This window comes from Saccopteryx leptura, chromosome 8, assembly GCF_036850995.1.
Source record: "Saccopteryx leptura isolate mSacLep1 chromosome 8, mSacLep1_pri_phased_curated, whole genome shotgun sequence".
In the NCBI taxonomy this organism is placed as follows: Eukaryota; Metazoa; Chordata; class Mammalia; order Chiroptera; family Emballonuridae; genus Saccopteryx; species Saccopteryx leptura.
Window position 1 is genome coordinate 85,326,209 of NC_089510.1, and position 215,510 is coordinate 85,541,718.

Sequence of the window (215,510 nt, forward strand, 5' to 3'; positions counted from 1 at the left end):
AAGTAAATATTTGCTGTCTGTATATAGATTAAAGGGGGAATATGGCAAATGCTAAAGAGCCATGATAATGGCATAGAATTCTAGTCTTTGAGCTGATTTTAAGTTGACAGTTTTAGTATAAAGTTGTCCATTTATTTGCAAGAGCAATTTGCTATTTAGTGGAAGTTTCCCAGAGCCATTGTTGTTGAACCTTTGAAAAAAGGAACAACAATAATTTTGAGGCTCAAAACCTATAAGCTGTAAGGGTCATCTATGCCCCTTGATAATTCAGGAGGTGACAAGATCAAAATATGGAAGTGTATTCCATGGGCTATTAGATGGTTCAATGTGCCCAAGCTGTAGCTGCTCTTGTACCAATTGAGCAGCTGCCCTAAGTTTCTCCTGAGAAAGGGGCCGTTGGTCTAACCATACAGGATTATCTGATTTCCAAGTAATTGAGTCTGCACAATGCATTATTGAGGTAGCAGGAGCTACCAAGGCCCTTACGCTAAATTTTGATATCCTAATCCACACCTTCTGATATTGGGTGCCACTTCTATGGGGGTGAGAATTCCTTGCTGTTCTTTCTCTAGTCCCTTGGTGTGCAAAAATCCCCGATCAAGCATCTGATCAACACTAAACCATTAGGACTGACAAGCAACGCTCCCATATTTTTCAAAACATCTCTACCCCACAAATTAACTGGCCATTCAGGGAGTACATAAGGCTTAAAAAATCCAGAATGACCTTCTTAATCTTCCCAATTTAGAAAACTAGAACTATGTTGAGGGGATTTACTCTGCCCTATACCTTGTAATTCTGTGGCTGCTGCATGAGTGGGCCAGGAAGGGGGTCAATGTAGCTTAGCAATAACAGATACATCAGCTCCAGTATCAAAAAGTCCTTTAAATTTATGCTCATGTATTGTTAGTTCCATTTCAGGGAATTTCTGACCTATTTTTTTTTTAAATCCAATTGGCAAAATCAGAGGAGCCAAATCACCAATTTTCTTGGGGCCCTTTTTGCAGGATGTGGCCTGAGAAGCAGAATTAGCATCCTTATACTAATCTTCTAACTACCTGAATTAGCCATGAGACCAATACTTTTATTTTTATTAATTTTAATGGGGTGACATTAATAAAATTGCCTACCATCACCTTCTAACTGGTTTTCTTTGTGCCCCTCCCCTCCCCCAACCCCCTCCCTCTCCTCCCCCCACCCTGTAACCCCAACACTGTTGTCCATGTCTCTGAATCTCATTCTTATGTCCCACCTATGTATGGAGTCATATAGTTCTTAGTTTTGTCTGATTTACTTATTTCACTCAGTATAATTTATCAAGGTCCATCCATGTTGTTGTAAAAGATCCGATGTCATCATTTCTTATGGCTGAGTAATATTCCATAGTATATATATACCAAAGCTTTTTAATCCACTCGTCCTCTGATGGACACTTGGGCTGTTTCCAGATCTTTGCTATTGTGAACAATGCTGCCATAAACATGAGGGTGCATTTCTTCTTTTCAAACAGTGCTATGGTGTTCTTGGGGTATATTCCTAACAGTGGGATAGCTGGGTCAAAAGGCAGTTCGATTTTTAATTTCTTGAGGAATCTCCATACTGTTTTCTACAGTGGCTGCACCAGTCTGCATTCCCACCAGCAGTGCAGGAGGGTTCCCTTTTCTCCACATCCTCACCAGCACTAATTCTGTGTTGTTTTATTGATGAGCGCCATTCTGACTGGTGTGAGGTAATATCTCATTGTGGTTTTAATTTGCATTTCTCTAATGATTAGTGATGTTGAGCATTTTTTCATATGCCTATTGGCCATCTGTATGTCCTCTTTGGAGAAGTGTCTATATATTTCTTTGGCCCATTTTTTGATTGGATTGTTTGTCTTCCTGGTGTTGAGTTTTACAAGTTCTTTATAAATTTTGGTTATTAACCCCTTACCAGATGCATTGTCAAATATATTCTCCCATTGTGTAGTTTGTCTTTTTATTCTGGTCTTATTGTCTTTAGCTGTGCAGAAACGTTTTAGCTTGATAAAGTCCCATTTGTTTATTCTGTCTTTTGTTTCATTTGCCTGTGAAAACAAGTTGGCAAATATATTGCTGCGATAGATATCAGAGAGCTTACTTCTTATGTTTTCTTCTAAGATGCTTATGGTTTCACTGCTTACATTTAAGTCTTTATCCATTTTGAGTTTATTTTTGTGAATGGTGTAAGTTGGTGGCCTAGTTTCATTTTTTTGCAAGTAGATGTCCAATTTTCCCAACACCATTTGTTGAAGACGCTGTCTTTACTCCAATGTATGCTCTTACATCCTTTATCAAATATCAGTTGTCCATAAAAGTGTGAGTTTATTTCTGTGTTCTCAGTTCTGTTCCATTGATCTATATGCCTGTTCTTATGCCAGTACCAGGCTGTTTTGAGTACAATGGCCTCATAATATAACTTGATATCTGGACGTGTGATACCTCCCGTTTTATTCTTCCTTTTCAAGATTGCTGAGGCTATTCGTGTTCTCTTTTGGTTCCATATAGATTTTTGAAATATGTGTTCTATAATCTTTGAAGTAAGTCATTGGTATTTTAATTAGTATTGCATTGAATTTATAAATTGCTTTGGGTAATATAGACATTTTAATGATGTTTATTCTTCCTAACCATGAGCACGATATATGCCTCCACTTGTTTGTATCATCTCTGATTTCTTTTATCAATGTTTTATAATTTTCCGAGTACAAGTCTTTAATCTCCCTGGTTAAATTTATTCCTAGGTACTTTATTTTTTTGGTTGCAATGGTAAAGGGGATTGATTCCTTAATTTCTCTTTCTGACAATTCACTGTTAGTGTATAAAAATGCCTCTGATTTCTGAGTATTGATTTTATATCCTGCCACCTTACTGAATTCATTTATCAGGTCTAGTAGTTTTTTTACTGCAACTTTAGTATTTTCTATATACAATATCATATCATCTGCAAATCATGATAGTTTTACTTCTTCTTTTCCAATTTGGATGCCTTTTATTTCTTTTTCTTGTCTGATTGCTGTGGCTAGGACTTCCAGAACTATGTTGAATACGAGTGGTGAAAGGGGGCACCCCTGCCTTGCTCCTGATCTTAAGGGGATTGCTTTTAATTTTTGCCCATTCAGTATGATATTGGTTGTGGGTTTGTCAAAGATGGCCTTTATCATGTTGAGGTATGTTCCCTGTATTCCCACTTTGCTGAGAGTTTTGATCATGAATGGGTGCTGGATTTTATCAAATGCTTTTTCTGCATCAATTGAAATTATCATTTGGTTTTTCTCCTTCCTTTTGTTTATGTGATGAATCACATTGATTGATTTGTGAATATTGTACCAGCCTTGCCTCCCAAGAATAAATCCCACTTGATCATGGTGTATGATTTTTTTCACATATTGCTGGATACGGTTTGCTAATATATATATTTGTATTTTTCTGAAGCTGGAAACGGGGAGAGACAATCAGACAGACTCCGGCATGCACCCGACCAGGATCCACCCAGCATGCCCACCAGGGGCGATGCTTTGCCCATCTGGGGCATCACTCTGTTGTGACCAGAGCCACTCTAGCACCTGGAGCAGAGGCCAAGGAGCCATCCCCAGCATCCGGGCCATCTTTGCTCCAATGGAGCCTCGCTGCGTGAGGGGAAGAGAGAGACAGAGAGGAAGGAGAGGGGGAAGGGTGGAGAGGCAGATGAGTGCCTCTCCTGTGTGCCCTGGTCGGGAATTGATCCCAGGACTTCTGCATGCCAGGCCGACGCTCTACCACTGAGCCAACCGGCCAGGGTCGGTTTGCTAATATTTTGTTGAGGATTTTAGCATCTAAATTCATCAGGAATATTGGCTTATAATTTTTTTTTCTTTGTGTTGTCTTTGCCTGGTTTGGAAATCAGAAATATGCCACCTCACAAAAGGAGCTTGGAAGTCTTCCTTCCTCTTGAATTTTTTGAAATAGCTTGAGAAGGATAAGAGTTAGTTCTTCTTTGAATATTTGGTAGAATTCACTTGTGAAGCCATCAGGCCCAGGACTTTTCTTTTTTGGGAACTTTTTTGATAACTGTTTCAATCTCATTTGTTGTAATGGGTCTGTTTAGGTTTTTTGATTCTTCCAGATTAATTTTTGGAAGATTATATGTTTCAAAGAATTTGTCCATTTCATCTAGGTTGTCTAGTTTTTTGGCGTACAGTTCTTCATAGTATTTTCTTACAATATTTTGTATTTCTGTTGTGTCAGTTGTTATATCTCCACTCTCATTTCTAACTTTACTTATTTGACTTCTCTTTCTTTTTTTCTTGGTGAGTTTGGTTAAAGGTTCATCGATCTTGTTTACCTTTTCAAAGAACCAGCTCCTGGTTTCATTGATCCTCTGTATTGTTTCTTTAGCCTCTATGTCATTTATTTCTGCTCTGATCTTTATTATTTCCTTTTTTCTACTAGCTCTGGGCTTTACTTGCTGTTCTTTTTCTATTTCTTTTAGATATAGGGTCAAGTTGTTTATTTGAGCTTTTTCTAGCTTCTTAAGGTATGCCTGTAGTGCTATAAACTTCCCTCTCAGTACTGCTTTCGCTGTGTCCCATAAATTTTGAGTTGATGTATGCTCATTATCATTCATTTCTAGGAATTTTTTAACTTGTTTTTTATTTCATTGTTAACCCATTCATTATTTAATAGCATGCTATTTAGTTTCCTAGTGTTTGAGTATTTTTCAGTTTTTCTGTTGTGGTTGATTTCTAGTTTCATCCATTGTGATCAGAGAAAATGCTTGATATAATTTCACTCTTCTTAAAATTGTTGAGACCACTTTTGTGCCCTAACATGCAGTATATCCTAGAGAATGTACCATGAGCACTTGAAAAGATGCACATAGACTGAAGGTAAAAGGATGGAAAAAAATATTTCATGGAAATGGAAATGAAAAAGAACCTGGTGTAGCAGTACTTATATCAGACAAAATGGACTTTAAAATAAAGACTATGGTAAGAGATTAAGACAGTCACTACATAATGATAAGGGGAGCAATCCAACAGAGAGAGTTGAGCAATCCAACAGAGAGAGTCAGAAAGAGGGATAGATAGGGACAGACAGACAGGAAAAGAGAGAGATGAGAAGCATCAATCATTAGTTTTTTGTTGCAACACCTTAGTTGTTCATTGATTGCTTTCTCATATGTGCCTTGACCGTGGGCCCTCAGCAGACCAAGTAACCCCTTGCTCAAGCCAGCGAACTTGGGACCAAGCTGGTGAGCTTTGCTCAAACCAGATGAGCCCATGCTCAAGCTGGTGAGCTCGGGGTCTTGAACCTGGGTTCTCTGCATTCCAGTCCAATGCTCTATTTACTGCACCACTGCCTGGTCAGGCTTGGTGTGTTTTTATATATATATCTCTGGATATGCCAAGGGGAATAACTAGTACAGTACTTTATACTGCAGAGCATAATTTCTCCCCACATGACACTGTTCTAGGAAACTGAACATGTTTCTAAAAATAACTCCTTTGATCAAAAAGGCATCCATCTGGTCTTTCTCCAGTTACTCCAGTGTCATTGTTTCTTGTGCTCAGCACCATATATCTAAAAGCCACTGCTGCCTTCTTTCTCTCTCTCTCTCTCTCTCTTTCTCTCTCTTTTGCAACTGGTGATTTGGAATAGAACATTTTTCAAAGTAAATATGCTACCTTGACACCTGTAATGTTTGTTAAGCAAAGCCAGCAATGCAAAATAGCAATAGCTTACATTTTCATTGTAAACTAGAAAATGCTGCTAAAATCATGATCTTTTCTTTGATCACAACAACATTGTGATATTATTCTCTTTAACCAATGAGAGACATTAAATTTAAGATGTCAGATATAAGACTTGCCCAAGGTCATGGAGATATGACATTATTAAATTCCAAACTCAGGTCTCTCTCTGTTATCTCCAACTCCTCCTATAGATGGCCATTCCTTGTCTGAAATCCTTTGTAGAATGAGAATAAATAGATAATATTCAAAGGACAGACAAAGAGAGAATGCACTGATACACTTCTGCACTAATGAACTGTTTGAAGCCTCTCCCATATCTAACTCCTATTCCTTAGTAAGCACCCCATTTGATTGAGGGAACACTAACCCCAAGTCTGGCTTCAAGGATAGACTATTAATCAACATAATCCAAACATCTGGTTAGAGTTCTTGTCAGGAAGGGTTATATAACCTAATTCAGGCCAATGAGACTGGAGAAGATGTTTGTATAGGGCTCATGAGAAAGAAAGGGTACTCTTTTCTTCTGTATTGTATATGGTGGACGTGATGCTTGGAACCATTGCAGCCATTCTGATGCCATGAAAAGAAGCTCTTTTTGATGACTGTGTTAAGTCACTGAATCAAACACATCTTGAACTCTATCCTACATATGCTCTATCTATCTATTTATCTATCTATCTATCTATCTATCTATCTATCTATCTATTTATCTATCCATCCACCTGTCTATCTATCTATCTATCTATCTATCTATCTATCTATCTATCTATCTATCTATCTATCTATTCATTCTTGTCTTTAAAAGGATCTAAGATAGGCATACAATTATAAAAGCAAATAAATTTCCTTTTTTTTTTCTTTTTCCACATGAGAGGAGGGGAGATAGAGAGACAGACTTCTGCATGTCTCCTGACTGGGATCCACTCAGCAACCCATGCCTGGAGCTGATGCTCTGCCCATCTGGGCCATGCTCGCAAAGGAGCCATTTTCAGCACATGAGGTGGAGGATCCATAGAGCCATCCTCAGTGCCCAGGGCCAATGCTCTCAAATCAATCAAGCCAAGGCTGTGGGAGGGGAGAGGAAGAGAGAGAGAGAGAGAAGGAGAGCAGGGTGAAGAAGCAGATGATTGCTTCTCTGTGTACCCTGATTGCAAATCAAACCTGGGATATCCACACACAGGGCCATTGCTCTACCACTGAGCCAACCAGCCAGGGCCATAAATTTCCTTTATTTTCAAGTCAGTTTAAATTAGACTTTTGGGTAAAAAATAAATTACCCAGTTCTGAGTGTCAGCTCCTACTAAGCCATCCCAATGCCACTGCTCTTCAACATAAATAACTTGGGGCCTGAACCATTGCCTTCTGTCACTTTTCAGATTGACAGCTGGGAACAATTTGCCAGTTTTCTTCCTTCAAACAGCCCTTCTCTCTGCTAATATCTTATGGCACTAAAATAAAAGATGTTTTCACGAAGGCAAAATTAATTAGCACATTTAACAACTTCATTAAGAGTTCTTGAGTCCAGCAAGGTGACAGGTGGAGCAAAAAGGATCTGGGAATCAGGTATGATATTTTGACAACTAATGACAAGTAGACTGATGTCTGGTAGCCAACGTAATGGAGTAATTAACTGCAGTTGATATTATCTAAGAAATAATGACGTGTCATATGGGTGGAAACACTTGATAAAGTATACAGCACTGAACAAATTCAGAGGGATAATTTGAGGAAGAAATTTAATTACAATTATTAATGTCAATGTGGCAGGTCCTAAGTGTATAAATACTCAGGAAATGTACTTTTCATCTTGATTTACAAACAACTTTAATAGGGTCAGGTAAGAATCTCTAGGCACAAGACCATCTTCATTATGCAACATTGTTTAAGGATCAAATCAGTTCAGACTGCATTTCCACAAGTATGTTTAATGGATAGTAATTTCAAGAAAATGAATTCTATGGGCAATAAAATTTGGAAAATGTGCCATTGTTACCACCTGCCTAGAATTTCTTTCTTTCTTTTGATAACAGTGTCTTATTGTTACTCCCCACTCCCAGTCCATGTGCTAATGATGATGCTAACCCCACCTTCCAGAACTATGGTGGACACAGGGCATAAACCAGCCAATTATCATATTCCATTTCCTTGAACTTAACAATGAATTAAGAAATAGGCAAATAACCTCAGTCAGTTTAATGAGAGTCAGCCTTGAGACTTGTGCTGGAACTATTGGGAAATAGATACTCTCTTTTCACCGTGGTTGTTAACCTGGTAAGCTGTGAGCCTGGGGCCACTGGTGGCCATTTGCCATTCTTGGGATAGCATGGCTGAACATAAAGCTAATTCATAAATAAACAGAACTGAGATGATAGCAGACACCTAGTGAGGTTTTATTCAGCACCTAGACCCAGCTGTGCCTGAAGACCTTGACTTTTTAGTCACATAAGCCTTTCATTTAGGCTTTTTTATTACAAAGACCCAGTTTGGTCACCATGCACATAGTAGGCCTTTGGGAAATATCTATTTAATGTTCATTGAATGAGTTTTCCACAGTGCAGCTGCTTTGAAATTCTTCTTGAAAACTCATACATCAGATTCTATCTTTAATTTGGTCATTAAGAGTTTATTTTGACTAACTTAGTCAGCAAATGACTGACATCGATGACCTTGTCAGCACCCAATAAATGTTAGCCTTTATAATTTTTATTTTAAAAAGTCATCTGGTCTCCTTTACCAGGATGAAACCACCTCCAAAAAGATGCTGTGTTACTACATCTTTCTCATTTTGTTCAAATATATATCTCCTTCAATAACTGCCTTAAATCAGCCCCAAGTCTCATCAGGGGAGGCTTGAAACACAGCATCATTTTCATGACTGAAGGTTATTTTACCCCCCACAAAAACACACTATATACACTTTGGGGATTTCTTTATCTTGTAGTTCACTTACCTGACATGGGGAAAATACTTAATTCACATAACACAATATATAGATAATGTATTACAGAATTGTACACCTGAAACTTATGTAATTTTATTAACCAGTGTCATCCCAATAAATTCAATTAAAAAAGAATCTGAAAAAATATTTAATGCAGTTTCTTTGACTGGATACACACCTCTCCCAAAGCCAGAGTCACTTCATCTTTCTGAATAGGGCAAGCATTCTATGTTGACCTTCTTTCTCTTGTTTTACAAGGATTCCTAACCAGCCAAAAACATTACATGTGTGAGGTGGATCAAGTTTTATGAAGAGTTCTTTTAGTAAAGAATCAGAGATGTTACAATTACTTACAGAATTCAAAGGAGATGGGTACTTGCTTTTTAAACCAGCCATTGTCAGCCTCTGTTCTGGACAAAACAATTATAACCTTTAAGTTTGCTTTATTTCCCATCATAGATGAAGGTATTTCCTCTGATGATCCATTAATTGATGCAAATGTTCCCAAGACTAAACATAGTGAAAGAGCAGCAGCTCATTCAGCCAGAGTAGGGCTGGTAGCACACAGAGAGGATGAGAAAGCATAGACACTACTGCTGTACTGTCATCATCTTCGTCACTACATCTGCACATCAGAAATGAGCAGAGAAGCTCAGGATTAGAAACAGATCTCATGAATAAAGCATGGTTTTGTATTAATTATTAAGGCAGGGTAAGGATAAAGGAAACCATTCTAATTTTTAATAGCAGTGTTATTACAGATTAAATAGGTGCCTCTTGTTTGATACCCATTTTAATAGAGGTCCAAGCTTCTACTGAGCATAAGTATATAAACATAGATCAAAACAAGAAAAAAAATTTTTGTGCCTCTCCTGCACAGTAACACTTAGCTAGATCTTTGAAAGTGGGGCCTGCAGAATCAGTACCTAGAAAACATTAAGTGGTGTCTACTTCACAAATTGATCCAAGAGGCTGAGTCTTGTTTCAAGATCTGGAAGTTCATTACTAGTTGCCCCAAGCCACATGGAGAAAGTGTCTGAGACCAAGCTGAACAGAGAGCCATGTGCCAGTGCCACCGTGATCCATCAATCTGAAGACAGAGGGCTGCAGGATAACTGAATCCTACATGTAGAACTTAACTTTATCTTGCCTTGAATCATCATAAAAGCATTCCTGGTACCTGACACAATAAGACATAGAAAATCTTAATGCAAGGACAATTAAACACTATAACATTTTGTGTAAGGAAGCAGCAGGCTGTGATCACTTCCTCCCTGGGGATTCTGAAAACATATCTTCAGCCAATGATTTAGATCTTCCCCAGCAAGACCTGAAGGAGATAAAAACTAAAACTTCATTGCTTTTTCAAATTGTCTCATCACTTTCATCTAATGTGCTAGAATACTTTACAAAATATTTGTTGTTCATAAGTGCTTTAAGAAATAAGTAAATGGAAAGAGCTTTAAAAAATAAGTAAATAGAATGAAGTATTCTTATTTTCTAAAAGTAACTGAATTAGCAGACGACATGATACTGTATATAGAGAACCCTAACAATTCCACCAAAATAACTACTAGAACTAATAAAGGAATTCAGTAATGTAGCAGGATACAAAATAAATATCTAAATATCAGTTACATTTTTATACACCAATAATAAACTATCAGAAAAGGGAACTAAGAAAACAATCCTATTTATAATTATGTCAAAAAATAATACCTTGTAATAACTATTTTTTTAAGCAAGAGCGAATAGGACAGATGGACAGGCAGATAGGAAGGGATAGAGATGAGAAGCATCAATTCTTCATTGTGGCACCTTAGTTTTTCATTGATTGCTTTCTCATACATGCCTTGACCAGGGGGCTCCTGCTGAGCCAGTGACCTTGGGCTCAAGCCAGCAACCTTGGGCTTCAAGCCAGTGGCCATGGAGCCATGCCCATGATCCCATGCTCAAGCTGGCAACCCCATGCTCCAGCAGGTGAACGCATGATCAAGCCTGATGATCCCATGCTCAAGCCAGTGACTTTGAGGTTTCAAACCTGGGTCCCCAGTGTTCCAGGTTGATGCTCCATCCACTGCACCACTGTCCAATCAGGCTACCTTGTAATAACTTTAAACAAGAATGTAAAAGACTTATATTAAGAATAGTATAAAACACTGAAGAAATAAATTGAAGAAGATACAAGTAAGCAGAAACATATATCATGTTCATGGATAAAAATTAACATCATTGAAATGGCTATTCTATACAAAGCAACCCATAGATTCAGCACAATTTGTATAAAGATACCAATAGCATATTTCACCGAACTAGAACAAATATTTCAAAAGTTTATATGAAACTACAAAAGTCCCCAAATAGCCACAGCAATCTTAAGAAAGAAGAATAAAGTTGGAGGAATTGTGCTACTTAATATCAAACTATACAATAAGGCGATAGTAATCAAAATAGCATGGTATCTGATATAAAGACTTAAAGATCAGTGGAACAAAATAGAAAGCCCAGAAATAAACCCACACCTTTATAATCAATTAATATTTGACAAAGGAAGCAAGAACATACAATGGGGTAAAGAGTCTATTCAGTAAATGGTGTTTAAAATTAGACAGATATGTGCAAAAAAATAAAACTAGACTACCTTCTTACATCATACACAAGAATAAAGTGAAAATGAATTAAAGTTTTAAATGTTAGACTCAAAACCATAAAAGTCTTAGAAGAAAACATGAACAGTAAAATCCTATACATTTCTTGTAGCAATATTTTTTCTAATATATCTCCTCAGGCAAGGGAAACTAAAGAAGAAATAAACAAATGAGACTATATCAAACAAAATGTTTTTTGCCCAGCAAAGAAAACAATCAATGAAATAAAATCCCATTGAGTGGAAAAACATATTTGCCAATGATACACCTGATTAAGGGTTAATATTTAAAACTTACAAAGAACTTATAAACTTCACATAAAAAATCCAATTTAAAAATGAACAACAAACCTAAATAAACACTTCTTTAAAGAAGACATACAGATGGCCAATAGAGAAAGAAATGCAAATTAAAACCATAATTAAATACCTCCTCACACCTGTCAAAATGGCTTCATCAATAAATCAACAAACAACAAGTGTTGACAAGGATATGGAGAAAAGTGAACCCTTGTGCACAAGATTGGTGCTGCCACTATGAAAAGCAGTAGAAGTTATCTCAAAAAATAAAAAATGTAATGCCTTATGACCTAGCAATTCCACTTCTGGGAATATATTCAAAGAAACCTGAATCACTAATTTGAAACAATATATGCATCTCTATGCTCGCTGCAGCATTATTTACAATAGCCAAGATTTAGAAGCATCCCAAGTGCCCATCAGTAGATGAGTGGATAAAAAAGCTGCAGTAAATTTACACAGTGAAATACTACTCAGTCATAAAAAAAGAAAAAGAAATCTTACCTTTTGAGACAGCATGGATGAACCTGGAGAGTATTATGCTAAGTAAAATAAGCCAGTCAGAGAAAACAAATATTGTATGATTTCACTTATATGTGGAATTTAATGAACAAAATAAACTAAAAAAGTTTAAAAAGACTCACAGATACACAGAACAGACTCACAGCTGTCAGAGTGGAAGGGGGATTAAGGGCTGGGTGAAAAAGGTAAAGGTATTAAGCAAAAAAACTTTATAGATACAGACAACAATATGGTGATTATCAGAGGGAAAGGGAGTGGAGGGAGGTAGAAGAGGTTAAAGGGAGGAAAAATGGTGATGGAAAGATAATTGACTTGGGATGGTGAACACACAATACAATATACAGATGACCTATTACAGAATTGTATACTTGAAACATATAATTTTATTAACCAGTGTCACTCCAATAAATTCAATAAAAATATAAATAAATAAAAGTCATTGAATTAAACAAGAAAAAGTTTATACACAGCAGGTGAATACATATCTTTAAAAGGCTGACAATAAAATAATCACTGCTGTATACAATGAATGCTTACTCAGAGGGTAGTGATTTTCATGCCTATCTCTTAAAGGGAATCTGCTGTGGACAAAATTGGCCCACTGCCAGTATAATCCATTCTCCACTTAGTGGCAGCAGAATTAGCTGCTGAGACTGGAGCAAGCGAACAACAGTCCCATCAGAGTGAGCGTCATTCTTCTCCTTCCAGTCTCTCTCTGGTGCTTACCAACATTTCTGTTTTGTATTCAAAGCTGCTGCTATGGCTGCTTCTTTGCTGGGTACTGCTTTTGTTAGCAAATATGGCTTTTCTTACATGCAGTGGTGGCTAAACAGATCACCTCTTGATCCAAATCATCCTTAACTTTGCTTATTTTGTAATGGGTCATTGGTTGGTGGCAATGGTAACAAAATAAGGTTTGCTACTGTCTAAGGTTCAGGAACTCTTCCAAAGAGCCCTGGACCTCTTCATTCAGCATGAGCTCTTCCCCCTCTCATGGCGTCCTTTGGTGTAGGTGCTCACCAGGACTATTTTCTATTCTTCCCTGGGAGAACCACATGACTCCTGATCCATTGACTAAGTCTACGGAAGAGCTCTTAGAAGAAGTTTGCTCTCAATCTCTCATTTTTGTGAAGAACAAATGGAGGCTCAGAACAGAAACTTGCCCTGATGAGCTCACTCAGGCGGGTGGAGGCTGAGCCTCTGCAGTCTGTTTCACATCCACCTTGTTATTACTGATAATGCCAAGAATAGCCATTGATATTGAGCAACTGCATGTGCTAGGCACTCAACATATATCATTCCCAGTCTTCACCACCACAAAGGCATCACGATCCCCTTTCATGGGTAAAATGCTGAGTTTCAGAGAACTTGAATGATTTGTCAAATGCCACATGACTACTTAATAGCTGAGTTTCAATACAAACTCAGGTCTGTCTGACTCAAGAGTCCCTGCTGCTTCCCACCATGTCCTCAGCAGCACATGAAACAATTCTAGCCACCATGACTCTCAGTCACCAGAGGAAGTCTTCTCAACACCCACTCTGACTTTAATTATTACATCCTCCCCTTCAATGGCTTCTGAAGAAACTGGGTATCCCACAAGAACTGTATAATCCCATATAGTAGCCACTGTGAAATCAGGATTTTCAGCTATTTGCCTGCATGTGCCTTCCACAGCAAAACCAAGCCTCAGGAATTCCAATATCAGTGTGAACAAGTAGTCTATTCTTTAGGACCAATCCTGCTTTGCTTTGCAAGAATGGCTTTCTTAGACTTCCTGGGAGAAACTCAAGTTTACAGTCAGGGGCTGATCCTGATTTAAGTTCATGTTGACCTTGACAAGTTATAGAAGCTCTCTGAGTGTCTGTTTCTTTGAGTGTAAAACAGGCTACTAACAACATGATGGAAATGTTGTAAAGACAAAATACTATAAATGTCCTAAGACAGGGCCTTACATTTAGTAGGCCCTCTAGAAATTATTATTTCTCATGGCTGGGTGGCTCATTAGATAAAGCATCCTCCCAGCATACTGCAGTCACAAGTTTTATCCCCAGTTAGGGTGCGTATGAAAAGCAATCAGTGAGTACACAACTAAATGGAACAACTAAGTGGAACGGTGAGTTAATGCTTCTCACCCTTACTCTCCCTCTCTTTTTCTCTTCCCCTACCTCTTTCTATATATCAAATCAATGGAACAATGGAGAAGAAAAAGAAATTATTATTTCCTTTATTTTCTCTTACTTTCCTTCTTCTCTGCCCCTTCTCTCTTCTAGTCACCACGGCCACTTTCTCTACTGGTCAATCTATTTTTTTATTAATTTTAATGGGGTGACATTGATAAATCAGGGTACATATGTTCAGAGAAAACATCTCTAGGTTATTTTGCCATTTGCTTATGCTGCATTCCCATCATCCAAAGTCCAATTGTCTTTCGTCACCTTCTAACTGGTTTTCTTTGTGCCCCTCCGCTCCCACATGCCCCTCCCTCTCCTACCCACCCCCCCACCCCATAACCACCACACTCTTGTCCATGTCTCTGAGTCTCATTTTTATGTCCCACCTATGTATGGAATCATATAGTTCTTAGTTTTTTCTGATTTACTTATTTTGCTCAGTATAATGTTATCAAGGTTCATCCATGTTGTTGTAAATGTTTTGATGTCATCATTTCTTATGGCTGAGTAGTATTCCATAGTATATATGTACCAAAGCTTTTTAATCCACTCGTCCTCTGACGGACACTTGGGCTGTTTCCAGATCTTTGCTATTGTGAACAATGCTGCCATAAACATGAGGGTAAATTACTTCTTTTCATACAGTGCTATCGTGTTCTTGGGGTATATTCCTAACAGTGGGATAGCTGGGTCAAAAGGAAGTTCAATTTTTAATTTTTTGAGGAATCTGCATACTGTTTTCCACAGTGGCTGCACCAGTCTGCATTCCCACCAGCAGTGCAGGAGGGTCCCCTTTTCTCCACATCTTCGCCAGCACTTATTCTGTGTTGTTTTGTTGATGAGCGCCATTCTGACTGGTGTGAGGTGATATTTCATTGTGGTTTTAATTTGCATTTCTCTAATGATTAGTAATGTTGAGTATTTTTTCATAACCCTATGGCCATCTGTATGTCCTCTTTGGAGAAGTGTCTATTCATTTCTTTTGCCCATTTTTTTTATGATTTTATTTTTTTAATGGGGTGGCATCAATAAATCAGGATACATATATTCAAAGAAAACATGTCAAGGTTATTTTGTCGTTCAATTATGTTGCATACCCATCACCCAAAGTCAGATTGTCCTCTGTCACCTTCTATCTAGTATTCTTTGTGCCCCTCCCCCTCCCCTTTCCCTCTCCCTCTCCCCCCTCCTCCCGTAAACACCACACTCTTATCAATATCTCTTAGTCTCACTTTTATGTCCCACTTACCTATGGAATAATGCAGTTCCTGGTTTTTTCTGATTTACTTATTTCACTTCGTATAATGTTATCAAGATCCCACCATTTTGCTGTAAATGATCCAATGTCATCATTTCTTATGGCTCAGTAGTATTCCATAGTGTATATGTGCCACATCTTCTTTATCCAGTCATCTACTGATTGGCTTTTTGGTTGTTTCCATGTCCTGGCCACTGTGAACAATGCTGCAATGAACATGGGGCTGCATGTGTCTTTACGTATCAATGTTTCTGACTTTTGGGGGTATATACCCAGTAGAGGGATTGCTGGGTCATAAGGTAGTTCTATTTTCAGTTTTTTGAGGAACCACCGTACTTTCTTCCATAATGGTTGTACTACTTTACATTCCCACCAACAGTGAATGAGGGTACCTTTTTCTCCACAGCCTCTCCAATATTTGCTACTACCTGTCTTGTTAATAATAGCTAATCTAACAAATGTAAGGTGGTATCTCATTGCAGTTTTGATTTGCATTTCTCTAATAACTAAAGAAGATGAGCATCTTTTCATATATCTGTTGGCCATTTTTATTTCTTCCTGGGAGAAGTGTCTGTTCATGTCCTCTTCCCATTTTTTTATTGGATTGTTTGTTTGTTTGTTTGTTGTTGACTTTTATGAGTTCTTTGTATATTTTGGATATTAGGCCCTTCTCTGAGAAGTTGTTTGAAAATATCATTTCCCATTAATTGGCTGTCTGTTTATTTTGTTATCAGCTTCTCTTGCTGAGCAAAAACTTCTTAGTCTGATGTAGTCCCATTCATTAATTTTTGCCTTCACTTCTCTTGCCTTTGGAGTCAAATTCATAAAATGCTTTTTAAAACCCAGGTCCATCAGTTTAGTTCCTATGTCTTCTTCTATGTACTTTATTGCTCCAGGTCTTATGTTTAGACCTTTGATCCATTTTGAGTTAATTTTAGTACAAGGGAAGAAACTGTAGTCCAGTTTCATTCTTTTGCATGTGGCTTTCCAGTTTTCCCAGCACCATTTGTTGAAGAGGCTTTCTTTCCTCCATTGTGTGTTGTTGGCCCCTTTATCAAAAATTATTTGACTATATATATGTGGTTTTATTTCTGGGTTTTCTATTCTGTTCCATTGGTCTGAGTGTCTATTGTTCTGCCGATACCATGCTGTTTTGATTGTCATGGCTCTATAATATAGTTTGAAGTCAGGTATTGTAATGCCTCCAGCTTCGTTCTTTTTCTTTAGGATTGCTTTGGCTATTTGGGTTTTTTTTTTAGTTCTATATAAATCTGATGACTTTTTGCTCCATTTCTTTAAAAAATGTCATTGGAATTTGGTGGGAATTGCATTAAATTTGTATATTGCTTTGGGTAATATGGCCATCTTGATTATATTTATTCTTCCAAACCAAGAACAAGGAATATTCTTCCATCTCATTATATCTTTCTCGATTTTCCTTAACAATGGTTTATAGTTTTCATTATATGTCCTTTACATTCTTTGTTATGTTTATTCCTAGGTACTTTTTTTTTTTTTTTTTTTTTTTTTTTTGCAATCGTGAAGGGGATTATTCTTTTGAGTTTGTTCTCAAATGTTTCATTGTTGGCATATAGAAAGGCTATTGACTTCTGTATGTTAATTTTGTATCCTGTGACCTTACTGTATTGGCTTATTTTTTCTAGTAGTCTTTTTGTGGATTCTTTGGGGTTTTCGATGTATAGGATCATATCATCTGCAAAAAGTGATACCTTTATTTCTTCTTTTCTGATATGGATGCCTTTTATTTCTTTGTCTTGTCTGATTGCTCTGGCTAGAACCTCTAGTAGTACATTAAATAAGAGTGGAGAGAGTGGACAACTCTTTCTTGTTACTGATTTAAGGGGGAAAGCCTTCAGTTTTATGCCATTTAATATGATGTTAGCTGATGGTTTATCATATATGGCCTTTATCACGTTGAGATATTTTCCTTCTATATCCATTTGTTGAGAGTCTCAAACATAAAATTGTGTTGTATTTTATCGAATGCCTTTTCTGCATCTATTGATAAGATCATGTGGTTTTTGTTCTTTGTTTTGTTGATATGGTGTATTACGTTAACCGTTTTACGTATGTTGAACCATCCTCGAAATTCTGGGATGAATCCCACTTGATCATGATGTATTATTATTTTAATATGTTGTTGTATTCAATTTGCTAGTATTTTGTTTAGTATTTTAGCATCTGTATTCATTAGAGATATTGGTCTGTAGTTTTCTTTTTTTGTGCCATCCTTGCCTGGTTTCAGTATGAGGGTTATGTTGGCCTCATAAAATGTTTTTGGAAGTATTGCTTCTTCTTCAATTTTTTGGAAGACTTTGATTAGAATAGGAACCAAGTCTTCTTTGAATGTTTGATAAAATTCGCTAGTATAGCTGTCTGGGCTTGGACTTTTATTTTGGGCGAGGTTTTTAATAGTTTTTTCTATTTCTTCTCTACTAATTGGTCTGTTTAGACTTTCTGCTTCTTCTTGACTCAGTCTAGGAAGGTTGTATTGTTCTAGGAATTTATCCATTTCTTCTAGGTTGTTGAATTTAGTGGCATAAAGTTTTTCATAGTATTCTACAATAATTCTTTGTATATCTACAATGTCCGTGGTGATTTCTCCTCTTTCATTTTGGATTTTGTTTATATGAGTTCTTTCTCTTTTTTCCTTGGTAAGTCTTGCCAAGGGTTTGTCAATTTTGTTGATCTTTTCAAAGAACCAGCTCCTTGTTCTATCAATTTTTTTCTATAGTTTTTCTGTTTCTCTATTTCATTTATGTCAGCTCTGATTTTTATTATCTCCTTTCTTCGGCTGGTTTTGGGTTGTCTTTATTCTTCTTTTTCCAGTTCCTTAAGGTGTGAAGTTAATTGGTTCACTTGGGCTCTCTCTTGTTTCTTCATATAAGCCTGAAGAAATATGAACTTCCCTCTTATCACTGCTTTTGCTGCATCCCATAGATTCTGATATGTTGTGTTGTCATTTTCATTTGTCTGTATATATCTTTTGATCTCTGCACTTATTTCTTCTTTGACCCATTCATTTTTTAAAAGTATGTTGTTTAGTTTCCACATTTTTGTGGTATTTTTTTTCTCTTTTTTGCAGTTGAATTCCAGTTTCAAGGCTTTATGATCAGAAAATATGCTTGGTACAACTTTGATTTTTCTGAATTTGCTGATGTTGTTTTTGTGGCCCAACATATGGTCAAGTCTTGAGAATGATCCATGTACACTGGAGAAAAATGTATACTCAGTCACTTTGGGATGAAATGTCCTGTAGATGTCTATCATATCCAGGTGCTCTAGTGTTTTGTTTAAGGCCACTATTTCTTTGTTGATTCTCTGTTTGGATGACTGATCTAGAGCCGTCAGCAGTGTATTGAGGTCTCTAAGTATGATTGTATTTTTTCAGTTTTTGTTTTAAGGTCAATGAGTAGCTGTTTTATATATTTTGGTGCTCCTTGGTTTGGTGCATACATATTAAGAATTGTTATGTCTTCTTGATTCAGTGTCCCCTTAGCCATTATGAAATGGCCATTTTTGTCTCTGAGTACTTTTGCTGTCTTGTAGTCAGCATTATCAGATATGAGTATTGCTACGCCTGCTTTTTTTGGATGTTATTTGCTTGGAGTATTGTTTTCCAGCCTTTAACTTTGAATTTGTCTTTATCCTTGTTGCTTAGATGAGCTTCTTGTAGGCAGCATACACTTGGATTTTCTTTTTTGATCCATTCTGTTACTCTGTGCCTATTTATTGGTGAGTTTAATCCGTTTACATTTAGTGTAATTATTGACACTTTTGAGATACTTATTGCCATTTTATAGATTGCTTTCTGTTAGTTTTGTGTCTTATTTGATCCTTCTCTTTAGTTTTTCTATCTTTTGTTTTTATTTGGTTGTGTTGCATACATCTTTCCTCTGTTGCTATCTTTTTTAAATCATGTGCTTCTGTGGTGGTTTTTTCAATGGTGGTTACCATTAAGTAATGAAAAGGGTTCATACCCTATTCATTATGGTGCACTATCTTGTAAGTACTTTTGCACTTCATCGTCTTTTGCTATTGTTAATCTCCATCCTCTCCCACCCCCTTTCTTTTTGTTGTTGTCACAGTTTAAATTTGGTTTTATTGTGTTCTTCTTGGAGCTTTTACTTGTGGCTTTGTTATTTTTTTGTTGTTGTTGTTCTTTGTATCTACTTGGAGAACCCCCTTTAGTAATCCCTGGAGTGGGGGTTTTCTGATGATAAAGTCCCTCATCTTTTCTGTATCTGTGAATGTTTTTATTTCTCCTTCATATTTGAAGGATAGCTTTGATGGGTATAGTATTCATGGCTAAAAGTTCCTCTCTTTCAGGACTTTAAATATTGGGGTCCACTCTCTTCTAGTTTGTAGAGTTTTTGTTGAGAAATCTGATGATAATATAATGGGCCTTCCTTTATATGTTGTATTCTTCTTTTCCCTAGCTGCCTTGAGAACTTTTTCTTTGCCATTGGTTTGTACCAATTTCATTATGATGTGCCTTGGAGTAGGTTTGTTGGGGTTTAGAAAACTCGGTGTTCTGTTTTCTTCTTGAATTTGAGGCTTTAGTTCTTTCCACAGGCTTGGGAAGTACTCATCTATTATTTGTTTGAATATGTTTTCCATTCCATTTTCTCTCTTTTCTCCCTCTGATATATCTATTATTCTTATGTTATTCTTTTTGATGGAGTCAGACAATTCCTGTAGGGCTATCTCATTTTTTTTAATTTTTGAGTCTCTTTCTTCTTCTCTCTGTTGTGCCTCAAGTTGCTTGTCTTCTATTTTACTAATCCTACCATCTATCTGGCCTGTTCTATTAGTTAAGCTTGTTACCTCATTTCTCAGCTCATGAATTGAGTTTTTCATCTCTGTTTGATTTGTTTTTATAGTTTCAATTTCCTTGGAAATATATTCTTTGTGTTCACTGAGTTGTTTTCTGAGCTCCCTAAATTGCCTTTCTGTGTTTTCTTGTATTTCTTGGAGTATTTTTAGGATTACTATTTTAAATTCTCTGTCATTTAACTCCAAGGTGTCCAATATATTAAATTTTTTCTCCCAAGATTTTTCCTCATCTATCTGTGTTACCTCTCTTTCTTTTGTATCCATATTTTATTTTCTCTTCCTTAATGGCATCTGTGGGTGGTTTTGTTGATAATATTAATGAGATTTAATAAAGAATAAAAAGTTAAAAAAAATAGAAAATAGTTTTTTTTAAAAAATTAAAAATTTTTAAAAAAAATAAAATTGAATTTTAAAAAAAGGAAATTATTCCCCCCCTCCTTTTTTTCTCTCCTCTGCTCTCCCCTCTTTCTTGAGAAAATCTTGTGGTGAACTGTGAATTATATTGTACTAGATAGAACAAACAATGCCTGTAATGAAGGGCCTGAATTGTGGAGAAGTAATAAAGGGGCAAAAAAAGGGGGTGTGGACCCACAAAAAGCAAATAAGAAAAAAATTTGGGTCAAAAATAAAATGATTTGATTTTAGGTGTTGGTTGACTAAGAGATATGATGAGAGGAATAAGAGGGAAACAGGAAAATGGGGGGGGGGATTAAAAAATTACTATTTTATTTAGTGGAACAAGAACTTGATAAAATGGAGAGCCAGGGATGTGAGCACTGCTAGTGAGTTTAAAAAGTGAAGTAAAAACCCCCCAAAATGCCACAAACATAAGTTTGAGTCCAAGATAAGATAATTTGCTGTTATTGAGGATTGAATGAGAGGAGACGTTAAGAAGAAAAGAAGAAACTAATATGAAGGGAGAAAAGAAAGAGGGAGAAAAAAAAAAGGGAACCACTAAAAGAAGAAAAAAGAAAAAAGAGGAGAGAGAGAGTTAAGGGTTTTGGAGTGGAACCCTCATAGAGAGAAAGGAAGAGGAAAGAAAAGATAATGGGAGATGCAACACTTATGGGTAGTGTAGTTCAAGGAGAGGAGAGAGTAAGACCGGCACAGAATTAAACGACCAAACTGGAGGAGGAAAAAAAAATCAAGAATAGAGATAAGAAAAACAAACGAACAAATATAATAAAATGGGATAGGTAATACAGTCTGTGGATTATTCTTGATTTTGAGAGGTTATCTTCTTGCTTTTTCTTTTCTCTCCCTCTTCCTGGTCGGTGACTCTGTACCCTGGGTTCTGCCCCTGTGGCACGCTCAGGTAGAGGTTTGCAGTTGATAAGTCTCTATGGCGATGTCATGTATTGGGCTTCAGTCTCATTGGCAGTCGAGGCTCATTAGCATTTGTAGGCTCCGACAGTGAGAGAGTCCATGTTCCTGGAGCCTCTCTCCTAGTCTTTCCTTCCTCAAATAGTAGCCTGATAATCCAGCTATGGGGTTGCTGCTGCCTCTGCCTGGATAGTAAGAGGCTCAAAGAGCTGGCAACTCCCCACTCTATTCCCATTCAGCACAAGGCTCTGGGTAAGGCTCAGTCAGTCAGAGCTGCTAGCATAATCAGGCGGGGCTTTCGCCCACACAAAGACCTCTAGCTCTGCCACTCTGTTCGGTAACATGGGCAGGCAGGTGGAAACCCACTCCCACGGTGCTCAGAGGAATCTCTTGCTCACTATCTGTGTGCGCAGACCAGGATATCAGGCCGGCAGTCTCACCCTCTGAGTGAAACCCCCGCCCGCACAGAAAAGCTCCAGCATTAGCTACCTCTCGCTCCCTCCCTGTGCGCAGCTTTTTCAGGGTACTGGGGTGGTCCCAAGGTTCCGCTTTTGGCCCACACAAAGGCCTCTGACTCTGCCTCTCTGTGGGGTAACACGGGTGCCCACTCCCGGGGCTTTTGAAGGAATCTCTCCCCCACTATCTGTGCGCGCCGATCAGGAGATCGGGCCAATGGCTGCCCCGCCTGTCTTTCTTTATCTGGGTTTGGCGCGAGTGTTAGCTTGTATTGACTGGGTTGCTATAAGCACAGTTTTTCCTTGGCTTGGATCTTTATGCCAAATTATGGTTCTGCCATTTGTGCTGCAGCCTGGATTTATTCGCCCCCTTTGCCCACCTCAGTTTCTACACTCTCAGTTCCCAGTGAAAGCAGCCCTATTTAGGTTAGTGAGGAAAGTGGAGCATTTCTTACTCCCTATTTTCTTTGGGGTTTGATGATATATTTAGCCAATTTTTCGCTCAACCATACCTTCGGGTGTATTGCGGAACACCTGGAGACTCCAAGGATAGATTTTTCTGTTTCTGGTTGAAGATCTTGTTGAGTTTTGGGGGAAATTTATCAGTATCGCCTCCTACCACACCATTACTCTGACGTCATCTGCCCATTTTTTGATTGGATTGTTTGTCTTCCTGGTGTTGAGTTTTACAAGTTCTTTATAAATTTTGGTTATTAACCCCTTGTCAGACGCATTGTCAAATATATTCTCCCATTGTGTAGTTTGTCCTTTTATTCTGTTCTTATTGTCTTTAGCTGTGCAGAAGCTTTTTAGTTTGATATCGTCCCATTTGTTTATCCTGTCTTTTATTTCGCTTGCCTGTGGAGACAAATCGGCAAATACATTGCTGCGAGAAATGTCAGAGAGCTTACTACCTATGTTTTCTTCTAAGATGCTTATGGTTTCACGGCTTACATTTAAGTCTTTTATCCATTTTGAGTTTACTTTTGTGAATGGTGTAAGTTGGTGGTCTAGTTTCATTTTTTTGGAGGTAGCTTTCCAATTTTCTCAACACCTTTTGTTGAAGAGGCTGTCTTTACTCCAATGTATGCTCTTACATCCTTTGTCAAATATTAGTTGTCCATAAAGGTGTGGGTTTATTTCTGGGTTCTCAGTTCTGTTCCATTGGTGTATAGGCCTGTTCTTATGCCAGTACCAGGCTGTTTTGAGTACAATGTCTTTATAATATAACTTGATATCCAGAAGTGTGATACCTCCCACTCTATTCTTCCTTTTCAAGATTGCTGAGGTTATTCGTGTTCTCTTTTGATTCCATATAAATTTTTGGAATATGTGTTCTATATCTTTGAAGTAAGTCATTGGTATTTTAATTAGTATTGCATTGAATTTATAAATTGCTTTGAGTAATATAGACATTTTAATGATGTTTATTCTTCCTAACGATGAGCACAGTATATCCTTCCACTTGTTTGTATCTTCCCTGATTTCTTTTATCAATGTTTTATAATTTTCTGAGTACAAGTCTTTAATATGCCCAGTTAAATTTATTTTTAGGTACTTTATTTTTTTTGTTGCAATGGTAAAGGGGATTTATTCCTTAATTTCTCTTTCTGACAGTTTATTGTTAGTGTATAAAAATGCCTCTGATTTCTGATTATTAATTTTATATCCTGCCACCTTGTTAAATTCATTTATGAGGTCTAGTAGTTTTCTGACTGTGAATTTAGGGTTTTCTATACAATATCATATCTTCTGCAAATAATGATAGTTTTACTTCTTCTTTTCCAATTTGGATGCCTTTTATTTCTTTTTCTTGTCTGATTGCTGTGGCTAGGACTTCCAGAACTATGTTGAATACGAGTGGTGAGAGGGGGAACCCCTGCCTTACTCCTGATCTTAAAGAGATTGCTTTTAATTTTTGCTTATTGAGTATGATATTGGCTGTGGGTTTGTCATAGATGGCCTTTATCATGTTGAGGTATGTTCCCTGTATTTCCACTTTGCTGAGAGTTTTGATCCTGAATGGGTGCTGGATTTTATCAAATGCTTTTTCTGCATCTATTGAAGTTATCATGTGGTTTTTCTCCTTCCTTTTGTTTATGTGATGAATCACATTGACTGATTTGTGAGTATTGTACCAGCCTTGCCTCCCAAGAATAAATCCCACTTGATCATGGTATATGATTTTTTCATATATTGCTGGATCCAGTTTGCTAATATTTTGTTGAGGATTTTAGCATCTAAATTCACCTGGGATATTGGCCTATAATTTTCTTTCTTTTTGTTGTCTTTGCCTGGTTTTGGAATCAGAATTATGCTCACCTCATAAAAGGAGCTTGGAACTCTTCCTTCTCCTTGAATTTTTTGAAATAGCTTGAGAAGGATGAGTTAGTTCTTCTTTGAATATTTGGTAGAACTCACTTGTGAAGCCATCAGGCCCAGGATGTTTCTTTTTTGGGAGCTTTTTGATAACTGTTTCAATCTCATTTGTTGTAATTGGTCTGTTTAGGTTTTCTGATTCTTCCAGATTAATTTTTGGAAGATTATATGTTTCAAGGAATTTGTCCATTTCATCTAGGTTGTCTAGTTTTTTGGCGTACAATTCTTCATAGTATTTTCTTACAATATTTTGTATTTCTGTTGTGTCAGTTGTTATATCTCCACTCTCATTTCTAATTTTATTTATTTGAGTCCTCTCTCTCTTTTTTTTTTTTTTTTTTTTTGGTGAGTCTGGTTAAAGGTTTATCAATCCTGTTTACCTTTTCAAAGAACCAGCTCCTGGTTTCATTGATTCTCTCTATTGTTTCTTTAGCCTCTATGTCATTTATTTCTGCTCTGATCTTTATTATTTCCTTCCTTCTACTACCTCTGGGCTTTACTTGCTGTTCTTTTTCTACTTCTTTTAGATGTAGGGTCAAGTTGTTTATTTGAGCTTTTTCTAGCTTCTTGAGGTATGCCTGTAATGCTATGAACATCCCTCTCAAGACTGCTTTTGCTGAGTCCCATAAATTTTGAGTTGATGTATGCTCATTATCTTTCTTTTATAGGAATTTTTAAATTTCTTCTTTGATCTCATTGTTTTCCCATTCATTATTAAATAACGTGCTATTTAGTTTCCAAGTGTTTGAGTATTTTTCAGTTTTTCTCTTGTGGTTGATTTCTAGTTTCATGCCATTGTGATCAGAGAAAGTGCTCGATATGATTTCAATCTTCTTAAATTTGTTGAGACCACTTTTGTGCCCTAACATGTGGTTTATTCTAGAGAATGTACCATGAGCACTTGAAAAGAATGTATATTCTGCTGCTTTAGGGTGAAAGGTTCTGAAGATATCTATTAAATTGAGTTGATCTAATATGTCCTTTAAGTCTGCTATTTCTTTGTTAATTTTCTTTCTTGAGGATCTATCTAGTGATGTTAGTGGGGTATTGAAGTCCCCTACTATTATAGTATTACTGTTGATCTCTCCCTTTAAATCCATCAAAGTCTGCTTTATATATTTATGTGCTCCTATATTAGGTGCATAGATATTTATAATGGTTATATCTTCCTGTTGGAATGCTCCCTTTATCATTATGTAGTGACCTTCTTTATCTCTTACTATAGTCTTTGTTTTAAAGTCCATTTTGTCTGATATAAGTATTGCTACCCCAGCTTTTTTTTTCATTTCCATTTGCGTGAAATATTTTTTTCCATCCATTTATCTTGAGTCTATGTGCATCTTTTGTTTTAAGGTGTGTCTCTTGTAGACAGCATATGTAATGGTCCTGTTTCCTTATTCATGCAGCTACCCTATGTCTTTTGATTGGATCATTTAATCCATTTACATTTAAGGTTATTATTCATATGTAATTGTTTATTGCCATTTTTTTTTCTAATTATCATTTTTTTTTAATAATTTTATTTTTTTAATGGGGTGACATCAATAAATCAGGATACATATATTCAAAGATAACAAGTCCAGGTTATCTTGTCGTTCAATTATGTTGCATACCCACCACCCAAAGTCAGATTGTCCTCTGTCACCTTCTATCTTGTTTTCTTTGTGCCCCTCCCCACCCCCTATCCCTCTCCCATTCCCCCCTCCCCCCCGTAACCACCACACTCTTATCAATGTCTCTTAGTTTCACTATTATGTCCCACCTACTTATGGAATAATACAATTCCTGTTTTTTTCTGATTTACTTATTTCGCTTCGTATCACGTTATCAAGATCCCACCATTTTGCTGTAAATGTTCCGATGTCATCATTTCTTATGACTGAGTAGTATTCCATAGTGTATATGTGCCACATCTTCTTTATCCAGTCATCTATTGATGGGCTTTTTGGTTGTTTCCATGTCCTGGCCACTGTGAACAATGCTGCAATAAACATGGGGCTGCATGTGTCTTTACGTATCAATGTTTCTGAGTTTTTGGGATATATACCCAGTAGAGGGATTGCTGGGTCATAAGGTAGTTCTATTTTCAGTTTTTTGAGGAACCACCGTACTTTCTTCCATAATGGTTGTACTACTTTACATTCCCACCAACAGTGTATGAGGGTTCCTTTTTCTCCACAGCCTCTCCAACATTTGCTATTACCTGACTTGTTAATAACAGCTAATCGAACAGGTGTGAGGTGGTATCTCATTGCCGTTTTGATTTGCATTTCTCTAATAGCTAAAGAAGATGAGCATCTTTTCATATATCTGTTGGCCATTTGTATTTCTTCCTGGGAGAAGTGTCTATTCATATCCTCTTCCCATTTTTTTATTGGATTGTTTGTTTGTTTGTTGTTGAGTTTTATGAGTTCTTTGTATATTTTGGATATTAGGCCCTTATCTGAGCTGTTGTTTGAAAAAATCATTTCCCATTTAGTTGGCTTTCTGTTTATTTTGTTATCAGTTTCTCTTGCTGAGCAAAAACTTCTTAGTCTGATGTAGTCCCATTCATTAATTTTTGCCTTCACTTCTCTTGCCATTGGAGTCAAATTCATAAAATGCTCTTTAAAACCCAGGTCCCTGAGTTGAGTACCTATGTCTTCTTCTATGTACTTAATTGTTTCAGGTCTTATGTTTAGATCTTTGATCCATTTTGAGTTAATTTTTGTACAGGGGGAGAGACTGTAGTCCAGTTTCATTCTTTTGCATGTGGCTTTCCAGTTTTCCCAGCACCATTTATTGAAGAGGCTTTCTTTTCTCCATTGTGTGTTCTTGGCCCCTTTATCAAAAATTATTTGACTATATATATGTGGTTTTATTTCTGGACTTTCTATTCTGTTCCATTGGTCTGAGTGTCTATTTTTCTGCCAATACCATGCTGTTTTGATTGTCGTGGCCCTATAATAGAGTTTGAAGTCAGGTATTGAAATGCCCCTAGCTTCATTCTTTTTCTTTAGGATTGCTTTGGCTATTCGGGGTTTTTTATAGTTCCATATAAATCTGATGATTTTTTGCTCTATTTCTTTAAAAAACATCTTTGGAAGTTTGATGGGAATTGCATTAAATTTGTATATTGCTTTGGGTAATATAGCCATCTTGATTATATTTATTCTTCCTAGGCAAGAACAAGGTATATTCTTCCATCTCATTATATCTTTTTCGATTTCCCTTAACAATGGTTTATAGTTTTCATTATATAAGTCCTTTACATTCTTTGTTATGTTTATTCCTAAGTATTTTATTTTTTTTTGTTGCAATCGTGAAGGGGATTATTCTTTTGAGTTCGTTCTCAGTTGTTTCATTTTTGGCATATAGAAAGGCTATTGACTTCTGTATGTTAATTTTGTATCCTGCGACCTTACTGTATTGGCTTATTGTTTCTAGTAGTCTTTTTGTGGATTCTTTGGGGTTTTCGATGTATAGGATCATATCACCTGCAAAAAGTGATACCTTTACTTCTTCTTTTCCGATATGGATGCCTTTTATTTCTTTGTCTTGTCTGATTGCTCTGGCTAGAACCTCTAGTACCACATTAAATAAGAGTGGAGAGAGTGGACAACCCTGTCTTGTTACTGATTTAAGGGGGAAAGCCTTCAGTTTAGTGCCATTTAATATGATGTTAGCTGATGGTTTATCATATATGGCCTTTATCATGTTGAGATATTTTCCTTCTATATCCATTTTGTTGAGAGTCTTAAACATAAAATTGTGTTGTATTTTATCGAAAGCCTTTTCTGCGTCTATTGATAAGATCATGTGGTTTTTGTTCTTTGTTTTGTTGACATGGTGTATTACATTAACCGTTTTACGTATGTTGAACCATCCTTGAGATTCTGGGATGAATCCCACTTGATCATGATGTATTATTTTTTTAATATGTTGTTGTATTCGATTTGCTAGTATTTTGTTTAGTATTTTAGCATCTGTATTCATTAGAGATATTGGTCTGTAGTTTTCTTTTTTTGTGCCATCCTTGCCTGGTTTTGGTATGAGGGTTATGTTGGCCTCATAAAATGTGTTTGGAAGTATTGCTTCTTCTTCAATTTTTTGGAAGACTTTGATTAGAATAGGAACCAAGTCTTCTTCGAATGTTTGATAAAATTCGCTGGTATAGCCGTCAGGGCCTGGACTTTTATTTTTGGGGAGGTTTTTAATGGTTTTTTCTATTTCTTCTCTACTGATAGGTCTGTTTAGACTTTCTGCTTCTTCTTGACTCAGTCTAGGAAGGTTGTATTTTTCTAGGAATTTATCCATTTCTTCTAGGTTGTTGAATTTAGTGGCATAAAGTTTTTCTTAGTATTCTACAATAATTCTTTGTATATCTACGGTGTCCGTGGTGATTTCTCCTCTTTCATTTTGGATTTTGTTTATATGAGTTCTTTCTCTTTTTTCCTTGGTAAGTCTTGCCAAGGGTTTGTCAATTTTGTTGATCTTTTCAAAGAACCAGCTCCTTGTTCTATTAATTTTTTCTATAGTTTTTCTGTTCTCTAATTCATTTATTTCTGCTCTGATTTTTATTATCTCCTTTCTTCGGCTAGTTTTGGGTGTCTTTGTTCTTCTTTTTCTAGTTCCTTAAGGTGGGAAGTTAAGTGGTTCACTTGGGCTCTCTCTTGTTTGTTCATATATGCCTGAAGTGATATGAACTTCCCTCTTATCACTGCTTTTGCTGCATCCCATAGATTCTGATATGTCGTATTGTCATTTTCATTAGTCTGTATATATCTTTTGATCTCTGCACTTATTTCTTCTTTGACCCATTCATTTTTTAAAAGTATGTTGTTTAGTTTCCACATTTTTGTGGGATTTTTTTCCTCTTTTTTGCAGTTGAATTCTAGTTTCAAGGCTTTATGATCAGAAAATATGCTTGGTACAACTTCAATTTTTCTGAATTTGCTGATGTTGTTTTTGTGGCCCAACATATGGTCAAGTCTTGAGAATGATCCATGTACACTGGAGAAAAATGTATACTCAGTCACTTTGGGATGAAATGTCCTGTAGATGTCTATCATATCCAGGTGCTCTAGTGTTTTGTTTAAGGCCACTCTGTCTTTGTTGATTCTCTGTTTGGATGACCGATCTAGAGCCGTCAGCGGTGTATTGAGGTCTCCAAGTATGATTGTATTTTTGTCAATTTTTGTTTTAAGGTCAATAAGTAGCTGTCTTATATATTTTGGTGCTCCTTGGTTTGGTGCATATATATTAAGAATTGTTATGTCTTCTTGATTCAGTGTCCCCTTAGCCATTATGAAATGGCCATTTTTGTCTCTGAGTACTTTTCCTGTCTTGTAGTCAGCATTATCCGTTATGAGTATTGCTACACCTGCTTTTTTTTGGATGTTATTTGCTTGGAGTATTGTTTTCCAGCCTTTCCTTTGAATTTGTTTTTATCCTTGTTACTTAGATGAGTTTCCTGTAGGCAGCATACAGTTGGATTTTCTTTTTTAATCCATTCTGCTACTCTGTGCCTTTTTATTGGTGAGTTTAATCCGTTTACATTTAGTGTAATTATTGATACTTGTGAGTTCCCTGTTGCCATTTTATATCTTGCTTTCTGTTAGTTTTGTGTCTTGTTTGATCCTTCTCTTTTGTTTTTCTATCTTTTGTTTTTATTTGGTTGTATTCCATACATCTTTCCTCTGTTGGTATCTTTTTTATCTCATGTGCTTCTGTGGTGGTTTTTTCAATGGTGGTTACCTTTGAGTAATGAAAAGGGTCCCTACCCTGTTCATTGTAGCGAACTATTTTGTGAGTACTTTTGCACTCCATCGTCCTTTGCTACTGTTAATCTCCATCTTCTCCCTCTCTTTCTTTTTGTTGTTGTCACAGTTTAAATTTGGTTTTATTGTGTTCTTCTTGGAGCTTTTACTTGTGGCTCTGTTTTTTTTTGTTCTTTGTATCTGATTGGAGAACCTCCTTTAGTAATTCCTGGAGTGGGGGTTTTCTGATGATAAATTCCCTCATCTTTTCTGTATCTGTGAATGTTTTTATTTCTCCTTCATATTTGAAGGATAGCTTTGATGGGTATATTATTCGTGGCTGAAAGTTCCTCTCTTTCAGGACTTTAAATATTGGAGTCCACTCTCTTCTAGCTTGTAGAGTTTCTGCTGAGAAATCTGATGATAATCTAATGGGCCTTCCTTTATATGTTGTATTCTTCTTTTCCCTGGCTACCTTGAGAATTTTTTCTTTGCTGTTGGTTTGTGTCAATTTCATTATGATATGCCTTGGAGTAGGTTTGTTGGGGTTAGGAAAACTTGGAGTTCTGTTTGCTTCTTGAACTTGAGGCTTTAGTTCTTTCCACAGGCTTGGGAAGTTCTCATCTATTATTTGTTTCAGTATGTTCTCCATTCCATTTTCTCTCTCTTCTCCCTCTGATATACCTATTATTCTTATGTTATTCTTTTTGATGGAGTCAGATAATTCTTGTAGGGCTATCTCATTTTTTTTAATTTTTGAGTCTCTTTCTTCTTCTCTCTGTTGTGCCTCAAGTTGCTTGTCTTCTATTTCACTAATCCTCTCTTCTATCTGACCTGTTCTATTAGCTAAGCTTGTTACTTCGTTTTTCAGCTCGTGAATTGAGTTTTTCATCTCTGTTTGATTTGTTTTTATAGTTTCAATTTCCTTGGACATATATTCTTTGTGTTCATTGAGTTGTTTTCTGAGCTCCCTAAATTGCCTTTCTGTGTTTTCTTGTATATCTCGGAGGATTTTTAGGATTTCTATCTTGAATTCTCTGTCATTTAGCTCCAAGGTTTCCAATATATTAAATTTTTTCTCCATAGATTTTTCCTCATCTAGCTGTGTTACCTCTCTTTCTTTTGTATCCATGATATTCGATTTTCTCTTCCTTAAAGGCATCTGAGGGTGGTTTTGTTGATAGTATTAATGGGATTTAATAAAGAATAAAAAGTTTAAAAAAATAATAAAAAAAATAAGAAATCGAAAAGAGTTGTTTTTTTTAAAAAAAATTAATAATGAAATAAAGAAAAATAAAATAAAATAAAAATTTAAAAGAAAAAGGAAATTATTCCCCCCCTCCTTTTTTCCTCTCCTCTCCTCTCCCCTCTTTCTTGAGAAAATCTTGTGGTGGACTGTGAATTATAACAAACAATGCCTGTGATGGAGGGCCTGAATTGGGGAAAAGTAATAAAGGGGCAAAAAGAAAAAAAAAAAGAGTGTATGGACCCACAAAAAGCAAATAAGGAAAAAATTTGGGTCAAGAATAAAATGATTTGCTTTTAGGTGTTGGTTATCTAAGAGTTATGATGAGAGGATTAAGAGGAAAACAGAAAAATGGGGGGACAAATTAAAAAATTACTATTGTATTTAGTGGAACAAGAACTAGATAATATGGAGAGCCAGGGATGGGAGCACTGCTAGTGAGTTAAAAACGTGAAGTAAAAACCCCCCAAAATGCCACAAACATAAGTTTGAGTCCCAGATAAGATAATTTGTTTGTTATTGATGTTTGAATGAGAGGAGATGTAAAGGAGAAAGGAAGAAACTAATATAGAGGGGGAAAAGAAAGAGAGAGAGAGAAAAAAAAGAGGGAACCACTAAAAGAAGAAAAAAGAAAGGAGAGAGAGAGAGAGAGAGAGTTAAGGGTTTTGGAGTGCAACCCTCATAGAGAGAAAGGAAGAGAAGAGAAAAGATAATGGGAGATGTAACACTTATGGGTAGTGTAGTTCAAGGAGAGGAGAGAGTAAGACCGGTAGAGAGTTAATCGGCCAAATTGGAGGAGGAAAAAAAAAGTATCAAGAATGAAGATCAGAGAAACAAACGAACAAATATAATAAAATGGGATAGGTTATAAAGTCTGCAGATTATTCTTGATTTTGAGAGGTTATCTTCTTGCTTTTTCTTTTCTCTCCCTCTTCCTGGTCGGTGACTCTGTACCCCAGGTTTTGCCCCTTTGGCACACTCAGGTGGAGGTTTGCAGTTGATAAGTCTCTATGGCAATGTCATGTATTGTGCTTTAGTCTCGTTGGCAGTCGAAGCTCATTAGCATTTATAGGCTCCGACAGAGAGTCCGTGTTCCTGGAGCCTCTCTCCTAGTCTTTCCTTCCTCAATTAGTAGCCTGATAATCCAGCTATGGGGTTGCTGCTGCCTCTGCCTGGATAGTAAGAGGCTCAAAGAGCTGGCAACTCCCCACTCTATTTCCACTCAGCACAGGGCTCTGGGTAAGGCTCAGTCAGTCAGAGCTGCTAGCATAATCAGGCGGGCTTTCCGCCCACTCAAAGACCTCTGGCTCTGCCACTCTGTTTGGTAACACAAGCGGGCACCCACTTCCGGGGCGCTTGGAGGAAACTCTCACTCACTGTCTGCGACCAGGATATCCGGCCAGCAGTCTCACGCTCTGAGTGAAACCCCCAACCGCAGGGAAAAGTTGCAGCGTTGGAATTGAGTCTCGCTCCGTCCCCGTGCGCGGCTTTTGCAAGGCGCTGGGGCGGCCCGAGATTCTGCTTTGGCCCACACAAAGGCCCCTGACTCTGCCCCTCTGTGCGATAACACGGGCGCGCACTGCCGAGGCACTCGGAGGAATCGCTCACTCCTTATCTGCGCGCGCAAACCCGGATATGAGGCCGGCCGCGTTTCCCTCTGAGTGAAACACCCTCCAGCACGGAAAATCTCCACCGTTGGAATTAGTTCTCACTCCCTCCCGTGCGTGGCTTTCCCAGGGCACTGGGGCTGCCCAGAGACTCTGCCCTCGGCCCACAGAAAGGCCTCTGACCCTGCCTCTCCGTGGGGCAACACGGGCACCCACTGCTGGGGCTTAGGAAGAAATCTCTCGCCCACTAACTGCGCACCAACCAGGAGACCGGGTAAAATGGCCGTGCCGCTTGTCTTTCTTTGTTTGGGTTTGGCGCGAGTGTTAGCTTGTATTGCCCGGGTTGCCACAGGATCAGATTTTCCTCGGCTTGGATCTACGTGCCACAGCCTGGTTCGGCCGTTTGTGTCACGGCCTGGATGTATTCACCCCCTTTGCCCGCCTCAGTTTCTATATTCACAGTTACCAGAGAAAGCCGCCCTGTTTAGGTTAGTGAGGAAGGCGGAGCATTTCTTACTCCCTATTTCCTTCGGGGTTTGGTTATATTTTTAGCCAATTTTTCACTCAATCATACCTTTGGGTGTATTGCGAAGCATCTGGAAGCTCCAAGTATAGGTTTTTCTGTTTCTGGTTGAAGATCTTGTTGAGTTTTGGGGGAGATTTATCGGTATTGCTTCCTACCCCGCCATTACTCTGACGTCATCCGTTTATTGCCATTTTAATCTTTAAAATTGTATTCCTCTTTTGCTATATTCTTTTTCTCCTTTGATCTGTTTACAACAGGCCCCTTAGCATATCTTGCAGCCTTGGTTTGGTTGTAGTGAATTTCTTGAGGTTTTTTTTTTTTTTGTCTGGAAAGCTTTTTATTTTTCCTTCAATTTTAAATGATAGCCTTGCTGGATAAAGTAGTCTTGGTTGTAGGCTCTTGTTCTGCATTACTTTGAATATTTCATGCCATTCCCTTCTGGCCTCAAGTGTTTCTGTTGAGAAGTCAGAAGTCATCCTTATGGGGGCTCCTTTGTAGGTGAAAGTCTTTTTTTCTCTAGCAGTTTTTAATATTTTCTCTTTATTACTTAGCTTTGGTATTTTAATTATGTCTTGGTGTTGATTTCTTTGGGTTTCTCCTTAATGGTGTTCTCTGTGCTTCCTGAACATGTGAGATGTTTTCCTGCCTTAATTGAGGGAAGTTTCAGCTATGATATGTTTGAACAAAGTCTCTATGCCTTGTTCTTTCTCTTCTTCTTCAGGAACCCTTGTGATGAGGATGTTATTTCTCTTCATGTTGTCACAGAGCTCTTTTAGAGTTTCCTCAGACTTTTTGAGTCTCTTTTCTTTTATCTGTTCTGCTTCCATGTCTTTATTTATCACGTCCTCTAACTCACTGATTCAATTCTCTGCTTCATCCATCCTGCTTTTAATTCCTCCCATTGTGTTCTTCGTTTCTAATATTGTATTTGTCATTTGTGACTGATATTTTTTATTATTTCAATGTCTGTTTTTATACCTGCTATTTTCTTTATTTAGGTGTTCATAATGACTATCTATTGTTGTTCTAATATCTTTAAGCATCTTAATAATTGTTATTTTAAACTCTGCATCTGGTAATTTGGTTATATCTGATTCATGCAGGTCCTTTTCTGGGGATTTCTCTTGACTCATTTGTGTTGTATTTCTCTGCCTTCTCATCTTCTCTGTGTAAAAGAAGGTCTTGGCCACTGGAGTCCACTGGGTGTGGCCTTTGTTCCCTAGGTGTGGTCTTTCTGCAGGCCTGCCACCCCCTCTTCTGTTGCTGCCTAGGGCATTTGGGTATGGGCATTGTCAGTGCCTTCCCATTGGGGCTGTTGCTGTGGTTTCTGCCTTTCCTTCACAGGGTGGCTGTGATCACGTGCTCGCATATACAATCCTTGGTGGCCTTGGCCTTTGCCCCAGCCCCGTGGGTGGCATAATGCTCAGCCCTGAGGACAGTGGCAAGCACCTTTGCTCAACTGTGTGTCTCCGCCTGTTTCCGTGCTTTCACCCTGCCCTTGCAGGAAGAGCTTCACAGGCCGGGTGGGACTGCGCACCCATGCTCAGTAGCGGGACTTTACCTGTTCTGGGCTTTTGGCTCCACCCCCGCGGGAGGAGCCGGCTCCCAAGTCAGGCCACAAACCTCGGTTCTGTGGGTGGGACAAGGCTGTGCTCCTGTGCCCTTGCTCAAGAGCCTGTGTCCACCCCTTCCAGGGTTTCTGCCCTTCTCCCACAGGCTGGATTATAGGCGGCCTGCAGCTGAGCTTGACCACTTTTGCACGTCCCCTCCTCCCCACCCAGGCAGGACTGAACTCACACCTGGGCCCAGTGGTGGCCACCCGGCTTCCATCCTTGCCAACAGAACCACACTTTCGCGTTCCACTGCTGCCTGCTCTCCAGCAAGCCCTCAGCCATGTGGGTGTGGGTGCTGCAGCTCAGACCCTAAGACTCACTACTGTCTTCCTGCTACTCCAGTCCTCTCCTCTCTCCCCATTCCCCAGAGCCCTGGGTGAGTGGTTGTGAGAGAGGTTTTCTGCACGGTCCCTTTAAGAAGAATCCTAGGTATGAGAAATCAGTCTCTTTTTCACAAATAGTATCCTGTCTTGTTTCCAGCTAAATACTGTCCGTACTCCTCTTCTAGGCTCTGGGGCTGCAGGCTGGGGCTTTGTTCCTGGGATTCAGGACTCTCCCCTCTCTGCTAATCTCACTTCCCGCCACATGAGTCTCTCCCGGCTGTCGTTCACTCTGGGGAGCTGGGCAGCCCTCTCCACATTTCCACTTTTCCTACCAGTCTCGGTGTGGCTTCTTCAGTGTTCCTTGGTTGAAGAGTCCTCTTAGTTTAGTCCAAAGTTGGTTTTTCAAGATGATAGTTCTTAAAATTAGTTTGTAATCCACTTTGGTTCTGGGAGGTGGGGGTTGGTACGTCCGCCTACTCCAGCACCATCTTGTCTTCTGGCCAATCTATTTTTATGTCCCTGCTATCACCAAAGTTTCTTGGCATTCTGTGTTCCCCTGCCATTATATTGCCTTTCCCTTCTCTATGATACAAAAGGACCCAGGGGCGAAAAAAATGCCTCACTGGCTTGTGAAACTTAAATAAATGAGATCATGAGAGAAAGAGAGCCCATAGTGACCCACAGTGGAGACATAATGTGACCCATAAATATAGTTTTTATCATAAGCTACTGAGAATTTGGGTATACCATAGAATACAGCAGTTCAAACTTTGGCATTCATGTGATTGCTGCTTTAAAATGTTCTTTTGTTTTTCTTTGGGGGGATTGCTTGTTTTGTTAGTTTGTTTGGCCCTAGTAGCAAGTCAGTACCCTTACAGCATTTTTGGGAAAGAGCACTGAACTAAGGGACTAGAAGCCTGTGAAATGAGTTTTGGCCCTGATTCATCTACCAACTAACTGTAGGACCACAGGTTACTCATGACCTTTAAATGCTCACTTTTCCCATCAATAATATAAGAGTTAGCATATCCCAAAATGTGGAACACATAACAGCACTAGTGCTTTCAATTCTTACTACTCAAAGAGTGGTCCAAGAAACAGCAGCACCAGCAGCACTGAGATTGTATTAGAAATGCAAATCTTTGAGTCCCACGCAGATCTACTGACTCCAATTCTATATTTTTACAAGATCCTAAGATGATTTATATGCACATTAAATTTAGAAGAAATGCTGGTTTAGATACTAGGTAGGACTCAGCACTAAATGCCTATAATCATGAAGTTAGGAAGATATTTCTTTCCCACTTATATTTCAAATTTATCTGATTACTTCATGAAGAAAAAACTCAGTTTGATGCCAATATGTCTTTAATACCTCTTAACAGTTGCTAATTTTCTTTTTTAATTAGGAGAAAGCAAGCCTCAGGTTACTTGGCAAGCAATCATATTTAGCTTGACTATACTAGTATTCTTTTATTTTTCACTATATTTATTTAAAAATGGTTGCCATGTATTTATGGCAACAGATACCAGTTTTCTATTTAAAGTAGAATTAGAAATCTCTTTAAAACAAATTTACTTAAGTAGAAAAGTGAATGGACTTAAAGGAAACACCTACTAATTGTGAAGAAGTGTTTGCTTTAATGTTTCCTTCCATGTCAGAGAACTCTGTTGGTCTGACACTCCTGACTTCTCTCCACAGCTTTATCATTAAGCAACTTCATTCAGTCTGCAGGGGTGCATGTGGCGGGGTGGGGGAGAGTGCTATACTGTATCTCTTTGTAAATTTGGGAGGAATAAAATGAACATGCTCAGGTCAGCATCCCCTTTCTTTCTCTTGGAATTTAGATACTCAATGAATAATTACTAGTAAAAAATTTAGCTTAGAAATTGGTAGGATCCTAGCAGCAAGTTACTTATTCCGTGTCTCTATTATGTGCCTATGATATGCTGGGATCTGGTTCTGTGTCTTCCTTCTGCTGCTCAGAACTACCTTTTCCTTTGGAAGTTTCTGGACTAGCTTCTGGCCAGGCTGTTGCAATGCCAGCTTCTGAATCTGTTTTCTCAGCTTCTGAATCTGTTTAGAGGCAAAAGTCAGATGCATTGATGAACTGAGAATTCTTCTAGAAGAAAACATCAAGTATTCATCATCATGAATCATGAGGCAGATGTAAGTAATTGTTTCTAAGGCATCCGGCCAGTGCCCTTGTGACTTAACCACAATTCATCCAAGCAGGTCAATCAAGAAAGATTTTAGTGATCACCCTGCAAATGACAGGCTTTTGGAAAAAGGTTTTAGGTAAGAGGACACTGCCCCTTCTTTGAAGAGTAACAACTTTTGTGTCTGGGCCCTGTTTGCTTTTGTCAGTTCTTCACCACTCAGGCAAAGTGTGCCCCTTCACCCCTTATTATTACATTCTACTTTGTTCTGATCATGGAACTTTTCTCTAGTTCTTTGTTTACTTTTTTTAGGGTCTGACTCACTCCACTAGTTCATAAGCTCAAGGAGAGCAGAAACCACTTCTGTATTGTTTATGGCTGTTTATCAAGTGTCTAGAACATGATGAATTAATGAATCAAAATTCCATATTCCAGTTTTTGAACAAGAAACTAGGATGTGTATTTTCAAGATCTAATTAGCAGTCACTCTGTGGTATCATTGCTTAACCCTGAAACTGAGATATGCATCAGTTGTTGCTCCTGTGTGTGTCTCTAAATGTTCAACTACATTTTAGTCTACTGCATGTCTATTAATTGGTTCATGAATGCTCTGCCGATAGCTGGAAAGTGTCTACAGTGACTTAAAAGGTAACAGTCAACAAATAAAAGATAAGAGTTTATAAGTAAAGGGGTAGGACCCAAGGGAGGCTTTATCAAGAAATCATTGTTAAGGTGTAACTTTCTGTTGTAATCTATGCAAGATCTGTTTCCCAAGCTCTTTTTTCTGCCTTTTGCTGGGTAAAGTTAATTTGGGCATTCAAAACTATTTTTATGGCAGCATTGTTCACAATAGCAAAGATCTGGAAGCAGCCCAAGTGTCGGTCAGAGAACGAGTGGATTAAAAAGCTTTGGTACATATATACTATGGAATACTACTCAGCCATAAGAAATGATGACATCAGATCATTTACAACAACATGGATGGACCTTGATAACATTATACTGAGTGAAATAAGTAAATCAGAAAAAAATTAAGAACTATATGAACCCATACATAAATTGGACATAAAAATGAGACTCAGAGACATGGACAAGAATGTGATGGTAATGGGGGGGGGGGAGGTGGAGGGTGGGGAGGGGGCAAGGAAGCAGAGAGAGGGGGTGGGGGGAAGGGAGGGGCACAATGAAAACCAGATAGAAGGTGACGGAAGACAATTTGACTTTGGGTGAGGGGTATGCAACATAATCAAATGTCAAAATAATCTGGAGATATTTTCTCGGGACATATGTACCCTGATTTATCAATGCATTAAAATTAATAAAAATGAGGAAAAAAAACTATTTTTAAAATATTATTCAGAGTTTCAGAACAATTTCTGGTGAAAGTGTCAAAATTTTTCTGAAAGTCATATTCATTCAAGTAACTGCATCATTTTTTCAGGCAACATTAAATTATTTCATGCTTAGTCTTCCATGCCTCATGTTTTCTCATGACAGCATAGAGGTGGGTAAGAGTCAGAGGCAGCATTTTACCTATCTGGACAATTTTTCAAATGATATGTATAGAAGCATGGGTTGGTATTTTTCACTCTTTTGATCTCCCTAAGTATAATAACATTTAGACAGAAATATTCTAAAGACTGTTAAAAGGAATAAACTGGGAAACTGAACTGGAGAGTGCTTTATGGTAAGGAAGCTCTCTTCAGGAGTTTCTGGTTTGCGTGCAGATTTCACTGGGTCTGTTGACAGTAGATTGGAGATTCATTTCACCATGTAAGGTACTGATAAGTAACCAGAAATTGCTCTTTCGTGCGAAATATTTTTCTTGAACACAAATCAATTTTGAATTTCCAACCTAAATCAATTTTACCTATCAGGGACAGAAAAGTCTAAACTCTGCTGTCCTGAAATACAGGCACAAACTTATCTCAAATATTAAATACTCAAAACCACTGTGGTTGTGGCTGGTGCTAATATAAAACCGAAAGGCCAGAGGGGAAAAAATTAGTTATAATCTACAACTCCAACACAGAAGAGCATGAAAAATTAAAAAATACAGCTGTTGTAAAGTGCCAAAAGCTAAAGAATTAATATTAATATTTTAGAAAGTTTAAAGAGCATTTATTAATTTGGGCTAGGCATGCAGAGGGATTTTGTAAGTGTGATTTTTATGCTTGTGTGATTAGCATCAAAACTAAGATGGCCAATGGCATTGTGTTGTAAATGCAGAAGAGGAAGGAGACTTGGATTCTCTGACCTCCCCACATACCTATGGGGAAAAGGGTGAATAGCTAGCCAGGTACAAGAAGAAAAAGATTAAATTAAAATATTTTCTTATACTGATGAACCATTTCCAGGCATTTGTCCCTATGGAAACTACCCCATACATGTAGTTAATGTATGTATCTCTAAACAAAAGGTATAAACTTATGCCGTGATGTCAGGTTTTCTCCCCTCCCATGTATAAGTAGGAGTATATAAACAGCCCCTGAACTATTTGGGGGGTCTGCACAATTTGGGTCTGTTGCCCTGTGTCAGCCATATGCGGCCAGCATATTTAATAAATTTTCTCCTTTAATAAAACTTTTCAAAAACTTATTTGGACTTGGTGCCTCTACAAAAGCCCGCGGAATTGTAGATCTAGTTACTTTACAACACAGCATTCACAACACTACACTCCTTGAATTACATGCATACGCACAGACTTATAGAAATACACTGACATTTTAGTGGCTGTCCAGTCCATGACAAAGCCCATTTTCCCATCCCTTTATGTCCATAATGCATCTGGACTAGAATAAATTTAGGGTTTCTGTATGGCCAGCAGTCACAGCCTTTGTGGCCATCTACATACAGGTTCCCATTAGATTTGGACAGACAGTAAAGAAACAGTGGATCCAAAAAATGGTGGGCCATTCTTTTTTTAAAGTCTCAAAACAGCCGGGGAGCAAACACACAGTGAAAAAACACTTTCCTTTCACTCAGGGCTCACAAAGTCCTGACACATTCTCTGATTCCACAACCAGAAGAATCTTCTCTGGTTTCTCCTAGAATCAAAGGCCCCACCAGTCTCAGTAGGGCTCGCAAAAGCTCCTCAGCTCTGGTTCCCCATCTGCACACCTTCTCTCTCTCTCTGCACAAACTGGCTTCTCTCTCAGCACTCTGCATTGTCCTCCTTTCTGCAAAGCATGCCTCTTCTTCTTCTCTGCTCTTTTCAAAACTTTCTAGCATGAAAAACCTCTCCTCCAGCAAACATTAGCAAGACAATGGTCCTTTCCAAGCAGGAAGGTAATTTGCAATTTCACAGACATAACCTGGCGCTGCCCAGTTCCCAGTGCAAACTATAAGTGAGCAAACATAATAATCATATATTACAAACTTATTTGACCAATAGTTTCCTTCAATCCATAATATTAACAGCTTATATTTGTTTAGTCCTTAACATTCACAGTGTGATTTCTCATACATTTTATTTCATTTGAGCATTACAACTGTCTCATGGAAAAGGAAGAAAGACAGTCTATTTCCATTTCAAAGATAAGACTCTGAGAGCTTGAGTGATACCAAAGATTTTACAATAAGTAACTGGCAGAGCCTGAACTATTACTCTATAGTTCTGATTTTTTAATTCTGTGTCTTTCCTGAATTGTTTCATGGCTTCTTGTGTCTGATACACTTTGTTCTTGCAAGACTCTCATAAATTTAAGTTATGGGGATATACCAAGACTTCGGGCCTAGATGCTGGTCCAAAGCAGTAATGAGCTTGAATTGTCCTGGCATTGATCAGTCATTGTTCTGGGGTGAACCCAGGGCTTCTGAGCTAGAACTTACAGCTTACAGGAAGATTTGAGCTGCTCCAACTGGAGGAGGGAGTAGCAGTCAGTCAGTATTCCCCTCAAACATAAATCCAGTGAATTTGTTTTCAAGAGCAGGGAGTTACATTTAATTAACTCCCATACATTTTAAGGGCTTGGACCAAAGCAAGAATTAATGTAGGTACTTTCTACCTAAATCAGTCTACTCAATACATGTTAAGTAATTCATCTTCTGATGAGGCCAAACATGTCTGGGTTGGTACTATCTAGTCCTCATCTTTTTAACATATAACATAGCTCTGGGATATTCATATTAACAGAACCAATGGCAAATATAAACCTTGTGTCTCTCCTGTCCCTACTCAAACTAGTTATCTGCCTAGCCTAACCTCACAGATATCCCTTTCCAAGTTTACAGAAGATAACTCTATTTCACACACACAGATCACAATCTGAAATTTATTTTAACAGAGGCAGGAGGACAAATCTCATTGATTGAGTTCCCAATATGGATCTGGCACTGGGTTAGGCAGTATCAAGATCATAATCATTTCTAATTCTCATTAGAATTAATTAATCTTATGAGGTGGTCATTTTCCAGATGAAAGAAGAACAGCCAGGGAAAGAGAAATAACCCAACCTCACACAGACTGGAATTCCTGGTGGGTCTTCATTCTTGAATCCATGGTCTTTCCACTTATAGGATAATGAGAACCCAAATAAAACTTGGCCTTCTAGAGAGTTGAAGGAGGTCTTGACTTTTTTTTAGGAGGAGAGAAAACTTCAATCTCTCCCATCCTTCCTTTCCAATAACCCTGAGGAAAATGGAAGAAACTTAAGAGCAGCAGGGCTCAGGAGAGGAGGGGTAAGCTTTCAGAGGGCAGGAAGCAGGTCTGAGTAGCCAGCTTTCTTCAGTGCCCAGTACAGCAGAGGTGGGGTTGTGACAGATACCTTCTCACTTTCTCACTATACTGACACTGCAGTCTTGCCTGTTCCTGAGTTCCCAGGACAGAGAACTGCTTCCGTGTGTGTGTGTGTGTGTGTGTGTGTGTGTGTGTGTGTGTGTGTGTGTGTGTTTTGGAGGTGGGGGCGGTGTCTGGTGAGAGGCTTGGGCTCGGTAATGTAAGGGGTTGGCAATCCCACGTGACTCCAGGAAGGCGGAGACAGCCGAGCTTGAGAGATGACAGACTGGCCCGGGCAAAGAGGTGGGGGGGGGGGGGGAGGCTATCTGAATAATTGAGGAGCTGTTCAGCCGCGGCGGCTGCCTCTTTCATTCCTTTGCCACCAGCACCCCGCATCCCAGTGGGAGAGAGAGCCCAGCGCTTTAAGTGCAGACGGCCAGCACCAGTCCCGGCAGCCAGGTCATCGCCGCCAGCGCTCAGGTGAGTGGAAGGCCCCTTTCGCCGCAGTCTATCCCCCTCCGTGCCCTGGCATCCCAGCTGGACATCCGCAAATGGGATGGTCGCCTCTAGTTGAATGAGCCAGGGAGCCGGAGTCACCGGGAGGGAGGAAGCAGAAACATGGCGCGGACGCTGAGAGCGCCCTCAGGGAAGGGGTCCCCTGGAAAAAGCCAGGAGTGGGGTCGGGGTCCCTCCAAGGCTCTGGCCCAGAATGGGGCCCGGACAGCGTCCAGAGTCTGGGGACGCTGGGCTCCGGCTCACAGGAGCTGCCAGGCTGAGCTCGGGCAAATGCAGCCTCAGCGCGGCTGGGGCGGGAGACGGAGGAGAAGCGGGACGCCGGGCCCCTCTTGTCCTCCGCGCTGTGGCACAGAGCCTGCGCCCGCAGCTTGGTCTCGGCCTGGAAAGGAGACCACGGAAAGGAAGAGACGCTTTTCCGGCCGCAGCCCGAGGGAAGGGCGGGACAACGTCTGCCCTTTTACCTGAGAGCCAACTCTTCAAAGGGACTCCAGAGCCCGGTGCCCTGACCAGGCCGGTAGCTCCAAGGGGCTCTGTCCCCAGGGAGCGGTGACACTCCGGATGCGGACAGGAGGACGGATGCGGACAGGAGGAGGACGTGATGGGAGAAGTATCCAGGGGAGGTCTCTGGCCAGAGTGGGGGGGGGGGGGGAGCCCTGAGAAAAGGACTCTTGCCGGCACTTACTACCCCGTCAGAGCCTTCTCTTTCCTCATCTCAAGCACATCCGTTTTCTGCGAATCCAGAGGGCCAGAGTAGGGCAATATGGCCTCGCAGGACGCAGCCCCGAACCTCCTTTTCTCTCCGCTTCTCACCCCTAGTAAGAGAGAAGTCGCCAAATGAGTAGAAACAAAAACAGGCCAAGGAAAAATGGGGGTGGGGGTATGCTAGAACAGCAAGCCTTGTCCTGGCGAAGCTTGGACTGAGAGGTGCAAGGAAACCGACTCTGGGGCAGAGATTCTCGCCGAACTGTGGAGCCAGTCACGGGCCGGAGTTGGCGAAGGACCACAAAATGATCACCCGCCTCATCCCTCCCCCACCCCCTCCTTGGGATGTGGGATCCAGGAGAGCACTCGAGGCAGGATAGCCCCAAGCAGGATCCTAAGGTACAGAGCCTACTGTCAGTACGAGCGCTGTCCTCGGTGCTGAAAGTTCTTCAAGGCGGGAAGCTAACACCGCCAGAGAACTGGCGGCTCACCGCTTGCCAGCAGAAACTGCGTTAGAACCAAATATAAGTGGAGCAAGAAACGTAGAGAGACGGGGAAAGGTGCTCTTCCCTCCCTGGGGTAGAGCAGCAAGGAGCGGCGTCACTCCAGAATCCAGTTGAGCTAACTTTGAGTGGGTATAAGACGTGTAATGTCTCGTTCTCTTTCCTCTGCCTGCGCGCTGAATCTTTGTTGTTGAAGTATTGGAAAAGCAGTTAAGGATGTTATTCTAATAAACACTTCTGTTGCTTTGGGGAACCAGAGAATTGTGAGGCTACCCAAAGGAAGGAGCTTCATCAATGGAAAGACTGGGTTATTTATTCCTGGCTGTGGTTATTTCTTTGCTCAGCACCCTTCTTTCCCCACTGTAGGCTGTTTACACCCTCTAGGTATGACCTCTAAGCATTCCTGCATGTTTGTTTCTTTGATTAATTGTTTATATTATAGGTAATATAATATAAAAGAACTAAGTAAAAGAACTAAGCCAACTTTGGGACGCAAAGTTAAGAGAATATTTACTGAACACTTACTATATGCTGGGTAATATCATCTCATTTAAACTTCAAAAACTGCCCACCATAAGTATCACAGAGATTTTTTTTAAAACCTGAAGTTAGGTATCTTAAATCCAGAGCTTGTGTTCAAATTTAGGTCTGCTTAACTCCAAAGTCCAAGATAGTTTTCATGCCCTATTTAGCATTTGGCTTTGCATAGCTGTTATTGAGATATATACAATAGCAAAGATGTCAAAGAAGAAAAGGACTACTTACTTTTTCACAAACACTACTCTCTTCCAACCCTTTCCTCTTCAATTTGTTCACCCACCCACTGTTACTCACTCCCACCACACCAACTACTTTTGTGCATGCTGCTTGAGATAACACTGTTCCTACTACTTGAGCTTTGTGATTGCAAAAACAAGTTAGAGGAGTAAAATAGCAGTCTTGCCTGAAAGAGCAGCAGACTTTCAGGAAATCTGGAAAACTAGATAATAAAACACCCACAGGTGTTTTCATGTTCAGAGTTATACTCTTGAGCTTTAGGGCAGGAATATCCTTAGGGTCATTCAGCATTGCTATTGTACAAGCAGGAGTATTTGGGGACCATAGGATGGTCACTACTCTAAGTAAGTGAATATTAGGATTGGAACTAAGTTAACTTGATTTAAGGGCAAATGCCTTTTCCCTACACCTGGTGTCTCAAATACTCTTTCATGCTATCTTCTTTGATTATCTTTGACAAGAGCATCACCATCAGTAAACTAGATTCAGTAATATGTCACAAACACAAACATCTAAACTACAAGCAGTCCTCTTAGCTACCTTTTCTTCCTTTTGTTTCCCCTCTGGTCTCACCAATCCAGTGTTGTCTGACCCAACATACCTGAGACATCTGACCCACTTTCCTTATAACTCCCTGTGGAAGAAGTTCAGAAATGGAGATGGAAGTGTGGCATTTCTCTACTTGCTTTTATGTTGTCCATATTTCCTCTTCTATGATCTATTTTCAACAGAATAATTTTTTCCTGGAGTTTTAGTCCACTCTCACATACAGCAGAACCTGATGTCCTATTCATTTCTTTTTGCTTCCATTTCAACCCATAGCAAAATCTCACATTCTTTAATTGAATTTTGTAGCCCTAGTATTGCATTAGCAAGAAGGAAATTATTTTATTAAATTGGATAGTTCTATTTTGGTTTAAATATGTAAAATTTAGAAATTCAAATGGCATTATTCTGCTATTTTATTCCTTAATATTTACCATAACTTATCCCCCCATTTGTTATCCTTTACTTAAAGATTCCCATATGTTTTTAATGCTAATACCAATATTCTGTTTCAAATCCCCTCTAGAATCAATTAAGGTATAACTAATAATTAAATACATAACTTCTATTGTACCTTCACTGGGTGCTGTTGCAAGGATATTGTTGCTAGGATGCTTGGAACTCAGTGCATCAGTGAACCAGGATTTTAAATTATTCAGGACTATTCTGCTCAATATGGTAGTCTCTAGTCAGTAACTAAAAATTCAGTTCCTTAATCATATTAACCATATTTTAACCGTATATGGTTAACAGTTACCTTATTGGACACTCTAGATATAAAACCTTTCCAGCATTGCAGAAAGTTCTGTAAACCAATATTGCTTTACAAAGTGCTAAAAACATCCTTACAGAAACTGAAAACTTGGAATTGAGAAAAAGACTTGAGACTTTGTTTTGAAACTTCTGCCAGAAAGGAGAAAAAGACACTTGTGCCTAGAATATTCTCAGAAACCCAAAGATGCTTAAGACAATAAGGTTAGCAAAGAGAGCACATGTCTCATTGAAGAAGCTTTTTCATATGGATTTCATTTTATCAATAGAGTAAAATGTTTCACAGATGGGTCTTGCTAGTTTTCTGAATTCCACCTTAGATAATAACTTGAAAGTTCTTATACAGAATGCAAATTTATAATTATATACATATACACACATATATGTTATTACAAATATGTGTGAATATGTACATGCATCTTGTCTTAGTAAGTATAGTACAATAAGTATGGAAAGAATAGAGGACTTGAAGTTAATAGTAAATGTGCTATTTACTACTTGGGGACATTATAAGGCCCAACAGGGCTCAATTTCTTCATTTGTAAAATGTTGATTAAAACTGACATACCTGTCTCAAAAGGCTACATACAGTAAAACTCAAACTGTAGGTTTATAAAAGTACTTTGTAAAAAGCATGGCTGAATCTGTAATGGTTGATAATTTCACATAGATAGTATAGTAGACTATATTACCATAATGAACAAACAGGATAGTTTTAACTAAAAGCATTTGAGAATGTTTTTAATTCTTAGTATAAGTATATTTTGTTTTTGTTGTCATTTTTACAGTGAAAAGAAGAATGCCAAAGACAAAACCATTTGTACTGTTGAGATTTCTAATTGGTTAAGTTCTGTGAATCAAAATATTGTTTGTGGTTTAGTTTATTTGTCCCCAAATATTTCCTTTAGAATAAAAAATAAGTAGGAAACCTCAGCAGTTTTCAAACAGCTTTTACCTCTTATCTAATAGTATTGAATCAAATTGCCAATAATTATCCTGTTATAGTAATAAAAGCTTAGAGAAAACATAAAAAGTAGTATGGCTATTCCTCAGTATGAATGAGTAAGGGAGATCATTTAAAGGAATATGTTTACTAATTACTAATTGAAATGAGCTGCTACCCATCTCATGAATACGGTCAAGGTCTCTAGACTCTATTTTAACTCTAGGAGCTTTTGCAGGTTATTGCCTTTTATAGGGACCCAGTTCGCTTTCATGATTGTTTCAGGCAATTACTATTGTTCATTATGTCATGAATGATGAGATCAAAAGCAATTCTATCTCATCTGTTGATTAACCTAAAGTAAGGATGAACTTAAGAAAAATAAATTCTTGTGGTTGCATTAGGAATCCTGACCTTAAATAAGAGGTCATTATACCACCCATTCTTTCATGTAAAATCTCTTGGGGTCATGAGTAGAACCTTAAGCACCTGGCATCTATTGCTTAGCCCTGCATCTTGTTCTATGGTGTTTATGCCTCAAGTAGGAGTGCTCTTCTATATCCCTGACTGGGTAAGGAGATGATGCATAGGCAGCCATGCCTTCCTTAATGGTTGACCATTTTGATACTTACATTTTTTTTCTGACAACACAAATGTTAATACAATATTCAGACATTATTTTTTTTAAGAAGCCTGCAAAGGGTTTCATCAGGTGATCCTTAATTGTATTTATTATGATTGTTTTTCATCCTGAAAACTCAATGAAGTAATTTTGTTTTTTGTTTCTTGGCAAAGCACCTGAGAAATCAAGTTGAATATGGCCAAGAGCTCTAGATTCTATCTCTAGCTCCAGGAGCTCTAATTTACCTTTGTTAAGACTTTGTTGTCTTGCCTGACCTGAGGTGGCACAGTAGATAGAGCATCAACCTGGAATGCTGAGGTTGCCAGTTTTAAACCCAAGGTCACTGGCTTGAGCTCAAGGTCATCAGCTTGAGCCTAGGGTCACTGGCTTGAGCAAGGGGTCTGATTCCCAGTCAAAGCATGTAAAAAAGAAGTCAATGCACAACCAAGTGAAGCAACGAGTCGTTGCTTCTCTCTCTCTTCCTCTCTCTGTTTCTCTCTCTCTCTCTCTCTCTCTTCCTCTCTCTCTCTCTCTGTTTTTTTTCTATCTTTCTCTCTCTCTCTCTCTCCCTCAAAAAAGAAAGACTTTGTTAAGTCTTAATAAAAGTTGGGGTGGTAATTTGTAAGATGGTCTGCCAGAAAAATGGTTAAGACATACTCTCAGGCCTCTGTTGCATGTGGAATTATATTACTAAAAAACTTTTTAGTGAGATTGTCAAACCTGGCCTTTGGTACTTCATGCTGGCTTTAATAATAAACACCTTTTGTTGGGAATCACGGTTTATTCATTTCAAGGGATTTGTTTATCTTGTGGAGGGGCCTGGATTTTAGAAAGGAAAAATAATATATTACCTTGAAGGTGAAAAGAGTTCAATTTATACTGTCTTTAGTTTGAGGGATTTCACTGATCTTCTTTTCCAGAAAATAAAGAGAACTGAGAATGAGGCTTTGAAACTGATGGTTGTAGCATTTAACCATTCGCTTAATCAATAAAATAATTGAGGAGTGCTCTATATTGGCACAGAAATATGTGGTCATTGGGTATTTGAAACTCCTGTAGCTTGGCACATGGGTGCTCAATAAATATTTGTTAAATTTAGGCCATTGTTCCAGGTCAGTTCATGCCATGTACTCATCTAACCATGAAATAAATATTCCCTGTGGCATTTTCCTTTGGCAAAAACAAACAACCACAAAAGCAAACAAAAATCCACACAGAACATCAAATCTCACCCTGAAAACCATTCTTAGCCTCTGAGCTCTTCTAGAGACACAGATAGATGGTGATGGCCAAGAGAGACTGTTTCTGAGAATAGTATCTTGCTTCCCTCTTCCAGGAACAAGGGATATATCAGCCCAAGGGTCCTGCATTTCACTGTGATGAGACAACTTCATAAACACATCTTGAAAGCAGTTGCATGTTATTTTCCACTTTTACCTTAAAGAGGTACTTTTTATTTCTCTGAGAAAGTATTTGGGCTCCATGATTGTTACAGTAATTATCATTCCTAAATTCAGAAGGAGCTTAGTTTAGAATGAAAGCACATATATTAATTAGAGAAGAGCTGGTGATATCATAGTCTGGTAGGTCACAGAATATTATCCTTTAAGAGTTTTAACTGGTGATAACCAACAAAAATGAAAGAAAAACAGAGCATTCTATCCTAGTAGGTCAATAAGCAAATTCCTGGAATTAACTGACTCTCATTTGCCAAAGGCAAAAAATTCCAACCCATTAGACTGTCCTACAAATGAGTAAGCTGGTTCCCATGGCATGTTCATTTTTTAGATAGATTTTCTCTTTGGTTTTTAATAATCAGAAAATTAAAACAATTATATCCAGGTGTTTGAACATTCTAATGGTCTTCATAAATGTAAAGAATTAACTCTTCATTGGGATTATATTTATACAGTATGTTATTGTGCCAATATTTTTTTATTAATTTTACTAGGGTGACATCAATAAATCAGGGTACATATGTTCAAAGAAAACATATCCAGGTTATCTTGTCAATCAATTATGTTGCTTACCCATCACCCAAAGTCAGATTGTCCTCTGTCACCTTCTATCTAGTTTTCTTTGTGCCCCTCCCCCTCCCCCTTTCCCTCTCCCTCTTCCCCTCCCCCCGTAACCACCACACTCTTATCAATGTCTCATAGTCTCGCTTTTATATCCCACCTATGTATGGAATAATGCAGTTCCTGGTTTTTTCTGATTTACTTATTTCACTTCGTATAATGTTATCAAGATCCCACCATTTTGCTGTAAATGATCCGATGTCATCATTTCTTATGGCTCAGTAGTATTCCATAGTGTATATGTGCCACATCTTCTTTAGCCAGTCATCTATTGACGGGCTTTTTGGTTGTTTCCATGTCTTGGCCACTGTGAACAACGCTGCAATGAACATGGGGCTGCATGTATCTTTACGTATCAATATTTCTGAGTTTTGGGGATATATACCCAGTAGAGGTATTGCTGGGTCATAAGGTAGTTCTATTTTCAGTTTTTTGAGGAATCGCCATACTTTCTTCCATAATGGTTGTACTATTTTACATTCTCACCAACAGTGAATGAGGGTTCCTTTTTCTCCACAGCCTCTCCAACATTTGCTATTACCTGACTTGTTAATAATAGCTAATCTGAAAGGTGTGAGGTGGTATCTCATTGCAGTTTTGATTTGCATTTCTCTAATAACTAATGAAGATGAGCATCTTTTCATTTATCTGCTGGCCATTTGTATTTCTTCCTAGGAGAAGTGTCTGTTCATGTCCTCTTCCCATTTTTTTATTGGATTGTTTGTTTGTTTGTTGTTGAGTTTTATGAGTTCTTTGTATATTTTGGATATTAGGCCCTTCTCTGAGCTGTTGTTTGAAAATATCATTTCCCATTTAGTTGGCTGTCTGTTTATTTTGTTATCAGTTTCTCTTGCTGAGCAAAAACTTCTTAGTCTGATGTAGTCCCATTCATTAATTTTTGCCTTCACTTCTCTTGCCTTTGGAATCAAATTTATAAAATGCTCTTTAAAACCAAGGTCCATGAGTTTAGAACCTATGTCTTCTTCTATGTACTTTATTGTTTCAGGTCTTATATTTAGATCTTTGATCCCTTTTGAATTAATTTTAGTACAGAGGACAAACTGTAGTCCAGTTTCATTCTTTTGCATGTGGCTTTCCAGTTTTCCCAGCACCATTTGTTGAAGAGTCTTTCTTTTCTCCATTGTGTGTTGTTGGCCCCTTTATCAAAAATTATTTGACTGGGGCCCTGGCTGGATGGCTCAGTGGTAGAGCGTCGGCCTGGTATACGGGAGTCCTAGGTTTGATTCCCGGCCAGGGCACACAGGAGAAGTGGCCATCTGCTTCTCCACCCCTCTCCTCTCCTTCCGCTCTGTCTCTCTCTTCCCCTCCCTCAGCCAAGGCTCCATTGAAGCAAAGATGGCTTGGGCGCTGAGGATGGCTCTGTGGCCTCTGCCTCAGGTGCTAAGATGGCTCTGGATGCAACAGAGCAATGCCCCAGAGGGGCAGATCATCGCCCCCTGGTGGGCATGCTGGGTGGATCCCGGTCGGGCACATGCGGGAGTCTATCTGACTGCCTCCTCATTTCCAGCTTCGGGAAAAATGCAAAAAAAAATAATTTGACCGTATATATGTGGTTTTATTTCTGGGCTTTCTATTCTGTTCCATTGGTCTGAGTGTCTATTTTTCTGCCAATACCATGCTGTTTTGATTGTTGTAGCCCTATAATATAGTTTGAAGTCAGGTATTGTAATGCCCCCAGCTTCGTTCTTTTTCTTTAGGATTGCTTTGGCTCTTCGGGGTTTTTTTTTTTTTTTTTCTTTTTCTTTTTTTTTCTTCTTTTTTTTCTGAAGCTGGAAACAGGGAGAGACAGTCAGACAGACTCCTGCATGTGCCCGACCAGGATCCACCCAGCACGCCAACCAGGGGCGATGCTCTGCCCACCAGGGGGTGATGCTCTGCCCCTCCGGGGCGTCACTCTGCCACGACCAGAACCACTCTAGCACCTGGGGCAGAGGCCAAGGAACCATCCCCAGCGCCCGGGCCATCTTTGCTCCAATGGAGCCTTGGCTGCGGGAGGGGAAGAGAGAGACAGAGAGGAAGGAGGGAGTGGGGGTGGAGAAGCAAATGGGCACTTCTCCTATGTGCCCTGGCCAGGAATCGAACCCGGGTCCCCCACACGCCAGGCCGACGCTCTACCACTGAGCCAACCGGCCAGGGCCTATTCGGGGTTTTTTATAGTTCCATATAAATCTGATGATTTTTTGTTCCATTTCTTTAAAAAATGTCATTGGAAGTTTGATGGGAATTGCATTAAATTTGTATATTGCTTTGGGTAATATGGCCATCTTGATTATATTTATTCTTTCTAACCAAGAACAAGGAATATTCTTCCATCTCATTATATCTTTTTCAATTTCCCTTAAAAATGGTTTGTAGTTTTCGTTATAAAGTCCTTTACATTCTTTGTTATGTTTATTCTTAGGTATTTTATTTTTTTTGTTGCAATCGTGAAGGGGATTATTTTTTTGAGTTTGTTCTCAAATGTTTCATTGTTGGTATATAGAAAGGCTATGGACTTTGTATGTTAATTTTGTATCCTGCGACCTTACTATATTGGCTTATTGTTTCTAGTAGTCCTTTTGTGGTTTCTTTGGGGTTTTCGATGTATAGGATCATATCATCTGCAAAAGTGATACCTTTATTTCTTCTTTTCTGATATGGATGCCTTTTATTTCTTTGTCTTGTCTGATTGCTCTGGCTAGAACCTCTAGTACCACATTAAATAAGAGGAAAGAATGGACAACCCTGTCTTGTTCCTGATTTAAGGGGGAAAGCCTTCAGTTTTGTGCCATTTAATATGATGTTAGCTGATGGTTTATCATATATGGCCTTTATCATGTTGAGATATTTTCCTTCTATATCCATTTTGTTGAGAGTCTTAAACATAAAATTGTGTTGTATTTTATCGAATGCCTTTTCTGCATCTATTGATAAGATCATGTGGTTTTTGTTTTTTGTTTTGTTGATATGGTGTATTATGTTAACCGTTTTACATATGTTGAACCATCCTTGAGATTCTGGGATGAATCCCACTTGATCATGATGTATTATTTTTTTAATATGTTGTTGTATTTGATTTGCTAGTATTTTGTTTAGTATTTTAGCATCTGTATTCATTAGATATATTGGTCTGTAGGGGGTTTTTTTTGTGTGTGCCATCCTTGCCTGGTTTCGGTATGAGTGTTATGTTAGCCTCATAAAATGTGTTTGGAAGTATTGCTTCTTCTTCGATTTTTTGGAAGACTTTGAGTAGAATAGGAACCAAGTCTTCTTTGAATGTTTGATAAAATTCACTAGTATAGCTGTCTGGGCTTGGACTTTTATTTTTGGGGAGGTTTTTAATGGTTTTTCCTATTTCTTCTCTACTAATAGGTTTGTTTGGGCTTTCTGCTTCTTCTTGACTCAGTCTAGGAAGGTTGTATTGTTCTAGGAATTTGTCCATTTCTTCTAGGTTGTTGAATTTAATGGCATAAAGTTTTTCATAGTATTCTACAATAATTCTTTGTATATCTACAATGTCCGTGTTGATTTCTCCTCTTCCATTTTGGATTTTGTTTATATGAGTTCTTTCTCTTTTTTCCTTGGTAAGTCTTGCCAGGGGTTTGTCAATTTTGTTGATCTTTTCAAAGAACCAGCTCCTTGTTCTATTAATTTTTTCTATAGTTTTTCTGCTCTCTATTTCATTTATTTCTGCTCTGATTTTTATTATCTCCTTTCTTCGGCTGGTTTTGGGTTGTCTTTGTTCTTCTTTTTCCAGTTTCTTAAGGTGTGAAGTTAATTGCTTCACTTGGGCTCTCTCTTGTTTGTTCATATAGGCCTGAAGGGATATGAACTTCCCTCTTATCACTGCTTTTGCTGCATCCCATAGATTCTGATATGTCGTATTGTCATTTTCATTTGTCTGTATATATCTTTTGATCTCTGTGCTTATTTCTTCTTTGACCCATTCATTTTTTAAAAGTATGTTATTTAGTTTCCACATTTTTTGGAAATTTTTTTTCTCTTTTTTGCAGTTGAATTCCAGTTTCAAGGCTTTATGATCAGAAAATATGCTTGGTACAACTTTGATTTTTATGAATTTGCTGATGTTGTTTTTGTGGCCCAACATATGGTCAAGTCTTGAGAATGATCCCTGTACACTGGAGAAAAATGTATACTCTGTCACTTTGGGATGAAATGTCCTGTAGATGTCTATCATATCCAGGTGCTCTAGTGTTTTGTTTAAGGCCAATATATCTTTATTGATTCTCTGTTTGGATGACCGATCTAGAGCCATCAGTGGTGTATTGAGGTCTCCAAGTATGATTGTATTTTTGTCAGTTTTTGTTTTAAGGTCAATGAGTAGCTGTCTTATATATTTTGGTGCTCCTTGGTTTAGTGCATATATATTAAGAATTGTTGTGTCTTCTTGATTCAGTGTCCCCTTAACCATTATGAAATGTGTGCCAATATTTTTTAACAGTCATGTAACCTAACTCTCATTTTACAAACAGAAATTCAGGTTGAGAACAATCATTCAAGTTAATAATAGAGGCAGAAGAAAGACTTCAGACTCCTCTCTCTCACTCCACTACTTTTTGAATCTTTTAACACCAAGCAACTTTTTTTTTGTATTTTTCTGAAGTTGGAAACGGGGAGGCAGTCAGACAGACTCCTGCGTACTCCAGACCAGAATCACCCAGCATGCCCACCAGGGGGCGATGCTCTGCCCATCTGGGGCATCACTCTGTTGTGACCAGAGCCATTCTAGCACCTGAGGCAGGTGCCATGGAGCCATCCTCAGCACCCGAGCCAACTTTGCTCCAATGAAGCCTTGGCTGCGGGAGGGGAAGAGAGAGACAGAGAGGAGGGAGAGGACGAGGGGTGGAGAAGCATATGGGTGCTTCTTCTGTGTGCCCTGGCCGGGAATCGAACCCAGGACTCCTGCACGCCAGGCCGACGCTCTACCACTGAACCAACTGGCCAGGGCCCCAAGCAACTTTTTATTAGTCATAAATACTTGTCTATTCAATGAGTTTCACCTTTTCACCAACTTTTACCAAGGCTGCAACAGGTAGAAAAGGAGACGGATTTGAATTTCAGATTATTTCCTTTTGTACTTCCAGAACTACTGGTTAAGGATAGTGAATGGGTAAAAATTTTATTGATGGAACTATGGGTCAGAAGAAAAGGAATCAAAACTCCACAATCTTGCTGCAAGAATTTGGGCAAATATTTAACTCCTGTTACCTTCTTCATCTTTATCTCTAAAATAAGAAATTTGAGTTAAATAGTATTTCAGGTCCTGCAAACTATAACATTCTATGGTTCTATGAAATGAGGTCAAGAACTTGAATAATTCATACTCAGCTTCATTCAGCCCAAATAATAAAAAAATAAATCAAGGTTTTTAGTTTTACATCATTACTTACTTTTTGGAAGTTCTAGACATTTCATTCTAGTATTTTAATCAGTAACAAAAATAATAACAATGATGATGATGATGATTATAGCTAATATTTATTTACATTTACAATGATTCTATAATGTTGATAATATTACTATCCCCACTTTACATTTGTTAAACCTGGATCTGAAAGAAGTTAAATAATCTGCCCAAATTTATACAGCTAACAAGTTTGTGCTCTTAACTATTATGCTGTACTGCCTTTTTGAAAACCACAAGTTTCTCAGATAACCGATGTGTGTCATTTATTGGCCACATAATACATAAAGCCCTTTTTTGAAGAATTTTCATTTTACCTACATTTTCTGACTTGAACCTTGATTCTCTACTTCTGATAAAACTGTATAGATATTTACATTGTCTTTCTGCAAGATAGTTCTTGTCCTTTTGTTATTGGTGCCATTGATCAATCATTTAGTGCTTTGCAATTTATTGCACACAATGAGGACCACTCTGCTATATTTCCCAGAATGTGTGAACAACACACATTGCTTGAAATGAATGTCTGATGGTGCAGAGTCCAGCACCAAGGCAGGGGTCTCAAACTCGCGGCCCATGCGGCCCGCCCACCAATTTTGTGCGGCCACAGACTGGCCCGCAGACTAATCCACGAAGTTTGATTAGTCTGCGGGCCGCACAAAATTGGTGGGTAGGCTGCATGCGGCCCGTGGGCCGCGAGTTTGAGACCCCTGTAAGGGTACAAAAATCAGCCTTCTGTATCTTTACTTTTCAATGGAGTCTTTTGACTTCTGCTCTAGGTTTTTGACTCAAAGTGACAACTAGACAACTTTTAAGCTAGAGAAGGAGAGTTTCCAGAGTGTCATTTCCTATTGATGGGCTCAGGTCAAGAGTAAGAGTGAAACTTTCAAAATCATGTGTGATATTCATTTTTTTTCTTATTAAACCTACCTTACCAGATTAGGCATATGTACAATATACCACACTACTCTTCTATTTTGCTGTGGATTTTAATGTGTGCTAATCTGTTGATGGAAATTTAACACTTAATATGATATGTCTAATAAGCTAAAAATGTTATAATAGCAGCCAAATAAATGTATTTGTTTGGTTGTTTATTCTTTAGCTTTAGTTTCCAGCTTGATGAACTAACCACATAGCTCACTAACACCAAAGGCAATTATCAAATGTATAACTCTACTTCTGCCTCTGTGGTTTTCTAGGTACTTTGCAGGGAATAGGATGATCTAGGGGTCAGCTAAGACCTGGTTTTCAGTATCAGCATTGAAATGACTGCAAGACTGTTCCAGCACCATTCAACTTCTTCAAAACTCAGTTTCCTTACCTTTAAAATGGAGGCAATGGAATCTGTCCCTCACATTACAACAAGGGCTAGTGAAATAACATTTGTTAAAGTTCCCCGTAAACCATAAATTCCATACGGAAGAAATGTTTTCCATCCTTTCAGTCCCTCTAAGTCAAAAGTAACTCTTAGGTTGTTACCCAGTCCTGAACAAGGGTTGAAAGTTAAATCAAAGTCTTTCAGGTTAAGAAGATCTTGGATCTAAACTTGCATTTCTAGAAAATGGTACTTAAAATATGGGAGACCTCATGGTTTCATCTAAAATCAATGGTTCTCAACTTGGAGCAGTACCAGCTCAAAGGAATGTGCTGTCAATGGTCCCTGATTTCCCAGTGGATGTGGACAGAGAGAATTTACTTCTGATTTTCTTTCACAAATGAAATCTAGCCATACTCATGTGAACTCTACAGCAGCTCAGAATCATTATTGAACATACAATAATTTTACTAAGAAGTAAAATATTGGGTCAGAAATCAATGGTTTTCAAACTAGCCCTCAAAACCTTCTACAAGAAGCCCCCTCTAATTTCAGCAGGTGCATGGAGTCCCAATAGGTTAACATGCCCATAATGCCAGGCCCAGACGAAAGGTTGGCATTGGGAACCCAAAAGCAGTGAATCATGATTCTGAAAACCACCACCTTTGCAATCTGTTCAAAAACATATGATTTCTTTGTGACCCCTACTTTATGACAAGCATGACTCTAGCTAAGCACTGGACACAATCCTTGCCCTCAAGTTACTCACAATCTGATAGATACAGGCTCCTTAATTGTTGGAGGAAAGCCAAAGCACTAAGTCAGTGGTCCCCAACCCCTGGGCCACGGACCGGTACCGGTCCGTGGGCCATTTGGTACCAGTCCGCAGAGAAAGAATAAATAACTTACATTATTTCCATTTTATTTATATGTAAGTCTGAACAATGTTTTATTTTTTTTAAATGACCAGATTCCCTCTGTTACATCCATCTAAGACTCACTCTTGACGCTTGTCTCAGTCACATGATACATTTATCCATCCCATCCTAAAGGCCGGTCCATGAAAATATTTTCTGACATTAAACCGGTCCGTGGCCCAAAAAAGTTTGGAGACCACTGCACTAAGTGACTTTCTGTTCCCATTTGAGAAAGTGAAGGTCAATACCAAGCATACTGAAGGCAGCCACGTCCAGGGAAGGCCCCACGGACGCAAATGTTTGACCCTGCTGGAGCTTTCTGCAGGTCAGGAATCAGACAGCAGATGGTGTGGTGTTATGTCTCAGAAAGGGCAAGAGAAATCTAATTAGTTTTGCAAAACTAAATAAAAAAATTGTACACTGTATTCTGCTTGTTAGTTTCTCACGCATTATGTCATGTTTCTGCTTAATAAATTGAATAGCTGATCTTTCTAAGGCAGTGGTCCTCAACCATTTTTGAGCCATAGACCAGTTTAATGCCAGAAAATATTTTCACAGACCTGCCTTTAGGGTGGGATGGATAAATGTATCACGTGACCAAGACAAGCATCAAGAGTCTTAGACGGATGTAACAGGGAATCTGGTCATTTTTTAAAAATAAAACATCGTTCAGACTTAAATATAAATAAAATGGAAATAATGTAAGTTATTTATTCTTCCTCTGCGACCGGTACCAAATGATCCATGGACCAGTACTGGTCCGCAGTCAAGGGGTTGGGGACCACTGCTCTAAGGCACCTCAATCCTGGAGAGATTGAGGTCTCCACTTGCAGTATTGTTGCTGCTTCATTCCTTTGTGGCTCCTCTTCATGAGACCCTGAATAATAACAACACTTAATTATATATGCAAATGACATATGCTGAAACATATTCTGAGGAGGCCTCCGAGAAGAAACCAGGGAGCAATTTATCTCTGTAGAGACATTACAACAGAACTGAACTTTGAATGATATGTAATATTTTGCCATGTGGCTACTGTAGAATTGGAACAGCATAAGCAAATGCTGAATGTGCGAATGTAACTGGAGTATGTGTGGGCTAATGTGATCAGATAGAGGTCTGGCTGGGAATGATGGGAGGTCATATTGAAAGGACTCTAAAGAGACTTGAATGCAACTGAGCAGATATCTTCATTCAGCTTGGAGTTTCTTTTCTTGAACAGGGTTTTATGAATATTTTTATGAATATCATTAAATTCAGGCCTGATTCATAGCAGACACCAGCATCATGAAGTCTAATATTATAGCTAGAAGGAACCTCAGAAATCATCTCTGCCTTTTTCTTTTCTTATATTTTATAGTTGAAGTAATTAGAACCCAGACATGTTAAATGACGTGTCCAAGGTCAACCAGCAAATAAGTGGCAGGACAAGGAGTCTAGTCCATCTTCTTCTTCTTCTTTTTCTTTTAATCAAGTGAGATGCAGGGAGGCAGAGACACAGACCCTTGCATGTGCCCTGACCGGGATTCATCCTGCTCATCTGTGCTGCTGCTCTGTTGATCAGCAACAGAGCTATTTTAGCTCCTGAGGTGAGGCCATGGAGCCATCCTCAGTGACAAGGGCCTACTTGCTCATTTGAGCCATGGCTGCAGGAGGGTAAGACAAAGAGAGGGGAGGAGGAGGGGTGGAGAAGCAGATGGTCACCTCTCCTGTGTGCCCTGACCAGGAACCGAACCTGGGACTTCCACACACTAAGCTGACACTCTACTGTTGAGCCAACCAGCCAGGACCAGTTCATCTTCTTAATTCATAGCATTTTGCCCTACTCTGTGCTGCCTTTGAGAATTTTATTCATCACTGGATCATAATCTAATGTAACACATAATGTAGTGATTAAGTATGAAGCTTCAACTTTTCCATTCCTCATTATTAAGATATAGTTCCTTCATTAGAACCAGGTGAGAGATCAGACCCTGAGCTGCTTCTCCATGATAAGAGAGCACTCTCTTCAGAAACACTGATAAACAACACAGCCAAATCATGGGCATAACATTCTTACCCCACCTCACACACCCTCCTCTGCCTCCTCATTTCAAACTGCCAGAGATTACAGAAGCACAGCCTGAACATAAGACATCTTAATCTGGTGGTTCTGTAAATAATATGCTGCTCATGCTTGTGTTAAATGATCGGTGCCTTTCTATTTTCTAGCTGAGGGAGCCTTCAGAAAGATGAAGTTGCCTGCACAGAGAGCACATAAGAGATGGGACTTCAGACTCCAGAATGCCAGCCCTCTTTGTCAACAGGGTTGAGCTGTTCAGTCATCTGCACATTCCTAATAATTTATCCAGGTTTACGATCTGAAATTTCACCTCATAGTCAAGTTAGTCTGTGCATATTTAGATTTCTGAAATTGATTATTTCCTACTTCCCATTCTCTGGCTAACTTCCTCCTTCACTTTGCATCCAATACACATCCAGTAGAAATCATCTAAACTAATCCACTCATTTTATAAGAGTAGAAACTGAGAACTGGAGAGGTAAAGCCATTTGCACAAGTTTGCACAGCTAAAAGTAGCACTGTGATTAGATTCTCTGATTTCCAGTACAGTGCTTTATTCTTCTCACCAACATGCAGGTTCCCAAGAGTAGATAATACAGCATTTCATCACTTTTCACACTCCTGCACCCCTTTCATTGCATAACCCCATAAGGATGGAAGGAAATGACTGATTACGCCATACTCAGAGGTTCATTCCAAGCATTGTTTAGAATACCCATAAGTTGTTATCCCCCATTCTCTATTGGTCCATCTATCATATTAAGAAGCTGGTTATGGATGAGTTTAACACAATTTCTAGTCTAAAGGCTATACAGAGGTGGGCAAAAGTAGGTTTACAGTTGTGAGTATGCAAACACAGTTTATTCTTATATTATTGGTTATTATTGTAGTATTTATTTGTATTACAACTGGAAACCTACCTTTGCTCATGCCTGTATATGACTGATGCTGTCACTCAGCTGGAGCTCACCACAGAAAATAGTGTGCCCATGAAGAAAGAAGGTAGTGTCCATGGCTCCCTTCACTTGATAATGGAGCAAAGTTCATCCAAAGTTCATGCTAAGTGAAAGATTATTAGACTCACAATTCCAGAGACCTGAAAATTGGGTAATTGGATGAATTTAAATAAGTTTTGTAGTAGCTAAGGAAATGAAAGAAGATAGTTTCCAAACCACTTCGGCTTCAGAGGCATGGTGTTTTGCCTGAATTGATCAGCATGGTACATTTAATTTAGTACACACAAAACTTACAGTGATAGATTTTCTTTTAGAAAATCAATGGAACTCACATTTCTTGTTTAAATTTCTTCTTAAGAATTATTTTAAGCCAAATAAAACAGGTCGTGTTTCAGTAAGAATTATATTGAAAAGATAAGCAAGAAAAAGGGGAGAGAACAAGAACTGGCTTCCCAGGCAGGTCTTTACAGGGTCATGATTGTCTGACAGTCTGACCACGCATATTAGGTATAGAAAATATCCTATCAGTTCTATCAAAACTCATCTAGCTCTGCCGAATCCAGCCATGCTCCCCAAATCCTGAGAGGCTGCCAACATAATCACATGCAATGGGGGATGCTTGTGATTGTTGCCCAGGTCATCCCCTTCCTTGTATTAGGAGAGTGAGAAACCCAAATGACTGATCAAAGATGACCTGCAAGCATATCAGGATTAACACAGCTAGACAGTCTCATGAAATGTGCCATGCAGGCTGCAACAGAGACTAGAAAATTCGCCCAAATTCTGCCCAACAACTTCTTCTAGGTTACTAGAGTAGCTGAGCCCTTCAAGTAGAATGTCTTTTTATTTCTCTTTTCTCCAGTGTTGGAGAAGCTTTGGCAGATGGTAGAGACTTAATCTAGTCTCTATGCCAGGGGTCAGACACCTATGGCTTACGAGCTAGATGTGACTCTTTTGATGGCTGCATCTGGCTCACAGACAAATCTTTAATTAAAAAATAATAACATTAAAAATATAAAACATTCTCATGTATTACAATCCATTCATTTCCTACCGCTCGTGTTCACGGTTGCTGGTGGCTGGAGCCAATCACAGTTGTCCTCCAGGACAACACCAAATTTTTATAGGATAATGCGTAACATACACAGGTTGTTGTGAGGTCAGGAAGTAAATTTCCCTCCTTTTAATCAAGTAATCAGCTAGCTAATTGCAGAAACCCTTTTGATGAAAAAGATGGTTAAAAGAAAAAAAGATGAGGAATGTATCATACTTTTCAGCAGGAATGGACAGAGGAATTCACCTTTGTGGAGAGAGCAGGTTCTGCAGTGTGTCTAATATGCAATGATAAAATTGCATTGATGAAACAGTCAAATATAAAGTGGCACTTGGACACACACCATACTACATTTGCATCAAAATATCCAGTGGGGGACAGCTGGAAGAAAGCATGTTAAGACCTACTGTACAGAGTGCAAGCTAGTCAGCAGCAACTCTGTGTTTGGACCCAACAAGGTGACCGGAATTCGGCTAGCTTTGCTGGTGCTTTAGCAATTGTGAGAAACAGGAAGCCATTCACAGATGGGGAGTATGCCAAAACATTCATGCTTGATGTTGCTATTGAATTTTTTGACGTCTTTTTGAATAAAGACAGGATAATCAAATGAATAAAATACATGCCTCTGTTGGCAAGAACTGTTCATGATCATACCACCATGATGGCAAATCAAATTGAGGCAACACAAGTGAAGGATATAAATGCAGCACCATTCTTTTCTCTCGCTTTGGATGAGTCAACAGATGTAAGCCATTTATCCCAGTTCAGCGAGATTGCAAGGCATGGTGTCAGTGATACACTACGTGAGGAAAGTGTTGCTGTTTTGCCTATGAAAGAGACAACAAGAGGGGAGGGTTTATTCAAGTCTTTCACTGAGTTTGCTAAAGAAAAAAATCTACTGATGGAAAAACTTATTTCGGTGTGTACTGATGGTGCACCATGCATGGTGGGGAAAACAGGATTTGTAGCGCTTCTTTGTGAACATGAAAAGAGACCCATCCTAAGTTTTCACTGCATCCTACATCAGGAGGAACTTTGTGCTCAGATGTGTGGCGAGCAGCTTGGTGAGGTGATGTCGCTGGTCATTTGGGTGGTCAACTTTATTATTGCTCAAGCTTTAAATGATTGCCAGTTTAAAACACTGCTGGATGAAGTTGGGAGTAATTATGCTGGTCTGCTTCTGCACAGCAATATGCGTTGGTTGTCAAGAAGAAAGGTGCTCAGCCATTTCGGGGCTTGTCAGAGTGAAAACCAAACTTTTTTTGAAATGAAAAACGTCGAGCATCCTGAGTTAGCTAACACTGAGTGGCTCCTGAAGTTCTACTATCTTGTAGACATGACTGAACATCTGAACCAACTCAATGTGAAAATGCAAGGCATTGGAAATACAGTCTTATCCCTTCAACAAGCAGTGTTCACATTTGAAAACAAGCTGGAACTCTTCATCACTGACATTGAAACAGGTCATTTACAACACTTTGAAAAACAGGGAGAGTTTAAAGATGCATGCATAGCAAGTGACCCTGCTCAACATCTTGATCTCCAGCAGCTAGCGGCTTCACATTTAATCTCCTGCAGTCATTCAAAGCATGCTTTGGAGAATTTCATGAGCGCACTCATCTTCTTTTTTTTTTTTTTTAATTTTAATTTTATTTATTTATTTTAGAGAGGAGAGAGAGAGAGAGAGAGAGGAGAGCGAGACAGGGGAGGAGCTGGAAGCATCAACTCCCACATGTGCCTTGACCAGGCAAGCCCAGGGTTTTGAACTGGCAACCTCAGCATTTCCAGGTCTACGCTTTATCCACTGCGCCACCACAGGTCAGGCCGCAATCATTTTCTTAAGTTCATCACCCATCCACACGAGTGTGCAGTAGACAGCGCCAACCTGAGTTATATCCCTGGTGTCTCCATCAGAGATTTTGAGCTACAAGCCGCTGACCTGAAGGCCTCAGACATGTTTGTGAATAAGTTTAAGTCACTGAATGAAGATTTGGAAAGACTTGCATGACAGCAAGCAGAGTTGGCAAGCAAACACAAGTGGGGAGAAATGAAAAAACTTCAATCCGCAGACTAACTGATTGTCAAAACTTGAAATACATTTCCTGTCACATACCACATACTGCAACTCGTGAGTATTGTTCTACTGACAATGTTTGGCTTTATGTATGCATGTGAGTAGTCTGTCTCACATCTAAAGAACGTTAAGACCAACCTACGATCACGTTTAATGGATGGAAGTCTCAACACCTGCATGAAGCTTAACCTCACCACATATCAACCAGACTACAAAGCCATCAGCAAAACCATGCAGCACCAGAAGTCACATTAATGGTAAGAAGTACTTTATTCATCATTGGTTAGCAACAGCATAACAACATTATTAAAAAGAATTCAGAGACTTAATGTACTTTAAAAGTGTTGGTGTACCATAAAATGCACACATTTACTTGTATTTAGTGTTAAACATATTGTATGGCTCTCACAGAATTACATTTTAAAATATGTGGCATTCACGGCTCTCTCACCCAAAAGGTTCCTGATCCCTGCTCTATGCAGTCTCTCTCTCTGTTAGGATATCGTTTTAGACATGTCATCACTTCTTAACTCATGGTCTATCTCATGTGAATTACATGCTAGTCTCTTTTAGGAAGTTCTCATAGATGCCCCAGTTTAACCACTTATCATGAATATACCACCCTGGTGGTTGAGTTATTTTTGTAAGGCACAAATCTCATATACTTTTTTTGTTTATTTCAACTCAGAGGGTACCATGATCTGACTTTGTTCTAAGAGCATTCGAATCTGGTTTATCTTTGTCAGAAATCTCCGTGTGGACTCTGACATTTGAAACTGTACCCATTAGTCATTTTCAGTACAGAAAACATTCATGGAGTGACTCTGACTCATCCACAAAAATGTCAAAGGAATCAACTCTCAAAAGGTTTTTCTAAAAACCAGACAACATCATTGCTCTGAAAGATGCCCAACAACCATTTGACTACTGTATTTTTATTTTTCCCTGGAGCTGACAAGTTATCCTGGTTCCAAGTAAGCACAAACTACACAGCCAGTTTAGGATTCATTTTAAGTTCTTACCTAGTCACACAGCCTCAGAACACAAAGGAAGAAAATATCTGAATGAGTATAGACTGCTGAGCAGAAATAAATTCCTAATTCAGACAGCTAAAATATGCCACTATAGAACTTAACTGTCAAAGGAGAAAGAAGATTTCTCTGTTTCAGTACTGTCCTAGTGACTATCTTATGCTCTTCCTTTCTGCCCCACGTCTATTTCAAACTACAGTTATAAATAAATACTATGGTGCCATCACAGTACATTAAGAATCTGGAAGCCTTTGGCTGTGATTGTTGTGATTACCCCAAAGCCAAAATAGAGTACAGGAAGACTAATAAGCTATAATGACAGAACTGGTGGCTGAAGGGACAGCTATTAAGCAAAATGGAAGGGGGTATATGAAAGGAAGGAAAGTAATTGGAAAAGCCATTTTGTTCAGTTGAAGAGAATTTTAAGTTTAATTTTGCTGGTAGACTAGAGCATATTAAGACAATGTTAATGAGAGAGTACAAACAAAAAAATGACAGCAAAAAAGAAGGAGGGGGAAAAAATTACATTCTTTTTAACATACTTCACTTAAAGTGGAGAACTGAGGTAGAAGTCTATAAGCATTTGGCTGGGTGAGAAGTGAGATGCATTTCTTTTATGCTAATCAGAGCTTTTACCAGTGTCCCCAGATTGAGAATAAGAGGCACATCTTACACATAAATAAACACTTGGCTCTTTGTCGGCTCTGAATCATTCAATTTTCCTCAGTTTTCAGAAGTCACTTCCAAGATGCATCATCATGAAGCTACTAATTAATGATCTCAACTTTACCAAACCTAGAGGCCTAATTTATATGCAGAAAACCATTTGGGTCTTTTTTTAATTTTTTATTAATTTTAATTTATTGTGTTAACATGGATTCAAGTGTCCCACTCAATATAACACTCCCACCCCCCCTTGTCCCTAATTACCCTCTCTTTTCCCCCCATTTGGGTTTTTAAGGTGATTTTCTCTTCTTGAGAAAAGGGACTTTCAACCTTTCTTAGTATAAGACCAAAAACAAAACAAACAAAAATCAATGGAAAATCACTGTTGTTAGGAAATGAAATAAATTTGCCTGCCTAATCTCACAGCTCAGCTCATATTCAGGGCCAATTTCTAGTCAAGGTGTAGAAAAATATCTGTTGCAAGTAGAATGTTTAAGGTATAACCACGGGCATGATTGCATCACATTGCTCAGGGTGGCCCACATTAGCTTTGCTTTAAATGTTAAAGTTCTCAGGGTTGGCTTTTTTGTTTCCTTAATGAATGCTACAGTGATCCTCACCTGAATTTGTTTGGGGCTTTGCTGCTTAGAGTTGTTTAGAGAAGGCTTTCATTACTAGCTCAATGGCTATCAGACAGTGAAACTCACCTCTCATAGAATTTGAATGCTGAGCTAAGGAAATTAGGCTTTAAGCCACAGGCAGTGGGAGTTACAAAAGGTTTCAGTGCTATGGAGTTGTGACCAGAAGAGTGCTGGAAGGTTCTGAATAGATGAGGGAGACAGAGGGTGGAAATAGAAAAGCCAAGTCAAGAGATTAAACTATGAAAAATGTACAAAAAAAGAGAATGTTTCAGAGCTGTTAGAACCAGGGGCCATTTTCACTATTTCTTGGGTAGTGTCGAATGAACCATGTCACCCAGAGCTTATTTGAGATGAGACAAGTCTGAGAACTGGGGAGAGAGATTGCCCCTCTCTCCTTGGCTTCACACCTGACTTCAGCTGCCAGCCACCGCTCTCTTTTTCTGGTGGGAGGGCTGGTGGGGATGGAAAGAAATGCGGAGAGGGATAAAACCAGATGAGCTTTGTGTACCCAGAACCAGAACAACGCCAAGAAAACACCGAGGAGAAAGAAAGCCAGGATGGGGGGTCAGGCCAGCCCCCTCCACCTGCGCCTCCCCTTTGCTGTCCTGGGCCTGAGATGCTTCATCTATAAGATGATTGCCATGGTAGTTTCCAGCTTGACATCAGTAACATCCAGATTCCATCAGTAACATAATGCTAATTTAAAGATGCATTTCATGGATCATATTCAGTTCAGTTCCACAGTGGACAAATGCACCAAGCACCAAAACTCCTAAAAGGCTTGATTTCCTCACTTTATTTTTCCACCCTTCATCTCTTATTTTTATTTTTTCCATTACTATTCTGATGCTGCCTTTTCCTTCACTTCCATTTTTTTCTTCATTTTTTTAGTGACAGCAAGGAAGGGGCTGCTTCAACAGGATGAGAAGCCAAAGTTACTTAACTACTGACAGGACAAGGAGCCATCAGCTTCTCTCCTTGTTCATCTCAGCTGAAACTGGGCTCTGGAAGGACTTCCCTTATATTACCTTTAGACCCCATGCCCACCCCAGCCCAGGATTTTTAACACATTGCTGAGTATCTCACTTCTAATACTAACCAGTTTACTACTTCAAGGTCAACTGTCTCAAAAGAGAGAAAAATAAGCTGATGTGAGAAGTGAGGATCTATTTCTCCTAGTCCTCAGAGTTTAAAGAGACTACAGATTCCCTCCTAATGATCCAAAATTCTTCTATAGGAACCAGATCAATGGGTGACTAGAACTACTAAAAAAAGAAAACTCTTGATTCCCAAGAAAGGCCTATATGGAACCTGAATCTACATAGAGGCCAAAGCTGGAGAGATGAGAAAAGACTTAGTTGCCAGAAAAACAGCTATAGCAACTGCAAGTTACTATTCCAATCAGAGGTAGCAGTTAAACCACACCATTACCTAGAGCAATTGTTCTCTAACTTTTTGAAGTTGGGGTGCATTTAAAATTCTACAAATAATTGTAGGCGCACTATATACAAATTCTGAGAAATATGTTATAATAATTAAGTCAAATACTAAAAAAAAAATTAAGTCAAATACTAAAGAAAAAATATAAAGTCCAAATGTGCTTTTATGGTAATTAAACAAAATAAATATGACAAAATTAAATTTATTCTGACATTAAAAAACATTTTTATGTTACATTTTTTGAGTTATGATTTTTAGAATTCATAAAAAAAGAGAAGTTAAAAAATTTAAAAATGACAAAAAAAGTTATCTTTTTATATATATAGATACACTCTTAGTAAGATTTAGTAAATTCAGCAGGTCCTGGCACAAATGTGTTAAGTTTTTCATTCTTGTGTTTATGAGAAACATGAGCCTGACATGTCCTAGCAATTTCTTCAATGTTTGGGCATATATTTGAAAGGCAAACTCTCATTTTCTTGTCAATACATGGAAGAATTCCTCTTTTTACTCTTAATCATGCTGAATGCAGAAAACCCCCACCATACATATCATCTTAACTTTATACCAAACAAAGGATAGAAGAAACTTGCTTCCAGTCATTCTGGGGAACAAAGGGGGTAGTGTAAACAATCCAGCACCACAGCTTAACACCTTTTTGTAACCTAATCAGATAATTGAGGTGTGGGGTTGGGCAGACTTTCAGCTTACAGCCAATTCCCCACACCTCTGTCCCCCAAAAATCTAAACTCTAAACACCCTGTTGGTTTTTTGGTCCCCAACAGGCACATATTCCTCTGAAATACCATAGGGTGCACCAGGAAATCTTCTAGGGTGCACCAGTACACCCTGGCACACACTTGGATAACCACTGACCTAGAGTTATGACAATAACATCTGTATTTTAATCTAGTATGTACCAGACACTTCACATACATTAAGATGAACTAGCAATTTATATACAAAAGCTAAGAGATAAAGAAAAAATACTAAAAGCTGCAAGAGCAGTCAATCACCTACAAAGGAGCCCCATAAGGATGACATCTGACTTTTTAACAGAAACAGTTGAGTTAACAAGGGAATGGCATGCAAAACAAGAGCCTACAACCAAGACTTCTTTATCCAGCAAGGCTATCATTTAAAATTAAAGGAGAAATAAAATGCTTCACAGACAAAAAAAACAAAACACCTCAAGAATTCATTATAACCAAACAAATGCTGCAAGAAGTGTTAAGGGGCCTGTTGTAAACAGAACAAAGGGGGGGGGGGAAAGTAGAGTAAACGAGGTATGTAAATTTAAATAATAAAATGGCAATAAACAACCACATATCAACAATAACCTTAAATGTAAATGCATTAAATGCTCCAATCAAAAGACATAGGGTAGTGCGTGGATAAGAAAATAGGACCTGTACGTATGCTGTCTACAAAAGACCCACCTCAAAACAAAAGATACATATAGACTGAAAGTAAAGGGATGGAAAAAAAATATTTCATGCAAATGGAAATGAAGAAAAAAGCTGAGGTAGCAATACTTATATCTGACAAAATAGACTTTAACACAAAGGCGATAGTAAGGGATAAAGAAGGTCACTACATAATTATAAACGGAGTAATCCAACAGGAAGATATAAGCATTATAAATATGTATGCACCTAATACAAGAGCACCTAAATATATAAAGCAGATTTTGATGGATTTAAAGGGCGAGATCAACAGCAATACTATAATAGTAGGAGATTTCAATACTCCACTAACATGACTGGATAGATCCTCAAAAAAAAATTAACAAAGAAACAGCGGAATTAAAGGACACACTAGATCAACTGGATAAAATGGATATCTTCCGAACCTTTTACTCTAAAGCAGCAGAATATACATTCTTTTCAAGTGCTCATGGTACATTCTCTAGAATAGACCACATGTTAGGACACAAAATGAGTCTCAATAAATTTAAGAAGATTGAAATCATATCAAGCATCATCTCTGATCACAATGGCATGAAACTAGAAATCATCTACAATAGGAAAACTGAAAAACACTCAAACACTTGGAAACTAAATAGCATGTTATTAAATAACAAATGGGTTAACAATGAGATCAAGGAAAAAATCAAAAATTTCCTTAAAACAAATGAAATGAACATACAACAACTCAAAATTTATGGGACACAGCAAAAGCAGTCCTGAGAGAGAAGTTCATAGCATTATAGACAAACCTTAAGAAGCTAGAAAAAGCACAAATAAACAACTTAAACCTGCATCTAAAAGAACTAGAAAAAGAACAGCAAAGTAAAGCCCAGAGCTAGTAGAAGGAAGGAAATAATAAAGTGAAAATAAATGACATAGAGGCTAAAAAAAAAAAATACAGAGGATCAATAAAACCAAGAGCTGGTTCTTTGAAAAGATAAACAAGGTTGATGAACCTTTAACCAGACTCACCAAGAAAAAAAAGAGAGAGGACTCAAATAAATAAAATTAGAAATGAGAGCAGAGAAGTAACAACTGACACAGCAGAAATACAAAAGATTGTAAGAAAATACGATGAAGAACTATATGCAAAAAATTTGACAACCTAGGTGAAATGGACAAATTCCTTGAAACATATACTCTTTTAAAAATCAATCTGGAAAAATCAGAAAACCTAAACAGACTGATTACAACAAATGAGATCGAAACAGTTATTTAAAAACTCCCAACAAACAAAAGCCCTGGGCCAGAAGGTTTCACAGGTGAATTCTACCAAAGATTCAAAGAACTAACTCCTATCCTTCTCATAATATTTCAAAAAATTCAAGAGGAGGGAAAACTTCCAAGCTCTTTTTATGAGGTGAGAATAATTCTCATTCTAAAACCAGGCAAAGACAATACAAAGAAAAAAAACTACAAGCCAATATTCCTGATAAATTTAGATGCTAAAATTCTCAATAAAATATTAGCAAACTGGATCCAGCAATACATCAAAAAAATCATACATCATGCTCAAGTGGGATTTACTCTGGGGAGGCAAGGCTGGTACAGTATTTACAAATCAATCAATGTGATTCATCACATAAACAAAAAAAAAAGAAGAAAAATCACGTGACAATATCAATAGATGCAGAAAAAGCATTTGATAAAATCCAGCACCCATTCATGATCAAAACTCTCAGCAAAGTGGGAATACAGGGAACATACCTCAATTTGATAAAGGCCATCTATGACAAACCCACAGCCAACATCATACTCAATGGGAAAAAATTAAAAGCAATCCCCTTAAGCTCAGCAACAAGGCAGGGGTGCTCCCTTTCACCACTCTTATTCAACGTAGTTCTGGAAGGCTTAGCCACAACTATCAGACAAGAAGAAAAATAAAAGGCATCCAAATTGGAAAAGAAGAAGTAAAACTATCAAGATTTGCAGATGATATGATATTGTCAACTTCTATCTAGTTTTCTTTGTGCCCCTCCCCTTCCCCTTTTCGTTCTCCCTGCCCCCCCCAACCACCACACTCTTGTCAATGTCTCTTGATCTCGTTTTTATGTCCCACCTACATATGGAATACTGCAGTTCTTGGTTTTTTCTGATTTACTTATTTCACTTCATATAATGTTATCAAGATCCCATCATTTTGTTGTAAATGATCTGATGTCATCATTTCTTATGGCTGAGTAGTATTCCATAGTGTATATGTGCCACATCTTCTTTATCCAGTCTTCTATTGAAGGGCTTTTTGGTTGTTTCCATATCTTGGCCCCTGTGAACAATGCTGCAATGAACATGGGGCTGCATGTATCTTTACGTATCAATGTTTCTGAGTTTTGGGGGTATATACCCAGTAGAGGGATTGCTGGGTCATAAGGTAGTTCTATTTTCAGTTTTTTGAGAAACCACCCTACTTTCTTCCATAATGGTTGTACTACTTTACATTCCCACCAACAGTGAATGAGTTCATTTTCTCCACAGCCTCTCCAACATTTGCTAACTGTCTTGTTGATAATAGCTAATCTAAAAGGTGTGAGGTGGTATCTCATTGCAGTTTTGATTTGCATTTCTCTAATAACTAATGAAGATGAGCATCTTTTCATATATCTGTTGGCCATTTGTATTTCTTCCTGAGAGAAGTGTCTGTTCATGTCCTCTTCCCATTTTTTTATTTCATTGTTTATTTGTTTGTTGTTGAGTTTTATGAGTTCTTTGTATATTTTGGATATTAGGCCCTTATCTGAGCAGTTGTTTGAAAATATCATTTCCCATTTAGTTGACTTTCTGTTTATTTTGTTGTCACTTTCTCTTGCTGAGCAAAAACTTCTTAGTCTGATGTAGTCCCATTCATTTATCTTTGCCTTCACTTCCCTTGCCTTTGGTGTCAAATTTATAAAATGTTCTTTAAAACCAAGGTCCATGAGTTTAGGACCTATGTCTTCTTCTATGTACTTTATTGTTTCAGGTCTTATATTTAGGTCTTTGATCCATTTTGAATTAATTTTAGTACAAAGGGACAAACTGTAGTCCAGTTTCATTCTTTTGCATGTGGCTGTCCAGTTTTTCCAGCACCATTTGTTGAAGAGGCTTTCTTTTCTCCATTCTGTGTTGTTGGCCCCTTTATCAAAAATTATTTGACCATATATATGTGGTTTTATTTCAGGACTTTCTATTCTGTTCCATTGGTCTGAGTGTCTATTTTTCTGCCAATACCATGCTGTTTTGATTGTCGTGGCTCTATAATATAGTTTGAACTCTGATATGGTAATGCCCCCAGCTTCATTCTTTTTCTTTAGGATTGCTTTGGCTATTCGGGGTTTTTTATAGTTCCATATAAATCTGATGATTTTTTGCTCCATTTCTTTAAAAAATGTCATTGGAATTTTATGGGAATTGCATTAAATTTGTATATTGCTTTGGGTAATATGGCCATCTTGATTATATTTATTCTTCCAAACCAAGAACAAGGAATATTCTTCCATCTCAGTGTATCTTTTTCGATTTCCCTTAAAAATGGTTTGTAGTTTTCATTATATAACTCCTTTACATTCTTTGTTATGTTTATTCCTAGGTATTTTTTTGTTGTTGCAATCATGAAGGGGATTATTTTTTTAAGTTTGTTCTCAAATGTTTCATTGTTGGCATATAGAAAGGCTACGGATTTCTGTATGTTAATTTTGTATCCTGCGACCTTACTGTATTGGCTTATTGTTTCTGGTAGTCTTTTTGTGGATTCTTTGGGGTTTTCAATGTATAGGATCATATCATCTGCAAAAAGTGATACCTTTACTTCTTCTTTTCCGATACGGATGCCTTTTATTTCTTTGTCTTGTCTGATTGCTCGGGCTAGAACCTCTAGCACCATATTAAATAAGAGTGGAGAGAGTGGACAACCCTGTCTTGTTCCTGATTTAAGGGAGAAAGCCTTCAGTTTAGTGCCATTTAATATGATGTTAGCTGATGGTTTATCATATATGGCCTTTATCATGTTGAAATATTTTCCTTCTATACCCATTTTGTTGAGAGTCTTAAACATAAAATTGTGTTGTATTTTATCAAACGCCTTTTCTGCATCTATTAATAAGATCATGTGGTTTTTGTTCTTGGTTTTGTTGATATGGTATATTCCGTTAACCATTTTACGTACGTTGAACCATCCTTGAGATTCTAGGATAAATCCCTTGATCATGATGTATTATTTTTTTTAATATGTTGTTGTATTCGATTTGCTAGTATTTTGTTTAGTATTTTAGCATCTGTATTCATTACAGATATTGGTCTGTAGTTTTCTTTTTTTGTGCCATCCTTGCCCAGTTTCGGTATGAGGGTTATGTTGGCCTCATAAAATGTGTTTGGAAGTATTGCTTCTTCTACAATTTTTTGGAAGACTTTCAGTAGAATAGGAACCAAGTCTTCTTTGAATGTTTGATAGAATTCACTAGTATAACCATCTGGGCCTGGACTTGTATTTCTGGGGAGGTTTTTAATAGTTTTTTCTATTTCTTCCTACTAATTTGTCTGTTTAGACTTTCTGCTTCTTCTTGACTCAGTCTAGGAAGGTGGTATTGTTCTAGGAATTTATGCATTTCTTCTAGATTGTTGAATTTAGTGGCATAAAGTTTTTCATAGTATTCTACAATAATTCTTTGTATATCTATGATATCCGTGGTGATTTATTCTCTTTCATTTTGCATTTTGTTTATATGTGTCTTTTCTCTTTTTTCCTTAGTAAGTCTTGCCAGGGGGTTGTCAATTTTGTTGATCTTTTCAGAGAACAAGCACCTTCTTCTATTAATTTTTTCTATAGTTTTTCTGCTCTCTATTTCATTTATTTCTGCTCTGATTTTTATTATCTCCTTTCTTCGGCTGGTTTTGAGTTGTCTTTGTTCTTCTTTTTCCAGTTCCTTAAGGTGCGAATTTAAGTGGTTCACTTGGGCTCTCTCTTGTTTGTTCATATAGGCCTGACGTGATATGAACTTCACTCTTATCACTGCTTTTGCTGCATCCCATATATTCTGATATGTCATAGTGTCATTTTCATTTGTCTGTATATATCTCTTGATCTCTGCACTTATTTCTTCTTTGACCCATTCATTTTTTAAAAGTATGTTGTTTAGTTTCCACATTTTTGTGGGGGTTTTTTCCTCTTTTTTGCAGTTGAATTCTAGTTTCAAGGCTTTATGATCAGAAAATATGCTTGGTGCAACTTTGATTTTTCTGAATTTGCTGATATTGTTTTTGTGGCCCAACATATGGTCAAGTCTTGAGAATGATCCATGTACACTGGAGAAAAATGTATACTCTGTCACTTTGGGATGAAATGTCCTGTAGATGTCTATCATATCCAGGTGCTCTAGTGTTTTGTTTAAGGCCAATATATCTTTGTTGATTCTCTGTTTGGATGACCGAACTAGAGCTGTCAGCGGTGTATTTAGGTCTCCAAGTATGATTGTATTTTTTCAGTTTTTGTTTTTAGGTCAATAAGTAGCTGTCTTATATATTTTGGTGCTCCTTGTTTTGGTGCATATATATTAAGAATTGTTATGTCTTCTTGATTCAGCGTCCCCTTAATCATTATGAAATGATCATTTTTGTCTCTGAGTAATTTGCTGTCTTGTAGTCAGCATTATCAGATATGAGTATTGCTACGCCTGCTTTTTTTTTGGATGTTATTTGCTTGTGGTATTGTTTTCCAGCCTTTCACTTTGAATTTGTTTTTTATCCTTGTTGCTTAGATGAGTTTCTTGTAGACAGCATACAGTTGGATTTTCTTTTTTAATCCATTCTACTACTCTGTGCCTTTTTATTGGTGAGTTTAATTCGTTTACATTTAGTGTAATTATTGACATTTATGAGTGCCCTATTGCCATATTTTACATTGCTTTTTGTTAGTTTTGTGTCTTGTTTGATTCCTCTCTTTCGTTTTTCTATTGTTTGTTTTTGTATGGATGTATTTCATACATCTTTCCTCTGTTGCTATCTTTTTTAAATCATGTGCTTCTGTGGTGGTTTCTTCAAGGGTGGTTACCATTAAATAATGAAAAGGGTTCCTACCCTTTTCATTGTAGTGCACTATCTTGTGAGTACTTTTGCAATCCATCGTCCTTTGCTACTGTTAATCTCCGTCCTCTCCCCCTTTTTTTGTTGTTGTTGTCACAGTTTAAATTTGGTTTTATTGTGTTCTTGTTGGAGCTTTTACTTGTGGTTTTGTTTTGTTTTGTTCTTTATATTTGTTTGGAAAATCCCCTTTAGTAATTCCTGGAGTGGGGGTTTTCTGAGGATAAATTTCCTCATCTTTTCTGTATCTGTGAATGTTTTTATTTCTCCTTCATATTTGAAGGATAGCTTTGATGGGTTTAGTATTTATTCATTGCTGAAAGTTCCTCTCTTTCAGGACTTTAAATATTGGGGTCCACTCTATTCTAGCTTGTAGAGTATCTGTTGAGAAATCTGATGATAATATAATGAGCCTTCCATTATATGTTGTATTCTTCTTTTCCCTGGCTGCCTTGAGAATTTTTTCTTTGTCGTTGGTTTGTGCTAATTTCATTATGAAGTTCCTTGGAGTAGGTTTGTTGGGGTTAAGAAAACTTGGAGTTCTATTTGCTTCTTGAATTTAAGGCTTTAGTTCTTTCCACAGGCTTGGGAAGTTCTCATCTATTATTTGTTTGAATATGTTCTCCATTCCATTTTCTCTCTCTTCTCCCTCTGATATACCTATTATTCTTATTTTTTTTAATTTTTGAGTCTCTTTCTTCTTCTCTCTGTTGTGCCTCAAGTTGCTTGTCTTCTATTTCACTAATCCTACCTTCTATCTGGCCTGTTCTATTAGCTAAGCTTGTTACCTCATTTTTCAGCTCGTGAATTGAGTTTTTCATCTCTGATTTGTTGTTATAGTTTCAATTTTCTTGGTAATATATTCTTTGTGTTCATTGAGTTGTTTTCTGAGCTCCCTAAATTGCCTTTCTGTGTTTTCTTGTATATCTCTGAGTATTTTTAGGATTTCTATTTTAAATTATCTGTCTTTTAGCTCCAAGGTTTCCAATATATTAAATTTTTTCTCCATAGATTTTTCCTCATCTATCTGTGCTACCTCTTTGTCTTTTGTATCCATAATATTCAATTTTCTTTTCCTTAATGGCATCTGATGGTGGTTTTGATGATAGTACTAATGAGAAATAATAAAGAATAAAAAGTTTAAAAATAAAAATAAATATTATTTCTCCCCCCTTTTTTTTCCTCTCTCTCCTCTCCCCTCCTTTTTGAGAAAATCTTGTGGTGAACCGTGAATTATAGTGTGCTAAATAGAACAAAAACTACCTATAATAGAGGTCCTGATTTGAGGAGAAGTGATAAAGGGGCAAAAAAAAGAGGGTATGGACCCACAAAATGCAAAAAAGGAAAAAATTTGGGTCAAGAATAAAATGATTTGCTTTTAGGTGATGGTTGACTAAGAGATATAATGAGAAGAATAAGAGGGAAACAGGAAAAAAGGAAAAAAATTAAAAATTACTATTGTATTTAGTGGAGCAAAAACTAGATAAAATGGGCAGCCAGGGGTGAGTTTAAAAAAAGCAAAGTAAAAAATCCCCAAAGTGCTACAAAAAAAATTTGAGTCCCAAATAAAATAATTTGTTCATGATTGAGGACTGAATGAGAGGAAAAGTAAAGGAGAAAAGAAGAAACTAATATAGAGGGAGAAAAAAAGAAAGAGGAAAACACAAAAAGAAGAAAAAAGAAAAAAAGAACAAAAGGAGAGAGAGAGAGTTAAGGGTTTTGGAGTGCAACCCTCATAGAGAGAAAGGAAGAAGAAAGAAAAGATAATGGGAGATGTAACACTTATGGGTAGTGCAGTTCAAGGAGAAGAGAGAGTAAGACCAGCAGAGAATTAAATGACCAAATTGGAAGAGGAAGAAAATAATCAAGACAAGAAGATAAGAGAAACAAACGAACAAATATAATAAAATGGGATAGGTTATAAAGTCTGTGGATTATTCTGAATTTTGAAAGGTTATCTTCTTGCTTTTTCTTTTCTCTCCCTCTTCCTGGTTGGTGACTCTGTACCCCGGGTTCTGCGTCTGTGGCACACTCAGGTAGAGGTTTGCAGTTGATAAGTCTCTATGGCAATGTCATATATTCGGCTTCAGTCTTGTTGGCAGTCGAGGCTCATTAGCATTTGCAGGCTCCGCCAATGAGAGAGTCCGTGTTCCCGGAGCCTCTCTCCTAGTCTTTCTTTCCTGAATTAGCTGCCTGATGATCCAGCTGTGGGGTTGCTGCTGCCTCTGCTTGGAGAGTAAGAGGCTCAAAGAGCTGGCAAATCCCCACTCTATTCCCATTCAGCACAGGGCTCTGGGTAAGGCTCAATCAGTCAGAACCACTAGCATAATAGGCAGGGCTGGGAGCCAATTATTTTCAATGTGCCTTTCTATGTGCTTCTAGAGTGTCCCAAATGCCTCAGCACTTTGTGGGACCACTTTCTCCCGGTTTTTGGCACTTTGTAACCTGTTTTGGCTGGGTAGAAGATGCTCTAGTCTCTGTTTGCAAAGCAGGAGGACTTACAAGCTGCCAAATCCCTCTTTTTAACATATAGCCCTGAGTATGCAAGCTCTGCCAATCAGAGGTTGCCCCCACCCCTATGTGCATAGCATAACAAGAGGTACCAAAAAATATCTCCCCTCTTGTCTTAGATCTCTGACCTGAGAGAGATCTTGTCAGTTAGGGTTGCATAGGTCAGTTGGGAAGTGAGCAGACTGTGGATTAAGCTAATCCTTCACGGGTCTGTTAGCTTGTATGGCTGGGTGAGGCACCCTACCCCCTGGGAGAAGTTCAAGCATAGGGAATCTCGCTTTCACGCGCCACTCTTCAGGGCGCAGGGGTGACACTGAGAGTCAGGTTTCTGCTCATAGAAAGGCCTCTGACTCTGCCCCTCTGTCCAGGAACACCGGTGCCCATTCCCGGGTGAATCTCTCGCCCACTATCTGCACTCGCCAACCAGGATATCATGCCAGCTGCCTCTCTCCCTGGGTGAGGCAGCTCCCTGCCCGCGGAGAGAAGTTTGAGCATAGGGAATTTCGCTCCCGCTCACTCCATGCATGCCGCTTTTCAGGGCTCAGGGGCGACTTCGAGACTCTGGATTCGGCCCACACAAAGGCCTCTGACTCTGCCCCTCTGTCTGGTAACACAGGCGCCCACTCCCGGGGCTCTAGGAGGAATGTCTCGCCCACTATGTGCACGCGCCGACCAGGAGATCTGGGCCAATGGCTGCCCCACTTGCCTTTCTTTATCTGGATTTGGTGCGAGCGTTAGCTTGTGTTGACTGGGTTGCCACAAGCAGATTTTCCTCAGCTTGGATGTCCGTGCCACGGCCTGATTCGGACGTTTATGCTGCAGCCTAATTCTATTCACAGCCTATGCCCGCCTTACTCCCTATACTCTCAGTGCCCAGTGAAAGCAGCCCTTATTTAGGTTAGTGAGGAAGGCAGAGTGTTTCTTCCTCTGTCTTATTTCCTTCGGGGTTGATTATATATTTAGTGAATTTTTTGCTCGATCATACCTTCGAGTTTAGTGTGGAACTTCTGGAGGCTCCAAGGATAGATTTTTCTGTCTCTGGTTGAAGATCTTGTTGAATTTTGGGGGAGATTTATTGGTATCGCTCCTTACAGCACCATTTCTCTGACGTTCTCCTATATGTCCATTTTTTAGTTGAGAAAAAAAACAAGACTCAGAAAGACTATAAACTTGTAACAGGTAGAGGCAGTGATTCTAACATGTATCTGTCAAACGTTGAGTATGGCCTATTTCTTCTGAAAAAGCATAAACTGTTAAAACTTAATAAAATAAAACCAAAGCCAGTACACTGAAGGCAGACCATCTGGGTCCTGGGACTGCAGCCTCTAGTTAGCAATGTGACCGTGGGTACACCATTTGGGTTTCACTTTCCTTTTTCATGAAATAAAAGTGTCAGGCCCAATTTCTTCTTCCAGCTCCAGCCCCGGCCAGTGTGCTTTCTAGTCCCTACATGTCCCTCTCCATGGGGTCAGCAACTAAGATCTTACCTTAGCACAGCAGAGCTCTACCAACAGGAAGTGTTATTTCAGAGGCTCTGAAAATGACTCAGAAAATCATTCTGTTCTCCAGAAGAACCTATAATTTTTGTGGCTGTGATTACCCGCTGGAGAGGGCTGGCTTCGGGAACTAGCTCTTCACTGTCTGTTCCAACAGCATTCCACTTCACAGCATTCTCTTACAACACTGGAAAGAGGATCTGCACTCAACTTTTTGTCACCCACATTTTTAAAGAGGTAATGACTCAAAAATGAAATGGGAGAGAAGATAAATATTATACACATACCTCTTATGTGAAAACCCATTACAAGAATGTTAACAGTAGATAAGGCAGGAAATCCTTAGTGGCAGAGATTCTTTGTTTAATTTTTAAAAAATCACTAGGAGTTCTAAATAGTAAATGTTTACAGTCTATCAGAGACTGAACTTGTTAGAGAGATAGAGTGCTAAATCCAATGTTGACTGAATGCAGATCATAACTAAAGGGGGAGCATGTGTTATTTAATGTGAAAATATATTTCATTTGCATAAGTTTGCTTTGCACACAACTTTTAAGAACCAATGTTTGTTGGAGTGATGAGAGTTTACCTTTTGTGTGGCGGGAGGCCCATGGCTGTGGATCAATACAGAGGATCTGAGTGCACCTCAGTGAGGGTGGGTGGAAGAAGTGGAAGGAAGATGTAAGTGAGTCCGTTTCTGTTTAGAAAGACATCATAGTGGTAAATATTGTATTGACTTAAATAAAACTGGGAGTATTTTGCTAGAAGAGAGGATGATGTTTAATAAATTTTAGTCAAATGTTCAAAAATGAAGCATCCTCTAAGCCATCTGGAATATCAATAGAGCTCCACCTTTGATCAGCATGTAAACCATTAAAGGAAGTTTCACAAACTAAAACAATATTTCTTTAGTAGCAAGGTTGGCAACCAGACAGTGCCAGAATAAGTACTCTTTCCCAGAAAGAATCAGGAAATCATATTACTGGCTTTGTTGTTTACTGAGTTCTTACTCACAAATAACACATTATCAACAGTATGCCATAGATAGCTTTTTAAAATATATACCATTTTTTCCACATGGTATTTATTATTTCATTCTTATCACAGCACAGTAAGAGAAGTAGATATACTATCCTCATTTTGTAGTCAAACTGAGGTTGAGAAAGATGGAATATTTTATCTAAAGACACACAATTTTTTCTACAACAGATTAGGCTAAAACCCTGGACTTTTGATTCCTAGTCCAGTGATTTCGCCAAAATACCCCAAAAGAACCTGAAGCTTATGGTATCTTTAACTATATCAGTTCAAGTGAAAAACAGCTTATATATTTTCTGTGATGAGACACACACAGAAGTTTCTCACTCTGGGGAGTTTGTGGATCAATTAACAAATATTTGTTGCAAAAAGCTTGCCAGGTCTATATTAACCATAAAAAAAGAAAACATGAGTCATGTTCCCAAAGAGCTAACAGCTGTGGGCCCTGGACTGTGAGGGGCTTACGCTCACAAGATGTATTAGTAGTGTAGTAGTAGCACCAATTAAGTCTCAAAGAACTAAGAGGCAAAAGAGTCGAAGGGGCATGTTCTTCCAAGCGAGAGTGAGGGAGAGAAGGGTTATAAGACCCAGGAAAAGCTACTAATTTTAAAAACTTGGATTTGAAGGCCAATGCAAAAGGGATAATAGATTTAGACCCAGGAAGAGGGGAGTTGGAATTGAGACTTCCCTACTTAGATCCAGGATTATTAAAGGACCTCACTCTCAGTGAAGTTAGGGGCTAGAAAAATCCTACCCATTGATCTCTGATCATGAAGGACAAAAAAAAAATGTTTTGATTAAAACCTCAAGCCTTTCCATGAAAGGGTTGGGAGCTCAGATTCATACTACTCACAATTGGTATAGATATCCCAAGACTGAAATAATATAAAAATTGAGCCACAGATATCTATGAGTCAACTAGCAGAAGAAAAATGTAAACAGCTCTAAAGGGATACTCTCACAATTCAGGCCAGATGGGATAACCATGAGAAGACAAAGTCCACTGGTTAGCTCACAATCAAAAATTATAAAACATATAAGAAAATATTTCCCATAATTCAGAATATGTAAACACAAAGAACTGGAGATTATCATCCCAAACTAGAGATAACAAAAAAATCTTAGTGGGGAGAGACCACACAAAAAGAACAAGATGTCATGAGAAAGAAGTAACTGGTTTGAAAAAGAACCAATTGAAGTTTTAGAAGTAAAAAATATGGTCATTGAAATTTAAAGCTTAAGCAGGATATTACACATAACTAAAGTAAAGAGAGAATCAGTGAACTAAAAAATAGATTTAAGACACTTGCACAGGATGCAGTAGAGAAAGGTAAGAGACATAAACATGAAAACACTACTAAGAGACAAAAGAATGAAATAAGAAGTCCCAGCATTTATCGTATCATAAAGACATTTCAGAAAGAGAGACCAGAAAAAATATGTAGGTAACAAGTTTTGAAAATATAATTTCTGAGAATTTTTCAGAATTTTATACATATATGTATTTTCAACTGTATGGATAACCACCAGTTCTCAGCAGAAAAATAAAAATAAAATCATATCTAAAATCATGTAATAAACTTCATAATTCCAAAGACAAGAAGAAAAATCTCAAATGTACACAGTGACTATAAAGACTGTCGAGAAAAGAATGACAGTTGAATCTCAGTGCACTTCTGCAAAACAACAATAGAGACCAGAAGACAACAGAATAGTGTATTCAAAATGATGAGGGAAATGACTGTCAATTAGTATGCTTTAAATTGAAATAAAGACATTTTTAACAAACACTAAGTTAATCACTCAGAGAATTTTAATGAAAAAACAACTAAAGAACAATCTTATAAAAGAAACATATTGAACCCAGAAGAATGAGTAAATAAAGAAATCAGGAAACTAAAAAAGCACCTACCTGTCATAAACAAACAAATAAATAATTAGAATAATGACCATGGCAGTATGGACTTAAAAATGAGGTGGGAATAAAATAGTAGGCAACAATAACATTGAAGAGTGAGGGAAATTGATAAGGGCAAAAGAAGTTAAAGGTAATTGTTTCATGCAGAACATAGGCAAAAATATTGACTAGCTTTATATTTTATGTTAATAGTTAAGGATAACTAAGAAAAATAGTAGATTATATCACAACCAAATGAGTAAGAAGAAATTTGTTCAATTTTTTTTGAAAAATAAAAAGAAGCAAAGAAAAAACATGGAAAATACACAACACAAAATAACATAATGAAATCTAAATATCCCAGTAATACAATACACATACACAAATTAAATGAGTAATTTAAAGGTACTGTGGGTGGATTTTTAATATTTTATTTAAGGGATATTCTTAAAAAACAAAGCAAGGAAAGGTTTAATGTAAAAGGATAAAAAAATATCATCTACATTTTTCAGCTACTAATCAAAAGAGACTGTTATGGCTACATTAATATCAGATAAAATAATTTTAGTACAAAACATTATTATAAAATGATGATATAATGATAAAAGGAAAAATCAAGACTGTATATAATAATTCTAAATCCATATTTCCTTAACAACATAGCCTTAAAATATTTAGCAAAATAACTGTCAAATTGATAAAATTTTGGAATGTGAAAAGCTAAATTTTAAAACTTTTAGGTAAATATATGATAAAATCTTTATGACAATAGAAGGAAGTTATCACATTCAAAACAATGAATCATAAGTGAAAATATTGGCAAAATCGACTACCTTAAAATTAAAGATTTCTTTGCAATAAAAGACACCATTTAAAAAAAAAAGGACAAACCACAGACTCATTGTGACAGTGTGTTATAAGCCACATATAAAATATTAGAATGCAGAGTAAATGTTAAAATAGAAAGCAAGACTGGCTTCCATAACTCATTTCTTTCCTATACATGTAAAAAAAAGTTAGGGAATTGGCTAGTATTATTTTTTACAGGTTAACACTGCACAGTCAAGTGTGTGTATATTTATCTTTTCTGCTATGTATTGTTTCAAAAACATAGTGAAAGTGGTTATACTATAACTGCTCACAAAAATTAGAGGATATTTTATAGCTTCATATTCATTTTTAAACTATTCTTAATTTTTGTGAGCAGTATATATATGACTGAGACAATTTTAAGAATAAGCTAAACTAAAAGCCAAACAGATTAATTAAATATAATTTCTCATTGAATATTGAAAACATTACCCAACTATGCTCAGGATTTTCTTATTATTGAGGAGAGCTGTAAATGCTGGACCACTTTCTGCTCTTGTTCTTGTTTTCCATGAACCAAAACTATGGGTCCATTATGTGCAGATTATGAGGGGTTCTGTAGAGAGACAGTATCTGGTTTTTCTCTTGGGGAAGAGGCTAATCCTCTAGTTAAGTGATTTATTTTTATTTTAGAACATAGGCATTGGCCCTGGCCAGTTAGCTTAGTCAGTTAAGAGCATCATCCTGAAAAAAACAGAGTGTGGGTTCGATCTTCACTTAGGGCATACAGGGAAAGCAACTAAAAAAAATGCATGACTGAGTGGAACAGCAAATACTTCCTTTCCCCCCGCCCCTCTCTCTTCTTTCCTTTCTCTGCTTCTCTAAAAATCAATAGAAATTAAGCCCTGTCTGGAAAGCTCAGTTGGTTGAGCGTTGTCCCGGAGCGAGGAGGTTGCTGGTTTGATTCCCTGGTCAGGACACACAGAGGAGCAGGTCCATGTTCCTATCTCTCTTTCTTCTTTCTCTCCTGCCTCTCTCTCAAAAAAAAAAAAAAGGAGTTGTATTAACCAATTTTTTTTTAAAGACACGCTATATTAACTAAAAAAAATCTAATACCATAGCTCTCTCTCTCTCTCTCTCTTTTTCTCTTTTGGTAAAATTTCTTTACTCCATATTTTTATAAAAAATGGTTGACTTAAAGCATTATCCCAAGTGTATTCCTTCTTGAAACAAAATTTACATTAGCTATCAGAGGTGAAGAGAAACAGCACTGGAGGTCTACGTTTGCCATATAATTTTATTATCATTATTTTCGGTTCTTAAAACCAAGCTTCATCAGAAAGAAAAATCCCTCTTTAATTTTAGGATTCTATCAGCAAAATAAATGTGATTGTTTAGGTCTACTTGACATCATAATAAAATAAACTTAAAAATGGAATAAAAAGAAAATTCACAGACTTGTAGAAGATATATTCAATGCATACAACTAATGAAAGATTAGTACATATCATATGTCTTTTCAAATTCCTACAAATGTATTTTTAAAAAAAACAAACAACAGTAGAAAATGGGCAGTAGTTAGCAAGAAGGAATTAACAGGAAAGGAAACCGATGGATCAAAAACACATGAAAAAACCTACTTAATTAAATGAATAATCAGAAATACAAATTGAAGCCATTTCAAATCTATCATATAAACAATTTTAAAGTCTGGTAACACTAAGCGTTGGTGAGGATGTGCAGAAACAAAAAGTCTGGTTGAAGTGTACAGTTCTGCAACCACTGTATAAAAAAGTTTGGCAATATTTAGTAAAGTTTGGCAATGTCTAGAAAGTTGCTAACACCCTAGCCACACCAACCACACACATGTAAGGAGACACACTGCGGCATTGTTTGTATTCATGGTGAAAAGAGAAACAACCAGAGTGCCAGCACTAGGAGAATGGGTAAATAAGTTTCACTATTTTAGTGTATTAAAACAGTGAGATATACCTGAGTTAAAGTAGATTATCTAGAGCTAAAAACAGATAAATCTCAAAAATAAAAACGAGTGAAAAAGCTAATCAGTACTACTTTTAAATATTTTGAACACATATAAAACAATAATCTATATCAGTGGTCCCCAACCCCCGGGCTGCAGACCAGTATCAGTCCATGGGTCATTTGGTACCGGTTCGCAGAGAAAGAATAAATAACTTACATTATTTCCGTTTTATTTATATTTAAGTCTGAACGATATTTTTTTTTTTTAAATGACCAGATTCCCTCTGTTACATCTGTCTAAGACTCACTCTTGATGCTTGTCTCGGTCACGTGATACATTTATCCATCCCACCCTAAAGGCCGGTCCATGAAAATATTTTCTGACCTTAAACCGGTCCGTGGCCCAAAAAAGGTTGGGGCCACTGATCTATATGACCACAACTTAATGTGGTTAAAGATAAAGTTTTAAACATTCATGGGAATGAGAGATACCATCTCCATACCTCTATAGGGTGTTGAAAATTCCCAAAGAGGGGCAGAAAGGAGAAACTTTACTTAGGTGAACAGTTTGCAAACTATGGAGACACATGCTCTGGTGGAAAACCAAAAGTGCACTCTACTGAGACAAAAGGGGGATTCTTTCATAGAGAAACTTTCTGCTCAGTTTCCCAATTTGGTCCATTTTATACAAATGAGGTTTTCAAATTGTACATTTCTGATTAGTCCAAATAGTGCAGTTTTGATTAGTTGATATTATGCATTCTGATTGGTTAGTAAAGATGTCAATGAGGATATAATGGTGCGATTTTGTTTAGATGGGGCAGGTCTCAGTCCATTGACCACAAAACTAGACGAGAAAGTTCTTCATAATGTTTGATTCAGGCAGCAGGAGCAGTATAGGAGGTTGAAAGCTCAGTTTGTGGCTTTTCATGAAAAATGCAGAGTGCGTGGGAGACTTTAGTCAGCAATGGCTGCTAGACTGTGGTTATGAATTTGGGTCCTATTAAGTACAAGAAATCCATTTTGACACATGCATTTTTTCTTGGGGTTCACAAGAAAAAGAGGGAAGAAAGGAAATAGGAGAGACTTAGCTATTAACTGGTACTTTTTATTTCTTTTTAGAAAGAGAGAGCAAAAGCAAAAAGGTTAAATAAGAGTAGTTATAATATCACTTTCTATACTTTATGTCTGAAATATTTCATAACTTAAATATTTTAAAATTTTGTTTTTGGAGGAGAAGCACTCACTGTACCTGGCCCCGTATCAGACTGGCAAGATGGCCTTGGTGAGGTTGGAGGGATTAGAGTAAAATGTTCCTAACAATTCATGAGAGAGTGGAGTTGTCTGCGGATCTCAGTTTCGTGACCTCCTCACGGAGATGAGGAGTAGTAAAACCATCTGGCACCCCAGGCAGGACTCACACACTGACCAGCCCAACCCAAATCATACTTGTTTCTTCAAAATGAAATCTTGGCAGCTCGGCTGCCAGTGCTTTATAATGGAATAAAGTTCTTCTTCCCAGTTACTACTGATCCCAGTGAATGACTTACCTAGGACACAGAGGTGGCAAAGACCCAATCGGTCTTTATCACCTCTGAAATGTCAGTGGACTGAAAGGGTTTGGTTTGATGTAGCTGTTAATTACACACGGTGTGAGACTAAAGGCCTATTTAATAAAATCAACCTCAGTGTGGTTCCCAACTTCAAGGTGGGGGGGGGGGGAGAAAGAGAGAAAGGGAAACTCTGTATGTTCAGTTTAGTCTTTTGGCTTGTTTTTTAAGCCAGGTATTAGAATTAGTAATGTTTAAAAAAAAAAAACAAAAAAAAAAAACTCTGGCATTTAATTAGAACACAAATTAATCAATATACCTTTCTTTTTTTTTTTTTTGTATTTTTCTGAAGTTGGAAATAGGGAGCCCGTCAGACAGACCCCGGCATGCTCACCAGGGGGCGATGCTCTGCCCATCTGGGGTATTGCTCTGTTGCAACCAGAGCCATTCTAGTGCCTGAGGCAGAGGCCACAGAACCATCCTCAGTGCCCGGGCCAACTTTGCTCCAATGGAGCCTTGGCTGCTGGAGGGGAAGAGAGAGACAGAGAGGAAGGAGAGGGGGAGGGGTGGAGAAGCAGATGGGCGCTTCTCCTGTGTGCCCTGGCCGGGAATCGAACCCGGGACTCCTACACGCCAGGCCAACGCTCTAAAACTGAGCCAACCAGCCAGGGCCAATCAATATCCCTTTCTTAATAATGCAAACTAATGAGTGTTCAGGTATTTAAAAAGCATTTGCCCAGAGAAGAAGAACAAAATTATTACTCTGTGAATGCTATATGTCCTACATAAAAATAATTTAAATACTAGTGTGACAGTAGGCATGTTAACATAATAGATTATAGGTCTTCTTACTTTCTAAATTTTTATAATGATACTTATTACTTTTATAGTAACAAAATTTTTAAGGAAAAGGGTAGCATTGAATTTCTGAAACCAATTTGTTTTACTAATTAAGAGATATATGTCTTTTCTGGTACCCAGAAGACAATCTTACAATTGCTTAAGAAATCAGTTTTAATTTAATAATAATCCACTTCTCTAAAAAAAAAAAGGAATTATATTCTTTATCTTCCTTTTGAACAAACTTAAAAGTTGAGACAATGCTTTGAAACCACTAATACGCCATTGAAATAGGGCCTTTGATCAATATTAATACTGGCAATTGACAAGGACATACTAATAATTTTGTGAGGTACAAATTTACAAAGCACTGTCTCATTTGTGGGTTTTATGAAGATGACTTTCATGCAGTTGAATTCCTATATAAACCTCCCAGACAGTCACTCAGCCACGCAGCTACTTGCATGAAAATCGACAGCTCACATCCTTCACCTCAGCAGGGCCACTCGCAGGGATGACTGCTCACACCAGGACTCAGCACTATTACCGTGGGAAGGAACTGCTGCTAGTTCTGTCTAAGGTATAAAACGAAGCTTAAACAAGCCATTCTTATACTACAACCTCATATAAATAGCCAGCGAAAAAGCCTAGTCATTGAAATTCAATTTTGTAATTCTCTGCTCAGAATGACATCATAGGAGAAACATCATATTTAACTCTGTCATTTGACATTTTTCATACAAAGTGGGTGTGAATTCTGTTGGATTTTCAGCCACACCGTCTTATTACTGTGCTATTCACATCTACCATGGTGATCTGAAAATAAAACTGGCTATTTGCCCAGATGTCACAGTGTACAAAACTCAGGAAGCAAGAAGTAAAATGGGGATTTAGAATTTGGGAATTGTAAATCTGAGAGGAAATATAAGTAGTTAATTTCTCCTGCCACTCCTTTTATTTTCTAAATTTTATATTCTAAATACCAAGGCACGGGCAGTCTGAATTGGACTGTTGCAATTTCCCATGGCTTTGACCACAGGACAGGGAAGTTCTGACATGCCCTGGGAACCTCCTGTATTCCAGACATACTCCTTCTTGTCCCCAGGAAGTACAACTCAACTTCCCCTTGATAGTCAGGGCTGACCATCCCAGTCAACCCCTTCCTAACCTTTAATTTTTTTTTAATTTAAGTATAGTTGGTATACAACCTTATATTAGTTATATTAGTTTCAGGTGTACAATATAGTGCTTTGACAATTTTATACCTTACAATGTGATCACACCACTAATTCTAGTAATCACCTACAAACTTATCACAGTATCGTAGACTATATTCCCCTTTCCCTTTTCACTCATCTTTCCACCCCTCTATTCTGATAACCATCCCTCAGTTTACATTTCTATAGGTCTGTTTTTGTTTTCTTTTGTTTGTTTGTTTTAGATTCCACATATAGGTAAAACCCTATGGTATTTTTCTTTCTCTGCCTGATTTATTTTACTCAGTATAAAACACTCTAGATCCATCCATGTTGTCACAAATAGTAAGATTTTTTTTCTTTTTATTGTTGCATAATATTTTATTGTGTGCATATGTATGTATATGTAAATATCTATTTATTTATTATTTATTTTTTGTACTTTTTTAAGTGAGAAGCAGGGAGGCAGAGAGACAAATTCCTGCATGTGCCTGACCAGGATCCATCCCGCAAGCCCACTAGGGAGTGATGCTCTGCCCATCTGGGTCATTGCTCCGCTGCAATCGAAGCCATTCTAGTGCCTGAGGCTGGGGCCATGGAGTCATCCTCAGTGCCCAGGCCAACTTGCTCCAATGGAGCCTTGGCTGCAGGAGAAGAAGAGAGAGATAGAGAGAAGGGAGAGGGGGAAGGGTGGAGAAGCAGATGATCGCTTCTCCTGTGTGCCCTGACTGCGAATCGACCTGAGACATCCACATGGTGGGCCAAAGCTCAACCACTGAGCCAAATGGTCAGAGCCAATATACTATATACATACTACATCTTTATTCATCTATCCCTGGACACTTAGGTGATTGGCTATACTTGCTATTGTCAATAGTGCTGCAGTAAACATAGGGGTGCATACATCTTTTCAAACTAGTATTTTCATTTTCTTTGAATATATATCCAGAAGTAGAATTGCTAGGACATGTAGTATATCTATTTTTAGTTTTTTGAGGAATCTCCATTCTGTTTCTCATCATTCTTGCAAACACATGTTATTTGTTGATTTTCTTGATAATAGCCACTTTGGTGTGAGGTGATATCTCATTGTGGTTTTAATCTGCATCTTTCTGATGATTGGTGACACTGAGCATCTTTTCAGTATGTCTGGTGGCCATATGTATGTCTTTTTTGGAGAAATGTCTTTTCATGTTCTCTGCCCATTTTTTAATCATATTGTTTATATTTTTATTGAGCTGTAGAAGTTTCTTATATATTTTGAATACCTAAAGCTATAATAATTAAAATAATATGATACTGGCACAAAAACTGACACATAGATAAATGGAATAGAACAGAGAGCCCAGAAATAAACCCCTGTCTATATGGTTAACTAATCTATGTCAAAGGAGGTAAAAATATACACTAGAATAACAGCAGTCTCTTTAACAAATGGTATTGGAAAGAATGGACAGATACATGCAAATAAAGATGAAACTGGACCACTCTCCTACAACATACACAAAAATAAACTCAAAATAGGTTAAAGACTTAAATGTAAGGCCTGCCACCATAAAGCTCCTAGAAGAAAACATAGGTAGTAAATTATTTGACATTAATATGAGGAATATCATTTTGGATATGTCTCCTTGAGCAAGGAAAACAAAAGCAAAAGTAAACAAAGGGTATTTCATTAAACCAAAAAGCTTCTGCATAGTAAAGGAAATCTTTAACAAAACAGAAAGATAACCTACTGAATGGGAGAATCCCACCAATGATATACCCATAAGAGGCTGACATCCTTCTTTCCCTTTCGATTCAGAAGCATGCATCTTGCCCAAGATTATAAAACTACTTAGTGAATAATGGAGGACTAGAATTCAGGGCTTTTGTTTTTCAATAAATAGCAATAAACAGTGAGTGACTGATACTATAAACCTGCATTTGCTAAGCAAGTTCTATGGAACATTTCATTTAAATTCTGAAAATCATCCTTTTAAGGAACATGCCAGTATTACCCTCGCTTTACAAAAAAAAAAAAAAAAAAAATTATAAACAAATGTAGGGAGTTCAAGTTATAAGATCATTTAGTTGGTCAGTGACAGAATGGGGACTTGAACAGAGGTACTCAGAGGCCAGATCTGTGTATTATCCACTAGGTCATACTAGCTTCTTCTGTTGCACATCCCCCAATCTAATTGTATTTCCATTACATCAACTAAGAGAAAATGAATTTGAGATCCCTTCATCTCCTGCCCCAGGACCCAGCCCAGTGCCTGACATATGATCAGCACTTGCTAAAAGTTTGATAAATGGTTTGAACTTCTCTAGGTAACAAAATTAGCCAACTCTAGATGTACTATTCCTGAAATCAATATGGAATTACAAAACTCAGGGACAAATGAAGGCAAATTGAAAATTACCTGGCTTGAAGCCATAACATTTTAAATAATAAAATGGTTTGTCTGTGGGTTTGTCTAGGTTTATTTCTTTAGCACTTCTAAGGTGCTCGAACTGTGATTTAAGTGCTTACATACGTTATTTTTATATGACTGCTCGTAACAACCATGTAAGATAGGTGCAGTTATTAGCCCCAGTGTACACATGAGAAAGCTTGAACTGCTGGTAACTTTCCCAAGATCACACAACCAGTAAGTGGTAGAGGCAGGCTTTAAAACAGGAACGTCCCTAAGTATACACTTTATATTTAGAAACATAAAATGTGTTAATCCAAGCCATTTTGACTTTTTTCCCCAAAATCTCTTTATCAGTTTGTTAACATACAGATTCATGTTGAAGACCCCCAAATCCTCAATCCAGCTGCTCAGAATGATCCTTAGGGCCCAGCAGCTAGCAGGAGGCTTGCACAAAGGGAGTGCCAACTCAGAAAGGAGGCCAGGCCATGATCCCTCTAGAGCCGTGATGGCGAACCTTTTTATAAAAACCGTCCACTTTTGAAGTGCTGGTCAACCTGGTTCCTCCTGCCCACTAGTGGACGGTCCAGCTTTCATGGTGGGCCAATGGCTCTAGAGAGCACAGCTGTGCCTTTTCTCTGAGATACACACAGTAAGGACCAGGCAATGCCCAGGTAACAAACACTTGTGTTCCTTCCCACCTGGGCCCAGCCCTCCTCGGCCACACTTTTCTCCTTTGCTGGACCAAGCTCAGCCTCTCTGCCCTGCTGATGAGATACCTGTATCTCTTCCCCCACTCCCACCTTTCCTCACACTGTTCCTGTGTATCAGGCTCACGGAGCAGTAGAACAGCCCATTCTTAAGTAGTTTCTGGGAGAGTGGGCTCCACATTCCAAAGGATAAGCTCACCATTGGACCCTCAAAACACATCTCATTAGAAAGTCTTGGATGGCCTACACCCAGTAAGGGGACCAACCAGTTTATCTCCCCATAATCTACCTGGAAACCATTGAAAAGAGCAGGCAGCCAGAATCCACAGGAAGCCTGATCTACATAGCTGACTGATTAGGGCTGAGAGACGAATGAAAAAAAAGGAATCCTTTGAGAGACCAGAAAAGCCCAAAGAACACTATTTCTTAAATGAGGTTCCTATTTCATTTATTCTTCTGGGCACTTCAGGTGTCCTCTTGTTTTTTCTCCTTAGTACATCAGTGGTTTTAACTTTACTTTTGTTGCAAAGGTCATGGGAGTGGGAGAGAGCCTGGTAGGCTCTGTTTCAGTGACTATAATGTTGATCTGAAAATAATTTATCTGAAAAATCAAATTGACTTCCCTTTGTGTGTCTGTGTCTGTCCATGATGGGGTAAAATCAATACCTATTTCCTTTCAATTTTCTGAGGAATGCCTAAATAGGCACTGTGTCTAGATTCTGCTATTAAAAATAAACTTGCAGAAAATAGGTTTAATTCATTATTCACTGTGCTGATGTTGAAAAAGAGGATCAATGCCTTCCTTGAAGAATAGCCCTGGTATGATCAAATTTCTTTGTCACCATCCAGGGCACAGGAGGCCTAAGTGAGTTATTGAAATATGTTTTACAATAATAGCTATGACAATTAAAACCCACTATTATAAAGATTACATACATTATTCAATTTAGTCCTCCCATCAACCTGCAAAGTAGGTATGATTAATAGTATTTAGAGAAGACTTGAAGTCTGGAGATGCTGAGATCTTGTGTGCAAGGTCACACAGAGGAGAAACTGAAGCCAGGGCTGACAGAATGCAAACCCCATGGACTTCCCAACTTGCCATGTTAGGCCCCAGGCCATCCTGAGACTTATGGGAAATCGGAGACCTATGCAAGAAATGGGCTGTGATAACAACTGTTCACGAAGATTGTATCTTAGATATGCTATTAGCTCGATTCTGAAAGTATAAAAACCACAGAATGTCATGTCTGAAATGTAATATAATTTAACATCTTTATTTTACAAATGAAGGTAACTGCTGAAGGAAATTGTGACACAGAAAAGTGAATTGTCTTTTAATTCAACCATCATTTGTAGAGCACCCATCATGGGCAGAACTTTCTGCCAGTTTACACAGGATAGGCCCACATTTGGCAGGGGAGATAAAACAAATACTCTAATTATTAAAATAATAGACAGATGAGTTATATGGTGTAATCTTCTAGGAATTTCTTCTAAACCAACATCAAAAATGTGGTTAAAGATTTATGTGCAAGCAAGTTCATTTATAATAGCCAAAACTTGATAGAAACCTAAATGCCTAACAATGCCAGCCATAGTTGGATGATTATGTCATTTGTGGCACAACTGTATAACGGAACATTGAATAACCATTCAAATCATATTTTATAAGACTATTTTAGTGATCTGAGCAAGTATCCATAACATAATAAGTAAAAACAACAGAATATAATATTTTATGTACAGTTTGACCATAATTTTGGACCATTTTACACCAAAATGTTAGTAACAGTGGCTAATTCTAGGCAGTGCGATATGGGTAATTATATTTTTCTCCTTTACACTCTGTAGATTTTCCAAATTGTCTACATTGAGCACGATGAAAGTATAGCTTTCTTAATTAGCTAAATAAACACAATATTTTTCGAAGTGCCTGGCAGCCTCTTCAGAGATTCCTTTCCCTGGAGCCATCCACGAGCAACAGACTCCATGACTGGGAAGGTAGACGAGCAGTAAACTGTAAGAGCGAGAACTTGACTCCTTTCCCTGGAGCCATCCACGAGCAACAGACTCCATCCATGACTGGGAAGGTAGACGAGCAGTAAACTGTAAGAGCGAGAACTTGACTCCTTTTGCATCAGGGAACTATTGAAGGTTCCTGAGCAAAGAGCTAATACCCAGGGCTTGGCTTTAAGAGCAGTATCCACCATGGGATGGGGAGGGAGGAACTGAAAGAAGAGGCTGATGGGCTGTCAGAGTGCTTAGGGCAGCTGTGGCCCATGAGGGCTGAAGTGGGTGGATGCTGTGGGAAGAAAGGATGGAAGTCGTGTCCTAGACGTTGCACAGACTCAGTGCTGGCCCTCTGCAGAGCTGAGGGTAAAGCCTCCAGTCGGGGGAAGGAAATGCTGACTATCAATTTAAGGTGAGGTCTCAACATGGTCCCGTGGACTTCATTCTGAATAAATGAAACACAGACATAGAGGATAAAATGTTGAACCTTGACAAAATCCATTTCTCCTTAGCTTAAAAATCCAGGAGCTGCCATCTGACTGTTGGTTAATTTCATTCTTGTCATGCTTAATTGCATTACTGACGTCACAGTGTGCAGTGCAAGATGTAATAGAATCAATACCTTAATTACTGCTAGCCATACCCAGCACAGTCCCGGAAAGGAGAAGAGCTGGTCAATTCATCACATTCCTCATTTACCCTCTTCTTGTGCTCGCTTTGTTCTTTATTCTGAAATTGGCAGTTTTTCCCAAAGACTAACTATCAGAATGAAACTGAGGAAGGGTTATATACTACAGAGGAACAGAGTTACTAGAAGAGTATACCTCACAGTGCCATCTATAAGGAGTGGAATATATGGTGATGGATATTGTTTCTTTTTTATTTAACTATATTTAAGATTTAAAATCAATGTACATTAATTTTGGAGAAAGAAAATAAGTATTTTTAAAATGTCAAATCAAGCCCCCCAAAAAGAGCTTTTTAACAGTGGCTTGGGCACCAGAGCTTTAACAGGAGGATTGGTGTCTGAGGTGAATTCCAGTGATGTTTGCAACCAAGTCACTTAAACACAGCAGCTGCCACTTAGGCGAGCGTATTCTCCCAACTGTCCTCTTCTTAGGTACCCTGCACTATGGCTCCTAGGCACCCAGGCCATCTCATCTCTCCATAGACTCTGCTATTTTCCATCAAACATTCCCACTGTCTTTAAATATCTCACATGGGCACTTGGGCTTCAAACTGCCTCTTTTCTTATGAAACAAAAAGGTTTTGCCTCAGTAGAGAATTTTTAGTGTTTAGAAGACTTTCTGTTATTGATGATGATAGTGATGAGGATGATGGTGTTTAGAACTGGAAGCTTCCTTTCTTATTCCCTGGAATTATACATACAGACCCATCTATCTCCTTAAATAATGACAGATATGTATATTACTTAGATAAGTGTTCATAAATCTTTATGAGCTGCAAGGCTAATCAATGTCTCCAAAGAACTAGAACAATTACCTCAGGAAGAACTCATGACAGTACTGAGGATTCATTCATTCAACCAAAATTCACTGACCTCAACAGTGTCCCAACAGTGCATTTAGCAATGAAGTGGAGCTGGGCACACATTACAGCTTTCAAGAAAGTAATAACCTGGAAAGACACATACATCTCCATGTGGGAGATGGAATGGAGGAGGCAGGGAAAGAAATAGGTTGAAGGGTACAGAATGTAACTTTAAAGAAATGGCTGTCAACAAGGGCATTGCCTCCTGAGGAGTGTTCTAGGTGTTTATGAGCGATTGTAATTGGTAGGCACATTGGCATTCAGTTGACAGGAGCTAATAATGGTGCAGTGGGGACATGAGAAAGAGTCAAAAGGCCAGAAATAAACCCCTACATTTATGAGCAATAGATTTTGACAAAAATGCTGAGATAATTAAATGAGGAAAGAATAGTCTTCAACAAATGGTGTGGAGGCAACTCGATACCCACCTTCAAACGAATGAAGTTGGACTCATCCATATCATATACAAAAATTAACTCAGAATGGATCAAAGACCTAAATGTAAGAAACCATAAGGTAAATCTTTGTAACCTTGGATTAAGCAACAGTTTCTTAAATATCCACCAAAAGCATAAGCAACAAAATAAAATAATAGATAAGCTAAACTACATTAAATCTAAACACTTTTGCTTATAAATGATACCATCAAGAAAGTGAGGATGAGTGAAAATGATGACAGAGAAGGCGGACGTTACAACTCCCACCTCCCAGAACCAAAGTGGATTACAACTTAATTTAGGAATAATCATCTTGAAAAACCAACTTTGGACTAAACTAAGAGGAATCTATAACCAAGCATCACCAAAAAAACACACTGAGCTGGAAGAAATGCGGAAAGGGCTGCCCAACTCCCAGGACTGAGAGGCGACCTGGAGGGTCTCTCACGGCAGAGTGGGTTGCCCCGAGAGTTGTAGGCCTTCAGCCACAGGATCAGAACCCCAGCCTGGAGCCCCAGAGACTAGAGGAGGCATTTGGTCAGTATTTAGCTGAAAGAAGAGCCAGGTTACTGTTTGCAAGAGGGAGACAGAACTCTCAGACCCAGGCTCCATCTTAAAGGGACCACGCAGAAAACCTCGCTCACAGCCACTTACCCAGGGCTCTGGGAGCGGGAAGCACAGGAAGGACTAGAGTTGTGAGAGGAGAGTGTAATCTTGGGGGCACAGGGAGAGACTGTGGGGGACAGCCACCCTGACCCCTGTACTGGGTCACTCCCCAAACCTAAAGTGGACATTCTTCTTGGGAGAACCAAGCCAGCAAAGAGAAGCAATTACCCTGCCCACCAGAGGCTCTCCTGCTCCAGTCAGTGCGGAGAGTCACTTAGAAGCAGGGGGCGCATCAGAGACACAGGTTTTGAGTGCTGAGGTCTGGGCTACAGGGCCCCTCCAACCTGCTGAGCATCTTCCAAAGGGCTGGAGGGCCCGGCTGCAGAGGCTATTGCAGCGCTTGACCGACACCGTGGACAGGGTGGAGCCCAGGGAGGCGAAACCCTGCAGGGTTAGGTGTCCCACTTGCCAAGCTGCGCACGCGCATGCGCGGGGGGGGGGGGGGGGGTAGCCCGGCAACCCACGCAGGGAAGGCAAGGGGCAGATCCTGAAAAGGCGTCCCTCACGCCCAAGGGGGGCAGAGCCCAGCAAGGCGTGCAGTCCCCCACACCCACGGAGCAGCCCAAACTGCGGACCACGAGCCCATGCCAGTGCCTGAGTGCCCGAGGAGGAGGGGGAGGGGGAGGAGGAGGCAGGGGGCTGGCGGAAAGACCACACTTCAGGAATAGAGAGGTCACACACACTGGCCAGGAGTAGACAAAAGCCAGCCTAGGAGTGCAGCTGATATTTACAACAGCATCAGGGCTCAGCAGAGACAGCCACAAATTCTGGATCACCTGTAGCTCCAAGAAGGTTATGGAAGTCTAGCCACAGCAATCAGACAAGAAGAAGAAATAAAAGGCATCCAAATTAAAAAAGAAGTAAAACCATCATTATTTGCTGTCTGGGAGCTGGTGAGTCTTCATCTCCAGATAGGACCGTGATAGTATTCTGTGATCAGAAGGACAGGCTGCTCTCTGACCAAGGAACAGCCGTTCTCTTCTAATGCCAAAACAGGATTGCCTGGGTGCTTCAAGCCTGGCTGCACCAGGATTTGAACTTGGCTTTTCATTGTTGTTTATCAAAGGTCTACCTTCTTTGTTCGTGCCTGCTGGTTAAAGTGAGATTTCCTATTCAGATAAGTCTTAAGTCACTAAAGGAAGGCAGAGGAAGGCAAACCAATTAAATGTTAATAGTTGTTGAGAGGTTATTAGGAACAGGACACTGTGCTCGGCTCACCATGGGTTAATATAAAGTCGGTTTAATCAAAACCATGTTTAAGAAAAAGTGACAGTTTCCCAAACTATAAATGAGTGTGTATGTTTTTCTTTAATAATATTAACTAATGTGAACATGAATGAAAGAAGTTTTTTCAGTAGTGGGGTAGGGAACAGCTGGGAGAATTTCAAATTAAATAACAGAACTTGAAATACATAAAACTTTAGTACTTTTAACCAATGGCTTTTTTAATTATGAGGCTTGTATTTCATTCCCAAAGGTGGAAAATTGTGGTGTATTGGAGGAAAGAATAACAAGAGAGACAAAAAAGAACATTCTTCAGAAGTCAAGAATGAGTACACCACCTACTACTAAGTTAAGCTGTTCCAATTTGGTCCGTTCAGCTCTAGGGACCACACCTCTTCCCCTACACATGTAGCATGATGTTCTGTCACAAAGGCCCGTTCTACTGTTACTGCATTAATAATAGAGGAAAGGAAAAGGAGACTTTGATAAGGGTGAAGGAAGAAAGATAGGCTTTCCTATCCTGTTTGGGATGAAGAGCCAGGAGAGTGGATTGGTGGGGAGAATGGGCGGGGCAGGACTGGGTGCAGCTCTGTTGACCAGAGCATGTGGCTTTAGAGCCTGACGTACTGCCATGTCCACATTCTAGTTTCAGAGTCTTGGATACAACCCCCAACTTCTCTGACAGGGAGCGACCTCTTAGATAAAGGTACCGCCACCGTTCTGATGTTATTTTGGAAGTTATTAAGAAAAAGTGACGGTTTCCCAAACTATAAATGAGTTGTTGTTTACCAAAGGTCTACCTTCTTTGTTCTACCTTGTATGTTTTTCTGTAATAATAATATTAGCTAATGTGAACATGAATGAACAAACTCAACAGCTATGTTGTCTGGTATACTAGCCGCTAGCCAGATGGCGCTACCTAAATTTAAATTCATTAAAATTAAATAAAATTTAAAATTTGGTTCTTCCATTGCACTAGCCCCAGTTCAAGTGCTCAGGTGATTATGGCTATCATACTGGACAGCAGAAGAATGTTTCATCATCACAGATAGCTCTGCTGGACAGGACTGCTCTGGAGCTACGCTGCCTGAGTTCAAATCCCAACTCTGCCAGTTAGTAGCTGTGTCACTATGAACAAAGGCTTTAACTATTCTATACTCCATTTTCCTCATCTTTAATTTGGAAGTGGTTAAAAATAATATCTCCCTCATAAGGTTATTGTAAGAATAACATATATAAATCAGTTAAAATCAGGCCTGGTATATAGTAAGCATCATGTAAGTAGTGCAATTTTTTGGTGACGGTGACCCAAGATAAGACATAGGCAGCATCTGGCACACAGGAGAGCATGAGAAACTATTTCTACCTCAGATGTGCAAACACAGAAGACAAAGAGGGAAACACTCTTTTTTCAGCACTATGATTTGCATTTTAGACATATAACCATTTAACAGCTGAGTTTTTAGTCTCATAATAAGAGTCTCTTTTAGTCTATTTTATCCATTATCTACTTGCAACAATGAAACTGAGAGTTCAAAATAATAGGGACTGACTGTTTCAATCCTGTGACGTTCCTCAAAGGGAGTTCATGCCTTTTTCTTCGGAGATTTCTCAGTAACCGAATGGAATGGGGGTCCTGGTCAGACTCCACTGATAAGCAGGAAGGACCCGCCCTGTCAGCACTTGCCTATGACAGACAGACCCAAGTAGAGCATGCTCAACCCCAGGCTCTGAGCACAGAGGCTCATTTGTTGGAATGCCCATCAGTTGTCAGAATATGAAATGCAATTTGGCTCATCCCCTTTCCCATCCCACTTGGTTCTAGAGAGATTGTGCTTCTTACAGACAGAGATCCATGGCTCATGGCTCTCCTTGATGTACAACATAGTGACGTGAGCTCTCCTTGGGCTGATACACAGCAGGCATCATGGCTATCTCTTCTGGAGAGGGTATAAAAAATAGGTCCGATCTGGACTGTGTGTCTTCTTGGGGAAAGGAAAAGGTCAAAGGAACCAGGGAAGGGCTGCCAGCCTTTCCTGGCAAGGGGACTTTGCACTCCCACCCTGAGCTTCAGGTGGCAGAAAGGGCAGCAGTCTCAGGTCAGCTCCAAGCATGGGCCAGAGTGCAAAGATGACCAGCAGTCCAGATGGACCTGAAAGTTTATAAACCATCTGACCCTCTACCTTAGGAATATTTGTATTCTTGTTCATATTTTCAAGCAGATTCTTTTTTTTTTTTTCATGTTGAACTAGAGACCCGTTTAGACTAGTCTTTCAGCAAAGACCTCAGGCATCATAGTTTAACGGCTTATTGATGTTGACTCACACTGTCTAACACAGGGTCATATCTAAATATCACTGTGATTCCAGTTAATAGTAGACGTTATATTAAGAACTAAAAATGTAGCAGCAGTGAGGATCTTCTGAAGGATGTATTATTCCTTTAAAATTTTCATTTTACTTAAAAAGACAAAACTACAATAGCTTAATCCTAAAAGAATGATAAGAGAGTGCCGTGTGGCTTGCACATGACACACACAAATCCCATGGCTCTCGCTGCTTTGAGAAGAATGAGAGTATGCTGAGAAGGAGGTCTTGAGTGACTGTGTTGAACGTCTCTGACGGGGCAAGTGAGGGAAATAAGGGCTAAATGCACTCATTGGATTCAGCAACATGGAAACCATTGATGACCTCCGCAGAAGAATTTTGGTAGCAAGGAAGATGGAAGACCTAACAGATGGAGCTGATAGCTGACATTTACAAAGAAATGGAGCAACCAAGAGACAACAGCTACATGTGGCAATACTCAGGAGGGTGTGGCATTTATGGGAGGAGGGGTGTTTTTACTTGTTTTGTAAGATGAAACTGTTAAGAATAATCAGAATTTTTAGGACAGTCCATGAAATTACCAGAATTAGTTGTCTGGTGGATGGTCAAAATGGAATGAAAGAAAACCAAGCTAAGACAAGCCAGGGTCATAGGACTGAGGTAGTTCCTTTAGGGGCAGATTTTATCTTCCTAGTGGGAATGTTGGCCTGAGCTTCTGAGGCAACCAGGAGAATGCTACATCCAGCTTCTGGTCATTTGAGTCTGTCGTGGAAGGTTGATTTCATAACCAAATTAGAGCTTTCTTTTGGCCTGAAAATTTTATCTTCAAAGTGAATGGAATGATAATAATAGCATTGCTAATCTAATCCCATTCCATGTGGGGAACAAATCCTAAAACAGTTTGCCATAGTAGAGATGCATAGAAGTGCAAATACAAAAACCAAGGACACCTTTTCCTGAACATAAACAGGCACCTGCTCATTACTCTGGTATCTTCTATGTTTTGTTTTGAAAAAGATTTTTGTCTGATTTTAAAGGACTACATGTTGGTAGTCCATAAAAGATAAAAATAGAAAGCATTCCAAATCCCACCATACAGAGATCTATACTTTTAATATTTAGCTCATGAATGAAATTGGATCATACCTTATACACAATTCTATAGTCTTTAATGTTATTAAAAGGCAGAAAACCATGATCCAAACTAAAAACACGAGGCTAGTGTGTTTCAAAAGGAAATTTTAATTTATTTTAAAAATGCCTAAGTGCAGGCTGGCTGAGACAAAGAAAGGGTGTCAGGAAGGGGTGTTAGATAGAAGGGTTGCTGCAGGCATTTGCTGCATGAGGTTGGGTGCAGCTGGACATGTTCAGATTAACATATCTTAGTTTGTTGCCTTTAGTCACAGACTGTCTTCCTTTCCCAGGGAGATGCTTAATGAGGAAGTTGCCCTAGTCAGAGGCTGGGTGAGGGGATTTTGACTTTAAAGGGATTTGGATTTAAAGAAGCCCTGGACCCAAACCTGACATTCTAGCCTTCTGTTGTTTAAGGAAAGGGGGCAAAGGTCTCTTCTTCCGTAGCTACTGCCTTCTGGTTAGAGTCGGTGAAGTAGTTATGTGGAAGGAGATGAATGGGAGTTAGCTGGTTGTTGATAGTGATATTCTGGGGTTTGGCTTAGGTGGCATGAAGTGATGATGTGGTAACTTGAAGTAACAATTTTTCCAATGGATTGGTTTGTAAATATCCTAAGTCGGTCCTGGAGAAAGGAAGAAAGGAGGTGTACAAGACAAGATTTGAAAATTAAAGCAAGGATAAGGAGGGTTGTAGGACTTATGAAGGGGAGTAGCCATGCATACCAATTAATCTTGTTTAACCGAGCATCCTAGGTGTTAGACTGACACTCTCTTAGCTTAGTGGCTTTTTAAATTAGCTAATAAGTCACATCTGGAATGAAGCCTGATTGACTGACATAGAAGCAGCATTCTTCTAGGAAGAGGCAAAGTCCCCCTTTGTTTTTTGGCTCTGGGGAGATCTAATCCTCACCTGTTTTGTAAGGCAGTGGCTGTGAGGGAGTCTATTTGGTCTTGTAAATTTACTAAGCTTTCTGCAATATTATCTAGGCTCTCTTTTAGATCCTCTGACAGGGTTTTGAAGTATCGTAGAGCTGTTGTTAGTCCTCCTATACCTGTCCCAACCCCCAAAGTTGTGCTGAGAGTTACTGAGAGAGGGATGAGCTGTACTGTCCTCCTGTGCTCAAGTCGCTGGATCACTGAAATGGGTAGAGACTGGTTGTTGGGGTTATATCAACATTGGGAGAAAAGTATGTTAAAGTACAGGTTCCTGTCCAGTTAGTAGGAAGGCAAGGGTAGGCATCCTCACCACAGAGGAAGAATATTCCCTGTTGTGTTACACAGGGAGGCAGATGAGTTGAGAAGAGGTAAGAAAGAGGACAGAGGGTGTTCTTTCCTTGGGGTTCTGCTGCCCAGATTGATAATGTAGATGCTATTGCAGCCTCCATAAGGAGAGAGAGATGGGTAGTTGTGTCAGGTGCAGTACAAATGAAAGAAAACATTGGAGTGGGAGGTGATCCAAGGAAAAGGAAGAGAAAGGGATAAGAGCAAGTAAAAGAAGAGGCTTGTAATGTGGGAAACGAGGAGAACCGGACTGGTTGGAGAAAGCAGCCATCTGTCTCAGGAGGCACCTGACAGTCTATTTGTTGAGACTAATGTGTGGTTGGAAACTGTAGAGTGACAGTGACGTTGCATGCTGTTTTTGGCAGATGACCAACTGAAGTGTTCCCTGGTGTTCTGGTGAAGCATAAGGGGGCTGGAGTTAGTAGGAGAGTGCATAAAGCAATGGAGTCTTTTATTGGGGGTGGGAAGTTAGGAATGAGCATTTTTAAACTGTCATGTGAGTATATAATGTTAAAGGTGCATCTGGAGTCTGTGTATATGTTAATTTCACATCCTTGGGCTAGAGTGAGTGCCCCGGTGAGAACTACCAGTTCATCTTGTTGGGATGTGACTTGGAAGAAGAGGGATTTGGCCGTGATAGTTTGGTGGAGGGAAAGGTTTAAATTCAGGAAGGAGGGAGAGTTTGTGTAGTTTTGTGAGATAGTAAGTCAGAAAGATTGTGGGAGGAAAGAACTGTTGTTGGTTGTCCAAAAGTGAGAGTTTTTTTCCTCTTCTCTCATCCTAGGATGGGGGTTGGTCAGCTGGGAATAATTAGGAAGGAGGATGTAAAGGGGTGATTTTCTAGACAACAGAGAAGGGGGTGATCAGCGGGTTGGTGGGAATATCATGGACCCCAATAATCAAGATGAAGGAAGGAAACAGTAGTCCTAAAAATTTAAAGAGGGCCAGATAAGTCGCCCTCATATGTAATAGGAAAGAAATGGCCTTACCAGTGACCTGTAGAATTACCCAAGGTCTTGCCATTCAGATGGTGGAGGTGGAGGCCTGTGGCAAGGCCAGGCCCTGTTAGTCTCCTTCTTTCCCCAAGGATGCCAAGAAGTGCTGAGGAGAGACCAGGGATGCCCTGTGCCCCAAAGGTCTCATGGGCAGTCTGGCTTCCAATGGCCCACACAACCACAGCGAGGGCAGGGTCTGACTGTGGCCTGGCTTCGGGAGAGGAGCAGTTCCAGTGTGCCTCCTGTCTGCTCTTAAAGCAAGCACCTGGGAAAGGGTCGGAAGATCCTTGCTGGGATTGGGGGAGCCTTTTTGTTGTTTTAAGGTCTGGGAGACCCCCTGGCAAACATCTGTAAGGCATAGCTTTGGACTAGTCTCAGTTCCTCCTCCCGATTATTGAAGACTTTAAAGGCCAGGTTTAGAATTTTCCTTCTGATGCTCCTTTTTTTGTAATATGTATGTCCTTTTTTTCACCTTTGTTTACTTTCTCCGTTCCTCTCCTTTTGTTTCTTCCCTTTGCACAAACCTTCTGCAACTTTCATAAATGTTCTTATTCATTTAGAAATAACCAGCCTTTAGAACAATTTCTTTTATTTTCTTTCCTTTTTTTCTGTCTGGAAAGGGGGTGGGGAGTGAGATCTTTTTCCTTTGAGCTTTGTAGGAAAAGTAGGAGGGAAGCTTGAGCCAAATCAAGGGGGTTAAAAGGATTATGGAGGTTATGAAAAGTAAGGGTGGTATTTAATTTTGAGAGAATATCTCAGCCCAGCAATAGGTTGGGACAGGAGGGAAGAAGTAAAAAGGCATGTATAAAAGTGAGGGATCCTAGTGTGCCTTGTAGGAGTGTTGTCCCAGTAGAACCCAAACTCTATGTTGATCAGTCATCCCTGATTCGACTTTCTCACACAGTGGGACACTCCTGCTTAACAGCAGGCTGGCAGCCTCTTCGAGACTACTCTTGAAGCGACTATGAGGATTCTACTTACTAGTACTGAGATCAACTGCCACCAGAGGAAAGACACAACCGACGCACAAGGTGGTTGCAAGAACCACAGAGGCAGTTTATTACTCACAAATCCTATGGCGTGCCTGGGTACAGCTTAAGGGGGCCCTGCTGACATGCTCTCTTTGGCTGTTCTTGGCCAGAGCAGCATGGAGACAGTCCATGTTCAATGTCGGAGTCTGGGCGACTACCTCAGCAAGGGAACCCTTAGCTTTGGTACCTTTTCTGGCCTATTCCTTTTAACAGGTGTCAATCTGCAGGATTATCACATCAAACCACCTTTTGGGGAGTTCCTCGAAGGGAGCCCTTTTTATGTTAATCTACCGAAATGTCACATCAAGCCACCTTTAAGGTGTTCTTAGCGAAGTTTCTTGTTTATGTTAACCTACAGAGTTATGACATCAAGCCACTTCTTATCTATATTTAACTTACACACACTGACTAGGCCCTGCTCTAAAGGCAGTCTGCCTATCTTGTCTGCACACACTGGATTAATTCCCATCCAGACATCATAGTTATTCATTTTCCTTAATTGCTTTTATTATATCTTAACTTCTATATATCTTCCATATTTTCCTATACAGTGGTACCTTGAGATACGAATTTAATTCATTCTGTAACCAAGTTGTAAGTCAGTCAACTCGTACATCAAACTGCCGATACTGGATTCGTGCATCAACACGCCAACTAGCAGCAGCTTCCCGAATCACAACTCGTATCTCAGAATTTCGCTCAGATCTCAAACAAAAATATGGACCAAGTCACAGCTCATATCTTTAAAAAGTCGTATGTTGGTCTGTTCATATCTCAAGGTACCACTGTATTTCTAAATATTTAATTGCTATAACATTATATTACTGTAACAAGTGTCATCGACATGGGCTAGGAAATTTGGCCATCAATCCCACAACCAAGACTGCAGACTATCGGAGGGGACCCATGTACTCCAGTAAGGCAGAGTAGGTTGCCCTGGTATTTATAAGGAAAGAAATTGGCCTACCTTCCATCATCAAGTTTGCCCAAGGCTCAGAAGAGGTGATGATCATGGGGCATCTGTCTTCAGGCACCTTCAGTCTTCAGTGGCCAGGCCCATCAGCTCTGGAAGGGAGGGGCCAGCTAGCCTGGGAAGGGTCTTACCTAGAGAGGGTCGATCGCAGTCTGACTTCCAATGGGCCCACCACAAAGGGGCAAGGCTTGGGAGCTGGCTTCATTGCTGTACTTAAAGCAATACCCGGTGGGGTGTTGATAGGATGATTTTTGCTTTTTAGACTGCCCTTAGTGCTCTGGGGTTGGGTATGCGGGCAGAGCAGATTAAGGTCGGTTGAGGCCCCTGGCGCAGAAAAAAATATTGGGCCCCTTAAAAAAAAGAGAGACACAAGAAAAATAAAAATACATGTTAACCATATTTTTAAATAAATAAAAAAATATATGTACTATTAATGTTAAAATTGCACATATGGAACCAACTTTGGTGTCTTTAGAAAAAAGTATAAAGTTGGGGTTTTGTGGAGCCCTTCAGAAGTCAGGGCTCAGGGCGGGCGCCCGGTGCACCGCCGTTAAATTCACCCTGTCTGCAGGCCCTTGATGGCAGAGGCTAGCATTTGCTTTGAGGTTTCTTCATCCCTATTGTTAAAGACCTTGAAGGCGAGGTTTAAAAGGTCTCAGTGGGGAGTTTGAGGGCCATCTTTCAGATTCTGCAGCTTGCTCCTAATGTCAGGTGTTGACTGGGAGATGAAATTTATCTCCCAATCAGGAAAATTTGGGAAGGAGAGCAGGAGTCACAGAGAAAGGGTTGTGATCTGAGTGCAAAGAAGGCCTGGACATAGGGGACTTTGGACCACTTTTTGTTTTGCTGACAGCCTGAGGTCTGGTGTAAGACCGAGTGTTCGGAGATGTTTTTGTTTTTGTTTTTGTTTTTTTGGAGGCAACCCAAAGGGGTTGTCTTGGTGATGGTGGATTGAGAGTTCCCCATGATGTGGTGGCTGAGCATCTAGCAATCTACAAGGAGGGATCGGACCGTCCTGAACAGTAGGATGAGCTTTAAGACAAGGCAGGTGTCCCTGCTGTCTCAGGCTCACCAGAACTGGAGGCTGGCTGCTTTTCAGCCGTCCTCATAGGCCAGTCCAGCCAGAGGCAAATGCAGGGAAGCCCTCCTGACAAACATTGGATTTTCAGATTTGAATGGACCATTCTGGATGGTAGGATGAGAACAGAGCTGCAGGAAGAATTGGGAAAGTTCCTAGTTATAGAGCCACTAGGTTCACTCACCCAAAAATGATTGTTCACCAGTGTGAATGTGGAGAGGCAAAATGAGAGTGCGGTAGTCAAACCCAGTGTCCGGTTCTTAGTTCTTCTTCAGGCAGGGAAAGGGAGTTTCCCTTCTCAGTGGGTTCAGGAGGCGCGGCCAAAGGGTTGGGGGAACTCCACAGGCAAGGGAGGCAGGCTCCAGGGGTAAAGCTGGGAGGAGCTGCTCCCACTTACTGCTCCCCGGGTGTAAAACCTCACTTCTCCCAGGGTCGGGGTTAGACCCTCGTCTTGTCTCCAGCACACATCTCCCGGGTTCCAGCATCAGAATGAAAGGCAGAAACTGCAGGTTGAGCCAAAAACACAAGGTTTGTGTGTTTCAAAAGGAAAATTTATTTTTAAAATGCCTGGGTGCAGGTGGGCTGAGACCAGCAAAGTGTGCCAGCCCCCAAGCTGCGGGAGGGAGCTTTAGAAATAGGGGTTGCTGCAGGCATTTGCTAGCATGGGGTTGGGTGCAGCTGGACATGCTCAGATTAGTTTATCTTGCTTTGTTGCCTTTGGTCACAGAAAGTCTCCCTTTCCTAACCCCCGGGTCCCTCCCAATGGCCTTATCCCAAGGACATTTCTCAAAACCTTTCCTGGTTGGGGGTAGTTGCTTAAGAGGAGGGATCTAAGGTTGGATGAGGGAGATGCTTAATAAAGAAGTTGCCCTAGTCAGAGGTTGGGTGTGGGGAATTTGAATTTATAAGGGATTTGGATTTAAAGAAGCCCTGAACCCAAACCTAACAGTTATAGTAGCTTTAATTTACTATCTCCTGAGTTTTTATATCCTTAAATATTATATTAGAGCAATAATTTAATGTTTGCTTTCTATTTTATTCTTTGGATGCTTATAATTCATTTAAACTTTGTCCTTATTTTTGAAGACTTAGGTTGTCTCCAATTTTTACCACTATAAATAAAACTGTAGTAGATGCCCTTGAGAAAAAACTTTTTCCACCTGATTATTTTAACATGATAAGACTTACTTTCCAAAAACACGCATGTTAGTTCATACTTCCACCATCAGTGTACAAAAGTATCGTGTCTTTGACCCCCTCATCAGCAATGAGTATTTTTATATTTTAACCTTTGCCATGTTAATAAGAGAAAATGTCTCCTTTTACTTGGTATTTCTTTGAATTCTTGTGATAATGGATAAATTATTCCATTTTTTTTAAATATTTATATTTGCATTAAGAGTTGTACCTTACAGTGCTCTATGAGAAATATATTCGAATTTAAAAACTTGCAATTTGGGATAATTTTAACTCAACAGCTTGGAAGAAAGCACTTTTCAGTCAAATAGCTTGAAGTCTGGAAATTCATTGAAAAGTCCTCAGATGAAATTTGGCATTCCTCTGTGACTGGGGGCTGTTGGCAGTAAAATATGCTCTCTTAGCTTTCAGATTCCCTAATGAGAAGGCCTGATGATAGTAAGAAACCTGCCTCCAGGAAGGAGTGCTCTGCGCTGTGCATGCAGAGTGCACCCCAGGGCCTGCAGCTCACAGACTCTGTGTAAGTGCCATCCAAGTGTCAAAGTCAGACACTAGAAATGCAGAGAGCAAAGCAGATCTTCATTTTTCAAAAATGTGTTACATTTCTAGGCTGTCAGAAGTCTGTGATGTGGGAGGCTTTTTACTCCTCTGATTGGGTTAAAAACTGAGGTGTCCAAGGAGCTCCGTGGAATGTCTCCATGTACACCAAAAAGTACAAGTCTAAGCTTACCTCAATTTTAATCATTTCATATTAAAAATTTTACTACTATAATATTGTGGGTTATTAATTTTCTTCCTCAACTTAATAAATGTAAAAGGATCAAAACTATAGAGATAATTTATTTTTAATTAGATCGACTTATTTATAGACAAGTTAGTTTCCCAAAGGGATCTGTAAAGGCATTCAATGAAAATAAAGAGTTTTCTCATTTGTGAAATCTGAAACTTGGATCAAATTATTCCTAAAGTTTTGTGCTTTTTTATTTTATGCACAAACAGTAGTTAACAAAGAAAGTCATGTTACATTGAAATAAGTGTCTCAAGATAGCAGGGATTATTTCAAACTGGTATTGTAAATTATATTTTCATTAAGATATATTTTATGCCTAGTACTTTTTTTAGCTTTATGAAGGAATCTTTCTTTTCTACAAATATTTGTTGATTGCCTGGGGCTTCATCAAAAATCAAGACAACAAAATCTCTCTCTTCAAGGAGTTTAGAGTCTACAGAGAGGATACAGACAATGAAAATATAAATAAATCATTCAAAAATATAGAAGGTAGGTAGATAGATAGATAAATAGATGATAAATATATAGATAGATAGATGACAGATAGATAGATAGATAGATAGATAGATAGATAGATAGATAGATAGATAGATAGATGATAGATAGAACATGAGGGAAGAATAAAAGACAAGGGCTACTTTTAGCTCAGGTGGTACAGGAAGCTCTCCCTCCACAGAAGTGACATTTCTGCTGAGACCAGAATGATGAGAAGGAGAAAGCCATGCCAACACCTAGATCAAGAAGATTCCAGGATGAAGAAACAAGTGCAAAGTCCCTGAAATAACAGAGTTCAGTGTGTTTCAAGAACCAAAAGGAGATCAGTGTGGCTGAAGCAGGAGGGATGGCAGCAGGGGAGGACCTCGGAGGTGTAGACACCAGGATGTGCAGGGCCCGGGAGGCCAGGGTAAGGAAGTAAGGAATCTGGATTTCTCTTTTTCTTTTTTTAAGATTTTTACTTATTCATTTTAGAGAGAGGGGAGAAAGAGAGAGTTGGGGAAGAAAAGCAGGAAGCATCAACCTGTAGTAGCTTCCCATTTGTGCTTTTACCAGACAAGTCCAGAGTTTTGAACCAGCAACCTCAGCATTCCAGGTTGACACTTTATTCACTGCACCACCACAGGTCAGGCTGGATTTCATTTTCTTTGCAGTCCAGGACCATTTGGAGGACTCTGAGGAGAGCCTAGCTTGCAAGTGTGAAATATTCTGTTCAAGCCAATTATATATGTGCTGAGTTGGGGGTCCTGTAGGAAATCAGAGAAGAGGAAGCCCATGTGGTTAACACACATTTAATGACAGATGGGATGGAACTGAGCCCCAAAAGAACATGAAAATGTGAATAGCTTCAGGGGTGGAAGGAGAAGGTGAGAAAAACAGCAAAAAGAAAGTCTAGGAGGTAAAACCATTGTGGTGAGTTGGGAGACCTGCTGAATCACACTGGGTGGTCACTTCATTGTCATAACTGTTATCCGGGCCAGCCAGGAGCTCCTAGTGGGCACGGGCCATCTTCTTCCTCTTTCTGTCTCTGCATCTTGCACACAAGGTGCCAGACATTTACTAGCTTCTTTGAACTGTCCCAAACCAGCACAGCTAGTAATTCCAGGTCCCTGAGGGAGAACAATGAGGAATGAAGAAAATAAACTTAAGAGGAAAAGGATGGGATCAACAGGCCTCTGCAAGCTGATGGCAAGTCAAAGCAAAACACCCCTTGGTTTGCTTTATTATATAGCCATATGCAAATAAGGAAGTCTCCAATACAAAGTCACATATCTCCAAGGCATAACCCTCCACCCTGCATAACTGAAATCAACCAATATCAGAACAAACAAAGGGTGATAGGAAGGGCATGTAAATTGCTTGTAGCAAGCAAGTGAAGTGGGGGAATGGGATGAGAGCAAATACACAGCTTCAATGCCAATATGGAGGAGTGGGGGGGAGAACTTAGCCTTTTGCTAAGCCTCCAACTACAAGAGCTTTGCTACTTGTAGTCTCCCACGTTGAACCCATTGAAGCAGATGGTGGGTATTAAGAATAGTACAAACCAAGAGTAGAGTGGACTGGGTATATGGAGTCCAGCTTTGCTCAGAACTGAAAGTTCATGGAGCATGAATAATAATAACCTACATCAGTAAAATTAAAATTCTGTTCACATGAAGAGTCTACTTGAAATTATCTGACCTAAAATGCAGATTCTAGAAAAGTAGAAATATCCTTTGGGGGTATTGGAAAGAACCTCAGAAAGATAGGGAGCCAGTCTCCAGAACAACTGAAACCAAAGTTAAGACACGGTGAATAGAGAAAATAAAACTAGTTTCAAATAAGACTTCAAACCCGAAGGTACAAACTCAGTTATTCAAATAATAGTTATTGATCAGTGAGGGAGCTTCTCACATGCACAGCTCTATTTAGCATATAGGTGGGAGAGTAGCTTCAGGGATGTACCTACTTAAGGATTTTCCGAGCAATGCTGGACAAGCCAGCTAGCTAACTATGTGAATAAAAGCATTTAGAAGACTCCTACAAGAGCTGTGCTTCTTCAAATTGGGACAAAGTAATTCCCACTGAGGCCAAGTCACTAGGAAAAGCACTGAGGAACATTTAAACACTCCTATCCCTTCCCTCAGATCCTAGGAGGAAAATATATTTTAAAGGAACATTACCAACACAAACAACCAGGCAGATACCTAACCTTCTTGGATTATCCCAAGCCTAACATAAGACTGATGTCATACATAGAAAATGTAGTCAACTTCCTTTGCCTTCTAAAAAGGGAGCAGTGCGGCTTGGAGGTCAGCAGACCTGCCATGACCTGGTGTGTGGCTGGAATATGGCATTCCAGTGCTCAGGCTCCAGAGCTGCTCATCCAAAAGTAGCTGAATGGGTCACTTTGCCAGCTGTGTTCTTGAGAAACAGTAGGTAATAGATGTCATTGAGGTTGTTTTGTTTTGTCCTCTCCAAAATTCTGTCCCTAATTAAAAACAAAACAAAACAAGAAAACTGCACCATACAAAGGTGCAGGTAAAGTCTTCATGAAGCGGTGCACTTCTGGAGGCACCACACTCTGCCCGAAAGGGCAAAAGGAGAGCTGGGTGGCCCTGACTCTCGGGGTGGGGGTGGGGGGGGGCTACGTGGACAGGGCCACCCGGCAGGAGCCTGGTCTTTAGTGGATGGACACAGCCAACACTCAGCAACCTGGCAGGGGGCAACTGAAGACAAACAGCTGGCCTCTCTCTCCTCCACCCTCCCCATTGCCTGCTGGTGCCTCCCGCTGACCAATCCAAACAGAGGGAGAGGGAGCCTTGGTGTCCCATGCCAGTCAGCATCCCAGGACACAGCTAGCAGGTGAGTGAGAGAATCTAGCAGGAAAAGCAGAGGCCATTTGCCCCCTGAAGCCACCTTGTATCCCAATTCCTGATATTCTATATCTAGTACAGTGATTTCTGGTATGGCTACCACAGTCAACATTGAGCTAAACACATAGTAGGAACTCATTCAATACTTTTATGAATGACTAATTTAATAGACTTTCTTAGGTCCTCAGTAAGATGGGAAGATTAACCCTTTGAGTAGTATGAACATTCATGTACGTCCTCATGCCTCCTGACCATCCAGAGTATGATCGTACAAAAATTTTTATTTTATAAATGTGTAAGGCAACATTAAAAAAAGGCAAATGTGTGTTCTTCTTGTTTCCATAAATTGGTTATCAAACAAACATGATTTTAGGTTAATAAAACTGTAACTGGAACTAATTTCATTAAAAAAAAAAAATCATTCCCCGGGGTCAGCGAGCATGAAAAAAACTCACTACTTAAAGGGTTCATCGATTTTCTTGTGTGATTTGCCCTTCCTAAAAGAGGGCTTTCCCATTGAAATCAAATTCATGGAGTGTTTTTCATTTTGCTGGGCTCTGGTTTTGTTAACATTACTAAACGCACAGTGAATAACACATGATAGCATGCAGAGACCTGAGACTCTGGGACCTGGGATCAGTGGGAGAAGAGAGTGGACCATTACGTCAGGCTGTGGTTTCATCCCTGACTGGGTGCTAGAGGAGAACGGTGGGGTCTCGGTGCTTAATGACCAGATCTCTGAACAGATTTCCCTCCTTCTCCCACTAAGTAGAAGCCAGGCATTCTCTTGAAAGTGTTTTCACAACAGTTTCTGCCAAATAAATATACAGATGATATTCTCAACCCCTGGAGTGTTGACAAACAGGGAAGCAGAGTGGGAAACATTTTAAGTGAAAATATTGTCACAGACTAGATAAAAATCAACCCTAATAAAAGTTTTTTTAAGAATTTATTTATTTTAAGCAAAAATTTAAAATGACTTACTGTTTTGTCCTGCTTGATATCAGAAGCAGATAAAATTTGGATTTATACTGGTGTTAAAGGAAATCAGTATTTATAACTTTATGGAATTAATTGTGAAAGTACAAGAACAAACTTAACAAAGTCTCTTTGAGTTTATACCTCAGATATATATACTTCTGCCCATTCCAGGAAAAAGAAAAAGCCTCAAAAACAAAATACAATTGCTCTGCCTTGTACATAGGTCAATGAGATAAGTTATAAAATCATCATAGCTATTCACATCCTCCTCTAGAAGAAAAGCATACAACCTCACCCTGTTAACTCGGACTTAGTCATTTGACTTACTCAAGCCAATGGGAAGTGGAAATGCCACTTCTGACCAGAAGTAGGGAGGCATCGCACATTCCCACCAGTTCCTGTCCTTAGCCTGTGCCAAGAGAAACCAGCATGTGTCAGCAGGGCCTGCCCCTCTAGCCTGAATTCCAGAATGAACAGACATGTGAATACTCACAGTCCAGATGACAAAAAGTCCTGAAGCTAATCCATAGCCTGGAACAGAGTCCCAGCAAGAGGCAAACGTCACTGTTGTGATATATTGAAATTTGAGATTGTTTGTTACTGCAGCAAGAGCTGATTAAAGCACTCAACTTCTTGGAAACAGAAAAGGAAACTGAAGCTTTGTAAAGGAAGCTGAGTTGGTACCACCTCTTTTGCATAGTTGCTCAGTTGTCATAGAGTCAAATTCCCCTTTAAAGGCATTCCAAGCAAATCAAAAATAGCTGTATCATGTTACCAATATAAAGTCCTAGTAACTGTAGGGCAGGTACATCCACAGTCGGGGTGCATACATAGAGCCACAGCTGGCAAGGACTCAGAGAGCAACAGAAGCAAGGTCCTCAGCACAGACTCTGCCATTCAGGACGGGCTGAGAGAGCCATGTGCCTCAAGCTCAGAAAGGTTCATGCTCCAGGAGTAGGGTGGTGATTATGGGTAAACCCGCCATGTTCTAGCCACCCAATGGTGTGTGTACATCTTGGACAGAAAGTCAAGGGTGTAGAAGAATGCTAGAAAGTATAACCCCCAAAGGCCCAAGCAAATCTGCTGAGATGCCCTTTCAGATAACAGTCTGCAAGCCAGAAGAAATTCAGGGGAGTTTTAGCAGAGAAAAGCCAGGACAAGGACTGTGTAGCCAGCCAAGGGTCCTCTAAGAGCTGCCTGTGGAGGTGGAGGTGGAGGTGGTGGGAGAGGATGTCAGCAATGGGAGACCAAGAGACCTGGTCAGGTGCCAGAGCAGGGCAGTGTGAGCTAGCACTCCCATGACACTCATGCACGCTGTGCCAGGTACTGTGCTGAAAGCGTCATACGTCTTACCTCCTTCGCTCCTTACCACCATCCTGAGAGCTGGGTACCCTTATTACCTCATTTTCTGGACAGCAAAACAGAAGCATATAGAGGCTTTGCCCAAGGTCACTCAGCTGGTAAGGGCAGAGACAGAATTTGAGCCCAGGGAACTTGGCTGCTGAATTATGTCCCTAATCAGGAGCCAGGAGCTCCACCCAGAGGAGGAAAAGCAGTGAGGTTGGAGGGGAGATGGGTTATCATAGGACCTCAGGATACAGGAGTGGGGAGGGGCCTCAGAAGGCCCCTTCTGACGCTGCAGTCACCAAGTGGGCTCATCAAACCTGGCACCTTTCCCTCTAACTTTAACCTCAGTTTGCCAGGGGACATTGGTTAGAAGAATTCTGTAGCGATCATAACCGTCCGACCATGTGAAGAGGCTGCGGCTACCAGCCAGTGTTCTCTGCTGTTCCAGATGTTTCAGCACCGGCTGGCCAAGCACTCAGAGGAAGGTTACAAAGGGCTTTCTGTAATCCTTTAGTGTGTTTGCAAAACCAGGCAGGAATGATTTGGGGCTGCTTACAGTTTTATTATCCTTTGTTTCCTTTCTCTCCTCTCCTCCAAGGGCAGACTCTAGTGTAATTCGATAATCCTACCTCAGTGAACGTTTAAGCCATAATTATTTTCATGCTTACCCAGACCTGCTCGTACCATCATTATCCTTGGAGCCCGCTGAACGCTCGAGCACCCCAGCAAGCAAACCCCACAATGATGATTTTCTTCTCCCAGAGGCCTCATAAGCCTTCCTGAGTTAAAGCTGTGAAGTATTTTGAGATACTTGAATTAAAGTGATAGAGAAAACACAACACACATTTATTGCTCATCTTGGAAAGACAACAGCAATGAGCTTCCAAAACTATCTTTGATTAACATAATCTAGCAGTAATGAATATGGATACTGTCAATAGTCACTTAGAAGCATGTTTTCTCTTGTACATTTTGTTCTCTCCAGTAAATTTCCAACCAAGAGAAGAAATGCCCTGAGCCCCTGTTTGCATCAATAAGCAAGCACTCAGAAGAACTACATGGAGGGAACAGTCAGGGAGGAATCCTCACCACCCTCAACTAGAGTCTCTATGTTTTCCCACCATGGTTGCTAATTGTCTATTAAATAGAAACCATCACTTCTCTAACAAGCCTGGTTCATTTCTCACTGTCCTTGTGACAGTTTCTGATGAAGGCTACTCAGGACAAGTGTCCCAGAGGGTGTCTCCAGACCGCACAGCAGCCACAGTCACTGTAACAGAAGACAGTGCTGAGAGGCCCAGCTGCCTGCCAGGGAAGAGAACCAGGAAGAACCTGTAGCCCCATGGAGAACATGGCAGTATATTCATCAGGGTTCTCCACAGAAACAGAATCAATAGGATATACACAGAAGTGCATGGGTGATTTATTACAGACATTGGCTCACATGTTATGGAGGCCGAGAAGTCCCACAATTAATAAGCTGTCTGCAAGCTGGAGAGCCAGGAAAGTTGGTGTTATAATTCAGTCAGAGTCTGAAGTCCTGAAGATCCAGAGGTGTAAGTTCCAGCCTGACTCCAAAAGCTCAGGAACCGGGGACACCAGTGTCCATGGAGAGGGGAAGGTAGATGTCTCCACTCAAGCAGATGCAGCAAATTCAACCCTCTGCCGCCTTTTTGTTCTTAACAAATGGGATGATGCCCACCCACCCTGATGAGGGCAGGCTTCTTAGTCTACCAAATTCAAATGCTAATCTCTTCCAGAAATACCCTCATACGCACCCAAATATAATATGTTACCAGCTGTCTGGCATCCCTAATCCCAGTTGGGTTGAAACATGAAATCAACCATCACAGGCAATATCTGGTTTTCCACACCCAGACCTGGAGTCCTGACTGGGGTTGTAGGGCAGGAGACCTTAATCCTGCCTTTCCAAACCCATGTCAATTAAATTGGGGTTTCTGGGGTGGGGCCAGGCCCCAGTGACTCTGAAAGATCCCTGGGGAAGTCCACTGTGTGCCCGGGATGGAGCACCACTGTCTCCCTCAGCAGAGCAGCAGGCGCACACCTCCCCCACCCTTGTCCGCTGGACTAACATCTTCAGGCATGATTCGTCAGTTAACGCTACACAGCTGTGACAATGAGCTTTTAAGAATATAAATCATATGTCTCTCACTTCAATAAAACCCTCCAATGACTTCACACTGCAAGACCCTTAAGAGTCTGACCCTGCAAAGTTCGGGCAGAAGAGCCAGGAGTGACGACATGAGTTCTGCAAGCAGACACTCCACAGCCCAGTGCTGGTTCTGCCATTATGGGCTCCATGATGTCCAGGAAGTTCCTGGCCCGCCCCAGCCTCTGCTGCCTCATCTGTAAAGGCAGTTTGGTTGTAAGGATTAAATGAGTTGACACAATGTGGGGCAACTGTGTTGGGCTTGCTCACGTGGTTACCAGCTGCAAGCACTTTGTCTAATTGGTACGTGAGCCCGTGGCTACGCCATGTGTCTATATGGCCCGTATGAGGCTATGGGCGTTTGCGCTCATTGGGCTCAGGGATGGGGATTGCAGATGCGCAGACTGCCTGCCCGCCACTGTGGGGCCATTTTGCTGTTTGTGTGCCTGGAGGCAGTTTCCCCTGCCTGTGTGCTTGTCGGCAGTTGTGAGACTTTATTAAATGGAATGGCCCAACATTTTCCAGCTCCGCAGTTTCTCTACCATCTGCCCGAATCCAGTATGGACCTGCCTGGCCTCGGCCACCGGCATTACACACATGTAAAGCTCTAACACGACACTTAGATTCACCTCCTCACCCTGCTCCAGTCGCACTCATTTCCCAGAACAGCCTTCCCTGTTCTCTGCTGCAGACACCCCAGGAGGGAGAGTGACACCTGGCATGATAGACTCCTTTTCATCATTCCGTAGCCGATGCCATGACCACAGACAGCCCTTGTCCGTTTATCACCCTGTTTGATTTCCTTTGTAGCCTGTATTCATTTGCTAAGGCTACAATGAGAAAGTATGACAAACAGGGTGGCTTAAACAACAGAAGCTTACTGTCTCACAGCTCTGGTGGCTGGACGTCTGAGACCAAGGTGCTGCAGAGCTGGTTCCTGCTGCGGGCTGTGAGGAAGAATTTGTTCTGTGGCTCTCTCCTAACTTCTGGTCGATTTCCAGAAGTCCGCGGTGTTCCTTGTCATATAAATGTATCACCCTGACCTTTGCCTTCATCTTCACATCTTGTTCTTTGTGTGGGCACTTGCCCCAGTGTCTAAACCTCTTTTTATAAAGACACCAGTCATATTGGATTAGGTGCCCACGCTATTCCAGTATGATCTCATCTTAACTAATTGCATCCTCAACAACTCTATTTCTAAATAAGGTACATTCTGAGGTGCTGGGCCTTAAAGCTTTGACATATGAATTTGAGAAGTGTCACAATTCAACTCATAAAAAAGTCCTTACCTCTCTCTTGAATCACCTGGTTCTATTTGTCTACCTGTGTTATTGTATTGCCTCACTGTATATCATTGTTTAAATTGCTTAATTTTTTTGAAATCGCCATGATATGCTTTTGTAATCAGAATAAAAAAGCTTTTATGAAAAACAAACAAGCAAACGCCCACCCTTGCTTTGTGGTTTGGTCTGCCCATCACCTCCCATTCCAGATGGGAAGCTCCATGAGAGCAGGTGCCACGTCTTTGCCCCCCTGAACCTAACACCATGCCTGGCACATAATGGATGCCCAAGTATGCTGGCTGAGTTGAAATTAAACATATAATATATACATTTATTTCTCTATGAGAGCTCAAGCAAAGCAGTTGTCCTTACAGCTTTCCTGGTATACATGTGACATATTTTCTCACAAATCTACAAATCTTAAAAGAAAAAAAAAAAGGAATGTTGATACACTACACTTTTAAATGACTTGCATATACAGTGGCACTATCGAACTACACAGGTATTCAAGCTTTTGTCAAGAATTAAAACGCAGACATATTGTCAAATATGTTCTCCCATTGTGTAGTTTGTCTTTTTATTCTGTTCTTATTGTCTTTAGCTGGCAAAAGCTTTATAGTTTGATACAGTCCCATTTGTTTATCCTGTCTTTTATTTCACTTGCCCGTGGAGATAAATCAGCAAATATATTGCTGCGAGAGATGTCAGAGAGCTTACTGCCTATATTTTCTTCTAAGATGCTTATGGTTTCATGGCTTACATTTAAGTCTTTTATCCATTTTGAGTTTATTTTTGTGAATGATGTAAGTTGGTGGTCTAGTTTCAGTTTTTTTGCAGGTAGTTGTCCAATTTTCCCAACACCATTTATTAAAGAGGCTGTCTTTACTCCATTGTATGTTCTTAACCTCCTTTGTGAAATATCAGTTGTCCATAAAGCTGTGAGTTTATTATGTCTGATAAGGGGTTAATAACCAAAATTTATAAAGAACTTGTAAAACTCAACACCAGGAAGATAAACAATTCAATCAAAAGATGGGCAAAAGAAATAAATAGACACTTCTCCAAAGAGGATATACAGATGGCCAATAAGCATATGAAAAAATGCTCAACATCACTAATCATTAGAGAAATGCACATTAAAACCACAATGAGATATTGTGGTTATCCCACTTTTAGGTCTATACCCTAAGAACACCATAGCACTGTTCCAAAAGGAATGCACCCCATTTTTATAGCAGCATTGTTCACAATAGCGAAGATCTGGAAACAGCCCAAGTGTCCGTCAGTGGACAAGTGGATTAAAAAGCTTTGGTACATATATACTATGGAATACCACTCAGCCATAAGAAATGATGACATCGGATCATTTACAACAACATGGATGGACCTTGATAACACTATACTAAGTGAAATAAGTAAATCAGAAAAAACTAAGAACTATATAATTCCATACATAGATGGGACATAAAAATGAGACTCAGAGACATGGACAAGAATGTGATGGTAACCAAGGGGGGGGGGGGAGAAGGAGAAGGGGGGAGGAAAGGGGCACAAAGAAAACCAGTTAGAAGGTGACGGAAGACAGTTTGACTTTGGGTGAGGGGTATGCAACATAATCAAATGTCAAAATAATCTGGAGAGTTTTTCTCTGAACATATGTACCCTGATTTATCAATGTCACCCCATTAAAATTAATAATAAAAAAAGAATTAAAATGCAGCATGAAGCAATACTGTCACGTCTAGGAGGCAGTTTAACCAGTTGGACCATCATGCAACTCCTGTGAACCAAACTACCACATTTCACATGATTCCCCTAATTAGGTAGTGTCTGCAAAACCTTTAGAAGCAGACAAGTGTTATGTTAAGTATTAAGTAGTATTCATTAATACAGGGGTGGACAAAAGTAGCTTTATAGTTTTGAGTACACCAAACACAGAGTTTATTTTTGTATTATTATAATCACAACCTGCATGTCTTTTTCCATATGAACAACTGTAGACTTACTTTTGCCCACCCTGGATTGGTAGATTGCATGGGCTAGTACTTATTATAAATGTAAATGTCCTAAGCCTATCGGATCAGTACAACATTCAGCTGTACTTAAATTTTTTTATAGAATTCTATAGCACTTCTGACTTCTAATGACAGTAGCTTCATATAATCTTTTCATTTTCTATATGAAATGTTTGAAATCATCTACAATGATTAACAACCACAAAAAAATATTTTTGAGAGCAAGTTTCCAAAACAACCCATCAGATGGCACTGAGCCTCTTGAGAGTCGTAGATCTAATTTCACATTCTTATGTAAGAAATATTGTTTCTCCAAAATATATGCCCATGAATCACAGAACAAGTCTTGGCCAGCTATGTAAAAAGTATTTAGAATGTAGACAACAGAGTTTGGACACATTTCAGGTGCCAGGCATTGTCTTAAGCTTGTTTCAGATATTCCCTAATTTAATCTTCACATAAACACTAGGCAGGCTTCGTTATCCCACCATACAGTTGAAACCCAACTACAGAGAAGTAAAGTAATTTACGCAAGGTCCCAGAAAAGTAAGTGGCAGTGCCCTGACTCAGACCATCCTCTTCAGAATAACTCCGCAACACAGTGCAAACTACAAACTGTCATTTAAGACTGGAGTGGGCACAAAGGGAGAAATGTGACCCTCCTTATATGAGCACACTCATCGGGCCAGTTCCTCCAGCACAGTACATGGACCTGCTATCATGCCTCTAAGTTAGGGGTAGTCAACCTATTTATACCTACCGCCCACTTTTGTATCTCTGTTAGTAGTAAAATTTTCTAACCACCCACCGGTTCCACAGTAAAAGTGATTTATAAAGTAGAGAAGTGACTTTACTTTATAAAATCTATAAAGCAGAGTTACAGCAAGTTAAAGCATATAATAATAATTACTTACCAAGTACTTTATGTCAGATTTTCGCCAAGTTTGGCAGAATAAATCTTTATAAAACAACTTACTATAGTTAATTCTATCTTTTTATTTATACTTTGGTTGCTCAGCTACCTCCCACCATGAAAGCTGGAATGCCCACTAGTAGGCATAGGGACCAGGTTGACTACCGCTGCTCATAATTTGTTTCCTGCTTAGTCTCACTTTTTCCTTTCTTGTGTTTTTCCTGCAGACATTCATGCCCAGGAGAAGGTTGCTTTGAGTCCCTCTGGACCTTTCCTAAAAGGGAGATCCTTGTGCTCTAGATGAGTTCTAGAAGCATCCGCTAAGGCTTCCATAGCCCTCTTCCATCAGTTGACCTTCACCGAATCTCTATCGCTCAGGATGAGTGGCTTCCTCTCCTCCCTGGACCCCCGACAGGTGCAGTGGGGGGCTGCCTGGTATGCCATGCAGTCCAGGATCCTGCGCACCAAACCAGTGGAGTCGATGCTGGAGGGAACAGGAGCCACCACCGCACACGGCACCAAGCTAGCCCAAGTGCTTACCACCGTGGATCTCATTTCACTTGGCGTTGGCAGCTGTGTGGGCACTGGGATGTACGTGGTATCTGGCCTGGTGGCCAAGGAAATGGCAGGACCTGGTGTCATTGTGTCCTTCATCATTGCAGCTGTTGCATCCATATTATCAGGTAAGTGTCTCTGTGCAGCAGAAGGCCTATGGAAAGCATGCTTGCTGACCTATTACTGTTCATTCCACAATTCTAGAGTATTTAGTAATGATGTATGAAGTAACAAAGAAGTGGTCATCATGCTTTCTTTGTGACTGGAGTGCTGGAGAGTTCAGGGATAAGTTTTGGTTCAACTGTAGTAGTTATCCTTTTCTTTGTTTTGTTTTGTTTTTGATACAAAGAATTGTTCTGCTGCCCAGCCATATCCCAATTTCTAATTCCCTGTCATGTCTTAATGGTTCCACTTCCATTGCAGCTCTCCTTCCATTGAAAGATTCTTTCATAGGGAAGGAGGTGAATATATCTAGGATATAAATAATAAATAAAGGATAAGAAGAGTAGCAAAATAAATCAGTAAATCTGATATGATTGGGATTTAATGATCCTCAAATTGATACTGTGACTCCCATGCAAGAGGAAATCAAGCTAGAAATGTAAAGCCACTGTGAGACTCACAAAGCACCATCTGCCATAACAGACTGATATTCTACAAGGGTAGCTCAGCTAGTACCTCTGTCTCCTGGAGAAAGAATCATGACACTCATAAGCTTTTCAAATGAGATTCTAGGACTTAGGGCTTATCATCTGGGAAATGGCTTCCCTATTTCCTTTCCCTCCTCTTCTCTTCAGTTGTGACCTGTACAGTACTTTTCCAGAACACCAGAGATAGGTCAACAGACTACTTGAACAAGAAAGAAAACAAAAGTGTTCTGATTCTTGATGGTTATAATGAAAAAGCATGAGGTAGATTGTGTAGTTCGACCCATGAAGGGGTGAATGCCATGGTGTTTTCAAATGTTTCATGAGAAGTAGGAATGCTAACTTACATTGGGAAGCCTGTGTGCTAATACATACCATCACAACAAAAGTTCTGCATTAAAAATGTCTTCATCCACGGGGGCTGATGCACAGACTAGACACATGCAACCAGAAAGTGCACTGGTTTGTTTGTCACATGCTTTTAATTTGATGAGGGAAATATTTCCAGACTAATTTTATCTCTCTCCTGTCATGCTTTACTTCCCTGTTGGTTTTACTGCCATCTCCTTTTCTAAAGCCAATCTGAAGGTGAGTCTCCTCTGTCTGCATTTATCTCCAGGATAAATGATTGTTAGGTTGCAAGAATGGAGTAAATAAAAAGTTGAGATTAACTAGGTTTAACTTTTTCCAAGCACAGAAAAAAAAGCAATGGGGTGAGGAGTGTTTTCTGAGGCTGAAGAAACAATGCGGGACCACACAATGTAGGTTGGAAGAGAGAACATGAGGGTAGTGGTGATTCATGAAAACTGTTAAGATCAGTGGAGACGTCCTCTCAATGAGTTCAGAAAATCACTGAAATAAAATATTGAGAAAATGTCCTAGGGAACAGAAGTGAAGTTGAAGAGTGGAATGTTTAAATTAAGATTTCACAGTGGTACAGTAATCAGCAATGTTAATTTTAGATTTTAATCTGGCTCAGCCAATGACTACTTGTGAAAACTTGAGCAAGTACCATAACTACTCTGAGCCTCAGTTTCTCCATTTAAAAAATGGTCATAATAATACCTACTTCAGGTAGTTGTGAAGATTAAATGAGATGCCTATAAAGTGCCTGATACAATGCCTGACACATAAACTAAATAAGTAGTTCTTCCAATTTTGTGCCAAACCCTGTATTAGGAGCTTGCCATATATTTTCATATTAAGAACTCATAATATCTCTTCAAGGTAGGTTTTATTATCTCTAGTTTTACATATGAAAAAGTTGAAATCTAACTAACAAAGCCTAGATTCAAATTTGTTGTGCCAATATCTTTCAACCCTGACTACGAATATTTTTTTAAAGTGAGAAGTAGGAAGATAGATGGACTCCCACATACACTCTGACCAGAATCCACCCACTGACCCCCATCTGGGACTGATGTTCAGATCAACCAAGCTATCCTCAGCACCCAGGGCCAACACTCAAGCCAGTACAGTCACTGGCTGTGAGAGAGGAAGAGAGAGAGAAGGCAGAGGAGGGAAGAGAAGCAGATGGTCTCTTCTGCGTTCCCTGACCAAGAATTGAACTCAAGATGTCCCATGCCGGGCCTGATGCTCTATCCACTGAGCCAACCAACTAGGGCTCCTGATTATGAATTTAAATCATTAAAAAAATTTCTGAATAATGGATTGGGGAAGGGTATGGATAGCTTTATGGAGTAATAATTACATACATTAATGTTTATCCTTTTAAATATACAATTCTTGGAGTTTGACCAATATGTACAGTTGTGTAACCTCCACCACAATCAAGATGCAGAGGAGTCCTATCACCCTCAAATAATTCTTCCATGTTACCTCTTTGTACTTTTCTTCTCCTCCCACCCCCATCCCCGGCAACACTGATCTTCTCAGGCCCTATACTTTCTGCCTTTTCCGGAATGTCATGTAGATAGAACCATTCAGTATGTAACATTTTGAGTTTGGTTTCTTTCCCTTAGTATGATGCAACATAAATTCATATTGTTTGCATCAGCGGGTTATTGCAGTTTACTTCTGAATAGTATCCCACTGTATAGATGTACCATAGTTTTCTCATACATTTACTAGTTGAATGGCAGTTGGGTTATATCCAGTCTGAGGCCATTATGGATAAAGCCATTATAAATATTTACATACAGGTTATTGTATGAACACAAGTTGTTGTGTCTCTTGAGTAAATACCTAGAAGTGGTATTGTTGGCTTTTGTGGTGAGTAAATGTATACTTAACTTTAGAGTAAACTGCCAAATGTTTCTCCAAAGTGGCAGTATTATTCTTCATTCTCACCAGCTACACGTGAGAGTTCCCATTGCTCAGTTCCTTGCCAGCATCACAATTGTCATGTGTTGTATTTTGTGATTATTCTGTCTGTTTACAATTTTAAAGGGTATATGGCAATATTTCAATGTGGGATTAATTTGTGTTTTTCTAATTACTAATATTTTGAGCATCTTTCTATGTGCTTATTTGCCATCCATATATCTTTGGTGAAATGTCTATTCAAATCTTTTGCCAATATTTTAATTGGATTCTTCATTTCTTTATTTTATAAACTTTTAAGAGTTCTTTATATATTCTGAATATAAGACATTATTAGATGTGGTACACAAATATTTTCTCCCAGAAAATATTTTATGGTTCATCTTTGAATTTTTTTTTTAATTTCTGTTTCTTTGTTTTTAAAAATGCTGATGCCCAGACTCTACCCCTAAAGCTTCTCATTAAATTGAACTGGGGTAGAGCCCTGGTTGTTGGAGTCTTTTTTAAGTTTCCCAGAGGATTCAAATGTGAGCTGGGGTTAAGAACTACTCTGTTACAGGAACCAGAACCTAGCTTTTCTGCAGCCATGACCTACAAAAAGAGGAAACATATGTTAAGAGAGAAACTATTTGGCCAGTAGATTTTTAAGAGATTTTCTTAGCCTTATGGTATCATTTCTGATACAATGCAAATCAGCTTATAATATGAAACAAACCTGTCTAGGAGAAAGAGTGACTTTCCCTACAATAGACAAGACCCAAAGTTATAGTAACTTCCCAGCCTCTACCTACCAGCCCTGCACCTATACCATCACTACCCCCCAGCCCCGTCACAGTGGAGGGAAACTTCACAGAAAATAGCTTGTGCTGTAGCCTTTGCCCTTTGTCCAGCAAGTCTGAGGACGTCAGAGAAATGGCGCCATAAGGAGCGATACTGATAAATCTCCCCCAAAATTCAACAAGATCTTCAACCAGAGACAGAAAAATCTATCCTTGCAGCCTCCAGAAGTTCCACACTAAACGCGAAGGTATGATTGAGAGAAAAATTGACTAAATATATAATCAACCCTGAAGGGAATAAGACGGAGGAAGAAACACTCCGCCTTCCTCACTAATCTAAATAAGGGCTGCTTTCACTGGGAATTGAGAGTATAGGAACTAAGGCGGGCATACGGTGTGAATAGAACCAGACTGTGGCACAAACGTCTGAACCAGGCCACAGCACGGACATCCAAGCCAAGGAAAATCTGCTTGTGGCAACCCAGTCAACACAAGCTAATGCTCGCGCCAAATCCAGACAAAGAAAGGCAAGTGGGGCAGCCTTCTGCCCCCATCTCCTGGTCGGCATGCGCAGATAGTGGGCGAGAGATTCCTCCTAGAGCCCCGGGAGTGGGCGCTCGTGTTACCAGACAGAGGGGCAGAGTCAGAGGCCTTTGTATGGGCTCTGACCGGAGTCTCAGTGTCACCCCTGCGCCCTGAAGAGTGGCGCGTGAAAGCGAGATTCCCAATGCTTGAACTTCTCCAGGCGGGTGGGGTACCTCACCGAGCCATACAAGCAAACAGACCCATGAAGAATTAGCTTAACCCAGGGGTCCCCAAACTACGGCCCACGGGCCACATGCGGCCCCCTGAGGCCATTTATCCGGCCCCTGCTGCACCTCCGATAGGGGCACCTCTTTCATTGGTGGTCAGTAAGAGGAGCACAGGATCTATCCTAATCCTGTGTTCCTGGAGTACTGTATGTGGCGGCGCCACAAAGCGCAGCATGGCTCACGTACAATACTACTTCCAGTGACGTGGGATGCACGCACCACGGCTCCGGAAGCGCATCATATCACCTGTTACGGCTAGCAGTGACAAATATGGAACCAGACACTGACCATCTCATTAGCCAAAAGCAGGCCCATAGTTCCCATTGAAATATTGGTCAGTTTGTTGATTTAAATTTACTTGTTCTTTATTTTAAATATTGTATTTGTTTCCTTTTTTTTTTTACTTTAAAATAAGATATGTGCAGTGTGCGTAGGGATTTGTTCATAGTTTTTTTTATAGTCCGGCCCTCCAACGGTCTGAGGGACAGTGAACTGGCCCCCTATGTAAAAAGTTTGGGGACCCCTGGCTTAACTCAAAGTCTGCTCGCCTCCCAACTGACCTATGCGACCCTAACTGACAAGATCTATCTCAGGTCAGCGATCTAAGACAAGAGGGGAGATATTTTTTAGTACCTCCTGTTATGCTATAAATAGGGGTGGGGGCAACCTCTGATTGGCAGAGCTTGCCTACTCAGGGCTATATGTTAAAAAGAGGGCTTTGACAGCTATTAAGACCTCCTGCTTTGCAAATAGCGACTAGGGCATCTTCTACACAGCCAAAACAGGTTACAATGTGCAAAAAGCCTGGGGAAAGGGATCCCACAGAGTACTGAGGCATTTGGGACATGCCTAGAGGCACATAGAAAGGTACCTTGAAAACAATTGGCTCCCAGCCCTGCCTGATTACACTAGCGGCTCTGACTGATTGAGCCTTACCCAGAGCCCTGCGCTGAGTGGGAATAGAGTGGGGATTTGCCAGCTCTTTGAGCCTCTTACTCCCCAGGCAGAGGCAGCAGCAACCCCATAGCTGGATCATCAGGCTGCTAATTCAGGAAGAAAAGAATAGGAGAGAGGCTCCGGGAATACGGACTCTCTCATTGTCAGAGCCTGCAAATGCTAATGAGCTTCGACTGCCAATGAGACTTAAGCCCAATACATGGCATCGCCATAGAGACTTATCAACTGCAAACCTCTACCTAAGCGTGCCACAGGGGCAGAACCCAGGGTACAGAGTCACCGACCAAGAAGAGGAAGAAAAAAGAAAGAGCAAGAAAGATAACCTCTCAAAATCAAAAATAATCCACAGACTTTATAACCTATCCCATTTTACTATATTTGTTCATTTGTTTCTCTTATCTTCTTGTCTTGATTATTTTCTTTCTTTTCCAATTTGGTCATTTAATTCTCTGCCGGTCTTACTCTCTCCTTTCCTTGAACTACACTACCCACAAGTGTTACATCTCCCATTATCTTTTCTTTCCTCTTCCTTTCTCTCTATGAGGGTTGCACTCCAAAACCCTTAACTCTCTCTCTCTCTCCCTTTGTTCTTTTTTCTTCTCCCTCTATATTAGTTTCTTCTTTTCTCCTTTACTTTTCCTTTCATTCAATCCTCAATCACAAACAGATTATTTTATTTGGGAAAAAATTTTTCTTTGTGCTGCTTTGAAGGTTTTTTACTTTGCTTTTTTAACTCACTAGCAGTGCTCCCAACCCCGGCTCTCCATTTTATCTAGGTTTTGCTCCACTAAATACAAGAGTAATTTTTTTTCCATTTCTCCTGTTTCCCACTTATTCCTCTCATTATATCTCTTAGTTAACCATCACCTAAAAGTAAATCATTTTATTCTTGACCCAAATTTTTTCCTTTTTTGCATTTTGTGGGTCCATACCCCCCTTTTTTGCCCCTTTATCACTTCTACCCACCTCAGGCCCTCCATTATAGGTAGTTTTTGTTTTATTTAGCACAATATAATTTTCAGTTCACCACAAGATTCTCTCAAGAAAAAGGTGAGAGGAGAGGAATGAAAAAAAAAAAAAGAAAATAATAATTTTTAAATTTTTTTTATTTTTTTAACTTTTTATTCTTTATTAATTCTCATTAGTATTATCAACAAAACCACCCTCAGTTGCCATTAAGGAAAAGGAAATCGAATATCATGGATACAAAAGACAGAGGTAGCACAGACAGATGAGGAAAAATCTATGGAGAAAAAATTTAATATATTGGAAACCTTGGAGCTAAATGACAGAGAATTTAAAATAGAAATCCTAAAAATACTCAGAGATATACAAGAAAACACAGAAAGGCAATTTAGGGAGCTCAGAAAACAACTCAATGAACACAAAGAATATATTACCAAGAAAATTGAAACTATAACAACAAATCAAACAGAGATGAAAAACTCAATTCACGAGCTGAAAAACGAGGTAACAAGCTTAGCTAATAGAACAGGCCAGATAGAAGGTAGGATTAGTGAAATAAAAGACAAGGAACTTGATGCACAACAGAGAGAAGTAAAAAGAGATCCCAAAATTTAAAAAAATGGAAAAGCCCTACAGGAATTGGCTGACTCCATCAAAAAGAATAACATAAGAATAATAGGTATATCAGAGGGAGAAGAGAGAGAAAATGGAATGGAGAACATATTCAAACAAATAATAGATGAGAACTTCCCAAGCCTGTGGAAAGAACTAAAGCCTCAAATTCAAGAAGCAAACAGAACTCCGAGTTTTCTTAACCCCAACAAACTTACTCCAAGGCACATCATAATGAAACTGTCACAAACCAACGACAAAGAAAAAATTCTCAAGGCAGCCAGGGAAAAGAAGAATACAACATATAAAGGAAGGCCCATTATATTATTATCAGATGTCTCAACAGAAACTCTACAAGCTAGAAGAGAGTGGACCCCAATATTTAAAATCCTGAAAGAGAGAAACTTTCAGTCCCAAGAATACATAACCATTAAAGCTATCCTTCAAATCCAAAGGAGAAATAATAACATACACAGATACAGAAAAGATGAGGGAATTTATCATCAGAAAACACCCACTCCAAGAATTACTAAAGGGGGTTTTCCAACCAGATACAAAAAACAAAACAAAACAAAACCACAAGTAAAAGCTCCACCAAGAAAACTATAAAACCAAATTTAAACTGTGACAACAAAAACAAAACAAAAAAAAAGGCAGAGGACGGGAATTAACAGTAGCAAAGGATGATGGAGTACAGAAGAACTAACAAGATAGTGCATTACAATGAACAGGGTAGGAACCCTTTTCATTACTTACTGGTAACCACCCTTAAAAAAACCACCACAGAAGCACATGATTTAAAAAAGATAGCAACAGAGGAAAGAAGTATGGAATAAAACCAAACAAAAACAAAGGATAAAAAAACGAAAGAGAAGAATCAAACAAGACACAACACTGACAGAAAGCAATATATAAAATGGCAATAGGGAACCCACAAGTGTCAATAGTTACACTAAATGTAAATGGATTAAACTCACCAATAAAAAAGCACAGAGAAGCAGAATGGATTAAAAAAGAAAATCCAACAGTATGCTGCCTACAAGAAATTCATCTAAGCAACAAGGATAAAAACAAATTCAAAGTGAAAGCCTGAAAAACAATACTCCAAGCAAATAACATCCAAAAAATGCAGGCATAGCAATACTCATATTGATAATGCTGACTACAAGACAGCAAAAGTACTCAGAGACAAAAATGGTCATTTCTTACTGATTAAGGGGATGCTGAATCAAGAAGACAGAAAAATTCTTAATATATATGCACCAAACCAAGGAGCACCAAAATATATAAGACAGCTATTTATTGACCTTAAAACTAAAACTGACAAAAATACAATCATACTTGGAGACTTCAATACACCGCTGACGGCTCTAGATCGGTCATCCGAACAAAGAGTCAATAAAGATATATTGGCCTTAAACAAAACACTACAGTAGCACCTGGATATGATAGACGTCTACAAGACATTTCATCCCAAAGTGACAGAGTATACATTTTTCTCCAGTGTACATGGATCATTCTCAAGACTTGACCATATGTTGGGCCACAAAAACAACATCAGCAAATTCATAAAAATCAAAGTTGTACCAAGCATATTTTTTTATCATAAAGCCTTGAAAGTGAATTCAACTGCAAAAAAAGAAGAAAAAAACCCACAAAAATGTGGAAACTAAACAACATACTTTTAAAAAATGAATGGGTCAAAGAAGAAATAAGCGCAGAGATCAAAAGATATATACAGACAAATGAAAATGACAATTCAACATATCAGAATCTATGGGATGCAGCAAAAAGCAGTGATAAGAGGGAAGTTCATATCACTTCAGGCATATACGAACAAACAAGAGAGAGCCCAAGTGAATCACTTAACTTCACACCTTAAAGAACTGGATAAAGAAGAACAAAGACAACCCAAAACCAGCTGAAGAAAGGAGATAATAAAAATCAGAGCAGAAATAAATGAATAGAGAGCAGAAAAACTATAGAAAAAAATTAATAGAACAAGGAGCTGGTTCTTTGAAAAGATCAACAAAATTGACAAACCCTTCACAAGACTTACCAAGGAAAAAAGAGAAAAGACTCATATAAACAAAATCCAAAATGAAAGAGGAGAAATCACTACGGACACCGTAGATATACAAAGAATTATTGTAGAATACTATGAAAAACTTTATGCCACTAAATTCAACAATCTTGAAGAAATGAATAAATTCTTAGAACAATACAACCTTCCTAGACTGAGTCAAGAAAAAGCAGAAAGCCTAAACAGACCAATTAGTAGGAAAGAAATAGAAAAAACTATTAAAAACCTCCCCAAAAATAAAAGTTCAGGCCCAGACGGTTATACTAGTGAATTCGATCAAACTTTCAAAGAAGACTTGGTTCCTATTCTACTCAAAGTCTTAAAAAAAAATTGAAGAAGAAGCAGTACTTCCAAACACATTTTATGAGGCCAACATAACCCTCATACCAAAACCGCCCAAGGACAGCACAAAAAAGAAAACTACAGACCAATATCTCTAATGAATACAGATGCTAAAATACTAAACAAAATACTAGCAAATCGAATACAACAACATATTAAAAAAATAAAACACCATGATCAAGTGGGATTCATCCCAGAATCTCAAGGATGGTTCAACATACATAAAACGGTTAACATAATACACCATATCAACAAAACAAAGAAAAAAAACCACATGATCTTATCAATAGATGCAGAGAAGGCATTCGATAAAATACAACAGAATTTTATGTTTAAGACTCTCAACAAAATGGGTATAGAAGGAAAATATCTCAACATGATAAAGGCCATATATAATAAACCATCAGCTAACATCATATTAAATTGCAGAAAACTGAAGGCTTTCCCCCTTAAATCAGGAACAAGACAGGGTTGTCCACTCTCTCCACTCTTATTTAATGTTGTGCCAGAGGTTCTAGCCAGAGCAATCAGACAACACAAAGAAATAAAAAGCATCCATATCGGAAAAGAAGAAGTAAAGTATCACTTTTTGCAGATGATATGATCCTATACATCGAAATCCCCAAAGAATCTACAAAAAAACTACTAGAAACAATAAGCCAATACAGTAAGGTCGCAGCATACAAAATTAACATACAAAAGTCCATAGCCTTTCTATATGCCAACAATGAAACATTTGAGAATGAACTCAAAAAAATAATCCCCTTCACAATTGCAACAACAAAAAAAAAAAATACCTAGGAATAAACATAACAAAGAATGTAAAGGACCTACATAATGAAAACGACAAAGCATTGTTAAGGGAAATCAAAAAAGATACAATGAGATGAAAGAATATTCCTTGCTCTTGGATAGGAAGAATAAATATAATCAAGATGGCCATATTACCTAAAGCAATATACAAATTTAATGCAATTCCCATCAAAATTCTAATGACATTTTTTAAAGAAATGGAACAAAAAATCATCAGATTTATACGGAACTATAAAAAAACCCAAATAGCCAAAGCAATCCTAAAGAAAAAGAATGAAGCTGGGGGCATTACAATACCTGACTTCAAACTATATTATAGGGCCACGGCAATCAAAACAGCATGATATTGGCAGAAAAATAGACACTCAGACCAATGGAACAGAATAGAAAGTCCAGGAATAAAACCACATATATATGGTCAAATAATTTTTGATAAAGGGGCCAACAACACACAATGGAGAAAAGAAAGCTTCTTCAACAAATGGTGCTGGGAAAACAGGAAAGCTACATGCAAAAGAATGAATCTTGACTACAGTTTGTCCCTTGTACTAAAATTAATTCAAAATGGATCAAAGACCTAAATATAAGACCTGAAACAATAAAGTACATAGAAGAAGACATAGGTTCTAAACTCATGGACCTCGGATTTAAAGAGCACTTTATGAATTTGACTCCAAAGACAAGGGAAGTGAAGGCAAAGATAAATGAATGGGACTACTTCAGACTAAGAAGTTTTTGCTCAGCTTGAGAAACTGATAACAAAATAAACTGATAGCCAACTAAATGGGAAATAATATTTTCAAACAACAGCTCAGATAAGGGCCTAATATCCAAAATATACAAAGAACTCATAAAACTCAACAACAAACAAACAAACAATTCAATAAAAAATGGGAAGAGGACATGAACAGACACTTCTCCCAGGAAGAAATACAAATGGCCAACAGATATATGAAAAGATACTCATCTTCATTAGTTAATTTGAGAAATGCAAATCAAAACTGCAATGAGATACCACCTCACACCTGTTAGATTAGCTATTATTAACAAGACAGGTAATAGCAAATGTTGGAGAGGCTGCGGAGAAAAAGGTACCCTCATTCACTGTTGGTGGGAATGTAAAGTAGTACAACCATTATGGAAGAAAGTATGGTGGTTCCTCAAAAAACTGAAAATAGAATTACCTTATGACCCAGCAATCCCTCTACTGGGTATATACCCCCAAAACTCAGAAACATTGATACGTAAAGACACATGCAGCCCCATGTTCATTGCAGCATTGTTCACAGTGGCCAAGACATGGAAACAACCAAAAAGCCCTTCAATAGAAGACTGGATAAAGAAGATGTGGCACATATATACTATGGAATACTACTCAGCCATACGAAATGATGACATTGGATCATTTACAACAAAATGGTGGGATCTTGATAATATTATACGGAGTTAAATAAGTAAATCAGAAAAAAACAAGAACTGCATAATTCCATACATAGGTGGGACATAAAAACGAGACTAAGAGACATTGACAAGAGTGTGGTGGTTGGGGGTGGGTGGTGAGGAAAGGGGGAGGAGCACAAAGAAAACCAGATAGAAGGTGATGGAGGAAGTCTGACTTTGGGTGATGGGTATGCAACATAATTGATTGACAAGATAACCTGGACATGTTTTCTTTGAACATATGTACCCTGATTTATTAATGTCATCCTAGTAAAATGAATAAAAAAAAAAGGACTGATCTATTTTTTAATAGCTTAGCAGATCAGAGCCAGACCTCATGTCCATTACTAAAGCTAAAAACCCTTTGTTATATACCAGATGAAATAAACTAGGTATGGGAAATAGTTTTTCTTCCTGGTTACTACCTACTCTTTATTGAGAGACTGTGGGATGAAGGCAAGATGGTTTACATAGGTTCTCTAATTCAGTTGGCTGGGATGAAACACAAAGCCAAGCCACCATGCCAGTGACATCTGGTCACTAAAACAACCTTCCCTAAGAGATTCCTATGAACTTGAGTTCATAGAATGGTTGGTTGGTTTAACTTTTTTCTACATTTATTTTCAGTTCTATTTTAATATTATTAAAAATGAATTTCAAAAAGAATGTTGGTCTAAATGACTCCTAAGTTCATGCACTTTCTTCAATAACCCTTCCAGCTCATATCTCAAATGGTTTTGGTAAAGATTAAATGACCGTTTGCAAACACATCAGTCCTCTGCCCACTGCACAATGCCAGTAATTTTTATTATCTTCTCATAACAAACAGTTGGCAAAAAGCAGCTAAAATATAGCTCAATAAAGATGTATTGGGTGCCTACCATATACTAGCCTTGAGGCAGTACCAAAAATTAGTAAGAACTTATCTCTACCCTAGGAGAACCATAGCTTACTAATGGAGATGAACACCAAACCTGACAAGTAACTATGGTAATAAGAATAATAACAATAATAATAGTAGCAGCAACAGCTACCATGTGTTGAGCACATACTATGTACCAAAAAAGTTCTAAGTGCTTAGCATTAAAACCCTATGTTATAAGTGGTGTTATTATCCTCATACTAAATGTGAGAAAATGGAGGCTTCTGAAAAGTTTAGTAACTTGCTTAAGATTACTGCTTAGGAAGGGACAGAGCAACGAACAGGCTGACTCTAAAGCCCACTCCTTGATCATTTCTTTATGCTGCTACTGTTAGCACAGTGGTCCCCAACCCTTTTTGGGCCAAGGACCGGTTTAATGTCAGAAAATATTTTCACGGACCGGCCTTTAGGGTAGGACGGATAAATGCACAAAATAAAATTATGCTACCGGTGTAAGAACTGTGGTATTTTATTTATTTATTTATTTATTTATTTATTTATTTATTTATTTATTCATTTTAGAAAGGAGAGAGAGATAGAGAGATAAGGGGGGGAGGAGCAGGAAGCATCAACTCCCATATGTGCCTTGACCAGGCAAGCCCAGGGTTTCGAACCAGCGACCTCAGCATTTCCAGGTCAATGCTTTATCCACTGCGCCACCACAGGTCTGGCAGAACTGTGGTATTTTTAAATATAATTGTCGAACTTACGAGACAAGCATCAACAGTGAGTCTTAGATGGATGTAACAGAGGGAATCTGGTCATTTTTTAAAAATAAAACATTGTTCAGACTTAAAAATAAATAAAACGGAAATAATGTAAGTTATTTCTTTTTCTCTGCAGACTGGTACCAAATGGCCATGGACCGGTACCGGTCTGCGGCCCGGGGGTTGGGGACCACTGTATTAGCAGATTCAGATAGGTTCAACTGCATACAATAGAGAACTAAAAAATGAGATTATTTCATTTACCTTTTATGTAAAAGAAATCTGAAGGGAGGCTGCTATTGTGACTCCACAATCACAGGGACTCAGGCTGTTTGATCTCTCTGCTCTACCACCCAGATGCTGGGCTTCTATTCTCAAGGTGACTTGAAGATTCAAAATGGCTGCTGAAGCTCCAGTCAGTACATCTGAGTTCCAGAAGGCAAGAAAGAGAATAGATAGTTGAAGCAAGTCTTCAACTTCCCACATTTATAAGAATTTTTCTCATAACTATTTCCCTGTAACTACTACTACGTACATAAGCTAAAACTGGGACACTTGGCTACAGTAAGTGAGGCTGAGAAATGTAGTCTTGTGACTGGGTATATTGTCAACCCCAGTATTACAGAGATTCTGCTGATGGGGAAAAAAGGAAAACTGACTGTCACTACCAGATTTATAATAAAGGCATAACCGCTAAGCCCTCCAGTTTGCTGAGCTCAAATTGTCCTGAAACATTTAAGTAAAATTGGTTCTGGTACCAAGTAATGCACAATTAGAAAACCTAGAACCCCTTTAATAAACCCAGGGAGTTGTGAGGCTTACCTTTCTCCCAGGTTTTCCAACCCAGACTCTGCTTCCATGGAGTCTCTGTCTCCACTCTCCATTTCATTTTCCAATGCCCCTTTGCTTCACCTCTTCATCCAACTAGATGACACGACACCCCAATCTTCCTCCCCCAAGTATCATCAAGGCAAGATTATATGTGCAGTGGACTTTATGGAAAATTTGGGCTAGAGATGAGGGTATAATGCAGTCCAATCCAGCAGACAGCAAGCTTACAATTGAATATAAGACAGTCCAGTCCTTCCTGCCTTTAGAGACTATCCATGAACCCTCTCTTCTTGGCTCAGCCTCTAGCCCCACTGATGGCAGCCTCTCTTCTTTAAACTTCTTAGCCTGCTCACTGCCAAGCTCTGTGACTTTTGTCTGAATCTTACCCAGAGCAGTTTGCTTATCTCTATTTCCCTCCAAGTTCACCTGGCCATTTTTCAAAGACTATCATCTCCCAAACACAATAATCTATCAAGATAATTCACTAAGCAAATGGGTTCTTAGAAGAAAGATTTGGGGCCAAGCAGGAAGGTAAGATATCATTCCGTATGCACTGAGAAGTTCAGTGGCATAGCCAGGTCTGTATTGTAGTAGCAGTGGAGAGAAGAGAGTTGGAACACTGGTTATATATATAGAACCAGCAACAGACTATGAGGCACTAGGCCTAACAGTAGGTGAAAGGAAGCTTAGGATGGAGAGGATTTGAGCATGGGTGGATGAGGGAGACTGGGGGGAAAAAGATAAATGCTATTTCTAGCTGAGAAAGACACATAATAAATAAGAATTTTTGAAATAATGTCATTAGAATAATGGAGTTACAATACCATTCTGATGACAGAAAGTGAAAGTAGAAATAGAAAAGTCTAGTATAGAGGACCCTCACAGAACACCCCAAGGGATAGTAAACTAACCTTTGTGTGCAGGACACTGCATACAAACTTTCCATGTCACCAGCCTAGTGGACAGAGGGGTGACTTTAGTTCTGCCCTCAGGAGCCAAACAGTCAGAGGTTAAAGGAACTAACTTCCTGAGAGGCAGGCAGATCATTGCAGAACCAGAACTGAAATTTAAATCTATAAGTCTCCAAAACTCATGGCCTCCCATTTCAGCAAGCTGCCCCTGAGATCTTTGAGGCCAATATTTCTCATTAGGTGTGAATTAATAAATTGCAATCAATGAGAAGGGTCTAACAGGCAATAAAGAACCATTACACCAAGTAGATTCTTCTTGGCACTCTTAGTTTGTGGTTTAGCACTAGGGTTTATAATTCTTATTCCCTGCCACCTTGTTTACTCTTTAGCATCTCTGATTCATCATTAGGTGAAGCCATGGTAACTGAATCCCTGGGAGATGGTAAGGGTGGGCAGAGCTCTATCAGGCAGATACCTTTGCCACAGGGGAGGCTCCAAACTCCTCTTGGGCTGGTTCTGGGAACCTTCACAAAGCTTAAGAAGAGTCTCTCCATTCCAGTTCATTTCAGGTTGGATTTTCATGACTGAGGAAGATTTCTAAAGATTCAGAGTCTGTTTAGTTAGTCTGCTGAGTTTCCTCATTTTGTTTCTAAGAACAAACCACTTCTTCTCCTTAAATTGAAGCCAGACTTGAGAGGTGACCATCAGTAGGGTTGGTTCTTTTGCAATCCCTTCCTAAAGACCTAAGATCATTCATTCATTCCATAAACTTACCTTATTTGTTCTCCCAAACATATCTGAGAACTGCCCTTAACCATACTGGGAGGTGGAAGAGGCAAAAACAATGAGAGGATGGGGAGGTAGCACAGAGATAAATACATACATGCCAGTCATCAAGCCTCCGGAAGGTAAGAATGCTAAAATAGTGTCCAATACACAGCTACATGTTGAAATCTTAATCATAACAGCTACTCTTGATGTTTGTAAAGTCTCTAAGACATATGTTATTAAACACTCAACAAATGTTGGTATTGCAGTATTGCTATTATTACTACTGTTTTTTATTATTATTAGGCAAATACGGTGCCCCAGACACTGTATATATCACCTCATTAAATCCTCCCAAACTCCCTGCTAGGTGGATATTAGTGTTTTCATTTAATGTGAATCATAATAGCTAAATCATTGAGGTCTTATATAGCACTAGCTGACAACCAGTTGCATAATCCTCCCAACAAATCCTACAAAATAAGTGCCATTATTATACTCTTTTTGTAGATGTCAAAACTAAGATTCAGAGAAATTAGGTGACTTGTCTGGGGGGCACAGGCACTCAGTGTCAAAGGTCACTCCAGACACTGTTACCCCCAAGATGCTTCATGCAGACAGACAGCCCAAAATCCAAATACTCAACACAGAGAATCAAATGAGTAGGAAACCCTCACTCTTATTGGGGTTTCAAAAGACCTTGTTGCTCACTGATTAAGAGAGTACTACATTAGCTCAAAATTTCTTTAATCTAGGTCATGAAGATGGCTTCTAAGCTCAGTGCCTTCCTGTCACCTGTTAGCAGTGAGAAGGGTGCTGTGAAGTGCTTGTAGCTCTTCCATACAGGGTTAATTGACAGTTCTGTAGGAAGAATGTCAGTTACCAGTTCAGAGAAGGTGAGCATATATTAATAGAAACTTGCAAACTTCTTAAATTGTTTATTGTGAAAATGATTTTCCCCTAGCACACCCAGCAGAGCCTGGGCTTCTTTTGCATCTTCTGCAGCCTTAGTAGAGTGAACAGTGCATACTAAGAGCACCTAATATGGCTGCGGTGGGGAGAGACTGGCCTTCATCCCTGGGCTCAGCATTGCAGAGGTGCTGCAGAATATAGGGAAGACCTCTGAGACAAAGAGTGTGGCATTGATGCAAAGAAACAAGTGTCTTAACTCCCCCACCACACATACACACACACACCATGTAGCAATCAGTCCCTGTAGCTGATCTTCAACCCTGCTCTGCCATTTACTAGGAGTGACTTGGGAAATGCACTTAACCTAGAGCTTCCAAAAAATTACAGTTGTGTCAAGGTGTTGATCCCTCAGCCCTCCGGGCAGCTGGGAGGTGGCAGAGGCCCCAGGCTAGTCCACCCTACCTGTGAGCAGCCTCTCCCCTTTACACATGACCTCCTACCCGTACGAGTAGTGACATTGTCTACGTGTGTTCGGTCAGGTGGAAAAGATTGGGAAGTCCTGATAACCTTTCTAGATCTTGGAAACAAAAATATTAATAGCCTCTGCATCATACCCATCTTGTAAGATTATATTATATATATATATAAAGTGCTTAGTATAACCCCTGTGCATAGTTAATGCTCAGTGAGGTTTGTCCTTCTTACTATTCCTACCACTACTATTGACCAAGACTCCAACTTAGCAAGTCTAGCTGTCCTTAATGCCGATGAGCAGTCTGGTTTGGATTCTGAAGCTTCTCAGTGCATACCCAGCAAAAGACCCAACAGGCTTGCCTCCTACTTTCCCTTTCTCCAGATGAACCTTGTGCAAAGAGAATGCTCTTATTTCTGGAAGTATTTGCTGAAGAGCAACTGCCATCTCTGTGGGACAGCCCCCTTCAAAAAGTCTGTGCTTCAAAACATACAGATAAGCTGTGCTATAGAAAACATGCCAATAAATACATACAATAATTACAAATGGTGATTAGTGCCATAAGGAAATTGAACATGGTACCAAGACAAAGTGTTATCTCTGAACAAGTGACATTTAAGCAGCTTCAACTCTGTAAAGTGAAATGGGTGCTAGAGGTGAGTAAGGCAAGATGGCCACGGAACAACCATTTGAGATGGGGGTGCTGATGGAACCCATGAGGAAAAGTTATGCCAGGTGCCAGCCTTTGCCTCAGACACCTGGTCCAAGGTAGACTTTGTGCATAGAGTCTACGTGGCTGGCTGCAGCAGCTCAGGAGATTTGCACATGCCAGGCCATCTACTGTGACCACGCGTGCCCCTCCTCACAATGCTAGGTGACAGAGGCTGGTGCTAAAAGAGCATGGCCATCAAGGGAATCAGGGAACTACTGGAAAATTCCACTGGCTCTGATGAGGGGGTGAGATCATCAAAGCAGAGGTGTAAGCAGAGAAAAGAGCTGAGGACAGAACTTTGTTAAATGGCTATACACAAAGAGGAGGAATAAGAAGCAACAATGAAGAAAGAAAAGAAGTGAGCAGAGTAGGAATAGAACTGAAGGAAAATATCTTCTTGCACAAGGAAATGAAGTTGTAAGCACTGGTGTCACAAGCTACAGAAATACTCATAAAAAGCCTTTCTGGTGACAGCCTATGGATTGGAAGGAAGTAAGAAGTTTCTGCAATGTAGTGTAGACAGACATTACAACGCAAAGAATAGAGTCACATGGAGAAGAGGGAATAGCAAGCAGTAAGTGTAATCTTTGATTTAACAACCCAAGGAATGCATTCATCTTGAATACAACCTGTGCTGGTGCTTTATTGAGTGCCCATAAGTGGCTGTGTATGTGTGAAAAGCAATAATGTGCTAATATGCATTACAAACATTTCATACTATACTTTACCACTGGTCTTTTTCATGGATCTTCCCCCCCCCCCAGAAAAAATCTCCTGTAGTACAGTTGAAAACATGTATACATATATGCATAATTTTACATGTGTATATATATGTTATACACACATAAACATATCACTAGATCCTATTAACTCTTTAAGAACTTTCGATTTGGGAACAAATTGAATAGCCTGTGGCTATATTTATTCATCTTGAAACTTTATAAATACCCTAACTTACAGTTCCTCAGGCTTTTTAAGAAAATAACTAATTTAATGAATTTCTCTTATATGTGAACCATAGATACAAATGTATGCTTATTTGCAGATGTTTCTAAGACTGTTTCACTATGAGGGTACTCAAATACTATAAATTGCCCAAGAGCACTTGATATTTTCCTTGGGAGAATTCCTCTTTCAAGAAGCCACCAACATATCCACAGGCATGACTATTCTACTTACTAGAGTTGGTTTGCAGAAAAATCAGTTAAAATGTCATCATCGCCATTGCATTCAGCCATGCCCACTTGGAAACAATCCATCCAGAGCATCTAGGAGAGAACCTTAGGAAGAACAGACCCCTGCAGACCCTTGTCAGCTGTGCACAGGACCACTCACCAGGTATATGCCATCCTTTCCACTTCACTGACCAGAAGGTGGCAACACTCCTTAATATACAAATTTCAGGCCCTGGCCGGTTGGCTCAGCGGTAGAGCGTCGGCCTAGCGTGCGGAGGACCCGGGTTCGATAACCCGGCCAGGGCACACAGGAGAAGCGCCCATTTGCTTCTCCACCCCTCCGCCGCGCTTTCCTTTCTGTCTCTCTCTTCCCCTCCTGCAGCCAGGGCTCCATTGGAGCAAAGATGGCCCGGGTGCTGGGGATGGCTCTGTGGCCTCTGCCTCAGGCGCTAGAGTGGCTCTGGTCGCAACATCAGGATGGGCAGAGCATCGCCCCCTGGTGGGCAGAGCGTCGCCCCATGGTGGGCGTGCCGGGTGGATCCCGGTCGGGCGCATGCGAGAGTCTGTTTGACTGTCTCTCCCTGTTTCCAGCTTCAGAAAAATGAAAAAAAAAAAAAAAAAAAAAAAAATATATATATATATATATATATATACACACACACACAAATTTCATATTCATACCCTATAGAAAGCCAAATTCTCCCAGTGTTTTGAGGGCCAGGGCATAGAAAGGGGGTGGGGAGACGGAGGGAAGTTGAAGTGCGAAGTGTTTGCATCAGAGGAGGAAGAAGAACTAGAAGCAGGAACTAGGACCAAATCCCCACACCCAAAAGATTCTCTCATCAGCCTCCTTAATCCTGGGTCTCTGGCCCCGCCCCATCCTCCCTGCATGTTGGCCCAATTTGGAACGAAGTCAAGATAGCACCCATTTTATGAGAGGTTTTTAATGTGTCTGGTTTTTAAGATACCCCTAAGAGAGCAGCTTCAGGCCCATAAAAGATTCACTGTGTGACCCTCCTGAACACCTGCTGGGATTGCTGCCTGTCCCAGTGGAACCTTGGTCCCACCAGCTCCTCAAGTGAGTTCTGAGGAGACCACAAGAGGCTTCCGGTGTGTTCTCCTGGTGCTCACCTTTAACTCCTGTCTGTCAATTTCTCAGGGCAAGCAGTGGTGGCCTAGTCACCTCACAGAAGCTTTTTAGGTCTGTCGTTTCTGTCAGTGCCACTTTCATCTGCTCCAAGAATGGGGGCACTGCCACTCCTGCAGATTGATGAGCTGCAAAATATTTCAGTGACAAAATTGCTGGTTGTCTCTTCCACTCCCTCTCTCCTCTGCTTTCTGCACAAAGCCTTTTTTTTTTTTTGATAATTTTATTTTTTTAATGGAGTGACATCAATAAATCAGGATACATATATTCAAAGATAACATGTCCAGGTTATCTTGTCGTTAAATTATGTTGCATACCCATCACCCAAAGTCAGATTGTCCTCTGTCACCTTCTATCTAGTTTTCTTTGTGCCCCTCCCCCTCCCCCTCTTCCTCTCCCTCTCCCCCATCCCCCCGTAACCACCACACTCTTATCAATTGTCTCTTAGTCTCACTTTTATGTCCCACCTACATATGGAGTAATGCAGTTCCTGGTTTTTTCTGTTTTACTTATTTCACTTCGTATAATGTTATCAAGATCCCACCATTTTGCTGTAAATGATCTGATGTCATCATTTCTTATGGCTGAGTAGTATTCCATAGTGTATATGTGCCATATCTTCTTTATCCAGTCATCTATTGATGGCCTTTTTGGTTGTTTCCATGTCCTGGCCACTGTGAACAATGCTGCAATGAACATGGGGCTGCATGTGTCTTTACGAGTCAATGTTTCTGAGTTTTGGGGGTATATATCCAGTAGAGGGATTGCTGGGTCATAAGGTAGTTCTATTTTCAGTTTTTTGAGGAACGACCATACTTTCTTCCATAATGGTTGTACTACTTTACATTCTCACCAACAGTGTATGAGGGTTCCTTTTTCTCCGCAGCCTCTCCAACATTTGCTATTACCTGTCTTGTTAATAATAGCTAATCTAACAGGTGTGAGGTGGTATCTCATTGCCGTTTTGATTTGCATTTCTCTAATAGCTAAAGAAGATGAGCATCTTTTCATATATCTGTTGGCCATTTGTATTTCTTCCTAGGAGAAGTGTCTGTTCATGTCCTCTTCCCATTTGTTTATTGGATTGTTTGTTTGTTGTTGAGTTTTATGAGTTCTTTGTATATTTTGGATATTAGGCCCTTATCTGAGCTGTTGTTTGAAAATATCATTTCCCATTTAGTTGGCTGCCTGTTTATTTTGTTATCGGTTTCTCTTGCTGAGCAAAAACTTCTTAGTGATGTAGTCCCATTCATTAATTTTTGCCTTCACTTCTCTTGCCTTTGGAGTCAAATTCATAAAATGCTCTTTAAAACCCAGGTCCATGAGTTTAGTACCTATGTCTTCTTCTACGTACTTAATTGTTTCAGGTCTTATGTTTAGATCTTTGATCCATTTTGAGTTAATTTTAGTACAAGGAGACAAACTATAGTCCAGTTTCATTCTTTTGCATGTGGCTTTCCAGTTTTCCCAGCACCATTTGTTGAAGAGGCTTTCTTTTCTCCATTGTGTATTGTTGGCCCCTTTATCAAAAATTATTTGACTATATATATGTGGTTTTATTTCTGGGTTTTCTATTCTGTTCCATTGGTCTGAGTGTCTATTTTTCTGCCAATACCATGCTGTTTTGATTGTCGTGGCCCTATAATATAGTTTGAAGTCAGGTATTGTAATGCCCCCAGCTTCATTCTTTTTCTTTAGGATTGCTCACAAAGCCTTTTTTAGCCCAGTTATCAGAGTCATCTGGATAAGAAAGTTTGAGCAAGAAAATGGGAAATTTCTCTTCACCTTCCAATTTTTAACTGGATTTTTGGAATAGGACAGATGTTTCCAGATTAACAGTTCAAAACCTAGTGAGAACCCTTTCCACGTTCGGTTTTGAAAGTGAATTGAGCACACAAGGGGGTGGCTTCTGACATCCCTGAAGATGTTGAGTCTAAAGTCATCAGCCAGCAATACTTGCTTCCAACCTCTTTTATCCCCCTTCCAAGGTAAAGGCTCCTGTATAAACACTCCAGATGCTCCTGCTAAGTAAATGCCTATGAGATTCCTTTTCCTCATATGCAACAATAGCTATCGCTCCCACGGGAGGAGGGCCCTGATACACCAAGAGTAGTATCTGGATTCCAGAAGACCCACAGCAGTCTGCATGGTAGGGTCACCATCACCATTTTCTCCAGGGGCAAACTAAGGCTTATTTGAATGCCTTGCTTGAGGTCACAGTTAGCAATAATTTCAGTTGCCATAAATTAAGCATGCACTGCATACCAGGCACTGGGCAACATGATCTGTGTGCATTGTCTCTTTAATTGTCATAACCACTCTTTGGGTCTGTGTTCGGAGGCTGTGTGGCCCCCATAATACCTCACTGCCTCTCCTAAAGCAAAGAGGAGCTGCAGTGGGGGGCCCAAGCATTCCTTCACAGCTCACCTGAGGTCGGATGAGGGTCTAGTGCAGGTAGATGCCCAAAAACTTGACTCTGCCTTTCCCTTTTGTAATGTCGTTTCCCTCCAAGGCTGCCTTTACATTAACCTGAGATCATCTACATAAAAATGGTAGGATCAGAGAAAAGGGTGGTCCCAGAGGAAACAGCCTGTACCAGAAGACGACCTGGTGAGCGGCCAATCCTGTGAACTCTTTAGTTGGAAGTAACCACATGAGCGTAATTATTACTATTACCATCTTCATTATCATTTTATACATGATGCAGTTCCTTAAAAAGCAAATAATGTACACTAATGGTGATAATTAACAATCACATGACCAGATAATATAACACTCAAATTCAGCAGGTTATGGAAACTATTAGAGAAATAGACATCAGGCCTCTAATAACCTCTAAATTATTTTCACAGAGGAAGATCTAGAGAAAAGAGTACATAGATAGTCTGGTCACTTTGAAATAGCAATTTAATAAATTTCCTTGACCTGTTTCAGGAGTCACTTCTCTGACTATGAGGACAGCTTCTGTCCTTCCTGGTTACCTGTTAATACATTGGCACTGTGGTTAGGGGCACCTGAGTCCTCTGTTCACTACCCAACTTTAATTGGAGCCCTGTCAGCCTCAGTAACAAAGAGTGCCATGCATGCCCTGATTAAAGACACTGTCCATTGCTTAAACACAGGCTCTCGCTGTCCACCTGGGGCCTGCTTCAGCAAAAAAATTATAAGTCTCTCCTTACATGCTGAGGAACATAAGCGTTCCCAGACACGTTTGTAAAAATTGCCTGGGCTTTGCTAACAGGTACGTGGCCAAGGTTGCTCAGGGAGAAGAGACAGTAGTAACAGGCAGGTGCAGGGTAAATGGGAGAGCAAGCCCAATGAATTACTCTGGGAAAAAGAAACTCAAAATTTTCTTGGCTGACCGAGAACATTGGGAAGAGGGTCACAGGGTCCCACGGCACATGACAGGGGGCCGAGTAGATGATTCTCAGAATCTAGTGACTTGCTTCTCAAGGGAGACAGCAATAATGGGGATACTTTATTACTCACCATCCGGAATTCAGTGTCACAGAGAAAACAAATATTTCTGAGAGAATTCATACTCTATTTCTCACTGAGGCCCTGTGATTTTTCCTTACACCCTACTCCCAATCTACATTTAAGCAGCATTGACCATAGCAATATAGATGACGTGTCTTAGCCCTGTTGTGAATTTGTAAATGGAACAAAGATGGTTTAAGAAAACTAAAAAAATGAAGAGGAAATGGGTAATCACCATCTCAGCAGAATGCTATATTTGGTGAGGACTTTCTTAAACACATGTTTGGGCCTAAGTGGTGAGTTGTCCTGGTATAATCCAACAGCTGATTCCATCCTGTGTCTGGGAGATGACGGATAATTGACACTCAGGAGAAACTGCCTTCATGAGTGAGGAGTTATTAACTTCATCCATTTGCCAGATCAGCCTACCCCAACCTTTCTACCTCTTCTGTATGAAGTATTATAGATACAGTATATTCCAAACAATTCACCAGGCTTCACGTCTGCAACTTGCATGCATCATACAAAGCAAGACCCTTTGGGAATAAACTGTGAGCCTCACTCAACATGTTACTGATCTGAGAGGTCCAAGTTAAACCGCAGGGCTGGCACACTGTTTTCTTGAACAGCTCTCTGCACTCCCTCTCGTATCTCCTGATACCCTCTTTTCCTTTGAACAGTCTTTCTGGCTGTCCAAACACTTTAGTTCAAAACTCATTTTGCAGTTCCTTAAAGTGTCTCATGCATTTCCCTCCCATCTCCTGTCACCAATGTCTGCTTTCTTGTTGTATTATAGTTGTTTGTTTTCTGGTCTGCTTTCTCCACTAGACTATAAGACCCAACAAAAAGGGGAGGGCGAAGTCGTATTCTTTCTGTTCATCCTTGAATCCCTAACAGCTAACATAAAATCATAGAGATGGCATCTTATGAATTTTTTTGTTAAGAGAATGAAGTTACAGCTCTTAGAACTGTTTATCAGGAGAGTTCCATTTTAGCCTGAGCTCTGTATGCAACTTCAGTCTGGGCCGTTGATGCATCAAGAGCACAAACCCACTGAGAAGTCGCCCAGCTCCCGTGCCATGCTCAGTCCAGCCCTGTGCATGCACAGGAGGCTCAGCGACTTGGGGTGGAGGTGAGGAAGGTCGTGGGCAGGCCACCTGAGGTCTCCTGCCCCATTTTAGAAACAGTCACCTATCTATACTTATTTATGTATTAGGCCTTCCATAAGACTTTGTGCACAAAAAGGGTTTTATAACCAAGATAAAACTTTAAAACTATAGAAGTAGATAAAATGTTCAGTCCTTTTCATCTGTTTGTAACCACCCTTTCCCACAGTTTTCTGCCTGGCAAAGCCCATCTCACCCCTTAGATGCATCTTAAATCCTCCTTTGTCCTCACTCCCCCAGCAATCAAAGACCCATGCTCCCAAGAACCAAGCCGAACCACAGAGCTCCAAGAGCACCTCATAAATACTCTATAGTATTAAAACCAGCCACATGAAATCATCTGTTTATTAAACCCCTTCTTTTTTTTTTTTTTTTTTTCCTTTCTTTTTTCATTTTTCTGAAGCTGGAAACAGGGAGAGACAGTCAGACAGACTCCCGCATGCGCCCAACCGGGATCCACCCGGCACGCCCACCAGGGGCGACGCTCTGCCCACCAGGGGGCGATGCTCTGCCCATCCTGGGCGTCACCATATTGCGACCAGAGCCACTCTAGCGCCTGAGGCAGAGGCCACAGAGCCATCCCCAGCGCCCGGGCCATCTTTGCTCCAATGGAGCCTTGGCTGCGGGAGGGGAAGAGAGAGACAGAGAGGAAAGCGCGGCGGAGGGGTGGAGAAGCAAATGGGCGCTTCTCCTGTGTGCCCTGGCCGGGAATCGAACCCGGGTCCTCCGCACGCTAGGCCGACGCTCTACCGCTGAGCCAACCGGCCAGGGCTAAACCCCTTCTTGATGGAAGCATGGATGCTTCACACTCGGGAAACCTGCCTGACTTCCTGTTGTGTCTCTGTATTCACTACAATAATTAATTAGTAGACACTTAACAAAGTGTGTCACATAAAGGAAGAGAATGAGGAAGTCAGAAATTATTTGGAAATTTGATAATTTATTTAATAAGTACATCAGGGAATTAGTCCATAAGTTAAACTACATGTTAATGGAAAACTTCTTTATTTGAGTAGAGAAATTAGTATTTGAGTGTGAATACCACTAGATTTAATCTTTCCCCATAAAAGAATATTTTTTAAAAGAACTTTTTATCTAATGGCTTTCTTTGTTGGAATGTAGAGGAAAATACATTTCTGGAGTCAAGAAACGCTTCTCTACCATTTGCCTACTCTGAGCTGGTTCTCTCTCCTTTACTCCCTATTGGGTTCGAGACTATTGGCCTCCTGGTTCTAAGAGGGTAATAGAGAGCCAGGGCAGGCTGTGAGTAAAGGGATGAAATTAGAGGAGGAAGAGCATGATGTGATAGTTTATGGTTGTGTGGCACTGTCTCAGGAACAGTTGGAAAGTTCAACAGTGTATGTTGTCTCTCTGGGAGTATTTAACCTAAGGCTGATCTCTTATGCCTATATATAATAGAATCACAGACTCTCTGAGTAGGAAAAAATTCACATTGAAAAGGACTAAATTTTTCTGAACCCCAAATCATACATCATTTGGGGTACACAAGAGAGGCTTGATAGAGATAATTTCAATTATGAAATCTCCTGGTATCTCATCCCAGTCCTCTTTTCAATGTGTGAATCATAAGTTTGACTGCTTCTTTGCCTGGCACTGTGTGAGTTTAACCAAAAATAGTTCAGGAAATAGAATAAAACAAAACACTAGGGATATGACAAAATGAAAACAAGGATACATTTATAATACTGAAAGAGTGGGTCATTGAAAAGGATGACAGAGTTGCAGCCTCTGAGAAATCACTCATTTTATCTAGTCCTGCTAAAATGAATCCTCCACATTTCTCAAGGACCTAGACTTGCCATATCCGAACAATGCCAATGGGAAAACTTCCATCATGTGGTCTGCAGCATGCAGTCTCTCATTGATGGCAATTGGGACCTCCACATTGAACTCTATATTGATTTTCTCCAACTACATGGTTATAGTTTTGGAATCAATATGCCTCTCATTCTTCAATCACTTGCTGGGGAGCCAAGGAATGCAAAATCACTTTGACAATAGCACAAATATAATTAGCAAGGCAAATCTGGGGGAAGAATACTTTTTAACATATTACTAAACTGAATAAAAATTATTTGTAAATGTATCTCTCCTTTAAAATAAAGATTCTTCAACAGTACATCAAATCAACTTTAAGGAAAAAATACTTTGCAATGCTCTCTTTACAATTGTGAAATATAAACCTGAGATAATGTTACCTTCTTACACTCTTAATTTTTTTAAAAAAAATTAATGCACTGTGTATGTGAAATATAAATGAAAACAAAGTAATTTCTGGCCCTGGCCAGTAGCTCAGTGGATAAAGCATTGGTCCAGCATATGAATGTACCAGTTCAATCCCCAGTCAGGGAACACAAGAGAAACAATCATCTGCTTCTCCCCGCACCACCACCATCTCCCTCTCCTGCAGCCAGTGGCTCAGTTGGTTTGAGCATGGCTCTGGGCACTGAGGATAGCTTCATTGGTCCAAGTATGTCAGCCTCAGTGCTAAAAACAATTCGATTGATTCGAACATTGGCCCCCGTCGGAGGTGGCCAGGTGGATCCTGGTCAGAGCACATGTGTGACTCTGCCCCATTATCTCCCATCCTCTCACCTAAAAAATAATAATAATAATAAAAAAAAAAAGAGAATACTCTCAGAGTGACATCAGAGAAATGGCGCTGTAAGGAGTGATACCAATAAATCTCCCTGAAAATTCAACAAGATCTTCAACCAGACACAGAAAAATCTATCCTTGTAGCTTACAGAAGTTCCACACTAAACGCGAAGGTATGATCAAGAGAAAAATTGACTAAATATATAATCAACCCCAAAGGAAATAAGGAGGAAGAAACACTCCACTTTCTTCACTAACCTAAATAAGGGCTGCTTTCACTGGGAACTGAGAGTATAGGAACTAAGGAGGGCAAAGGGTGTAAATAGAACCAGACTGCGGCACAAACGTCCGAACCAGGCTGTGGCACGGACATCAAAGCCGAGGAAAAACTATGCTTGTGACAACCCAGTCAACACAAGCTAACCCTCTCACCAAATCCAGACAAAGAAAGGCACTTGGGACAACCATCTGCCCCAATCACCTGGTCGGCATGTGCAGATAGTGGGTGAGAGATTCCTCCTAGAGCCCTGGGAGTGGGCGCCCGTGTTACTGGACAGAAGGGCAGAGTCAGAAGTCTTTGTGTGGGCTGAAGCCCTGCCTGATTATGCTATGGGCTCTGACTGATTGAGCCTTACCCAGAGCCCTGTGCTGAGTGGGAATAGAGTGGAGATTTGCCAGCTCTTTGAGCCTTTTACTCTCCAGGCAGAGGCAGCAGCAACCCCATAGCTGGATCACCAGGCTACTAATTCAGGAAGGAAAGATAGGAGAGAGGCTCTGGGAACACAGACTCTCTCATTGTCGGAGCCTGCAAATGCTAATGAGCCTCGACTGCCAATGAGACTGAAGCCCAATACATGGCATCGCCATAGAGACTTATCAACTGCAAACCTCTACCTAAGCGTGCCACAGGGGCAGAACCTGGGGTACAGAGTCACCGACCAGGAAGAGGGAGAGAAAAGAAAAAGCAAGAAGATAACATCTCAAAATCAAAAATAATCCACAGACTTTATAACCTATCCCATTTTATTATATTTGTTCGTTTGTTTCTCTTATCTTCTTGTCTTGATTATTTTCTTCCTCTTCCAATTTGGTCGTTTAATTCTCTGCCAGTCTTACTCTCTCCTCTCCTTGAACTACACTACCCATGAGTGTTACATCTCCCATTATCTTTTCTTTCTTCTTCCTTTCTCTCTATGAGGGTTGCATTCCAAAACCCTTAACTCTCTCTCTCTCTCTCCTTTTGTTCTTTTTTCTTCTTTTTGTGCTTTACTCTTTCTTTTTTTTTTTCTCCTTCTATATTAGTTTCTTCTTTTCTCCTTTACTTTTCCTCTCATTCAATCCTCAATCATGAACAAATTATTTTATCTGGGACTCAAATTTTTCTTTGTGACACTTTTAGGGTTTTTTACTTTTCTTTTTTAACTCACTAGCAGTGCTCCCAACCCAGGCTCTCCATTTTGTCTAGTTCTTGCTTCACTAATTACAATAGTAATTTTTAAATTTTTTCCCTTTTTTCTGTTTCCCTCTTATTCCTCTCATCATATCTCTTAGTCAACCATCACCTAAAAGCAAATCATATTATTATTGACCCAAATTTTTTCCTTTTTTGCATTTTGTGGGTCCATATACCCTTTTTAGCCCCCTTTATCACTTCTCCCCAACTCAGACCCTCCATTATAGATAGTTTTAGTTCTATTTAGCACAACATAATTCACAGTTCACCACAAGATTTTCTCAAGAAGGAGGGGAAAGGAAAAAAGAGGAAAAAGGGGGGGGGATAATAATTTTTTTAATTCTTTTTTATTTTTATTTTTTTAACTTTTTCTTTTTTATTAATTCTCATTAATACTATCAACAAAACCACACTCAGATGCCATTAAGGAAAAGGAAATTGAATATCATGGATACAAAAGACAGAGAGGTAGCACAGATAGATGAGGAAAAATCTATGGAGAAAAAATTTAATATATTGGAAACCTTAAAGCTAAATGACAGAGAATTTAAAATAGAAATCCTAAAAATACACAGAGATATACAAGAAAACACAGAAAGGCAATTTAGGGAGCTCAGAAAACAACTCAACGAACACAAAAAATATATTACCAAGAAAATTGAAACTATAACAACAAATCAAACAGAGATGAAAAACTCAATTCATGAGCTGAAAAACGAGGTAACAAGCTTAGCTAATAGAACAGGCCAGATAGAAGGTAGGATTAGTAAAATAGAAGACAAGCAACTTGAGGCACAACAGAGAGAAGAAGAAAGAGACTCAAAAATTTAAAAAAAATAAGAAAGCCCTAAAGGAATTGTCTGACTCCATCAGAAAGAATAACATAAGAATAATAGGTATATCAGAGGGAGAAGAGAGAGAAAATGGAATGGAGAACATATTCAAACAAATAATAATGAGAACTTCCCAAGCCTATGGAAAGAACTAAAGCCTCAAATTCAAGAAGCAAACAGAACTCCGAGTTTTCTTAACCCCAAAAAACCTACTCCAAGGCACATCATAATGAAACTGGCACAAACCAACAACAAAGAAAAAATTCTCAAGGCAGCCAGGGAAAAGAAGAATACAACAGATAAAGGAAGGCCCATTATATTATCATCAGATTTCTCAACAGAAACTCTACAAGCTAGAAGAGAGTGGACCCCAATATTTAAAGTCCTGAAAGATAGGAACTTTCAACCACAAATACTATACCCATCAAAGCTATCCTTCAAATATGAAGGAGAAATAAAAACATTCACAGATACAGAAAATGAGGAAATTTATAATCAGAAAATCTCCACTCCAGGAATTACTAAAGGGGGTTTTCCAACCAGATACAAAGACCAAAACGAAACAAAACCACAAGTAAAAGCTCCACCAAGAAAACAATAAAACCAAATTTAAACTGTGACAACAACAAAAAAAGGGGGGGAGAGAGGACAGAGATTAACAGTAGCAAGGACAATGGAGTGCAAAAGTACTCACAAGATAGTGCACTACAATGAACAGGGTAGAAAACCTTTTCATTACTTAATGGTAACCATCATTGAAAAAAACCCAAAGAAGCACATGATTTAAAAGAGATAGAAACAGAGGAAAGATGTATGGAATACAACAAAACAAAAACAAAAGATATAAAAACAAAAGAGAAGAATCAAACATGACACAAAACTAACAGAAAACAATGTATAAAATGGCAATAGGGAACCCACAAGTGTCGATATTTATACTAAATGTAAATGGATTAAACTCACCAATAAAAAGGTACAGAGTAGTAGAATGGATTAAAAAAGAAAATCCAACTGTATGCTGCCTACAAGAAACTCATCTAAGCAACAAGGAAAAAACAAATTCAAAATGAAAGGCTAAAAAACAATACTCCAAGCAAATAACATCCCAAAAATGCAGACGTAGCAATACTCATATTGATAATACTGACTAAAAAACAGCAAAAGTATTCAAAGACAAAAATGGTCATTTCATGATTAAGGGAACGCTGAAACAAGAAGACAGAACAATTCCTAATATATATTAACCAAACCAAGGAGCACCAAAATATATAAGACAGCTACTTATTGACCTTAAAACAAAAACTAACAAAAATATAATCATACTTGGAGACCTCAATACACCGCTGACGGCTCTAGATCGGTTATCCAAACAGAGAATCAATAAAGATATATTGGCCTTAAACAAAACACTAGAGCACCGGGATATGATAAACATCTACAAGACATTTCATCCCAAAGTGACAGAGTATACATTTTTCTCCAGTGTACATGGATCATTCTCAAGAATTGACCATATGTTGGCCACAAAAACAACATCACCAAATTCAGAAAAATCAAAGTTGTACCAAGCATATTTTCTGATCATAAACTTTGAAAGTAGAATTCAACTGCAAAAAAGTAAAAAAAAAAAAAACAAAACACAAAAATGTGGAAACTAAACAACATACTTTTAAAAAATGAATGGGTCAAAGAAGAAATAAGCGCAGAGATCAAAAGATATATACAGACAAATGAAAATGACAATATGACATATCAGAATCTATGGGAAGCAGCAAAAGCAGCGATAAGAGGGAAGTTCATATCACTTCAGGCCTATATGAACAAACAAGAGAGAGACCAAGTGAACCACTTAACTTCACACCTTAAAGAACTGGAAAAAGAAGAACAAAGACAACCCAAAACCAGCCAAAGAAAGGAGATAGTAAAAATCAGAGCAGAAATAAATGAAATAGAGAACAGAAAAACTATAGAAAAAATTAATAGAACAAGGAGCTGGTTCTCTGAAAAGAACAACAAAATTGACAACCCCTTGGCAAGACTTACCAAGGAAAAAAGAGAAAAGACTCATATAAACAAAATCCAAAATGAAAGAGGAGAAATCACCACAGATATCATAGATATACAAAGAATTATTGTAGAATACTATGAAAAACTTTATGCCACTAAATTCAACAATCTAGAAGAAATGGATAAATTCCTAGAACAATACAACCTTCCTAGACTGAGTCAAGAAGAATCAGAAAGCCTAAACAGACCAATTAGTAGGGAAGAAATAGAAAAAACTATTAAAAACCTCCCCAAAAATAAAAGTCCAGACCCAGACGGTTATACTAGGGAATTCTATCAAACATTCAAAGAAGACTTTGTTCCTATTCTACTCAGTCTTCCAAAAAATTGAACAAGAAGAAATACTTCCAAACACATTTTATGAGGCCAACATAACCCTCATACCGAAACCGCGCAAGGACAGCACAAAAAAAAAGAAAACTACAGACCAATATCTCTAATGAATACAGATGCTAAAATACTAAACAAAATACTAGCAAATCGAATACAACAACATATTAAAAAAATAATATGGAGTGACGTCACGGAAATGGCACCGTGAGCAGCGCGTCCAACAGATCTCCCCAAAATCACAACAAATTTATCAACTAGAAACAGAAAAATTTATCCTCGGAGCATTCCAGAGTTCCACACAAACTGAAAGCAAAAGGACTGTTATCACTTGAATCTGAGAGACGAGGGTGTGGAGGAAGCTAACTACCGCAGGGACGTTCATTCAAGCCGCGGAGGGAGTGCGCCTGTGGTGAGTAGGCCCACACTCGGGAGCGGCGAGCAGCCGCCGGCGCGCGCCCGGTCCGGTTGCAGAGCGAGCACCACTAACGTTCCCAGCGGCCCGCGCACTGCGAGTGAGAGTCCCCAGCCACCGGTGCCTGGAGCACCCCATTTGCGCACGTGCCCTACTGGCCCGCACACCCAGGGTGCCCCATTATCCTGCACCCAGTGTGCCCTACTGGCCCGCACACCCAGGGTGCCCCATTATCCTGCGCCCGGTGCGCTCCAGCCGCCAGCGGCCGGGCGAGCGGGAGGCGCCAGGGCGGTCTTCCCTACTTGGGAGATTCTCTCCGTGGGCGGGGCACCTCACCTAGCCATTCAAGCTAACAATCAAACGTTGGGGGAGGGGCACGCAGGCAGCCTGAAATACCTTCGGGAGCACAGCTGTGGACCCAATCACTGAAATTAGCTTAACCCATAAAATCTGCGCACCCACGGGCTCTAATTGATAAGATCTCTCTCAGTTCAGCGATCCAAGATAAGAGGCGTGATATTTCTTAGTGCCTCTCGCTAAAGGGGCGGGGTCAACTTCTGACTGATAGAGCCTCCATATTCAGGGATAAACGCTAACAAGAGGGACTTGGCAGATAATAAGATCTTTACTACACTAGTCACAAGCAGAGACTAGTGCCTCTTCTTCCCAGCCAAAACAGGCTACAAAGTGTGGAAAGCCTGGGTTGAGTGGTCCAACTGAATGCTAGGCGCTGAACAGACACCTTGACAACAATTGACTCCCACCCCCGCCTGATTACACTGGAGGCTCTGACTGCCAGAGCCTTTCCCAAAGCCTTGCACTGAGTGGGGATAGAGTGGGGATTTCCTAGCTCTATGAGCCTCTTACTCCCCAGGCAGAAGCAGTAGCAGCCTTATAGCTGGATCACCAGGCTGCTAATTCAGGAAGGGGGGACTAGGAGAGAGACTCCAGGAAAGCAAACTCTCTCATCGTTGGACCCTGCAAACGCCAACAAGCCTTGACTACCAGCAAGACTAAAGCCAATTATATGACATTGCCATAGAACCCCATCAACTGCAAATCCCTACCTAAGTGTGACACAGGGGCAGAGCCTGGGGTACAGAGTCACCGACCAGGAAGAGGGAGAGAAAAGAAAAAGGAAGAAGTTAACCTCTCAAAATCAAGAAAAATCCACAGACTTTACAACTTGTTCCACTAATTTTTTTTTTTTGCTGTTGTTTGTTTCTTCTATCTTATTGCCTTTATTATTATTATTTCTATTTCCTCCACCTCGGTCCTTCTATTCTCTGCCCATCTTATGCTTCCCTTTTCTTGAACTACACTACCCATGAGTGTTACATTTTATTTCTTATCTTCATCCTCACCCTCCTTTAAGGTTATACTCCAAAACACTTAACTCTCCTTCTCTCCTCTTTTGTTTTTTTTCGTTTTGCTTTATTTTGTTTTTTTCTCTTCCTCTTTTTTTCTTCCTTCGTTTTTCTTTTTCTTATTTTTTCCTTTCTATTTGTTTTTTCTTTTCTCATTTTACTTTTCCTCCCAATTAATCCTCAATCACGAACAAATTAGTTAATTTGGGACTCAAGGTTTTTTTTTGGTTTTATTTTTCTTTTTCGCTTTTGTTTTTGTTTTTTTTTTGTTGTTTGTTTGTTTATTTTTGTGGCATTTTGGGTACTTTTTACGTTGCTTTTTAACTCACTAGCATACCTCCCAACCCAAGGTCTCCATCGTATTTAGTCTTCGCTCCACTTAATACAACAGATTTTTACTTATTATTTTTATTTTTTTCTTTATTATTCTTTTTTTTTCTCCTTTTTTCTGGTTCCCTCTTATCCCTCTCATTATATCTCTTAGTCGACCATCACTTACAAGCAAATCATCTTATGCTTGTCTAAGATTTTCTTCCTTTTTTTTTTTTTTTTTTTTTGCATTTAGTAGGTCCCTACTCCCTTTTTTTGCCCCTTGAACTCTTCACCCCAAATCAGGCCCTCCATTATAGGCAGTTTTTGTTCCATTTAGCATAATATAATTCACAGGTCATCACGATATTTCCCTGAGGAGGGGAGAGGAGGGAAAGAGAAGAAAGAAAAAGGGGGGAAATAATAAATTAATACTGGTTTTTTTTGTGGGGTGTTTTACTTTTTTTTTTCTTTTCACTCTTTATTAATTCTAATTAGTGCTATCAACAAGACCACCCTCAGATGCCAATAAGAAAGAGGAAATCGAATATTATGGATACAAAAGAAAGAGAGGTAACACAAATAGATGTGGAAAAATCTATGGAGAAAAGACTTAACATATTGGAAGCCTTGGAGCTAAATGACAGAGAATTTAAAATAGAAATCTTAAAAATACTCAGAGATATACAAGAAAACACAGAAAGGCAATTTAGGGAGATCAGAAAACAACTCAATGAACACAAAGAATATATTACCAAGGAAATTGAAACTATAAAAACAAATCAAACAGAAATGAAAAACTCAATTCACGAGCTGAAAAACGAGGTAACAAGCTTAGCTAACAGAACAGCCCAGATAGAAGATAGGATTAGTGAAATAGAAGACAAACAACTTGAGGCACAACAGAGAGAAGAAGAAAGAGACTCAAAAATAATAAAAAACGAGAAAGCCCTACAGGAATTGTCTGACTCCATCAGAAAGAATAACATAAGAATAATAGGTATATCAGAGGGAGAAGAGAAAGAAAATGGAATGGAGAATATACTCAAACAAATAATAGACGAGAACTTCCCAAGCCTGTGGAAAGAACTAAAGCCTCAAATTCAAGAAGCAAACAGAACACCAAGTTTTCTTAACCCCAACAAACCCACTCCAAGGCACATCATAATAACGATGACACAAACCAATGACAAAGAAAATATTCTCAAGGCAGCCAGGGAAAAGAAGAGTACAACATATAAAGGAAGGCCTATTAGATTATCATCAGATTTCTCAGCAGAAACTCTACAAGCTAGAAGAGAGTGGACCCCAATATTTAAAGCCCTGAAAGAGAGGAACTTTCAGCCAAGAATACTATACCCATCAAAGCTATCCTTCAAGTACGAAGGAGATATAAAAACACTCACAAATACAGAAAAGATGAGAGAATTTATCAGCAGAAAGCCCCCACTCCAGGAAATACTAAAGGGGGTTTTCCAACCAGATTCAAAGAACAAAAGAAAACAAAACCACAAGTAACAGCTCCACCAAGAACACAATAAAAAATAATACATCATGATCAACTGGGATTCATCCCAGAATCTTAAGGATGGTTCAATACATGTAAAACGGTTAACATAATACACCATATCAACAAAACAAAGAACAAAAACCACATGATCTTATCAATAGACGCAGAAAAGGCTTTCGATAAAATACAACACAATTTTATGTTTAAGACTCTTAACAAAATGGGTATAGAAGGAAAATATTTCAACATGATAAAGGCCATATATGATAAACCATCAGCTAACATCATATTAAATGGCACAAAACTGAAGACTTTCCCCCTTAAATCAGGAACAAGACAGGGTTGTCCACTCTCTCCACTCTTATTTAATGTGGTGCTAGAGGTTCTAGCCAGAGCAATCAGACAACACAAAGAAATAAAAGGCATCCATATCGGAAAAGAAGAAGTAAAGGTATCACTTTTTGCAGATGATATGATCCTATACATTGAAAACCCCAAAGAATCTACAAAAAGACTACTAGAAACAATAAGCCAATACAGTAAGGTCGCAGCATACAAAATTAATATACAAAAGTCCATAGCCTTTCTATATGCCAACAATGAAACATTTGAGAACGAACTCAAAAGAATAATCCCCTTCACGATTGCAACAAAAAAAATAAAATACCTAGGAATAAACATAACAAAGAATGTAAAGGACTTATATAATGAAAACGACAAAGCATTGTTAAGGGAAATCGAAAAAAATACAATGAGATGGAAGAATATTCCTTGCTCTTGGATAGAAAGAATAAATATAATCAAGATGGCCATATTACCCAAAGCAATATACAAATTTAATGCAATTCCCATCAAAATTCCAATGACATTTTTTAAAGAAATGGAACAAAAAATTATAAGGTTTATATGGAACTATAAAAAAACCCAAATAGCCAAAGCAATCCTAAAGAAAAAGAATGAAGCTGGGGGCATTACAATACCAGACTTCAAACTATATTATAGAGCCATGACAATCAAAACAGCATGGTATTGGCAGAAAAATAGACATTCAGACCAATGGAACAGAATAGAAAGTCTAGAAATAAAACCACACATATATGGTCAAATAATTTTTGATAAAGGGGCCAACAACACACAATGGAGAAAAGAAAGCCTCTTCAACAAATGGTGCTGGGAAAACTGAAAAGCTACATGCAAAAGAATGAAACTTGACTACAGTTTGTCCCCTTGTACTAAAATTAATTCAAAATGGATCAAAGACCTAAATATAAGACCTGAAACAATAAAGTACATAGAAGAAGACATAGGTTCTAAACTCATGGACCTTGGTTTTAAAGAGCATTTTATGAATTTGACTCCAAAGGCAAGGGAAGTGAAGGCAAAAATAAATGAATGTCACTACTTCAGACTAAGAAGTTTTTGCTCAGCAAGAGAAACTGACAACAAAATAAACAGACCGTCAACTAAATGGGAAATGATATTTTCAAACAACAGCTCAGATAAGGGCCTAATATCCAAAATATACAAAGAACTCATAAAACTCAACAACAAACAAACAAACAATCCAATAAACAAATGGGAAGAGGACATGAACAGACACTTCTCCCAGGAAGAAATACAAATGGCCAACAGATATATGAAAAGATGCTCATCTTCATTAGTTAATTTGGGAAATGCAAATCAAAACTGCAATGAGATACCACTTCACACCTGTTAGATTAGCTATTATTAACAAGACAGGTAATAGCAAATGTTGGAGAGGCTGCGGAGAAAAAGGTACCCCCATTCACTGTTGGTGGGAATGTAAAGTAGTACAACCATTATGGAAGAAAGTATGGTGGTTCCTCAAAAAACTGAAAATAGAACTACCTTATGACCCAGCAATCCCTCTACTGGGTATATACCCCCAAAACTCAGAAACATTGATACGTAAAGACACATGCAGCCCCATGTTTATTGCAGCATTGTTCACAGTGGCCAAGACATGGAAACAACCAAAAGCCCTTCAATAGAAGACTGGATAAAGACGATGTGGCACATATACACTATGGAATACTACTCAGCCATAAGAAATGATGACATCAGATCATTTGCAACAAAATGGTAGGATCTTGATAACATTATACAAAGTGAAATAAGTAAATCAGGAAAAAACAAGAACTGCATAATTCCATACATAGGTGGGACATAAAAATGAGACTAAGAGACATTGATAAGAGTGTGGTGGTTGAGGGGGGAGGGAGAGAAAAAGGGGAAGGGGGAGGAGTACAAAGAAAACTAGATAGAAGGTGACAGAGGACAATCTGACTTTGGGTGATGGGTATGCAACATAATTGATTGACAAGATAACCTGGACATGTTTTCTTTGAACATATGTACCCTGATTTATTGATGTCACCTAGTAAAATTAATAAAAAAAAGAAGAAAGAAAGAAAAATAACTCTTAATAAAAAAATATTTATTTCAATGTGTGAATGCTGGGGCATAAGTACATTAGGAGACATAATGAAATCATCAGATGTTTTTTGCCATCTCTAGAACTGCTACAAATGCAACTGCTATAGATGCATTCACATAAGAGTGATGCTTAGTGTTCAAAGACCTGAGTTATGTTGTTATGGATAATGTAGTTTTTCCAAAATGATGACCAACTCTTGTTAAATTTCAAACAAAACATATTACAACTTTCCCTTAATTTACCATGTTGTTATAGTCCTGGAAAATTCACTGTTTATAAAGCTATGGGGGGGGGGGGGAGGCTCAGAAATAATAAACAGATTTTTATTTGCGTGCCTGTCCTATAAGACATGGGACAGTGCTTTATTCTGTGCATAGTCTCACACATTGCCGAATATCTAACAGCCTAGTCCTCTGCCTATTTAAAGCAGCTTGTGCCCACAATTATGAGAACCATAGACACTCCTGCAGATTTCCAGAATTTAAACCCAAGGAGGCAGTAACACCTTTGCTGAGAACCATTGGTTTAAAGTATTTTCTACAGAGCTTCCCCCATTGACTCAGACTCTAGTTTTAAACCAAAGAACAATAGCACCAGAAGGTACCTTGAATCTTGTCTAACTGACCCCCTCATTTTTATCTATGTGAGGTAAGTAACTTGTTCTTATATACTCGGTTACTAAATAATCTAGGATAAAAGCCAAGATTTCCTTTTCAGTAGTTTTTATTTCTTTCTTCCTGAATAGAAAATACTCTTGAATTTGTCTTCCGTACACATCAGGTATTTGAAAATGATTGAATGACTCACTGCATTTTCCAGTTTTTAACAGGATATTTGGGGTTGAAATCACTTACTTCGCACCACAGAGTTTTTATTTATTTATTTATTTATTTATTTATTTTTAGAAAATTAATTTTAACAGGTTGACATTTATCAATAAGTGTACACTGATTTCAGGCAAACATCACTTCATCATTTGAATAGTCAATTATGTTGTATATCTATCACCTGAAGCCAAATCATTTTCCATCACCTCATATTTGTCCCTCTTTACACCCTTCCCCCAATCTCCCCTCCCCTGTATCTTCCTCCCCCTGGTAACTACTACAGCATTATTCACAGTGGCCAAGACATAGAAACAACCAAAATGCATATAGGATTGCATATAGAAGATGTGGTACATATATACAATGGAATACTATTCAACCATAAGAAATGGGGCATTTACGACAACCACAGAGCTTTAATGTCAGCTGGGATACTCTTTACTGTCTGCTCTACTACAAGCCTGAATTCCTACATACAAATAAATGAGAAAGATAAAAACTATTATAAATTCCCTTACATTCCCTTAGAATGATTACTGAGAGCAGAAATTGTCTTACATAGTTAGTGGCTAATTGATTTTCTCACCGTTCTCCCCTACCTCCAGTCCACGATCCACGCAAGACCTTGGGAGATGAATGACTAAGATTCTATATGTTCCTGCACTTTGAACAGTCTGACTCAGGGCAGTCAGAGGCTGGTCCCTTCCTAAGACTTACTGAAGTCTTGGATATTCGGTTCTGATGGTGAATTGAGTATTTTAAATTTTTATTTAGCAGATCAAACATTAAGAAGAGAACTTTGATTGCACAAAGACACTGATAGCGTATAAGAGATATTGGGTAAAGTTGCGGATCCTATACCCAATAGAAGTCCGTTTCTTCCTAATCCCTTCCTCATGCTGCACTATAAATAACTTATTCTGTATGTGCAAACTCACCTCTCTTCAGAAGGAAAGAACTCAAAAGTTGTCCAAGTGAAAAAATATCATCAGGTCCTCATAGTTGGTGTTTATGCACTCTACAGTTTTCTCAACAAAGTGCTCCTAAGGTCTTCCTTCCCAGACCACATCCTCTTAATTTTAGACTCACTCTAACAATTCAAACATCAGGTGTTAGGAGCAGCGATTTAGAAAGGAGGGGGTTTGGCTACTCAGGATCAGCCTTGAGATCTCCAGGAAGGAGATAGAAAACTTTCACATAGTAGAAGGAGGGAGGCTGACATAGGAACTCAAAATAAATAGCAGCCTAAGCCATTTAACGCAGGGACAGATGGCTTTGCTAGCCCTCAGAGCATCTCCAAAACACAGAACAGCATAGAAATTGATGTAAAAGAAAAGTTAGATTATGTTCAGTATATTTCGCAGCAAAATTCAATATATCAATAGCAGGTAAAATCCTAGAGTGATGGAGCAGGAAGATCCTTCAGAGCGCATCCCAGTCCAATTCCTTTATTTTACAAAGAAGGAAACAAAATGTAAAAGTGGAACAGGTTCCAAGTAGAGTTGAGACAGCAGTGTGGGCCAGCTGGCCCAGGGCTCCTTCCATACGGACACCCTGACAACTGACACCCCGAGAGGAAAGAAAAGAGGCATTGCATCACATGTCATCGTGCACTGTGTCGTTGTTTTTGCAATCTCTGCTTTTGCTTCTTTGCACAGATTTTTCTTTCCTTCTAAAGGAGAATAAATCTGCTCTCTTTATTTGGAAAAAAGTGAACTATTGGTCCCTGATTTGTGATGAAAGAGCTTCAAGGTTGGCCCTTAACAAAATTGGGACTGATGGCGAAGCTGACTTTGAGTTCATCAGACATCCGCCTACATCCCACTCCTGCTGTGTTTCCTCCACGCTGTCCTACATCTGTCCACCACCATGGCACCCCACCTGCTGGCCCAACATCCAGAGCTCCTAGCACAATATAGGAAACTCTGCCATGTCCCGGAAGTCTGGTGTATTCCCAGTCTGTCTAATTCTATCTTTAATTCCATTAAACAAAGAATGAGGCAATATACCAATATGTTTCAAAAATAAGTGGGGAACTCATTAAAATACAGATTCATGGTCCCCATCTCCTGAAATTATGATTCAACAGATGATTCTGGTGGAAGTGGGTCCTGACCCTCCCAGTTCCCACCCCCACACACACTTCCATCACACTGTCTCTCTCTGCCATGTCTTTGCCTTATAATCCACCTTCTTTGTCTAATTAATTCCTGTATATGCTCAAGACCAGCTGACGTACACATCTCTCATCCTGCTCTCACTCCTGCATATTTCCATGCCACTGAGCTTGCACAGCCTAGCATGTATGCTGGTTTTCTGGTTCATCTCCCTCTGAGAACAAGGCCACGTCTCACTTGTCCTTTTTTATTCCCAGCATTTATCAGCCTGCCAGACACAAAAGAAGCACTTTAAAAGTATCCATTAAATTATCTTTTGCATGTGCTCAATTTCCTCATCAACAACAAGTCATTTATTAATATTTGAATTTTTTATCAGTCCCCTAAAGATAGTAAAAGATTTTCATGAATCACTCAAGGTATCACTCTCAAATGAGATGCATCTTCTGCAATATGTAAATAGTTGTGAGGATCCTAATGAATTAGGCTCATGTTCACTCATATATCTGACACCTAAGAAACAATGATAGAGACACATATAAGTGGGAATTTTTCTAAGTAAAGAAGATCAGTTTCTAATAATTTCTTAGAATTAGTTCTGATCTCCTTCCAGGCATTCAGGTTAAAAAGTTTTTCGGAAGTGAGGTTAGAATACATTACTGGCTTTGTCCTGATTCACATACACAAAACTGTGGGTATTTGTTCTACAATTTCAGGGATTCCCAAGATTTCCTACCCAGTGTGGTCAGCCCCCAGAGGTCAGCTCGTCTCCTGCAGTCCACCACTGTGTGTGTTTGTCCCATGCAGGTGTTTGCTATGCAGAGTTTGGAGTCCGCGTCCCAAAGACCACAGGGTCGGCCTACACCTATAGCTATGTCACTGTCGGGGAGTTCGTGGCATTTTTCATCGGCTGGAACCTGATCCTGGAGTACCTGATTGGCACTGCAGCTGGCGCCAGTGCTCTGAGCAGCATGTTTGACTCACTGGCAAACCACACCTTCAGCCGCTGGATGGTAGACAGCGTGGGAACCCTCAACGGCCTGGGTGAGGCTGCCAGATCCTCTCGCCCCAAAAGGCAAAGTTGCTGAGCCAAATGAATGGGTTCCCCTTTCAGGAAGCAGTTTAGCAAAATGTACCAACAGCCTTAAGTATGTCTTTTTTTTGTCCAAAATAATTTTCCCCGTGATTCTATCCTAAGGATATCAGTCTAATTTTTATAAAGCTTTCTACAAAAACAAGTTCATCACAGCCTTATGTATAATAACAAAAGATTAGAAATAGCTAATGACTAAGTAAATTGTGAATGCATATCATGTAGCTAGAAATTAAAAGAACGACTAGGAAAACTGTTGTAATAACATTGAATGTTTTTAATGTAATGGCATGTGACAAAAGATACAAATTGTACATGTATCGTGTTAATAACTATATAAAAATAAAACTAATGCAGTAAGAAAAACTGTAAGGAACAGCTCCAGTGGTTTCCTCAGAAAATTTTTTAAATTTTTCATAAATAACAGAAGCTCACATAAAAATCATCTTGCGACAGGCTGTACCCATCACTGGCCACCCACTTTCCATCCTGACATCTGACTTTATCCTTTCACATTCATGGGAAGTTAAGCATTAGTTAAGGAAGTTTTGGGGTCTTGTGCCAAAACATCCAGGGACTGATTCTGTGGCTCTGTACCCTTGATAGAGGACTGGATATAGAAGATGTGGTACATATATACAATGGAATACTATTCAACCATAGGAAATGGGGCATTTACGACAACCACAGAACTTTAATGTCAGCTGGGATACTCTTTACTGTCCGCTCTACTACAAGCCTGAATTCCTACATACAAATAAATGAGAAAGATTAAAACTATTATAAATTCCCTTACAATGGGCTCAAAAGAATGATTATTGAGAGCAGAAATTGTCTTACATAGTTAACTTTGGTGACCCTAACTCAGAAGAACTGACAAAAATGCTGAGTACCCACCTACCTTGAGAAGATAAACAAGTAGGAAGTCCACATCTCTTCAGTATACTGATTTCATAGAATTTGAAGTCTGCAAGTGTCCTCCAAAATCAGATAGGTGCAACTGAAACCCAGGAGCCTAACTGCTGAGACAGTGCCTTTTCCAGTCAATAGGGGGCAGGAGTCCACAGGCCAACAGACAAGACCTAGCAGGCAGGGCGTGTTCGTTCACTGGTCATTCCTCTGCAGCCACATACACAGAAACGGAAAGAACACTCTTCTTCCAATAGTTCTCAAAGACACACATTTTAATTTTTTTTAATAAAAGAACTGCTGAAATGGAAAGCAACATTCATGGACTGTAAAGTGAATAAGAATGAAGATAAAACAGTTTTCAAATAACACGTTAGACTTATATATATATCCCAAATATCCCAAGACAATCCTAACTTCAAATGTCCTGTGCCATGGTTCCACAGGGCTCTTGTAATTGTCATATCATGTATCCCAATTTTAGGTTCAGGATATCAGGTCATGTTACCTATATACCAAAACCACGCGCGTGCATACACACACACACACACACACACACACACACACACACACACACACACAGAGGGTTTCTTCTCCAGTCATGACAAACTTACTACCCTTCTCAGAGCCGAGTGCTGATATCCTGGGGTGGAGCTGAGAGTTTACAGGCTTTCTTTCCTCTGATGTTAACTCATGTCTTTCCCCTTTAGGGAAAGGAGAAGAATCATACCCGGACTTTCTGGCTCTGGTGATCGCGGTCATCGTCACCATCATTGTTGCGCTGGGGGTGAAGAACTCTGTGGGCTTCAACAACGTCCTCAATGTGCTAAACCTGGCAGTGTGGGTGTTCATCATGATTGCGGGCCTCTTCTTTATCAATGGGAAATACTGGGCTGAGGGCCAGTTCTTGCCCCACGGCTGGTCAGGGGTAAGTTCATTCATAAATCCTGGTGCACTTGTTGTATGTTCTGCCTTCCACGTCATGAAGAGTCTGAGACATGTTTTTGGGAAAATGTTGCTATTTCATAACTTTCATGCTGCCCTTTTTATCACCTTTCATTGGAATATTCTGGAGAAATGGCTTTTATTTTATTTGTTTCACAAACATTTAGTAAGATCCAATTTAAAAATAACAGTAATAGATTTAGTGTGTTGGTCCCTTGCAATAGCTTAATATTAAGTGCTTTGCATGTAATACCTTATTTAATCTTCCTCATAGACTTGCAAGGAAATACTAACATTCTAGAGTTGCATATTTTTTTAAAAAACACTCAGAGAGGTCAAGTGGCTTCCTGTTAAGCATAGAGTATAGGTGAACACAAGGGACACAAAGCCAGAACTGTCTGATTCCAAACTTCTAGAATCTCCCTACAATCTATTCAGATGACAGGCAGACTGTAAATAAATAGAGCAGTAAGGGAAGTCAGGAGAGTGAATGGCTGGGGAAGGGATAAGTGTTTCCTGGGTATGGAACTAGGGACAAGCAGTTTCTAAATCGAATCTCAATGTTTGACCCAAGGTGGCGAGTCCCTCTGGGGTCTGATGGCAGTTGAGAGGGCCCAGTCAGTGCAGGATATAAATTCCATTCCAGCGGCTTAGTTCACACAGAGAAGTCCACGTGGTGCAGTCTGGGGTTGGCAAGACAGTGGGCTGGACAATAAGGACATTGTCAGGTCTTACCTCTGTGACAAGTAGTTCTAAGTCATACCTGGCTTCTTTCTTTAGGATGACTAAAAATGCTTACTTTATGGGATAATTGGTATAATTCACCAGCCATTTTTTTTTTAATAGTAGAACATAAATCAGAGAATTTTGAGCTGAAAGGGGACTAACTCCTCATTTAATGGGTAAAGAAACCAAGGCCAAGAGCGGCAAACCTGCTTAGGATGTTGGCAGGAGCAAGTCCAGGATGCCACCAGTTTTGCTTTTGTAGCTTTTTCTTAGACTGTTTCCCCTCCAGGATATTCAGGGAGCAGAAATCTCTCTTGGAAAACACTCAAAATAACTTCTGTTATTCTGAACCATGCCATGCTGTGCAATGCAGAGAAATAAGCAAGAAAGCAGTTTCAGCCAAGATTTCTAGTCTTCTGCTTATCTGTAAGAATTCCACAGAACCACAAAGTTCATTCTGCCTACTTGAAATGAGTAAATCCTGAAACTGGTTAAAACCAGACAAGACAAAGAACCACTGTTGATCCCATTCTGGATCCCCAAATCTCTATTTTCTTATGATACAAATCGTTCCTTTCCTATCAAGTAAGAGAAACAACAAATTATAAAAGTAACAAAGAAAGAATGTTTTTCCGGAACTCATTGAATTTTCATCATAGCACACAAAAAATGTTCTCACCATTTTCTTAACAATGTAAGAAATTTTAGGGTCATGGATTTACTGTAAGACTTTGGCCAACAGCTAACTTCTGTGCTTTCAGGTTCTCTCAACTATCAAGTGGAAAAACTAATTGTACCGAATGTTTTCAAAAGAAAAGAAAATATTGGGTGTTTTTATGTGCACATCATATGTTTAATAATAGTGCTAATGACAGGAGAGAGGGGCTAGAATTTATCTACTACTGCTAGGTGCTCTATGAATTGTGCATTGTTCTCTATGAATATTATTTCACTCTTATAACAGAACTTGAATGCAGGTGCTGCTATCCCCAACTTACAGATGGAGGATCCAAGGCTCAGAGAGGCTTGGTAACTTGCCAGAGGTCATTTTGCTAGTCAATACCAGGGCTGAAATTCCTGCCCAGGTCTGGGGGCTCCAATACCCTTTCTACTACCTTACTGTTTTGTGCATGATGACCCTCCCTTCTGAGGCTTCTTTAAAAATGTAATTAATCTGACAGGTTATATTTTTATTTCCTTTAAGCTTTCCCAAAGTCACAGAGTCGTGGAACTGGAAAGAGCATTCAGAGATAGTCTAGTCCCTTTTCTTACCGTCAAATGGGAGTATAGTTAAACCAGCCCAGGCCAATGTGCACTGTTTACTAAGACATCATGTCAGAGCAATTAAAATACTTAATTATCTGTATCGTGTTAAGTTTTCAAAATCTTCCTAAGAGCTTACCAGAACAGTACACACCATCATCTAGGTCCCAGGTGACAACTGGAGAGAGTTAACACCCTCTCCGTTGATATTCATTGCCCAGGCGGAAGAAGATGAGTCTTTCAGTCTTTCCTCCTGTGCTTTGCGCTGCGGTCCCTACACTCTTCAGGGGTCTTCTCTTCCCTTCTTTGGGGCTCCATGTCCTTCCCCAGTCAGGAGCCTGCTTCATCAAGGAAGGAGCTCATCAAGGCTGCCATTTACACATCCCAGATTCTTACCAGCTTTCATAGTGAGAAATGATGCTCAGTAAGCAGCCATAAGAAAAGAGAAGATTCCATTCCTAGCACTTAACAATTTCCTTATACAGGAAGACAAACTCTTCCATATACAGTTTGCCTTTAATCTTCACAACAGCCCTGCAAAATAAGTATCATGACCTCCACATTTACATCAAAATAACTGAAGGTTAGGCTACAGATCTCAATCACAGAAGAGTTGAAATGCGATCCCAGCCCTGAATGAGCCAGAGTCCTTATTTATGTACTCCTTATGTATGTACTCCATTTATGTACTGCTGGTCGCAGACACATGGGACCAACTGTCTTTTTGCACCTTTGGCCACTGACTGTACTCCAACCCGAACCTACTACCTGGAGTAGGCTTGCCATTGGCCACCGAAAGAAATTGAGCTGCGTGTTTGTTTGTTTTGTGAGAGGGACAGACAGGGACAGAAAGGAAGGGAGAGAGATGAGAAGCATCAACTAGTAGTTGCGGCACTTTGGTTGTTTATTGATTGCTTTCTTATAAGTGCCTTGTCTCAGGGGCTCCAGCAAAGCGAGAGACCCCTTGCTCAAGCCAGTGACGTTAGCTCAAGTGAGCAACTTCGGGCTTCAAATCAGCAACCTTTGGGCTCAAGCCAGTGACCATGGGGTCGTGTCTATGATACCATACTCAAGCCAGTGAGCCACGCTCAAGCTGGAGAGCTCATGCTCAAACCAGCGACCTCAGGGTTTCAAACCTGGGTCTTTCACAAACACAGGTTGATGCTCTATCCACTGCAACACTACCTGGTCAGATTGGGCTGCAATTTTGGATTTTTTACTGCTATCCATTTTTTCCTACAGGATATTCAAATATATACTCTAGTGGCAGTGACTAAAAGCATCATCTAAGCACAAAAGACATCCCAGTGTGAAGATGTTGCTGACTCATCCTCTCTGCTCTCTGCCTGCCCTTGTGTTTCTGTGTAGTGAGTTTCCTCTCTGGAGAACTGGCCTGGACCTGTTCTTTCCCAACTTTGGTTTCAGCTCACTCTTCCAGTCCAGCAAAGCCACTTTAAACATAAATCCTATTTTTTAAGGTCTGACACCTTCTCAGGAGCATTTCATCTACCACATTAATAAACACTCCCTACTCTGTTATCTTACAATTGTCAACAAAAGTAAGTTGCCTATTTAGCAGCTGCATGAATCTTCTCACTCCTTAGGGAGAACCTGAGCAACCCTAGCGAGGGTTCAGAGATCCAATCCGCTTTACTCTTCAGTCACTTTGGGTAGGATGGGATGGAGGGAATCATTGTGTAGGGGGTGCTTTATAAAGGACACCATTACATGACTTGAAACACAATTCTCCAGTGCTTTGAAAGGGTTAATGAGCAATCTACCTTCTGGCCATGGACACCTTATAAGCCTACTCTTTCCCTGCTCTAACTACTTCCTTCCAAAGAAAATAGGTTAAAAAATGGTTTACTCACTCACAGGTCCTGGGTCAAATGCTTCTTTGGTCTTGAAGAGCTTAAGAACAACAAACATTTGTTTCCCTCCTATCAAGTAACTGCTGGCCCTCTGCTGAACCCCTGCTTCCACCTGCAAATTCTCAGCCCCTGAACATTGTTGGATGTGTATTCCCTGCATGTTATTTGTTCTTGATGCTATCTTACAGTTTTTTCTCTAACCAAATAAGACGCTCTATCAGCAAAAATAGCTCTCAGGAAAATGGTCCATGGCAAGTATTTGTAGGGAAAGCTGACAGACTCCAAACAAAGAAAAAGTTCTTTTTTGTGTTTTCCACATTTGAATCCATTTGTTGGAATCTATTACCACATTCTGCTGTCACTGTAAACAGGCCACTAATAGAGAGCATGAGCATGGTAGAAAATGCTATTAAAGTTGTAGTTTTGTCTTTTTACCTTGTGAGTGCATTATATAAAGATGCCTAATTATCTCCTAGACATCTGGCAGATTGACCAAGGCATGACATGGAGGGCGGCCTCATCCTAACGTCTTTCGATATCGGCCAGGCACAGGGTGTCAGTTTTTAGGGACCCCACACACTGAGAGTAACAGGCTACTAATGACATTGCTCTTGACAACTAAGGCAGCAGCCCTCCAGCAACCGAGGCGCACGCTGCTTCCCCACGGAGTTCTACAGAGGCATAGACAGGTCTGGATCATCTGGCTGAGCAGCTATACCAGGTTTACTTGGGAAAACAATTTCCACTAATGTCATCAAATTCAAAAGTCAGTACTATTTTTTATTTATGTAAAACATTGAAGGAAAGTTAGAATAAAGTACCAATGACCCCAGTCAAACAGTTACACACAGACACACACCTTGGCCCCCCAGTGCTATTGGCACCACTCATCTCCAGGTACCACACATCCTTTCCCATGTGGAGGAACCCTATCATAAATACCAGTGCTATCGGCACCACTCATCTCCAGGTACCACATTCTTTCCCGTGTGGAGGAACCCTATCATAAATACCAGTGCTATTGGCACCACTCATCTCCAGGTACCACACATCCTTTCCCGTGTGGAGGAACCCTATCATAAACACCAGTGCTATTGGCACCACTCATCTCCAGGTACCACATCCTTTCCCGTGTGGAGGAACCCTATCATAAACACCAGTGCTGTCGGCACCACTCATCTCCAGGTACCACATCCTTTCCCGTGTGGAGGAACCCTATCATAAACACCAGTGCTATTGGCACCACTCATCTCCAGGTACCACATCCTTTCCCGTGTGGAGGAACCCTATCATAAACACCAGTGCTATTGGCACCACTCATCTCCAGGTACCACATCCTTTCCCGTGTGGAGGAACCCTATCATAAACACCAGTGCTATTGGCACCACTCATCTCCAGGTACCACATCCTTTCCCGTGTGGAGGAACCCTATCATAAATACCAGTGGCCAGATCGGAACCTGGATAAGTGGAAAGCCATTTTTGTGGTTACTTCAGTAGAGATATACCCATACACAGTTTTATTTCATGGCTCCTGTGTATTTACCAGTCAAGGATCACTTGTTTGCAAGAAAAAAAAACTAATTCAAATAAAAAGGTGACCTTATTTGCTAATTCTATTGTCTCCTCTTCGATAATCTGCTTATTTAATCTATATCTTGTTAGGCCACGGTCTGTTTGATCTTGGCAGGAGTGCTGAGTGCTGGTTTCTCTCCCTTGGGCTTCACTCCCCAGATTCATTCTCCACCCTTCAAACTCTGTTCTGTGCTCGAGAAGACCCCTGCGGTTGCTTCCTGTTGGGTTCAGCCAATGTTTTTTAAAATGATACAGATATTTATTGATTTTATTCAGCTTGTTAACACAGTCAAAGTTGTATTTGGGGTTGTGCAGGATCCTCGAGACTTCAAGCTCCACATAGTCAAGCTCAGAAGGTGAGAAGGAGATCAGAAGGTGAGAAGAGAGCAAGGCCAGAGTATTTCTTCCTCACTCCCTCCCAGCCTTAGCCTCCATAACCCCCTCATTGAAATAAGTTCATTTGAATCATCTCAGTTCAATTGTTTCCTGCCTAATGCAGTAGAGCAGAGGTCCCCAAACTATGGCCCGCAGGCAGCATGCAGCCCCCTGAGGCCATTTATCCGGCCTCGCTGCACTTCCAGAAAGGGCACCTCTTTCATTGGTGGTCAGTGAGAGGAGCATAGTTCTCATTGAAATACTGGTCAGTTTGTTGATTTAAATTTACTTGTTCTTTATTTTAAATATTCTATTTGTTCCCGTTTTGTTTTTTTTTATTGAATACTTTAAAATAAGATATGTGCAGTGTGCATAGGGATTTGTTCATAGTTTTTTTTATAGTCCGGCCCTCCAACAGTCTGAGGGACAGTGAACTGGCCCCTGTGTAAAAAGTTTGGGGACCCCTGCGTAGAGCCTTCCAACATACTACCTTTGATTCATCCATCTTTCTTTGACCATAATTGCTTTCTAGTTCTCTGTATGCAAATTCAGGCCAGCAGGCATTTTCTTTGCAAACTTATTCTCTCTCTTCCTAGCTTGATTATAGTTAACTTTCTGGTATCTAATTATTATTAGCAGTTGCCATCTATTCTTCCACTCACTTGGAAAACAGTAGCATTTATGTTTTTTAAAATGATACAGATATTTATTGATTTTATTCAGCTTGTTAACACAATCAAAGTTGTATTTGGGGTTGTGCAGGATCCTCGAGACTTCAAGCTCCACACAGTCAAGCTCAGAGTGCTTTCTTGTCATTTCTGTCTCCACATCACCAAGCACAGTGCCTGGCAGATGTGAACAGTTAATAAATACATGTCAAGAACAAGAAGAATGAGGTGGAGGAGAAGAAATTTGTGCCCTTGGGTTTCATCTGTTCTAGAAAAACTTACAATAGTTACAAAAAGTTCTCCCAGTAAGATCTAATGTTTATTGAGTAACTTCTGTATTCTAGGACTACAGTTTGTGATTTTTATCTCATTTAATTCTTTTAACAACACTATGAACTAAGTGCTATCATTATCTGCATTGAAGTGATAAAGAAACTGGGCTCCAAGAGGTTAGGGACTTGTTCTAGGTCACCAACCTTGTATGTGGCAGAACTGGTCTAAGTCTGACAGCCTACAAAGTCTGTACTCCTAACCAAATCTGATTCCACCACATGCATGGCTCTAGGATTCCCTCGGGAGCCTGCAGCGCACCTCTTCTCCAGCTGCCGCATAGTCCATACCTCACAATGGAGAGGTGTCTTCTATGACTTCCCCTAAGTCTTCTCTTCTTCAAGTTAGACATCCCCAGGTCCCCAGGTGTTCTTCACATGGTGTAGTTTAGAGACCTCTCACTTTTTTCTAAGGAAGACTTGCCCCAAAATTCTTATTTAAGACCCTCCTACCTTACTTCCCTCAGCAGTGATCTCTTCTAGTATCTATGACCTTTCAATTCGACTCAGAACTGATCACACCAAATAAGCATGGAACTGCTGTAGTCCTGGGCCATCCTAATAGGGAACACTGCACCTTCAGACTGACTGTCACAACAGGCCACTATATGATTTACAAGATGTTTGTGTGTGTGTGGAGTGTGTGTGTGTGTGTGTGTGTGTGTGTGTGTGTGTGTGTGTAGACAAGTGTTAAAGGAAGAGAAAGCAAGACTTGTTTTCTGGAAGCTGTCTTTTTTTTTAAGTGAGAAAAGGGGAAATAGAAAGATAGACTCCCACATGCACCGAGACAGGAATTCACATGGCAACCCTCATCTGGAGCTGATGCTCGAATCAACAGAGCTATCTTCAGCACCTGAGTTCTACGCTCAGACAAACTAAGCTATCCTCAGCACCCAGGGCCTACACTCGAACCAATTAACCCACCAGCTGCGAGAAGGGGAGAGAGAGAGAAAAAGGAGAGGGAGGGGAAGAGAAGCTGATAGTGGCTTTTTTTTTTTAATTCAGTGAAAGCAGGGGAGGAAAAGACAGATTCCTGCATGCTCCCTGACCAGGATCCACCTGGCGAGCCCACTAGGGTGTGATGCTTTGCCCATCTGGGACTATTGCTCCCTTGCTCCAAACAAGCTTTTCTTAACACCTAAGGCAAAAGCCATGGAGCCATCTTTAGCACCCAGGGCCAATTCACTCCAATCGTGCCATGGCTGCAGGAGGAGTAGAGAGAGATAGAAGCAAGAGGGGGAGGGGTGCAGAAGCAGATGAGTGCTTCTCCTGTGTGACCTAACCGGAAACCAAACCCTGGACATCCACACACCGGGCCAATGCTCTACTGCTGAGCCCACTAGCCAGGGCCAAAGCTGTCTTAAAGCAAGACTTTTCTTGATTGGGGCAGCTTAGCGAGCCTGTAATCCCAGCATTGGTTTAACCTTATGGAACAGAAACATTTTCTAGATAGGTGAAAACAAGCACATTCCCAAACCTGTGAGCCTTCTTGTAGATGTGTTTTCTCTCCTTGTATAAAGGCTAAAAGATATTTTGCATGCCCTGAAATGAAAGACTTCATTGGAGTGAAATTGGGAGTTATCTCCTATCCCAGAAAGTAGCTCTCTAACAATAGAACTGCTTGTTTCAGAAGTTCTTTCTACCTGAGTTATTAGAATGGGTCAGGAGTTCTCAGATTTTTTTGGTCCATGGACTCCTAAGCAGTCTGGTGAGGCCTGCAGACCCCTCTGAGAATTGTGTTTATAAATGAGTAACCTAATTACATAGGAAATTTTAAAAAATTAATTATATTGAAATACAGTTATAAAAATATTTTTAAATTGTGATATAACATGGTGCTTCTTTATTAATACATTAAATATTAATATGTATATCTAGTAACTGTTATCATTTGAAGTAGCAATGAGTACAGCTGACCTTCTACGATCTCTGCAATGACCCTAAGATGGTAAAAAAATGATTGCTATTAGTGACAACGTTAGGTGCACTGAGTGTACCACCTGCGCTCACAGCTGAAAGAAATGCTAGCGTTCGGTCAGAGGTTAGTGAAAATAAAGATGCCGTATTTTCTCAGCAAAATTCCCCAATCCCCTGAATATCATGGATCCTTGGTTAAGATGTCCCAGTCAGGGAACTGAAACATCAGAATCCTACTGGGAGGGACAATAGAAGAGACCAACTCATCTTATAGATGAGTAAAGGTTACTTTTGAAGGTTGGAGATTTTCAATATTGTGATGTATCTTGTAAATTCTAGTATTTAGCATTTTGTTTTTTACTTTGAAAAGTCAGTGAAAAAATTAAGAGTGAAGATTTAGGGACAAGTGTCTGCTTGGCATGTTTTGAATTTCATCATTTATAAATGAAATATGCAGAAAAGGAAAAAAAATATATAGTCTACAAAGATCCTCACTCCTGGACCCCTGGCTAGAGCTTAAATATTGCCAAGTCCCTTCACCCCACACACACAGTTTAGAAAAATCCCTCTTACCTTCCTCTAAAAGCACATCCCCAAGCATTCAGAGACACGTTTTTTACTTTCCCCAGATAATGAGGATGAGGATACTAAGGTAGGGAAACTTCATTTACACTTCAGTCAATTCTTTGGAAGAAAGTAACACACTGCTCAATGGAAGATTTTCACTGACATCTTGATTTATCAAGTCCCAACCATCCTTGGAATAGTGCAAGTTCCCGACAGACAGACATCTAGTACATGTCACTGGATACCACCTCCCAGCTTTACGCAGCCTCAGAAGTTCTCTTGCCTTATAGGCCAACTAAATCTCTGAAGCCCCCAAAAGAAGCAGAAAAATCAAAACATCTCTACCTGTCTTCCCTTGGAAGATAATAGAATATCTGGAGATTTGAAAATCTTTTCTATCATTTCCAATCTAGAGGTTACCATAGAGATGATCTATCAGAGGCACGAATAGTAATGTGGACAGAACAGTTCTTGTACAGACATCAGAGCCCACTACACTAAACAGCAGAAGCACCCACCTCCCCACGTTTACAAGCACCCCCTAAGGGTAGTCATACAGCCCCTGGTTGTGGTTGAGAACCACTGGATAAAAGCACAAAGAGGTTAATGAGTTCTCCCAAGCCAACTTAGTGATTTTTTTATAACCTTACTTATTTCCAAACATGATTTGAATGTGTTGAATGACTAGTTTTTATTTGGGCATAATTCTTATCTCCATTTTATACATGAGGGGATGGCCCAGCGCCACACAGGTAGAAAGTAGAGGAGATAAGAACTTGGGTGTTTAGCACAAGTCTTACCATGTTACCCCTTCTGCCACTCAGTAATGTCTGCAGGCATCGGGCAATCGTAGGTTCCATGTGTAAAGCCCTGATGCTTCCCTGACACTCTGAGTCTGATGAATGTCATCATCCTTCCAGGTGCTGCAAGGAGCAGCCACATGTTTCTACGCTTTCATTGGTTTTGACATCATCGCCACCACCGGAGAGGAAGCCAAAAATCCCAACACATCCATCCCTTATGCTATCACCGCCTCCCTGGTCATCTGCCTGACAGCATATGTATCTGTAAGTATTGAATGCTTGTGGGACCCTCTCATGACCTTTTCATATTTGACCTTAAAATGTGGCTCTGGGACTGAGTTCCCTTCTCTCAGGAAGTGATCCTTCTTTGTGCCCTTGGTATTTGTATACATTTGTCCATGTTACCTATATCCTCACCACTGATGACAAGATGAAAATCAGTACTCCAAACTAGAGATGGGAGAAGCCCCAGGCTCTCGCTTCAGCCGCGGCCTCTGAGTCTCCATCCCCAACTGCTCTATATGCAGGCTCTTGGTCTCTGCTGCTGCCCCAGGATGGTGGGGAGTGGGCTGCCGTCCAAGGAACTCAGATCATAGGCTGGCAGTAACGGGTGGGTGTGCGAGCAGAGGCATTGTGGGCCTCTGTGCAGCCTCCTCAATGCTCTTCTGTCTTCTGGGAGCTTCCTGGCAATGAAGAGGCGATGCTCCCCCAGAATCAGCAGAGAGTGCATCATCCTCTGGAGATGCTCTTCCCCTTCAATCCTGGGGGCAGCGCAATTTCTTTCTGCTGTTGCTTCATTCTACCCGAGCTCAAGCTCAGCCTTAGGGTTTCCCCATCAAGGGTTGTCCTCAGAATAAAGCCTTCAGCCTTGTGTCTTCAGGATCACACCCTGAAATGCTCCTCACACTTTTGATGTGTCATCTCTCCCTCCCACCTTAGAATTTCTATCACAGAAGACAGTTCAGCCACATCCAAGAGCTCCCTCAGTCCCGACAAAGGGAAGAACCAGATGACAAGCCAATAAGTGTGTGGTTACACAAACACCTCAGACCCTGAGGGTCCCACTCACTTCAAGTCACCCTGCTTAGGAAAGAATTGCAGCTGGGGTACCCCTGCAAGCCCTGAGGCCCTGCGGCCATGGCTGCAAAAGCACTCCTTCCCCTCCCCTCCCCCCAGGAAAAAAAAAGAAAAAGAAAACATCTTTAGCAACCACCTAAATAAGCCAGGCTAATAGATCGTAAAGGCAAGCTACAAAACAGGATTGTCCTAGAAATGAAAGGAAAACACAAGAGCAGCTTTGGATGTGGTTTTGGGTGTCAATTGCCCACTAAAATGTTTGTGGGTAAATCATTTATCCCCTCCCACTGTGCACACGCAATACAGATGGCTTCATCTTACCTATGTCCTGATTATCACTATAGACAGAGTGCTCAGGGAGGGGTGGTGCTGCAGGGGGGTGAGCAGAGACACTCTGCTCTGTATTTCCCTCTTATTCCTCCCTTAAACCTCCCCCTCCTTCAGGGGCCAACCCTTGCAGCACACATAATAAAGTTAATAGTCATGGCTCCATCCTTAAAATAGCACTTTGTAGACTGCGGAGTACTTCCATGCATCGACCAACCATTTGCCTACCTGATCTAAAGTGGGTAGGAGACTCAACACAGATTGCTATAAGATCAATCCACTCTCCCGCAGCCCAGCCCACTCCACTCCCCAAAGGCACATTGCAAGTGGTGACACTGCTGGGAAATATTCATTTAGAATGCGTGAGCCTCAGCCATGCCTCAGGAGCTGTTCGTCCTGTGCTGGTCAGCAAGCTGCCATCCCACCACCAGGAGAAGAGCTCAATTGCTGGGCTGTGGTAGTACCTGCTGCTGTCCTCCCTAGTGGCCCATGGCTTCACTGGAGGATCTTGGCTCCTGAGGAAAAGGCAAAGAAGTGATCTCAAAATGTACTACGCTCTTCGTTCAGGCTCTGAAGTCCCTTCCGGACACCAGCACTGGCCTTTGCAGGCCGGGGGAGCCTGGCCGTATGACCGGAGGCTCCGTGGCCTGAGGCCATTCTGAAGGGAAGGATGTTATGGCAGATCTATGATGTCTGGATGGAGATAGGTCCTGGTTAAGTGATTCCTAATTAAGAAAAGCCACGTGGTCTTCTAGCTCAGAGGAGACCTGGATTCCATCTTGATGCTGTAATTTGTTTATTGGCCTGCCTGGCTCCTGGCACTGAGCTACAGGAAACAAATGGAAATATGAGTCCTCATCTGGGTCTTTCCAATTTATTGGCCATGGATCTCCTACACACGGATCTTTGGAGTTTTTATCTCTGGTCTTTGGGGTGACAGGGGCACTGTTAAGACCCTGTAGGACCCTGAAAGTATAAAAGAAAGGCAAGGCCTGTTCGCGTGGGCAGGGTGCTCGTGGTCACTGCCGGGCCTTCGCTCCAGTGCCTGGGGCTGCAGCTCCTCCTGCCTGGCAGTGTCTGCCCTTCATTGGACTGTCAGTAGCTCTGCTGTCATGGAGCTGAAATACCTGCAGACCCATTGAGAGATAGTAGAGATGATCTGGTCTAGTCTAATAAATCACATGTGGGGAGAAAACACGGAAACTAAGAGCTCCAGAGGCCAAATGGTTGGTCTAAAGCAGTGATCGGCAAACTCATTGGTCAACAGAGCCACAGTACAAAAAAAAAGATTGAAATTTCTTTTGAGAGCCAAATTTTTTAAACTTAAACTATATAGGTAGGTATATTCCTTATCGAGGGAGCCCCCGTACATGGTATTTTGTGGAAGAGCCACACTCAAGGGGCCAAAGAGCTGCATGTGGCTCGCGAGCCGCGGTTTGCCAACCAGGGGTTTAAAGCAAAGGCATGTGCCAGGACGGGGCAGGTCCAAACCGCCGTGCAGGCCTCTGTCTCCAGGCCCTGGGCTCTTCCTCGCCTAAGGGACACACACCCATGCTGTCAGTCACCTCTACCTCCAGCCATGTTTTCTCTTGTTTTAATAGGTGAGCATGATCTTAACTCTGATGGTGCCATATTATGCCATTGACACGGAATCCCCACTCATGGAGATGTTTGTGACTCATGGGTTTTATGCTGCGAAATTTGTAGTGGCCATTGGGTCGGTTGCAGGACTGACAGTCAGCTTGCTGGGCTCCCTCTTCCCCATGCCGAGAGTCATTTATGCCATGGCTGGTGATGGGCTCCTCTTCAGGTAAGGGCTGTGCTCTGTGGAACTGATTCTGTTTTGCCATGCCTTTAACAGGAGAATGTTACCCACTGTCAGCCTGAGTGTCTGTCACATGGACTGTGGAACTTGTCATATATCCTGGCAAAGAGTTTGAGGAAAGAGAGCTTAGGCCCTGAAACAGCTCCTCAGTTTGACTCTGAGTCCCTCAATCTAACACAAACTGGTCTGTTTCTCTAACTTCCCTTCCCCTGTTTGATACTGTCTATTCCTTTGCAAAAATGGTGGGTGCCAAACCGCTACCCTGGGTGTCCTCCAGAGGGAAAAACCCATCTCTGGGACACCTTAGGCCTGCCCTCATGTTGAGACCTACGACCTGGCCCTCTCTCTACACAACCCCTCTGAAGTTGAAAAAGTTTAAGGTTATAATCAGAGAGAATAGTACCCCCTGAGCAGAACCTAATAATAGTACCAACAATAGCTACTATTCATTGATTATTTATATAGCCCAGATACTTTATATTCAGTATCCCATTTAGTCATCACAATAACTCTATTTTGCAGATGTGTATACTAGATGAGTTTTAATAAAAAACAAAAAAACCTTGCTCCAAATCCCCCAGCTTCTGAGGGTGGGGACAGGATTTGAACCCAGGACTGTTTTACTCCAAAGACCAGACTTTTCACCACACCAATATAGTGGCACTTCTATCTTGACCATGAAGTGGCCTATGTGCCCACAGTAAAAAGGGGATGCTGGCCCATCTGTGGTTCCCAGTGCCCACCATCTGAGGGGCTGGCAGGTAAGGCATTCTCCCAGTGCACAAACAAGGAGTAAACCCTGAGAGCACGAGCTCTCAGGGGTGCAGCTCGGGGCTTTACTCTGCCATTGCTTGTCGTCTCCTGCTCCAGTTCCTCAGCCTACCCCTTGGGCTTCTATGTTTGGGGAGCTGGACAGACCAGGAATAATCTGGCATGGTGGAGGGGTGAAAACTTCACACGTCCAAAAGGCTTTTCTGCTGTCAAAGAAAATTAAGAGGACAGATGCTGGGGCTCCAAGCACAGTTTATTGTCTTGTGTGAACCCTGAAGTAAGGGGGGAACGGAAGGGGAAGGAGGAGGAGGGTCGTGAGGAGATCAGGAACATATTTAAGGCCACGGGAACTGCCACGGAAGCAGCTGCCGTTCGGTCGCCCTGCTGGTCTCCAGTCGGTAAGGGTTGAACTTGGCCTGCATTTGTAAACGTAAGTTCTTAATTATTGTGCTGTTTTACCAGCTAAATCCCTGTCTCGTTGTAGAGCAGGCTTCTTCCACTGTAGCCTAAATCAGGCTCTGAAGGTTTTTTTAAGCAGTGTGTTGAACCCCAATCCCAGAGATGCTGATGTAGTAGGTCTTAGGTGAAACTACATATTGCTCACAAGCTCCAAGGCAATGCAGGTGCTGCTAACACACGGACCCCACTTTAGGTAACACAGGTCCTGAGGACCCCCAAGCAGCCTTGTAACTTCTTCAACAATTGCTTCTTCCCCAGTGGAGCCCGGATTTCAATTTAGGTTTCTGAAATACCTCCTAAATTCAATCAACCCTTCACGTTACATAATAGAGGAGGAACTTTAATAAAAAGTTCATCTCAAAACCAAGGATCTGGGAGTAAATTCTTGGCCCTGGCCAGTTGGCTCAGTGAAAGAGCATCAGCCTGGTGTATGGATGTCCCGGATTTGATTCCCAGTCAAGGCACACAGAAGAAGTGCCCGTCTGCTTCTCCACCCCTCCACCCTTCTCTCTCTCTCTCTCTCTCTCTCTCTCTCTATCTCTCTCTCTCTCTTTCTCTCCTGAAGCCATGGCTCGATTGCAACAAGTTGATCCTGGGCACAGAGGATGGCTCCATGGCCTCTGCCTTAGGCACTAAAAAGAGCTTGGTTGCTGAGCAATGAAGCAACACCTCAAATGGGCAGAGTATTGCCCTGTAGGGGACTTATCAGGTGGATCCCAGTCAGGGTGCATGTGGGAATCTGTCTCTGCTTCCCCTTCTCTCACTGAGTAAAAAGAAAAAGAAGAAGTAAATTCTTTTAAAATTATGTTCCAGGGACCAGACCCTGGGGTAGGATTCCCAGCTGTATTTAAAGCACTGAATCCAGAAGTCAATTTGAGGGAAGGACCAGGAGGAATTAAGCCAAGAGTCAGTCACCATCTGTCACCCATGTTAACCCTGTGCTTCATTAACCCTCCAGGTTCCTGGCTCATGTGAGCTCCTACACAGAGACGCCAGTGGTGGCCTGCGTTGTGTCAGGGTTCCTGGCGGCTCTCCTCTCGCTGTTAGTCAGCCTGAGAGATTTGATAGAGATGATGTCCATCGGCACACTCCTTGCCTACACCTTGGTCTCTGTCTGCGTCTTGCTTCTGCGATATCAACCAGAGAGTGACATTGATGGTTTTGTCAAGTTCTTGTCCGAGGAGCACACAAAGAAGAAGGAGGGCATTCTGGCTGACTGTGAGAAGGAAGTGTGTTCTCCTGTGAGTGAAGGGGAAGAGTTTTCTGGCCCTGCTACCAACACTTGTGGGGCCAAGAACTTGCCATCCTTGGGAGACAATGAGATGCTCATAGGGAAATCAGACAAGTCAACCTACAATGTCAATCACCCCAACTACGGCACTGTGGACATGACCACAGGCATAGAAGCCGATGAATCTGAAAACATTTATCTCATCAAGTTAAAAAAGCTGATCGGGCCCCGTTACTACACCATGAGGATCCGGTTGGGCCTTCCAGGCAAAATGGACAGGCCCACAGCAGCGACAGGACACATGGTGACCATCTGTGTGCTCCTGCTCTTCATCCTCATGTTCATCTTCTGCTCCTTCATCATCTTCGGTTCCGACTACATCTCAGAGCAGAGTTGGTGGGCCATTCTTCTGGTGGTTCTGATGGTGCTGCTGATCAGTGCCCTGGTGTTTGTGATCCTGCAGCAGCCAGAAAACCCCAAGAAGCTGCCCTATATGGCCCCCTGCCTCCCCTTTGTGCCTGCCTTTGCCATGCTGGTGAATATCTATCTCATGCTAAAGCTCTCCACCATCACATGGATCCGGTTTGCCGTCTGGTGCTTTGTGGGTAAGCAACTTCCTTTGGAGCCTTAAGAGTTCCCTTTTAAGGCATTGAACAGGCTTATCCCAAAATTGCCTTCTTGCTGAACTAGGCATTGCCATTCCAAGAGAAATCTGGCTGGTTCTATGGACCTTTGCTTTCTGCATGAGAGTCAAGAAAGCCAGTTGTACCCTTTCTGCCTGTTATGGTCTTGGTCATTGGTTCTGAAAATGATGCTGATCAATCCATCACTTTATTGAATACTATTTATTATGGGACATTCTTCTTATGGATAATTAATATCATAAAAAGTCCACTTTAAATTAATCCACACAAAAGAGGAGGAAAATAGCATAGAATAAGTGAGGGTGGGGAAAGTTGATTGATATTCTTAGAATCTAAAAATTATTTTTTAAAAGTATTTTACATTTGACATAATTAAATTAAAAGAGTAACCATGCCAAAAAATTTTCATGAGCAAAATACAAATTAAGTGTGGATTTTTTGGCACCATTTTTATGACAAAATTGCATTATGGCACCATTTAACATCTCTCAGTTCAGATTGACTTTCATATTTAAGAGTCTTTCATTTTTTCCCCAAGGTCTTTTTTTTCCAGCCTCTGATATCCCAATCATTCTCTCGGAAAGTACCCATCACACCATCATCCTTTTTCTGCTGATAACTGATAGGACCCTGGCAGGTCCACAGTTGCTCACAGCTTTGGGTATGACTTACAGTTGCTCTCTCTAAACTCACTTTCATCGCTTTCAGGAAGTTCTATACCTTTCCCAAGAGTTCTAATTTTTCTTTGTGGTCTATTTATATTATATGCACCTTACATGTTTATTATATCTAACAATCACTGGAGCTCATGAGATGACTGGGGATTGGTGCTAGTGGTGACTTGAGAGAGATACTTAAGTGAAAACTAATTTGAAAGTCCTTTAGGCACTATTTTTATGTTCCCTATACAACTTGGCAATTCCTAGGGTGTCTGGTAACAAATACTTAGCTAAGGGGGATCCGTAGTTGTTTTGAGGAGTAAGAATGTATAGAATAAGTAATCCCTGCCTTAAGGAGAGGCAAGGCAAATAGGTATGAATCCACTAGCCTGGGTGAGACAGTATGGAGACTCATCAATTAGTGAACCATCCAGTCATTGAGGTCAGAGATATGGGAGTTAAACATTGTGTCCTCTGTGCGTGGAATGTAGTATGTGCTTAATAAGTACTTCTCTATGATTATAAAGCACTTTTCAGATGAGCAACAAAGAAACTTCCTGTCACAATAGCCAGAAAGGACTTTGAGAAGGTAGTATTCGGAATGGGTCTATAAGGTCTGGTTTAGATAGAGGGAAGTAGGGAAAAAACACAGTAATCAAAGGAAAGGGCTGTGTCTTCCAGCAGCTTCCTCCCTCAGAAGGCCATTCTGTGCCTTGCTATATGCACTTTATTTCAATTCTTTGCTCTTCTAAATCTCATTCCTTGTTAGACATTAGGGGGATTTCTCCAGAGGAAACACCGCTTACTCATCAAGGCTTTAACCATTTATATAATATATTCACCATCTCTCTTCTCTGTTTAAACGTTTTCCCACTGGGACATGTAGCTAAGCAATGGAAATAGTCTATCATAGGAAGAGCGGCTAAAGTGGGTAGAAATATGGTAGTCATGTATTTGTCAAATAAATGAAGGTATAGACTCAAAAGTACATGGATTTGCTGATTCCTCTAGACTGTTAAAGCTGAAAGGGGCCTTCAATACCTAGTTCAGTGTTACCCACAGTGAGGCGACCATTCTACCAGTAATATTTGGGCTGATTTTAGAGAGTATATGAATGAACTTTAAAAAATATTATACAGTTATTCTACATTTTCACATATACTAAAAAACATACATAAATCTGGTGATTATTTTTCAATTTAAAAATGGAGTCATTAACAAAAACATCAGTACTTGTACAGGTGTTATATGATCCATAATGATAATTAACACATTTAGCACTTAGCACATATCAACCATTATTAAAAGGGCTTTACTTATATTAACTTGTTTAATCCTCACAATAATCTCCATTTCACAGATGAGGAAACTGAGGCATTCAATTGAGGTCACATTGCTAGAATATAGCAGAGCCAAAATTAGGACTCAGGCAATGTGGGTGTAGAGTCCATGATCATAGTTACTACACTAAAAATGTGGTATATAAATGAAGTTTGAGAAACATGGACATAGTCCACCATATCCCCACTTCTCCCTCTATCAGTGTCACAGGTGAGTAAACTGAACCTCCAAGAGGTTAAATTACATGCTCAAGGTCAACAGGAATAACAGGAATTCATGGAGCTATTACTACAATCCAGTATCACCATGCTCAGCTCTGGGGCCCCTATCTCCCTACAAGGGTGCCTCTGAGCAGACCTTATTTGATCAGAATGTTTGATATGGAGTTTGTGTGGATTAACACATAGTATCAGGACTGGGTGCCTGGACGTCCAACCTGTGCAATCACACAGGACCCCCATGCTTGGTCGAACGCTCTGTTGCTGCCTTCTTGAATTCTTAACAGTTTTTAAACAAGAGCCTTCATGGTTTCATTTTGCACTGGAACCCACAAATTAAGTAGTTAGTCCCACACAATATCTATGGTTTCTGGAATAGCAAAGATGTTTTTCAAAAGTGATGAGGTGGCGGGGACCCTTACCTATGGAGTCAAACAGCCTTCGTCTCAAATCACAGCTCTGCCACCTCTGTGTCTTGTGACCTTGGGGAGTTCACTTAACTTCCTTGGACCTCAGTTTATAGTTTGCTCATCTGTAAAGAAGCAGATAATTTACTAGCCTTGCTCTGGTTGCCATTTGAGGCTTAAATAAGAAAATATCGGGAGAAGCAATGAGAACTATTTCTTTCCTGCCCTTCTTTTAAAAAGTCTACACTGATTCACTGTCCCCCAGACTAGCCATCACATGCCAAAGTACAGCTGAACCTGTTCTGACTCAGGCTGCCCTCCCAGTTATCAGGCAAAGGAAAACTCCCAGAGAGCCTTTTGTAATCTCACTGATAGCACAAACTTCCAGCTTGCTCCAGAAACCGATCCTCCCTGACAAGGGAGGGTGCCATCTCACAGCCTGTGGCTGGCCAGACAGGGGGCACAGGAGCCCACAGTTCAACAAGCAACCCACTGCGAGCTACTAACTGCTTTGGTATCACTATCTTTGAAGGCTGGTATACCAGTCAGCTCTGCCTAGAACAAAGATACACCCATTAGAATCACCTGAGTCATTTCTAAAACATTCTATGCCCAGGATCTCCACCACAGAGATTTTGTGATTCAATTGGTCTGGTATGGCCAATATTGGGTATTTTTTAAAGCTCTCTCAGGTAATTCTAATATGCAGCTATTTTTAAAATGATCTAGAACAGTGGTTCTCAAAGTGCGCTCCCTGACCAGCAGCCCCAGGACCAGCAGGGAACTAGTTAGAAAGGCACTTTTGGACCCTGTCACCACCACAGGGAATCTCCAAGGGCAACTGAGGTTTGCACGAGCCCTCAGGTGATTCTGAAGCATGCTCAAATTTGAAAGTCACTCATCTAGAGAGAATAAGAAGATATTAGCAGCCAAAGCAGATAATTTCATTACAAAACTCTCTGTTTTTCAAAACAAATGTTTATATTATAAAATACATTCATCCTGCTCTGGCCAGGTTCTCAGTGGATAAAGCATTGTCCCGGCTCACCAAGTTCCATCCCCAGTCAGGACACGTGTGAGGAGTACGTGTCAATCCATGAGTACACAACTAAGTAGAACGACTAAGTGGAACAGCAAGTTGATGCTTATCTCTCTCTCTCTTCCTGTCTCTTCCTCTCTCTCTCCCTCCTCTCCTTTCTCTCCATTGTTCCGTCTCTCCCATCCCCGTTTCTCATCCCCCCCATTTCTTTTTCTCTGTCTCAAATCAATGGAAAGATTAAAAAATAAATAATATAAAATATATCCATTCCACAACCCCAAATTGGCTTATAAAATCTTTAATGATATTATAGAATAAATATCCCACCTCTAAACTTCTGAGTCTCCAAAATGTTAGATTTTTTCTTTTCATCTCTGTTCGTAATATAGCTTTCCAGGGGAGAACAGTAGAGATATTTTTAAATGGAGCTTCTTATAAAACATCAAGTACTTTTTAAAAAGATTTACATGGTTTGGCTGAGTCATAACTTGATAATCTTCTTGGATACATTTTTTTTCACCCAGCCCTCTCTAAATGAATCTTAATTACAGCATTTTTGTCACAATGTTTTACTAAGCTTTGACCTTCAGAAGACACGACTCAGAGAGTTAAATGAGTCACAAGTCCAAACAAGATTACCCAGCACTGGTTTCTTTTCCTTCAGAAAAGAGAAGTAATCCAACATCAAATGTTTGATAATCCCAGTAAAATGAGCACAGAGCAGCTTCATTCTCCTACTCCCTCCGCCGATGCAGCTTTGAGAGAACACCTGAGGAAGCTGGCAGACGGGGACACGGGGACACGTGTCTCAGGGGACACGAAAGTAGGAGGACCAGTGAGAACACTGCGTTGGGGTTTCATGGTCGTCCTCCAGGTCAGCTGTTCCCTACAGGCCATTCTTGTGAATCAATTATCTGCCCCTTCCCCTGGGGGCTACCAAGTGCTCATCTGAAATGTGTTTCCCTTCTTATCTATAGATTTAGAGAACAGATAGGACTTGTGATTTGGACAATGGAGCCCATATATCCTGTCCTAATACATAAATATTTCAGAGAAGAAACCCCGATGGTGTTTGAGCTATCACCTGAGATCTTACAGGAAGTCGACTGAAGCCGCCACTGTGATGAGGGGAGGAGGAGGAAAAGAAGGGGCCATGAATTGGGACTTGAGAGGGCACTGAGGCAAACAATTTTTTTTTAATTAAGTGAGAGGTGGGAAGGCAGAGACAAACTCCTGCATGCACCCCAACCCAGCAAGCCTGTACCAGGTGATACTTTGCCTGGCTGGGCCACAGCTCCATTGCTTGGCAACCAAGCTATTTTAGCACATGAGGCTAAGGCCATGGAGCCATCTTCAGTGCCTGGGGCCAACTTGGCTCAAACCGTTTCAGCCATGGCTGCAGGAGGGGAAGAAAGAGAGAAGGGGGAGGAGTGGAGAAGCAGATGGTCTCTTCTCCTGTGTGCCCTGACCAGGAATTGAACCCGGGACTTCCACAGCCTGCGCCCTAACGCTGAGCCAACCGACCAGGACCAAGACAAACAAATTTTTGATGAGGTGTCCCATAAGTAAGATTGAAATTCTCCTTGTAGGCAGAGGAGAAAACCACCGGCACCTTCAACATTAGAAGAGCAAGAAAAATCAGGAAGGCCAAGCTGAGGTTGGCACCAGAGCCAGTGGGATTTCAAGAAGGAGGGAATGTGAAGATGAATCTGCGATAGTAAAGGCTACCTGCTGGCAGAGGTGCTGTGCAGGACAGGGAGACACATGGGGGAGGGCAAGGCGATGCCGTGGCTCTGCACCCAGGGGCAGCTGAGAATGAAGGGAGAGGGGACCATTGCAGAGATGGAAGGCCCTGTCACGGGCATGTGCAGTGTACCTGGAGTAGACTTAGAACCATAAAAGAGTGGGGTTTGGGCCTTCTTTCCCTCAACATTATGCATGTGTGAGATTCATTCACATTGTTGCCTATGGTTTTAGTTTGTCCATTCTCCTTTCCATCCAGCTTCGCACCATGGTAACACACTGTGAATTGTATCTGTTCTAGTGTCCATGGACATTTAGTTCGTTTCCAGTTGAGTTTGTTAGGAATAGAACCTCTATGAACATTCTTGTGTATGCACTAGGTAGTCACATGGACACATTTCCCTTACGCTTCTGTTGAGTTAGCAGTGGAATTGCTGGCTTAGATTACAAGATTGTTTAACAATCTTTAACAAGAGGCATTCTGTCTTACAGCCATTATACCCCTCCAATAATATTAGAGTCCTTAGCTCCATTTTGCAGATGGGAAACTGAGACATAAATTAAGGTGGCTTTATGTTAGATTAGTTGCAGGGCCAGGGAGAGAATCTTTTCATCCTAAACCTACTCCTCCTGGCCACTTTACATTAAACAAACCTTATTGTTATTACAATCAGTGGGACTTGCAGTGGTATTGTAAAAAATAACCAGCAAAGTGGGAGTTGGCGGGGATTGTGTGGGATGGGAGGACACCTCAGTGCCATCCCGTCTTCATTTCTGCATTGGTAAATGTCTGCTTGGGAAACTTGATCCCAGAGTAGTAAAAATAAAAGACTCTGGGCAAAACAAAGTGCCACAGTACATGCAGCGGGCAGGGCTTCCTGCAGGACAGTGCTCCCAGGGAGAGACAGCCCCGCCCAGCCGAGGTCAGCCGGCCCACCTCCTCTGCCCTGGGCCTGGAGCAGCCTGCAGCGGACAGGAAGCTCCGGGGGGACCCCGGGGACCAAGGACCCGCTCCCCAACCCGATTTGTGCCTGCAGAATTGGGCACCTGGGGTTGTCATCTATCTCCAGGCCACCCAGTCTCTTTTCGGAGATGGGTTTTTGTTCCAGGTTTTCTCCCATGTGATCCAGACAACCCTTCCTCCCACCCTTCTCACTTGTAGGTTTGAGGTCATTTGCTTAATTGTCACAGAATGGAGTGACACAAGTAGAGCAAGTAGGTGTATTGCCAGCTCATACTGAGGTGCCCTGGCATCTGAAACCAGGCTTGGCATTTCTAAACCTTCCCAAGGGATGGGAACAGCCCTTCCTTTGGACTCGAGAGATATAGGTTTCAGGGCCATTTCAATCACTTGTGGATTGTGCAGCTCTTAGCTTCTCTGGGATCATGCACAAGGAAATGCTTTTTTATAAAGGGCTTTACAATCACAAAGTGTTCTACTACATTAAGAAAGCCCATTCAATTGTTGAAGGCATGAGTCTTCATCTTGTCTCGCCTGAACTTCTCATGGGCACAGTTTCCACCAGGAAACTCTGTCTGGAAAAGAAGCCAAGCCTCTCGTTGAGTATGTCCCTTCACTGCAAACAGCCTTTCATAGGACTCGTGACCATTACCTTTGACCAGGGATGACATTCAGCCCACGTGCCCTCTACAGCCATGTCTATTGTTAAAATATTGAAACACTTCTGCTGCTAACTAGTGTCTTCCTTGAGTGACCCCTGCCACCAGGACCTATCAACTAAAACAATAACTCCTGACAGGCAAGGGCGTTTCCAGAACCTGTTAGTTGTTATTGTTGTGTTGGTTTTTTTGTTTGTTTATTTTTTGTGCTGCAGTAAAAAAATTGATTCCCTTCTGATTTTCAATATCACATCTGCCTTTCATTTATTACAGATATAAGATACATAACTACAAAGCAATGAATTGAAGTTTTTAAGGAACAGCAGAATTAAATATGCAAATAGAATAAATAATATTATTTATCATTTAGCCATCTTATTCTCTAGTCTTAGCTCCAAACGACTTCTGGCTTATGCCAAAACCAAATCCACTCTCAAAAATAAAACTTTGCCCTCTTTAAGACTTTACAAAAGAATACAATACCATGCTTGGCTGGTGGTGGCACAGTGGATAGAGTGTTGACCTGGGACACTGAAGTCCCAGGTTCAAAACCCCAATGTTTCCTGTTTGAGTGCATGCTCACCAGCTTGAGCACAGGCTTGCCAGCTTGAGTGTGGGGTCATCCACATGAAGCCAAGGTCGCTGGCTTGAGCAAGGGGCACTGGCTCGGCTGGAGCCTCCAGTCATGTCACGGATGAGAAGCAATCACTGAACAACTAAAAGTGACGTAACTACAAGTTGATGCTTCTTGTCGCTCTCCCTTCCTGTCTCTGTCTCTCTCTCTCTGTCTCTTTCTCTAAAAAAAAAAATAATTTAAAAAAAGACTATAATACCAGTCTGAGTACAACCTAAATAACAGTGCTCATAGAGTCATTGAAATAAATAGCCTCATAAGATGAAGATTTTTTCCCACGTGTATAATAATTCAGGGAAATTTTAACACTAGTAAATATGAGATGATGTTAAGGCATTATTATTAATTTTTAGATGTATAATTATACTAAGTTAAGTTTCTTAAAGGGCTCTATTTTAGAACTACATACACAGGATGGAAGGGATTTGTTTCAAATAATCTAAAGAGAAGGCAGGGGAGTGGGTGTCAGGGGAGCCACCAATGCGTACATGGGGCTCTTAATACTATTCTTTACACTTTTGTATAAGTTTGAAATTCTTCAAAATAAAAAGTAAAGCAACATTTTTTCAACCTCCTAGCCCCCCCCCCCCCCCCCCCCGGCAGATGGGAGAAATAAGACATGGAAGCACCTGGCTTAAGATGTGGAGACCCAGAAGGCTTCACATCCGACCACTGGCCGTGCTGCTGGGGACAATTTCTTGTTTTGTTCTGTGCCCAGTTTCCCGTCTGTGAATGCACAGAATCATAGCCACACACACTGACACACTCCCAAACAGGCTGGGAGGGGTCCACACAAGACAGCATTTGTATAACAGCTGGAGCTCCTTGAGATAAAAGTGCAACATAAATGCATCATTCGAGGACCTCAGCACCCAGAGCTGTTGGGAAGTTTACTCTACTCAGGATTCCCAGAATCTCACAGATTTTTCAGAAACTACCTCATGCCTAGTTCTCTAAGCCAAGTGGAAGAAGGAGTAGAAACAAAACACCCTGCTTCTACACAGGAGGCTTTTAGCAGCTCTGTTTACTCCTCTGACACAAAGCCCTTGTTTACATGACAGATGGTAGTACATGTTTCTCTCCTCTCTGTCTCTCAATCTCTCTCTCTCTCTCTCTCTGTCTATTTCTCCCTCTATCTTTCCCTCCCTTCCTCTCTCCCTCACTTTATTTTTTCCCTTCTGTTTATTTGTCCTCCGTTTTTTCTTTTCTCTGAACCTCCCTTGCTTCCCACCACTTTTCCTGAATTGACTCAAAGATAAAGGCAAACAGAAGACCGAGACCTGGAGAACGCCACTGTTCCTCAGGCTGCGTGCATGCAGTCACTTCTTAGTTCACAGCACTCGTATGTGAAGCGTGTTTCTGAAGACAGAGTGACACACCTTTGAAACTGTAGAGGGTTCAGAGTAAACATTTATGTGGCAGGTTTCCATGGGTTACTTTCCCAAAGTAATCACAGTCAGTGCATTCTCATGTGCACGTTCCTTCCAGATTCGGCCACTCCCAAGAAACAGATGTAGACCTCACCTCTTACTGAATATTTACTGCAATAAACCTAGTCTACAAGCCAGCCAGGGAAGGGGAGGTGTGAAGGATTGGACATGCAAGAGCCTTTTCTAGATCAATATGGAATGCGGGTTCTGCTCCTCTCAGACCCAGGAAAGAGATTTAATCTTTTCCAGCCTCTCTGTCTTCTTCTGTAAAGTGAAGGTATTCAAACAAATGGAAGATCTATAGACTCTGAATATCTATAATCCTATGAGCAATCAAACCAAAGCTCTTGAAGAAGTCCCATAAATATCAATCTACCTGGCACCCCAATACCTGCTGAAGGTAAGAGATGCCCTGTCACAGTAGATGTCAAACCAGTGCTTAAAAGATGTGAGGAATGGCAGAGAAGTTAGTGGCGATGGGAAAATTAAAAAACGGCATTGAGTTCAGTAGGGAAATAAATAAGGTCAGAGAAGGGGATCAGAGAACTGATATCATGGCTACCAAGCAAGAGTAGGACGCAACATTTGGCACTTGCCTGGATGTCTAGGAAAAAGATAGCAAAAAATCAAAAGTGAGTAAAAGGAGGAGTATGCCTATTAATTCCACTTAGACTCCTGTAATTTATTCTTGGGTCTTAGACATGTGTTCAACAGAGGCATTCTCCAAAAAGAGATGCACACTGGCCCTTTAGAAGAGGTCTTAATTTGATGCCTCATGCTACACAAGGCTAGTAACAATCCTTTATGGCCACTCCCACCCCCAGATAACAAAGAGTAAAAATCCCTGCTCAGAAAAATAGTCACTATTTGAGAACTAATGGCTACATCTGCAAATGATTAACTTGAGGACTTATTACCAATTAGGACTATAATTCTCTGCTTACTTTGGCTGCTGAAAAGTTTTCATGGGAGTGGGGGGTTGAGGGGTGATTTGAGACAAGGAAGAAGAAATCCAACCTTAAATAGACACACTTCAAATTCAAGAAGGACTTCTCAAGCACCAGAGTGGAAAGGAGGCTTGACCCTGCTGTTCTAAGCAAACAGCCAGCAGATGCATGCAGGGGTAGCAAAGTCAAAGGGACCAGTGCCACTCAGAAGAGCATGTCACGGGCCTGGAAGGAGGTTGCATAACAAAGTGGCCCCGACGGCCAGGCGTAAGATGAACGGAGTTGCTGGTGGAACACATGGCTCAGGAGCTCCACATTCCTGATCCCAGGGGTTCTCAGACTTGGCTGACCACTGGAATCACCTGTGGAGCTGTAAAAACTATACTTAGGTGGAGGGATAGAGAAACAAGAAAAAGCCAAACGCATGGACATGGATAACAGTGTGGCGATTGCCGGGGTTGGGGGTAGGCAGGGAGAGAAGGATGGACGGGGATAAATGGTGATGGACAAAATAAAATTTAATTTAAATTTTTAATTTAATTTTTAAAAATACCTATGTTTGAGTCACACTGCAGTCCAATTAAATAAGCATTTCTAGGTATGGGGCTTAGATATCAGGGTGGTTCCAAAACTCCCCAGATGACCCTCAGGTGCAGCCAGGGTTGAAAACTATTTCTTGAAACCTGTATCATTCTCACAGCAACCCCATGTTTTAGGCACAATAACTTTCATGATTTTATAGGAGAGAAAAGTAAGGCACAAAGAGGCTTAGCTAATTGTGGTAGAGGCAGGTTTTGAATACACAGCTCACACTCTTAACCATCAGGCCCTATGGCTCCCAAGGCTGTGGTTGTCAGTTTTCCAGATAGAAAATGGGGCTCTCAAATTCATTTTATATGTTATTTCAAAAAATTCTAGTAGAAATGAAACATCGGCCCATATTAATGCTACATATTAACTAGGGAGACAAGTTTTTTTCTTTTGCTTGGAGTGACATCAAAACAAGGAGTTGCACTGGAGAGTTCATGCTTATTAAGAATTCTCATTCAGGCCCTGGCCGGTTGGCTCAGTGGTAGAGCGCCGGCCTGGCGTGCGGAAGTCCCGGGTTCAATTCCCGGCCAGGGCACATAGGAGAAGCGCTCATCTGCTTCTCACCCCTCCCCCTCTCCTTCCTCTCTGTCTCTCTCTTTCCCTCCCGTAGCGAGGCTCCATTGGAGCAAAGATGGCCCGGGCGCTGGGGATGGCTCCTTGGCCTCTGCCCCAGGCGCTAGAGTGGCTCTGGTTGCAACAGAACGACGCCCCGGAGGGGCAGAGCATCGCTGGCTGGTGGGCAGAGCGTCCGCCCCTGGTGGGCGTGCCGGGTGGATCCCGGTTGGGCGCATGCGGGAGTCTGCCTGACTGTCTCTCCCCGTTTCCAGCTTCAGAAAAAAAAAAAAAAAAAAAGAATTCTCATTCATTCATTTGACAAATAGTGCCAGTTTTCTGCAGAGTCTATAAAACAGAACCTCCCTGTGCAGATAGATCTTCTAAGGGCATTAAGAGTAGCAGACACTGGACACTGAGAGGCTACAGAAGAGGGGACAGTTCTGCATGGCAGTAACATACTACACTTTTGCTGAGTGAAATGTGGCAAGGGAAATCCCAAGATAATACGTGCTTGTTGTTAGATGGCAAAATGAAAGATGGAGGCATAGGATAATGAAATATGAGCATGTTGGGAATGCACTGTTGCTGATTCATAAATATTTAACCCAAGGTAAGAAAAAATGCAGATTCCTGGATGGCACCTACACAAATGTAGCGAGCTGGATGTCAACAGGGGAGGTGGGGACAGGGGTGACCTAAAGAACTCATATCCTGTCTAACAAGTCAGCCAAGTTCTTACCTCCAGCCTTAAGTTGCCTAGAAGAATGTGGATGCAGTGTTGCCAGACTTTGTGACTTTTTAAGGAGAAATAATGTAAATGTGGGTTGCTTAATGCAAGCTCTCCCAATTTTAAATACCCTCTAATTCAAGTCTCTTCTGAACATGGTCTCAACCAAAGAAAAGACAGCTCTGCTTGCACCATTCAGAGTGTTCTCTCCACTTGTCCCATGGACCCCAGAGCAAGTGCTTATTCACCTGTGCCTTTCCCCTCCTTCAGGTATGCTCATTTATTTTGGGTACGGCATCTGGAACAGCACCCTGGAAATCAGCGCCCGAGAAGAGGCCTTGCACCAAAGCACGTACCAGCGCTATGACGTGGATGACCCTTTCTCCGTGGAGGAGGGTTTCTCCTATGCCACCGAGGGCGAGAGCCAGGAGAACTGGGGAGGACCAGCTGAAGACAAAGGCTTCTCTTACCAGCAGATGTCAGATGCGAAGGCAAACACCCGGACAAGTACCAAAGCGAAGAGCAAAAGCAAACACAAACAGAACTCGGAGGCCCTGATTGCAAATGATGAGTTAGATTACTCTCCAGAGTGGAAGTAAACACCCAAAAAATACATAGAAATGGTGGTGATTGAGTTTTGGTCATTTAACCTGTGGGCTAGAAGGTGAACGTGTTCTTGCCTCTCATTTCTAAAGTCCAGCCTTCCCCAAAGGCAGTCCCTGGTCATAGCCTGTCGTTTGCTACTTTTGCTTATCAAGATAGTTCTATCAAAGGGTTTAGCCTGGGTCCCCTAACTGGTCCCCTTGTAAAAACAAACAAACAAAAATTAAACAAGAAGCTACAAGAAATTCAGTTTCAGGTGCAACCATCAGAGCTGATGGCAGCAAATGTTTCCTCAGCTATCACTTTGCTGGTTGAATCTTTTTGCTTCTTTCTGAGACCCCAAGAAGCAAGAAGAAAATTTCTTGGGCCACATAGAGGCTGCAGCTCCTCGTGGAGATGTGCCAGAGCAGGTGGGTGTGGGCACAAGGCAGCATTTCCCCCACCTGAGGCCACAAGGGCAGAGCTCTGCTCAGCATGCAGGCTGAGAGCTGCTGCACAGGGTGAGCAGGTGGCACAGGCACGTCCTCAGCAAGCAACATCTCACAAAAACAAATTCATGGAAAAGATCCATGCTTCTTTTAGTCACCAACATTCTCATAGTCTCCAAACAATCACTTTAGAACCAAGCCAAGTGAGGGACTCTGAGACTGTTTCTCCTACGGTTCAGAGTCACCATAAAGCAATCAGGCAGACCCAGTAATGTGGTGAGAAGCACCATCAAAGCTCTACTTAAATGTCCAGGGAAAAAAATTAAATAATCACCTCTTGCAGTGAAGGCCAGAGGGCACTGGCAGAAATGAACCCTCTGTCAAGCCTTCTCTTACTCCAGACTCTAAGCTCCTGCTGACACAATGGAAGGGGGTAAAACTGGAGCATGATTTCATGGCACTAAAATGCCTTGAAGAAGGAGGCTGTTTGTTTCAGAATCAGATAAAAATCTTTACAAGGAGAAGTGAGCCTGCCACTGAGATCACATTGCAAATTCTATTTCAGATTTCTAAAATTATGAATTCTCAATTTTTTTTTTTTTTTGAGATATGCCACCACTTGATTGGTGAGTGCTGCTCTAAAAACAAAAATGTTGAAGCACAGCTTCTTAGGTAATTGCATTCCATGAGATCGCGTTTCACTCTGAACCTTGTTCTCGTGGGGTAGCTCACTGGTAGACATGTATTTTTTCTGCTATTTCCCAGAGCGGTTTCACTGAAGCCCAGAGAAATAGCTACCTGGTGAGGTCTAAATCTGGGCCAGAAGTGGGCTTCTTAACAGGATTTTCTCTGAAACAAGCTAGATGAGACCATCTGCAACAGGAAAAAGCTCCTGGTCTATAAATTCTACTCTTGGCTTGCGGAGAGTCCAACGCTGCAGTGACATATGTATACATGGATATGAAGGCACAATTTGAGTCAAGCTAAAATCTTTGTTAGAATTTCCTGAGGTTAGGGCAAAATAACAAATTCCTTCTGTTGGTGTATTCTGCCAAAAGTTTTCCAGATTACATCAACAAATGGTTAAGTCTATCCTTCTTAAAGGTTGAGGCTAGTGCCATTTTGGCATGCTGTAGGATTATGGACAGGAAGCAGAAGTCCATTTTTTTCACTCAAATAACCCTGATTGAGAAGTCCCAAGTGCTAAGTGATGAGAATACAAAAAAGAGTGGCATCTTCCCTTGAAGGAATGAGCAGCCCTGGAGCCTGATAACTATAGATGCAACAGCCCAACATGACAAGTCCCCGTGGTTGATGCGCTTGGCTTTAATACAGTATTTTTTAAAAAGTCAGTTGAAGTTATATTTTTAATATGCTTTTAAATAAATTGCATAGCATACCCATAGCCACTGTATGTCATTTAAATTCAAATAACTACTATTTTCTAGATCTTTTTTATTCTTCTATATTGATTATAAATCTGGTTTTCTGAGGTCACTTTTCTTTTTAATATAATGCTTGGCAGTGCTATATTTTCTCTCCCCAAACTTAACCATAAAGATGTAGTACCTGGTCTGTGAAATATATCCTTGGGAATTAAGTATAAACTAATTATCAGCAATTTTTGTGAAAATGAAGTTTTAAACTGGGTTTTGGAACTCAACAAATCTGCCTAGTTTAAATATAACCTATAAAGCTTATGATATTTATACATAGATAATAGGGCAGGGTCATATTTGTTAAAAATGTTCAAAGGAAATTATCAATGTAAAATAACAAAATCTTAATGTGAGTAAGAGAACTTTCTTTTATCAGAGACGCTTAACTGTTAAAGTCATCATAGTCTAGAGGTAGTTGCCTGCAATTTCTGGAGCATGAGAAGAGAGAGCAAAAGCTTTGATAAATAACACTGGTGTTGATTTTGTGAAGATCCTATGAACTACTCTCATTTCAAGAGTCACTTCTCCCAAATAGCATCTCTATAATTTTTTTAAGCTTTGATCCTTTAAATCTCTAAAATTGATTAGTTATCTCCCTAGCAAACTTGGTTCATAAAAAATTAGTCAATACGTTATAAAAGGATTTTTTAAGGTAAATAGACATATTTTTTCTCATGTTTCCCAGCCTTTGTGAAACAGTCCCAGATTTCACAATGCAGGTGTCACATACCATCAATCACTAGAATGATTTTGTTAGTGTTTCTTAACAATTTTCTTAAAACCACATTGTGAAACCACATTAAAAGATCACCTTATATAATATTACCATAAAAACTTAGCCGCCTGGAAAAGAATCCAAGGAAGACATACATTTTATCAAATTCTTCTCTATAACAAGAGCTCTTCCAGAAAGATTGCATCATGTGGATTTGAAGTTTGGAGCAAATTATTTGATTTTTTAATTGTCGATTTATTGGTACTCTGCTTCATTGCAAAAGGATTCAAGGTGATTATTAAAATATGCATAATATGCAAAATAAGTAAGAAGCTAGAGGCAAATAGAAAGGATAAAACAAAGCTAGAAGTGTGTTAAGTGCTCAAATGCAAAACCTTGATATACAATGTTAACTGCCAATGAAGGGCAACTTGAAAAATAATAAAATTATTGGCAAAGACAATAAGGGCAGAGAATTGCAATAGCATAGCTCATTGACACCCACAGACCAAGAATTTACCAGGTACAGGTGCCTGGTATACAGTGGATGTTTCATAAATATCTGATGAGTGAGTGGATGGATGGATGGATGGATGGATGGATGGATGGATAGATGGATGGACGGACTCATGGATGAATAAAAGGAAAATGAAATATCATTTATTCAACAAGATTTTATGGAGTGCTTATTATGTGTTATAGCATAAAAATAAGGAAAATGGGACATATAAATAAAGAACAATAGTGAAGATGGCAGGTGAGATAAGGGAGTTATAATGTACAGTGGGGGTTCAAATATGGAAAAGACCATCTTCCATTGGGAAGATCATGGAGAACGTATAGCCCTTGTGTTGACACTTGTGCAATGGGCATAGTTTTGCCAGGTCAAAATGAGGGGAAAGCTTGCTAAGTAGAAGAACAACATGAATAAGGTCTAGAAGACAGTGGCTGATGGCTGTCTACTGACTTAACAATTTGTACTGTGCCTCCTTCAAGGGAAAGCAAGAAGCTGGTTTAGCAAGAGCTTATGATTTATGTTTAGAACAAATAAGAAATGTTGAGAAGACAGGTTAGGGCATACCCACAGATAGCTATGAAAGTAATAGAACTGAGTTGGCTGGCTCTCCTTGGGTGGAGAAGCGTCAGGGAAATGATGAAAGTATGAATCAGGGAGAGTTGGACTTTAAGAAGCTGGGACAGTGACTTCTCTGCCTATGCAAGGAATTAACGAGTCACATACACACTCTAAATTAATTTAACATATTAATGGGAAAAAATATCCATACTTAAAGCAATATATGGTTCTTCTTTTGATCATTAATGTAAGAGAAGTATAGACATTTAACATGTGGACAGATAACACAGTTATTTGCAGCCGCTTTAAAATTCTCAACAATAAGTTTAAACAACCAAACCTAACAACTTTTCATTTCTATTTAATCTACACAGTAAAACCTCAGCTCAAGATTTTTCTCAGCTTGAGAATCAGCCTAAAAGACTAGAGGAAAATGCTGCCCTCTCTCCCACCAGGTTTTACCAGGATCCAGAGATGTCCGTGGAAGCTCACTGAGGGTCGACCACAGGTTTACCTATTTTGTGTATCAGATTGGAAGGTCTTGTTGGGTGGGGAAGTCAGAAGTCAGGAAATGTGTTTGAAGCCAGAGTTAGGAACAGCTCACTGAGTCCAGGCAGCAGTCGACGGTCCATTCTAATAAGCCTTCGGGTTAGTAAGCAATCTACAGATGGCCTTCATTTCTTATGCTGGTGGGAGGGAGGTGTAAAGGAAACACAAACTCCAAAGTTGGTCACTAGAGCTGCCTGACAACATTCTATCTTCATGCCATTTGGAACAAGACTAGTCAAGGAGAGTGTTTCTACCAAAATTTTTTACTAAGCTTAGGTTTCTCTTGTGTGCACCACCTCCCTGATGCTGAAGATCTGCTTGTCCACCTGGGCCCTTTGAAGTCCCCAAGAGAGAAAGGTATCAACTAGTAGGCAATGATGGCCAGCCATGAAAGAGCCAATATTTGTCATTAAACTGCACAAGAGCAGAACGAACATCCCAAACCACAGGCCCCACCATGAGCAGGGACCAGGATGCTGTTCCACTGTGGAGTTTACTCCATGTTTTTTAGGTGGAATGGTAACGGGTAGCAAGAAAGCTCCTTCTGTGTACATAATTGTTCATCTTGTGTCTACTTGTATTTTCTTTAAGACTTTACAGTAGAGGCTGTTGTGATTGTCTTTCCTCCTTAACAGCAACTTCCTGTCTAAGATGCTTTTCTCTTCTTGTTCAGCTTGAGTAAATACATGCAACAGTCTGAAATATCTAAACTGTTGCCTTTTGCCAAAATTACTTCTCCAAGAAAAATGTTGTGGATTTTTTTTAAGACTTAAAGTGCAAAAGGGATTAGTGGAAGTTTTAAAACCTATCAAAAATAAACATATATTCTGCTATATCAATTAAAATAGTGTTAGACATCATTAAACAGTATTCTACATGCATGGAATCACAAAATTCATATAGGGCTTTCACAAAGACAACTTTGGGCTTGAAGTCTTCTAAAAGCAGGTAACTCTAATTTCTCACTCTTTGAGAATATTTAATGCATTTTGGTACAAAAAAGAAAGGAAACTGGCTTTGTAATTGAGCTAGGAAATGGGGGCAGCGTGGGTTTTCATCAGGGACTCCCCCTGTGCCTTCGCTTTTCCTACACACGCTCCTGACATTGAATTGCTAACACTGGCTAAAGAGAACTGTGGGTTATGTAAATTTCTCAGTAAGTGCAGACTATGAAGTGTTGTGTTCACTCTGATACTGGAATGAAAAGATTGTTCCTTGCCCGTCTCCTCCTGATTGGTCTTGGCAGTTGTGATGCACCTATCTCCCAAAGGTGAGAATCAACACTGGAAATTATAAACCCCCACTTTCCAAAGCAAAGGTACTGTTAGTGCTACAATGGCACACAAATACCTCAATTGTCTGAGCTAACTGAAGGGGCTGCAGGTTTTTAAGAGAGCAGGTATTTGGATCAAATGCCGACCTTGAACGCTGAGGTCACCAGTTCAAAACCCTAGCCTTGCCTGGTCAAGGCACATATGGGAGTTGACACTTCCTGCTCCTCCTCCCCTTCTCTTTCTCTCTTTCTTTCTCTCTCTCTCTCTCTCTCTCTCTGTTTCTCTTCTCTGCAATGAATAAATATATAAATAAAAATAATTTTTAAAAATATATTTTAAAAAAAGAGAGCAAGTATTGTTCTCATCCCATGTAGTTACACCATCTAGCGACAAGACTCAACATTCTAGCTTTTTCTCACTGTGGAAAAGAAAAATTATGGTCTAATTCATATCCAAAGTTATAAATACAGCTTGTAAATTTTACTAACTTGTTTCATTTTTGTTTGGTCCTTGAGAAGTACTTGTTTTTTGCATATGGTCATTTCTTGTGTCGTTCTCTGATACATATATATATATATATATATATATTGGTATGAAATTGCTGTATTTGTTAAAGTTTATTTGTTTTGTGGCTTTTAATTCCCATTGGTGCACTGTACAATGGGGTGTTGTAGTGTATCATGAAGAAAGAAATAATATGTAGATATGTTATGGAGTATGTTTTCTTTTGAAATTGACTGTGGTGTTGACAATATATTGATTTATCAAGATACTAAGGGAAAATTCTAAATTTACCAAAATGTGTATATTTTAATAAATGCATAAAGACTTATTGTGTGCCTTTAAGTTTAAAAAATGGGTTTATAAAAAAATAAGTCAGAAATAAAAGTGTCTTACCATGAAATATCTATAGTAATATAAAGCCTTTACACAAGAGACTACCAAGAGGAAAAAAAAAAGAAGCTTGCCCATATTTTGTTAACCTTAACCATTGCCCAAAGTCTGGTACAGTCTGGTATTTTCTTTCCATTCTAAAATGGAGATGCATAAGTGAATCTTGCCTTAAATGTTTCAAGTGTCCATTGTAGAAAAGCCAGATAAATGAGCTTCCTTTTTTTTTGGTTTGAAACTAATTGCATTATTGTAGAAAATTTGTTTTCAGAATAAAAATATTTTTAAAATTGCAATGAACTGACTATTGAAAATTAAATTTAAAGAAAGTCTATGCCACTCTACATTTTTAAATTCATTTTACCTCCATGAAGAGAACATAAAAGTTCCGCCTTACTGAACTCGGGAGAATGTGACATGATTTAACTTCCCTCTCACCATTTTATTCAAATGAGGTGCAGGGCTGTACCCAGGGCCCAGATCACCATGCCACCTCCTCAGTTACCTCATTCCCAGTACCAACTCCAGTCACAACCATGCAACAGAGCCCCCCACCAGCCTCAGCACCACAGAGTATCTATTCCATTGCCCCCATTCATTTTAAGGACATATTGGACGAACATTACCTGCCTACAATCCCAAACCCAATTGGAATAGCATTAGTGATGGCTTAATTTATTTTACTGTTTGATAGTACAGGTAGTGACACCTGGAGAAAGGAGGGTGGGTCATATTCAGCGTGGGGCAAAAGTAGGTTTATAGTTGTTCCTATGGAAAATGATACAATATTTAATAAGTGAAAAAAACAAGAATAAACTGTGTTTCATGTACTCACAACTGTAAACCTACTTTTGCCCTACTCTGTATTTTCTACACTCCATGAGATGCAAAGAACTTCTGTGTCTTTCTTTCCTATAACTCATGACCTCCCTGGCAGAAGTTCACCTACCTGGGTAGCAATGGAGAAAAACAAACTTTAAATGTATTAATTTACAGAATCTTAGTTGTCTTCCTGCTTAGTCTCTTTTAGATGATTGAGTCTCTTTGGAGTAAGGCTCAGTCTTTGGATTTCCTCCCCTCCCCCTTGCTTCTCTCCAAAATGCCATCTGGGAAGAAGGCCTGTATGATCTCATGAATTGGAAGTGCAGATGAGAATTAGGGTGTTCTGGACACTTAATGGATGCTGCTACCTGAATTGCTCCCTAGACAGGTTATCATTGAAGAAAGACTGGCCCATCTGGCCAAATAAGTTTCATAATGGTATTCATTCCAAAATCCACAGGTCTGGCTTTTGGTCCACAGTGTTCCAGCACACTAGTGCTTATAGCCTTTCCTGCTAAATATACCACTACTAACCCGTCCAATATCTTAAGCATTCTCATTCCAAAAGTGAGATCCCTGCACATTGACAACCCTTGGTATGAACTCCAGGACATTGCTGGTCCACCAAGCCCTCAGCTCTTCCACTTCAGAACCCAATGCACCCTCCAAGACCTGAAGAATCATAAATATAAGGTATACCGAAAGTTCTGTCCGTTTTTGGAATAAAACAAAAAAAGCAAATTTTTCTTACCGTCAATAAACTTTATTAAATAATATAATTGCCGTTATTATTAATGATTTCTTGCCAGCGTGAGGGCAATTTGTATATCCCATTTTTGAAAAATATTTTATCTTTTGATGCAAAAAATTGAACCAGTGCTTATTTGATATCTTCTTCGTTTTTGAATTTTTTGCCCTTCAAAAAATCTTGTAAGGACAAAAACAAGTGATAGTCAGAGGGTGCTAAGTCCGGGGAATATGGTGGATGCTACAGACATGCTTCCGTAGCATTTCTTCCTTGTTGAAATTCATAAAAATTACAGTGGCATAAATGAACTTTATCGGTAGCCATGAGTACACTATGGCTTCACACATAAGACTAACGTGAATCAACTTTGTTTTAGTTAATTTGCTACGTCAGTATGTATACATTAAGTGATAAAAATAGAGAGGCACACATGCGCCAAATAAACGTGCTTATATATCGAAACTTGTTGTGATAGAAACGGACAGAACTTTCCGGTAGACCTTATACTACCTCGAGCTCAGATATCTAACTCCTTCCTTCACTAGTGATATACTATCGTTTCTGAGCTCTGCTCATTGAAGCTTATAGCCAGTAGGGTGCTACAGCCTGATCATGGCAAAAGTTGTTAACCTGTTATGAGGTTTGTTAGTCAGTTGCTAAACACAACCATTATTAAAACTTAACTTCTATAAACTTCCAACTAATTGAAAACAAAGGTAATGACTAATTTTTACTACATTTAACTGCTCTCAAGATTATTTATAACTATTATATTTGTACAGGGAAGATTCTATATAATGACATGTTGTTGCACATTTTTTTCCCAAGTCTTCCTTCAGTGAATTTGCTTTGGTAACTTGAAATCATCTATGGTGGGAAAATTTACACCATGCAAATTGGCAAATGTTACAGAATCAGGAGTTTTGGATTTTTGTTTTTGTGTTTTCAGAGAGCTGTCTGTTATATACATTTACCAGCACACTGCTTGTATCTTTTCCCACTAAGTAGACCACCCACCCATCCAGTGTTTTCAGGCTTTCTCACTCTTGTCTCACCCCTACCCATAGGCAAGGACAAGTATTTTTTCCTCTTCATCCCACCTCTATCTCTCTTCCTCTCCCCACCATCCAGCAGGGCCAGCAGGGGTTGGCTTTCACTCTTATTTCAGTCTGACAAGGATTCTCCCTCCATATTATTCTCCTTCCTAGGGAAAATAAGCCTCATCACTCAGTCTTATTAGTAAGAGGGTGGTCTGTTTGCTTATTTACAAATAGTATCCAAGAAGAATCACAGGACAACCAGAAAGTAGGGATTACCAGGACGAAAAATAATTGGATTAATATTTTGAAATATGACCTCACTACATGGGTCTTAAAATTAAAAGGTTATTTAATAACAAATGTTGACAAGGGTGTGGGGTCCAGTCCTTGTGCACTATTAGAGGGGATGTAAAATAGTGCAGATGCTATGGGAAAGAGTTATCAGTTCCTCAAAAAATTAACATAGAATTACCATATGATCCAGCAATTTCTCTTCTGGGTATATATCCAAAAGAATTGAGATCAGGATCTTGAAGATATATGTTCATAACAGCATTATGTACAATTGCTAAAACAGGTGTCCATCGATGGATGAATAGATAAATAAAATGTGACATATACATGCAATGGAATATTATTCAGCCCTAAAAAGAAAGGGAGTTCTGACACACGTTACGTACGTCATGAATAAATTTTGAGGGCACTATGCTAAGTGAAATAAGCCAATCACAGAAAAACAAATACTATATGACTCCAATATGAGATACATAGAGTAGTCAAAATCATAGAGATAGTGAGAAGAATGGCGGCTTCCAGAACTGGGGAAGGAGGAGCAGGGACTTACTGTTTAATGAGTACAGAGTTTCAGATTTGCAAGATGAAAAGAGCTTGGAAGAGGATGGTGGTGAGCATGCAAGATGAATGTACTAATATCACTGACCTGTACACTTAAAAATCATTAAAATAGTAAGTTTTCTGTTATGTATATTTTACCAGTTTTTAAAATTGAAAAACAATTAAAAGGTTATTTAGAGTATCAAAGCTGCTTTAGAACCATCTTATACTCAGGCCTTAACTCAAAACCATTTTTAAAATTAAATACCCCATTAGAAATTTAAGGAAACTTCATATCACAAACATTAACTTGGCAGCTCTTTCACATTTTGTTTTCAACTATCTGCAGTTCACCGACTGGCAATGAGAGTCCTTTCTGTGTTAAATTCCCTTAATCTCTCTTTCCTTATCTGAGGATGGGATTCTTCCAGCCTCACACTGGCTTCGGTCAAATCAAGAAAGCTATGCATCTCAGAGTAAAAGTCGCACACCCCCGTTTCTATGAACTAGAAAATTGGATTCTCCAAGCTTTTATTACATATATGTATAAGCCTGATACTTACCCATCAGAGCCATTTAGAGTGTTTTCAGGAAGGGATGCGCCCTCTATAAGTCAATTAACTATATGAGATCAGTATTGTGGCAGGCTTTCCTACAGAAAAGGGAAATACAAATGATTTATGACACTAATTAACCTCAAACATAGCAACAGAAATATAATTTGGAACAGAATCCAAAGAGGAAATAGACCATCTAAATTCAATTCTGGTGGCTGGAAGACTGATTGAATTTCCTTCCTAGCAGAGACACTCCTCACAGGAGCAAAGCAGCCCCTTTAATGTACGGTAATAAGTTCCAGGTGTAGATACAATATTCTCAACTTTCCCACCAGCCTTGTCAATCTTGTACTAGAACATGGAAATGGGCTAGCCAGCCACAGGGGAAAGGACATACGAAGAAGCGCTGTGAGCCTGGAGGGCCAGTGGAGGAGGGGCATCTCTGTCCTATCTGCTCCCTGATGCCCAAAATGCCTTCATTGGAAACAAAGTCTGGCATTCCACAATAGGAAAGAGATCTTTAAATGCCTTCACAGTTAACTCCCCCTGGAAGAACAAATACAGTGTCTTAACTCATCCACGTCGAGATATAAATGAATGATACCAGTTTCTCCTCAGAAAACACATTTTCACAAGTCAGGAGATAGATATGAGGTCTCTGGGTGCCTGAGAGGGGCTGGGGTCTCCAGGATGGAAGGTGGCCCACAAGGGAGAGACCAGGGTCCCATAGACACACTTGACCCATTCACTTCACAACTTTGCCTAGAGCTAGATCCAAATAAGGGTGGAAGCGACAGTATAACTTCCCAGAACTAATACCCCCAACTTACAACAAAGGGATAGATGGCTGGTGGGATACAAAGAGGTCTGGATGGCAAGAGAGAGAAATTCATATTCCGTTCCTGACTATTACATCTAGACATGTAAACTCGGGCAAGCCACTTCCTGTTTCCTCATGTGTAAACAAGAAGTTGAATCATGATTTCTGACTTTCCAGACCTCTACCATGAGGGGTGAACACATCTCTCTCTCTTCCTGGTGGACCTTGGCAACTAGTGCAAAGCCTGGATGTAGGAGGCAGTCAGTAAACATTTGTGGAAGGAATAAATGAATAGAAATTTAAGTTTTTCCTCTTATATCCAGAGTCCTCCACTATACTTTTGCCAAAGTGAGGAACAATTTCAATCACTCTATTTAAATATTAGACAGTTCACCTCTGACAGATTTCAGGTCTTTCAAGTCACTTTAAGAATTGATCCTAAGAAAATAAGTAATCTGAGATATGGTAAAAGGTTTATGCCAAAGAATATATCTGTAATTATAGGAAAAAATATCCCCAAAGTTAAAATCAACCTAATATCCCAAACTAAAAGTTTAAACAAAATACAGTATAACCATAAAACCTGATACTGTATATCCATCTGACTTAATGTTTTGTGAAATGACATCTTCATTATGTTAAATTTTTTGTGTGTAACAGAGACAGAGACAAAGAGAAGGACAGAGAGGGACAGACAAGATAGGAAGGGAGAGAGATGAGAAGCATCAATTCTTCGTTGCGGCTCCTTAGTTGTTCATTGATTGCTTTCTCATATGTGCTTTGACCAGGGGGCTACAGCAGAGTGAGTATGAGCAGAGACCCCTTGCTCCAGCCAGCAACCTTGGGCTCAAGCCAGCAACCTTTGGGCTCAAGCCAGTGACCATGGGGTCATGTGTATGATCCCACACTCAAGCCAGTGACCCTGCACTCAACTGGTAAGCCCATGCTCATGCCAGTGACCTTGGGGTTTCAAACCTGGGTCCTCTGTGTCCCAGTTTGACACTCTATCCACTGAGCCACTGCCTGGTCAGGAATTATTTTAAGTTTTTAAAGTAAGATGCAAAGGTTATGTAAAGGATGTCTTTAGTTTTGAAATATATATATACATACATATATATACATATACATTATATATATACATATTATAAATGCATAGAAAAAAATTTAGAGGTTACCAGGGGGAGGGAGAAGGGGTATAAAAAGGGACAAATATATACCCCATGTAGGTGGGATATAAAACTGAGACTCATCACCTGACCAGGCGGTGGCACATGGATAGAGCGCCAGTCTCGGACACTGAGGACCCAAGTTTGCAACCCCAAGGCCATTGGCTTGAGCCCAAAGGTCACTGGCCTGAAGCCCAAGGTCACTGGCTTGAACAAGGGCTCATTGGCTCGTCTGGAGCCCCCTGGTCAAGACACATATGAGAAAGCAATCAATGAACAGCTAAGGTGCCACAACTATAAGTTGATGCTTCTCATCTCTCTCTCTCCCTTCTTGTCTGGCTGGCTGGCTGGCTGTCTCTCTCTCTCTCTAAAAATAAATAAATAAAATAAAACCGAGACTCACGGACATTGATAAAAATTAAGTGGTTACCAGGTGAAAGGGGAGTAAAGAAGGACAGAGATATACCCCACATAAGTGGGATATAAAACTGAGATTCATGGACATAGAGAAAAGTGAGGGAAAGGGTGGGGAGAATGGAGTAAAGAGGGACAGATATACAGTGACAGAAAATGATTTGACTTTGGGCAATGGGAACACAGTGCAATCAACAGTTCAAATGCAATAGAGATGTTCGCCAGAAACCTATGTACTCTTATTGATCAATGTCATCATATTAAATTTAATTAAAAAGAAAAGAAATCCTGAAGAATTCCAAAACTCTAATATTAAAGATGTTCCACATCAAAAAAAGATAATGTAAAGTGTTAATTACTGTTACTTCTGAAACATCTTATTTGGGATGGTTTTGCATATTTTCTTTATATTTTTCTGTTTTAAACAAATATTCTTCAAGATATATTTTACTTTTATTTTCAAAAATAAAATGTTGTTCATCTTTCTTTTTTTCTTTCTTTTTTTTCTTTCTTTTTTTTTTTTTGTATTTTTCCAAAGTTAGAAGCAGGTAGACAGTCAGACTCCCGCATATGCCCGACCAGGATCCACCCAGTATTCACACCAGGGGGGGATGCTTTGCCCATCTGGGGCGTTGCTCCGTTGCAGCTGGAGCCATTCTAGTGCCTGAGGCAGAGGCCATGGAGTTATCCTCAGCACCCTGGCCAACTTTGCTCCAGTGGAGCCTTGGCTGCAGGAGGGAAAGAGAGAGATAGAGAGAAAGAAGAGGGGAAAGAGTGGAGAAGCAGATGGGCACTTCTTCTGTATGCCCTGACCGAGAATCAAACCTGGGACTTCCACACGCCGGGCTGACACTCTACCACTGAGCCAACCAGCCAGGGTCCTTTATTTCTTATAAAATAAGAACCTTTTCAAATATTTGCCATATCCTAAGTGGCAATCCAAGGAGGTACCCTGGCACCACTCCCCAAGGGGCAACACAAATAATAGAAGCTGTCTTCTCAAAGCCATACCAGAGACATAGTTCTCTCTCTACATTGGCAGATATCAATTTAGGACATTTATATTCATTCAGCAGAAGGAATCCTTGGTAGAATGTATTCTCAAGTAGAGTTAGTTAGCAAAAATAGTAAAGCCAAAAGTACAAAAGTTTGCTAACAAGAATTTAAAAACTCTCTACATTGGCAGATATCAATTTAGGACATTTATATTCATTCAGCAGAAGGAATCCTTGGTAGAATGTATTCTCAAGTAGAGTTAGTTAGCAAAAATAGTAAAGCCAAAAGTACAAAAGTTTGCTAACAAGAATTTAAAAACAAAATAAATATTGTTAATCTGTGATTTTATAACAATTTATGAAAAAGAAATTGCTTTTAGAAGGAAGTTCATGCAATGGAAAGATTATATTGAAAAAGATATATTTGGGCATGTATGTGATTTTATTACCAAAAATATGTGTCAACTATAAAAACAGTCCTATACATATAAAAAACTTAAATTTTTAAAAGCTGATTTAAAAATCTTACAACTAGCCCCAGCTGGAAAGCTCCATTGGTTAGAGCATTGTCCAGAAATGCAAAGGTTCTGGGTTCTATTTTTGGTCAGGGCATATACAAGAACAGATCAATGTTTCTCTCTCTCTCTCTCTCTCTCTCTCTTTCTCTCTCTCTCTCTTTAAAATGGATAAATAAATTTACTTTATAAAAAGAAATCTTACAACTGAAAAGCATCAAGGAAGATAGAGAACTGCCAAGTTTTAATACCAATCTTTGCAAAATTGATGGAAGAGGATGACACAAGAGTATAATGACTGAGGAAGATAGCCAGTAATGCACTTTCCTATATGGGCCTATGTATTCATATGAGGTAGCCTTTTTCAGCGAAGCAGCTATTAAAACCAAGTAGTAAACTTAACTGAACTCATAATCAGACTTTTGAATGTTTTTGTTCCAGTATTAAATTAAATGAAGTAAAGTTCAAAATCATTGCTCTCCTTAAAATATTATTACTAATATAAAGAGAAAAAAGTTTGTATTATCAATTAATATGAAATTAATTAAAATGTTATTTCATTCTTCCCATTCTTTTAATATTTTTGTGTATATTTTATACTGTACATAATACATTAATACAGTTATTCATCTATAGCAATAAGTAAACATACATTTGTACATCTAGGGAAAAGGAGGATAGTTAATAAAAGTTTGCAGAATAAAATTTTCTAATAAGGTTTAATCGTAGAGCCTGACCAGGCAGTGGCACAGTGGATAGAGCATCGGACTGGGATGCAGAGGACCCAGGTTCGAGACCCCGAGGTCACCAGCTTGAATATGGGCTCATCTGGTTTGAGCAAAGCTCACCAGCTTGGACCCAAGGTCACTGGCTTGAGCAAGAGATTACTTGGTCTGCTGTAGCCCCATGGTTAAGGCACGTATGAGAAAGCAGTCAATGAACAGCTAAGGTGTCACAACAAAAAACTAATGATTGATGCTTCTCATCTCTCTCCATTCCTGTCTGTCCCTGTCTATCCCTCTCTCTGACTCTCTCTCTGTCTCTGGAGAAAAAAAAAAAGATTTAATAGCAGAGACTACAAAAAGTGCTCATGAATCCTGTGCATAGAATAGTGAAGGAAAACACAAAAAGGGCAAAAAAGATCTGTTAGGTAGAACATTATCTGGTTATTTTGTAATAATTAAAGGGAAAGGAGGCCCTGGCCGGTTGGCTCAGCGGTAGAGCGTCGGCCTGGCGTGCGGGGGACCCGGGTTCGATTCCGGCCAGGGCACATGGGAGAAGCGCCCATTTGCTTCTCCACCCCCGCCCCCCCCTCCTTCCTCTCTGTCTCTCTCTTCCCCTCCCGCAGCGAGGCTCCATTGGAGCAAAGATGGCCCGGGCGCTGGGGATGGCTCCTTGGCCTCTGCCCCAGGCGCTAGAGTGGCTCTGGCCGCTGCACAGCGACGCCCCGGAGGGGCAGAGCATCGCCCCCTGGTGGGCAGAGTGTCACCCCTGGTGGGCGTGCCGGGTGGATCCTGGTCGGGCGCATGCGGGAGTCTGTCTGACTGTCTCTCCCGGGAGTCTGTCTGACTGTCTCTCTCTGTTTCCAGCTTCAGAAAGAAAAAGAAACAGAAAAGAAAATAAAAAAATAAAGGGAAAGGAATCATCTCTAAAAATGTTTGATGTCCTTGAATTTAAACCATACTACTAAGTAAAAGATCATAATGTAGAACTATATATACACTGTATATCCAGCTGAGAACACGTATTAGGGAAATTATACTGAAATTCAGTGGCATTCTCTGGCAAACTGTCAGAATCTAGCCATTAAATAAATTCACTTGACCAAACAAGGGCACATACTAGTATCTTTCCTAATTTGAATTCATGAATATGATTAAATATTACTATGTTTCCAGAAAATGCCCAGCCAGTTAGGGAAAAAAGACATAGAGGGAAATTAGAGGCATATGAATTACCTATTATATGGCAGTTGAAATGCTTTTATTTTCTCTCAACATCTGTGGAGCTTTTGCTTCCATTTGACAGATTAGAAAATAAATACGTTAAAAGCTAATTTAGTTGTGCTCAGATCTTCAATCATTCCAGAATGTTTATCAAATCTTCCTCAGCAAAACTTGCATCTTAAGCTGCTCCTTGTCAAGTTCTAAGGTAGTTTATCAACCCTTGAGATGAGGTGAAGAAACGTAGTGGAAATCAAATGAACTATTGATGAGACAAAGCCACCAGCTTACAGGAGACAATCGAGGGCTAATAAATGAAATAACTACTTTCACCATGAATGGTAAACATATGGAACTCATTAACTTAAAGTGGCAATGCTAGCTGAAGCAGAAATGGGTTCAGGGAGGGATCAGATGCATTCGTAAAGAGTTATTAAATAAAATTAGATTTGTTCAGTGAACACTTCAGGCTTTGGAGATGGACCTCAAGGACACAAATTCCACTTCTCTCTCCATCAAGAGCTTGGTAGCTAGCAGCTTAGACCCAGAGCGAGGGTCTTTTGCTCCTATCATGACATCAGAAATAATTCCAAATCCTAAAACAGAGGCAATCTTTGATAGCCTCCCAGGTCTTGGCACTGCCCAGGCCCCTTGGGCCAGGAAGGAAAGTACAGGACTAGGAAATAAGAACCCTGGCTCTCTCTTTTCTATCTGAAGCCAAATATATATATATATATATTTTTTAACACAATCAAGGTCCTACCTACTGCCCTTGGGCTCTTGGGGGATTGAAAGTACTTCAGAAAGACCCCCTGACCTAGAATGCCCTCTTATTTTCAAATTTCCAGACCAAACTGCTTAACTTCCAAAGGGATCTGTGCAAAAATCATAATGTTTTAAGGAGACCTAATTGAATGATTGATATTTTGAAAGTTTTCCAGCCTAATGATTACTTTGCTAAAAACAGAATTATGCACTCATTTCGGCATTGGTTTGCAAACCAAACTCATGACCTGCACGCTGTTCATACCCCTACTTAACGACACTGGGAACGGCCAGCAAGTGGCGACTATCATGGCCCAGACCTAGTAAAAGGTGTTCCTGTGTGACTTTGTACATACAGATTATAATCTCTGTCATTCGTTAGAACTTCAAAGCCTATCACAGAGTTTATTCCCTTTGGTAACTAATCACTATTATTTCCTGAAAACCCATTTATGTAGTGATGGAGAATATGAGTCTACATTTCCTTTCTCTGGAGATAACAAATATTGAATAGCCCTCGTACTATAAAGAGTTGAGTTTCCTTTATTTTCTAGTTGACTAGAGATGAAGGATACCATTTTTAAGAATTTAACCCTACTACTAAACTAACATTTTTAATTGGGAGAGTATTTATGTTTTAAAAGACTTATGCTAATTTTGAATCTATCCTTTCATTAAATGGTTTTCCATAGTAATTCATTCCACTTGCTTAGAGTATCAGTTTCACTCAAAGGCTAGAACAGTGAATACTTCGAGCTTTACAGTCAGATATCAAGGGTTATAATCCTGGTTATGGAAACTTAAGCAATTTTCTTAACCTCTCTGTGCCTCTATTTTCTTATCTGTATGATGGGTATAGACAGCTCCTAACTCATGGAATTGTTTTAAAAATTAAATGAACAAATATTTGTACTCTACTCTCTCTGTTTATATTTTAAGTAAAGTATATGCTTCTTTTTAATATTCTCTGAAAAATGCATGTTTTTGAATGTTTTATTCTACTGTATTTTGTTAAACATAATTTAGCTTCCCTTCCTAAATTCCAAGTGTGCTGTAGCAGTGTGAGAACTGACACTAACATTAGAAGATGGGTTCAAATCTTACCCTCGACACTCAACAGCTGTGTGGTATGTCTCATTATTCATCTCCCTGGGCCCAGACTCCATATATATATAATGACACTAATAGCTGAATGGACAAAATGTGTGTGCTTCTTAAAATTCAAATGTTGAATCTTTAATCCCCAATGTGATGGTATTTGGAGGTGAAGACTTTAGTAGGTAATTATGTTTAGATGAGGTCATGAGGGTAGAGCCCCCCCATGACTAAATTTGTATCCTATAAGGACAAGATTGATCTGATATCTCTCTCTCTCTCTCTCTCTCTCTCTTTCTCTCTCTCTCCCCACTTTGTGAGGACACAGCAAGAAAGCAGCCATCTGCAAACCAAGGAAAGAGTTCTTATCAGACACCAGATCTGCCAGCACCTTGATCTTAGACTTACGAGTCTCCAGAACTGTGAGGAATGAATGTTTATTGTTTAATGACTATGGTATTTTGTTATAGCAGTCCAAACTGACTAAGACAGCTGCACTTCTCAGAAGTGTTAGAAGTTATGACATAGTCTACAAGTTTCCCTGAAAATCCATTCTCTTTTTGCAGACCTAATCAAAATTTTACATGGGCACACAGCCAGCTAGAATTAAAGCTAGGGCTGGCTTCAGTAACATGTGACCTATGTAGTTTCACAGGCCCTACAAACAGATAGGCCCCACATTTGGTTTAATTCTCTACTGTCGCCATCTTGAAATTTTTAATAATTTTATTGTTGAACTTGTGTTTTGCAAGTGAAGTTTAATGGGACAATGGAGCATGTGCATGAGCAGAGAAAATGCATGTGCAATACACCATTTCTTGCAACTGTATTTGCACATAGCATTTATAATGACTCATGCATAGAATTCTGGTGGACCCATGATGTGTGGGAGCTCAGCAAGTCTCCAAGGAAGTTCAAAAGTATGTGTTCTAGCTGATTGAGTGCTATGGTCTGAAAGTGTGTGTCCCCCAAAATTCATATGTTGAAATACTACGCCCCACAAGTGATGGTATTCGAATGTGGGGTCTTTGGGAGGAATTTAGATCATGAGAATGAAGCCCTCAGGAATGGGATTAAGCTTCAATAATGGAGTCCCCACAGAGCCCCCTTGCCCATTCTACCATGTGAGTACACAGTGAGAGGGTGCCAGTGAGGACCAGGAAGAAGGCCCCTACCGGAATGCAACCATGCTGGTGCCTTGATCTTAGACTTCAGCCTCCAAACTGTGAAAAATAAATTTTTGTTGTTTATAAACTGCCTAACCTGTGGTATTGTGTTAGAGTAGCCCAAACAGACTAAGACATCCGTAAGCAGATGCACTGACAGTCCCCTGAGGCCACACTTAACTCTTCAAACCACAATTGCTTCAACTACAAAAGAAGGCAATAGAGTTCTAAGAAACAAGAATGACCAAGGAACCCTATCATATCCTTCTTAACTCTTTGAGTTTTTTTATTTGTTTGTTTTGTTGTTTGTTTGTTTTTCATTCAGTGAGAGGAGGGTAAACAGAGACAGATTGGGGTTTTTTTCATTCAGTGAGAGGAGGATAAACAGAGACAGATTCCCACATATCCCCAACAGGGATCCACTCAGCAAGCCCACTAGGGAATGATGCTCTCTACCCATCTGGGGTGCTGCTCCACCAAGCTCTCTCTTCTTAGTGTCTGAGACAGAGTCCATAGAGCCATCCTCAGTGCACAAGGCCAACTTGCTTAAATCAAAGCATGGCTGCAGGTGAGGAAGAGAGAGAGAAGAGAGAGGGGGAGAAGTGGAGAAGCAGATGGGTGCCTCTCCTGTGTGCCCTGACCGGGAATCGAACCCAGGACTTCCACACGCCAGGAAAGGGAAAGCTAATACAATTCACAGTTCCTTTTAATTTCATTTCTTTCTTACTCATCAGTAAGTGAAAGTGGAGAGTGTTGGCAGAATATGTACATATCAAGAAGTAAAATAAAAACAGTTGTGTTAGTTCTGTGCAGTGTTTCCACTTTTCTAATAAGAAATGAATGCTAATACATGTAGGAGTTACCAGATACAAATTGTGGAATGTTCATTGCTTCTGCATAAAAATAAAACACTCTTATATTTCCATTTTAAAAGACATTGCACAATATAAAAAATGTAAAATTATGCCAGTAATTTAAAATTTTAGGTTTTTTTTTCTTAGAACAACACTTAATAGCAAAAAAAATAAAATAAAATAAAAAAATCTCCATGACAAATCAGAAGAGAAACCACAAGAAAAAAGGGAAAAGTTTTATGTTTTAGTATCTTCAACAACACTTCTTGTTTTTGGTAAAAGGCGGTCCATCCACATTTTGTATTATACTGGCTACACCAATTACCTAGCAAGCCTTGCTAAAGACTGTATTTCCTGGCGTCTCTTGCACCTAAGTGTGACCATGTGACTTACTGCAAACAGATTCCTGTGGCAGCTTCAGGGAAGCATCCCAGGAGATAGGAGATTTTGGCCTTTGATTCTTTCTCCACCTGCAATATAGAAGCTACTGTTTTACCTTGAGTTCAAGAGCCACTTCCTAGGGTTGGTGAAACAATGCGTTGGCAGGAGCCAGGGTCCCTGAGGGCTTTGTGAAGCAGAATCACCACACTAGGTGGAGACTGTGGAATGCCAGACTTTCACAGATAGTGAAATGGAGTTTATAAAATGACTCATGTGATACCTATATTACTAACCTAATAAAGCTTAGGTTTTTGTTTTTATTGTTTGTTTTTTAATCAGCTATTTAAAGAAACATTATTCTTTATATTTTTCTTTGGAACAGTTCAGCGCACTCAGATCATCTACAGCCCTCAGTACGGGGGTCACTGCTTCAAGTCTCCATTTTACTCTGCTCACTGTACCTGGCCATGCATTGTATGTACATGTCAGTCTGGCTGATTCAGTTATATTTTTATTGCACCTATCACAATAAAAGCTAAACTCTGACAACTGGAGCAGCAGTTTTTAAGGCGTTTAGACAAGCAAAAGATTGATGTCTTCAAGTAAATTTTAACCTTAAAAAAAATAGTCCTCTGCAGAAAGTCTCAGCAGGACACTGTACAGAAGCTTGGAGAAAGCACTTCTCTGCCAATTCCTCACTGTTTTGTTCACGATTAAATCAATAGACTTCAGAGAACTTAGGGACTGGCTCTCTTGTGACACCCAGAAAAAAGTGAGAAGTTGAGAGAAAACTTAATCAATATGCTTTTATACATTAAATATTCTGTAAACTCTTATCTTTAATCTGTGCAATAATGTGCTTCTGTTGGTGTTTTATTTTCTCCTCTCTGTCAGGGTGTAACTTTCCAAAGTAGATTAAAAGTGACAATGATAAGAGGCTAACAGCATCATTATTTATGATCTACCTTACTACACCACTAGACTGTGAATTATTTTAGAGCTAAGACTTTGTGCTTCCTTTTTATATCTGGTGGCTAATGCATAGCTGGCATGTAGCAA

The 215,510-nt window shown here is 39.9% G+C and overlaps 1 protein-coding gene across 1 annotated transcript; it reads left to right on the forward strand.

Annotated features, from left to right (window-relative positions):
- Window positions 1–42,890: 42,890 nt before the first annotated feature.
- Window positions 42,891–198,089, forward strand: SLC7A14 (solute carrier family 7 member 14). The gene is made up of 8 exons (XM_066347261.1): window positions 42,891–43,018; window positions 120,508–120,963; window positions 162,885–163,121; window positions 164,790–165,007; window positions 175,235–175,381; window positions 178,123–178,331; window positions 180,535–181,412; window positions 193,633–198,089. The coding sequence occupies exons 2-8, from the start codon at window positions 120,660–120,662 to the stop codon at window positions 193,959–193,961; spliced, it is 2,322 nt and encodes a 773-aa protein (XP_066203358.1). The 5' UTR covers window positions 42,891–43,018; window positions 120,508–120,659; the 3' UTR covers window positions 193,962–198,089.
- The last annotated feature ends 17,421 nt before the right edge of the window (window positions 198,090–215,510 follow it).

What these genes read in the sequence shown, in the direction of transcription:
- SLC7A14 (XM_066347261.1), top strand. Translation starts at nt 120,660, where the DNA reads ATGAGTGGCTTCCTCTCCTCCCTGGACCCCCGACAGGTGCAGTGGGGG. An exon ending in GCCTGACAGCATATGTATCT is followed by an intron (nt 175,382 to 178,122) that starts GTAAGTATTGAA and finishes TTGTTTTAATAG; the next exon opens with GTGAGCATGATCTTAACTCT. An exon ending in GGTGATGGGCTCCTCTTCAG is followed by an intron (nt 178,332 to 180,534) that starts GTAAGGGCTGTG and finishes TTAACCCTCCAG; the next exon opens with GTTCCTGGCTCATGTGAGCT.